This window comes from Erpetoichthys calabaricus, chromosome 15 (genome assembly GCF_900747795.2).
Source record: "Erpetoichthys calabaricus chromosome 15, fErpCal1.3, whole genome shotgun sequence".
NCBI classification, from domain to species: domain Eukaryota; kingdom Metazoa; phylum Chordata; class Cladistia; order Polypteriformes; family Polypteridae; genus Erpetoichthys; species Erpetoichthys calabaricus.
The window spans coordinates 35145242-35433599 of NC_041408.2; positions in this window are offsets into that span (position 1 = coordinate 35145242).

Below are 288358 nucleotides of genomic sequence, written 5' to 3' on the forward strand. Positions count from 1 at the left end.
TACATAATTTAGTGCTCTTTCCTAAATTATTCAATTAAATAGTGTGTAGAAATAATGGAATTCACTGAAACTTACTTATTCAGTCTTAAAATAAAGTAAATTTAAATAGAATTTCTAATTTTGCATTTTTTACCTGAAAATATATACTCATATATGTCCACAGTTGCTTGCTAAGGTGAATGCTCAATAAATAATCTCCTGTGATTCTTTCCAGTTTAGTAAATAAATGATTACTAAGGACAAAAGCATGTACAATAGAGAAAATGCATTCTTATTCCTCATGCATGGTTGGAGCCTTTCAGAAGGAGCAATCCTGACAGGTCTAACTAAACAATACCAATTGTACATTTTTATGTTATACTTTTCACAGCGGGATTTCAGAGGAGGAGCTGGAATTAGAGTATGATGGATTTTTCTGTATAAATACTGTATATCTTATATCTAACTTACAGTATATCAGAAAAGTAGATATTAACAAGATTCTCCATGCATCCCTAATCTGGTTTTATTTATTGAATTTTTAAAAAAATTGTAAATATGTGAAGCATCTTCCTCGCTATGCACAAAATGTACGGGTAGGACATCTGGAATCAGGAATTTTGAAACAAGTTCTGATTCATTTAAAAAGATAAATTTAGTAGACTTGCTCAGAGATATAAAGAAGTAGACTTCAACTGACCAAAAGATCTTTTCCAAAGAGACATTGTGTTATCCACAGCATAAAAAGTTATTTTTATATTGGACACCACTGTATTTCAATTCATTCACAAGCTGTATTTTTTTCTAATCATTTGACCAACATTTGTGTTTTACAGAAACCAATCTTAGCAATAATGCAGCTATTTTGGACTATATTTCTAGTTTTCATGTTCATAGCAAATTTTGAAACTATTTATTTGACAGTTTTTGGCAGTTTGGGTTGAGAGCCAGATTTAGTTATGACCAAAGCACATTCTCGAAGTATCTTAGATTTCTTTATTAATTGCTTTTAAAATAATATCACAAGCTTCCATATAAAAACTGTAGTATATTCACATTCACCAAGACAAAACGGAATCAGGTAACACATAAAAAGAAGTACAGTACTCACATAAAAGTACAGGCACATCCAGAGGATTACCAAGCATTCAGAATGTTTGATTAAGTGAGAATAACAGAGGTAAAGACTTGCCAGATACTAAAAAATTAGTTGTACCTAAAAAGGTTAGTTCTAATTTTAAATAAAATAGAACATTATCTTCTCATTGTATTACAGTAGGCATTTTGGTATTCATACAAATGGATAAGAAGAGACTGCATGCTAGAAACGTAATGCAGATTTGTGGTCTTAGTCTAGAAAAATCCAGTATATCATTGAAAATCATCGTTTTCCCAAAGTAGTCTAACATACTATATAGGTAAAGATTCTAATCCAATAGGGTTTAAGTAGGGGAAAATCCAAATAGAGTATGTGACCCAAGAAAATAGGTGCTTGTAAACATTTCTCACAGGTATAATCTAGTCCTAGGTTCATTTTGGAAAATTCATGCCAACAGGGACATGTCCGATGATATTTTGCATACCTTGATGAAGAATGTGTTGTTTTTAAAATCTAATTCCATCCGTTATCTGAAAATGTAATTTAAAGGCCATGAATTCTATTCTGTTTGTGGATGCTTTGGCCAGAATGTAGACCTTGGTATTTGAAAAGGATATTTATCAACAGTGTACCCATAATGAATTTTTTATTTCTTGCAGTATATAATTACAAGGGCTGAATGTATTGTTTTAGGAAAGGATATTTTCTCACTAGTTTTGAGGTATAGATAACATCAGACATATTTCACTTTTTTAATTTTCATTAATAGCAATTTGGATATGTTGATTTTTCCTATATATTGAGTTAACATCGCTTGAGATTTAAGAAAGAGGTTTTGTCCAACTTATTTATGCATATTACTTTGAGCTGTGTTGTGTGCAAGCTATTTAATAAAATCTTTCATTTGGAGTGTCATTCATTAGGTTCAGAAATATAAAAAAATGTATAGTATTCCTTGTATGCATCACTTATCTATTTGAATTGAATTACCTTTGTATTAGCCTCAGTACTATGAAAAAGTATTAGACACCCTAAATTTCTAGATATGAATTGTGTCTTAGATGTCATTTTTTTGTCTCCTGTATTAATCTGTGAGTAAAAAACAGCTAATTACGGATTTCCAGATTTCATTTCAGATCAAAGATTTAGGCCCTTGACATTCCATCAAATGAGATTTATCAAGTACTGTAATAACTACTATCTAGTCTTTTGTTTTTGCATAAAATGTATATTGGCTAGAAACATTTTATATATAGTTCTGGGTGTTTATATTATGCAATAGTTTGTCCCAAAGTTTTACTATATGGCCTCCCCCCTACTATTTTGTTTTCATTTAAAAACACAGACATTTGTTTCAGTTTTTGCCTTTTGTCCACACTAGCCCACTGTTTTCACTTCCTGAAAATGAAGATCTCTGAAAATGTTCTGCAGAGCTGGATGCTTTCATAAGTGCATCATCAGCATTGTCATGTCGACGGGTGAAAACAGAGTTTTACAAAGACAATACATTGTACTCTAATTATGCTCTTGTTGGTTTGTGTTTATTTTGTGGCCTTACCATGATTGGATTCTGCTCACTACAGCATCTCATTTGCTGATTCTTCACCATTTACAGAAGAACATAGTGGGCATAGAAGAGTTACTTTCCATAGTGTTTGTTGTGCTGTTTACTATTATATATCTAAATTGCATTTTTATGAATGTTGCATATATACTATACGCACAGTTAATTTATTACCAGTCACTGCAGTTCTGAGATAAATCCTGTGACCGGCAGCATTACTGTTATAGTGAAACAATTCAGCTATTTGATAGCTTGTTATCAACGTAGCTTGTTATCAACATTTATTACTTAAACGTAATCTGTGGATGGATGTAGAATGCAACTGAGTTCACAATATTAAATTACGGAGAAGGGCATGAAAACACAAAGCATTAGAGCAAAGATATTGAAGCACACATGCATGCATTTCCTGTATATATTTTTCTGTATTAAGTTATATTTACAAATGTTGTTTTTTGCAAGATTTGTTACAATTGTTGTGGACTGCTCATAATCAATCCTCTAGCAAATGAATATAGAGCTACAGTTTTTTTTTTCATTTTTTAAGTCTCACTTTAAAATCTGCAGTGTTTTTATTTAATGACATGACAGCCATTGCCAGTTCTGAAGACTGTTACTTCCAACTGTAACCAGCACATTCATTTGAAAGGGGGCAATTTTCTGTGATTTTTAAAAAATGTATTTATTTTTCTATGCTGCAAACACAATATTAGATTTCTGTGCACGTTAGTATATAAAGCACAGAGGAATCAGATTTACACAGGCTCTGAGTTTTTCTCTACATAGTTACTTTGAGGAGTTTGTGTAGATGCCTGGTGTCCAAAAAGTTGTACACAATATGCATTTTTTGGGTGTTTTTCAATAAAAATGTAGTAGTGTGGATATAGCCTATGAATTACTGCTGTGTGTTGCTGCTTGAACAAGTGAATTTCTCTCAGAGACCATTCAAGTACTGTTGTTCTGTCTATCTAATTATCTATTTGTTATCACTAATACTTGTAGGCTATACTTTTCTTGTAGAAACTTATGTTTCCTGTTTAGATTTAGGTTAATCTTGCAGTCAATAAAAGTAAAAGGTGAATTAGAAAAAAAAATCACTTAAGAATAGCACTCACCACCTTCTATATCCATCCTACTCCATTCCTCACCTTTCTGTTATCTTATTGCCACTGACAAAAGCATTAGGTTTGAAATGCAATGTCAGTATTCTTTTTTTTAATAATTTTATTGATTTTATTAAAATCAAATAACATTTCGTACAAATAACTCAACTTTTACAAAAAAAAAAGGTTAGAAACAAATCAACCCCCACCCCTGAGAAAGAGAGCTAGGTCAGCAGTGTAAAACTTTATGCTAGCAAAAATAAGTAAATAGATAAATTAATAAATGAATAAAGATAAATGGAGTAAAAGAGTGGAGAGAACCTTCTTCCTCAGTTTAAATGCTTATTCTAAAATGTTATTGATTAGATCCTGCCAGGTTTTGAAAAAGTTTTGTACAGATCCTCTAAGTGCGAATTTGATTTTTTCCATTTTCAAATAGTATATAACATCAGTTACCCACTGACTTAGAATTGGTAAGTTAGGATTCTTCCAGTTGAGCAAGATAAGTCTATGTGCCAATAGTGTAGTAAAGGCAATTACAGTTTGTTTGTCCTTCTCCACTTTAAGCCCATCTGGAAGTACACCAAATACAGCCTGCTGTTAGTGGATTAGGAGAAATTGTGACACCAAGGCTGTCTGAAAGGGATTTAAAGATTTTGATCCAAAATTATGTTAATTTGGTGCAGGCCCAAAACATGTGGCCCAGTGATGCCGGAACTTGATTGCAGCTTTCGCAGGTTGGATCTTGCCCTGGAAACATTTTGGACAATTTTAAATGAGAGAAATGAGCTCGATATATAATTTTGAGATGAATAATTCTATGGTTTGTGCATATGGAGCTCCAAGTGAATTCTGTGCATTGCTACTTTCCACTCCTTTTCTGAAATGTTGAGTGATATATCCTTTTCCCACTGTTCTCTTGGATCTTTGAAAGGGAGGGACTGTAAAATAGTTTTATATATTATGGAAATGCTGTCTGAGTCCTCAAGACTGAGCAATATTTTTTCCAGCATAGAGGTAGGTGAAAGGTGAGGGAAACTGGGCAGGTTCTGTTTAACAAACTTTCGAATTTGAAAGTAGTGAGAGAAATGTGTTGCTGGAAAGTTAAATTTGGAGTGTAATTGTTTGTAGGATGCAAAGACGTTGTCTATGTACAGATCTCTAAGTGATTTAATCCCAAACGTTTTCCAGGCATTAAAAACTGCATATGTTTGAGAGGGTGGAAAAAGGTGGTTCTCGTGAAGAGGTGCCACAGATAAAAGCTTCTCCATCTTAAAATACTTCATACATTGGTTCTCTGATTGAGAGAAGCACAATTGGGTTGTTAGTATATTGTATATATCTTGTATTTATTGGGGTCCAAAGCAAGGAATACAAAGAAGTACTGCAGGATTTTATTTGTATTGCGGACCATGCCTGTGTATGTTCATCTATTTGTATCCATGTCCAGGTTTTTATAGTTTGTATGTTTGCTGCCCAGTAATAAAACTGAAAGTTAGGTAGAGCCATGCCACCTTCCACCTTAGGTCTTTGCAGGGTCGCCCTTTGTATACGTGGATGTTTTGAATTCCATATAAATGAGGTTAATAGTTTCTAATTTCTTAAAAAATTATCTATTGGTGTATATTGGAATGTTTTGAAATAAAAAGAGAAGCTTAGGAAGGATATTCATCTTAACAATGTTAATTCTTTCAGCTAAAGTGAGATGAAGGGTTGACCATCTATGCAAGTTTTGCTTAATTTTTTCCATACAGACGGCAACATTTTGTTGATAAAGAGCTTTATGTTTACTTATGATGTTTACCGCTAGATATTTAAACTGATCTGTGATGATAAAAGGGAAGGTGTCAAATCTAATATTGTGTGCTTGAGAATCCACTTGAAAGAGCACAATTTTATTCAAATTAATTTTAAGACCAGAAATCTTTTGAAATTCTGTTAGTGCTGTTAGGACTGCAGGCACAGTATTTTGTGGATCTGATATATATATAGTACCATATTATCTGCATATAGAGAAACTTTCTGTTCCAGTCCTTCTCTGATAATCCCCTTTATCTCAATAGCATTTCAACAATGAACTGCCAGTGGCTCAATGGTGATTGCAAAAAGCAGTGGTGACAAGGGGTATCCTTGTCTGGTACTATGTTCTACTTTGAAGTAGTCTGAATTAATGCTATTAGTGCAAACTGAAGCTTCTGGATTGGTATACAGTAGTTTGATCCATGCACAAATGTTTGGGCCAAACTCAAATTTCTCCAATGTAGTGAAAATGTAGTTCAGTTCAACCATGTCAAATGCTTTTTCTGCATCCAACGATAATAATCTATCTATCTATCTATCTATCTATCTAATATCTCCAGGGTGTTTGACTTTGTGGGTGAATATATTACATTAAACAGGCGTTGAAGATTGAAAGCTAGGTGTCTGCCTCAATGTCAGTATTCTTTTAACAAAAATGTAGTTATTCTGTACAAGTCAAGCAGTGAAGCACTTTAAATATTTCAAAGTTGGTAATAGTACTGATAGTAATACCAATTGAAAACATTTAATCAGAATACTATGAGTATTATTAATATAAGCTCTATTTGTAACAACTTTTTGATAAAATAAAAATAAAACTCATTAAGCAGGCAAATACTAATGGAAACGTGAACAGGTACACAATAAAATATTAAATAAAATACAACATTTGTTCATTCATATAGAAGAATCTGATTCATTTGTTTTTGTTTTATGCACCATGATGGCAGTATATAAAAAAAGAAAGAAAACAAAAGAAAAATGCTAAATTCCAACTTGGTGTGTCATTTCTAGTGTGCTTTTTATTTTATATATTATGAGATGCATTCCTTCCATAAATAATTTTTCCTCCTGTATTTCACAAGAAAAGGTAATATTCTCTCATTTCCTGTTACTCAAACTTCATCCATCCATCCATTTTCCAACCCGCTGAATCCGAACACAGGGTCACGGGGGTCTGCTGGAGCCAGTCCCTTGCACACATTATTTTGATTGCTTAATAGTACGGTCTTCCCTCAGTATCCATGGAGGATTGGTTCCAGGACCTCCCGCAGATACCATATACTTTAAAGCATCTCTATATTACTTATACAGTGATCCCTCGCTATATCGCGCTTCGCCTTTCGCGGCTTCACTCTATCGTGGATTTTATATGTAAGCATATTTAAATATATATCGCGGATTTTTTGCTGCTTCGTGGATTTCTGAGGACAATGGGTCTTTTAATTTCTGGTACATGCTTCCTCAGTTGGTTTGCCCAGTTGATTTCATACAAGGGACGCTATTGGCAGATGGCTGAGAAGCTACCCAACTTACTTTCTCTCTCTCTCTCTTGCGCTGACTTTCTCTGATCCTGACGTAGGGGGTGTGAGCAGGGGGGCTGTTCGCACACCTAGACGATACGGACGCTCGTCTAAAAATGCTGAAAGATTATCTTCACGTTGCTACCTTCTGTGTGCAGCTGCTTCGTGAAGCGACATGCTGCACGGTGCTTCGCATACTTAAAAGCTCAAAGGGCACGTATTGATTTTTGACTTTGTTTTTCTCTGTCTCTCTCTCTCTCTCTCTCTCTCTCTCTCTCTCTCTCTCTCTCTCTCTCTCTCCTGCTCCTGACGGAGGGGGTGTGAGCTGCCGCCTTCAACAGCTTTGTACCGGTGGTGCTTCGCATACTTAAAAGCCAAACAGCCCTATTGATTTGTTTGCTTTCCTCTCTGTTTCCTTTGAAGAGGAAGATATGTTTGCATTCTTTTAATTGTGAGACAGAACTGTCATCTCTGTCTTGTCATGGAGCACAGTTTAAACTTTTGAAAAAGAGACAAATGTTTGTTTGCAGTGTTTGAATAACGTTCCTGTCTCTCTACAACCTCCTCTGTTTCTGCGCAAATCTGTGACCCAAGCATGACAATATAAAAATAACCATATAAACATATGGTTTCTACTTCGCGGATTTTCTTATTTCGCGGGTGGCTCTGGAACGCAACCCCCGCGATGGAGGAGGGATTACTGTAATGCCTAATACAATGTAAACGATATGTAAACCGTTGTTAATACTACATTGTTTAGGAAATAGTGACAAGAAAAAGAAGTCTATACATGTTCAGTGCAGATGCAACCATCATAGCTTAACCACATTATGCAGATCAGCAATAATGTAACGTTTTCTTTCTTTAGACACTTACAGATTGCTTTTCATTTAATAAATTGAAGAAGGAATACACAGGATAAAAAACAGAATATTTAAAATACAAGTACATATTGTCACAGGAGGCTGGGGGTGGTACCCAGCCGGGATGCCCAGGAGGACTGGAGGAGGGCTTACGCCTACCCCAGACCACGTGGGGGCGACTGCTCTGGTGGCTTTGGGACCACGGGAACAGAGCTTTGAAGCTCAACCCTATAGGGGCCCGTGGTCACCACTGGGGGCGCCCCAATGCCTATGGAGCCCTGGCCCTCAGCACTTCCGCCACACCCAGAAGTGCTGGGGGGAAGAAGACCAGGGACACCCGGAGTCCCTGGGGAGTGCCAGCAGAGGCTAATCGGGAGGCACCTGGAGCACATCCGGGTGTATATAAAAGAGGCCACCTCCCTCCATTTGATGGCTGGAGTCGGGTGGAAGTGGACAGAGTCTTGGAGGAGAGGAGTGGAGGGAGTGAAGAGAGGCATTGCATGTGAGAGGGCCTGGACTGAGGGTGATTGGGTGCTGCGGCACTGGGTTGTGCACTTATTGTAAATAAACATGTGTGGGTTGAAATCAATCATGTCTACCTGTCTGTGTCCGGGCTGTATCCCACAATATAGAAAAATTAATTAATAAATTATAGTTAATTAATTAATTAATTAATAATTATAAATAGAGAAAATACAAAATAATTCTCTCTCTCTCTTTCTCACTGCATACAACACAAATAGTAAATGAACAAGATGAAAGGCGAATAATACTACGTAAAACAATAAGTGCTAGAGAAAGGCAGGATCTGTGAAATGGCGGGAGGCTACAGCAAGATACTATCTGCCTACACATCATTTCATTAGCTTGGATTCAGTGTACCACTTTTTATTTAGCAAATTCAAGTTTTTTGCTTGCTTTTGGAAAATTTCTAAAAAAAATTTTTATATTTTTGACCTTCAGTTGGTTGAATCTGCAGATTCAGAACTTGGGGATATGGAGAGCTGACTGAAATTTTTGCAAGAAGAACAAGAAATTGCTGTGCTGTGATTCAATGCACAATGGCTCCTAAAACACAAGCCTTCAACTGCTTCTAGTGCTGAAACTGAAGTAACATAGTTCTGTGTTAACTTAAGAGGAAAACAGTGGATGTGTTAGACCTCCGTAAAGATAGTATGTACATCTCTGCAGTAGCCCATAAGCTTGGCCACAAAGAGTTCAGTATACAATACAATACAATACAGTTTATTTTTGTATAGCCCAAAATCACACAGGAAGTGCCGCAATGGGCTTTAACAGGCCCTGCCTCTTGACAGCCCCCCAGCCTTGACTCTCTAAGAAGACAAGGAAAAACTCCCAAAAAAAACCTAGTAGGGAAAAAATGGAAGAACCCTTGGGAAAGGCAGTTCAAAGAGAGACCTCTTTCCAGGTAGGTTGGGCGTGCAGTGGGTGTCAAAAGAAGGGGGTCAATACAATACAATACAATACACAGAACAAATCCTCAATAAAAAAATAAAAAATTTTTTAGAAGTACGGAGCAGAATTTAACAGTAGATGATATCACATAATAAGATTTAGATAATTTTAGACTCCTGGAGACCTCATCCATCAAGCTACCTCCCCCATTTGGCCATTCCACGGCTGAAACAGTGTTGGGCCAGCCAATCCGCAGAAAGGACCCTTCTTTCTCACGATTCCTGCGATCTTCCATCAGGGATGACTTTACCTTAGGCAGGCAAAACAACTTGGCAGGTGGGCCGTGGCACCAAGTGCCACATTTGAGTACCGAGAAGAGAAACAGAATAGGTGAGGGTTAGTATCCAATTCTAACTATCATGTTACTTATGTTTTAGTGCTAATGACTAACAACAGAGATGCAGTATGTACAGTTAATCAGCAGCTCTAGTCAGGATATGCTAAACTGAAGTAGCGAGTCTTCAGCCGGGATTTAAAAGCTGAGACTGAAGGGGCATCTCTTATAGTAGCAGGCAGACCATTCCACAGTTTAGGGGCCCTGTAACTAAAAGCTCGACCTCCCATTGTTATTTTATTAATCCTTGGAACCATAAGCAGACCAGCATCTTGAGATCTTAATGTGCGCTCTGGTTTGTAAGTCATGATAAGTTCAGACAAGTAAGCTGGACCTCGGCCATTTAATGCTTTATATGTTAAAAGAAGGATTTTGAAATCTGCCCTAAACTTAACCGGGAGCCAGTGTAAGGATTTAAGAACTGGAGTTATGTGTTCGTATTTTCTTGTTCTTGTAATAATTCTTGCAGCCGCATTTTGTATTAATTGGAGGCTGTATAAAGAACAGTTTGAACATCCAGTGAACACCGCATTACAGTAGTCAATCCTACTAGAGATAAATGCATGAATTAATTTCTCAGAATCCTGTTTATTTAGAAAGCGCCTTCATTTCCTAACATTTTTAAGATGGAAGAAACATGTTTTGGACAACTTTGTAATATGCTAGAGTCAAAGATAACTCCTAGATTGCGGGCTGATTCAGTAAAATTAATTGGGATTCCAACTGAGTTAAATGATGACAAAATATTATGATGATCAGCGTCATTCCCTCCAACAATTAACATCTTTGTTTTATCTGTATTTAAAGACAAGTAGTTCTCATTCATCCACTCCTTTAATTCGCTAAAACAACTAATTAAAGATAACATTGGAGAAACTTCATCTGATTTAAATGAAAATGAAAGGTATAACTGGGTGTCATCTGCATATGAGTGAAAATTAACATGATGTTTCCTAATGATAGATCCCAGTGGAAGCATGTAAAGTGAAAACAGTAAAGGTCCCAGTACTGAGCCCTGTGGGACACCATATTGAACTTCTGTGTATAATGATGGAGTACTGTCAGCACATTTCTGTACATATCGGAATCGATTTGATAAATAAGAACTAAACCAAGCGAGCACAGTGCCTCTAAGCCCAACATCATTTTCTAGCCTGTGTAGTAAAATAGAATGGTCGATGGTGTCAAATGCTGCACTTAAGTCCAACAACATAATTACAGTGGAGTTTCCTTCATCGGAGGATATCAGAATGTCGTTTACAACCCACGTTAGTGCCGTTTTTGTACTATGACCAGTGCGAAAACCAGACTGGAATTTCTCAAATAAATTATAATGCGTAAGGTGTGACTGAAGCTGATTGGCGACTACTTTTTCTAGTATTTTAGAGAGAAACGGTAGATTTGAAATAGGCCTATAATTATTTAGTATGTGTGGGTCTAGGTCTGACTTTTTAAGTAATGGTTTAATGACTGACACTTTTAGTGTATCAGGTACTGTGCCATGCAATAATGAACTATTGATAATGTTTAGAATAGGCGCTGCAAGAACATTCATTGTACTTTTTACTAGTTTTGTTGGCACTGGATCTAGGGAACAAGTAGTGGGCTTTATTTTAGAAATTAAAGTTAAGACTTCCTGCTCAGTTACAGGATTAAAATTACTAAAGTGCTGAATGCAATGTGAGACAGGGTCTGCTAAGCCAGTATTTGGTTTGTAGTGTGATGCAGAGATCTGGGATCTTATATTTTTAATTTTCTCATTGAAGAAGTTCATAAAGTCTGTACTGCTAATATCTGTTGGTATTTTGCACTGTTGATCTGAATTTCCATTTGTTAACTTAGCCACTGTTCTAAACAGTGCCCGAGGATTTTTATTATTGTTATCTATTAATGTAGAATAGTATTCTGAGTGAGCTTTAAAAAGGGCTTTTTTATATTTATTAACACTCTCTGTCCATGCAATTTGAAAGACATGTAGCTTTGTTGTTCTCCATCTGCGCTCCAGTTTTTGACACTCTAATTTAAGAGCTTGAGTGTTTTCATTAAACCAGGGAGAGCTTCTATGTGCTTTGATCACTTTTGTTTTAAGGGGAGCCACTGTGTCCAGAGCATCTGTCAAGGTCACATTACAATGTGATGTTAGCTGATCTAAATTGTTTTCCACGTTTACATTTGATGTTAACTGATCTGAATAGTTTTCCGCAGTTACACTCGACTTACTCAAAGTATCTATAAATTTTGAAGCAGAATTACAATCTAGATGTCGCACTGTCTTTGTTTTAATCTGGGAGTGTGTTGACAAGGGCAGGACTAAATCAATTGTAATTAAGTAGTGATAACTTAATTTAATGGAGTGATATTTAAATTTTGTTTTTCTACTTTGTAAGTTATAATTAAATCTAATGTGTGGTTATGATTATGAGTTGGACCTTTGACAATCTGACAAAATCCTACTGAAGTTAACAAATAAGTAAAACATTTGCTAAAAGTGTCAGTTTCCACATCAATGTGTACATTAAAATCCCCCATCAGTACTACATGATCATAATTTATAGCCAAATCAGATAGAAGGTTGCTAAATTCAATCATTCAATCAATCAATTCAATCCATTCAGATCTCTAGTAATGGGTGAAACCAGGATAGATCATGGTCAACAACACTGCACCTATTTTTTTGTAGTGGATGTAGGTTGTCTTTCAAAACTGTTTTTTCATATCGTTGTAAGCCTTGCATTAGCTTTACGACTACAATCACTGTAATTATAAAAATGATAAAATTCATAAAAATAGTTATTGGTTTCACATATTTTAGTACATAGATTTTATAGATAGATTTTGGTGAAACTGAATTTTGGGAGTGTCACATAAATTGACCAAAGTTGTTGGAGCTAGTGTGAGAAGTTTAAAATAGCTTCACCTGGAATCAGGCTACAAGGGTTGGTCTGCATTTTCTTCATGGAGGGGTTCCTGGAAGGATGTAGGGGTCTACTTAGCATCTACAGCTTAGTCTATACAATTACATTTTATATGTATTTTTAAAGGCTCATCTCAGTACAAATTTGGGAGAAACACTGTGTGGTGTGCCTAAAATCCTTTCAGAGTTTTCAGCCTTCTATGAGATTCTGAGTTCATACTTGGCTCCAAAGGTCATTTAGCACACTTAAGAATTTACTTGGATAATGACAGAGATACTTGCAGGAGTATGATTGGGAGAAACAGTGTGTTTGTAACTCACTGGCAAATGGTTATGAATTTCTATGCCAATTATGGGTTATATATTATAATCTCATTTAAACAAAACATATACTTTATTTAAAAAAGCCTATTCATATGTTCAGGATGTTTGGTTGAATGGGTGTTGAGCTGCCAGACAGACACCACTAACTTGGTCATTAGGATAGATCCAGAAGTACAAAACAGATGAGGGTGCCCTGGGAACGTATGAAATCTTAAACATTTTATACCAAGACATTAAATATTACATATTAGACAGACATAATTCATACAGTAGATTCAAATGGCCAAATACGGTATCCAAAGTAAGTATTTTCAAAGAACTTTACGATAATCATTTTATTACCCGACCATACAAAAATGTCTCATGAAAATGAAAAAGCTTAGGCAACAGTCCTGTGAAGACACCATAGGCTTTCTATCATGGGTTTCCACAAGCTACCTTGAAGATGCTGAATCAGATGAGAATGGTGAGTGTACATATTGTACTGTATACAATTCTAAAGATAATGCTAGCTGTGTCCATTGTGAATGGTGGTACTGAAGGCTAAAACAAAAAGTTAACATCAAAACGTGAATGTGTGAAATTAACATCAAAGAGTAAGTGCATTAAGAGAAAAAAAAGTGAGCACATGAATTTAAAAGAACAGAGTCTGTGAAGTTAAAATAAAAAAGTGAGTGCATGAAATTATCAAACAAGTGTACTAACTTTTTTTAAAACTTTTATTGAATTTATTTAAAGCATGTAACATTCCATATAATCAAGTCATACGTAACAAAACTAAATTAAATTCAACCCCACCCATGAGAAAGAGAGAAAGGCCAAAAGCCAGAGTAAAACCTTTGAGAGTAGTATAGAGGGACAGGAGTCTTTCTCCCCAATAGAAGTGCTTAATCTAAAATATTACTGATTAGATCCTGCCAGGTTTTAAGAAAGTTTTGAACAGATCCTCTAAGTGAGAATTTGATTTTCTCAAATTTAAAATAGTATATAACATCAGATACCCACTGACTTAACAGAGGTGGGTTAGGATTCTTCCAGTTGAGCAAAATAAGTCTATATGATAATAGTGGAAGTATTAGCAGTTTGTTTGTCCTTCTCCACTTTAAGTCCATCTGGGAGTACACCAAACACAGCTATTAATGAATTAGGAGTGATACGCATTTAAAATGTTTTGTCCAGAATGATGTTAATTTGGTAAATGCCCAAAACATGTGGGCTAGTGAAGCTGGAGCTTGATTGCCATGTTCACAGGTTGGATCTAGCCCTAGAAACATTTTGGACAATTTTAAATGATATAGATGTGCTTGATAAAAAATTATGAGTTGAATGCTTTGCGCATATGGAGCTAGAGTGAATTATGTTCATGGCTGCCTTCTACTCCATTTCTGAAATGTTGAGTAAGAAATCCTTTTCATACTGTACTTTGGGATCTTTAAAAGTCTAGTACCACATTCTAGTTTGAAGTAGTCTGAGATAGTGTTGTTAATACAAACTAAAGATTCTGGACTGGTAAACAGTAGTTTGATCCATGCAAATATGTTAGGGCCAAACTCAAATTTATACAAAGTGGTGAATGGGTAATCCCATTCAACCATATCAAAGTCTTTTTCTGCATCCAAAGTAGTAGTACTAGTAGTAGTAGTTTATTTATATAGCACCCTTCACAGACAAAAGGTCACAGAGCGCTGAACAGCAAATACAGTACAAATACAACAGTTAAAACAAAACATAAACAAAACCAATAAAAACAATAAATAAACAAACTGGAACTATTCAGCATTGATTAAAAGCTTGTTTAAAAAGAAATGTTTTTAGTTTTTTTTTTAAAAGAAGCAACAGACTCGACTCCACGCAGACCACAAGGCAGGCTATTCCATAGTCTTGGTGCCACAGACTGAAAGGTACAATTCCCATGGGTTTTTAGCTGAGTGCGTGGAACAATGAGAAGGCCCTGTTGCCCAGATCTTTGAGTCTGGCAAGCTGTATGGTGTTGGAGCAGGCTGGTTAGGTACTCAGGAGCTTGTCCATGCAAAGCTCTGAAAGTAAGTACCAAAACTTTAAAATGAATTCATAAAACACTGGGAGCCAGTGCAGTGTGTCCAAAATGGGGGTGATATGATCACTCCTGCTAGTATGAGTTAGGAGCCTGGCAGCTACATTTTGAACTAACTGAGGGCGTGTGAGAGAGGACTTGCTCAAACCTGTAAAAAGAGCATTACAGTAATCAAGCCGTGAGGAAATAACAGAATGAATAAGCATCTCCAATTCTGATTTTGAAACAACATTTCTTAGTTTTGAGAGATTTCTTAAATGAAAGAAACACAAGCGGCTGACTGACCTTACATATTCATCAAGTGTCAGGGACTGGTCAAAAATAACCCAGAGGTTACGTAGACTCGACTTAATAACAGGAGAGACAGAGGATAATTTTAAGCTGATCTCAGAATGAAGAACAGGAGGAGCAATAATTTGTACCTCAGTTTTTCCTGAATTCAACTGCAGTTAATTGCTACTGAGCCAGTTGTTAACCTGAGCCAGACAATCAACCAAAGTGACCAAAGAATTAATTTGGTTAGGTTTAAATGAAAAATAAAGCTGTATATCATCTGCATATAGATGATACGAGATGTCCTTAAAAGAGTTAAGAATCTGTGATAGGGGAAGAGTATATAAAGAGAAAAGTATAGGTCCAAGAACCGAGCCCTGTGGCACTCCACATGTCAAAGGAGCAAAGTCAGATGAAAAGCCAGCCACACCGACTGAGAAACTCCTATTTGACAAATAAGAGGAGAACCAGTCCAAAGCAGAGCCAGGGACACCTAACAGCTCTAATCTATTAATTAAGATCCAATGGTCCACCTTATCAAAAGCTGCAGTAAGATCTAACAGTACAAGCACAGAGTACCGGCCTGCATCATCAGCAATTAAAAGATCATTAAAAACTTTTAGAAAAGCTGTTTCTGTAGAATGTCGCCTCCAAAAACCAGATTGAAAAGAATCAAAGAACCGTTGCTTTTCTAAGAAGGCACAAAGTTGCTGTTCAACCACCTTTTCCAAAACTTTGGCAATAAAAGGCAGTTTTGAAATTGGCCTGTAATTACTCAAAATAGAGGGATCAGAATTAGATTTTTTCATCAACGGTTGAATTACAGCATGTTTAAAATGTGATAGAACCACACCAGATCTCAAGGAGCAATTTATGATATTCAAAAGGTGCAGACCTATAAAACTCAAAGATTTTAACATTAATGATGTTGGCAACAGGTCAGTGGGACATGATGCAAGTTTCATCTTCCTGAGCAAGTCAGAAAGATCCGAAAGTTAAACTTCTGAGAACACAAAAGACTCAGAACATGAGTGAATGAGAGGTCTACACAGAAACACAGCACCATACACACCGAAACCTAGCATGCACACCTGCCCCTTTTCCACGTTTCCTCCAACGGGACTGCAGGTTGACTCGGGTGCCGTTAACCAACAGTGGGGAAAAGCCACTGAACAACGTAGCATTCACAAACGGCAGAGGAAAAAAGGTATAGTTGTAATGCTAAGAGAAATTTTCCATTGCTGATCTAATGTTGATCAATGAAATGCGATCGTATACTAACGCGGCAGGAAAACCGTGAACGACTAGTGTCACAAAATAAACAAAAAACACAAAAATATCCCACAACCACAATGAGTGGGGCAAGACAAAGACAAAGGCATAGCTTAACAGAGACGCCATGGAAGCCATTTTTTTCATAAGATCTCTGGAGTGTTGGACTTTATGAGTAAATATATTACATTAAATAGGCATCGGATCTAGGAAGCCAAATGTCTACCTTTAATAAATCCAATTTGGTCTTGTGATATTACCGAAGGGAGCACTTTCTCAATCCTTTTAGCTAGGACTTTGGAGAGTATTTTAACATCATTATTCAGAAGTGAGATTGGTCTGTATGAGGCACATTGTAATAGGTCCTTATTTTTCTTAAAAAAAATGGTAATTAATGCTTGGTGAAAAGTTTGAGGTAGAATTGTATTGTCGCTGGCTTCTATAAATGTTGCTAATAAAAGGGGAGCTAACTTGATTGAATTATTTTATAAAATTTAGCAGCATAGACATCAGGACCTGGTGCATTCCCACTCTGATGTGAGTTTATAGTGCCACATAATTCTGATAGTTTCAGAGATTTAATCCAATTCCTCTGTACTGAGAATATCTAGCTGTGGTATTCGTAATGTATCAAAAACTGCATTAGATTGTGACTCGTATTCTTTAACTCTTTGTGACAGATAGGGGGCGCTATCACTCCATTGAACCCTTGTTCGAGACGCCAGACACCAGATAAAAGTCCAATATGACTTTATTTTATAATATTTCATAAATAACACAATAATACAATCAATAATCAATAAATCCTCCACTCCCAGATGCATTGCCACCCTTCCACCCAGCTCAGCTCACTGCTCTGGAGTTTCTCAGTCTCTTTTATAGTCCGTGACCCGGAAGTGTTTCGCCCTCAGTCCATGTGACTTCTTAGCACATCCGGGTCAGATCAAAAGTTCTCTTTTTAATCCCGGAAGCACGTCATTCCTCCTGTCACCTTGACTATGATGTACTTCCGGGTTATAGGGCACGCAATAGTCTCTAGGCCTTCCTGCAGTGACCCCTGGAGGCCCCCATGGTAACCAGCAGGGCTGTGATGAAAAACTCCATTGTCCATGATGCCCTGCTGGAACTCGGGGCATCTCTATGTTGCAGGCAGGGCTCCATCCGGCGGCTTGGAGGTGTTGGCCGGAATATATGACCGGCAGTCCCTCACATCTTTTAGGGCTGATTTTTTTTTTAATTTCTTTTCTTCCATGGGTGAATATTTTTCCAAAAACTCACTTTTTGGAAAAAAGAACACAAAGCAGTGGTTTAACATATTAAATAAACAAAAATATTTATTTTTGACAATGTTACTGTCTTGCGTGTTGTATGGCAAAGTATGATAACGCTCAAAGCAGCCAATTGCATACATTGCCACATTGTATTGCTTACAATATGCATTGCACTGGTGCCTCCTTCTCAATTGTCTGTTGCACACAACACAGTCAGGTTTGTACTTTTTGTCCTCGTGTGTTGTAGAAAAGTGGTGCTCAGTTAGCCTGTCTGGCACTGCTCTTTGTGATGGTCTTCCTCGCTTTGCCAAAGACACTGCAACATACTCTGTTAGCAAGTCGTCGACCACCTTCTTGCGGAAATCTGCCGAACCCATGGTGCTGTCACTGTTTGCCTGCTTGAACATTATATACCCATTTGTGAATGCAATCTCATGCATGCGATGGTACACAGTGTAGTACCACTTGGCGGATTTATGGCCATAAGTGTATGACCCCAGCATCTAATCCAATCAATCAACTCTGGCCATTTTACAATTATGCGCCTCCAGTGCAACTGGCTTGTCCAGCTTTCTACCTTCTGGGTTTCCCTTTTGACGAATAACTTTCTCACATCTATTGGTTGGTGTCTACTGTAGAGAGACAAAATACCCGTTTGACATTGTGACATGCCACTGTCACCAAGTTTTGCTCCCGCATCAAAACAGGATTGCGACCTCTTTTTATTTTCAGCCTGTCTGGCTTCAGTTGTGAAGGCATGTATCTCCTGTTCACCTTCACTGTGCCATACGCTCCAATTCCCCTGCTCTCTAGCTCCATGAACAATTCAGGCGATGTATAGAAATTGTCCATGTACACAACATGACCCAAATGTTCATAGCCCTGAAGTAGCTCCAGCACAACCTAACTTGTCAAAGGACAGTTCTCTCTATGAAAGCAGTACTTTCCTGTATATGTTATTACTTTCAGGCAGAAAGCAGTGTTTGCTTTTACCAGTACAAAACCTTTATACCATACTTTGTGAGCTTGTCTGGCATATACTGGCAGAAAAAAAGCGTCCTTTGTATATTATCATAGATTCATCCACAAAGAAATCACAGTCAGGCTGTTAAAATTGTTTATATGTTGGTTCCACAATGTCAATGCTCACCACTTTGGATTTGCTTCTGGTTATCACAGAAATGAATAAAACTTTGCAGAAGCACTTACCTATTATGTGGCATATCCTGTCCAAAGCTGCCAGGGGACAAAGCATGTTTGGACCACTGCGCCCTTAAGTTATATCATCACTCCAGTCCCATCTCTATTTGTAAAGCCACAAAGCCCTTATTTCATTTTTTGTCATGGGTTTCCACATTAAAAAATGAGAATGCAGTGCAAGCGCACCCTGCAATTCAAAAAATTGGTCTGTATACCCATTTGTCTGTTTTTTTTTTCTTCTGTCCCCCCTGGCCATCGGACCTTGCTCTTATTCTATGTTAATTAGTGTTGTTTTATTTTAATTCTTACTTTGTCTTTTATTTTTATTTTCTTCATCATGTAAAGCACTTTGAGCTGCATTATTGTATGAAAATGTGCTATATAAATATATGTTGTTGTTGTTGTTGTCTGACAGTGGCGAAAGGCAGCCTCAGGAAAAAACAACCAGAAATAGTTCAGCGGCTGATAATCTGTCATGTTCAACAGCAAGCCATGCCGTCTTGTATTCCTCCCAGGTGACCCTTGCTGTAGGTGCATTGGCTGCGTGAAAGCACTCAGCTGGATGCCGATCAGCTGATGTGGCATCAGCTGGGGTCCAGTCAGTTGATGCCAGTTCCTCACTGTCCTGCTCGATCTCCTGAGTCCAACTCAGCGATAATGCGTAAAACATTGTCTGCTGAGAATTTTGTTGTCTTTACTCGCTTCGCTCCCTCAAAAGATGTCGATGCCATTCTGCCTCTGTTTACGTTTTGCAACTCATGCACACTCAGGGATTTGATGCCGAGTCAATGAGTCCAACATTCCTTCAAGTAAAGAGGGAATACCTTTAAAGTAATGGTGAGTTTTGTCACCGTTTACAGCTGATTATCGCCCTCTACCCCTGGATGTCGTCTTTTGTTGACAAGCACCCTCAACGCCTCCCATCGACGAAAGTCAACATCTGCCCTAAAGGAGTTAAACGGAGTAGAATATAAGGACTTATAGTAGTCTCTAAATGTGTGCATTATATTTTTATGGCCAATGATTCTATCTCCATCTGTGTTGGTGATTACTGATATTGCATTGTAAATTTCCTGCTTGTGGAAGTGTTGAGCTAAGATCTTATTAGCCTTCTCTCTGTGTTCATAGTAATGATGTTGCAATTTAGAAATTAGTTGTTCTGTTTCTTTTATTTTCAAAAAGTTGAGTTCTGATTGCAAAGCCTGTCATTTCCTAAAAAGTGTCTCATTTGGAGGCCTAGCATGTTCTTGATGTATTCTGATTATTTCAGTGATTAACTCTGAGGCCATCTTCGTTCCCTATTTATTTTTGAGGGAGAGATATGAGATAATCTGTCCACTTAAAATGCCTTCAAAGTTTCCCAGAGTATTCCTGTAGAAACCTCTGAGAATGCATTTGTCTCTAAAAAAAATTATTTTGCTTAAATGTAAAGTCTGTACAGTTCTCATCAGCTAATAACATGGGGTTAAGATCCCAGCTGTGAGATGAGTATGTGGGACATAGTGATGTAAGCTCCATGATCAGAGGGGCATGGTCAGAGATAACAATAGGGACGTATGTACAAGATTTGATCGTGGGCAATAAACCGTTATCTATAAAGAAATAATCAATTCTTGAGTAATAATGATGTACTTGTGAGAAGAAGGTATATGCTTTTAAGTATGGATTTAGAAATCATCATGGGTCTGATAAGTTATGATCAATTAAAAACTGTGATTATTTTTGCAGTGTTAGATGTTGTCGCCCCTGTAGCTGAAGACCTATCCAGGTTTGGATTTAAAACACAAAGTCTCTGGCCATTATAATTTTGTGAGTGTTAAATTTAGGAATCGATGCAAAGATTGTTTGGATAAAGTCTCTATCATCCACATTGGGGTTGTAGATATTTATTAAAATCACTTTACAATTAAATAAATTACCGTTCACCATCACATATCGCCCTTCAGGATCAGATACTACATCTGATACTGCAAATGAAACTGTTCTATGAATTAAGATTCACATGCCTCTAGTTTTCTTTGTATAGCTGGAGTGGAATATTTGGCCAGTTCAGTCTCTTTGATGCTGAAACTGATCCTTGCTGATTAAGTGAGTCTCCTGTAAATACTATATTGGTGTTTAGACCTGTTAGGTGAGAGAATACTTTCTTCCTCTTTAATTTGTGACTAACACCTTTGACATTCCACCTCACAAAGTTCATTGTTTGGTCATAGAAACACTGCTTCTGAAGTTTTGTTGTCATTTTACATTTCTTAAATTAAGATTGTACATTATTGTATATGATAGCTTTAAACTTAATTTCCAGTGTTGCCAGGAGTTATAGCTATGAAGCCTGTTGTTGTGTTGGCACTTACAATTGTGGGGATGAAAAGGATAGAGCAGAAATAGCTTGCTCTCTTTCTCTCCTCTCACAGAATTTTGCTTCCCCAAGTGAGGCTAGACCACACTTCACGAAGTCCCAGTCATCTGACATGCCTAGAAACAGAGCACATCCTGAACAAAACAATCCCCCAAGCAGTGGTGTACAAGGAATAGAGATATCTATTGGCAATACATTCCAAATACTATAAACCTAGAATATAATCTTGAAACAGGCTTGAAAGAATAGACCCAGGGTATGATGTTAAACAGTACCCATGGAGATGTAGATAATGTATGATCGTACAACCATAAAACAGTACACCAGGGGTGTAATGATAAACAGTCCTGTTTAAATACAGTATATATATATATTATATATATATATATATATATATATATATATATATATATATATATATATATAAGTATGCATATACACATACATACACACACGTATATGTAAATATATATATGTTGTGAAGGACAGCCGGATCCCATGCCCGGCAGGGACGCCCCTGCTGCATCTGTTCCAGGGGAGCCACTTGGTGGCAGTCTCCCTGGCGGACGGTGATCCCCCAGCCTAGCACATGGCTCCATGGGAGATGGAGTCCTCCACAGCCTGGTTGGCGGCTCGGATGGCTGCTAGGGGGAGCTGCATGGAGTCTGCAGCCCGGCTGGTCGAATCTTCAGCCCCACCCAGAAGTGCAATTAGAACCAGGAGGTCAAGCACCTGGAATGCTTCTGGGCGGGTTACAAAAAGGGCCAGCCACCACCACTCAGAGAGCCAGAATTGGGAGGAAGGAGATGAAGCTTGCGGAGGAGTGATGGGAGAGAAGAGTGTGTTGTTGTTGGGATTGTGCTTTTGGGACTGTGTATTGCCTGTGGGTCACGGGGAAGACGTGTGCCCACGGATGAAGAAAAATAAAAGTCCTTGTGTGTTTTATACGTCCCTCTGTGTCGTTCTGTGCTGGGTCAGGCGCCTATCCTTTTCTACAATGTATATACAGTGAACCCTCATTTATCACGGTTAATCTGTTCCAGACTCTACCGCGATAAATGAATTTTCGCAAAGTAGGATTCTTTATTTATAAATCGAATATTTTCACAGTTAGAGTATAGAAAACCTGTTTACGACCTTCTAAATACGTTTTTTTAACATTATTAGAGCCCTCTAGACATGAAATAACACCCTTTAGTCACCATTACACTCATATTACCCAATATATTAGACAAAATAAGACAAATTAGACGTTACAAATATCATATTATTATTATTGTACTGTACATTTAATTACACACACACACACACAGTTCTTACACACAACCACTAACCTATGAAGGCACGAGCTTAGTAGGAGAATATTCAGGTTGTAAGCAGGAGCGCTGATCGCACCCTCAGAGGACACAGATGCCCCTGGGAAAACCCCTGAAACAGCTGACAGTCTACCTTCACATTGCTCCTTACCCTTCTTACTTGTGCTATAACGCGCGATAAACCTCTCACGCGGTACTCCGCTTACTTAAAAGTATTGTGCAGTGCCTCTCAGCTTTGGAATTGGTTGTTTTGTTTCTCTCTCTCTCTCAGACATTCTCTGCTCCTGGCAGAACTATCATCTCTGACTTGTCATGGAGCACGTTTAAACTTTTGAAAAGAGACAAATGTTTGTTTGCAGTGCTTTGAATAAAGTTCTTTTTTTCTACAACCTCTAGAAACCGGTCTTTGTGCAACTCTGTGACCCAAGCGTGACAAGGTCGTGCAGTATCTTCAGCAGGTGCGTCGTTGTCTTCTTCCGCTGAAGGAGTACTAGGAGTAGGCAGTGGGTGTCTGGGTGCGCGGCTGAAGAACATCTTGATAGATAGATAGATAGATAGATAGATAGATAGATAGATAGATAGATAGATAGATAGATAGATAGATAGATAGGCAGTTGCTGGTGCTGTCTTTTCATATGCGTGAGGAGGCTTTTGTAGGGTATTGCCATCTTTGATCATATCCAAGAGTTTCACCTTCTCCTGGATGGTAAGCATCTTCCTCCAGCGCTTAGTTTCATTGTCAGAAGGCTTAGAAAAAGCAGCACATTTAGGAGCCATCGTGGGGCTTAGATAAAAGTTCTCAGAAAGCACATGTGTAGTGACGTAAGCGTGTATGAGAAAAATTCGCGATAGAGTGAAGCCGTGAAAGTCGAAGTGTGATATAGCAAGGGATCACTGTATATAAATATGTATATATATATATATATATATATATATATATATATATATATATATATATATATAAATATGTATATGCACATACGTGTAGGTATATATATATTGTGATCGCTGCTGCAGGGGGACGGGGCAGCCCTTCAAACACCCCTCTTAAACAGTTTTTCAATGGGAAACAAACATACTCTTACAGCTCCTCTTTGCGGGATCAGCTGCAGGCATGTTGCATGGGGCTTCGAACATTTAAAAGACCAAGCCACGGCCATCCTGATGTCTCACTCTCCTGTCTCTCTTCCCCCAGAGGAAGACTTGTGTTCTTTTGAGCAGGAGTTTTGGGCTGATGTGTCAAGTTTGACAACTGTTCCTTGTGAGGCCGGATCGCCTCTGAAAGAGACTTCTGTTTAGATAGATAGATAGATAGATAGATAGATAGATAGATAGATAGATAGATAGATAGATAGATAGATAGATAGATATACTTTATTAATCCCAATGGGAAATTCACATTCTTCAGCAGCAGCATACTGATACAATAAATAATATTAAATTAAAGAATGATAATAATACAGGTGAAAAAACAGACAATAACTATGTATAATGTTAAATATTAACGTTTACCCCCCCGGGTGGAATTAAAGAGTCGCATAGTTTGGGGGAGGAACGATCTCCTGAATCTGTCTGTGGAGCAGGACAGTGACAGCAGTCTGTCGCTGAAGCTGCTCTTCTGTCTGGAGATGACATTATTTAGTGGATGCAGTGGATTCTCCATAATTGATAGGAGCCTGCTGAGCGCCCTTCGCTCTGCCACAGATGTTAAACTGTCCAGCTCCATGCCAACAATAGAGCCTGCCTTCCTCACCAGTTTGTCCAGGCGTGAGGCGTCTTTCCTCTTAATGCTGCCTCCCCAGCACACCACTGCGTAGAAGAGGGCGCTCGCCACAACTGTTTGATAGAACATCTGCAGCATCTTACTGCAGATGTTGAAGGAAGCCAGCCTTCTAAGGAAGTATAACCGGCTTTGTCCTTTCTTGCACAGCGCATCAGTATTGGCAGTCCAGTCTAATTTATCATCCAGCTGCACTCCCAGATATTTATAGGTCTGCACCATCTGCACACAGTCACCTTTGATGATCACTGGGTCTATGAGGGGTCTGGGCCTCCTAAAATCCACCACCAGCTCCTTGGTTTTGCTGGTGTTCAGGTGTAGGTGGTTTGAGTCGCACCATTTAACAAAGTCATTGATTAGGTCCCTATACTCCTCCTCCAGCCCATTCCTGATACAGCCCACGATAGCAGTGTCATCAGCGAACTTTTGCACATGGCAGGACTCCGAGTTGTATTGGAAGTCCGATGTATATAGGCTGAACAGGACCGGAGAAAGTACAGTCCCTTGTGGCGCACCTGTGTTGCTGACCACAATGTCAGACGTGCAGTTCCCAAGACGCACATACTGAGGTCTGTCTTTAAGATAGTCCACGATCCATGCCACTAGGTATGAATCTAATCCCATCTCTGTCAGCTTTTCTCTAAGGAGCAGAGGTTGGATTGTGTTGAAGGCGCTAGAGAAGTCTAGAAACATAATTCTTACAGCACCACTGCCTCTGTCCAAGTGAGAGAGGGATCGGTGTAGCATATAGATGATGGCATCTTCCGCTCCCACCTTCTCCTGATATGTAAACTGCAGAGGGTCAAGGGTGTGTTGAACCTGTGGCCTAAGGTGGTGAAGCAGCAGCCTCTCCATGGTCTTCATCACATGTGATGTCAGAGCAACAGGCCGAAAGTCATTCAGCTCACTAGGACGTGATACCTTTGGGACTGGGGTGATGCAAGATGTTTTCCAAAGCCTCGGGACTCTCCCCTGTTCCAGGCTCAGGTTGAAGATGCGCTGTAGAGGACCCCCCAGCTCCGATGCACAGACCTTCAGCAGTCGTGGCGATACTCCATCTGGACCCGCTGCTTTGCTGGCACGAAGTCTCCTCAGCTCTCTGCTCACTTGCGCTGTTGTAATTATGGGTGGGGATGTCTTTCCTATGCTGGTATCAGCAGAAGGATGTGTGGAGGGTGCAGTACACCGAGGTGAGAGTGAGAGTGGGTTAGGGTGGTCAAACCTGTTAAAAAAGTTGTTCATTTGGTTTGCTCTCTTCACGTCTCTCTCAATGGTGGTACCCCGCTTCGAGCTGCAGCCAGTGATGATCTTCATCCCATCCCACACTTCCTTCATGCTGTTATTCTGCAACTTCTGCTCCAGCTTTCTCCTGTACTGCTCCTTCGCCGCCCTGAGTTGGACTCGGAGTTCCTTCTGCACGCGCTTGAGCTCATGCTGATCACCGTCTTTAAAAGCCCTTTTCTTCTGATTCAAAAGGCCCTTGATGTCACTTGTAATCCATGGCTTGTTGTTAGCATAGCAGCGTACTGTTCTTACTGGAACTACAATGTCCATACAGAAGTTGATGTAGTCAGTAGTGCAGTCAACAACTTCCTCAATGTTCTCACTATGAGATCCCTGCAGGATATCCCAGTCTGTAGTTCCAAAACATTCTCTCAGAGTATTCTCAGCCTCCGGAGTCCACTTCCTGAATGATCGTGTGGTTACAGGTAGGACTCTAACTTTTGGTTTATAGTGAGGCTGAAGCAGAACCAGGTTATGATCTGCTTTCCCAAGCGCAGGCAGCGGGGTGGCGCTGTATGCGTCTTTAACGTTTGCATAAAGTAAATCAATAGTCTTATTTCCCCGGGTATTACAGTCCACATACTGGGAGAATGCAGGTAATGTTTTGTCCAGCGTCACATGGTTAAAGTCTCCAGCGATTAGCACAAGTGCCTCGGGGTGCTGCGTTTGTAACTTAGCAACAGCGGAATGGATGATGTCACTCGCTGACTCCACGTCCGCCCGAGGAGGAATGTATACAATAACAATGACTTGTCCAAACTCTCTGGGCAAATAGTAGGGACGTAAACTTATGGCCAACAGTTCGATATCCCTGCAGCAAGTGGAGATTTTGACGTTAACATGTCCAGAGTGACACCACCGTGTATTAACATAGAGAGCGAGTCCTCCTCCTTTGTGCTTACCACAGGTACTTGCATCTCTGTCCGCTCTAACTGTGCTAAACCCGGGTAGCTCCACGTTGGCATCTGGGATGGTGTTATTTAGCCAGGTTTCGCAAAAACACAACAAACTGCATTCTCTGTAGGTCCTTACATTTTTCACCAGCGCAGCCAGTTCGTCGATCTTATTTGAGATTGAGTTCACATTCCCCAGAATCACAGAAGGCACCGAAGGCTTGAAACGCCACTTTCTCGCAAGCTGCTTCATTTTTAGCTTAGTGCCGGCTCTGCTGCCACGATACCGCCTTCTTACCTCGTCGGGTAAATATGGAACCACACCGGCACTGGCATTTGTTCTCAGCGCTCATCTGAGCGTATCTGCCAAAACGGCAAAAAAGTTTCTACTCCTTGGAAAACTTTCTGTACTCTCCTGTGCAACTTTGTGACTCAAGCTTGACAAGTGGTATCAGGTGGGGTCTTGCACAAATGGATCCTCAGTATGCTCCAAGAGTTGGACCCTTAGTATGTTGCCCTACCTCCAGACTTAGAGGATCTACCACCTCTTCCCGCTGCTTCATTCCAGAGACATGTTTGCGAAGATGGGCCCAAAGAACGACCCGGAGGGTTTCCTCCTTGGCTTTGTCACCTCGTATTTATCTGTGGATGCCCTGCTCGTCTTGCGAAACCTCCCTCTTGAGAAAATTGGAGATTATGACGTTTTGAAGCAGCAAATTCTACTCCGTACAGTGTGGAAGAAATTTTAACAATACCCCCTCCCCTCCCACTGGAATGCCCCAATTTAAGCAATAAAACACAGGGAGGAGAAAGCGTCAATCGTTATTCTTTATCTAAATCTTTGAAGAGGTAAAAAGTGTATTACATGTTAGCCAAATGTTAGTCACATTGCTACAAAGGAAAAAATGTCCTCAGGCTTATATTTATACAATTCATTGATTAGGTCACTTTTCTTTAAACGGAATTCATTACAAATTCAGAAAACTTGTAACATGATTGGTTACACCTAGTTGCTAACAAGACATGGCAGATTTTGATACTTTAGATGACCACAATTTGATTGATAGTCCTGTTTGTTTAGGATGTACGTGACATTTTGAATGTATGTTTTTCATTTTTATTTTTGGGAGCTGTGTGAATTTCAAGGAGAGAAAAGAACAATGGCCTATATAATGATCCAGCTTGGTATAAAACAGGAAACACATTTTATCATAGTGAATAAAAATAACAGCATCAGCTTTTAAGCATAAAGCTCAGAAGCATATGAGACTCAGCCACATGCCAGGTACACACTGGAGCAGGGTTCAAATTTAACTCTTACATTCCTCCCTTTGAACCGAAACGGTTCACTTTTCTTACATATCATCAATATCAGTAATATGAAAAAGAAAAGCTTCAGTATCATTAAGATCATTCAGAGAAGGGGCAGTTGGATTTGTATGGGAAACTCAAAGGACCATATTATTTATCATAGTGTTGGACATCATTATTGACAACACATTACTAAGGATAGGGAGACAGTAATTTGTTCTTAAAAGCAGCACGGTTCTATTCATCACCAAGTAGGCCTATTGTTAGTCCAGGTGGGATGTTTAATCGCCATGGCCAGTTCTCCCTTCGCGCCATGCACCAGGTCAAATTCGGACCACAGTCACAGCATACAAGTCCATAGGATGGTGCATATCATGCACACAATGATTACTGCCCTTATTTTCATGTTATCCTTCCCAAACAGATCTTCTTACAGTGGGACAGGTGAATCCAGGAATTGGTGTCTTTAACCTTTACAACATGAGGGGTAACCAGGAGGACTTAGTGCGGACCTCACCAGCAGGGTTAGTGCCAGTGCTTTCGCCGAATATCTCAGATCAGAACCCATTCGCCAAGGTGAATTCTCTCATCTGTAGCCTTGATGGAGGGGGTCACACCCCAGGACTCTTTTAGTTGGGAGTGCACGCCTTTCAGTGTTCTTTGGAGGCCTTCATTCCTTTTCCTATGTTATGTTTCATGCACACCACACACTTCCGACAGTACACTGCAGCATAAAGCGAGAACTCTGGCGTCCTCCAAAAGCTCTCCACATGTGGCACCATTTTGTCTTCATCAGCATAATTTAATCCAGGAGCAATCTTCGCAAAGCCTAGAAAAGAAAACTTGGGCAGAAAAAGTTTGTTAGTCTGTAGGTGGCGCCATATCCCATCATCATCCTTCTTATTTCCAAGTCCGAACATCTGTGCGTGTTGCACTGGTCTGTAAATAAAAAACTTCGGACACTGGTGCAGCAGGTGCAGCAGGCGCGTTGGACCTCCTAGTAGCATCTTTGGCCCAATAATACCACGGCACACCACATCTCGGTTATGCGAATATATCTGGCACTTTATTACAGTAATTTGGCTAGGCTCCATAATTGCATCAAACAAATTATACACCAAAGTATTGTGCTGAATTGGATAGCCAGTACTGGTCTTGTACCCTCACATTTTCCACAAAAAAAAAAATCCATGGTTATGACATAGCGCGAGTCTGTGTTAATAGTTACATCTCCACCCTTATGCAATTGACACGCACGTGTCAATGCAAAGGTTTAGAAGCCTGTACAGACCACTTGGCAGTAGGGGCATAGTTTCTAATTACGATATAAATTAAGCTCCACATTCCCTTTTTTTTTCGTTTATCTATTTATTCTTTTAACCTCCCTTTTGTACAGCATATCTTAATAAGGAACACTGCCTAGACTGAAAGCCAGTGCTCAATACCAGTTTCCTCATTTTCCTAGAGAATATGTCTTGTTTTACTTTAAATGTAACTTTCAATTACTAGAAAAACTTTTTTTTTTAATTATAAAGAAGGCAGTATACACATTATTTTTTAAAACGTCTTTTATTTTTCATTACACTTAATCATATTTTCTGCTTGAATTCAGAGATCTCTCAGTTTGAACAATACATATATAATATATATACATACATACAACATACACACACACACACACATATATATATATATACATACATATACATATATATATACATACACACACACATATATATAATACATATACATACATAAAATGTACATATATACACACTTATACATACACATTCTCAGTTTCATGCATAGTTTTATCAATCGTGTCATTCATATACATTTCACACATTCTCTTCAACTATATTTCCAAACTCAGTCAAATGTTGTTTAATACACTGCAGTCACAAAAACCTCTTCAACATAATGGAAAACATACTCAAAGGCAGTTAAACTGTTGCAATTTAAAGCACTCACATCTCACTCCACACAGAAAGCATATAAGCCCAAGCATTCATTTCCTGTTGTTGAACAGCAGTGCTAATCACTGCTTCACCATACTTCCCTATCTTAACAGTAGGTTTGCACTCATCCAAGCTCATATTGGACCTGGTTCTTTCTCGCGGTCTCAGAATCAGTGATTTGGACATTCTGCCTCCCAGCTTTTCTGATCACTCGCCCGCTTTGTTTAATTTGGATTTGGTCTCTGTTAAGCATAGTAAATCCACTACCACCCGTCTCTCCCGTGTCATTCTCCCCTCTGCTGCTAAAGATTTTGCAGCTGCTTTTTCACCAATTTCCACATCATTTGAATCCACGGATGTTGATGTTTTATTGCAAACCTTCCATACTTCCTGCTGTTCTATGATGGATGATGTAGCCCCACTCAAACGGAGACAATCAAAAGTCAAGGTTGACCCATGGCTAAACGAACAAACTCGTTCCATCAGGCAAAACTGTAGGCGTCTAGAACGCAAATGGAGGAAAGATGGTCTTATTGTTACCTTCGACCGCATGAGAGACGCATGGTCCCAATACCAGAGAGCAGTCAGAGGTGCAAGGAACCGTTTTTTCGCGGATATTATTTTAAAAAACTCTGGCAATCAACGTGTCTTATACAAAACACTAAATGCTGTCCTTTCTCCAGTTGCAACTGTTTTTTCTTCTGCTTCCACTGCTCTTTGTGATCAGATCCTTACTTTTTTTTTTTGGATAAGGTCACGAACATTAGATCCCAGATCTCCATTTCTTCTTCTGGCTCTGTTGACTTAGCCGTTCCTACACACGGCTCTTTCACCAGCTTTGAACCCATTTCGCTCTTCCATCTGGAAAAAATCGTCGCCTCAATGAAGCATTCGGGCTCTCCGGACGACGTGGTGCCGCCCAGACTCCTGAAAGATGTGTTTCCTGCGATTCGATACGACGTCCTAAAGATTATAACTAGTAGTCTATCTTTGGCTATAGTTCCTCGTGCTTTCAAACACGCAGTTGTACATCCAATTCTGAAAAAACCTGATTTAGACCCTGCCGTTCTTTCCAATCTTCGTCCAATTTCCAAACTACCTTTCTTGTCAAAAATACTAGAAAAAGTAGTTTATGAGCAATTAACTCATCACTTATAGGACCATCTGGTAATGGACCTTTTTCAGTCAGGCTTTAGGCCCCAACATAGCACAGAAACCGTGCATTTACGTGTCCTAAATGACATCATTTTGGCATTGGACTCAGGACTTCATGTGATTATGGTTCTTCTTGATCTATCTGCTGCGTTTGACACAATCGATCATGGCATCATGATCTCCCGACTCGAATCCTGGGCTGGTGTATCTGGCTCAGCCCTCGACTGGTTCAGGTCATATTTCTGCAACAGGACCCTCAGAGTCATGTTGGACGATTTTTCATCTGAATCAGTCCTACTCCCATGTGGGGTCCCCCAGGGTTCCATTTTAGGGCCACTACTTTTTTCAATCTACATTCTGCCTTTAGGTGCAATTTTTAGAAAACATGCAATTTCATATCATCTATATGCTGACGACTGCCAAATTTATTTTTCCCTTAAGCCAACTGACTCCACCAAACCTCTCCTCGACTGCCTATCTGACATTAAGGATTGGCTGGCTGTAAATTTCCTCCACCTGAATGATTCAAAAACCAAGGTCATTGTTTTTAGTCCTGACTACAAACAGATTCCATCTTTTGGCCTCGACTCTCTTCCCACTCCAGTAACTTCGTCTGTCTTTAATCTCGATTCAAAATGGATTCGTTCCTGAAAATGGATGCTCAAGTCAACAGCACAGTAAAATCCTGTTTTTTCCAGCTTAGGCGTATTGCCAAACTCAAGCCTATTCTGTCTAACCATCTCCTGGAATCAGTAATCCATGCATTTATTACGTCCCGGCTTGATTACTCTAATTCCTGCCTTTATGGCATCAGCAAAGCCACTCTTTCTAGACTACATCCATCCATCCATCCATTCTCCAACCCGCTGAATCCGAACACAGGGCCACGGGGGTCCGCCGGAGCCAATCCCAGCCAACACAGGGCACAAGGCAGGAAACAATCCTGGGCAGGGTGCCAACCCACCACAGGACACACACAAACACACCCACACACCAAGCACACACTAGGGCCAATTTAGAAACGCCAATCCACCTAACCTGCATGTCTTTGGACTGTGGGAGGAAACCGGAGCGCCCGGATGAAACCCACGCAGACACGGGGAGAAAATGCAAACTCCACACAGGGAGGACCCGGGAAGCGAACCCGGGTCCCCAGGTCTCCCAACTGCGAGGCAGCAGCGCTACCCACTGCGCCACCGTGCCGCCCTTCTAGACTACAACTGGTTCAAAATGCTGCTGCAAGGCTTCTAACAGGGAGTGGCAGAGGCCAACATATTACTCCAATTATAAAAACCTTACATTGGCTGCCGGTTAGATTCAGAATCGATTTTAAGATACTCCTCCTAATTTATAAGGCATTAAATGGTCTAGCCCCCGCCTATTTGAGTGTTTTGCTCCATCGATACAATCCCCCTCGCGTTCTTAGATCCGCAGATCAGCTGCTTCTAACCGTTCCCAAGGCACGTTTCAAAGCTCGTGGTGAAAGGGCTTTCTCCGTCGGTGCACCCAGGCTCTGGAACTCCCTACCCTTAGTGGTTAGGCAAGCCACTTCAGTTGCCACATTCAAATTACGCTTAAAAACGCACTTCTTCACATTGGCTTTTAATTCTTAACTTGTTTCATTTTCTACTTGTTTTTCGCTATTTTCTCTATTTTATTGGGTCCTCTGACCTGTTTTTAGTTTCTTAGTTCAAATTCTCTCCTAATGTTTGCTTTTAATATTTTGTTTTTAGTCCTGTTTGTTTTAACTGTACAGCGCTTTGGTAGGTTGTAATGCTGTGTTTTTAAGTGCTCAACAAATAAATATGGTATGGTATGGTAAGCTCAATATACATTCAATATTTCTCAAAAGCATCACAGCACACACCAATAATATTTTAATTCTTGAAAGAAATTGTCTCCGTTGTATTTTATTACTATTAAAAGAACAATTTTCCTTAGAACGTGATCAGGGTTCAAAGGAAAGATGTTTCGTAGATATACAAGTAGTTTTATGAGCAAAATTGGAGACGTTTCCATTTACCAAGTAACACACACAGTCAAAACTCATTGTAACCCGAAATAATCCAGAGCTCTAGAGACTGATTTCAGAGATTTCTAAATTTTGTGTGCACATTTCAGCCAATTACTTGAAAATTCAGTTTAATACAAATCTAGGGGCTGACGTCAGGTTTTTTTTTTTTTTTTTAAGACCCATTGTCGAGAAAAGGTAGCAACTGTTGCTTAATTTCAGGACAAAGCACAAGTCTCACGGCCACGATACGAGAGTAAGAAAACATCCGTTTTCTCTTTTATGTAACCAGCTGGAGTTTAGAACAGGAAACTTTATGACAATTTTATGCTAGAAAGAAAAGTAGAGTTTTAGTGTTTTTTTGTTCTCGCAATTCTTCTTTAAATCAGAGCAAAGCAACAGATCATCTACATCTATATATATAAAATTCTTTTTCGCGTTTGAAACGGAAATTACATATGAATGTTTGAACAGGAAAAACATTCTTAATAAACCTGATTCTTGCCGAGAGAGCGAATGGTGACATAGCTCTGGCTGTAGCGTCATCGGGAATTGCTTCTACATTATTAGATGGCGGCCATACAGCACATTCGGCATTGCAATTACCATTAAACCTCGCTCACGACAAAAATCCAATTTGCAACATACGCAAGGGCTCTGGAAAGGCAAAAGTCTTGCAACATTCAAAGAAAAATAAAAAAACTGAGAAATCCCATGTACATATGTATTCACAGCCTTTGCTCAATACTTTGTCGATGCACATTTGGCAGCAATTACAGCCTCAAATCTTTTTGAATATGATGCCACAAGCTTGGCACACCTATCCTTGGCCAGTTTCGCCCATTCCTCTTTGCAGCACCTCTCAAGCTCCATCAGGTTGGATGGGAAGCGTCGGTGCACAGCAATTTTAAGATCTCTCCAGAGATGTTCAATCGGATTCAAGTCTGGGCTCTGGCTGGGCCACTCAAGGACATTCACAGAGCTGTCCTGAAGCCACTCCTTTGATTTCTTGGCTGTGTGCTTAGGGTCGTTGTCCTGCTGAAAGATGAACCGTCGCCCCAGTCTGAGGTCAAGAGCGCTCTGGAGCAGGTTTTCATCCAGGATGTCTCTGTACATTGCTGCAGTCATCTTTCCCTTTAGTCCTGACTAGTCTCCCAGTCCCTGCCGCTGAAAAACATCCCCACAGCATGATGCTTCACTGTAGGGATGGTATTGGCCTGGTGATGAGCGGTGCCTGGTTTCCTCCAAACGTTGACGCCTGGCATTCACACCAAAGAGTTCAATCTTTGTCTCACCAGACCAGAGAATTTTCTTTCTCATGGTCTGAGAGTCCTTCAGGTGCCTTTTGGCAAACTCCAGGCGGGCTGCCATTTGCCTTTTACTAAGGAGTGGCTTCCGTGTGGCCACTCCACCATACAGGCCTGATTGGTGGATTGCTGCAGAGATGGTTGTCCTTCTGGAAGGTTCTCCTCTCTCCACAGAGGACCTCTGGAGCTCTGACAGAGTGACCATCGGGTTCTTGGTCACCTCCCTGATTAAGGTCCTTCTCCCCCGATCGCTTAGTTTAGATGGCCGGCCAGCTCTAGGAAGAGTCCTGGTGGTTTCGAACTTCTTCCACTTACAGATGATGGAGGCCACTGTGCTCATTGGGACCTTCAAAGCAGCAGAAATTTTTCTGCAACCTTCCCCAGATTTGTGCCTCAAGACAATTCCTTTGACTTCATGCTTGGTTTGTGCTCTGACATGACCTGTCAACTGTGGGACCTTATATAGACAGGTGTGTGCCTTTCCAAATCATGTCCAATCAACTGAATTTACCACAGGTGGACTCCAATTAAGCTGCAGAAACATCTCAAGGATGATCAGGGGAAACAGGATGCACCTGAGCTCAATTTTGAGTTTCATGGCAAAGGCTGTGAATACTTATGTATATGTGCTTTCTCAATTTTTTTATTTTTAATAAATTTGCAAAAACCTCAAGTAAACTTTTTTCGCGTTGTCATTATGGGGTGTTGTGTGTAGAATTCTGAGGAAAAAAATGAATTTAATCCATTTTGGAATAAGGCTGTAACATAACAAAATGTGAAAAAAGTGATGTGCTGTGAATACTTTCCGGATGCACTGTAAAAGAGCTTATGAAGCCTTGAACCGAACAATGCAAGATCTCAGAGATCTAACCAAAATAATGGGAGGTACTATCGCTTTATTCGCAGGAGATTTTCGTCAAACATTACCAGTTATTCCACGAGGGACACCAGCAGATGAACTCAACGCGTGTTTAAAATCCATGCTTCTCCCACGGTCACTTATATGTCGCGTGTTCTCGGGTAGGTACACCAAAAAATTTATACATTTATGCATTTATACATTTATGGGCAAACAAAAAATGTAGTATATCCGAAAGCACTGCAGTAGTACTCAATGTATCTTTACTTCTCAAATGTTAATGTTTAACTGTTTAATAATTTATACACTTTTTATATGTTGTTCAAATTGTTTTATCAAAATACCAATAACGGCGCACTGCACGATAACATGCAGTGAATACACTTGACTTGAGCATTAATAGTATTCATCCTCTTCCTCTGTACATTTAGCATTGTTTGCTCAGAGGTTGATGCACATGCTGCTTCCTGAGCATCTCTTCTTTACTCCACCCTAGCGGCCCGCTGCTCCTCTTTCATCAGCATCTTTTCGCGTTAAAACTGATTAAGTTAGTTTTTGTGTTGCAATTGCTTAGTATGTTTTCTTTAACCTTTCACTTAATCTGGTACTTAAGTCTTCAATCTGCCTCAAGAATGATTATCGAAGGTGGTAGGGAATGAGAACGGCTCTCGTACGCATGTGCTGCATGGCTGCCCTGCTGCGCACTGCCGAGAGTTGATTCTTCAATAAAATAAAGTAAAAATAAAAAGAGTTAATAAAATCATCATCCCAAAAGCGGATAGTAGACGTCACGTAGTATATGTGTACCAAATTTTAAATCAATAGGTGAAACGGTTTGCGAGCTACAGGTGATTTAAAATCCTGGACAGACAAACGAACAGCCACAGTAGCGTATTATAGAAGAAGATTTTACTGTTTAATAATTTATATTTATATGCAATGTGATCTATACTAATAAAAGGCAAAGCCCTCACTGACTCACTGACTGACTGACTGACTCACTCATCACTAATTCTCCAACTTCCCGTGTAGGTAGAAGTCTGAAATTTGGCAGGCTCATTCCTTACAGCTTACTTACAAAAGTTAGGCAGGTTTTATTTCGAAATTCTACGCGTAATGGTCATAACTGGAACCTGTTTGACTGACTCACTCATCACTAATTCTCCAACTTCCCGTGTAGGTAGAAGTCTGAAATTTGGCAGGCTCATTCCTTACAGCTTACTTACAAAAGTTAGGCAGGTTTTATTTCGAAATTCTACGCGTAATGGTCATAACTGGAACTTGTTTGACTGACTCATTCATCACTAATTCTCCAACTTCCCGTGTAGGTAGAAGGCTGAAATTTGGCAGGCTCATTCCTTACAGCTTACTTACAAAAGTTAGGCAGGTTTCATTTCGAAATTCTACGTGTAATGGTCATAACTGGAACCTGTTTTTTGTCCATATACTCTAATGGAGGAGGCGGAGTCACGTATCGCATCATCACGTATTACGCCTCCTACGTAATCACGTGAACTGAAAACGAGGAAGAGATTTACAGCACAAGTCAAACGCGGGAACGAAGGTAAATGACGTTAATTGTTGACTGTCTTTTAATACTGTGTACTTGTTGAGTGTCTTTTAATACTGTGTAAGCATACATATTAACACATGTGCAATTAAACGTGTGCATTTACGGGGTGATTTCTCAGGCTTAAAAGCTCGCCTTTTATTAAAAAGGTAAATGCAAACTCTTTTCATTCTGAAGGGCACAAACCACGTTAGATTTCAGCCGTTAAACGCGCAAAAATGTCAGTACACCAGATAAATAAGCGCAACATATTATCAGTTGTATTGTATGCTTACAATACATATAGAAATGTGTTAATCGTTAACTAATATTATGGGATGGTGTTTTTCGACTCGCGCTTTGATTTAAACGATTGCATGTCTTGGTGGGTTTGCGTAGCTTATTGTCAATATCTTTACAGCTCTTTTTAAGACTTAATTTAAAAAGGTTTTCTTTTCTTCTTAATAAAAATTTAAAAGCAGTACTTTAAAAGCAGCGCTCACTTCACTCTCTTACGGGAATCGAACCTCGGACGTCAGCGCTAGAGGCTAAGCCCCTAAAATTGCGCCACGGCGTGTGGTTCGTTTATTTGACAGCATGTAGATCGGGGTAATTACATTCACGGCATTCGTAGTCTGATTCACAATCTGATTGTATGGGTGGTTACCTACCAGGTAAAGCTTATGGTTAGCCAGCAAGTCATCTCGAAATGATCACTCGAGTGAACGCAGCTTCACAAAAAAACAGATCCTTAACAAACTGTTATTGGTATATTTTCCCTCATATATGTGTATATGTATGTATATATATATATGACAGAAACACTCATAACAATGACAACACAATTACATTGACAATCATGTTACGTTATTTTTAAAATGTTTCCTTTACTTTTTCATAACCTCCTTAACACACTACTTCTCCGCTGCGAAGCGCGGGTATTTTGCTAGTTCTTATATATTACTTCATATTCTCATATGATAATGATGTTAGAAATCAATATAAACAACATTATTATGCTATTGTAAATGCTCCTTATTTGTTGAAAAATAAAATTAGCAATTAACAAACTTATTTTATAAATACTACATTTTATTTTTTTCCCTTGCACTCAGTGAGCGAAGCCACTGGGTAATCAGCTAGTAACTAAATAAAAACACTACAATATCACCAATGAAAGGGACTCGACACATGTAAAGAAAGAAAGGTGGAGTATTTAAAATCAGAAGTCAAAAGACAATGGAAAATGCAAGGTCAGTAACAGAGAACTGGTTTACTGCAGATGGAATGGAGGACAGGAGGGTTACGGGATGCAGCGCAGTAAGCGACCTGGGAGCAAAGTGTAACCTTCACCTCCCGCAAGTCCTGCACATAACGCTGAGAATTAACAAACTTGATGACATATAATATTGGGAGATATAATATGGGGACATATAATATTTACCGGAGAGCATAACAGATGGACTTGGGAATTCAGCCACCAATGAAAAATCAATATTCTCCGAAATACCCCGACTTGAAATGTACATTGGAACACACTTAGCCTTTACTGGAAGTCTTGTTTTATTCTTCAGCTTGCCCTTCTCCTAATCTAACATGCACAACCCATTGTCCACATACCTGAATCCTTCCACTATATCTAAGTAACACTTTACCCCAGGACACGTGCAAAACTAGACCCGAGCAGGCTTGTCATATAACTGAAGAGCGGAGCAAATCTGGAAAGGCCAGAGTCTCATTTTGTAAGATTTAAAAAAAAATATCCAGCATAGTGCGGTGGTTGGAAAAGGAGATCAGGTCCACAGCTAATACTTTGTAACTCATTTCTCTCTCTCTCTCTCACACAGGCGGAAGCACGAGCGTAGCAGCGAGAGGAAGCACCGAGCAGAAGCACAGAGCAGCGGCGTCTCCCACAGGCACGTAACCCTTCGCAAACACCCGAGCAAGTTCATCGGAAGTAAAGCCGGCAGCTGACCAGAAGAAATAACCGGCAGTGAGAAACTTGAAGCCGACGGTCTCTGAAGCAGAAAGCACTTAAGTAAACTACAGAAAACGGAGAAGATGACATCAATACTAAACGTAAGTTCTATCTACTCTCTGCCCGTTGAGGGCACGTTTATATGTTGTGTGTCCTGCAGCATGTACAGTTCAGGTTTTCCGGCCGACATTGTAGACAGCTTCACCTGCCAAAAGTGTTTAGTTAATTTAGAGTTGGTCGGGAAAATACGCGAATTGGAGGACCGCGTTAGGAATCTGATAGCGATTAGGCAAACCGAAAATTGGATCGACTCGGTTTGTTTAGACAATTCGGCTACTTCTGATTCGGCTTCAGTCTCTCCTGGCCCCACTGTAGTCAGTGCACGGCCAAAGTCAGCAGCACCAATTCAGCCACAGGGCGAGTGGGTAACAGTAAGACGGGGGTCTAAGAATCCAAAATGTAGTCCCCCGGCACCCAGGTCACCAATTCGGACCCAGAACAGATTCTCAGCACTCCGCAGCGCGCCTGTGGAAACTGAGAATAAGAAAGTGCTCATAATTGGCGATTCCATAGTGCGGAATGTTAGAATTCCAAACTATGTTAAACCAGCAGTTCATGTTAAGTGCCTCGCAGGGGCCAAGATTTCTGGCATAGAGGCCGCATTGGACCGTGTCGCCGACGATGAAGTATCTACCTTATTGCTGCATGTCGGCACTAATGATATTTATTCACAGCAATCTGAGGTATTAAAGAGGAACTTCATTTCTCTTTGCATCAAAGCTAAAAGAAAATGTCGGAATTTAGTTGTATCTGGCCCCTTACCAAGATTATATAGAGGGGATGTGATTTATAGCAGATTGCATTCCCTTCACAGCTGGCTAGAAACCTGGTGTGCAAACAAAAGCATAGCGTTTGTGAACAATTGGGATGATTTTTGGGAAAGGCCTGGATTTTTCAGAAGAGATGGTCTTCATCCTAACTGGAGGGGATCTTATGTATTATCCCAAAATATGGCAGCAAAAACTGCCTGGTTGACTGATTAGAGCACCATCCAGGCCGCAGTCATGTGATCTTAAATCACAGGCTGTTGTTTATCCCACCTGTTACTTTCCTGAAACTGTTACCCATAATCCTTGTCTTGGGGCATCCAGTAAATTTAGTCTTGATACAAACCTTAAATTAATTGATAACCAAAAAATAAGGTGTATAATTAGACCAAGGGATAAAACCAGACCCTCCACCAGGGGCATCTGTAATAGAAATTTACTACAAATTAAAACAAAAAGTATATCACCAATTCAGAAAGAAGCATACAGTTTTAAATGCTGCTTATTGAGCATTCGCTCTCTTGGCACTAAAGCTGTTTTGGTAAATGATATTATATTAAGTACAAAATCTGATCTGTGTCTTCTCACTGAAACCTGGCTTAGTAAATGTGACACTGTACCCCTAGCTGAGGCGTCACCAGATGGATACTCGTTCCTTCATAAGTCTAGAGATTCAGGTCGAGGAGGGGGCCTTGGAATAATTCATTGTAACAAAATGCAAATCACTTCTAAAAATGTAGGCAACTTTACATCCTTTGAAGCATTCATTTTAAATATTAAAACAGATTCCAACACAATTATAGTGCTAGTCTATAGACCACCAGGGCCGTATTCATTGTTCATGTCTGAATTTAGCAACCTTTTATCTGACTTGGCTATAAATTATGATCACGTAGTACTGATGGGAGATTTTAATGTACACATTGATGTGGAAACTGACACTTTTAGCAAATGTTTTACTTATTTGTTAAATTCAGTAGGATTTTGTCAGAATGTCAAAGGTCCAACTCATAATCATAACCACACATTAGATTTAATTATAACTTACAAAGTTGAAATTCAAAATTTAATTATTACTCCATTAAATGAAGTTATTTCTGATCACTACTTAATTACATTTGATTTACTTGTGCCCTTGTCAACACACTCCCAGATTAAAACAAAGACAGTGCGGCATCTAGATTGTAATTCTGCTTCAAAATTTATAGATACTTTGAGTAAGTCGAGTGTAATTGTGGAAAACCATTTAGATCAGTTAACATCAAATGTAAACACAGAAAACAATTTAGATGAGCTAACATCACATTATAATGTGACCTTGAGAGATGCTCTGGACACAGTGGCTCACCTTAAAACAAAAGTGATCAAAGCACATAGAAACTCTCCCTGGTTTAATGAAAACACTCGAGCTCTTAAATTAGAGTGTGTCGAAAACTGGAACGCAGATGGAGAACAACAAAGCTACAGGTCTTTCAAATTGCATGGACAGAGAGTGTTAATAAATATAAAAAAGCCCTCTTTAAAGCTCGGTCAGAATATTATTCTACATTAATAGATAACAATAATAAAAATCCTCGGGCACTGTTTAGAACAGTGGCTAAATTAACAAATGGAAATTCAGATCAACAGTGCAAAATACCAACAGACATTAGCTGTACAGACTTTATTAACTTCTTCAATGAGAAAATTAAAAATATAAGATCCCAGATCTCTGCATCACAGTACAAACCAAATACTAGCTTAGCAGACCCTGTCTCACATTGCACTCAGCACTTTAGTAATTTTAATCCTGTAACTGAGCAGGAAGTCTTAAGTTTAATTTCTAAAATGAAGCCCACTACTTGTTCCCTAGATCCAGTGCCAACAAAACTAGTAAAAAGTGCAATGGATGTTCTTGCAGCGCCTATCCTAAACATTATCAATAGTTCATTATTGCATGGCACAGTACCAGATGCACTAAAAGTGTCAGTGATTAAACCATTACTTAAAAAGTCAGACCTTGACCCACATATACTAAATAATTATAGGCCTATTTCAAATTTACCGTTTCTCTCTAAAATACTAGAAAAAGTAGTCGCCAGTCAGCTTCAGACACACCTTATGCATTACAATTTATTTGAGAAATTCCAGTCTGGTTTTTCGCACTGGTCATAGTACAGAAACGGCACTAACACGGGTTGTAAATGACATTCTGATATCCTCTGATGAAGGAAACTCAACTGTAATTATGTTGTTGGACTTAAGTGCAGCATTTGATACCATCGACCATTCTATTTTACTGCACAGGCTAGAAAATGATGTTGGGCTTACAGGCACCGTGCTCGCTTGGTTTAGTTCTTACTTATCAAATCGATTCCAATATGTACAGAAATGTGCTGACAGTACTCCATCATTATACACAGAAGTTCAATATGGTGTCCCGCAGGGCTCAGTACTGGGACCTTTACTGTTTTCACTGTACATGCTTCCACTGGGATCTATCATTAGGAAACATAATGTTAATTTTCACTCGTATGCAGATGACACCCAGTTATACCTTTCATTTAAATCAAATGAAGTTCCTCCAATGTTGTCTTTAATTAGTTGTGTTAGTGAATTAAAGGAGTGGATGAATAAGAACTACTTGTCTTTAAATACAGATAAAACAGAGATGTTAATTGTTGGAGGGAATGATGCTGATCACAATAATATTTTGTCATCATTTAACTCAATGGGAATCCCAGTCAATTTTACTGAATCAGCCCGCAATCTAGGAGTTATCTTTGACTCTAGCATGTCATTTAAAGCGCATATTACAAAGTTGTCCAAAACATGTTTCTTCCATCTTAAAAATGTTAGGAAATTAAGGCGCTTTTTAAATAAACAGGATTCTGAGAAACTAATTCATGCATTTATCTCTAGTAGGATTGACTACTGCAATGCGGTGTTCACTGGATGTTCAAACTGTTCTTTATACAGCCTCCAGTTAATCCAAAATGCGGCTGCGAGAATTATTACAAGAACAAGAAAATACGAACACATAACTCTAGTTCTTAAATCCTTACACTGGCTCCCGGTTAAGTTTAGGGCAGATTTCAAAATCCTTCTTTTAACATATAAAGCATTAAATGGTCGAGGTCCGGCTTACTTGTCTGAACTTATCATGACTTACAAACCAGAGCGCACATTAAGATCTCAAGATGCCGGTCTGCTTATGATTCCAAGGATTAATAAAATAACAGTGGGGGGTCGAGCTTTTAGTTACAGGGCCCCTAAACTGTGGAATGGTCTGCCTGCTACTATAAGAGATGCTCCTTCGGTCTCAGCTTTTAAATCCCGGCTGAAGACTCACTACTTCAGTTTAGCATATCCTGACTAGAGCTGCTGATTAACTGTACAGACTGCATCTCTGTTGTTAGTCATTAGCACTTAAACATAAGTAACATGACAGTTATAATTGTATACTAACCCTCACTTATTCTGTTTTTCTTCTCGGTACTCAAATGTGGCACTTGGTGCCATGGCCCACCTGCCAAGTTGTTTTGCCTGCCTAAGGAAAAGTCATCCCAGATGGAGGATCGCAGGAATCGTGGGAGAGAGGGGTCCTTTCATCGGATTGGCTGGCCCAGCACTGTTTCAGCTGTGGAATGGCCAAATGGGGGAGACAGCTTGAAGGATGAGGTCTCCAGGACTCTATACAAATCCAAATCTTATTATGGGATATATCATCTACTGTTAAATTCTGCTCTGTACTTCTAAAATTTATATTTTTTATTTCTTACTATATTGAGAAATTGTTCTGTGTACTGTACTGTATTGTATTGTATTGACCCCCTTCTTTTGACACCCACTGCACGCCCAATCTACCTGGAAAGGGGTCTCTCTTTGAACTGCCTTTCCCAAGGTTTCTTCCATTTTTCCCTACTAGGTTTTTTTGGGAGTTTTTCCTTGTCTTCTTAGAGAGTCAAAGCTGGGGGGCTGTCAAGAGGCAGGGCCTGTTAAAGCTCATTGAGGCACTTCCTGTGTGATTTTGGGCTATACAAAAATAAACTGTATTGTATTGTATTGTAATACAATCGCCGTCAAATATAAAAGAATATTAAGGCAGGGTCACTGAATAAGGAGATACAAGGAATAAAGCACGTTGTGAATGGGGAGGACATTTGAGACAGGCACAGTCTATTTCAAGACATCAGCAATAATCATAAACAACACAATTCTTTCCACTGGCAACAGTTCATTTTCCTTGTATACTGTAGTGGTCCCAAAGCGGGACTAGTCCAGACGTCTGTGATAAGTTCTAAGTCCGTGTCTCTCCCCCAAAAGCCTTGTAAAGCCTCCTCCGTGAACTCAGTCACAGCTGTCATCTTGCTCCTGAACAGCAACGAGTCACCACAGCAACACTGCACATATTCACCACTGACTTGGCTGTCAGGCCAGTCCACACGTCTCCACCTAATAACCCTCGGCGTTAACATATCACCTTAGTATGTATAGTTCCTTTACCACACTCCTACTAACTGTCAGACACTCGCCATTGTTTTGGTTTACATTCTTTCACATTATTCTATAAACTTCTATCCTTCCTTTATTATACTAATGACCAACAGTCCTTCACTTTCTTTCCGGTCCAATACTTGAACCGCAATAATATATTCCATTATTATCACTAATGGAACAAACTTCAGCAGGTTAAAATGTAAGTTTATTCTCGCTTCTCAGACTCCACCTACCTATTCCATCCTCAGTAAACTTTCTTTATTGAAACATACGCATTGGCCAACCACAATGCATACACTTGCTCTTTCACACCAGCCAGGTTTATTTTAAACTGTTATCTCGGCCTTTTCCCACCGTTTATATGATCCCGATCACGTTATTGGAACCCACACCTATTTTAAATACACCCAAATATCAAATTTAGCTCAATGTTGTTATTCCTAGGTACCTATATTAAGTCCGGAAGGCATTTTTCAAAGTCACACACTGTTCCCTTCACATCAGACTTTGAATATCACCCTTAAATCATAACACACATATATGTATCTTATCCTATTTATATTTATCTCTCTATATATACGCATAAAAATACACACACACATATATATATATATATATATATATATATATATATATATATATATATATATACATATACATATATACAGTACTGTGCAAAAGTTTTAGGCAGGTGTGAAAAAATGCTGTTAACAAAGAATGCTTTCATAAATAATGATTGTTTATTGTTATAAATTTACAAAATGCAAAGTGAGCGAACAAAAGAAAAATCTAAATCAAACTGGGTGAGGAACAGCCAAACTCTGTTACCAAGGTGAGGTTGTGGAAGACAGTTTCATGTCATGGCAAGATTGAGCACAGCAACAAGACATGAGGTAGTTATACAGCAACAGTAAGGTCTCTCCCAGACAAAGATTTCAAAGCAGACTGGGGTTTCAAGATGTGCTGTTCAAGCTCTTTTGAAGAAGCACAAAGAAACGGGCAACATTGAGGATCGTAGACACAGTGGTCGGCCAAGGAAACTTAGTGCAGCAGATGAAAGACACATCAAGCTTATTACCCTTAAAAATCGGAAGATGTCCAGCAGTGCCATCAGCTCAGAACTAGCAGAAACCAGTGGGACCCAGGTACACCCATCTACTGTCCGGAGAAGTCTGGTCAGAAGTGGTTTTCATGGAAGAGTTGCAGCCAAAAAGCCTTACCTCAGACGTGGAAACAAAGCCAAGCGACTCAAGTATGCACAAAAACATAGGAACTGGGGTGCAGAAAAATGGCAGCAGGTGCTCTGGACTGATGAGTCAAAATTTGAAATATTTGGCTGTAGCAGAAGGCAGTTTGTTCGTCGAAGGGCTGGAGAGCGGTACAATAATGAGTATCTGCAGGCAACAGTGAAGCATGGTGGAGGTTCCTTGAACATTTGGGGCTGCATTTCTGCAAATGGAGTTGGGGATTTGGTCAGGATTAATGGTGTTCTCAATGCTGAGAAATACAGGCAGATACTTATCCATCATGCAATACCATCAGGGAGGTGTATGATTGGCCCCAAATTTATTCTGCAGCAGGACAACGACCCCAAACATACAGCCAAAGTCATTAAGAACTATTTTCAGCATAAAGAAGAACAAGAAGTCCTGGAAGTAATGGTATAGCCCCCACAGAGCCCTGATCTCAACATCATCGAGTGTGTCTGGGATTACATGAAGAGACAGAAGGATGTGAGGAAGCCTACATCCACAGAAGATCTGTGGTTAGTTCTCCAAGATGTTTGGAACAACTTACCAACCGAGTTCCTTCAAAAACTGTGTGCACCTAGAAGAATTGAATCTGTTTTGAAGGCAAAGGGTGGTCACACCAAATATTGATTTGATTTAGATTTCTCTTTTGTTCATTCACTACATTTTGTTGATTGATGAAAATAAATGATTAACACTTCCATTTTTGAAAGCATTCTTTGTTTATAGCATTTTTTCACACCTGCCTAAAACTTTTGCACAGTACTGTATGTATATTTTATTTACCTATTTATTTCACACAATGCCGGCTTAGCATAACCTCATTTCTATACACACATACAGTACTTTTTTTTTTTAATTTTAATTTTTTTTTTTTATATATATAGATATATATCCCTGGAGCTCCAATCTTTACCCCTGTCTAGCCACTGACAGGGGATTGAATCCGATACCGATCCCATCTAGCCACTGATAGGAGCCTGGATTCTTTTATTCAGCTGAGTTTTTTTTTTTTTTTATTGTATTCCCCCCTTGTGCACGACCTATAAAGAAAAAAAAAACACTATCATAAACTTTATATAATATATAGATTGAACTTTCTCCTACGTGACTGTGGGTTCGAATCTCCTCGACGTGGAATCCGGAGTCCCTGTATCTTGGGTCCCAGCAGTGGACCAGGAATGGGCCAGTCCTAAAGTTTGCCGGATATGGTCCCACCAGAAGGTAACTATTTTCTGGCCTCTTCTTCTTGACGTTCCAAGTCTGAGTGGGTCCCCTCACCAGGTGAACCTCGGCGCCCCACGTTAAGGCACCAGAAACTGTGGAAGAAAATTTAATAATACAGACACCCCCCACTGGAATGCTCCGATTTAAGCAATAAAACACAGGCAGGAGAAAGCGTCAATCGTTATTCTTTATCTAAATCTTCAAAGAGGTAACAAGTGTATTACATGTTAGTCACATGCTAATCACATTGCTAAAAAGGAAAAAATGTCCTCAGGCTATATTTATACAATTCATTGATTAGGTCACTTTTCTTTAAAAGGAATTCATTACAAATTCAGAAAACTTTTAACATGATTGGTTACACCTAGTTGCTAACAAGACATGGTAGATTTTGATACTTTAGATGACCACAATTTGATTGATAGTCCTGTTTGTTTAGGATGTACGTGACTTTTTGAATGTATGTTTTTCATTTTTATTTTTGGGAGCTGTGTGAATTTCAAGGAGAGAAAAGAACAATGGCCTATATATATTATGATCCAGCTTGGTATAAAACAGAAAACACATTTTATCATAGTGAATAAAAATAACAGCGTCAGCTTTTAAGCATAAGCTTTGAAGGATATGAGACTCAGTCACATGCCAGGTACACACTGGAGCAGGGTTCAAATTTAACTCTTACAACAGCTACGAGCTCCCTTGCCAAGGGGCATTCAGTCCGGCTTTGGCAGCTTGACCCTGATCGCCCTATACATGCTCAGCCGCAGGACCTGCTTCATCTTATCCAAGCCTGGTCTTGAGGAGAAGCCATCAAACACATAGTGGAAAAGGCTGCCATCGACGTAGTGCTGTCTGGGATAGATGAAGAGCTTGGGGATGAGTTGCTTTGGCATAATATTGACTCGTCTTGGCTCATAGATTGGAAGGTGCCCAGGCTGCTTGGAAGCAGGGAGGATTTTCTTGTCTGGCTTGCCCGGTCCTTCTACCTCTTTGGAGGCGGTTGCTGATCTGGCCCACCCCAACACCCGGAGGAACTGGCTAGCGAGCAGATGGATTTTGCATGCTTTCCATGAGCCGACAGCTCCTTGGAGTTTGCATTAAAGCTCCCAGTGATTCCTATTATGTGGACCGTGAGATCCCCAGTTTCAAAACAGTTTCAAAACTCCATATTTTCTCATTAAAAGTGGATTCCTTTATCTGGTGATCTCGGATCATGTGGGGGCGGTCTGATTCAACAGCTGGTTGTCCCAGCTGAACAGAGGGAGATAGTATTTATGATGGCTCATGCGCACATCTTGGGTGGTCACCTGGACGCTGAAAAGACTAGGGAGCACATCTCAAAGTGGTTTTATTGGCTGAATATGGGCAGGGATGTTGAACAGTTCTGTAAGTCTTGCCCTAACTGTCAGGTGGGCTCTGCTCACAAACTTCCTAGGGCTCCTTTTTCCCCGATGCCTATTTTAGACGTTCCCTTTCAACACGTTGGGTTGGATATTGTTGGCCCACTCCCTAAGAGTAAGAATGGGTATAAATACATTCTTTTGCTAATTGATTATGCAACATGGTATCCTGAAGTGGCTGCTCTCCAGAAAGCCAACTCTTTGTTTATTGCAAAGTTTCTGTGTGAGATCTTTACCCGTACTGGCATTCCACGTGTGTGATTCTGACTGACCAGGGGCCTCATGCATAACGCCATGCATAGAATTCACACTGAAAATTATATATCGAGCTCATCTGTCTCGCTTAAAACTGTCCAAAATGTTTCCAGGGCAAGATCCAACCTGCGAACGCTGCAACCAAGCTCCTGCCTCACTGGGTCACATGTTCTGGGTCTGCACCAAATTAACATAATTTTGGACAAAAATTTGTGCCTTTCAGACAGCCTTGGGGTCACAATCCCTCCTAACCCACTAACAGCTGTGTTCGGTGTTCTTCCAGACGGACTTGAAGTGGAAAAGGACAAGCAAACGGTGATTCCATTCAGTACACTTTTGGCACGCAGACTTATTCTGTTAAATTGGAAGAATCCTAACTCTCCTCTGATAAGTCAGTGGGTAACCAATGTTTTATATTATTTAAAATTGGAAAAAATCAAACTCTCAGTTAGAGGATCTGTACAAAATTTTTTCAAAACCTGGCAGGATCTGATCAATATTATTTTAGAATAAGAGAAATAACTATTACCGCATTTAATTCCCTTCTCCATCTCTTATTTACATATATATTTATTTCTCCCTTTCCTTTGCTTATTGTTGTCTTATTAAAAAGCCCTAAGCAATTCTCCTTTAGCTAAGCTCTCCTTCTCAGGGGTGAGGTTTGATTTGTCTTTAATTTGTTTGGTTATAAATTGATCTATTTATATGGAATAATTACAATAAAATTAACAAAAAATAAAGATTAAAAAAAAAAGAATTCACACTAAAACATGGTGTAAGGACAAAAACAGAAATGTGTGTACACACAAAAAAATCCAGATGCATAAATCTGTACGTTTGCCTTCTTCCATGCTCTTCTGCTCCATAAATCCCAGTCAGTGTGAAAAGTAACGCATGTGCACACGCCTGCTGCCCCACCCCAACTCCTCCCAGAATTACACCTCTTTGAATATGCAAATCAATATAAATAGCCCTTAAGATCAGTGTTCTGTGAAAAGGCAATGGCAAAAGCACAAGGGAAAATAGGAGAATTTCAGAAAACACCAAGTGGAGGCAAGGAAAAACATATAATTGGTTGGTTTAAACAGTGGTATAAACAACAAAAGGAAGGTGATCGAGTAACATAGAGTGTCTGAGAAACTTGAAAGCTTAAGTTTACAAAGTCGCACAATGCCCAAAATAAAAAAAGAAGTTGTCAGATATCAAAGTCACCGTGAAAAGGCGAGTCGTAGCCCACCGTCTGAGTGTCATATGAAAGGTTATTACGGTACAGAGAAAAGAAAAAAAAAATAGGGACACAGTGAGAAAAAAGCTTGAAATGTCAACTTTAATCTCGAAATTTCCTTTTTAATCATGTAGTTTATTTTGTCATTAAAGTAAAACATCATAAACTTCATCTTTAAATCATTTAATTTACTAGTTTCTCAAAATACCATTGTAACTAAAGTAGCACGTTAAATGCTTTGTTTTGTATGTGTTCTTCTATGTACTCTATGTGTGTGAATCACTACGTGCTTCTTAAACAGGGTTTCTCTTCCTCTGACAGGACACAGAATCCATTACATTCATGATATTACAGCTCTCTGAATAATTAAAATACTGAGATGTATACTTGATATCATTTTCATGATGACAGGAGTTAAGGCATGTTATTAACCAGGGTGGCGCAGTGATAGTGACGAGCTGGTGCCTCCTCCAGAGATTGTTCATGCCTCAACCAAGATGGTTGCTGCGCCGTGCATGACCGTCAATGAAATAATTTATTGCAGCAGTACTGTCTCTTTCAAATGTACTAACCTCCAATTCCTGTTTTTCCTTTTCTTTCTCCAAGTAACCAATCGCCACACAATCAGCTCTGTAATACATTTCAAGCCATCTATAAGTTTAGAATGCTGATTCTTCAAAACTTCTAAGGAACATTGAAATATCTTCATAGTACATGTTTAATTATTCTATCCATCTATCCTTCCAGTGCCGTGCCAACCCTAGTAAGAATACAGCGCGAAGCAGGAACAATCCCTGAACTAGCTAGCGCTGTGCCACCGTGTCCTCACATGTTTAATTATTAACAATATAGATTATTTAAATGATGTTAACATTTTATCTGTATAATATAATAAACATATTTTGCTGCATTTCATCTTAAAAATGATATCGTCATCATATGTAAATACGTGCTTTATAAAGTGGCGCAGGTTGTGCAATATTATAATTGTATCGCAAGTTTACAGTGAGGTAATTGTACTTATAAGTACAAAAAGTTCTACAAGGAGCACTTGATGGACTGATTGAGTGTGTTTATAGTTCTTGGGATGAAACTGTTTCTGAACCGTGATGTCAGTACAGGAAAGGCTCTGAAGCATTTGCCATATGAGAGCAGTTCAATAGACAGGAGTTCAATAGACAGCATGGCTGAGGCAGCGTGTGCTTGATGCTGTATACCGATAATTCTCTTTCTGATCAGCTGCTGTAGAGCTGTGATTCCACACTCAGATACAGTGATATAAATACTCCGTCCGTAAATACTCAGTCCTCCACTTAATTCTTCCAAAATAACATCAAGTCAATTTTAAACGTCCCTAAAGTCCTACTGTCTGCCACACTACTTGGTAACTTAATCCATGTGTCTATGGTTCTCTATGTAAAGAAAAACAACATAATGTTTCTGAGAATTTACCCTTAAGAAGTTTACAACTGTGTCCCCATGTTCTTAATGAACTCATTTTGAAGTAACAGTCTCAGTCTACTGTACTAATTCCTTCATAATTTTGAACACTTCAGTCATGTCTGCCCTTAAATCTCATTTTGCTAAAACTGAAAAGACTAAGCTCTTTTAACCTTTCCTGATAATTCATCCCCTGTAGCCCCTGAATTAGCCACTTCGCGCATCTCTGGACTTTTTTTGGTACTACTATGTCCTTTTTGTAGCATGGAGTCTAAAACTGCACACAGTACTCCAGATGAGGTCTAACGTGTATTATAAGGCTTGAGCATAACCTCCTTTGACTTATATTGTACACATTGTTCTATATCACCTGACATTCTGTTAGTCTTCTTAATGTCTTCTGAACACTGTTTGTCGCTTGATAGTAATGAGTTTCCTATGACTCCTAAATCCTTCTCATAAAGTGTACTTTTTATTTTCAGTCCTCCCACTGAGTATTCAAACATTTTTACTTCTTACGTGTAATATTTTACATTTCTGTACAAGTTCCATCAGCCACCAATCTGTTCAAACCTATATGCTGTCCAAGTTCTTCTGACCTCTGTGAGACACCACTCTTAACATCAGCCAAATCTGATAGATTTCCTCTCACCATAAACATCTGCTTCCTGAGTCTGTGACAATTTTTAATTGTTGATCTTACTCACTCATACACCATATGATTTACATTGGAGTTTTTAGTTTTATATGCCTTATACAGTTGTTTTTTCCCTTTGCCGTTTCTTTTTGAACTATTTATTAACCCGCTGTGAATTTTTTTTTTAAATTTCATAAATGTTCATAAGTTACAAGGTGAAATTGTTTTTTTTTTCACTGCATAAATGACATTATAATGTTTGATATGATAATACACCAAATACATCTCTTGTTATATTCTTTCTCAAAGATGGACAAAAGTCCTGCACTTGTATGTTCCATTACAACATTAAAGTGAAGTAATAATTTGTATAGAAATGTCTAATTTTGTAATTATATTTAGGAAAAGCGAAAACAGAAGCATTAAAAAAATATTCCGATATAAAAAGCATTTCTATAGTAGTAGCAGTTTTAACAAGTGTGATTAACTGCAGTTGAACATTATAGTCATGTAATTTTTAATTTAGGAAAAAAGTTGGGTCTGCTTTATCTATGAATCCAGAATGATGCAACAAAAAAATTCTTAAGCAATATGCACATAAAGCATTTCTGATATCACGGGCTCTGTGGAGAGAACAATGTTCATGCTCATCTCATATCAAAGTGCTCTGGCCCCACAATGCCTATAGTGCTGCCTACCTTGATGATGTAGTCATCTATTCCAGCACACGGGAAGAACGCATATAGCATGCCAAGGCGGTTCTTCGAACATTAGCAGAAGCAGGGCTCCATATCAATCCAAAGAAATGTTTTTTCACGTTTACTGAAGTATTTGGGCTATCTAGTCAGCAGATGCCACCGTCAGACCACAGTGTTTCAAAGTCCATGTTATACTAAACTAGCCCAGTCCGAAAACAAAACGGTAAGTCCAGGTTTTTCTGGGGTTAGCAAGTTACTACCGCCTGTTTGTGCCTCACTTCTCAGAGAGGGCAACGCCGTTGACAAATAACAATGAAGCGTGCTCCTAGTCTCGTGGTATGTTATGATTAGGCAGATGCTGTATTCCATGACCTTAAGCAAGCCCTTAAATCAGCACCTATATTGAAAACACCAGATTTTTCCTTACCTTTTATTCTCAGACGGACAATTCAGACACAGGTCTGGGTGCTGTGTTGTGCCAGAGCGTCGATGGTGCTGAACACCCCATAATATACCTGAGTTGGAAACTACTGGATCGAGAGACCAGGTATGCCACAGTCGAGAGAAAAGCTCTCGCGATCAAATGGGCAGTGATGCAGCTGAGAAAATACCTTTTGGGACGGAAGTTCACTCTTGTTACGGACCATGCCATTCTGCAGTGGATGGCTCTACACAAAGAGTCGAACCTGCATGTCACAAGGTGGTTATTGGATCTGTAGCCATATCGCTTCGCCATTATTTATTGCAGGGGACCTCTTCAGGCCAACACCGATGCCCTCTTCCGCATTCACGACCTCTTGGTTCAGACTGCCCGACCCAATGGGTCTGGGCTTTGTCTGTCACACACATGCGCTTTGAAGGCAGGCTAAGGGCTTAACCAAGGGCGGTAAACAAGGGCAGGGATTGACAAAGATTGCCTCTTCCTTCCCTGCAACTATAAAAGTATATAACACCTTCCAATCATAGTTTGTCCCTATTTGGACGCTCCACTAGACAGTTCTCTGGAGCTATTAATTATATTGTCTATTGTGTACAATATACAGGCTGGATCTCTTTTTATGCTTTGCTCCTGTGTTTTACAACATCCACCATCCTTTGAGGTGTACAAAAGCTCTGTCTACTGTAATCTGTGCCTGACTGAGTTGATGATTAAAATTCGGCTGCTCCTGCATTTTCTTCCAGGTTTCTGGGAATAGTTTTATAATCCAGAGGATTAAAGGAGGACTGTCAAACTCAGATCTTGGAAGTCCACAGTGACAGTAACTGCAGGTTTTTGTTTCAGCTACTTTATAAATTAGTAACCACTTACTACTGCTAATAGAACATGCTTAGTTTGTCTTTTACTTTTCATTGACATGCATTTTAAGATTAATAAACATTTATCCTTTTATGAAAGTAAAGGTGACAGACTGAAAAATATTCATCCTCTGTATTCCTTAAAACATTTTCATTGTGCTATCAGAATAAGGAAAATCAGCAGTTTTGGAAATGTATAGTGTGACAGAATTAGAGCAGTAAGAGGTTGTACAGTTAAATAATGACTTCATTAATAGCAAGAACTGGCTCCTAATTAGGAAATTAGAACTAAAATAGTGGTCCTACTGGATCTGAGTTTGAGACCCCTGAATTAGCTGGTCATCTGTTGGCTCCTTTAAAACCTCTGATTCTTAAAATGAATGTCAATTAAAATAAACACTAAAGACATCCGTTCTCTTAGCAACAGTAATTGAATGTTAATTTAAAAAGTGGTTGGAATGTAAACCACTTCAACCTTCCAGGGTCAGAGTTTGACACTCCTAGCAAAATGATAGACAGAATCACTGAAGAAAATCAGAAGCACATTCACTTCATCAAATCTTTTGGACCACTATATTTATAATATTTACATCCAAGAACTTAATTTTATTGTCTAAACCTTGCACAACGACTGAGTAGTGCACTCTTTCTATTAAAATAGTATGCAGAGGCGTTTGTGAGACCTTGCTTTTTATGTGTTCCATCAATAGCTCCTCTATCTTAAGGTAATTTCCATTTATTTTGAAAATCATTCCAAACTCAGGGGTATATTGTGGGATTATGTATTGTGGCTTTATGATTTTTTGTAATGGCTTTTCATTCAAGTTCATGGGTAAAAATGCAGCAAGTGGGTGAGCGTACACCAAGTAGGTGTTGATAGATTTAATCTGATTGATAGCCTCCACAAATATATTGCCACTATAAGTTCCACAATTGCAGGTTCTCAATGCCTGGTGAGCTGGTAACTTAAGCAAGGTCAGGGATCATCATATAAATGCATCAAAGTGCCTCTTCTCATTCAGAGGCTTACCATCTATTGTCCTGTCAGTTCACTTGTGGTTCATAGGATGACACCAACTCTGAGACTGTTGTATGGGACCAGATACCCCTAGAGTCAAGACAGCCAGGTAAGACACTATATCAATCAATGAGACACATTATCATCAAACTAGAAATTCAACATTTGTGTGTAAAAATAATGTCTAGATTAATAAAAAGTAAAATATATTTCATCTTTGAAACAAATGATGTCCAGGGCAAGCAACAAAAGATTAAGTATATAGTATTTTTTTAATTATATAAAAATTAATTTAAAAATGTTGAGTTTAGAAATAAAAACAAATTAACACAAAAACATACATTTAAAATAATACAAATGTAAAAATGTGCACATACCTACAAATGTAACACAGTTCACATAAAACTGTACTAGTCAATCACAACAAGCTTAGCACTTTATTCAGACTAGTCTCAGATTCTCTGTTTCTCTCACAATCAAATAGTAAAAACAGGTGCAAATTCAGTTGTCTTTATGTCTGATTTTACACAACAAGAATGATGTGCACAGCTGAGTCATCCTCTAAAAGCAATTGCTCTTTGAGGAACAATGCAGAAACTGGAGATGCATTATCTTTGATAACACTGACTTAGTAAATTATAACAAAATTAACATTTTTAGTAAATATTTACAGGCCTATAAACAGTAGACATGTGATTCAAAACAAACTAAATAGAGATTACATTCTAATCTAGTACTGGCTGATGGACAGTAAATATGCACCATCCTACAGTGAAATGAAACTCATGTTTACTTTCATGAAATAAAAGCACATCAGTGTATGCCTGGATTTGTACACTCTAGCAATGTTAGTAGTCACACTTTGCCAGACTTTCATAGTCTTTATTGTAGCTTGATAACAGTTAAGAACAACTTCCAGAACAACACTGTCTGCATGTTTACATAGACAAACCACCCTCATATCTGGTTGCTGGGTAAAAACTAACTTTGACCCTAAAGCCGCAATAATCACTCTCAGTTACAACATTTCTTCCCCCTTAATCAGTTTACCCTCTACAATAATAACAATAACAATTATGCCAACCATAATAAATAACAACAACAATAATAATTGTAATAATAACTGGAAGTCAACTGAAACAGTATATGCTGAAGCTGGTAGAACACATTGAGTGGGATCACTTAGATTAATGACAGAATCTTTGTCCATTTCTAGATGTAGAAATACCTGGGACATATACAGTACTATTTTTCCATAGAGCTTCTTCTCTTCACTTTGATCTAAAGCAAGTCTTGATCTTAAATTGTCTCTTTAAATGAAACATGATTAAACAAAAATATGTAATGTCAGTTGTACTACAAATGTGAGTGCACCTTGTTTCTTAAGGATTAGGTCCAGTTTCCAGTAAGGACCACTGCCAAAATCTCTTAACACTAGAATCCCTGAAGCCTCTTCATCAGCATCTTTGTTTTGCAAAAGTGTCAATCAGCACAAGCAGCAAGCAGCCTTCTATCCCATCCCCCACCAATGCAGCTGAAGTTCTCCCAGCTCAAGTCTGTTTATCTGGGTGTGAGGTGTTTGGGATTGTATACGGTAAATAATATATTGTTATTTGGGATACATACATTCCATGAGTGTTTGGTGTCTTCAACGATCTGTGTAAATGTAGGATGATAGGAAATGCAAGGCAAGAAATGTTGAACACATAACTAAAATAGAAACTTTCTTCATGTTATAGTAATCATGACAAAATACTGATGTGAGGTATATAATGTTTGAAGGCAGAAGTCCAAATATCAGACACTTTCACAAAAGGTATAACCAGGTAAGTGCGCTTTTATTCAAGAATATAACCAAAGAAAAAAAATCATTCAACTTACACGTTGCTGTCAATGAGTTAAAAACCCAACCCCAAATACCATTCGAAAACAATGTGGAAGTACCTGCTTGGCTGGTACTGAGGTAAGAACTGCTGCTTCCTAATCAAGAGGTTGCGGGTTCAAACCCCAGTTCTCCCTGATTTGAGTGGTGAGTCACTCTTATTATTAATATAATAAAAACATATTTGATTTGAGTCTGTAACACCCGGTGTAAATTTTTGCTTTTTTTCATTGAGTTTTTTTCTCTAAGTCACGTTCACATGGTACAAAGAACATGCCTCTCCTTCTCTAAGTTGATGCCGTTTATCTCCATTCTTTTCACAAGAGCAGCAATGACCACAGTTCATGCCTGGTCAGAACTATTTCTTGTTGGTATCAGACTATCATGTGGCTTTTGCACTTTGACAACAAAAACACTGGTGCAAAATGTGTGAGAAATGACAGATCTGCTGTGATCTCTGACATCCAGGAGCATTTTGTTGAGAACTGTGTTTTGAGTAACAATATATCTCAAACAGTCCTGACAAATTTGGCAAAAAGTTTTGGATTGTGACAGATTTGGAGACAAAGTACATGTGCCATGACACTCCTTATTTAGGAAAAGATCCCAGTCTTCTCCCACGGGAGAAAGACATTCCAAGAGTGTGGTCATAAAGCTTGTGGAGCTGTTTCTGGACAAAGGCAGAACCGTAACAACAGACAACTTCTTCACATCATTTTCACTGGCTAATAGACTAGTGCACCGCAACACAACTCTGCTTGGCACAATATATAATGTGGGAGTTCCTCCTGCAGCTAAAGTCATTTCATTAAGCAAGCAATTCTCCACACTAGTGTTTAGATCTGGCAGTGGCATGCTGATGGTGTATGTGCCCAAAAAGAAGAGGTCTGTCTGCATTCTCAGTACTATGCACCATAACATGGAGACTGGGCAAGATTATTATTCAAATAATGACTTTTTCATGCATAGATGTGTATGTGCATGCGCAAGAGAGGTAGAGACAGATTTGATGTCATTCAGGTGGTTACTGGAATATAAAATAAACCCTTTTGCAAAGGTATAATGAAACATGTGCTTTTATTCAAGAATAAAACTGAATAACAAACAATTTAGGTGATAACAAGATACCAAGAAGACATGATTCACCAGCATTTGTGTGTCTGCCTATATCCCTTCAGCGAAATATTTAACAAGTAGCAAAAATTTACACCACGTGTTACAGACTCAAAACAAATGTATGTTTTCATTATATTATAGTAATAATAACAATAATAATGATAGCAGGGGGGTATTTTTCGTATGTGGATTACTCGTTTAGCCAGATATAATTGTTGACAATTTGGCCTGATCCTGGATCTGTCAGTTTTTCAAAACTCTTGCTGGAAGTGTTGTCACAGCAACACATCCTTATCCTCAAACCTGCTTGGAGCAGGTTTGTTCTATGTAAACAAGGATTGGCTCACACACTTAATCAGTGTCCATGAGTGGAATTCATTCAGTCATGACTTCGGTGTTTGTGAATGAGCGACCAATTGATATCGGTACGCAAATTATAAGAAGAGAATTTCATATAGAGAGGGGTTTGCGCGATCGGCAAGATCCTTTATTGCTCCCGGAGGAAATTCTTTTTGAAAGATACTGCTTTAGCCGAGGGATAATATTGTACCTCAAAAATTTATTAGGACCTTATATTCGAAGTCAGACTTGGTGAAGTCAGACTCTCACAACCACACAGACAGTATGCATTACTTTGAGGTTTTTTGCAAGCGGCACTTTTTTATATACTGTAGGCGATGCGGAAAATCTATCTAAAAGTGCAGTTTGCCAGGCAATTCATAAAGTCTGTTTGGCTCTGAAAGATTTTCTTCCGGTTTTCATTGTGTTTCCTGGACACCTGCGTGTGCAGACAAAAGAGGCGTTTCATGCCATTGCAGGTAGGTAATACCCAGGTAAAAACACCCACAGTTCCATGAAGAATCTCACAATCAGCCTAACATTCTCATTACCCAGGATTTCCAAATGTGATTGGGGCACATGGGACTGATCACAGTGGAGTTTGATCAAACATTATTTGGAAAATGTACCTCTCCTCTTGATGAATAATCAGACACAGTGTCTTCATCAAATATTTGACCTTCGTCAATATCTCGTTGGTCAGACACAGGTTCTAGGGATATGACATTCCCTGCAACTGACTCAACAAAAAAAGAGGGCTATATGGAACATACCTATGGCACACATTGAGGACAAATATATGCAATGACCATCCTTTACCTGAAATGAAGTGACCACTGCATCCTGCCACTGGTTCTGGGGAGGAGCTTCCCCGTGGAATGCCCTCAGAAACAGGGTGATGGGCATTTTGCTGGAGAGCCAACTCTTCTGCAGGGGTTAGGTCTGGACTGCGTGGACCTCCACCTGTTTTTTGCTTGTCTGCCTCCTTATTAGCTTTAAAATTAATGTTCTTTACATTATATATGATTCTTTATGTCATCAATTCTTTAAATAGTTATATACCAATATTTACCAGTTTGAAGTATATTCTTGTACTTCACTTTAACCTGTTCCCGTGTTCTCCTTGTGCTCACGTTTGATCTGGAATTATGATATATTAAATAATAATTAATCCGACATACAGTATAGGAAATGAAACGCTGCCTTCAGTAAGTACAATGCACACGCATTTAATTTGTCGGCCACTTTTTGTCAGTCGTCTTTTCTGGTTTGGGTTGCTTTTGCAGTGTTACCCCATGTTCACATTAAATCTTGAAATTCTTCATGTCCTTCGAAGGAAAGGTCTTGCGCCGCTTGTGTGAAAAAAAATGTGCCCGTTCTTTCGTCATTTTGTTACAGCCTATCAAAGACTTGCTGATCATGTTTTCTAGACTCAATATACATGGGCTTTTCAATCAGCGCGGGCGCGTGCATTCATCTCGGATGATTAGATCCAGTTAGACTAATCTACTACACGGCTGCGTTTGAAAAACCGACTTATTCCGGATGAGTTTCACTGGCATTAACTCATCCAAGATGAGGCATCTCATCTCAGATGATTTAAGCGACGTACGGAAAATACACCCCCGGGTAACTATGAGGCAGCAGTTCTTACCTCTGCACCACCCAAGTAGACATGTTGACTTTGTGTCGATTGATATGAGGGCTTGGGTTTTTACTCATTGACAGCAACATGTAAATTGAATGATTTCTTTTTCTTTGGTTATATTCTTGAAAAAAAAATATATATAAGTTCAATAAGTTCTTGAAAGGGACTTGTTTTGTTATACCTTTTGTGAAAATATTTATTTCATATTTGGAATTCAGTCTTCACACATTATACACTTCATGTCAGCATTTTGTCATGATTGCTATAACATGAAGAAAGTTTCTTTTTTAGTTATGTGTTCAACATTTCTTTCCTTGCATTTCCTGTCATCCTACATTTACACAGATCGTTGTGGACATGGAACAAACATGGAATGTATGTATTCCAAATAACAATATATTATTTATGCTATACAATTCCAGACACCTAACTCCCAGATCAGCAGAGCTCTGAGAATTTAGTGTCTGACTTGTCTTCCACTGACTCTTTTGGGGATGAGTGAGCAGGCTGCCTTCTGCCAGTGCTGATTGACACATTTGCAAAACAAAGACGCTGAAGACGAGGTGCGAAAGAATTTAAGGTGGCCTGGCATTACAACTTTTTTTGTAGGCTTCAGGGATTCGACTGTTAAGAAAAATAGTGTCATGTGGCTTTAAGCATGCTGATACTACCTCACTTTTTGCTTTTCTTGACAACATGCTACTTTAATCTTAGTGTCCGGCTGAAGTAAGTCTAAATGTGAGTTAGGTTTTTTCTCCATTAGCAGGTGTCTGGCCTGTTGTTGTTTGTGGTGTGATATGGTACTGGAACAGGAATTGGGAAAACTTAATTTCCAGGCTTGCACCTCTCATTTTTCACAGCCTTTCCTTCAAGGTCTATACTACCCTTTTCACTAACACATTAGAAGGAGAATGAAAAGGGGCAGTCTGCTTGTGATGTATCCTATTTTTAGTGGCAAACTCTCTGATCCTTTACCAGTAAAAGTTGAACCATTATCAGCTATAATGACGTCTGGCAAACTATGAATAGCAGCAATGTGACATAAAGTCTTTATTGTTGCTGTAGCAGTAATATTGGTCATAATATGCACACTATAGGAACAAGGAACATGCACCCCATAAATGGCCCTGTAAACTCCAAAAACAGTCTAAATCATGGTTTCTGCAGCCATTTCCTCATGTGCAAGGGAGAAAGGGCTGACATTTTCTGCAACCTCTGACATTATTCAAAATTTTACCTTATCTTTCAAGCCTTGGTCAATATTAGGCTATCATGCATAGGACCTTGCCAGACTTTTCATGCAAGAAACTGCTAGGTGAGCTTCACAGAGTTCCTCTCGTACTTTGCCCAAAAAAGGAACCATTACCTTAGAGCCCCAAAGAATTGCAGCCATCTTAAACATTAAGCTCATACTCTCTCTTTTTAAATCTCTTCAACTCACTGACCTCCAGTGATGACAGCCAACCATGTAGCAAGAATCCTTTAATTTAAAACTGAACTGGATGTCTCTGCCCATAACTTTATCTGCCTTGCATTCACTGATGAGCTATAGCCAGCTTCTCCAGCAAAAATAAGGTATGTGTGTAAGAGTAGTTATAGATGATACATCAGGAACTGGCAACAAACTTAAAGCATTCACATTGGCATTATCCCTGCGGTGGGCTGCCTTGCGCCCTGTGTTGGTTGGGATTGGCTCCAGCAGACCCCCGTGACCCTGTAGTTAGGATATAGTGGGTTGGATAATGGATGGATGAACATTGGCATTATTACTCCCAGCTCAGTGCACAATTTGTTAACTGACTCTCTGGACTGGCAGAGGTCATTGTTGGAATGCCACTGGCTTCCGTAAATAAATGCATGGGCTTATGAACAGTAGAAATTGAGAAAGGATAAAAATGATTCTTTACCCAGCTCTGAAAAACCTTTTTCAGCCTTGGATAAGACTTTGAATAAGAGGATAAAGATCTGTTCAGAGTCCCAGAGACCTTGGTTAACAATCTGCTCCCCCCCTACTGGTTATTCCACAGCCAAGTCAGTGCTGGGCTGGCCAATCTGATGAAAGAACTCTTCAACCTGGTCATGCCAGTGCTCCTTTACCAGAGATGACTTTTCCAAAGGCAGGCAAACAACTGGACGGTAGAGCAGTGGCACCAAGTAACTACTGAAAAATGAACAGAGTATGTGAGCCTTAGTAACAGATTATAAATATCATATTATATTTTAGTACTGATGACTAAAAACAGAGTAGCAGGCAGACCATTCCACAGCTTTGGGGTCCTGTAACTAAAAACTCACCTTCCTATTGTTATTTTATTAATCCTAGGAATCATAAGCAGAGGGACATCTTGAGATCGTAATGTGCGCTCTGGTTTGTAAGTAATTATAATTTCAGATAAGTAAGTAGGATCTTGGCCTTAAGCTTTTTATGTTAAAAGGAGGATTTTGAAATCTGTCTCAGACTTAACTGGGAGACAGTGTAGTGATTTAAAAACTGGAGTTATGTGTTCATATTTTCTAATCTTTCTAATAACATTTGCAGCAGCATTTTGAATTAACTGAAAATTGCATAAAGAACAATTTGAACAGCCAGTGAACACCGCATTGCAGTAGTCAGTCCAATTAGAAACAAATGCATGAATTAATTTCTCAGAATCCCACATATGTAGAAAGCGGCTTAATTTCTCATCATTTTAAAGATGGAAAAAACATGCCTTGGGACAGTTTTGTAATGTGCACTTTAACACTAGAATCCTTGAAGCCTATGAAAGAACTTGCAATCCCAGCCCACCTTAAACTCCTTCGCACCTCTCCATTCAGCATCTTTTGTTTTGTAAATGTATTGAAAACAAACAGAAAGCAGCCTGCAATCCCATCCCCCCACCACTGCAGAAAGGGCAAAAAGCTCTCCCAGCTCAAGCCTTGTTCATCTGGGAGTGAGGTTCCATGGAGTTGTACAGGGTAAATAATATATCATTATTTGGAACACATGAATTTCATGTGTGTTCCATGTCTACAAAGATCTATAATAATAATTCATTACATTTATATAACGCTTTTCTCAGTACTCAAAGCGCTATCCACACAGGGAGGAACCGGGAAGCGAACCCACAACCTTCCACAGTCTTCTTACTGCAAAGCAGCAGCACTGCCACTGCACCACCTGTGAGGACTATGTAACTGTAGGATGACAGGAAATGCAAGAAATGTTGAACACATACCTAAACGACACATTTTTTCATGTTTTAGTACTAATGACAAAATTTTGACACGAAGTGTATAACGTATGCAGACCGAAGTCCAAATATCAAATAAACCCTTTCACAAAAGGTACAAATATAACAAAACAAGTGCGCTTTTATTCAAGAATACAACCAAAGGAAAAGAAATCAGGTTAGGGTATGTAATTGTTATGATTGCTCTGGTAGTACAGCGGTAAGAACTGCTGAAAGTGTTTATTTTATATTTGTACTTCAGTCTTCACACATTATACACTCTATTTCAAACTTTTGTTGTTAGTACTATAACATGAAAAAAGTTTCTATTTTAGGCATTTGTTCAACATTTCTTGCATTTCTCGCACTTCCTGTCATCCTACACTTACCCAGATTGTTGTAGACACAGAATACACATGAAACACATGTGTTCCAAATAATGATATATTATTTACCCTATGCAACTGAAGAACCTCACACGCAGATAAAGAAGCCTTGAGCTGGGAGAGCTTTTTACCTGAGATGAGCTCCAGCTATAGGGGGATGGGATAGCAGGTTGCTTGCTGTTTGGGCTGATCGACACATTTACAAAACAAAAGATGCTGATGGAGAGGTGTGAAGGGATTTAAGGTGAGCCAGGATTACGTGTTTTTTCATAGGCTTCAGGAATTCTAATGTTAAATGACATAAAACTAATGGTGGTTCCAACTGAGTTAAACAATGGCAAAATATTGTTGCAATCACCATCATTTCCTCCAATAATTAATATTTTTATTTTGTCTGTGTTCAAAGACAAGTAACTCTCATCCATCCACTCCTTTAACTCACTAACACATCTAATTAAGGACAAGATCAAAGAAACGTCTTTTGGTCTAAAAGAAAGGTATATCTGAGTGTCATCTGCATACGAGTGAAAATTAATGTTGTGTTTTCTAATGACAGATCCCAGTGAAGCATGTAAAGGGAATATAGTAAAGGTCCCAGGATTGAGCCCTAAGGGACATCATATCTAATTTCTGTGTAATAATGATGAAGTCCTGTCAGCACATTTCTGTATGTACTGGAATTGATTTGATAAATAAGAGCTAAACCAGGCAAGGAGAGTGCCTGTAAGCTCAATGTTATCTTCCAGTCTGTGTAGTAAAATAGAATGGTTAATGGTATAAAATTCTGCATTTTTGTAACAACATAATTGCAGTGAAATTTCCTTGATCAGTGAATATCAGAATGTCATTTACAACATGTGTTAATGCTGTTTCTGTATCATGACTGGTGTAGAAGTCAGACTGCAATTTCTCAAATAAACTGTGAAGTGTGAGACTAAAGCTGATTAGCAACTACTTTTTCAAGTATTTTAGAGAGAAAAGGTAAATCAGAAAAGGGTCTCTAATTAGTAAGAATAGGAGGGTCTATGTCTGTCTTCAAATAATGGTTTGATGACTGACTTTTACTGCATCAGGTACTGCACCGTACAATAATGAGCTATTGATAATGCTAAGAATAGCTGCAGCAAGAACATCCATTGTGCTTTTTACTAGTTTTGTCAGCACTGGATCTATGGAAAAAGTAGTAGGTTTTATTTTATAAATTAATGGTAAAACTTGCTGTTCTGTAACATGATTAAAATTTGTAAAGTGTTGAATGCAAGGTGAGACAGGGTTTGCCAAGCTACTATGAGGTGTGCAATGTGATGCTGAGATCTGGGATCTTATATTTTTGGTTTTCTCATTAAAGAAGTTCATGAAGTCTATACTGCTAATGTCTGTTAGTATTCTGCACTGTAGTTGTGAATTCCCTTTTGTTACATAGACTGTTCTAAACAGTACAGAAGGATTATTATTATGATTATTATTATTTTTATTATTATCATCTATTATTTTTGAATTATAGACTGAGCTGGCCTTAAAGAGAGCTTTTTTATATTTTTTAGCACTCTGTCCATTCAATTTGAAAGACCTGCAGCTTTGTTGTTCTCCATCTATACTCTTGTTTTCAACACTGTAATTTCAAGAGCTCAAGTGCTCTCATTAAACCAGAGTGTTTCTGTAAGCTTTGATCACTTTTGTTTCAAGGGAAGCCACTGCATCCAAAGCATCTCTCAAGGTCACATCATAATTTGAGTTTAATTGATGTAATTGTTTTCCATGATTACACTTACTCAATACGTCTATAATTTTTGAAGCAGAATTACAATCTAGATGTTGTAATATCTTTGTTTTAATCTGTGAATGTATTGGTAAGGGGAAAGCCAAATCAAAGAGTTCGACCTTTTGACAATATGACAAAATCCTACTAAATTTAACAAATAAGTAAAACATTTTCTAAACGTGTCAGTTTCCACATCAATGTGTACATTAAAATCCCCCATCAACACTACACTATCATAATATATTGCCAAATCAGAGAAAAGGTTGCCAGATTCAGTCATGAACAATGAATATGGCCCAGGTTTCCTGTAGACTAGCACTTCAATTGTACTGGAATCTGTTTTAATATTTAAAATGAGTGTTTCAAAGGATGTTAATTTCCCCTAAAATTTTAGAGGCAATGTGCATTTTGTCACAATGACTTATTCCAAGGCCACTTCCTTGATTAGTATCTCTAGACTAATGAAAGTGTATCCATCTGGTAACACCTCAGATAGGAGAACAGTGTCATATTTAAGCCAGGTTTCAATGTGAAGAAACACATCACATTTTGTACTTAATGTTTCATTTACTAAAGCAGATTTACTTCCAGTTAGGATGAAGACTGTCTCTCTTGAAAAATCCAGGAGTTTCCAAAAAATCAACCCAGTTGTTCACACAGGCTATGCTTTTATTTGCACAAATGGTTTATAGCCAGCAGTGAAGGGAACACAATCTGCTATAAATCAAATCCTCTCTATATATTCTTGGTGAGAGGAGAGACACAATTAAATTCTGACATTTTCATTTTGTTTTGGTGCATAGAGAGATGAAATTCCCCTTTAATACCTCAGACTGCTGTAAATAGATATCATTAGTGCTGGCAATGCAGCAATAAGGTAGATAGTTCATTGTTGGCCAAAAGATCCAATTTAGCCTCTATGTCAGATATCTTTGCCCCTGAGAGGCATTTAACATTAACTGCTGGTTTAACATAGTTAGGAATTCTAAAATTTTGCACTATGGAACCGTCAATTATGAAGACTTTATTATTCTCAGATTTCACAGGCGTACTACAGAGTGGTGAGAATCTATTCTGGGTTTGAATTGGAGACCTGGATGCCGAGGGGTTAAATTTTGGTTTCTTAGACAGCATCTCACTGTTACCCACTCACCCTATGGCTGAATAGATATTACTGATTTTAGCTGTGCACTAACTTCAGTGGGACCTGGAAAGACAGAATGGCTCAGATACAACTTTGTGAAGATTTGGCCCCCAGCCATTAGGAGCAAACAAGGGTGGAAACCTGGCTGAGTATCAGTTTGTCTCATCACTTTTCAACATGGGACCTAAGGGCACAGCCCACTGTAAGAACTGAATAGACACTATAATGCCTAGCTGCTGCAACAGTTCAAAAACACTCCCATGAGGTTCTACTTTTCTGTTTATATTGTTTATTCCAGAGTTAACTAACAATATTTTAGCAAAAAAGTGCCTTCTCCACATTTTGTGTACACAACTACATAATTAATATTTAGATTAAGCAACATGGGCAACGAGAAAAAAAAAATTCTCTTTTCCAGAGAAATAAAATAAAATAAATGAAAAATGACTCAGTCTGTTTATTATTCAACACATGCTGCAGGAAAGCAAGAAGGCTGTTAGAGTACATATAGATCTGAAAGGCACTAGATAGACAGATAAATAGGAAAGTAGATGTGGGATGCTCTTTTTAAAAAAATTAAAAATTGAGACTGCAATTAACATGAACAAGTGTCCTTATAACTGTTCTTATTTTTAAGTTCTGTAAGACATACACTGTCAGACAAATCACTGAATAATGCACAGACAGAGAAGTTACTAGATAGATAAACTGAAAAGGCACTGTATAATAGAAGATATAAAACTGTCAGGAGAAAAAAACAGCTATATAGATAGATAGATAGATAGATAGATAGATAGATAGATGTGAAAGACACTGTATGACAGATGCTGCAGAAAGGCAAGGAGACAGTGAGAGTACATTCACATGTGAAAAGCACTAGATAAATGGATAGATAGGGAAGGCACTTATATAATAGGCAGACAGAGAAGGCACTAGACAGATACATAACAGTATTACCTATATAGTAGTTTCATTTTATATATAATGTATATGTATTTTACAACTCATTAACTAACATTGCACTATTTAACTTGAGGTCTCTTAATGGCAAAGCATTGGTGCTGTCAGAACTCATCACTGACACCAAACTTGATATTCTGTGTTTAACGGAGACTTGGCAAAAACCAAACGAATTTGCGTCTCTCACAGAGGCGACTCCAATTGGTTTCACTTTCCACACAGAGCCTCGCAGCTCAAGTCAAGGCGGTGGGCTTGCAGTAATTGTCAGAGCTGACTTAAACATTAAACGAATCCCGATTGACTGTCCATTGTCTTTTGAGTGCCTGGCTCTTAAACTAATAACGAAATCAGGTCCTGTCTCACTCATTGTTCTTTATCGTCCCCCAAAATACAATGCATCCTTCTTATCCGATCTGATTGAACTTTTGACCCACCTAAGCTCTTACTCTCAGAGAATTATCCTTCTTGGTGATTTCAACATCCATATTGACACCCCCACATCTAAACTGAGGAATGAATTCCTATCCTTACTGGACTGCTTTGACTTGACACAACATGTTGATTGTCACACCCACACTGGCGGTCATATATTGGATCTGATCTGCACTTCTGGACTATCTGTTGCCAACATTTACAGCACTGATTTGGGACTCTCTGACCATAAAGCAGTATTTTTCACTGTTTCACTGCCTTTCCCTCCTCTTACCTGTAAACGACAAATTTCTTACAGAAACCTTAAAAATATCTGTCCCTCTATCCTTTCTGGATCCATTTCTGATCTTTAACTGTTTTCACCTATTCCACCAACACTAGATAGTCTTGTTGACCACTATACTGTAACTCAGCCCTTCATTCAGCATTAGATAAAACAGCTCCTTTAAAACATAAGGAGGTTTACTTTAAACGTTCAGCTCCTTGGTATAACTCAGAATTGCGATCTATGAAAGCAGCTGGCCAACACCTTGAGAGAATGTCACGTAAGACTGGCCTCACCGTGCACATCCAGGCTTTCTCTGACTACCAAAGAGCTTACAGAGAAGCACTAACTTCTGCCAAGAACACCCATTACGGCAGAATAATAGAAAGTGGCCACAATAACCCAAGGGTTCTGTTCTGTGTAGTTAATAAACTACTCGAACCCGCATCTGGCCCAACTTCTACTGAAGTCTGTGAGGAATTCCTCCACTTTTTCTGTAACAAAATTAATGATCTAAATAATTCAACTAACATAAATACATCATCTGTTTATATCTCTCCTTGTTTTCCCACTCCATCCAGTTCCTTCTCTAAGTTCTCACCAGTCACATCTGCGTCTGTTAATAACCTGTTTGTAAGATGAGGCCGACTACTTGTGTACTGGACCCCATCCCCACCACACTACTTCCTGCCTTCATGCCATAATCCCGACTGTTACAACAATAATAAACTCATCCCTTGACACTGGCTCTGTGCCGCTCACTTTTAAAATTGCTTCTGTAACCCCAATGTTAAAAAAGTCTGGTCTTGATGCTGACAATCTTAACAATTTCCGGCCTATTTCCCACTTACCTTTCCTGTTCTTGAGCGTGTTGTAGCTTCCCAACTCACCAATTACCTAACCTCTAATAATTTGATGGAACCCTTTCAGTCTGGTTTCAGGGAGCGGCACAGCTGTGAAATTGCTCTGCTATGGGTAACCAATGATTTGCTTATGGCAGCAGACTCTGGACACACCAGCATATTAATTCTGTTAGACCTCAGTGCAGCATTTGACAATGTCAGACATGACATCCTACTGTCCAGAATGGAGAACATGCTGGGTATCTCTGGCACTGCCCTCCAGTGGTTCAAGTCCTATCTGACTGATAGGCAAGAGTTTGTTACTCTTGGCAAGAGCAGATCCAGCTCAGCGCCAGTCACACAAGGAGTCCCTCAAGGCTCTGTCCTCGGTCCTCTGCTTTTCTGTATTTACATGCTTTCCCTTGGCCATATTATCCGTAGCTATGGACTGGGTTATCATTTTTATGCAGATGATACTCAACTCTATTTCAATGTTAAAAGCGGAACTTCATCAGAGCTTTCTTAGCTCACAACCTGCCTTAGTGAAATTAAAACCTGGATGGAGAAGAACTCTTTAAAATTAAATTGCAATAAATTTGAACTCCTGCAATGATCTCATCAGACCTGCCTCTACTGTAAAAAATGTTAGTGTCATTTTTGATTCCTCTCTCTCTTATTCCGCCCACATAAATCACATTAAGAAACTTTCTTACTTTCACCTCTGTAACATATCCCGTGTTCACTCCTTCCTCTCCTTTTCTAACGCTGAGAAACTTGTCCATGCTTTTATCACATCCCACATCGATTATTGTAATTCCCTACTGGCAGGTGCCCCTTCTAATCTTATATCACAGCTCCAGCTTATTCAAAACTCAGCTGCAAGAGTCCTTACTCGAACCAGCAGCAGCGAGCACATCACACCCATCCTGCTCCGTCTCCACTGGCTCCCTGTGTCTTACAGAATCGAATATATAAAATCCTACTAATAACTTACAAAGCCTTAAATAACCTCGCGCCAAACTACATCAGTGACCTTCTGCATCACTATGTGCCTGCCTGCCCACTAAGGTCCTCTGATTCTGGCAATCTTGTTGTGCCCCTCACTAATCTACACTCCATGGGTGACAGGGCCTTCAGCTGTATAGCGCCCAGACTCTGGAATGACCTACCAAAATTAATCAGGTCACCTGACTCCATGAATTCTTTTAAAAAACAACTCAAAACTCATCTGTTCAGGAAGGCTTTTAGCTCTATTTGACTTTATTACCCTTCTCTCAGTTTACTTCTCTGTCAAGATGCTAATGTAACCTGTGTGTGTGTGCTAGACCATCAATTATGTTGTCTGTTTCTTTTTTTTTCAGAATTCACTGTCTTAATCTTCTTTATTTATTTATCTGGTTTGTACAATGCTATATACTGCATACGCTGCCGTTCTTTATTGTATTCTGTAAGTGCCTTGAGCATGGGAAAGGTGCTATATAAATAAAATGTATTATTATTATTAACTCAGAGAATTGTCAAAAAGAAAAATACATTAAATAATATATCAATCGACACATGCTGCAGTGAGAGTGGAGACAGATGTGAAAGACGCTAGATAGATTGTATACAACAGGCATAAATAGTGACCACTTGATAACCATATTAGCTGTAATCAATGAAAGCATGAATTAATCAACAGAAATAATCGTGATCAACATTTTAAACTTAACGATTTCCTTCAGAAAAAAAAAAGAAAAACGCTCCAGCATGTCTATGAAAGCAGACACTTGCAGACAGGCAGGCGAAAAGTGCAGAACAGCGCCTCCCGAAACGGAAGTGGCAGACAATAGATCGCATTGGTAGTGGTTTAGCACTACCATAGAGAATGAATGGGAAACAGTTTAGGGAGTTTTAGCTAAAGAATATGCGGCAGCCACTGCGCCATTAATGGAAAAAAAGTAACTATTCCAGTGTTGCCAAATTAGCGGAGTAAGAGTAACGTTTCTTCTTCACAAATGTACTCAAGTAAAAGTAAAAAGTATGGTGCATTAAAACTACTTAGAAGTACAATTTTTAAAAAAAGTTACTCAAGTAAATGTAACGGAGTAAATGTAACTCGTTACTACCCACCTCTGACTTTGAAAAATTACAATTTAAATTACATGTAATGTCACTTTTCAGACAGAAACAAGAGATTCCATTTGAAGATAACCACATTCGTATTTTCCCAGATTTCTCACGCTCAACAGCTGCTAAACGTGCCGCTTTTTACAACATTAAATAGCGGAAAGCCGAGATCAGATACAGCCTCTTGTACCCTGCCAAACTGAAAGTGGATATTCAAGACAAGCATTGCATTTTCACCACTACGGAGAAAGCAGAAAAAGAGTTAAGAAAACTGATCCCGACAATTTTTTGAAATCCAATCGTGAGTCGCACCCTGTGAAATGCATGGCAAAGAAGATCTTGCCGGCAGTTTGATCCGCTTGCAATGATACTGGTACTATAATTATACATCCTTTTCCATTCTCTGCCACTTTTTGTTTATGCTTTAATTACAATTATATGCGTATATGTATGTATGTGTGGAACAATTTTTTTTTCTCTTTAAAGGAGTCTGTTTAACATCAAACCCTTGGTTTATTGCTACTGTTATTATTGTATTAGGGTTTACTATGCTTATCCAGGGCCACTTTTTAACACCATTACCTGGGTTTACTATTTTACTATCTCAAGTTTGTTGAAGATTATATTTTATGCTTATAGTAATTGGACTGTATTGGCAATTGATATCTCAATTTTAATCCTCATACTCTGCTGCTGGGGGGCTTGTTTTGTTTTGCACGTGCTCAGTCTCTAGGTATGTCAGAGAACTGGGACTTTGGAAAGTGGGGTCCAGCCGCATGTGGGGAGGCAAAATGGGGGGGGGGGGGCTACTAGGGGGGGAGAGAAAGAGAGCAAGCTATATCTAATCTATCCTTTTAATCCTTATAATGATAAGTGCCAATGTAACAATAGGCTTCATGGCAATAACTCCTGGGAAAATTGGAAATTAATGTCAAACCTGTCTTATTTTCAGTTAAGACTAAAAAATGACAACAAAAGTTCAGAAGCAATGTCTGCAAGACTGGACAGTTAACTTTGTGAGCTGGAATGTTAAAGGCCTGAATCACAAATTAAAGAGAATTATCTCACTTAATAGGTGTAAACATTAAAATAGTATTTTTACAGGAGACCCACTTATTAAGCAAGGATCAGTTTCAGCTGCACAAAGACTGGACTGTCCAAATGTTCCATTCCAGGTATATAAAGAAAACTAGAGGTGTGGGAATTCTTATACATAGAACAGTCTAATTTGTAGTATCAGATGTAGTATCTGATCCTGAAGAGAGGTATGTGATTGTCATAGGTAATTTATTTAACTGTAAAGTGATTTTGATAAATATTCATGCACCCAATGTCAATGACAGGAAATTCATGCAAAATGTATTTGCATCCATTCCCAATGTGAACACTCACAAAATTATAATGGCTGGGGACTTTAATTGTGTTTTAAATCCAGACCTAGATAGGTCTCCTGTCACAGGGGTGATGACATCTAACACTGCAAGGACAATTACACAGTTTGTAACTGACCACAACTTATCAGACACCGGGGGGCATTTTTCATACGTCGCTTAAATCATCCGAGATCAGGTGCCTCATCTTGGATAAGTTAATGCCGGTGAAACTCATCCGGGATAAGTCGGTTTTTTCAAACGCAGCCATGTAGTAGGTTAGTCTAGCTGGATCTAATCATCCGAGATGAAAGCGCGCGCCCGCACTGATTGAAAAGCCCATATATATTGAGTCTAGCAAACATGATCAGCAAGTCTTTGATAGGCTGTAACAAAATGACAAAAGAACGGCGCGCATTTTTTTTTTCCCACACACGCGGCGCAAGACCTTTTATTCGAAGGACATGAAGAATTTCAAGATTTAATATGCAAAAGGGGTAACACTGCAAAAGCAGCCCAGACCAGAAAAGACGGCTGGCAAAAAGTGGCCGACAAATTAAATGCTAAGTAGTGTGCATTGTACTTACTGAATGCAGTGTTTCATTTCCCATGTATCAGATTAATTATTATTTAATATGTCATAATTCCAGATCAAACGTGAGCACAAGGAGAACATGGGAAAAGGTTAAAGTGAAGTACAAGAATATATTTCAAACTGGTAAATATTGGTATACTAGCAAAATACCCGCGCTTCGCAGCGGAGTAGTGTGTTAAAGAGGTTATGTAAACATACATATACATATACATATATATACATATCTACATATACACATATCTACATATACATATATATACATACATATACAAATCCACATATACATTTATATACATATACAAATTTACACATCTACATATATATACATATGTACATAGATATACATATAAATATATACATATCTACATATGTATACACATATATATATACATATGCACATATATATATATATAAATATAGACATACATATATACATACATACATTCACATATATATATATATATATATATATATATATATACATATATATATAGCAAAATACCCGCGCTTCGCAGTGGAGAAGTAGTGTGTTAAAGAGGTTATGTAAACGTATATATACATATACATATATACACATATCTACATATACATATATATATATATATATATATATAGACATATCAACATATATATACACATACATATACACACATACATAAACACACACATATACATCCATCCATCCATCCATCCTCTTCATATATACATATACACATACATACATAGTGCGTTGTAACACGGGCTGTGATTGTTACATGGGAGGGAGACGACAAATCACAGCTTCCCGCTTTCTAATCGGGCCTGTGATTGGTGCTTTGACGGATGCCCAGATCCCACAGTATGTCCCCTTAGGAAAGGCGTTAGGCAAGTGTAATTGAATAGCGGTGCTGCAAGTTTAGCTTTATACCTGTTTTTAAGGCTTATTGACTGAAAGGGGCTTTCATAAAAAAACTTAGGGCTTTGCTACAGGATACACCCTCCACAAGTTAAGGAAGTAAAAATAAAGGTATATATTTCTGTTTTATTTAAACCTTTTAAGTTTGTATGCGGGCGGCATGGTGGCAAAGTGAAAGGTGCCAGTTAGGAGACCTGGGTTCGCTTCCCTGCGTGGAGTTTGAATGTTCTCCCCGTGTCTGTCTGGGTTTCCTCCGGGTACTCCGGTTTCCTCCCACAGTCCAAAGACATGCAGGTTAGGTGCATTGGCGATTCTAAATTGTCCCTGGTGTGTGGGTGTGTGTGGGTGTGTGCGCCCTGCGGTGGGCTGGCACCTTGGTCGGGGTTTGTTTCCTGCCTTGTGCCCTGTGTTGGCATGGATTGGCTCCTGTGTTTAGGATATAGCGGGTTGGATAATGGATGGATGGACATTTGTATGCATAGCCCCATTTGCCCGTTTTCGTTTTTTTCTTTCTTCAGTAATATTTCAGCAAACCCAGAGCTTGTCAGTTCAAATCCTGGTACTGACACCACTGTGTGACCCTGAGGAAGTCACTTCACCTGCCTGTGCTGCAAAAAACCAAAGTAATGTAACAAATTGTACCTCAGATGTTGCAAGTTGCTGGAATAAAGGCATAAGTTAAATAGATAAATATGTATTATACACATAGGAACTATTCACTTATTTTCAGTTAAGTCATCTGCAGCAAACCTTTATAAATGAGGGTTTCTCCTTTTTAGATAGTGCAAACTGTTTCTTCTTCATTGAGGTTTTCTCTTGGAGAGCTTTTTTCATTTCAATGAAAATTAAAGCAGCAGCTGCCAAAATATGTAGCTTTCTTATTAATTTTTCAACATTGTGTAAAATAACTTTATAAAGTAACATAAAGGTTTAAATACTGGTTATCCTTTTACACTAAAATATTACTAAAGAGATACAAAAAAAGTAAAATGCATATGTTGTTTTTCTTTAAGGAGATTAAATATTACTGAAGAAAGAAAAAAAAAAAACTAAAACATCCAAATGGGGCTATGCATACGAACTTAAAAGGTTAAAATAAAACAGAAATATACACTTTTATTTTTACTTCCTTAACTTGTGGAGGGTGTATCCTGTAGCAAAGCCCTAACTTTTTTCGTGAAAGCCCGTTTCAGTCAATAAGTCTTAAAAACAGGTGTAAAGATATTGACAATAAGCTACGCAAACCCACCAAGACATGGAATCATTTAAATCAAGTATCATTACATCTTCCTTTCTTAAAGAGAGGTAAGGCAGTACTTATAAGCTTACATATATATATATATATATATATATATATAGACATAATATATATATATATCTATATCTATATATATATATATCTATATCTAAATCCCCGCGAAGTACTGCTTTTAAATTTTTATTAAGAAGAAAAGCTTTTTAAATTGAGGGAAAATATTCCAATAACAATTTGTTAAGGATCTGTTTTTTTGTGAAGCAGCCTTAACACAGCTTTTCCGCTGTTTTATAAACGAACAACTTTATATAGTGTTCCTTTTTCGTTGCTTCGCCAAGGAAGGAGAGTTTTTATTAAATCCAAGGGTTCTTCGCTTTTTTTTTTTGTTTCTTTATTACGATTGTTATAGTTCTGTTTGTATACCACGTTGTCAGTTCAGCACTCCGGTTGTAATATGACCAAGCTGTGCAAGCTTACTGTTAAGAATGCAACGTATAATTGTACAGGAGAAAAGCAATCTTGCCTCAAATCAATGGAAACCTTTTGTAGGTCTATGAACTTAATTTAAACTTTAGGTTTACACGGTGCTTTCTTTCCGAAGTACCTGCACTCATGAATATGTCTGTATGCGTCAGTCGCTCAAATCCCCGCGCTTCGCACCGGCAAAGTACTGCTTTTAAATTTTTATTAAGAAGAAAAGAAAACCTTTTAAAATTGAGGGAAAATATACCAATAACAGTTTGTTAAGGATCTGTTTTTTTGTGAAGCTGCCTTCACTCGAGTGATCACTTCGAGCTGACTTGCTGGCTAACCATAAGCGTTACCTGGTAGGTAATCACCCATACAATCAGATTGTGAATCAGACTACGAATGCCGTGAATGTAATTACCCCGATGTACATGCTGTCAAATAAATGAACCACACGCCGTGGCGCAATTTTTGGGGCTTTGCCTCTAGCGCTGACGTCCGAGGTTCGATTCCCGTAAGGTAGTGAAGTGAGTGGGTGGTTACCTACCAGGTAACGCTTATGGTTGGCCAGCAAGTCAGGTAACATCAGCCACGGTGCTTCAGTTGTGAAAAGCAGATCATAGAATGGATGAAAATAGTTTACTGTCAAATAATGCAAAGAGTACGCGACACGTCTTTCCCCCTTATTCTTGGCTCATCAGGCGTACACTCTCACTGCACTCGCTTACGGTAATCGAACCTCGGACGTCAGCGCTAGAGGGGCTTCGCAGCGGTGAAGTATTGCTTTTAAATTTTAATTAAGAAGAAAAGAAAACCTTTTTAAATTAAGTCTTAAAAAGAGGTGTAAAGATATTGACAATAACCTATGCAAACCCACCAAGACATGCAATCGTTTAAATCAAGGCACGAGTCGAAAAACACCATCCCATATTAGTTAACGATTAACACATTTCTATATGTATTGTAAGCATACAATACAACTGATAATATGCTGCGCTTATTCATCTGGTGCACCGACATTTTTGCGCGTTTAACGGCTGAAATCTAACATGGTTTGTGCCCTTCAGAATGAAAAGAGTTTGCATTTACCTTTTTAATAAAAGGCGAGCTTTTAAGCCTGAGAAATCACCCCGTAAATGCACATGTTTAATTGCACATGTGTTAATATGTATGCTTACACAGTATTAAAAGACACTCAACAATTAACGTCATTTACCTTCGTTCCCACGTTTGACTCGTGCTGTAAATCTCTTCCTCGTTTTCAGTTCACGTGATTACGTAGGAGGCGTAATACGTGATGACGCGATACATGACTCCGCCTCCTCTATTAGAGTATATGGACAAAAAACAGGTTCCAGTTATGACCATTACGCGTAGAATTTTGAAATGAAATCTGCCTAACTTTTGTAAGTAAGCTGTAAGGAATGAGCCTGCCAAATTTCAGCCTTCTACCTACACGGGAAGTTGGAGAATTAGTGATGAGTGAGTGAGTGAGTCAGTCAGTCAGTCAGTCAGTGAGGGCTTTGCCTTTTATTAGTATAGATAACTATTTAAAGATTTGTTGACATAAAGAATCATATATAATATAAAAAACATTAATTTTAAAGCTAATAAGAAGGCAGACAAGCAATAAACAGCTGGAGGTCCACGCGGTCCAGACCTAACCCCTGCAGAAGAGTTGGCTCTCCAGCAAAATGCCCATCAACCTGTTTCTGAGGGCATTCCAGGGGGAAGCTCCTCCTCAGAACCAGTGGCAGGATGCAGTGGTCACTTCATTTCAGGTAAAGGATGGTCATTGCATATATTTGTCCTCCATGTGTGCCATAGGTATGTTCCATATAGCCCTCTTTTTTGTTGGGTCAGTTGCAGGGAATGTCATATCCCTTGAACCTGTGTCTGACCAACGAGATATTGACGAAGATCAAATATTTGATGAAGACACTGTGTCTGATTATTCATCAGGAGGAGAGGTACATTTTCCAAATAATGTTTGATCAAACTCCACTCTGATCAGTCCCATGTGCCCCAATCACATTTGGAAATCCTGGGTAATGAGAATGTTAGGCTGATTGAGATTCTTCATGGAACTGTGGGTGTTTTAGCCTGTGTATTACCTACCTGCAATGGCATGAAACGCCTCTTTTATTGTCTGCACACGCAGGTGTCCAGGAAACACTATGAAAACCCGTAAGAAATATTTCAGAGCCAAACAGACTTTATGAATTGCCTGGCAAACTGCACTTTTAGTTAGATTTTCCGCATCACCTACAGTATATAAAAAAGTGCCGCTTGTAAAAAAACAACGTAATGCATACTGTCTGTGTGGTGGTGAGAGCCCGTCTTCGCCTAGTTTGACTTTGAATATAAGGTGCTAATAAAACTTTGTGGTACAATATTCCCCCTTGGCTAAAGCGGTATCTTTCGAAAAGAATTTCCTCCAGGAGCAATAAAAGATCTTGCCGATTGCGCAAACCCCTCTCTATATGAAATTCTTGTCTTATAATTTGCGCACCAATATCAATTGGTCGCTCATTCATGAACGGCGAAGCCATGACTGAATGAATTCCACGCACGGACACTGATTACGTGTGTGAGCTAATCCTTGTTTACGTAGAACAAACCTGCTCCGAGCAGGTTTGCGGATTAGGATGTGTTGCTATGACAACACTTCCAGCAAGAGTTTCGAAAAACCGACAGATCCAGGATCATGCCAAAACGTCAACAATTACATCCGGCTAAACGAGTAATCCACGTATGAAAAATACGCCCCTGGAGATTTTTAAACCCAAACTCAAGAGCATATTCCTTCTACTCACCAGTGCATCATTGCTACTGAAGAATTGATTATTTCTTTGTAGATAACAACTTTTTGCCTACGATTAAATCTTGTAAGTACGACGCTATTGTTATTTCTAACCATGCCCCTTGATTTTGGAGCTAAAATCACTATGCCCCACATACTCATATCGCAGATGGCATCTTAATCCACTTTTATTAGCAGACAAGAACTGTACAGAATTTATATTCAAGCAAATCAATTTTTTTAGAGACAAATACATCCTCAGAGGTTTCTGCCAGAACACTCTGGGAAACCCTGAAGGCCTTCTTAAGAGAATAGATTATCCCATATCTTTCCCACAGAAATAAATTGGAAACCAAGAAGGTATCAGAGCTAATCAACGAAATTACTAGAATAGATCAAGAACATGCCAGGTGTCCAAGTGAGGCATTTCATAGGAAAAGGCAGGCTCTGCATTCAGACCTCAACCTCTTAACAACTAAAGAAACTGAACAACTCATACTTAAATCAAGACATCATTATTATGAACATGGAGGGAAAGCTAATAAGATCAACAAATCCATAAGCAAGAAGTTTGCAATGCAATCCCAGCAATCACCAACACAGAGACAAAATCATTGACCATAAAAATATTATGCATACATTTAGACACTACTATAAATCCTTATATTCTACTGAGATTAAAGAAGACAAGACACAATCTAATGCATTTCTGGATGCATTACAGATACCACAAATAGATACTCTTAGTGCAGAGGAATTGGATAAACCTCTGGCACTATCAGAATTACTAGATGCTATAAACTCACTGTAGAGTGGGAAAGCAGCCGGCCAGGATGGCTACCCTGACGAGTTTTATAAGAAATTGTGAACTCAGCTAGCTCCCCTTCTATTAGCAACATTTACAGAAGCTAGAGAAAATAAAATTCCAGCTCAAACTTTTTGCCAAGCAGTAATTACTCTTTCCTAAACAAAATAAGGACTTATTAAAATGTGCATTGTGCAGACCAATTTCACTTCTGAATAATGATATTAAGATACTCTCCAAAGTCCAAGCTAGAAGAATAGGGAAAGTGCTGCCTTTGGTAATATCACAAGACCAAACTGGATTTATTAAAGGCAGACACTTAGCTTCCAATCTTCAATGCCTGTTCAATGTAATATATTCACCCACAAAGTCAAACACCCTGGAGATATTATTATCGTTGGAGGCAGAAAAAGCATTTGACATGGTTGAATTGAACTACCTTTTCACTACATTGGAGAAATTTGGGTTTGGCCTGAACATTTGTGCATGGATCAAACTACTGTATACCAATCCAGAAGCTTCATGTTGTATTAACAACATTAATTCAGACTAAACTAGAGCGTGGTACCAGACAAGGATGCACCTTGTCACCACTGCTTTTTGCAATCGCCATTGAGCCACTGGCAATTTATTGTCGAAATGCTATTGAAATAAAGGGGGTTTTCAGAGAAAGACTGGAACAGAAAGTTTCTCTACATGCAGATGATATGGTACTGTATATGTCAGATCCAAAAAATACTGTGCCTGCAGTTCTAACAGCACTAACAGAATTTCAAAAGATTTCTGGTCTCAGAATCAATTTGAATAAAAGTATACTCTTCCCAGTTAATTCGCAAGCATACAATATTAGATTGGCCACCTTCCCTTTTATCATCGCAGATCAGTTTAAATACCTAGGCGTAAACATCACAAGTAAACATAAAGCTCTTTATCAGCAAAATTTTGCCATCTGTATGGAAAAAAATAAGCAAGACTTGCAAAGATGGTCAATTCTACATATGGAAGAATTAACATTGTTAAGATGAATATCCTTCCTAAGCTTCTCTTTTTATTTCAAAACATTTCAATATACATTAATAGAACATTTTTTAAGAAATTAGATTCAACCATGACCTCATTTATTTGAAATTCAATACATCCACGTATGCAAAGGGCGACCCTACAGACCTAAGGTAGAAGGTGGCTTGGCTGTAGCCTAACTTTCATTTTTATTACTGGGCAGCAAACATACAAACTATAAAAACATGGACATTGACACAAATAGATGAACATACACAGACTTGGTCCACAACAGAAATAAAATCCTGCAGTACTTCTTTACATTCCTTGCTTTGCATCCCAATAAATACAAGTTACCGCCTTTAAAAGCAAAAGTGATTAGTCAGTAATAATATGCTGATCTTGTATGATGAACGTCAGTTTCTCAATCAGTGCCGTTTTATTTTAAAAAATTGGGAGTGGTCTCCCCTGGATTGTCTCATATTGTCAGATATAAGGATGGATATTTGAGGAGTAAACCGCAAGACAATGATTATATTTTTATATTATGTACATTAAAGAACCATCAACAATTATTTTAAAATTAAAGTTGAACTAGCAAAATACCCGCGCTTCGCAGCGGAGAAGTAGTGTGTTAAAGAGGTTATGAAAAAGTTAAGGAAACATTTTAAAAATAACGTAACATGATTGTCAATGTAATTGTGTTGTCATTGTTATGAGTGTTGCTGTCATATATATATATACATATACACATATACACACACATATACACACATATACAGATATATTATATATACATATACACATATATTTTTTATATATATATTTTTTATATATATTTTTTATATATATATATATATATATATATATATATATATATATATATATATATATATATATATATACACACATACATACATACATATACACACATAGATGCACTTACAATAACATAGAAATCAATATAAACAACATTAACATCATTATCATATGAGAATATGAAGTAATATATAAGAAGCACATTTCATATAAATATAAATAATTAAACAGTAAAATCTTCTTGTATAATTTGCTACCGTGGCTTTTCGTTGGTCTGTCCAGGATATTTAAATCACCTGTAGCTTGCAAACTGTTTCACCTATTGACTTGAAATGTGGTACACATATAATACGTCACGTCTGCTATCCGCTTTATGGGTGATGATTGTATTACTCTTTTTATGTTTATTTTATTTTAGAATCAACTCCTATCTGCGCACACCAGGGCGGCCGTGGGCAGATGCGTATGGTGTATTCACTCCATGTTATCGTGCATTGCGCTGTCACTGGTATTTTGATAAAAGAATTTGAACAATATATAAGAAGCGTATAAATTATTAAACAGTAAAACATTAACATTTAAGAAGTAAAGTTACATTGAGTACTACTGCAGTGCTTTCGGGTATACCTCATTTTTTCTTTGCCCATTACATGCTTAAATGTATACATTTTTTGGTGTACCTACCCGAGAACACGCGACATATAACCGACCGTGGGAGAAGCATGGATTTTAAAGAAGCGTTGAGTTCATCTGCTGGTCTCCCTCGTGGAATAACTGGTAATGTTTCACTAAAATCTACAGCGAGTAAAACGACATTACCTCCTTTTTTTTTGTACGATCTCTGAGATGTTGCTTTTTTCGGTTCAAGGCTTCATAAGCTCTTTTATGTTCCATGGTGTACTTAATAAGTACTAATTATCCCAAACCATCATCTTTGAATGTTGCAAGACTTTCGCCTTGTATGTAGATCGGGGTAATTACATTCATTGCATTCCTAGTCTGAATCACAATCTGATTGTATGGGAGGTTACCTGGCACTGTAGGGTTGCCACCCGTCCTTTAAAATACGGAATCGTGCCGCGTTTGACAATGAAATTACGCGTCCCGTTTTGAATCAATACTGGACAGGATTTATCCCGTATTTTTGTAATCATTTTTTTTTTAAAGCAGCGTCTCATGCAAATCATCCCACACGCATTTTATGAAGATGCCTCCTTTCCTACTTTTGATTGGGTAATACTTGATGTCATCGTTAGTTTGATTGGTGTTTTTAACTGTCCAGTGAGGAGGGTGTGTCTTTTAAGTACAGTCTGCAAAGTGTTGGCACTGAGATGTGGCGTCAGCGCCATACTTGAAGCCCCTAACGTTGCGGTCAGCAAGTCGGCTAACATCCGCCATGTGCCGTCTTTCAGTTGCGAGAAGCAGATCATAGAATGGTTGAAACTGTTGCCCCTAACGTTGCGCCACGGCGTGTGGTTCGTTTATACCTCGTGTCTTCTCATTAAACTTTTATCTCGCGAATATGTTATTGCAATCCGCAGCGGGAGCGTTTCTATAAACTTTATTTAAACTTACGTTTTACACCGTGGTTTGTTTCCCTTATGAACATGCTTGTATGCTTAACTCGCTCTGTTCTCAATTGTTTAATTAATTTTTTGCTCTTCGCTGTTTGCGGCTGTTCCTCCATTTCCCCCTACTTCGTTCTTTTATCTCGCGAATATGTTATTGCAATCCTTAACGGGAGCGTTGCAATAAACTGATTGAAAATAGTTTTGCATTTACCTTTTTAGTAAAAGGCGAGCTTTTAAGCCTGAGAAATCACCCTGTAAATGCACACGTTTAATTGGACATGTGTTAATATGTATGGTTACACAGTATTAAAAGACAGTGAACAACGTCAGTTACCTTTGTTCCCGCGTTTGATAAAAGGTGAGCTTTTAAGCCTGAGAAATCACCCCGTAAATGCACACGTTTAATTGCACATGTGTTAATATGTATGCTTACACAGTATTAAAAGACAGTCAAAAATTAACGTCATTTACCTTCGTTCCTGCGTGCGACTCGTGCTGTAAATCTCTTCCTTGTTTTTAGTTCACGTGATTACGTAGGAGGCGTGATGACGCGATACGTGACTCCGCCTCCTCCATTACAGTGTATGGACAAAAAATATGTTCCAGTTATGACCATTACGCTTTGAATTTCGAAATGAAACCTGCCTAACTTTTGTAAGTAAGCTGTAAGGAATGAGCCTGCCAAATTTCAGCCTTCTACCTACACGGGAAGTTGGAGAATTAGTGATGAGTGAGTCAGTGAGTGAGTGAGTCAGTCAGTGAGGGCTTTGCCTTTTATTAGTATAGATAAATCAGACTTTGCAGCTGCACGAATAAAAACAAAATATTGAGTATGTGTTTAGGTGAAGTATGACTTCTGGTTGATGGATTGGGCCCAACAATTAATACAGATCTACAATTTTGGTGTAAGAACCACATGCCAAATGTCATCCATCTATCTTGTTACGTTTTTGAGTTATTGTATTCACATACACACACAAAATCCCAAAAAACAGTATTTTTGGTCTCAGGGAATCTAAAACATAAAGATTAATCAAAACCTCTAGGTTGAATTTTTTCATGCTTACTATACTTTCTCTATACTTCATATATGAGAAAGTAAAAACGATTTCTCCTTTGTGAAGTGGCAGGTGAATTACTGTCAACAAAAAGCAAGCACCTGAGAAATAAACTGATACATTACTCACTCGTGATTTTTCTGTCCATATGGTAAAGGTTTTGTTGACCAGCATATTCTGATTTCAGGACGTTTGAATTATATCTTGATAATACAACAAACGTAAAAAAGGCGGCACGTAAATCACTTTCTATTTCACACGCTTTACACGCCCATTTTCAGCTTGCTCTGACTCCACAAATGCTTTGTGAACACCTGCCCTCCTTCACCAGCCACCATTCACTGGATGGATATATGCGGCTGGCTCGTGGGGGAGTACTTTCTGTTTTAGAGTTAAAAGTTACAAGGGTTAAAGACTAATGGTAAGAATATTCATTCAAAAATGAAAACTTAAAATATTTATAATAATTATATTAATTTAATTATTTTATTTCATTTGGTGTTTCTGGCTACTGTAATAGTTTCGTTTAGTTTTAATTTTTTGTTTCAGTTTTGTTAATTTTATTTCAGTTTACAAAAATGTTTTTTTATAATAGTTTCAGTTTTGATTTTAGTTTTCGTTAACTATAATAACCTTGCTACAGACTTTATAGGAAAATTCACAAGACCCTTGAATGTCGCTGCCAATTTAAGTAAACCTCTCAACAAGGTTGACACTCTCTCCACAGACCGGCACACTACTAATGGCTGTGCTCAAAAGGTGATTAAAGGCCTGGATCTTGGTTTTATCCAGGACACTTGCAAGCCCAGATGCTTAGACTCCTCAATCAGTCTCTTGAGAGCCCAGATCAAAGCCTCAGTTGACTCCACGAAGATCACAGCATCATCAGCAAAGTCAAGTGAATCTTTCTTCACCAACAGATGCCTCATAGCTGCTTGGACCCCACAACCCTGCCTAACAGCCAGTCCTTGAAAGCACTGAACAGAGTAGGAGCAAGAACACACCCCTAACAATCCCCAAAATTAACTTGGAAAAACACAGAGGTTCTGTCTTTACTCTGCACAGCACTCACAGTATCAGTGTACAGGCTGGCCATGATATCCAGCAATTTTAGGGGAATCTTGCGAAGTCTCAGGATGTCCCACAGGGCAGATCGATCAACTGAGTCGAATGCTTTACGAAAATCGACAAAGCCTGCAAAGAAACTCTGCTGATATTTACGTTTGCACTTGATGAGAACCTCATTACCAGTACATGGTGAATCATGTCTTCTTGGTATCTTGTTGTCAGTTGAATTTTTTGTTATTCAATTTTATTCTTGAATAAAAGAAAGAATCCAGTGTTATTTTATTAATCCTTGGAATCATAAGCAGATCGGCATCTTGAGATCTTAATGTGTGCTCTGGTTTGTAAGTAAGATAGGTTTAGATAAGTAAGATGGACCATGGCCATTTAATATTTTTTATGTTAAAATCTGGATTATGAAATCTGCCTTGAACTTAACTGAGCCGGCGTAAGGATTTAAGAAATGGAGTTATGTGCTCTTATTTTCTTGTTCTTGTAATAATTCTTGCAGCAGCACTTTGGATTAACAGGAAGCTTTAAAAAGTACAATTTGAACAACCAGTGAACACCACATTGCAGTAGTGAATCCTACTAGAAATAAATGCATGACTTAATTTCTCAGTATCTTGCATACTTAGAAATCACCTTAATTTTCCAACATTTTTAAGACGGAAGTAACATTTTTTGGACAATTTTATAATGTGTGCTTCAAATGACATGCTAGAGTCAGAGATAACACCTAGACCTTGGGCTGATTCAATAAAACTAAAGGTGATTCCAACTGAGTTAAATGATAACAAAATATTGTTGTGAATCATTCCCTCCAAAAATGTACATCTTTGTTTTTTCTGTGTTTAAAGACAAGTAATTTGTATACATCCACTTCTTTAATTCACTAACACATCTAATTAAATGTTAAAATTATACAAAGTTATTGTCTGTCTGTATACCTGCATTGTTGTCACTCTTTAATTTGGTATTGTTCTTTGTCGGTATGCTGCTGCTGGAGTACGTTAATTTCCCCTTGGGATTAATAAAGTATAATATCTATCTAATTAAAGAAAACATAGGAGAAACTACATTTGGTCTAAAAGAAAATCATAACTGGGTTTCATCTGCATGAAAATTAACATTATGTTATCTAATGATAGATCCCAGTGGAAGCATGTAAAATGAAAACAGTAAAGTTCCCAGTACTGAGCCTTGAGGGACACCATATCTCACTTCTGTGTATAATGATGGAGTACTGACAGTACATTTCTGTATGTACGGGAATTGATTTGATAAATAAGAACTAAACCAGACAAGGACATTGCCTGTGAGCCCAATGTCATTTTCCAGCCTGTGTAGTAAAATAGAATGGTCAATGCTGTCAAACGTGTTATTTAATTCTAACAACATAACTACAGTTTCCTTCATCAATGGATATCAGAAAGTCGTTTACAACACACTATTAGTCTTGTTTCTCTACTATCACCAGTGCAGAAGACAGATTGAAATTTTTCAAATAAATTGTGATGCCTAAGGTGTGACTGAAGTTGATTGGCAACTTTCTTTTCAAGTATTTCAGAGGAAAAGGGTAAATTTGATGTGTCTATAATTATTAAGTATATGTGGGTCTAGATCTGACTTTCTAAGTAATGGTTTGATGGCTGACACTTTTAGTGCATCAGATACTGTGTCATGCAATAATGAATTATTAATAATGTTAAGAGTAGGTGCTGCAAGAACATCCATTGTGATTTTTACTGGTTTTGTTGGCACTGTATCTAGGGAACAAGTAGTAGGTTTCATTTTAGAAATTTAATTTAAGAGTTCCTGTTCTGTTACAGGATTAAAATTTCTAAAGTGTTGAATGCAAGATGTAACAGGGTTTGCCACACCAGTATGTGGTTTGCACTGTGATGCTGAGATCTGGGATCTTTAAATATTTATATTTTAAATTTTCTCATTAACACTAGAATTACCAAAGCCTGCAAAAAAAAATTCTTAATCCCGGCCCACCTTAAAATCAGCGCCTTTTGTGTTGTAAATGTGTCGATAAGCACAAGCAGCCTGCTATCCCATCCCCCAACACTGGAGGAAGGGCAAAAAGCTCTCTCAGCTGAAGCCTTGTTTATCTGGGAGTGAGGTATCGGGTGCTGTAAAGGGTAAATAATATACTGTTATTTGGAACACATGCATTTAAAATTATTGTTGTTAGTACTAAACCATGAAAAAAGTTTGTCTTTTAGGTATGTGTTCAACATCTCTTGCATTTCCTGTCATTCCTACACTTATGTAGATCTTTGTAGACACGGAACACACACGAAATGCATGGGGGAGTGGGCTGTCAAAATACAGGGCCTGTTAAAGTCTATTGAGGCATGCCTTTTGTAATTTTGGGCTATAAAATAAATACATTGTTGTTGTTGAATGAAAAATCTACTACACTAAAACCAAGAGCAACAAGAATTGTCATATTTTTTAATACTTGTATTTTACAATAAATTGTACTATTCTGTTTGTTCGTGTGGTTTAGTTACAGTAAGTTGATATAAATCTAATGTGTAAGTCCCATGTTCACAAAGAAAAATCACAAAATTAAACTGGGAACTTATCCAAAATATTTCAATAATTATTGGCATTCTCCAAAGTAAAGCAGATGCAGCAATTAATAATTGATTAGCATCACACATCCCTAAACAAAACAACTGCCATTCAACATGTCTGAGTTCTCCAGAGTGCAGTTTCATGAGTGGAGTATTCTGTGTCTCACTTCACTCACACTACTCCTTTGTTTATTGCTTCCACTAACTTCCTGTTGTATCAGGGTTTCAGGTCAATACTGTTACCTTGACTCACAGGTCCCTGAATAGATATTCTCCTTAACACTACCATTCTCTGGTCTCTCTCCTCACATCCCTACTCGAAAGGTACGTTCTCTGGCAGCTTGTTTGCTGAGTATTCCCTCCCCTGATGAAATGTTCTAAAACTGAACAATATTCTTCTATTCTTTTTTCCCAGCTGTTAAATGAGCTTCCTATAAATGTTCAAATTGATCCAGATCTACTGATGCTAGGTATGGCTATTGAGAACAGATCTCTGTACAAATCTTTAAATTAAACTCAAGACAAATCAAATCAAATTTTATTAGAGAAAATACAATTATCCTCTCCCCGTACCACTTTTGAATCAATCCACATAAGGCTCTCACCAAGCTCATGCATTTCACACTGTGTTTTATTGCTAAGGTGAAAAAGAATCAGAGACTGTGAGTGTATAAAAGTCTGCGATAAACAAATCAGATTAGAATAGCAGATGAGAAATACGCAGATCAATGTATAACTAAGTAGAAAATGGAACTAAAGCTGCCCACAAAATAAATAAATAAATAAATAAGAAAACAAAGTACACATAAACTTACTGTGTTTCCAGAAAATCAAGTCTGAATCTAGTCAGTTTAGGTGTTCTCCACCTAAAATTGCAAAACTATATTTGTTATTAACAGTCATATTCACTAATGTTACTTTCAATGTTATATTTTTTAACATTTATGCCTTGGTGAAAACAGAACCCTATCTGTAATACTGGGCAACATACTTCTTACGTGTACTAATACATTTAAACCATACATATTCCTTCTACTCACCAGTGCATCACTGTTACTCAAGAATTTATTATTTCTTTATAGGTAACAATTTATTTCCTACGATTAAATTTTGTAAGTATGACGCTATTGTTATCTCCAACCACGCCCCTTTGATCATGGACCTTAAATCACTATGCACCACATGCTCATCTCACGGCTGACATCTTAACCAACTTTTATCAGCAGACGAGAACTGTACAGAATTTATGTCCAAGCAAATACATCCTCAGAGGTCTCTGCAAGAATACTCTGGCAAACTCTGAAGGCATTTTTAAGAGGACAGATTATCTCATATCTCTCCCACACAAATAAATTGGAAACCAAGCAGGTATCAGAGCTAATCAGTGAAATTACCAGAATAGATCAAGAACATGCCAGGTGTCCAAATGAGACACTTAATTGGAAAATACAACCTTTACATACAGAACTCAACCTCTTTACAACTAAAGAAACAGAACAACTAATTTTTAAATCAAGACATTATTACTGTGAATATGGAGAGAAGGCTAATAAGATTTTAGCTCAATAAATCCACAAGCAGGAAGTTTGCAGTGCAATACCAGTAATTAGCAACAAAGACAGAAACAAAATCATTGACCATAAAAATATAATACACACATTTAGAGACTACTATAAGTCCTTATATTCTACTCAGTTTAAAGAAGACAAGACATAACCTAATGCGTTTTGGGATGCATTACAGTTACCATAACTAGGTACTCTCAGTGCCAGAGATTTATCCAATTCCTCTCTACTATCAGAATTACTAGATGTTATAAACTTATTTCAGAGTGGGAAAGCAGCAAGCCCTGATGGCTACCCTGCTGAATTTTATAAAAAAGTCTCAATTAAGTTATCTCCCTTTTTATTAGAAACATTTACATAAGCTAGAGACAATAAATTCTGTCTCAAACTGTACGCCAAGGATTAATTACCTCTCTCCTAAGCGAAATAATGACTTATTACAATGTGCATCATACAGATCAATTTCACTTTTGAATAATGATGTTAAGATATTCTCCAAAATCCTAGCTAGAAGGATTGAGAAAGTGGTTCCTTCGGTAATATCATAAGATCAAACTGAATTTATTAAAGACTAACACTTAGCCTCCAATTTTCAACGCCTGTTTAATGTAATATATTCACCCATAATACCTAAGGCAGAAGGTGGCATACCTTACTTTAAATTTTATTACTGGGCGGCAAATATAAAAGCTATAAAAACCTAGATATTTACACAAATAGATGAACATACACAGGCTTGATCAGCAATAGAAATAAAATCCTGCAGTACTTCTTTATATTTATTGCTTTATGCCTCAGTAAATACAAGTTATTGCCAATAAACTAACAACCCAATCGTGCTTCATTTACTCGGAATATGGAACCAATGTAGGAAGTACTTCAAGATAGAGAAGCTTTTATCTATGGCACCTCTGCATGATAACCACCTTTTTCAACCCTCTCAAACATACACAATTTTAAATGTTTGGAAAACATTTGGGATTACATTAGAACACTCTAGATGAGAACAGGCCATTCAGCTCAACAAAGCTCGCCAGTCCTATCCACTTATTTCTTCCAAAAAAACATCAAGTCGAGTTTTGAAAGTCCCCAACATCTTACTGTCTACCACACTACTTGGTAGCTTATTCCAAGTGTCTGTCGTTCTTTGTGTAAAGAAAAACTTCCTAATGTTTGATAGATAGATAGATAGATAGATAGATAGATAGATAGATAGATAGATAGATAGATAGATAGATAGATACTTTATTAATCCCAAGGGGAAATTCACATACTCCAGCAGCAGCAGCAGCATACTGATACAAAAAACAATATTAAATTAAAGATTGATAACAATGCAGGTAAAAACAGACAATAACTTTGTATAATGTTAACGTTTACCCCCCACCCGGGTGGAATTGAAGAGTCGCATAGTTCGGGGGAGGAACGATCTTCTCAGTCTGTCAGTGGAGCAGGACAGTGACAGCAGTCTGTCGCTGAAGCTGCTCTTCTGTCTGGAGATGACACTGTTTAGTGGATGCAGTGGATTCTCCATAATTGATAGGAGCCTTAACAAGTTTCCAACTGTGTCCCTGTGTTCTTGATGAACTCATTTTAAAATAACAGTCTCGATCCTGTGTACTAATTACCTTCATAATTTTAAACACTTCAATCATGTCGCCTCTTAATCTTCTTTTGCTTAAACTTTATAAGCTCAGCTCTTTTAATCTTTCCTCATAATTCAACCCCTGTAGCCCTGGAATCAGCCTAGTCACTCTTCTCTGGACCTTTTCTAGTGCTGCTATGTCCTTTTTGTAGCCTGGAGACCAAAACTGCACACAGTACTCAAGAAGAGGCCTCACCAGTGCATTCTAAAGGTTGAGCATAACCTCCTTGGACTTGTACTCCACACATCGTTCTATGTAACCTAACATTCCATTAGCCTTCTTAATGGCTTCTGAACACTGTCGGGAAGTCAATAGCTTAGAGTCCACTATGACTCCTAAATCCTTCTCATAAGCTGTACTTTCGATTTTCTGACCGCCCATTGTGTATTCAAACCTAACATTTTTAATTCCTATGTGTAATACTTTACATTTACTGACAATAAATTTCATCTGCCACAAATCTGCCAACGCCTGTATGCTATCCAAGTCCTTCTGTAATGATATAATGGATTCCAAATTACCTGCTAATTCACCTATCTTGGTATCATCTGCAAATTTAACCAGCTTTTTACTTATATTCCTATCTAAATCATTTATATATATTAAAAATAGCAGTGGCTCTAGCACTGACCCCTGTGGAACACCACTCTTAACATCAGCCAGTTCTGATTAGGATCCTCGCACCATCACCCTCTGCTTCCTGTGTCTAAGCCAATTCTGCACCCATCTAAAAACATCACCCTGAACTGCCACTTCTTTTAATTTGATGCCCAACCTCTCATGTGGCACCTTATCAAATGCAGTTTTTTCCTTTGCAACTTCTTTTTTAAATCTTTATTAATCCACCGTGGGTTTTTATTTAGTTTCCTAATAATTCCAAATTTAGCTATGTATGTGCCCTGCATTACATGTAAAACATTTTTAAACCTGTTCCACTGCTCCTCGACTGTATCTACACTTAAAAGCTTATCCCAGTGTATCCTACTTAGACTTTATCGCATCTGCTCAAAATTAGCCCTACCAAAGTTCAACTTAACAATTTTAGTCTTTGCATCTGTACTCTTACAAAATACTGTAAATTGTATTACATTATGGTCACTTGACCCCAGTGGTTCAATCACCTCTACACCCTCAATTCTATCCTGATTATTACAAAATACTAAATCCTGACAGGCTTCACCCCTTGTTGGTGCTTTAACATGCTGTGTTAAAAAACAGTCACTGATTACTTCTAAAAACTCCTGCTCTTGTGCTCCTCCATCTGCAAGGTTTTTTAAGTTAATACTTGGATAATTAAAGTCCCCAATGACTATAATATCTCCCTGTAAACTTGCCTTTTTGATATTACTAAAAAGATGTGTGTTGAAATTACTGTCTGAATTGGGTAGTCTATAACACACTCCTAAAATAAGACCTCTTTCCCTAATATTTTCCAGGTGAAGCCACATGTCCTCACTAAGATGGGGCTCATCATCCAACTGAAGAGGACATACATTTAAATTCTGTTTGGCATAAACAGCAACCCCACCTCCTTTTCTGTTCTGTCTATCCTTCCTAAAAAGATGTGCATCCCTCTATGTTACACTCATCCCCATCTTTGTTATTTAGCCAGGTTTCTGTTATTGCTATAATATCATAATTATGCTCTGCTACGTACAACTCCAACTCACTTACCTTATTTTTGATACTTTTTTTAGCTATTTTTAATGTATTACTCCTTCTACATTTAAATGTATGCTTAGAATTTACATTACTATGCATTTTTATTTCTACACCATTGTTTGTTCTTCCATGTATAGATCTAAACCTGGCCTGTCCTAAACTCCTTGCCCCCCCATTCCCTAGTTTAAACAATCCTCGACTAGCCTACACATATGCCTCCCAAATACATTGGTGCCCCTCCAGTTCAGATGTAACCCGTCACGGCAGAACAGGTCCCATCTGTTCCAAAAGGGGTCCCAATGCCCCATAAACCTATATCCTTCTACCCTGCATCAAGATTTGAGCCACGCGTTAAGCCTTCTAATCTCCTCAGTCTTACCTTGACTGGCGTGTGGCACAGGCAGAACTTCAGAGAAGACTACCTTGTCAGTTCTGCTCCTCAGCTTGGCACCTAACTCCTTGAATTTGGATCGCAGAAGGGATTAAATCACTTACAGATTTGTACATACCGTCTTTGCATCTTACGAACAATTACACTCCAAGGTTAACTTTACAGAAACACATTTCTTTCACTACCTTCAAATTAGAAACTTTGCTAAACAAAACTTTCTCAGTTTTCCTCACCTCCCACCTACTTCTATTCTTGAAAAAATATTGATCAATCTTGAGGACTGATGTAGTTTATAAAAACATTTTAAAAGTCTCTCCCTTTCAAAGATCCAGGAGTACAGTGGGAAAGGATCTCTCACTCAACATTTCAGAAAAGGAGTGGAAGGCAGCCATGCACAGAAATCACTCTAGCTCCATATGCACAAATCATACAATTATTCAACCTAAAATCATCTATTGAGCACATCTGGTTCGTTTAAAACTGTCCAAAATGCTTCCAGGGCAAGATCCAATCTGAGAATGTTGCAATCAAGTTCCAGCCTCATTGAGCCATATGTTTTGGGCGTGCATCAAATTTTTGGAGCAAAATTTTTAAATGTATTTCAGACAGCCTTGGTGTCACAATCTCTTCTAATCCACTAACAGCTGTGTTTGCTGAACTTCCAGATGGGCTTAAAGTGGAGAAGGACAAACAAACTGTAATTAATAAAGAGGTTATCTATCAATCCAGAGGTAATCATCACATTAGACTATGATATGGCACATTGATTGGTGAGGGACAAGTTAGAATCTCCACTTAATAAAACTTCAATTTCTTTCAGGGGAAAAAAATTGTATGGACATTGTGATATCACACAGCCTTGGTTTCACAATCACTCCTAATCCAAGACTTATCTTGCTCAACTGGAAAAATCCTAACTCACTTCTTTTAATTCTCACTTAGAGGATCTGTGCAAAACTCTTTTAAAACTTGGTAGGATCTAATCAATAACATTTTAGAATAAGCATTTAAATTGAGGAAGCGGATTCTTTTCCCTTTTTTATTTATTTATTTCAATTGGTTACAGGAATATAAATAAACACTTTTGCAAAGGTATAACGAAACAAGTGTGCTTTCATTCAAGAATAAAACTGAATAACAAAAAATTCAAGTGACGACAAAATACCAAGAAGACATGATTCACCACCGTTTGTGTGTCTGCTTATATTCCTTCAGCAATATTTTTTACAGGTAGCAAAACTTTACTCTGGCTGTTACAGAGTGAAATCAAAGGCTTCTTCTTTTTGGGTATACACACCATCAGCATGGCACTGTCAGATCTAAACACTAGCATGGAGAATTGCTTGCATACTGAAGTGACTTTAGCTGCAGGTGGAAGTTCCATTTTACTTAAAGTGCCAAGCAGAGTTGTGTTGTGGTGCAGCAGTCTATTAGCCAATGAAATGACTGTGAAGAACCTGTCTGTTATTACGGTTCTGCCTTTGTCCAGAAACGGCTCCATAAGCTTCATGACTTGGAAAGTCTATGCCCTGAGTTGTAACTCAAAACACAGTTCTCAACAAAACGTTGCCATGTGTCAGAGAGCGTAGCAGATCTGTCATTTTTCAAACGTTCTGCATGGGTGTCTTTGTTGTCAAAGTGCAAATGGCGCATGGTAGTCTGATAGCGGTCATGGGACATTGTATCTTTGATTGCCGTTACAACAAATAGTTCTGAGCAGGCATCAACCACAGCACCAACTGTGGTCATGAATGGAGATAAATGCCATCAACTCAGAGAGGGAGAGGAAAGTTCATGTACCACGTGAACGTCAGAATAAAACTGAATAATAAAAAAAACAAGCATTAACTTTTACAAGTAGCCAAAATTTACACTGGGTGTTACAGACTCAAATCAAATGTATGTTTTTATTATATTATAGAACTAATAACAGCAGCTCACTACTCAAAACATGGCGCGCCCAGCCTTGAACAACGGAAGCTGTGGGTTATAAAGCAGCAGTTCTTACCTCTACACCATTCAATAATACATATCAACTTCCTGTCAATTGACATTTGAGCTTGGGTTTTTAACTCATTGACAGCAATATGAAACTCAAATGATTTTTTTCTTTGGTTATATGCTTGAATAAAAGCACACGTGTTTATTCGATATTTGGACTGAAGTCTTCACATATTATATACTTCACATCATTATTAGTATAACATGGAAAAAGTTTCTGTTTTAACTATGTGTTCAGCACTTTTCACTTTGTTTACATGTGGATACAAATTAATAAGATGAAAAGTTCTAGTGATTAACATAAGCAGGAAGGGTAAAAGGCAAATGAAATGACATTGGAACACATTAAGAAGAAGGAAAAATGTGAACTCAAATTTAATTATAACAATTTTCATTAAAGTTTATCTTTCACTGTAAGGTGATTATACAATGCGTTTGAAAATGGCATAATAAAACTAGTAATTAGGACTACCTTGTCAGAGTCAGGAGACTGCCTGTCAGCCATGCATTTGTTTAATGAAGAGCAGGTTTCCATATGTTAAGTAAGTTAAGTAAAATAAACTCTTCATTGGTGCAAAAGGTGAAGGAAATTATACATTGTTTTAAGTATTTAAAGCAGTGTTACTAGTTTATTTTTTCATTCTAATTTGCGAAGAACAGATATATATTTTTTACTACAAGCTCTGTACTGAAACATGTAATATACAGGACAGGAGTAATGTCTGTGAATAAAAAAGAAATGTATAGAGTGGCCATTAGAGGGCATTTGTGAAAATGTTGGAATACCCATAACCCAGAAATAAACCAAGGAGGGCAACAGATAAAAAAAGAAAAGGAATTAATTGCAAAAATAAAGAATAAAACAGAAAGTCATAGGTTATTGAAGACACAATACAACAATCACATCTGAAAATGACAAACTACAACCTCTGGACCTATTATATATACTTTAACTGTCTAACACACAGAGTGCCTACCCTCTTACTTACAATGCCTTACCTTAATTAGTCCCCCCATTGTTATTCCTTGTAGATTTTCTTTTCTTTTCCTGGCTCCTCTTCATTCGGCCATTTGTTCTCTTGCCAACCCTAATCCTACTTACTCTATGGACACTGGACTAAGGACTGAAAGTACCATCACAATAATTATGATTTTAACCCAATGTGACAGACTGCTTTACATTTTGATGCAGCTCTTTGAGGGATATCATATTGTTGCAATATTTGACAGATTTCTGATTTATGTAAGTTGCTAAAGGCTTTTCAGATGGTGTATGTGCCCAAAAATAGATGTCTGACTACATTTTTGTACCACTGCTCATGTTCTCAATTGTCATGGAATGGCCAGATCTAAACACTAGTGTGGAGAGTCACTCGCAAAATGACATGTCTATAGCTGCAGGTGGAAGCTGTCGTTGCATTTTTTGTAACTGATCTTTTCCTGAATAAGGAGTGGCACTGCACATGTATTTTGCCAGCATGCCATGTTGATCAAACACAGGAAGCTCTGCAGTCTATTTGTGACTACGCTGTAGGAAGATAAGTAAATAAATCAAGGAAAAAGGTTAGTAACATTTGATCTGGCTTTTATATAAGTAAAATGTACATGTTTTTTTATATAAAGATCATCACAAAACATAATCACAAACAGAACTTTGCATGATACCTTGCCGAGGTGGGCATGTCATGCTGTTTTGTTGAAGGACATGCATGTAGCAGATTGACTGGCAGGATGACATCCAACCTCTTGCTACACCCAAATGGTGGCATCTTTCGCCTTTATGCCTGGTGCAGTGGCATTGTTCTTATGTGTGAGTGGACATTTCTTGTGGGGAGGGCATATGTTCTCTTTCTCTGATGTAGAACCCTCATCTGAGTTCACCTCTGTTATAACACGTCTTTATTTGAAAACAGCTGTGTCAGATCGGGGGGAGCATGAACATGACTGAGAGAATAAAACTGAATTAAAAAAAAATGCTAACCTTTACAAGTATCATAAATTTACACTGGCTGTTACAGACTCAAATCAAATGTATGTTTTTATTGTATAATAGTAATAATAAGAGCAGTTCACTACTCAAAATGGTAATTCTGGGAAGCAGCCTGAATCGAACCAGTGACCTCTTGAGTCAGCAATTCTTACTGCTGCACCACCCAAATAGTCATGTCAGCATCGTACCCTAACCTGATTTCTTTTTCTTTGGTTATTATTTTGATTAAAAGCGAACTTTTTTTGTTATACGTGTACCTTTTGTGAAAGTGTTTATTTGATATTTGGACTTCAGTCTTCACACATTATACACTTCATGTCAAACTTTTGTCATTAGTATTATAACATAAGAAAAGTTTCTATTTTAGGTATTTGGTCAAAATTTCCTGCATTTCTCACATTTCCTGTCATCCTACATTTACATAGATCTTTGTAGACACGGAAAACACATAAAACTGAGATGGTGTCAACTTGGAATTTATTTTTTTCGACTGGTATTTGGGTAGCACAGTCATATGTGGGTGTTTTTGTGTTGACGTTGCTCTGTATTTTGTTTTGATATTTAATTTTATTCTATGTTTTATTGTTCAGCGCTTTATGACATTTGTCTGTGTTAGGTGCTTTATAAATACATTTTTACTTTAATCACTTTATCGTGTCATTTAAAAAATAACTAAATAGGTTATTTTTGTATCTCTAATGTTGTATATACTGCATTAAAATGATAGTTTTACTTCATGTCCAATTTAAATATTACATTTTTAAATATGCGTTTTTAAAAAATGTTTTAAGAGTGATAAAACTGTGTTGCATCAAATTTTACTAGTCTATCGTCTGACAATTTTTCAAGATATATTAAGATAAAAAAGAAATGGTTACAGAAACAAATATACAGTAATCCACTAAATTAGATTAAGAATTAGTTGAGTAAATCATATCAAACACATATTTGGGAATCCAGGTTTGTGTTCCATGGAGATTGTTTGCGGATAAGATGAGGGTCTGGGGCCTCATGCATAACGCCATTCGTAGAATTCACACTAAAACATGGCATAGAGACAAAAGCGGAAATGTGTGTACGCACAAAAATATCCAGATGCATAAATTTGTGTGTATGCCAACTTCCACGTTCTTCCGCTACATAAATCCCGGTCAGCGTGAAAAGTAACCCACGTGCACGCTCCTGCAGCCCCACCCAGACTCCTCACAGAATTACACCTCTTTGAATATGCAAATCAATATAAATAGCCCCTTATGTTTTGTTAATAGACAAAGGCAAAAGCAGAGAGGAAAAAGAAGTATTTCAGCGAATACCAAGTAGAGGCAAGGAAAAATGTACTATTTGTTGGTTTAAGCAGTGATATAGACAACAAAAAGAAGTTGATCGAGTAACAGAGTTGCAGAGAAACTTGAAAGTTCAAGTTCAGAAAGTCGCAAAGTGCCTGAAATAAATAAGAAGTGGTCAGATATCAAAGTCGCAGTGAAAAGGCAATTCCTGTCCTCCTTTTCTTTCTCCAAGTAACCAGTGGCCACACGATCAGCTCTGTAATAGATGCCAAGCCATCTGTAAGCTTAGAATGCTGATTCTTCAAACTTTTAGAACATTGAAATATCTTCGTAGTACATGTTTAATTATTCCATCTAGGGTCGCGCCAATCCCAGCAAGCATACAGCACAAGGCAAGAACAATCCCTAAATGAGGTGCCAGCTAATCGCTACCACTGTCCACCATGTCCTCATATGTTTAATTTTTAACAGTATACATTATTTAAATTAATTTTAAAATTTATCTGTATAATGTAATAAACATACTTTACTGCATTTCATCTTAAAAATTATATCAAGAGCTCCAAGAAGATAGCGCTTGGATATCTCAGGCGACTTAGAAGCCAGTTGTCATCATATGTAAATATGCGCTTTATAAAGTGGCTCAGGTTGTGCAATATTATAATATTATATAGTGCAAGGTTACAGTGGACTGATTGAGTGCGTTTTGAGCTCTTGGGGTGAAACTGTTTCTGAAGCGCAAGGTCCCTACCGGAAAGGCTCTGAAGCATTTGCCGTACCGTATTGAAGAAGTTCAAATAAACTGTGTGCATGGCCAAGGCAGCGTGTGCTAAATGCTGTATCCCGATAATCCTCTTTCTGATCAGCTGGTGTAGAGCTGTGATTCCACACTCAGATACAGTGGGTTAAATACTCAGTGGTGCACTGAGAGTAACAACGCTAAAGCAGCTATACTATTTGGAATAGTTTGGTCATTCTGTGCACCATTATATGGTTACAGGTTGATTACAATCAGATGCCTTAAACTAATAAATGATAATTTCAATGTATTTGATAAAGCCATGTTAGGGATGTGAATCTAAAAAATAAAGTGAAACCACACAGGAACAGTAGTACTGCTTTGACGCTGGGTGCCACCAGTTTGCAAAACTGAGCAGGGAACTTGTGTACGCAAGGGATTGAGTTGGCGTGAAAATGTGCTTGGCTTTAGGCCAAGTTTAGTTTTTATACATCGCAATGTGAGCATGGAAACAGGTGTACGCAACATTTTTGTGCGTACACACCGTTTATACATGAGGCCCCTGATCACTGAGCAGGGTTGTGATTCAGCTACTTATTTGCATATTGCTTGTTACATAGTGGGCATAGATCTTGTTAAGATTATCTGGCAAAGAGGCAACAGTGCTTATTGTGCATGGAAGTGAATACCTTGTTACATGTGTCCAAGTTCAGAATGGTATACCACAATCACACAGACAATATTTCATTTTAAATTCATTATATCAAGAAAACCAGGAAGTGCACAACTATGACCTCTGTACCACGGTTTCACTGACATCATAAAGCATACAGCTCTGGTCACTTGTCCATAGCAACAACATTTAAAATGACAGTGTCCAAGTAAATAAAATCATATTGTAAAATAACATGAAAATATATTGATGACCCTAAAATATGTCTAAAAAAATAATAAATAAAAGAAATCGATTCTACCTAATAAAAAACCTTAACAGAAAAGTGTTCTTCAAAAACTGTGATGCAGGAAAAAAATGTTTGAATAAACATATCATAATAATGCATATGTTTGCCACCAGATATACTACTTACAATAGTCTTAATTTGCATGATACCAGGACTGCCAAACATAGGTCTTCCCCTGTAAATTACGGTGAAACAAAAAGCTTAGCAACAGCTACATTGATAGGGCATTGCTATGATGACAGGGAATTTGAAATTCTAGCAATAAAATTATTGATGTTTTCAACCATTGCTGCTGCCAGAAATCTTTCAGAGGTAAAATGTTATCAGGAGATTTCATCTCAAGTTTGAATTGTTATGATCTCAAGTTTTACCGTTCTTTTCATTATGTCTGTAAGATATTACAGAATTAAATCTACCAAAAAATAAAGCCAATTTTGTTGTTCTAGAATTTTAACCTTTTTTGGTTTTGAGCCATGCCAGATTTTTCTTATGTTTCAAAATTACAAAGGAAAAAATGTCTCCTATTTAAACAATGGTGCCATTCTTTAAGGGGATATTTTTCGTACTTGGATTACTCGTTTAGCCGGATGTAATTGTTGACAATTTGGCCTGATCCTGGATCTGTCGGTTTTTTTAAACTCTTGCTGGAAGTTCTGTCATAGCAACACATCCTAATCCTCAAACCTGCTCGGAGCAGGTTTGTTCGATGTAAACAAGGATTAGCTCACACACTTAATCAGTGTCTGTGGGTGGAATTCATCCAGTCATGACTTCACCGTTCATGAATGAGCGACCAATTGATATCAGTACGCAAATTATAAGAAGAGAATTTCATATAGATCGGCAAGGTCCTTTATTGCTCCTGGAGGAAATACTTTTCGAAAGATACCGCTTTAGCCGAGGGGGAATATTGTACCTCAAAAATTTATTAGGACCTTATATTCGAAGTCAAACTCGGCGAAGTCGGGCTCTCACAACCACACAGACAGTATGCATCGCTTTGAGTTTTTTTGTAAGCGGCACTTTTTTTATATACTGTAGGCGATGCGGAAAATCTATTTAAAAGTGCAGTTAGCCAGGCAATTCATAAAGTTTGTTTGGCTCTGAAAGATTTCCTTCGGGTTTTCATTGTGTTTACTGGACACCTGCGTGTGCAGACAATAAAAGAGGCGTTTCATGCCATTGCAGGTAGGTAATACACAGGTAAAAACACCCACAGTTCCATAAAGAATCTCACAATCAGCCTAACATTCTCATTACCCAGGATTTCCAAATGTGATTGGGGCACATGGGACTGATCAGAGTGGAGTTTGATTTGGAAAATGTACCTCTCCTCCTTATGAATAATTAGACACAGTGTCTTCATCAAATATTTGATCTTCGTCAATATCTCGTTGGTCAGACACAGGTTCTAGGGATATGACATTCCCTGCAACTGATCCAACAAAAAAAGAGGGCTATATGGAACATACCTATGGCACACATTGAGGACAAATATATGCAATGACCATCCTTTACCTGAAATGAAGTGACTACTGCATCCTGCAACTGGTTCTGAGGAGGAGCTTCCCCGTGGAATGCCCTCAGCAACAGGGCAATGGGCATTTTGCTGGAGAGCCAACTCTTCTGCAGGGGTTAGGTCTGGACCGCGTGGACCTCCACCTGTTTTTTGCTTGTCTGCCTTCTTATTAGCTTTAAAATTAATGTTCTTTACATTATATATTATTCTTTATGTCATCAATTCTTTAAATAGTTATATACCAATATTTACCAGTTTGAAGTATATTCTTGTACTTGACTTTAACCTGTTCCCATGTTCTCCTTGTGCTCATGTTTGATCTGGAATTATGACATATTAAATAATAATTAATCTGACACACAGGAAATGAAACGCGGCTTTCAGTAAGTACAATGCACACGTATATAATTTGTCGGCCACTTTTTGCCAGCCGTCTTTTCTGGTTTGGGCTGCTTTTGCAGTGTTACCCCTTGTGCATATTAAATCTTGAAATTCTTCATGTCCTTCGAATGAAAGGTCTTGCTCTGCTTGTGTGAAAAAAAATGCGCCCGTTCTTTTGTCATTTTGTTACAGCCTATCAAAGACTTGCTGATCATGTTTTCTAGACTCAATATATATGGGCTTTTCAATCAGTGCGGGTGTGCGCATTCATCTCGGATGATTAGATCCAGCTACACTAATCTAATACACAGCTGCGTTTGAAAAACCGACTTATCCCGGATGAGTTTCACTGGCATTAACTCATCCAAGATGAGGCATGTGATCTCGGATGATTTAAGCGACGTACGGAAAATACCCCCAAGCGCTAACTTAATCCACATCAAAATTTTGTGCTGTAGGTGTCAGTGTTTTGGAAGAAAAGAATGTGCAGGTGCAATTTCCAAGTGTCTGGAAATTGTTGCAATGTGATTACCCCAACCCTGATGCTTGGGACATCAACCTCAACTACAAGTGAAGTGAGGTTTTGAAGATATGTTTGAAAAATGCATGCTCAAGTGAAAAGCTCATTTAAATGATCAAAATCCTACTGTGCCTTTGGTGTGCAAAATTTTTTATTAGATTTTTTATGACAGTAGATCCCAAATCTAGCACTTTTCTGACTAAAAAAGGTGTTAAATGAAGGGAATTGTCACTTGATTTGTCAGGATCCAAATATTATGTATAGGTTCACAATGTTTACATTTGTTTATGGTTTCACTGCAGTACTAGTTATTATGTAGTCTGAACATATTTTGATTTGTTTAATTTGTGAAATTATTTTTGTTCTCTTTGCTGTTCCAAATTGTTATTCTTTTTTATGAATGCTCCATGTTGATAACAACAACTTGTTGTTAACGTTGTAAATCAGTTCTCCTCCACAATCTTCACAAGGGCCTTCAAATAAGCTGGGGCAGGAGTCATGTCCCTTACTGGAGAACCCAGCAGAGGCACCCTTAACTTCAGACAGGTCTCAAAGTAACCTGCTGGTTTCTGAGGGGAACAAGCCCTTAAAATGGGAAACCGGCCTCTAAACGATAAGTCCAACCATACAATTGCCTTGATAGGGAGAGGGTAATCATAAACCTCTGACTGAACAATAAAGATCAGACAAAGCACATAAAAACAAATCTTTATAAAATAAAAGGTTAATTTTCAAATTAGCTCCAAAATGTTCAAAGAGTGCAAACTGGTAAAATGGATATGCACAAAGGCAATCTAAAAGCAAACAATGTCTCAATACAGAATTCAGTAAGAGTGATCAAAAACAGAGCAGAGGTCAGAAGGCTAGAATTCAACAGTTAAAATAGTATTTTTTTAAAAACACAAGAGAACAGAACAAATTAAATGACCTGGATTTGACCTGTGGTACTCCTCCAGCCTTTATAGGGACTTGGGTTCCACATTGACATATACAGGTTGCCCCTCCTCTTGGGAAACCATCCACAAAGTACAAAGAACAAAGGGGTAACATGTGACAATACATAGAAACTAAACTGTATACTAATGAAATAATATAAATGGAACATAAATAAATATGACAGACATGAAAAATACTTTAAATAGGACAAAGAGGACATAAAAAGGAACTTAAGCCAAGAATAAAGAAAACAATCAGACCAAACCAGAACAGTAAACCATGAATGCTTTAAGCCTGATTGCAGCATAGTGCATGCAGCCTTGGATTAATTAATTTGGTTAGTTTGATTAGTTAAAACAATATATTTGTAAACATCCAAAAATTTCACTGCTGCCAGTGCTAACTCCTCTGTAAGGTCAACAGGTTTCTACTAACAGATATGGTAATGATAACTGTAAATTGTTAAATTTATAATTTTCTATTTCTCGTCCAGCCTGTCATGAGCTAAGACATTTGCAAATATTCTCATCTGAAGCAATGTTGTTTTTTTGTTGTTTAATGTTAGTAACTCAAAACAGAAAGATCAATGTCTTATGAAGCTGTCTGACAGTGCGGGTCCTGCTCCATGATCCCTCTTCGTTTATGGGAGCCCCTTGAATCCGACACCATCAATAGTCATGACCAGGATGAGCTGTACAAATGAGGACACCACATGAAGCAAGGGGAAGGTGCAAAACTGTACAGTGCCTTTATTAAAAGCAACAAATGGTGTCCAAATAAATAGTGCAGCATTTCAAAACAGTCTATAAATAAATAATCCATAAAAAAGTGAAGGTTAAAATAATGCAGTAAATCCCATTAAAGCAAAGTTAAAATTAGCTGTCAGGAACTGTTTCTTTCTAAAAGCCCGGTGCTTTTCTCCTTCTTTTAACTGGGCGGCTCCCCTGCTAATCCCTCACGGGCCTTGCAGCAGAAGAGTGGCCCTATCTGCAGACGCAACTGACCTTCCACATATCCGGTTGCCTTCTGTCCCATGGCTACGTACAGGCTGTATCACTGGACTGAGACTCGGGTCCCCAACGGCCAGGGCGTTCATGTTGGGGCTCTCCCCACAAGCCTCCTCGACCCTGCTGTCTTCCTGGCATTATGAGGCAAGCCATTCATCTTCCTTGTCGCTCCTGCTCCTCGGAACTGCTCAGCTGAAGCGACCGCTTCTCCCAACTGTCATCCATATACTCCTTACAGGGTCTCTCCTCCCAGCTGTCAGCCTTCACTCCAACGAGCCTTCTCCCATTCGCTCACTCACTCCTGCATTGGCTCTTTTGCCTCCTGCCTTCAGCCTTCTTCCTTCACTAACTTCCGTTATGTATTTTCTTCCTCCCCCATGCACTCACGCTTCCCCTTTTAAAATGGGGTCATGGGAAAGGTGTGGAGATTAGCAGATCCTGGCATCAATTATGACCACAGGTGATTCCTCAACTGTGCATCGCACCCGGGAACTGCTCCTACCACGCTACCATGCCCCTCCTTAAAGCCGCGAATTTGCCGATTATTTATTTAAAATGGTGCCGATCAGCTGCAGACCTTACTTTACCAGAATTATGTTTTAGAATTTTCTGAGTACATAATTTATAACATAGATCTACTTTAATCTCTAAAGCATTTAAAAGAAAGTGCACCATTGATATTGGCTAAGACATAGAACCCCTAAATTATTTGTGGAAGATTTCACTTATATTGGTTTGTATTGTAGTCGTGATTTATTTTTTTTATTTTTGGTCATTTATATATATATTTTATATCACAATTTTTTTAAATCCTTTTCTGTTGCACCAGTGACATAATCTCCGTTACTTAAAAATTTAGGCTCATGGAATTATCTCTCGATGGATAAATAAACACATCTGTTGTGTTCTTGGTAGCTTATGTTTAAAAATAAGTACAGAAATTTGTTTCTGTTTTTAACATGTGAATTAATTTTGGTTCTCCCCTTTAACTTGATACTCAATTTATTTCTGAATTCAGGATTTTGACCTTTCCCTGCCAGACTTCATTGTGGGCCTTTTACCACTGATCTCCCCATCTCTTTAGCTCTCACAATAACCTTTGTGTACCTGAGTGTACACAAAACAGCCTTAAAGACTGCCAGCACACTGGCTTAGCCATAAGGCATTGACCTTATATTCATAAAGTCATTTGCTGAGGTGGGGAAAAACAGAAAACATTAATTGTTCAATATGAAGAGAACCAACACTTCGTTGTACGAGGGTGTCATAAATTATAACATCTCAGAAACAGTGGTTTCCAACTTATTGATAAAGCCTGTGGTTTATATTTCAGGTTATGGGTTTTATTCCTAAACACTTATGCCAAATTGGGCTTCTTAATTTTTTTGAAGCTCCACAGTCAATTAAATCTGAAATTGTGTAACATAAAATTGACACTGAACATTGACAGAATTGCTATGAATAGTTTGACTACAAATGTCCACCCTACCAACTCCAAAATAAGCTGAGCATTTTAGATTTTCTGCAGCTTGGGATAATTAAACATCATATGTCCTGATCCTTCACAATAACAGTTTGTCTCATGTATTCTTTAGGTGTAAACTTTTCTTTACCTAATTCCGTCAGCTCAGCGACCTGAGCTGTGTGGCAGCAGTACCAACCACTGCACCACTGTGCCTCAGTGAGATCAAAGAAGAAAGAACACAGTTGGTGACGTGTAAACATGTATTTCATCAAAACACAGCAGAAATGCAGAAATCATAGACAACGGTCAGAAAAAATACGTAGGTTGTTTTATGTTGGAAATGTATGCAGCAACTGACATGTTATGTTGATTTGTCCATCCATCCATCCATCCTCTTCCGCTTATCCGAGGTCGGGTCACGGTGGCAGCAGCTTGAGCAGAGATGCTCAGACTTCCCTCTCCCCGGCCACTTCTTCTAGCTATTCTGGGAGAATCCCAAGGCGTTCCCAGGCCAGCCAAGAGACATAGTCCCTCCAGCGTTTCCTGGGTCTTCTTCAGGGCCTCCTTCCGGTTGGACATGCCCGGAACACCTCACTGTGAGGCGTCCAGGAGGCATCCTGATCAGATGCCCAAGCCACCTCATCTGACTCCTCTCGATGCGGAGAGCAGATGCGGAAAGAGCCCCTCCCGGATGACTGAGCTTCTCACCCTATCTTTAAGGGAAAGCCCAGACACCCTGTGGAGGAAGCTCATTTCAGCTGCTTGTATGTGCGTATTCTCGTTCTTTCGGTCACTACCCATAGCTCATGACCATAGGTGAGGGTAGGAACATAGATCGACTGGTAAATTGAGAGCTTTGCCTTATGGCTCAGGTCCTTTTTCACCACGACAGACCGATGCAAAGCCCGCATCACTGCGGACGCCGCACCGATCCGCCTGTCAATGTCACGCTCCATTCTTCCCTCACTCGTGAACAAGACCCAAAGATACTTGATCTCCTCCACTTGGGGCAGGATCTCACCTCCCACCCTGAGAGGGCACTCCACCCTTTTCCGGCTGAGGACCATGGTCTCAGATTTGGAGGTGCTGATTCCCATCCCAGCCACTTCACACTCAGCTGCGAACCAATCCAGAGAGAGCTGAAGATCACGGCCTGATGAAGCAAACAGGACAACATCATCTGCAAAAAGCAGTGACCCAATTCTGAGTCCACCAAACCGGATCCCCTCAATACTCTGGCTGCGCCTAGAAATTCTGTCCATAAAAGTTATGAACAGAATCGGTGACAAAGGACAGCCCTGGCAGAGTCCAACTCTCACTGGAAATGGGTTCGGCTTCGGACCAAGCTCTGACACCGGTTGTACAGGGACCGAACAGCCCTTATCAGGGGGTCCGGTACCCCATACTCCTGGAGCACCCCCCACAGGATTTCCTGAGGGACATGGTCGAACGCCTTTTCCAAGTCTCACAAAACACATGTAGACTGGTTGGGCAAACTCCCATACACCCTCCAGAACTCTGCTAAGGGTGTAGAGCTGGTCCACTGTTCCGCAACCAGGACAAAAACCACACTGTTCCTCCTGAATCCAAGGTTCGACTATCTGACGGACCATCCTCTTTAGAACCCCTGAATAGACTTTTGCAGGGAGGCTGAGGAGTGTGATCCCTCTGTAGTTGGAACACACCCTCCAGTAACCTTTCTTAAAGAGGGGGACCACCACCCCGGTCAGCCAATCCAGAGACACTGTCCCCAATGTCCATGCAATGTTGCAGAGACATGTCAACCAAGACAGTCCCACAACATTCAAAAGCCTTGAGGAACTCCGGGCGTATGTCATCCACCCTCGGGGCCCTGCCACCAAGGAGTTTTTTGACCACCTTGGTGACCTCAGTCCCAGAGATGGGGGAGCCCACCTCCGAGTCCCCAGGCTCTGCTTCCTCATTGGAAGGCATGTTAGTGGGATTGAGGAGGTCTTGGAAGTACTCCCCCCACCGACTCACAATGTCCCGAGTCGAGGTCAGCAGCGCACCATCCCCACCATATACAGTGCTGACACTGCACTGCTTCCCCCTCCTGAGACACCAGATGGTGGACCAGAATCTCCTCAAAGCCGTCCGAAAGTCGTTCTCCATGGCCTCCCCAAACTCCTTCCATGCCCGAGTTTTAGCCTCAGCAATCACTGAAGCCGCATTCCGCTTGGCCTGCTGGTACCTATTAGCTGCCTCCAGAGTCCCACAGGACAAAAGGGTCCAGTAGAACTCCTTCTGTAGCGTGACAGCATCCCTCACCGCCGGTGTCCACCAACGGGTTCGGGGATTGCCATCACGACAGGCACCGACTACCTTACGGCCACAGCTCTAGTCAGCCGCCTCAACAATAGAGGCACAGAACATGGCCCATTCGGACTCATTGTCCCCCACCTCCCTCGGCACGTGGTCGAAGTTCTGCCGGAGGTGGGAGTTGAAACTACTTCTGACAGGGGACTCTGCCAGACATTCCCAGCAGACCCTCACAACGCGTTTGGGCCTACCAGGCCTGACCGGCATCCTCCCCCACCATCGAAGCCAACTCACCACCAGGTAGTGATCAGTTGACAGCTCCGCCCATCTCTTCACCCGAGTGTCCAAGACATGTGGCCGCAAGTCCGACGACACGACCACAAAGTCAATCATCAAACTGAGGCCTAGGGTGTCCTGGTGCCAAGTACACATATGAACACCCCTATGCTTGAACATGGTGTTCGTTATGGACAATCCGTGACGAGCACAGAAGTCCAATGGCAAAACACCATTCGGGTTCAGATCGGGGGGGCCATTCCTTCCAATCACACCCTTTCAGGTCTCACTGTCATTGCCCACGTGAGCATTGAAGTCTCCCAGCAGTACGAGGGAGTCCCCAGTAGGTATGCCCTCTAGCGCCCCCTCCAAGGACTCCAAAAAGGGTGGGTACTCCAAACTGCTGTTCGGTGCATATGCACAAACAACAGTTAGGAAAAGGCGGAGGGAGGCTACCATGTCGTCCACCGGGGTAAACCCTAATGTACAGGCTCCAAGTCAGGGGGCAATAAGTATGCCCACACCAGCTCAGGGCCTCTCACCGGGGGCAACTCCAGAGTGGTAGAGAGTCCAGCCCCTCTCAAGGAGATTGATTCCAGAGTCCAAGCTGTGCGTCGAGGTGAGCCCGAGTATATCTAGCCAGAACCTCTCGACCTTGCGCACTAGCTCAGGCTCCTTCCCCTTCAGAGAGGTGACATTTCACGTCCCAAGAGCCAGCTTCTGTAGTCGAGGATCGGACCGCCAAGGTTCCCTCCTTCGGCCACCCCCCTTGGCCCCTCCCACCACCTCCTTGGCCCCTCCCATAGGTGGTGAGCCCATGGGAAGGGGGACCCACGTTGCCTCTTCGGGCTGTGTCCGGCCGAGCCCCATGGGTGCAAGCCCGGCCACCAGGCGCTCGCCATTGAGCCCCACCTCCAGGCCTGGCTCCAGAGGGGGGCCCCGGTGACCTGCGTCCGGGCAAGGGAAAACGCCATCCAAATTTTTTATTCATCATAGAAGGTCTGCTGAACCGCACTTTGTCTCATCCCTCACCTAGGACCAGTTTGCCTTGGGTGGCCCTACCAGGGGCATAAAACCCCAGATAACAGAGCTCCTAAGATCATTGGGACATGCAAACCCCTCCACCACGATAAGGTGGCGGTTCGAGGAGGGGATTTGTGTTATGATGATTTGTGTGAGAAACTATTGCTTTGTGCACATTTCAGAAAACTTTTTTTGGAAAAGTATTCAGCCCTGCGAGAAAAGGAAAAAAAATCAGCCCTTAAAGAATTAAAGGCAGAAGATTGAAAGTGATGCGTCATGATTGAAGACACTGGCTTGTTCTGTGTTTTGAAGTTGTGCTGAAGGCTCTCCAAACTGTCTGTGCTGATGCTTTTCAATTTTTCTTCTGTTAAAAAGATAAAAATGTAAATAGTAATAAAGCTTTCGTTATTAATATTATTTCATCGAGTTTCTTGTGTTTGAAAGGGGTAGGAGGCATCAGGTTCTTTCAAGGTTTATTTTCATTTTCCATATTGCTAAATACACATGCATAGGACATGTGCTTCCTTCTCTTATATTGATGTGGAACTCGAAGATCGACCTGCACATTTGGTGCAAGCAGAGATAGCTCGTTATCTTTTGTAAAATTTTTGTTTTATAAAAATAAAATTTGAGACCCTGCATTATTTACCTGTTAAGCACCTTAAATTGAGTTCACCTGCTACACACAGTATTAATGTGCCTTTATGGCTTTACATTTTATAGCATTTGTTATTATGGAAAATGTAGAAAACTGGTGTTAATACTGATGCTAGAGTAGTTCACCAGCTGCCTTAGCACCTTTGGTTTCTGTGAAGTCTGCATGTTCTGTTTATATTTGCATGGATTTTCTCTGCTTACCCAGAGTTTCTGCCAGTGTTCAAATCTGCAGTGTGTCAGCCAGTAGATTAGCGAACTGTGCGCATAATCATGTGCTCTTCATAGTGCCAGCCACTGCACGACCGTGTCTCTGTGAGATCAAAGAAGAAAGAATGCAGTGAGAGATGTGCAAGCTTCGTAACCAGTCTGTAATGCAAATGACCAGCATTTAATATTCGGGGGGGGGGGGGGGCAGTAACATCCAATGTTGGCTATTACAGCTCCGGGGGAAATTGTGCTGGCCTCGCAAAGAATTATGGGATGCTGTAAAAAAAGTTCTCCTAAACTGGCCGAATTATCAGTAAATAGTTCAATGAACAAGGGTTGCGAATAAGGCTTTGGCAAAATTTGCTGATCAACACTACTCACTATTTAGGCTAGTTGCAATGGTTTAAAGATTACAACATTTTCACTGATGGAATATGAATATAGTTTAATAATCTCTATATTGCAACATTTATTAATTCCTGAAAAAAATGAATGAAGTACTGACTTCTGAAGTACTGAAGTCCTTGTTCTGTTGGTGGTCGTCAATACACTTCCTTATGTAAGATGCAACTGATGATGTATATTCTTCTATATTAGTTTTTGACTCCATATTTAATGACATGCTAAACACTTTTCTGTAGATAAGGAGCAGTCATATAGCATTGATTCAGACCAATACTGATATACAATCAGCATTCTTACTTCCAAGTGCAATGCAGGTAGCAGCCTTTTACAGAAGCTCTGATTTCTCTCTGTGCATTTTGTTTTGTTTTTGAACATATTTTACTAATTACTAGTTTAGATTAATTTTAGGATTAGATGTGATCTGGCATCTAGCTTCTCACTGAAAGTAGCCACTAGAAATTGTATAAATGTATTTTAAATTTACAAATGGCTTAGTGTTAGCTCATTTCAATGTCCTTTAGGAAAAGCTGTGAACCTTGGAGATATTATAGGAAGAACGAATAGGATCTGAAGGCTACCTTACTGTACATTTGTAACACTTGAAAATGTAAGAGATGCTGAGAAACTAAAAGTGAGATATATTAAATATTCCCTTAATCAGCTTCAAGCTCTACAATCTCAGTATCTATGCAGCTCTGTTTTACTTTACCAGTGAAGGCATTTGTCCGAACATACAGTATGAAAAAAGCAAAAGCGAGAAAGTAAAATGTCAGGGTTCAGAATTTGGTTGGCCATCCACTATAATGTGGAATGTTCATTTGCTTTAGATGGATGAACTGTCAAATATCTTAGTAAGTCACAGTATATTTATTATAAAATCTTATATTTCTGAAACTGTTTTAATGCTATTCAAATTTCATCTGATATGATGATTCCAGTATGCAGTGGAAAAAAAGATGAATGGCGAATAGTAATTAATGTGAATGAGGAATGGTGTTACAATCCAGACATTGAAATGTCTGAATGTAGAAATGTTTCCACTGCCTTTGCTTAGGAAGTAGTGATGGGCCGCTCGATACTCAGGTTTCGACACTGTGTCGAGCTTTCGAAGCACTGGAGATCGAAGCGCCGCTTCGAGGCTTGCTTCAAATGCGCCCGTCACGTGATTTTGAGTCACGCTTGCGTAATGACGTCATTGATATCTGCGCAGTCAGCAGTCGATTTGGTCATTCACTAGGCTCTGAAAGCGCTTTGGCTCAAAGCGTAAAAGCAGTTGTTCTTGCTACAGCGATAAGGTTCGCTAACCCGAGATCAAATCCTAATTTAGGCTCGCATATGTTGAAATAAGGATTTTGTATAAAACAGTTAAGTAGTACTTGTCTGAAAGTTAACAAATATATTTTGGAGACATTATGAACGATTTACATGGGGCACCTTTTTCCTTGGTGTGGAATCGTGTCCACCTAGAGTCTGTAACAAATTAATGAGCATATTTTGCGTAAGGTAGCACTTATTATAACAATCCAGAATCTACTCTACGCCATGTCGATCATATCAGAGAGGCTAAGAAACGCTTCACTAAAGCCGACGTGGTCATTACACCAGTATATGCGCAAGACACTCTCATTAAACGTTTTTACTATTCAGTGATTCCCAGATCTGTAGCTGATTTGTATTAGTGATTTCCAAAAAGCAATGTGAGTAAAAACATGCGCTGCATAACTAATCACAACTGTCTTCTGCAATTTTAGGAAAGCTTCGGGAGTTTTGCGTTAATGAGACAAAAGCGTTGTTAAGAAACTTTGCGAAATCATCCAGAGGTGAACATAAAGATCACTCAAGTACTGACAAGAAGGAGCAGCTGGATAAGCACATCTGGAGCCAAACTTTCAAAAAAGCACCTGACTTTGTCAGCAACATCCTTTCCTTCTGAATGCATCTTATCAAAGGCTGCGCCGGGGGGTAAATAAGTAATCTTCCGAACTGCAGCACAATGGAGTAAATCATTGATGTAAATAAAATTATTGAAAGACTAAGCTTTTGTCGTTTCTGTATTCTTAAACCATCTTCCAGTCCCACAATCCCCCGCAGTCACTGTCACGTTTAACGTTCCCTGCTCCTCACCAGTCGTGTCACCCAAAGTATCAACACTCAGTGTCATTCAAGGCTTTACCGTCCTTCCTTTCATAGACATAAAATAAGACACACATTCCCTCTACATACGTGTCCAATAATAATAGTAAACTGGCAGGAATGAGAAAAAGTACAAGATGGGAATATTCATGACAAGAGCCTCTGCATCAGGGTGAGGATGTGCCTTGTCACCCATTACGTGAGCTCGTCTGCCACCCTTCAGTTGCACTGGCACACCTTACACTCTGGGGCAATTGCAATGGAGAATATCGACAATGTACACCTTCAGAAGTGGAATAAATCGACTGTATAAGTAGAACATTTCAGATAAACTATGAATTTTGTTAATCATAAACAATGCAACATAACTATTATATGTGTTGTTACTTTTTATTTATTCTCACCAAACGTTACATATCTACATGGGAAATGAACATGGGTAATATGTTTATAATCATTCTCACTAAAATACACTGTCAAAATATATTAATGAGCAAACTGAGACACATTGGCCTTTAGGAAATATAAAAAAGCGTATGCGCTGTCATTTAGGACAGAATGCATTGTTAATTTGACGCACTCTCTACTGATGCGATGTCACAAAAAAAAAGAAACAGCACAGTCCGTGCAAACTCATCGCCTCCTTGGTTTTTGACCTTATGATTGTCAACATCAAATCAATAAAGTCATTTTAAGAAGATGACAAGTCTGCTATAGTCAGTTCAATGAACGCTCCTTTTAAAAAATTGCTTATACCGAATATAAATCAGAATCTCAATGATGCGGGACTCGCGAGTAGTAACGAATAATATATGACACTGAGAAATTGTAATTCCTAATAACGGGAACAAGTAAAAACTACGATTTCCTAAAACGGACACTGTAAATGTAGGCATTTCAATAAATAATTTAGGAGACTTGTGTGTGCATTTCAATACCAATTTAAGAACTACGTAGGCTACCTGTTGTACTATAAACGCTACCTCAAGCAGCACTTAACAGTAAATAGTCTAACAGGACAATGAATGACTGAAACGAAGATGCTGCGCCGCTACAATAAAGGTTCACACTGTCATTCTGCATGTTTAGAAGGCGCTGATTGGCTGAAACTGTTTATAGCGAATTGTCTTAAATTGGTAGTGCCGTATAGCGATCAGAAACGAAAAGACACATTTAGGCATGCTGGACAGTAGTTTGTTTTTCTACAATACAAATTCAGTACGACACCAGGGTCTCCAAACACACAAATATGAAGCTTATTACGTTTTACAGTGAAACTCTTTACATACACAATATAATTAGGGACGTGTGCCCCCTGCCCGTCTACGGCGGCCCAATCTTCCCTCGACAGCTCGATTCGCTCACTATCCGTCCGAGCTGAAAATATTGTTAAATGGAGGAATTGAAAAAAACCTTTAACAAGTGGAGGATCGACGACGCGAACCGCTGGTGTTTTTACAGAGAGACAGTTGCGATACCATTGAGCCACCTAATCAGGATAATCAACGAGCTTCGCACAACTGAACTACTACTACTGTTCTTACTGCGGCGGATGTGGAAATATGTTGTTTGACATATGCACGTTAAATTGGTTTAATTGACACGAGAGTATCATTGTTGTATTCTCCTAATGAAGACAAAAAAATTATATTTATAGATGTATACTATATGACGTACAGTTTTGAACAAAATTAAGCGTTCCATAAAAAGGTTGTACGATTTACCTAATCTTTTTATATATATAAAGTTGATATATGACAATATATCTTTGATACTATGTATCAGACAAAGGAAATCACAGCAAACCACAAGAACAATAATTACTTCTCAGCAACTACCTGAATTGTGTAATGTCAATACGAATTACAAAATATAACTAGAGAGTTAAGTGTCAGATAGACTCTCAAAATATAGAGGTCAATGCCTTTGAGTGTGCTGAGGCTTCACAAAGATTCAGTAACCATGTCTGCTCGAGACTTCGAAGCCCTATCATGATCCAATCTCTGTACTACGCATGTCTGAGGCTTCAGAGCTCCGTCATGAGCTCAGTACTACGCATGTCTGAGGCTTCAGAGCTCCGTCATGAGCTCAGTACTACGCATGTCTGAGGCTTCAAATCCCCGTTCGAAGCCAGTCATGACGCAATCTCAGTAGTACTACGCATGTCTGAGGCTTCAAATCTGCTCGAGGCTTCGAAGCCTCAGTTACCCCAGTGCGCATGTCTGAGGCTTCGAATCTGCTCGACGCTTCGAAGCCTCAGTTAACCCAGTGCGCATGTCCGAGGCTTCGAATCTGCTCAACGCTTCGAAGCCTCAGTTAACCCAGTGCGCATGTCCGAGGCTTCGAATCTGCTCGACGCTTCGAAGCCTCAGTTAACCCAGTGCGCATGTCCGAGGCTTCGAATCTGCTCGACGCTTCGAAGCCTCAGTTAACCCAGTGCGCATGTCTGAGACTTCGGCTGCACGTCATGAGCTCAGTACTATGCATGTCTGAGGCTTCAAATCCCCGTTTGAAGCCCGTCATGACGCAATCTCAGTAGTACTACGCATGTCTGAGGCTTCAAATCCCCGTTCGAAGCCCGTCATGACGCAATCTCAGTAGTACTACTTATGTCTGAGGCTTCAAATCTGCTCGAGGCTTCGAAGCCTCAGTTAACCTAGTGCGCATGTCAGAGGCTTCGGTGTCCCGTCACGATCTCAGTACTCAGCATGTCTGAGGCTTCGGCACCCCATCAGGATGCAATCTCAGTACTATGCATGTCTGCTCATTGCTTCGAACCGCAATGCATGGGGGCGGGACATTTCCATTCCTCATGTCAGCTTACTGCTTTGACCCCAGAGAGTTAGGAAGTTATATTAATTACATTACACTGCATATTCCACCACCAGGTTACAAAATTTCAACAGAGTTGTGATTGGTGAAACAAATCTTTCTGGATCATCAACACAACTGAAATTATTGTGCAGTACATTACTTAGTGTCAAACTATAAAATGACAAATTTTGCATATTAAAATGCTGACTATTAGAATGCATAAGAACAGCTGTACTAATATGGTTCAAAACACTTCCTTCACCATAATACTCTGGCTGTTCTCATAAATATTCCAGTCTCTGTGTTGCACTGCCTCACTTCTATAGTGAACAGTGTTATGCGTGTATTCACTGAATATAGAAATCAACATATATATGATTGTACCACTACTTCGCGGTTCACTTTTCGCGGATTCACGACTTCGCGGGTTTTTAAATACAAGTGATTGCCCGCCTATCGCGGAAGTTATGTTCCAGACCCATCAGCAACAGGAGAAAATCCGCGATATAGAAAGACCATATAAATAAACATTTTTATAGTTTAAGCCTTAAAATACCCATCCCACATGCTTTAAACACATGTAAACTTATAAAACACACTTTGTTAACACATATGATATGTGAATGTCGGGCTAAGGATATGAGTAACATCTCACTATTATAAAACATTTTAACTTCACGCAAGACAAGACAGTGAGACAGGAAAATTGGTGATGTACAGGCTTTTAAATTATTGACACGCAGAGCAACAAGCAGCACAAAGCCAGCACAAAGTCCACTTCTCCTTAGCGTTCATTCTGCTCCCCACCCCCTTGACAATGCGAAGTGGCAGGAGCGTACTGCGCCTCCGGGGAGGGGGGTTTGAGCGAAGGTGCACTCAGCTCTCTCACACACACACACACACACACACACTCCTCCTCCTCCTTCCGAACGTGCAGAGCGACAAGCAGTCATTTTGGCAGAAGCAGCACAAAGTCCATTTCTGCTCAGCGTGAGTTCAGCTGCCCCCGTTCACAAACCGAGTGCAGACACATTGACGTCTGATCGCTGCGTGCAGTGTGCAGTGTTGGTCTGAGGTGTTTAAGAAAGTAGAAAGTGTTTAAGAGCATAGTAAGTGTTTATAAGAGCGTGGGAAAGGTTAACAAGAGAGTGAGAAAGGTTTATAAGAGTGTGGGAAGGGTTTATAAAGCCTTAAAATATGTATAGATAATAAAATAAATATAGGTCGCTACTTCGCGGATTTTCACCTATCGCGGGGGGCTCTGGAACGTAACCCCCGCGATAGGTGAGGGATTACTGTATATATATATATATATATATATATATATATTTGCAGCTGGAGATCCACAAAGGGAGAAAAAATGTATCATGTATCATAAAATAGTTTTTATTCCTGAGCTTTCAACCCCTGCCAGGGGTCTTCATCAGAGGATAATGCTTAGACTTGCAAGAATCAAAGGCAATATATAGCAAAACATTATGTGGATGGGGGGTGGCTAAATCAGTGTGATTTGGGGGGGGGGTTGGGGTAGGGGGGGGGTATTGGGTGTACAGTTAATTTATTATGAACGTGTTCTTCTTGTGTGTCCTCACAGGTGGCGCAATGGTAGTGCTTCTGCTTTGCAGTAAGGAGACTGTGGAAGATTGTGGGTTCGCTTCCTGGTTCCTCCCTGTGTGGATAGCGCTTTGAGTACTGAGAAAAGCGCTATATAAATGTAATGAATTATTATTAAGTTTACATATGCTGGATTTACGTCCAAGTGTCTGTTGATGGCGTTCTCATTTGATAACCAAGATTCGGCCAGCTCTCTGCCACTTTTAGTACTGGCCTTAAATTTGACTTGTCCCAGTTAAATGTATGTCCTGTTGAGTTAGTATGCGTGTAGATCAATGAAAGTGAGTCCTTTCTTCTGATGGCGTTGCGATGTTCCTGTATACGTGTTGCGATTCTTTTTGAAGTTTGTCCTATGTATACTGCTGAGCAAGAACTGCGTGGAATACTATAAACTGCGTTTCGTGTTTCTGCTATCGATTTCTTGTTTTTAGCATTAAAGAGGACCGTGCGCAGATTGTTCGTGGGTTTACTTTGGTCAGCGGCTGTTGTATGTAAAGTGCTTTATAAATAAAGTTGACTTGACTTGACTTGTGCACTATTCTGACACCTGACTTGGCCAGGATGCCCGCTGTACCTTCTGACACATTGTGGTGATAAGGGAGTGAGTGCCAGGTGGGGTGGGGGTTCTGATTCAGTTCAATTGTTTGCTGAGTTTTTTTGGCGTCTTCTGTGTAAGCTCCGATTAATGAATGTTTTTGAGTATCCGTTTGAAGTTATTCATTCATTTTTGTTTCCTTCGTATTACAGTGGGTGTGGACTCTTCTGAATAGAGTTTTAACACAGCTCCGTTTATGAGATACCGGGTGGTTGCTGGTGAAGTGTAATATCTTGTTTGATATTCTATATGTTCTATTTACTGTGTTATATGTTGTTTTTATACTGTTTGCTACGATATCACTGTTTCTGTCCCTTCTCATAAATATTCCTTTTCTTCCTCAGGTTCATTATTACTGCTATAATTACTGCATTAATGTTCAATATGTCTGTCAGTCAGTCAGTCATTGTCCAACCTGCTATATCTAAACACAGGGTCACGGGGGTCTGCTGGAGCCAATCCCAGCCAGCACAGAGCGCAAGGCAGGAACAAATCCCAGGCAGCATGCCAGCCCAGCGCAGGACACACACATACACCAAGCACATACTAGGGACATGTTAGGATCTCCAATGCACCTAACCTGCATGTCTTTGGACTGTGGGAAGAAACCGGAGAACCCGAAGGAAACCCACGCAAACGTGAGGAAAACATGCAAACACCACGCAGGGAGGAGCCGGGAAATTAACCTGGGTCTCCTTATTGTGAGGCAGCAGTGTGATAAAGATGTATCTAATGAAAATATGTGTCTTGTTTCATGTGTATGATGAAATGGTAGATCTAGCTAACGTAGAGGGTTTCATTAGTTGTATTAGCTATATTATGTTACAATAGGTAAACTGCAGGTCTTGTACTTTGAACGTTAGGTGATATACGTGTATCAAGTCTTATTTGCGCATGCTTCGAGATAAATGATTAGTATGGGCTGCTCTTACGGTAAACAAGAATAAATGTTTCTGGCAAAGACAGATTTTTTTTTGAAATTATTATAAATATGGATAGCTGCCTGCTCTTTGTTTCCAGTGCATTAGTAGATCTTCATGCCGGCGTCTGTATAAATCGATGAAGAGTCTACAGCGTCGTCATTAACAAGGCTAACATGGGGTGAAGTAATTGACAGTGCTGATAAAAGTAAACACACGACATATCTCAGTGACATTTGGCTTTACCTCCCCTTCATCATCTCACGTGCACTTTTAAACAAGCTTCAAGGTGTCGTTTTGAAACATTTGTGCGTCAAAAGCTCAGCGTCTCATTTCCAATGCACGTGATGATGTGGATGTGTAGCGCCAGTTCGTATCAGTATAGTTATTGCAAAATTTAGTGACAGTTAGTGATGGACCAATCGCATTTCCACGAGGTGTAGTCTAGTTTGGTTGAAGAGTTTAATTCAAATACTGATATATGCTGGTTTTACATTGGAATTAGAATATGAATGTACATTATGCAGATTAAATTCCCGATTAGAAGTCTAACACCAACCAGGTTTTCAAGGAGAATTGCCGCATAATCGGAACTATCAATCAAACGCATCAGGCAACGGCAATCTGCAATCCCCAGACAGATGCTGACCAGGTTTGTTATTGAACACGAGACCTGGCGCTGTCCGACTGCCGTAATTGTTCAAGCCACCGTTACGCATACATTTACTTCTAAACAACGGTAATCCGTGCTAGCGCCTAACATAACTAGTCAACGTTGATCCGATTACTGCAGAATAATTACTTGCTAAGCATATGTCGATTTACAATTGCCAATTATAATTTTTGACTTCAAAGGTGTATATCACAACTTCATAGAGATTCGGTATTCGTCCACAATGCTCTAAGAGTTTACTGTTAAAATGTGCTGTTAATACAAATGGCCAGGAGGTGTCCCTAGAGAGGTGAGTGTCAAATGCTTCGAAGCTTCGATACGATTTCCGACACAATTGCTTCAAACGTGTTGATGCTTCATGAGGCTTCACTCCGCCCGTCACTATTAGGAAGACTTACTCTCTTTATCTCAGCAATTAAAAGTCTGTTAAAAAGAAATGACCCCATCTCTCTTCTTTTACCATATTCTCACAAAAACAGAACATGTTACGATCTGTTTCCTCACAGCTCTTTCATCAACAACTGACCTCCACCTGCTGCAGTTAAAAGTATTTTCTCCCTCATTATTTCTATAGGCTCCATCTGCAGGCTATTAATTAAATGATCACCCATTCTTGTCCCATGGTGATTATTCAATTAAAGTGGGATCATTAAGGGCATCAAACCTCCAGCACAATGCACACCTCTTAAAAAACAGGTAAAACCAAAGGTAAAAAAAAGTCACATTGTTGATCCGATACTTCTACTTGCCGCAGAAGGAACAATGACAGCCTTTCATTAGTATGTGTCATGTTCCACTCATGGGCAGAACAAGCTGGATCTGCTTTATTCAAATTAAGATGCCTGTAAATATATGCCCATGACCACAATCTGATCCTTCTTACTTCCACAAAATTCTGTTATTTGACCACTATCTTTGACACCAGAATGGTGAGAAACTGGACCCTGAGGCTGAAATGGTTCTGAATGATTGCTCCCAAAGGACAGTCTAGAAAATGATGTGTGAGTCACATGGGGAAGGTATCAAGGGACTCAGATACTGCATCGTAGAATATATTCACTTCTGTGGTGACACTATCCATATTACTAACCGAGAATGCTAAACCGGATGATGGACGCAGGCACATCCGGCCATGGGCCGTAGCTGCAAAAAGACGTACTGCGCCGGCGCAACAAACAGTCCGCGAGAGTCGGCTGAGGACCCGAGAAAGGCGGACAAAAGAGGGCGAGAGAGGCGGATGAGGGTCCGCGAGAGACGCAGGCGCAAAAAGAGTCCGACAAGAGCACAGAAAACAGGAGTGAGCACATACAGAAAGGAGTCACAAAAATGAGGCTCAACAAGCACCAAAATAAGGAAAAAAAACATTAAAGAGTACTCAAACGAGGGGAAAGCACGAAACACATTGCACACGAAACTAAACACACCAAAAAAAAAAGAACAGACGAGCGCACAATAGCAAGGCACGACCATACCCCCGCCACCCTACAGGCACGGGACGGGACACACACCAAGAGGGGGATTCAACAAGCCCATGGAAGACCAAAAAAAAGAACACAAAACCACCCTACAGACCCTACAAGCAAGGGACGGGACACACACAAAGAGGGGGAGAGAGGCGGATGAGGGGCCGCGAGAGACGCAGGCGCAAAAAGAGTCCGACAAGAGCACAGAAAACAGGAGTGAGCACATACAGAAAGGAGTCACAAAAATGAGGCTCAACAAGCACCAAAATAAGGAAAAGGCACATAAAAGAGTACTCAAACGAGGGGAAAGAGTACTCAAACGAGGGGAAAGCACGAAACACATAGCACACGAAACTAAACACACCAAAAAAAAAAGAACAGACGAGCGCACAATAGCAAGGCACGACCATACCCCCCCCCCCCCCCCCCACCCTACAGGCACGGGACGGGACGGGACGGGACACACACCAAGAGGGGGATTCAACAAGCCCATGGAAGACCAAAAAAAAGAACACAAAACCACCCCACAGACCCTACAAGCAAGGGACGGGACACACACAAAGAGGGGGATTCAAACAAGACACAGGAACACAAAAAGAAACAAAACGCTCGCGCAACAACGATCCCCCCCACACATCCATAAGAAAAAATGTCTCGACTCCAAAAACGCAAAGCTCAACTAAAGCTTCTAGCTAACGATGTACCTAAAAGTAAAAACTTTATGAACTGCATTAGATCCTCCAATAGTTCATTTGCTTTTGCATATACCGGAGTAAATATCAGGCCACCAAAAGGCAATGGACCATACTGCTTTCGCATATGTGCACAAATACTGCATCGCATTGGAACAGTGCACCCTGAAACAAATCAACAACGCAAATATGCACAAATCTACATCCTAGATCCACATTACGCAATCTATCAATCAAAGTGTTGCATCGCAACAGGCACGGATTCAAAACGAAACACCTCCCGTCTCAGACATACGTTAATGGCAGCGAAGGCTACAACGGGCTTCTCACACAGCACAGGCAAATCGATTACAGCTCCAAAACAACACGTCCCAAATACTACACATGCAACAACGCGCCTCTCAAATGGCACAAGGAAAACATACACCAGGAAAATTCATTCGGATTAATGAATGTCATTTGCAATCATTGTCATTCAGTTCACTTCCCTGAAGAAACAACTGGCAATACAAGTTATACATTTACACGTTGTTGTCAAAAGGGTCAAATTAGACTGCCTTCTTTACATTCATATACTGAATATCTACAGAAGCTTATAACTGACGATGTACCTGAAAGTTAAATCTTTATCAACTACATTAGATCCTACAAATCGGTATCCACTATGAACATTAACGGTGGCACTGCACGTGACATCCGTCTTGAAAAAATGTTGTTTATTGATGAATGTTCAATGACATGAAGTCACTTACTCAACACCATTCATAAACTTCTACAAACGTTTATGAATAATAATATTCGATTTGGAGGAAAGGTACTTTTATGAGGAGGAGATTTTAGACAGTGATTAGCTATTCTTCCAGATGCCATGCACTCAGCTATTGTTCAGTGCACCTTAAAAAACGCAGACAATTGGCATTACTTTCAAAAGATACAGTTAGTAAAAAAGATACGATGTCCAGAACCAGATCATAACAATTGCTTATTACAACTGAGAGATGGTACACTCACCAATACAGATGGACTTCAGCCACATATTATTACAATTCCTCAAGCCTTTATCTGCGACGACTTAGTTACAGAGACATTTGGAACAGCAATCTCATTAGACCAAATGCCCCTTTTAACACAACGCACTATATTATGTCCAAAAAATATTAATGTGGAAAACATAAATACCCAAGTCATTCCATTACTTCCTGGAGAGACACAACTCTTTCTAAGCTCTGACAAACTTGACTCTGATCACAACAATAACCATCTTAAATGACCTTACAAGTTCGGAGCTGGAATTACCTTTTACACTTAAACGGCGTGTACAAAGAAATTTTCAAATAAACCTTTACACTGTGCCACACACTTTATTGTTTGATTTCTATTTGCATCATCTACATCGTCACACTATTCTATATCTCATTCATACATCACGCTCTTTGTCATTCCCAACACCAGGGGTTGGCGAGCGAAGCCCACCCCACAGACCCTACAAGCAACGGACGGGACACACACAAAGAGGGGGATTCAAACAAGACACAGGAACACAAAAAGAAAGAAGACGCTCGCGCAACAACAATCCCCACCCCCCCCCCCCCCACACACACACACACATCCATAAGAAGTGACACCCAAAGCCACATATTCTAAAGTGAACGTCAACACCTTCACACTAGACAGCATAGGTGTCAGCATTGGTGGATCTCCTTACAATAAAGCACTATTAACCGTTCAACTGCAGAAAAGGAAACATATTAACAGTGACTGCGATCCTCCGGAGTGGCAGCAAATCTGTTAATAAATGGTCGTACATGTCACTCAATATTCAAAATACCGGTCCCAATCACAGAGACATCAGTATCCACTATGAACATTCACAGTAGCAATGCCCGAGACATCCGTCTTGCAAAACTGATAATTATTGATGAATGTACAATGGCATCCAGTCACTTACTCAACACCATTGATAAACTTCTACAAACGTTGATGAATAATAATATTCCCTTTGGAGGAAAAGTTCTTTTATTAGGAGGAGATTTTAGACAATGCTTAGCTATTGTTCCACATGCCATGCGCTCAGCTATTGTTCAGTCCACCTTAAAATACGCAGACAATTGGCATTGCTTTAAAACAATACAGTTGGTACAAAAACATGCGATGTCCAGATCCAGAATATAACAGTTGGCTAATACAACTGGGAAATGGTACACTCACAAATACAGATGGACTTCACCCAGATATTATTTCCATTCCACAATCCTTTATCTCAGACGACTTAGTAAAAGAGATATTTGGAACAGCAATCACATTAGACCAAATACCCCTGTTAACACAACGCACTATATTATGTCCAAAAAATATTAATGTTAATCACATTAATAACCAAGTCATTTCATTACTTCCTGGAGAGACACAGATCTTTCTAAGCTCAGACAAAGTTGACTCTGATGACGACAATGAACATATAAATTTCCCCTTAGAATATTTGAACACTATTAACCCAGCCGGATTACCACAACACAACCTTGCCCTTAAAAACGGAACAATAATTATGCTATTAAGAAACCTTAACACAAAACAGGGTTTATGCAATGGCACACGGTTAGTCGTCAACACCATGACACGCAATGTTATTCAAGCGACAGTTCTTACAGGATCACATGCTAACAATACTGTTCTCATTCCTAGAATTGACCTTACAAGTTCTGAGCTAGAATTACCTTTTACATTGAAACGCCGACAGTTCCCCATTAAACCTGCATTTGCCATGACCATCAACAAATCACAAGGACAGACCATGGACAAGGTTGGCATCTACCTCTCTGAACCCGTTTTTGGACATGGACAACTTTATGTTGCCTTCTCAGGTGTTCGCCGTTCATCTGACGTTAAAGTTAAAATTATAAATAATCCATGCCAAGGAAGACTCATTCAAGGACAAGACACCATCTTTACTACTAATGTTGTATACAAAGAAATATTCCAATAAAACATTAATATATGACAAACACTCTATTTGTTATTTCTATGGGCATCATCCAAAGCTGCACACTATTCTATATCTAATTCATACATCTGACTCTTTCTCATGTCCCAACGCCAGGGGTTGGCGAGCGAAGCGAGCAGGGGGCGGAGCCCCCTAGTTGTACTCTAAAACACTGTGTGCAGCTTTCCAAACAACAAGCATTGGGTTAGTAAAGAGCTAAAAAGTCTCCTTAATGATAAAAACAGAGCTTTCAAATCTGATGATAAAGAGGCTCTCTGAAGGGCACCCAGTGAGTGCTGAAAGTGAAGAGAGTCTACAGAGCTAAAATGGAAAATGAACTCACCTAGAATAACATGAAAGATGTTTGGAATTGAATGGGCACAATTACTGTACTTGGGCAATCCAGGGCTCAGGTGCAGGGGAGGGAATATCGACAAAGCTAATGCCCTAAACTAATTTTTTAATACACTTTTTCCTCATAAAATCACTATACAACTCCCAAAAACATAAGCAAAGAAATCATTATACACTGAAATTTAATACAGTACCTCACTAATACATTTCTGTTAAAGTAGGAAGTATTAACATTAATTGCTTACTTTTCATATGACTTTTTTCTTTTGAATGCATGTACAGTATCTGTTAAATGATTTAATCCCCAAAGTGGATTCCCGATGCAAATTTAAAAAGCTTAAAAGTTATCAAAATTCAGTCCATCAGGGAAAGGGAATGTTGTAAATAAATGATAACAATTCAGATTCTAACTCAAGTTGTAAGGATTTCATAGTAAAATTACTGTGAAGGTGAACTCTTCAATTAAAACATTTGAACAAGGAATTACACATAGAAGCTGCTTACACATACAAAGACAAATGAGAATTCTTTATTATGTACAAGGAGATTATCAATGTCTGGTTAAATTAGCATGTTGAAGATTACTCATATATTATGAATAAATGACCTATATCTATGTAAAATTTAAAACCGGGGGTTTAATATTTATTTTTTATTTTGTGATTAAAAGTTGGGTGGCATGGTGGCGCAGTGGTTAGTGCTGCTGCCTCGCAGTTAAGAGACCCGGGTTTGCTTCCCGGGTCATCCCTGCGTGGAGTCTGCATGTTCTCCCCATGTCTGCGTGGGTTTCCTCCGGGTGCTCCAGTTTCCTCCCAGAGTCCAAAGATATACAGGTTAGGTGCATTGGCGATTCTAAATTGTCCCAAGTGTGTGCTTGGTGTGTGTGTGTGTGTGTGCACCCTGCGGTTGGCTGGCACCCTGCCTGGGGTTTGTTTCCTGCCTTGTGCTCTGTGTTGGCTGGGATTGGCTCCAGCAGACCCCCGTGACCCTGTAGTTAGGATATAGCGGGTTGGATAATGGATAGATGATTAAAAGTTAATTTTAAAGTAAGATATACGTCTTTGAAACTATGAATTCTGAAACTAGCCACAAATGGACGGGAAAAGATAAAGGGGTTATCGATCCTGAGGTAATCATCACATTAGACTATAATGTGGCACATCCCTACATTGACTGATGAGGGACAAGTTAGAATCTCCACTTAATAAAAACTTCAATTTCAGTTGGTCTCATCCGTTACAGGAGGTGGACGTCTGAAGCGGAGATCTGTTAGCAGCGGCTTTATTTTCTCACATATTATTACTTAGAGATATCCTGTATTTACTCAACCCAAGGAGCTTCCACTACAGTATATAAACATGAGTAACAAGAAGAGAGGTCAGAAAGAACCGGAAAAGAAACTTAAAACTACATCAAAGTCTAGACAGACATCAAACCCAAGTGCGAGGTACGGGCTCTCGGAGACTGACCTGGAACTGGCAGACGAATGCGCAGACTTCCTAGGACCTCACTCCAGTCGAGAGCGAAAATGGGAGTGAAGATACAAGTGATGCAGGTCACGATGGATCACCGATTTCAGAAGAAGATCAATCGAAACTAGAAAAGGCCCTGCAGTACGTGCTCTCATGTACTCCTCGCGAGTCCGAAGCATCGGCTGTAATAGGAGCGGCAATTCCACCTGCGGAGCATGAAAGCCGAAGCTACCTGTCCAAACTGAAAGAGATGATTGCAACACTGGCGACTGCCACCTCCACAGCCATAAATGAGCTTAAGAAGGAGCTTAAGGGGCTTAAGAAGGAAATGCATCTATTTAATCGTTTTGATTCGACCTTTAAAGGTATAGTGGGGAAAATAGAAGAACACATTGAAGAAAATAGATCCAAACTGAAAAAACTTGCCGGTCAGCTGGATGACGTTACCAATCAGCTGGATGACGTTAAGCATGCATTCACGGCTCGAATCGAAACAGCAGAACAATTGGCATCTAACGCCGATGAAAAAGCTACAGCTGCGAATTCCGAATGCAAAAAACTCGGAGACTGACTTGCAGCCCTGGAGGATGGGTGCAGAAGGAATAATGTCAGAATTGAAGGTCTACCTGAGAAACGAGAAAGTACAAACCCAGTGAAATTTGCAGTAGAATTACTCTCTAAAATAATTGGAGATGACTTTAAACTAGATACCGAGATAGCAGCAACTTATCTTATACGCAGTTCAAATACCTTTAAACCTAGGTCTTTTATTGTTCGCTTTGAGCAACTACAATGTAAACTTGATGTGATGGCACGTCTCAGACACAAGCAAGAGATTATATTTGAAAATAATTTCATCCGTATTTTCCCTGACTTCTCACCTTTAACTACTGCAAAACGGGCAGCCTTCTTGAACATTAAACAGCTGTTACGGAAAGCCGATATCAAATACAGCCTCTTGTATCCCACCAAACTGAAAGTGGAAGTTCACGGCCAATTTTATGTATTTTCAAGCAAGGATGAAGCTGAAAAGGAATTAAAGAAGCTGTTCCCGACACTCTTTTGAAAGACAATAATGAGCCATATCCTGTCATGGCATGGCAAGGAGCTGTCACCTGCTGTCTGATCCACTTGTAAAGATATGGGTATTATAATCATACATCCTTTTCTTTACTTGGAGCAATAAGTTTATGTTTTAATTACAGTTATAGACGTGAGTGTGTGGAAGTTATAGACGTGAGTGTTTGGATGTAATTAAAGTAGGGTTTTTTTTTTTGTTACTTCCCTAAAGGAGACTGTTTAACATCATACCCTTGGTTTATTATTATTTCTATTATTGCATTAGTATTTACTTTGCTTATCTTAGACCACTTTTCAACACCATTCCCAGGGTTCATTATTTTATTATCTTATTATTTTAAAATTGCTGAAGATTATATTTTAAGCTTAAAGACTGTTAATGATCATATCTTTAGCTGACAGAATTTAAACTTTAGCTGCAATAGATATCTCTACTTTTTAATTCTCAAACGCTGCTGCGGGGGGGGGGGGGGCTTGTTTTGTTTTGGACGTGCTCTGTCTCTCGGTATGTCAGAGGACTGGGACATTGTAAAGTGGGGTCTAGCCTCATGTGGGGAGGCAAAATGGGGGGGGTGGGGGGATAAGGGGGGGAGAGAAGGAGAGCAGGCTATATCTAATCTATCTTTTTAATCCTTATAATTATAACTATCAATGCAACAATAGGCTGTATGGCAATAACTTGTGGGGAAATTGGAAATTATGATTAAAACTGCCTCACTACCAGTTAAGACTATAAAATGACATTAAAAATTCAGAATCAATGTCTCCATGATGGGACAGTTAATTTTGTGAGCTGGAATGTTAAAGGCCTGAATCACGAATTAAAGAGAAAGAAAGTATGCTCTCACCTAACAGGCTTAAACGCTAATGTAGTATTTTTACAGAAGACCCACTTATTAAGCAAGGGTCAATTCCAGCTACAAAAAGACTGGACTGGCCAAATGTTCCATTCTAGCTTTACAAAGAAAACTAGAGGTGTGGGAATTCTCATACATAGAACAGCCCCATTTGTAGCATCAGATGTAGTATCGGATCCTGAAGGGAGATATGTGATGGTCATGGGCAACTTATTTAATTGTAAAATGATTTTGATAAATGTTTATGCACCCAATGTCGATGAGAAGGAATTCATGCAAAATCTATTTGCATCCATTCCCAATCTGAACACTCATAAAATTATAATGGCTGGGGACTTTAATTGTGTTTTAAATCCACTCTTAGATAGGACTCCTGCCACAGGGGGGACAACATCTAACACTGCAAAGACAATTACACAGTTTGTAACCGATCACAATTTATCAGACCCCTGGAGGTTTCTAAACCCAAACTCAAGAAAGTATTCGTTCTACTCACCAGTGCATCATAGCTACTCAAGAATCGATTATTTCTTTATAGATAATAATTTCTTGCCTACAATTAAATCTTGTAAATACGACACAATTGTTATCTCTGATCATACACCTCTAGTCTTGGAGCTAAAATCATTATGCCCCCCACACTCACCTCGCAGATGGTGCCTTAACCCACTTCTATTAACAGACGAGAACTGTACAGAATTTATATCCAAACAAATTAGCTTCTTCCTAGAGACAAACACACCCTCAGAGGTCTCTACAGGAACACTCTGGGAAACTCTAAAGGCCTTCTTAAGGGGACAGATTATTTCATATCTTTCCCACAGAAATAAACTAGAAACCAAGAAAGTGTCAGAGCTAAGAAGTGAAATTACTAGAATACTTGAAGAACAAGCCAGGAGTCCAAGTGAGGCTCTTCATAGGAAAAGGCAGGCTCCGCATACAGAACTCAACATCTTGACAACTAAAGAAACTGAACAACTTATTTATAAATCAAGACATCATTACTACGAACACGGAGAGAAAGCTAATAAGCTTTTAGCTCAACAAATCCACAAGCAAGAAGTTAGCAATGCAATCCCAGTAATCACCAACACTAATGGAGATGAAATCATTGACCATAAAAATATAATGCACACATTTAGAGACTACTATAAAACCTTATATTCTACTGAGTTTAAAGAAGACAACACACAATCTAATGCATTTCAGGATACATTACAAATACCACAAATAGATACTTTTAGTGCTGAGGAACTGGATAAACCTCTGACCCTATCAGAATTACTAGATGCTATAAAGTCACTTCAAGGCGGGAAATCAGCAGGCCCTGATGGCTACCCTATAGAGTTTTATAAGAAATTCTCCACTCAGCTAGCTCCCCTCTTATTGGCAACATTTACAGAAGCTAGAGACAATCAAATTCTACCTCAAAGTTTTCGTCAAGCATTAATCACTGTCTTTCCTAAACAAAATAAGGACTTGTTACAATGTGCATCATACAGACCAATTTCACTCCTGAATAATGAAAAATCATAGCTAGAAGGATGGAGAAAGTGCTGCCTTCGGTAATATAACAGGATCAAACTGGATTTATTAAAGGCTGACACTTATCTTCCAGTCTTCGATGCCTGTTTAATGTAATATATTCACCAGCAAAGTCAAACACCCCAGAGATATTATTATCATTGGATGCAGAAAAAGCATTTGATATGATTGAATGGAACTACCTTTTCACTACATTAGAGAAATTTGGGTTTGGCCTGAATATTTGTGTATGGATCAAACTACTGTATACCAGTCCAGAAGCCTCAGTCTGTATTAACAGCATTTGTTCAGACTACTTTAAACTAGAACATGGCACCAGACAAGGATGCCCTTTTTCACCACTGCTGTTTGCAATCGCCATTGAACTACTGGCGGTCCACTGTCGAAATTCTTATCAGATAAAGGGGATTATCCGATAAGGAGTGGAACAGAAATCTTCTCTATATGCAGATGATATGGTCTTATATATATCAGACCCAGAAAACACTGTGCCTGCAGTTTTAACAGCACTTTCAGATTTTCAAAAGATTTCTGGTCTCAGAATTAATTTGAATAAAAGTATACTCTTTCCAGTGAATTCACAAGAATATAATATCAGATTGGACACCCTACCTTTTACCATAGCAGATCAGTTTAAATACCTAGGGGTAAATATCACAAGTAAACATAAAGCTCTTTATCAACAAAATTTCGCCGTCTGTATGGAAAAAATTAAGCAAGACTTGCATAGATGGTCAACCCTTCATCTCACTCTAGTCAGAAGAATTAATGTTGTTAAGATGAATGTCCTTCCTAAGCTTTTCTTTTATTTCAAAACATCCCAATATATATCAATAAATCATTTTTTATGCAATTAGATTCAACCATAACCTCATTTATTTGGAACTCAATTCACGTATCCGAAGAGCGACCCTACAAAAACCTCAGGCAGAAGGTGGCATGGCTCTACCTAATTTTCAGTTTTATTACTGGGCAGCAAACATACAAGCTATAAAAACCTGGACACAAATAAATGAACATACACTTGCCTGGTCCGCCTTAGAAGTAAAATCCTGCAGCACTTCTTTATATTCCCTGCTCTGCGCTCCAATAAATGCAAGTTATCGCAAATATACTAATAACCCAATTGTGCTTCACTCACTCAGAACATAGAACCAAATTAGAAAGCAATTTAAGATGGAAAATCTTTTATCTGTGGTACACCTGCAAGAGAACCACCTCTTTGAACCCTCACAAACATATCCAGTTTTTAATATCTGGAAATGATTTGGGATTAAATTGCTCAGAGATCTTTATATAGACAATATCTTTGCATCCTTTGAACAATTACATTCCAAATTTAACCTTCCAGCTACACATTTCTTTCACTATCTTCAAATTAGAAACTTTGTCAAACAGAACCTGCCCGATTTTCCTCATCTCATACCTTCCACCATGCTAGAAAAAATACCGCTCAACCTCGAGGACTTACACACCATTTCTGCATTTATAAAATTTTATTAGAGTCCCTTCCTTTTAAAGATCCAAGAGGACAATGGGAAAAAGATCTCTTAATTAATATATCAGAAAAGGAGTGGAAGGTAGCTATGCAGAGAATTCACTCGAGCTCCATATGCGCAAAGCATAGAATTATTCAACTCAAAATTATATATCGAGCTCATCTGTCTCGCTTAAAACTGTCCAAAATATTTCCAGGGCAAGATCCAACCTGTGAACGCTGCAACCAAGCTCCTGCCTCACTGGGTCACATGTTTTGGGCATGCACCAAATTAACTTCATTTTGGACCAAAATTTTTAAGTGCCTTTCAGACAGCCTTGGTGTCACAGTCCCTCCTAACCCACTAATAGCTGTGTTTGGTGTTCTTCCAGATGGATTTGAAATAGATAAGGACAAGCAAACTGTGACTGAATTCACTACACTTTTGGCACGCAGACTGATTTTGTTAAATTGGAAGAATCCTAACTCTCCTCTAATAAGTCAGTGGGAAACTGATGTTTTATATTATTTGAAATTGGAAAAAATCTAATTCTCAGTTCGGGGATCAGTACAGAATTTTTTCAAAACCTGACAGGATTTAATCAATAATATTTTAGAATAAGAAGAATTTTCTTTTCCTTCTCCATTTATCTTTTTTTGCCCAATTAAACTCAATAATTTAGGCATGTTTACAAGCCTTAAGTATTACTCCTTTGGCCATGCTCTCCTTCTCAGGGGTGGTGTTTGATTTGCTTTCAATCCTATTTTTTGTAAAAATTGATCTATTTGTATGGAATGATTACAATAAAATTAAAAAAAAAAAAACAAAAAAAAATTGCGTGGACATTATGATGATTTGTTGACCTCCATTGACACATGCCTGTTTAAATGTTGTAAAAAATTAAAAACAAAAGAAAAACATGAATAAAAATTCAGACATGAGTGTCAGTAGGTTTGCGCCCTAGGAATCAAGTTACCCAAACTATTTTATAACATTTCAGTAATTATATACAGCTCTGATGCTGATCTTTCTGATCATAATATAGGTTATTATGATATTATGGGTTCCTCAAGGCTCTGGATTTTGTGGGGATGTGCTGGTTGACACATCTCTACTGCATCACATGGACATTGGGGGCAGTGCCTCTGGATTGGCAAACCAGGGTGGTGGTCTTCCTTTCTAAGAAGGGTGATCGGAGGATGTGCTCCAACTATAGGGGGATCACACTCCTCAGCCTCCCCGGTAAGGTCTCTTCAGGGGTGCTGGAGAAGAGAGTTCGGTCGATAGTCGAATATCGGATTCAAGAGGAACAATGCGGATTCCATCCTGGCTGTGGAACATTGGACCAGCTGTACACCCAGGCCAGGATCCTGGAGGGAGCATGGGAGTTTGCCCAACCAGTCCACATGTGTTTTGTGGATTTGGAGAAGGCATTCGACCGTGTCCCTCGAAGCATCATGCGGGGTGTGCTCCAAGAGGACGGGGTACAAGGCTCGTTGTTATGAACCATTCAGTCCCTGTACAGGGGGAGCAGGAGCTTGTTCTGCATTGCCGATGGTAAGTCGAACTTGATTCCTGTTGAGGTTGGACTCCGCCAGGGCTGCCCTTTGTCACTGATTCTGAACAGAATTTCTATGCACAGTCAAGGAGCGAAGGGGTTCTGGTTCAGTGACTTCAGAATCTCGTCCCTGCTATTTGCAGGGAGCAGCAATGTAATGGACAGCCGGGTCCCTTGCCCGGCAGGGACGCCTCTGCTACATCTGTTCCGGGGGTGCAGCTATGGACAGTTCAGTACCTCCCCCCGGACGGTTGGTGGCAGCCTCCCTGGCGGACGATGATTCCCCAACCTAGCGCATGGCTCCATGGGAGATGGAGTCCTCCACAGCCTGGTTGGGGGCTCGGATAGCTGGGGGAGCTGCATGGAGTCTGCAGCCCGGCTGGTCGAATCTTCAGCCCCAACCGGAAGTGCAATTAGAACCAAGTGGTCAAGCACCTGGAATACTTCCGGGTGGGTTATAAAAAGGGCCAACCACCACCATTCGGGGAGCCAGAGTCGGGAGGAAGAGGACTAAGCCTGAGGAGGAGTGGTGGTTAAGGGAAGAGTGCTGTATTGTGTGGGATTGGTGCTTTATGGACTGTGTATTGCCTGTGGGTCACAGGGAAGACGTGTGCCCACGGGTGAAGAAAAATAAAAGTATTGGAGTTTTATACGTGTCTCTGTGTCCATCTGTGTCGGGTCGGGCGCCTATATAGCGCTTTTGTTACACTGGCGTAGTCAACAGGATCCCGGTCCATCCATTTGGGCCGGAACCTGTATAATATTTGTGTAACGGCCCGGCACAGCACCCAGAGAGCACGTAAAACACAGCGCAGGGTGCACACAGCACCGCAGCGCCGAGCGCACTCCCGAGGCAGAGAGTGTGCTCCACCAGACTACAGCACTAAGAGTGCCCTTTGGACTTCAGCGCGTGGCATGCTCCTGAGGGAAGTGCGCCACCGAGGCCACAGCGCGAGGTACGTGCCTGCAGGACGTGCCGGGGGACACACGCAGCACAGCGCTGGGAAAGCGCTCGCAGCTGCAAACAGGCCCGCGCAACTCAGCACAACTGAGGCCGCCAAGGGACTCCTACAGACACCGCACTATGGGGAAGAAGAAAGCTGTACGGACACAGAAGCCAGCCGCCAGACGCCGCCATGCCAACCAGCACCACGGGTTGCAGCCGGAAGTAGGTGACGGGCCCAAAGGGGAAGGACCACGGGAAGGGTTTTCCACGTTCGTGTCAGCCTACCTCCTAGACGCCGAGGGGCCAACCATCCGTTGCTGGCCAGATGGAGTCTGTCTGTGGCGTGACGGCAGAGAGAGCTCGGGAGAGAGCAAGGCTGGGCTGTGTCTTCCCTTCGGCCCAAGTGAACGGCTGAAGGAGGAGAGCCCGGATGAGTTTCCCGATGTGGTGTCACCGCTCAAGGAGCAGGAGCTCTTTCCAGAAACAGGTGAACGGGGGGAGGGCATGTGTCAGTTGCCCGCCGCTGATAGGTCGAAGGCAGGACTGATGTACAGTAATCCCTCGCTATATCGCGCTTCGCCTTTCGCGGCTTCACTCCATCGCGGATTTTATATGTAAGCATATTTAAATATAAATCGCGGATTTTTTGCTGGTTCGCGGATTTCTGCGGACAATGGGTCTTTTAATTTCTGGTACATGCTTCCTCAGTTGGTTTGCCCAGTTGATTTCATACAAGGGACGCTATTGGCAGATGGCTGAGAAGCTACCCGGCTTACTTTTCTGTCTCTCTTGCGCTGACTTTCTCTGATCCTGACGTAGGGGGATTGAGCAGGGGAGCTGTTCGCACACCTAGACGATAAGGACGCTTGTCTAAAAATGCTGAAAGATTATCTTCACGTTGCTATCTTTTGTGCAGCTGCTTCCTGAAACGACATGCTGCATGGTGCTTCGCATACTTAAAAGCTCAAAGGGCACGTATTGATTTTTGATTGAAAAACAAACTCTGTCTCTCTCTCTCTCTCCCTGCTCCTGATGGAGGGGGTGTGAGCTGCCGCCTTCAACAGCTTTGTGCCGCGGTGCTTCGCATACTTAAAAGCAAACAGCCCTATTGATTTGTTTGCTTTCCTCTGTCTTTCTGACAGACTCTGCTCCTGACGCGCACTCCTTTGAAGAGGAAAATATGTTTGCATTCTTTTAATTGTGAGACGGAACTGTCATCTCTGTCTTGTCATGGAGCACAGTTTAAACTTTTGAAAAAGAGACAAATGTTTGTTTGCAGTATTTGAATAACGTTCCTGTCTCTCTACAACCTCCTGTGTTTCTGCGCAAATCTGTGACCCAAGCATGACAATATAAAACTAACCATATAAACATATGGTTTCTACTTCGCGGATTTTCTTATTTCGCGGGTGGCTCTGGAACGCAAACCCCCGCGATGGAGGAGGGATTACTGTACGTCAATCACAAGCCCGATGAAGACCCGACTGAGTCTGCGCAAGCAGCGCAGCAGCTCTGTGACACGCAGCCGGCAGGTGGGTGTGAGAAAAGCATGAATCCACCGCCGGCTGGCATAAGTGACTTGTTGTTGGCTGTACAGGATTTGGAGAAATGTCTTTCATCCTGTACAGCCTCTTTTACAAATAATGCGCGACCTGAAGGGCGTAATCATGATGCTGGTGGAGACTGCAGACGCGCCTCTGAGAGCCGTGTTGGGGTGGTTGAGCCGGCGCAACGTAGGATTCTTCAGCCAGTCCGATGCAGCGGTACAGGTGAGTGACGCCGGTGCCATAGAGGAAAGGGGGCTGAGCACAATGGCTGCAGTTATGATGAGTACTGCTTGCCAGACCGCTCTGCCCATTACACAAGACGTTGCCATGATGACAGACGGCATGGCAGAAGAGTGTGCAGAGAGGCACCTTGTGAACGTCAGCTGCCAAACAACTCCACCCCGACTGCCCACGCCTGTCTTACGGTCGTCTAAAGGGGTGCAGACGGCACAGGGTCTCCCTTCTTCCCATAAGGGGACCCAGACCATCAGTGCACCCCAGAGAAAGGGGAGAACCTGGACAGAGAGGTCGGGAACTCCCAACAAGGTGCAGCGTAAGCCCGTCGGTTTGACGGTGCAGGAGGGCTATGCTGCAGAGGGGCAGAACTGACATGAGCCCTCCTCGGAGTGGGCGAAGGGGCAGGAATTTCCTGCCTGTTTCCACACCCGCAAGGGTCGAACTGGGGGTCGGGTGTGCTATAACTGCGGCCGCGGTGGTCACATCTGGAGGTGTTGTCCAAAGAAAACGTCCGAGTGGCAAGGACGTCGGGGCAGCACCCCAAGACCGGCTACTTATATTTTCACAGAGTCCTGGAAAGGACCGGCCCTCACGGGGCAGGCCAATGAGCCCCACAAGTCTCATCTGAGGGAAGGGCAATGTAATGGACAGGCGGGTCCCATGCCCAGCAGGGACACCTCTGCTACATCTGTTATGAGGGAGCAGCTATGGACAGTTCAATACCTCCCCTGGGATGCTTGGTGGCAGCCTCCCTGGCAGACGATGATTCCCCAACCTAGCGCCTGGCTCCATGGGAGATGGAGTCCTCCACAGCCTGGTTGGGGGCTCGGATGGCCACTAGGGGGAGCTGCATGGAGTCTGCAGCCCGGCTGGTCGAATCTTCAGCCCCACCCGGAAGTGCAATTAGAACCAGGTGGTCAAGCACCTGGAATGCTTCCGGGTGGGTTATTAAAAGGGCCAACCACCACCATTTGGGGTGCCAGAGTCAGGAGGAAGAGGACTAAGCCTGAGGAGGAGTGGTGGTTAAGGGAAGAGTGCTGTATTGTGTGGGATTGGTGCTTTATGGACTGTGTATTGCCCGTGGGTCACGGGGAAGAGGTGCGCCCACGGGTGAAGAAAAATGAAAGTGTTGGAGTTTTATACGTGTCTCGGTGTCCATCTGTGTCGGGTTGGGCGCCTATATAGCGCCTTTGTTACAATATACATATATATATACATATATATGTATATATATACAGTGGAACGTCTCGGAACAAGAACAAATCATGTTATGACAAAAAAGTTTTCAAACTTTTGCATCTGTTCACGTCCACACACTCGGGTGACAAACAAGCCAGTTTCCCTTCTGGTTCGTACGTGCCGATGATTTCCCCACGTGTTCAGTTTCTCCCTGTGCATCCCTGTGCAGCGAACGAGAGAGAGAGAGTGCGAAAGCGCGAGCAAGAGAGAGAGAGCATGAGAGAGAGAGAGGGCTGGCCGCGTAAGGCCGAGAAGGCAGTTAAAGAATGCACTTGGCTTGTTTTTAAAGAGACTGATTTGAGCATTGTTTTAACCTTGTATTTAATGAAGACTTTTTTCTATTGGATTTTAACCTCCACTTCACTTCTGGTTACAGCGATCGGTTTGTAGCGTGCATTGTTGCAATGTTACTTTTCTTGGTTGTTTATTAAATTATGGATTTTTCAAATGTTCATGTTTTTCCCGGTGCTTAAAACTCATTAAAAAAATGTTTACAGCGGTCGGTTTGTAGCGTGCATTGTTGCAATGTTACTTTTCTTGGTTGTTTATTAAATTACAGATTTTACAAATGTTCATGTTTTTCCCTGTGCTTAAAACTCATTAAAAAAAAAGTGTTTACAGCGAGCGGTTAGTAAGGCTATAGCGTGAATTCTTGCAATGTTACTTTTCTTTGTTCAAGGTTTTCTCAATGTTATTCAATGTTTTTACATTTAGTTTACTATTACGCTGTGCATTCTATGGTATAATTATTATTTTTTTTTTATAGTATAATTAACTATTTTTGTGCTTAAAAATCTTTAAAAAAATATATTTACATACAGTTTGTATGGTCTGGAATGGATTAATTGTATTTACATACAATCCTATGGGGGAAATTACTTCAGGTCACGACCAAATTGGGTTACGACCAGAGTTTTGGAACGAATTACGCTCATGACCCAAGGTTCCACTGTATATATATATATATATATATATATATATATATATATATATATATATATATATATATATATATATATATATATATACACACATATATAATCATATAATATATTTTATATAATTTATAATCATATATATATAATTTATATATAATCAAAGGACTCTGCCACTGGCTCAATCCAAGTATGCAATACCACACAGAGACGACAGGGGTGGCTACCACTAACTTTGTTTTCTTGTTCTTCTTCCCTCACAGCACTGACAAACCTCCCAGTAAGAGCATCTAGCCTGTCCCTTCCAGTCCGACCACCATAAAACACAGACGTCCCAGAAGAAGACATCTTTTGAGAAGACCAGAGCTAGCCGCAGGATGGAGCACTGTCTTATAATAATAAAGAAGGATACCCATCTGTTGTTTATGAGAAGTCACAGTTTGGGTAGCAGTGCTAAGCCATGCATTTTCTTTTCCTTTTTTCATAGCTTTATTTTCATCTGGAGATGAATAAAAGTGGTGACCCAGTTGCTGGCCCAAACATTTTTTAATTTTTGAGAATGTTCTTTTATCATCCTACCACAATATATATATATGTATTGTAAGGTTTCTAAACTCTTTTGGGACTCCCCCCAACGGGCTGACACACCAAAGAGCGTCCTGAAGTGCAATCGCCACATCTGTGGAAAACAGTTTATCAATTGCTGGGGCAACCGTGGGCGCTCAATGCTGCAGCAGCTCACAAGCTAAAGCAGATTCAAGTCGATCATGGTCGCGCTATAAGTGCTTGGTGTTGTTGGGTGATACAAGGAACATTATAAATGCAGGGAACAGTATTACTTGGCGACTACCCTGATCACAACCCTGCCTGACTGCTGTGTCTGTGTATAGTGTGTGAGAGTGGTATATCCCGCTACAATAAATAACCATGCTGTTCCTGTTTCAAGTTGAATAATGTTGGTTGGAGAGCCATTGGATGCTGATGGAGAGGTGCGAAGGGATTTAAGGCGGGCCGGGATTGTGAGTTTTTTTGTAGGCTTCAGGGATTCTAGTGTTAAATATTAACTTAAAAATGGACATCCTTTTATCACACCAAATGGTGTTGCCTACATATGCTCTTGTTCAATGTAACATGGTAGAATGAAGAAATCTAACAGAACAGCTTTGTTTATCAGTTTAGTTAATTTACATATACTAGAAAGCATTTCAGTTACACTAATCAGCACACCAATAAATAACATATTCTAGTAACATCCTTATACCATTAAGTACCATCCAAAGGTCCCAAAATAGTTAATCATTAAAAGTCTTTATATCTGATTCATAGAAATAAGATTTCTTATGTCATCTCTAATTTAAATATGCTGGTAGAAACAAAGTCAGGCTTTTCTAAGTCAACAGGCAGGCAGTTTCAGGTACTTTGCAAATTCATAGAACAAGTTTTGTTTCTTTTCCTTATAGTCTATAGAAAAACTCAGAAGTAAAGGGAAGAATAAGTGGAGAAATGATATAAAAATATCTTTCTGTGCAGTCAATATGATACATCACTAACCCAAATGTATCATTGCGTACCTTAATAAATGTATTAAATGACTTTTGAAAAATCTTAGGATTTAAGAGGAGGTGTCAGTAGATGGTCAATTCTTCACCTCACTCAAGCTAATACAGTTAAGATGGACATTGTCTCAAACTTTTTTTTCCTGTTTTAGAGTATTCTTATAATTATTAATACATCTTTTTTATAAGCTTAATTCCACCATTACAAAAATGAAAAGCAGAAGGTGGTATGGCATTAAATGACTTCCAGCTATACTACTGGGATTTGAATATTCATAATTTGAGACAATGGAAAAGGAAAGAGAGTGCTGAATACACAGCGTCCTACTTAAGAAGTCCAGACTGTTTGTTCTGCTCTGTGAGAGTCTTCTTCACTCACTTGAAACATGGAACAAATGTAGGAAACCCAAGGACACTGCTGCCTGTTGCTTTATTATATAATATGGTAATTTGAGCCATCCCTCAACAATACAGCATTTAAATTTTAGAACACACTAGGCATTTCAACCTTCACAGATTTTTATAGTAATATGTTTGCATCTTTTGATCAGCTTTGTCCTAAATATGGAATTCCTTCAGCTGACTTTTTTTTTCTATTTACAAGATAGAAACATTGCAAAAAAAAAAAAAAAGAATTTGCCTAACTTCCCTAATCCACTCAAAATGCTCATCCTTGAAAATATTTTAACTAGGAAGGAGAAAAATATTGGCAGCATTTCCAGACTTTATTAAATATAATCACAAAGCTCACCACTAGACCACCTTCAGCAAAGCTGGAAAAAAGAAATACTCTATCAATATTTCAAGTAAGGAATTCAAGTCACTTATTCATAATGTTCTGTTTTGTTCAATTTGTTCAAAACACACTGTAATCCATCTGAAAATTTCCACCATACTCACCTTTCCAAATTAAAACAGTCATAATTGTGAATCATGTCAGGTAGCTCCAGCCATGATCAGGCACATGTTTCAGGAGGGTTGAAATATAAAGCCATTCTGGGAAAAGATTTTTTTCTTATCTATCAGATAGGATTTGTTATCATTGCAAATCCTGTTACAGTAGCCTGGATTATTCCAGGTGATTTTTGATTATCTAGTGATAAACTGACCATTATTTCCTACACTACATTGTTAACACATCAACTAATTTTATGCCTAATTCATCCCCCATTACTCAAAGAGAGAATTTTATGAAACCTTTTTATAAGTAACTGTACTAAATGTTCATCAAAGTGACACGTATCATATTTTTGTCAAGATTAGTTAAATTCATAGATAGCACTGATAATAGGATGTAATTGCATGAATTAATAGAGTATATAAAAAAATCTTGATTTTGCAATATTTTGTAGTTAAGCCATTTGTCTAGATAAGCTTGTAGTGGCTGAATAGCTTTCATGGACACCAGATTTCAATTTAAGTGTTGTAAAAATTGCATTTTTGCACTATTTTTTGTTGTTGATTGTGGGTGGTCTATGGCTTAATGAAGTTCATATTTTTTTAAACATAAAATGTCAAAAGAAGTACCAGATTTAGAGCTAAAATCTATGTTGAAGTCTCAAGCTAAAACTGTTGTCTGCTTTGTGTCATAATGGATAGACTTATATGAAAGACTGAATCATTATAATTTGCAGATAATGCAGCCATAAAATTTTGTTAAGTATAATGTAAATACTAAATACTGTGTATGTTTATTCATTTTAAGAGTAATGGCTTATAGAGCCATACATGCTCAGATACCTCTGTTCTTTTTCAGTTTATTTCTAGATAACTTAAAAGACTTTTTGTTTTTCTTGGTTGCATTTTGTACTTTTATGCTTGCAAAGATCATTTAAATTTCCTGGCACAACTTGAACCAGCAGGAAATATAAGCTGGTGTTGCAGAGGGTTCATGTAAGTCTTTGACATGATGCAGTGTACCCTGCTGCTCACACAACTTTCCCTGTGCTTCAGTACATTTATTGAGAACCTGTTTGTCTGTCAGAATCAGCTATTGGACATGTAAAATAGGAAAACATACAAAATGAGATAACATCTTACAAAGTAAATCGAAACATTAATATAATTAATAGCAGATATTCTACAGAGTGTCTAAAAACAGGTAATTTTGAAAATGTTTAAATGGGTGTTTTGTGTACCTTACTTTATTTAACATATCTCAACAAAAAGTGAACTTTCCTGACATGTTTCCTTGAAGAATAAATGTCCAAATACAGTATAATGGGAGCACATTGTGTCATGAGGACAAACAGACATACATGACAACAACAGTAGGTGCTTTTCATATTTTATGCAAACACATTTCAGAATAAAAAAAATACATGGCCAGCTTTTAATTATGGATGACAAGAAGAATTTATAAACCAACCCAGCCACAGGGGATGCACAAGCCAGTGTGTTTCTTTGTGCTGATCCCAAGCCCGGATAAATGGGGAGGGTTACTTCAAGAAGGGCATCCAGTGTAAAATTTTGCCATATCAATATGCAGAGAACAATACAAATTTCCATACCGGATTGGTCAAGCTCGGGTAAACAATGACCGCCACCAATACTGTTAGCCAACAGGGTGCTGGTGGAAATTGGGCTACTGTTGGCCGAAGAAGGAAAAGATGAGGGGTGGGATGTGTCCGGACACAGGAGGAGAGGAGGAAGGTAAAGAGAGTGGAACTGAGGGTAGGAACTTTGAATGTTGGCAGTATGACTGGTAAGGGGAGACAGTTAGCAGGTATGATGAAGAGAAGGAAGTTTGATATATTGTGCGTGCAAGAGTCTAAATGGAAGGGGTGTGAGGCCAGGTGGATCGGAGGTGGATTCAAATTGTTCTATCATGGTGTGGATGGGAGGAGAAATGGGGTAAGGGTTATTCTGAAGGAACAGTATGTCAAGAGTGTTTTGGAGGTGAAAAGAGTGTCAGACAAAGTAATGATTATGAAGCTGGGAACAGGAACCAAGGAACAGAAAGTGGTGATTGGAGCAGATTTCAATGGACATGTTGGTTAAGGGAACAGAGGAGATGAGGAGGTGATGGGTAGGTATGGTGTCAATGTGAGGAATGAAGAAAGTCATAGGATAGTGGATTTTGCCAAAAGGATGGACATGGCTGTGGTGAATACGTATTTTAGGAAGAGGGAGGAACATAGGGTGACATACAAGAGTGGAGAAAGATGCACACAGGTGGATTACATCATATGCAGAATAGTCAATCTGAAGGAGATTGAAGACTGCAAAGTGATGGCAGGGGAAAGTGTAGTTAGGCAGCATAGGATGGTGGTCTGTAGGATGACATTGGAGATCAAGAAGAGGAAGAGAGTGAGGGCAGAGCCAAGGATCAAATGGTGGAAGTTGAAAAAGGAAGACTGCAAGTTTGAGTTTAGGGAGGAGGTGAGAAAGGCACTGGGTGGCAGTGAAGAGTTTCCACACAATTGGGCGACTACAGCAGATCTAGTAAGGGTGACAGCAAGAAGGGTGCTTGGTGTGACATCTGGACAGAGGAAGGAGGAAAAGGAAACCCGGTGGTGGAATGAGGAAGTACAGGAGAGTATACAGAGGAAGAGGAGGCGAAGAAGAAGTGGAATAGTCAGAGAGATGGAGAAAGTAGACAAGAGTGCAAGGAGATAAGGCGCAAGGTGAAGAGAGAGGTGGCGAAGGCTAAAGAAAAGGTGTATGATAAATTGTATGAGAGGTTGGACACTAAGGAGGGAGAATCTGTACCAATTGGCTAGACAGAGGGACCAAAATAGGAAAGATGTGCAGCAGATTAGGGTGATAAAGGATAAAGATGGAAACATACTTACAAGCGAGGAGGGTGTGTTGAGCAGATGGAAAGAGTGCTTTGAGAGGTTGATGAATGAAGAGAATGAGAGAGAAGGTTGGATGACGTGGAGATAGTGAATCAGGAATTGCAACTGATTAGTAAGGAGGAAGTAAGGACAGCTATGAAGAGGATGAAAATTGGAAGGGCCGTTGGTCCAGATGACATACCTGTGGAAGCATGGAGCTGTTTATGAGAGATGGCAGTGGAGGTTTTAACCAGATTGTTTAATGGAATCTTGGAAAGTGAGAGGATGCCTAAGGAGGGGAGAAGAAGAGTACTAGTGCCGATATTTAAGAATAAGAGGGATGTGCAGGACTGTAGTAACTACAGGGGGATAAAATTGATGAGCCACAGCATAAAGTTATGGGAAAGAGTAGTGGAAGCTCGGTTAAGAAGTGAGGTGATGATTAGTGAGCAGCAGTATGGCTTCATGCCACGAAAGAGCACCGCAGATGCGATGTTTGCTCTCAGAATGTTGATGGAGAAGTATACAGAAGGCCAGAAGGAGTTGCATTGCGTCTTTGTGGACCTGGAGAAAGCATATGACAGGGTGCCTTGAGAGGAGCTGTGGTATTGTATGAGAAAGTCGGGAGTGGCAGAGAACTACGTAAGAGTTGTTCAGAATATGTACGAGGGAAGTAACCTCTTGCTGTCTCAGTGGTGAAGTCTGCAGTAGGAGTGACGGATGAATTCAGGGTGGAGGTGGGATTACATCAGGGATCGGTTCTGAGCCCTTTCTTATTTGCAATGGTGATGGACAGATTGACAGACGAGATTAGACAGGAGTCCCCGTGGAGTATGATGTTTGCTGATGACATTGTGATCTGTAGCGTTAGTAGGGAGCAGGTTTAGGAGACCCTGGAGAGATGGAGATATGCTCTGGAGAGGAGAGGTATGAAGGTCAGGAGGAAGGTGGATGAGTTTAAATATTTGGGATCTACAGTACAGAGTAATAGGGATTGTGGAGGACAGGTGAAAAAGAGAGTGCAGGCAGGGTGTAATGGGTGGAGAAGAGTGTCGGGAGTAATTTGTAAAAGACGGATATCAGCAAGAGTGAAAGGGAAGGTCTACAGGGCGGTAGTGAGACCAGCTATGTTATATGGGTTGGAGACGGTGGCACTGACCAGAAAGCAGAAGACAGAGCTGGAGGTGGCAGCGTTAAAGATACTAAGATTTGCACTGGGTGTGACGAGGATGGCTAGGATTAGAAATGCGTACATTAGAGGGTCAGCTCAAGTTGGACAGTTGGTAGACAAAGTCAGAGAGGAGAGATTATGCTGGTTTGGACATGTGCAGAGGAGAGATGCTAAGTATATTGGGTGAAGGATGCTAAGGATAGAGATGCCAGGCAAGAGGAAAAGAGGAAGGCCTAAGAGAAGGTTTATGGATGTGGTGAGAGAGGACATGCAGGTGATGGGTGTAACAGAACAAAAGGACAGAGGACAGAAAGAAATGGAAAAAGATGATCTGCTGTGGCAACCCCTAACGGAAGCAGCCGAAAAAAAAAGAATTTATAAACCATATTCAAATCCAATGTAAAGTCTAATAAAGCCAAAGTCATTGAAAGGTGTCATAGATAGATAGATAGATAGATAGATAGATAGATAGATAGATAGATAGATAGATAGATAGATAGATAGATAGATACTTTATTAATCCCCAAGGAGAAATTCACATACTCCAGTAACAGCATACTGATAAAAACAATATTAATTAAAGAGTGATAAAAATGCAGTGCAAGTTAAAAAAATGCAAGGTGGAGAGTGCAAGGCAGGTATAGTGGTCAAAGATCTTGTGTAGTGATAACATTTACCCCCAACCCCCCAGGTGGAACTGAAGAGTCACATGGTGTGGGGGAGGAACAATCTCCTCAGTCTGTCAGTGGAGCTGGACAGTGACAGCAGTCTGTCGCTGAAGCTGCTCCTCTGTCTGGAGATGATACCGTTCAGTGGATGCAGTGGATTCTCCATGATTGACAGGAGCCTGCTCAGCACCTGTCACTCCACCACAGATGTCAAACTGTGCAGCTCCATGCCTACAATAGAGCCTGCCTTCCTCACCAGTTTGTCCAGGTGTGAGGTGACCCTCTTCTTTATGCTGCCTCCCCAGCACATCACCACGTAGAAGAGGGCGCTCGCCTCAACCGTCTGATAGCACATCTGTATCATCTTATTGCAAATGTTGAAGGACGCCGGCCTTCTAAGGAAGTACAGTCTGCTCTGTCCTCTCTTGCACAGAGAAACAGTATTGGCAGTCCAGTCCAGTTAATCATCCAGCTGCACTCCCGGGTATTTATAGGTCTGTACCCTCTGCACACAGTCACCTCTGATAATCATGTGGTCCATGAGGGGCCTGGACCTCCTAAAATCCACCACCAGCTCTTTGGTTTTGCTGGTGTTCAGTTGTAGGTGGTTTGAGTCGCACAATTTAACAAAGTCCTTGATTAAGTTCCTATACTCCTCCTCCTGCCCACTCCTTATGCAGCCCACGATAGCAGTGTCGTCAGCGAACTTTTGCACGTGGCAGGACTCTGAGTTGTATTGGAAGTCCGATGTATATAGGCTGAACAATACCACAGAAAGTACAATCCCCTGTGGCACTCCCGTGCTGCTGACCACAATGTCAGACCTGCAGTTCCCGAGACACATACTGAGGTCTGTCTGTAAGATAGTTCACAATCCATGCCACAAGGCATGAATCTACTCCCATCTCTGTCAGCTTGTCCCTAAGGAGCAGAGGATGGTGTTGAAGGCGCTAGAGAAGTCCAGAAACATAATTCTTACTGCACCACTGCCTCTGTCCAAGTGGGAGAGGGATCGATGTAGCATGTAGATGATGGCATCCTCCGCTCCCACCTTCTCCTGGTACGCGAACTGCAGAGGGTTGAGGGCATGGCAGACCTGTGGCCTTAGGTGGTGAAGCAGCAGCCACTCCATGGTCTTCATCACATGTGATGTCAGAGCAACAGGCCTGAAGTCATTCAGCTCACTAGAACGTGATACCTTTGGGACTGGGGTGATGCTAGATGTTTTCCAAAGCCTCGGGACTCTCCCCTAATCTTAATAAAAGATTATAATAATGTACAAAAGTAGAGATTAGGAATCGGTGTGCTTATAATACACAACAAAGACAAAAAGCAAAAACAAACAAAAACAACTCTAAATCTACCACCACAGACACTCCTTTTCTCAACCTACATTATATGACGTCTTCACATAATTACAGCTTATCTACGTCCAACCAGTTATGCCTTTACCCTGGCTCAACTTTCACCTTCAAGCTCAATGGGCTCTGGACATATGGAAGATTCCTTTCCTATTTTAGGGTCACTTACCTACCTGGAATAGCATCTGGGACAGAATCCAAGATTTTTTTTGGAACAGGGGTATCAAAATCTGAGCTGGACCTAGCAGCTCCCACTACAGTGCTACAATTGTTTGGACTCTTTAAAGGGCCAGGATTCATGGCAGCCACTATATATATGCAGTGACTTTATTATGTTTCCTTCCACAGAAGTAGACTGGAACTTTAACCTGGCTATGTTCAGGATTACATGATGTGGCAGATGACTGGGGAGCTTGCCCCACCAGGATGCCCAATGTGATAGAAGGATCGGAGGAGGCGACACATTGGGGATAATATCTCCCCTGGAACACAAGAGGGCGACCCCGCTGCAGCACATTGGGACCACTGACTTGGAGCTTGGAAGCTTAGTCCTGTTGGGGCCTGTGGTCACTGCCAGGGGGCGCCTGGACAATTACGGAGACCTGTACTGCAGCACTTCCACCACACCAGGAAGTGCTGCAGGAAGAGCGTCAGGAAACACCTGGACCACATCCGGGTGCAACATCCGGGTGGCAGAGAAGAGAGAGAGGTGGCAGAGAAAAGAAACAGAAAGGAAGAGAGGAAGAAAGAAGGGATTGAGCTTTATTGTGGCTGATTTGTGCACTGTGTGCTGAAAAAGAAATAAATCCTGTGTGGTTTTGGGACTTCTGTGTCCTGTGTCTGTCTGGGTCCAGGCTAGTCCACACAGCCAACACACATGACATACTGCCTCATGGTGCAGTATTGTACTTTGATCTTGCAACTTTCATGGCTCTTGCCAGCACATGTACCTTTTGAACAGACAGGACTTTAAATGGTTCTGTCCTTTTTCTATAGCACGCCTGCTGTTCCTGCGCTTCCTCATCAACCCATTACATAACATAGTCTGTTAAAGTGCTGGCATTTTACTGTATCTTATTTGTCACAACATAGTGAACCAATAGAACATACATTTACTATGTTGCTGCACCAAACTTGTAATTACCACTCAAACATAATAAATGCTGTAAACAACGCATATATTTTACTCAAATTTACTCATCAACATATTGGATTACAGGTTAAAGTACTTCATTTACTTACTGTAGTATACTGTGCTTGGCCAAGCAGTTAGTGCAAAAATGGCATGAGCAGCAGGTCCATCCCTGATAAGCATTTGTATCTTGTAAGTGTCTGGGTTGGCTCCATCATCCCTGGTTGCTTCTAGGAGCCTCTTGTTACCGAAACTGCCAATAATATACTTGAAGATGAACTAGGCAAATGAGGACATAATCAGTCAACAAGGGGTTGGTTCAAAGTAATGCAGCGCTTTTATTAGAAACCAAACAAAGTGTAACAGTCTGTGAGTTAAAACTCAATAAATAATTCAAAAATAAAACAAGAATAAAACAACACAGTCATTGGGTCCTTACTCTTCTTTCTCTTCTTTTCACTGAACTCAGCTCAATTTCCTCTTTTCTGTCTCCCAGGCCCAATTGCTTGCTCAGCTGAGACACCAGCAGCTGTGGTCCTTCCTTCTGACTCCTGTCTTGGCTGTCTCCACCAGCATCTGCCAGACCTCTCAGAGTCAGTGGTCCTCCCATATACCCTTGTGTTCTCCTGGGGTCCTCTGGATCCCTAAGGATTACTCCACCACCATCATACACGCTTCGCCAGCAAATCAGCAGGTAATTATCCACTGATTGTTCGCTCTTCCACAGGGCTACCAACTGCTCCACCTCCTCTCTCTCAAACTGGCATAGGCACCCGGTACAGTGCTCACTCACGATTCTCTGTAACTTGTTTTGTCATCTTGCTGTTGCGCCTTATTTCTCTTTTAGAAACCCTTTGAGATGTGGCTATTATGGGTCCAGTGCCTAATGAGGGAACAGGTATGTACAGGTATGTGCATGCAGGTGCGGGATCGCCTGACCCCACACCTACCTTAGGAACCATTCCGCCATGCTACCTACGCCCTACCCAAAATCTCAAGCCTGTTCTGACCCGCTTATTATCAAAGGTGAATTGTTCGTAACAAACACATAAGGACTTCAAAAAGGGTATCAAAAATTGCAAACAGCCTAGCTGTTCTCTACAGTCCCAACACAATTTAACAGGTCATGACTTAATGTGTGGATTCTGCTGCAAAGTTTTGGTTATTCCGTCTCTTTTGCAAGGTGCTGTCATAATGATTTGCTGACTATCATGTTTTTTGTATTCTTCCTCTTCGCTATTAAATTGAAATGTGTGCACAATTGATATAATTGTCTACTCACATTAGGCTGACTACTTTCTACACACTCTCTGTGACTGATGACATAATTAATCAAAGCTGTTTTGAACTAAATGTATAGTCTGTTCATGTGCCCCATACTCCTCTATCTTTGTAGCATATATTTCTACCCGTCTTGTATGTTACCTCCTCTTCTCTTACTCCTCTTTCCCCGAGTCTTCATTCTCTCATCATGACCTTTCTTCTTTCATTGCCATCAATACTTTTTACAACTTTCAAAATGGCTTAAACATTTTTCTTATAATGTACTGCAAAAACTGTTTTAATAACTTGTTCAGTACATTACCTGACATTTGTTTAAAAATAAATGAATCTGTGACATCTTGGAAATAGAAATGAGCTAGTGTTCTTTTGTATATGCAAAGTTTAAATTGATTTGCTCTGTAATTAGCATAAAAATAGCAATATTGTACTATTAGTTTGGTGTTTATTTAAGTTGATATGCTAAATTAGGCTAGAAGCCTTGAATTCTTCTGTAAAATAACATTCTAAAACCTCTTAATCCAGTGAATATGAATATGGGGCACAAAGCAGCAACCAGCCCTAGGGCCTCATGCATTTCTTTCTCCAAGTAACCAATCGCCACACAATCAGCTCTGTAATAGATGTTAAGCCATCTGTAAGCTTAGAACTCTGATTCTACAAAACTTTTAAGGAACATTGAAATATCTTCGTAGTATGTGTTTAATTATTCTATCCATCTATCCATCCAGCGTCGCGCCAGACCTAGCAAGAATACAGCGCAAGGCAGGAACAACCCTGAACCAGGTGCCAGCTCGTGACTAGCACTGCAACACCATGTCCTCACATGTTAAATTATTAACTATATAGTGTGGCAGACGGCCGGGGTTCATGACTGGCCAGGACGCCCCTTCGTTATATGCTCAGGGACTGTGCAATACTTCCCCCTGGACGCTAGATGGCCACCCCCCTGGTTTAATAAAAGAAGTTTTTTTGGAATTCACCAATTGAGGATTCGGGGGAGATGGGACGGTCTGATCTGGTCTCTATTTCTTCCATTTCAGGTTCGACTGCTCCCTCCAGTAACAGCAATCTAGATAATACAGATTTTGTAGGTGCCCTGACTAGTGCTCAGGAATATAGGGGGGAAGAGATGAATGAGGACTCTACACAAAATCCATCTATGGAATCACAGTCTGTTTCTCATCCTTCCTCTATGGTATCTGGAGTATCTCTGCAACAAAATCCGAACCTAGATACTTTGACAATAGTTAATAAATCTACAAGACATAGGAGACCATAGACAGGGATAGAGGCTAATAAAACAATATTAATTACTGGAGACTCAAATGTAGCCAGGATTCCCCACATACTGTATATTGTGATTCAGTGGAGATGCATAGTTATCCAGAAGCAATTATCTTTAATTTAATTAAAATCTTACAGGAAACACAACCAGATGAATGGGTTTGGTTTGTCATTTTCTCCATAGGAATAAATAACTGTGCAAAAAATCCAGTAGAACGGTCAATAAAACAAAATTATGGAGATTTAAATGGAGGGGCCAAAAAAGTTTTTCCAAGAGCTAGAATTTGTTTAGCTAAAGTACCCTATAATGAGAATTTAATAATATAATATTGGATTTGTTTCCAGATGCACTGGATTTCCCAACAGACATAGAATTGGAGGAGGATAGAATTCATTGGAAAGGGACCACAGCTTATCAGATTCAGGATTACTGGAGGGAGCAGTTAAATTATTCGACGGGCCAAACAAGACTTGCCTTGCCCGGGAAGTAAATATATATAAATGTCTTTAAATTGTTGGCGGTGGAAATTTCCTTATTGCAGGAGGGCCTAACCTTCATCCCGACTCCAACGGAAGTGGACATGGAGGAATTGAGAAGGGACATTTTTAAATATCATAGGAAATTATAAATTGTAGATTATTTTAATTACTCTTCCAACATATATCAATTAAATCAGTTTAGGGAACATCTAGATGGTGTCCGGCAAGTACGGACATCAGAAAACCAATCCTCAATTTGATTAAAAGAGACCGTCAATCATTAATTCATATGCAGAGGGTAGATAATGGAAGGGATAATTTAGCAAAAGACGAAAGGGAAGCCTTAATACAGTTAAGAAAAAATAAAAACATAGTCATTAAGCCAGCGGACAAAGGGTCAGTACTAGTGATTATGGACACAAATCAGTATATTTCAGAAGCAGAACATCAATTTTAAAAAATTCATTACAAGATAAAACCAGAACTCAAATCAAAACTATTATAACCGATATTTTTCTAAAAGGATATATTGATTATAAACAAAAAGAATATTTAGTAGGGCCAGCCACATCAAATTTACGTAAGTTTTATTTATTACCAAAAATACACAAACCACCAGAGAATTGGCCAGTTCCATTTCAGGTGCCAGCAGGCAGACCGATCGTGTCCCATTGTGACTCAGAATCTTACCGAATAGCGAAATATATAGATTATTTTTTAAATCCACTACAACAGTTACATAACATTTATATTAAAGATACTTATCATTTCTTGCAGGTAATCAAAACATTAAGGGTCCCTTCTCATTCATTCATGTTCACGATGGACATGGAGTCTTTGTCTCAAAAGTTACACAATTATCTGTTTTGTATAATCAGGTTTGGTTCAATTTACAAATGGATCTCAATTATGAACAGACCTTTACCTAAACTAAATTTAAAAATCTAAACAATGATTTTCCGAACGTTGTTTCAAAACCAAACAATCCAAAATAAACCAAATCTTGAAAACCCACTGACTCATAGCCTAACAGATAAAAAAATGACCCCCGATAGGACAGTAACCCTAGAGCAACATCGATTCCTGGACGTAGAAAAGAGAAACGATCAACAGACCCTACCCAAACAACCTTAACCCTAAAAACCCTGGGGTGGGTAGCCCTAATGTTAATAAATCCCTCAACAGGGAAATTCGAGATCAGACCTTAACCCTAGGGGTGGACTTCAACCAGGATCGGCTAACCCTACCCAACCCTGACCTTAAAAACTTAGAGATAGGGGTCCCTAAGAAATTAAAAAAATAAAAATTAAATTATTACAATTAAAAATTGTACCATTGGTCCAAACTCTAACTACAATATAACCATAAGAGTTGAGGTTAATAAGGATAGGACAGCCTTACCCAATCCTAACCTTAAAAACTTAGGGGTAGGGGGCCCTAAGACTCAGAACTTCACCACTGAGCCAAACCCTAACCACACTGTAACCCTAGGAACTGAGGCAGAGAAGGATGAGGCAACCGTACTCAATCCTAACCCTAAAAACATAGGAGAAAGGTGCCCTAAGGTTAATAACCCCACTATGGATGTAACCCTAGAGGCAGAAACTGAGGGAATCAGGCCAACACACTCTAACCCTAAACTTAAAAATTTGGAAAGGGAAGACCCGGGGGTTGAGAGACTAGGGGGATTAGTGAGACAGGAGAGTCAGGGTGGAAATGATCTTGAGACTGTGGATCAGGAATGGGGGTCGGGTAGTATGGATCAAACAAGGCCAGGAATCCCACAGGTGGAGCATACTGCCCCTATTCATCAGAAAAAAAAAATTCCTGCTGTAATAACTTATTCCAACCAGACTGAGATGGCTGTGGGTGTCCTGCGTTCTCATTTTATGGCTATGCAGGACACCCACATACCATTACAAAAGTATCAATTAATTACCACATTTAGAAGAAATAAAAATCTTAAGGATATCTTGGTTCATGCAAAATGCCCTACAAAAAAACACAAAAGTAAGACTGCCTGGAGGATCCCCTTTGCCAGAAAAAAAGGTGTTTTCAACAAATAGGCAAAGGAGGAAAGACTCATTTTTCAAAAATTTCAAATTTGAAATAAAAATTGTATTTATGGGATACAGTGCTCCACCTGTGGGATGATATACATAGGGAAGACCAAAAACACCCTACGGGAGAGGTTTGTGCAACATCTCTGACTCATTAAAAATCAAAAGAAAAAACAAATCTGTCTCTTCATTTCTTACAGGAGGGGCACACACCAGTGATATTTGGGCTGGACCAGCAGGCTGGTTGGAATAAAACGAGGAGATTAAAAGCAGAAAGTAAATGGATCAGGGAGTTAAATACTTATTTCCCAATGGGATTAAACAAGAAATAGTGGGAGGGAAATGGGGAAGGGATTTTAGGAAAATATTTTAGGATTTCTTCATTTTTCATTGTCTATTCATTTATGAATACATTTTAGGGAGATGGGAGAAGATCGGGGTATTTAAAACTATGTTGTAGAGGGGGAATAAATGTTTTTAGGAAGATTTATGATTGATTTTTTTTAATTATTTATTAAGTTTATTGTAATCATTCCATACAAATAGATCAATTTATAACAAAAAAAAAAAACTGAAGACAAATCAAACCCCACCCCTGACAAAGAAAGCTTAACCAAAGGAGAATTGCTTAGGGCTTTTTAATAAGGCAACAATAAACAAAAGAAAGGAAGAAATATATATAGGTAAAATAAAAAAATAGAGAAGGAAAATAAATGCGGTAATAGTTATTTCTCTTATTCTAAAATAATATTGATTAGATCCTGCCAGGTTTTGAAAGAATTCTGTACAGATCTTCTAACTGAGAATTAGATTTTTTCCAATTTCAAATAATATAAAACATCTGTTTCCCACTGACTTGTCAGAGGAGAGTTAGGATTCTTCCAATTTAACAAAATAAGTCTGCGTGCCAAAAGTGTAGTGAATGCAATCACCGTTTGCTTGTCCTTCTCCACTTCAAGACCGTCTGGAAGAGCACCGAACACAGCTGTTAATGGGTTAGGAGGGATTGTGACCCCAAGGCTGTTTGAAAGGCACTTAAAAATTTTGGTCCAAAATGATGTTAATTTGGTGCAGGCCCAAAACATGTGACCCAGTGAGGCAGGAGCTTGGTTGCAGCTTTCGCAGGTTGGATCTTGTCCTGGAAACATTTTGGACAGTTTTAAGCGAGGCAGATGAGCTCGATATATGATTTTGAGTTGAATAATTCTATACTTTGCACATATGGAGCTCGAGTGAATTCTCTGCATTGCTACCTTCCACTCCTTTTCTGATATATTAATTAAGAGATCTTTTTCCCAATGTCCTCTTGGATCTTTAAAAGGTAGGGACTCTAATAAGATTTTATATAATGCGGAAATGGTGTTTAATTCCTCGAAATTGAGCAGTATTTTTTCCAGCATGGTGGAGAGTACGAGGTGAGGAAAATCGGGCAGTTTCTGTTTAACAAAATTTCTAATTTGAAGATTGTGAAAGAAATGTGTAGCTGGGAGGTTGAATTTGGAATGTAATTGTTCAAAAGTTGCAAATATGTTGTCTATATATAGATCTCTGAGCATTTTAATCCCAAAACTTTTCCAGGTATTAAAAACTGGATATGTTTGCAAGGATTGAAAGAGGTGGTTCTCTTGCATAGGTGCCGCGGATAAAAGATTTTCCATCTTAAATTGGTTTCTAAGTTGGTTCCATATTCTGAGTGAGTAAAGCACAATTGGGTTATTAGTATATTTGCGATAACTTGCATATATTGGAGCAAAGAGCAGTGAGTATAAAGAAGTACTACAGGATTTTACTTCTATTGCGAGCCAAACCTGTGTATGTTCATTTTTTTGTGACAAGGTTTTTATGGCTTGTATGTTTGCTGCCCAGTAATAAAACTGAAAATTAGGTAAAGCCATGCCACCTTCTGCCTGAGGTCTTTGTAGGGTTGCTCTTCGGATACATGGGTGTTTTGAGTTCCAAATGAATGAGGTTATTGTTGAATCTAATTGCTTAAAAAATTATTTATTGATATATATTGGAATGTTTTGAAATAAAAAAAGAAGTTTAGGAAGGATATACATCTTAACAACGTTAATTATTCCGGCTAGAGTGAGATGAAGGGTTGACCATCTATGCAAGTCTTGCTTAATTTTTTGTTTACTTGTGATATTTACCCCTAGGTATTTAAACTAATCTGCTATGGTAAAAGGTAGGGTGTCCAATCTAATATTATATGCTTGTGAATTCACTGGAAAGAGTATATTTTTATTCAGATTAATTCTGAGACTGGATATCTTTTGAAATTCTGTTAGTCCTGTTAGAACTGCAGGCACAGTGTTTTCTGGGTCTGATATATATAAAACCATATCATCTGCATATAGAGAAATTTTCTGTTCCAGTCCTTCTCTGACAATCCCCTTTATCTGATAAGAATTTCGGCAGTGAACCGCCAGTGGTTCAATGGCAATTGCAAACAGCAGTGGTGACAAGGGACATCCTTGTCTGGTACCACATTCTAGCTTAAAGTAGTCTGAGCAAATGTTGTTAATACAAACTGAAGTTTCTGGATTGGTATACAGTAGCTTAATCCATGCACAAATATTCGGGCCACACCCAAATTTCTCCAATGCAGTGAAAAGGTAGTCCCATTCAATCATATCAAATGCTTTTTCTGCATCTAATGATAGTAATATCTCTGGGGTGTTTGATTTTGCTGGTGAATATATAACATTAAACAAGCGTCGGAGATTGGAAGATAGGTGTTGGCCATTAATAAATCCACTTTGATCCTGTGATATTACCGAGGGCAGTACTTTCTCCATCCTTCTAGCTAGAATTTTTCAGAGTATCTTAACATCATTATTCAGGAATGAAATTGGTCTGTATGATGCACATTGTAACAAGTCCTTATTTTGTTTAGGAAAGACAGTGATTAATGCTTGACGAAATGTTTGAGGTAGTATTTGGTTGTCTCTAGCTTCTGTAAATGTTGCCAATAAGAGGGGAGCTAGCCAAGTGGAGAATTTCTTATAAAATTCTACGGGGTAACCATCAGGGCCTGCTGATTTCCCGCTTTGAAGTGACTTTATAGCATCTAGTAATTCTGTTAGCGTCAGAGGTTTATCCAGTTCCTCAGCACTTAAAGCATCTATTTGTGGTGTATGTAATGTATCCAGAAATGCATTAGATTGTGTGTTGTCTTCTTTGAACTCAGTAGAACATAAGGATTTATAATAATCTCTAAATGCGTGCATTATATTTTTATGGTCAATGATTTCTTCTCCATTCGTGTTGGTGATTACTGGTATTGCATTGTGAACTTCTTGTTTGTGAATTTGTTGAGCTAAAAGCTTATTAGCTTTTTCTCCGTGTTCATAGTAATGATGACTTGACTTATCAATAAGTTGTTCAGTTTCTTTAGTTGTTAAGATGTTAAGTTCTGTATGCAGGGTCTGCCTTTTCCTGTGAAGAGCTTCACTTGGACGCCTGGCTTGTTCTTCATCTATTCTAGTAATTTCGCTTCTTAGCTCTGACACTTTCTTGGTTTCTAATTTATTTCTGTGGGAAAGATATGAAATAATCTGTCCTCTTAAGAAGGCCTTTAGAGTTTCCCAGAGTGTTCCTGCAGAAACTTCTGTGGGCGTGTTTGCCTCTAGAAAGAAGCTGATTTGTTTGGATATAAATTCTGTGCAGTTCTTGTCTGCCAATAAAAGAGGGTTAAGACACCATCTGCGAGGTGAGTGTGAGGGGCTTAATGATTTTAGCTCCAAGACTAGAGGGGTGTGGTCGGAGATAACAATTGTATCGTATTTGCACGATTTAATTGTAGGCAGGAAATTATTGTCTATAAAAAAATAATCAATTCTTGAGTAGCTATAATTCACTGGTGAGTAGAACGAATATGTTCTTGAGTTTGGGTTAAGAAACCTCCAGGGGTCTGATAAATTGTGGTCATTTAAAAACTGTGTAATTGTCTTTGCAGTGTTAGATGTCATCCCCCCGTCACAGCAGTCCTATCTAAGAGTGGATTTAAAACACAATTAAAGTCCCCAGCCATTATAATTTTATGACTGTTCACATTGGAAATGGATGCAAATAGATTTTGCATGAATTCCTTATCATCGACATTGGGTGTATAAACATTTATCAAAATCATTTTACTCTTAAATAAGTTGCCCATGACCATCACATATCTCCCTTCAGGGTCCGATACTACATCTGATGCTACAAATGGAACTGTTCTGTGTATGAGAATTCCCACTCCTCTAGTTTTCTTTATAAAGCTAGAATGCAACATTTGGCCAGTCCAGTCTTTTTGTAGTCTGAACTGATCCTTACTTAGTAAGTGGGTCTCCTGTAAAAATACTATTTTAGCATTTAAGCCTGTTAGGTGAGAGCATACTTTCTTTCTCTTTAATTCGTGATTCAGGCCTTTAACATTCCAGCTTGCAAAGTTAACTGTCCCATCATGGAGATATTGATTCTGAGTTTTTAATGTCATTTTATAGTCTTAACTGGTAGTGAGACAGTTTTAATCTTAATTTCAAAATTCCCCATGAGTTATTGCATTTTAGCCTATTGTTGCATTGATATTTACAGTTATAAGGATTAGAAGAACAGATTAGATATAGCCTGCTCTCCTTCTCTCCCCCCTTTATCCCCCCACCCCCCCCCATTTTGCCTCCCCACTTGAGGCTTGATCCCACTTCGCGATGTCCCCGGTCCTCTGACATACAAAGAGACAGAGCACGTCCAAAACAAAACAAACCCCACCCCGCAGCGGCATTAGAGAATTAAAACAAAGAGATATCTATTGCAGCTGAATTCTAAATACTATCTGTCGAAAATATAATCATTAACAGTCTTTAAGCTTAAAATAATCTTCAGCAATTTTAAGATATCTATACTAATAAAAGGCAAAGCCCTCACTGACTGACTGACTGACTGACTGACTGACTGACTGACTGACTGACTCACTCACTCACTCACTCACTCACTCACTCACTCACTCACTCACTCACTCACTCACTCACTCACTCACTCATCACTAATTCTCCAACTTCCCGTGTAGGTAAAAGGCTGAAATTTGGCAGGCTCATTCCTTACAGCTTACTTACAAAAGTTAGGAAGGTTTCATTTCGAAATTCTACGCGTGATGGTCATAACTGTAACCTGTTTTTTGTCCATATACTCTAATGGAGGAGGCGGAGTCACGTATCGCGTCATCACGCCTCCTACGTAATCATGTGAACTGAAAACAAGGAAGAGATTTACAGCACGAGTCAAACGCGGGAACAAAGGTAAATGACGTTAATTGTTGAGTGTCTTTTAATACTGTGTAAGCATACATATTAACACGTGCAATTAAACGTGTGCATTTACGGGGTGATTTCTCAGGCTTAAAAGCTCGCCTTTTATTAAAAAGGTAAATGCAAACTGTTATCATTCTGAAGGGCACAAACCACGTTAGATTTCAGCCTTTAAACGCGCAAAAATGTCGGTACACCAAATAAATAAGCGCAACATATTATCAGTTGTATTGAATGCTTACAATACATATAGAAATGTGTTAATCGTTAACTAATAGTATGGGATGGTGTTTTTCAACTCGCGCCTTGATTTAAACGATTGCATGTCTTGGTGGGTTTGTGTAGCTTATTGTCAATATCTTTACACCTCTTTTTAAGACTTATTGACTGAAATGGGCTTTCACGAAAAAAGTTAGGGCTTTGCTACAGGATACACCCTCCACAAGTTAAGGAAGTAAAAATAAAAGGTATATATTTCTGTTTTATTTAAACCTTTTAAGTTCGTATGCATAGCCCCATTTAGCTGTTTTAGTTTTTTTCTTTCTTCACTAATATTTAATCTCCTTAAAGAAAAACAACATATGCATTTTACTTTTCTTGTATCTCTTTAGTAATATTTTAGTGTAAAAGGATAACCAGTATTTAAACCTTTTATGTTACTTTGTAAAGTTATTTTACACAATGTTGAAGAATTAATAAGAAAGCTATATATTTTGGTAGCTGCTGCTTTAATTTTCAATGAAATGAAAAAAGCTCTCCAAGAGAAAACCTCAATGAAGAAGAAACAGTTCTAAAAAGGAGAAACCCTCATTTATAAAGGTTTGCTGCAGATAACTTAACTGAAAATAAATGAATAGTTCCTATGTGTATAATACATATTTATCTATTTTACTTATGCCTTTATTCCAGCAACTTGCAACATCTGAGGTACAATTTGTTACATTACTTTAGTTTTTTGCAGCACAGGCAGGTGAAGTGACTTCCTCTGGGTCACACAGTGGTGTCAGTACCAGGATTTGAACTGACAAGCTCCGGGTTTGCTGAAATATTACTGAAGAAAGAAAAAAAACGAAAATGAGCAACTGGGGCTATGCATACAAATGTCCATCCATCCATTATCCAACCCGCTATATCCTAAAAACAGGAGCCAATCCCTGCCAACACAGGGCACAAGGCAGGAAACAAACCCCGGGCAAGGTGCCAGCCCACCGCAGGGCGCACACACCCACACACCACGGACAATTTAGAATCACCAATGCACCTAACCTGCATGTCTTTGGACTGTGGGAGGAAACCAGAGTACCCGGAGGAAACCCAGACAGACACAGGGAGAACATTCAAACTCCACGCAGGGAAGCGAACCCGGGTCTCCTAACTGGCACCTTTCACTGCGCCACCATGCCGCCCGCATACAAACTTAAAAGGTTTAAATAAAACAGAAATATATACCTTTATTTTTACTTCCTTAACTTGTGGAGGGTGTATCCTGTAGCAAAGCCCTAAGTTTTTTCATGAAAGCCCCTTTCAGTCAATAAGCCTTAAAAACAGGTGTAAAGCTAAACTTGCAGCACCGCTATTCAATTACGCTTGCCTAACGCCTCTCCTAAGGGGAAATACTGTGGGATCTGGGCATCCGTCAAAGCACCAATCACAGGCCCGATTAGAAAGCGGGAAGCTGTGATTTGTCGTCTCCCTCCCATGTAACAATCACAGCCCGTGTTACAACGCACTATGTATGTATGTGTATATATGTGTATGTGTGTGTGTGTATATATATATATATATAATGTGTGTGTGTGTGTGTGGATGTGTATATGTATATATATATGTATATATATGTATATGTAGATATGTGTATATGTAGATATGTATATGTATATATATGTTTACATAACCTCTTTAACACACTACTTCTCCGCTGCGAAGCGCGGGTATTTTGCTAGTTAAGATAATAAAAGAAAGAACCCTGGGAATGATTTTAAAAAGTAGTCTAGGATAAACATAGTAAATCCTAATGTAATAGTATAATGTAATAGTAGAAATAGTAGAAATAGCAATAAACCAAGAGTATGATGTTAAACAGTCTACTTTAAGGTAGTAAAAAAAAGAAAAAGAAAAACCAACCCTACTTTAATTACTTCCACACTTCCACACTCACGTCTATAACTGTAATTAAGACATAAACATATAATGTCCAAGTAAAGAAAAGGATGTATAATTATAATACCAGTCTCTTTAAAAGTGGATCCAACAGCAGATGATAGGTCCTACCCATGTCTTGACAGAATACGGCTCCTTATTAACTTTCAAAAAAGTGTCGGAAACAGCTTCTTTAGTTCCTTTTCAACTTCCTCCTTGCTTGGAAATACATAATATTCAGTCTTGAACTTCCACTTTCACTTTCAAATACAAGAGGCTGTATTTGATATTGGCTTTCTGTAGCAACTTTTTAATGTTATAGTAGGCTGCGTCTTTTGCAGCTGTTAATGGTGAGAAGTCGGGGAAAATACGAATAAGATTATTTTCAAATATTATCTCTTGCTTGTGTCTGAGAAGTGCCATCACATCAAGCCTACATTGTAATCGCTTGAAGCAGACAATAAAAGACCTAGATTTAAAGGTGCTTGATCTGTATGTGCGATAAGCAGCTGCTATCTCAATGTTGAGTTTAAAATCATCTCCAATTATTTTAGAGAGTAATTCTACTGCAAATTTCACTGGGTTTGAGCTTTCTCGTTTCTCAGGTATATCCTCAATTCTTATATTGTTTCTTCTGCACCCATCTTCCAGGGCCGCAAGTCTGTCTCTGAGTTTTTTACATTCGGAATTCGCAGCTTTAGCTTTTTCATCAGCGTTAAGATGCCAATTGTTCCGCTGTTTCAACTCGAGCCGTGAATGCCTGCTTAACGTCATCCAGCTGATCTGTAACGTCATTAATCTGGTCGGCAAGCATTTTCAGTTTGGATCTATTTTCTTCGATGTGTTCCTCTAATTTCTCCAACATGCCTTTAAAGTTCACGTCAAAATGTTGAAATAGACACGTTTCCCGGTCTTTGTTATCCTTCTTAAGCTCATTCTTAAGCTCATTTATGGCCATAGCCACGGAAGAGGCCAGTGTAGCGATCATCTCTTTCAGTTCAGTTTTCAATTCGGACTGTTCGTTTCGGATTTCGTGCTCCACAAGTGGAAATGCAGCTCCTGTTATAGCAAGTGGTGTGGGCTCTCAATGAGTAGATGAGAGCACATCCTGCAGGGCCTTTTCTAGTCTCGAATGATCCTCAGAAATCGACGATCCATCGCGACCTCTATCACTTGCACCTTCGCTCCCAGGAAATCTGCACATTCGTCTGCCTGTTCCAGGTCAGTCTCCGAGAGGCCATACCTTGCACTTAGGCCGGTTGTCTGTCCAGACTTTGATGCAGCTTTAAGTTTCTTTTCCGTTTCTTTCTGACATTTCTTCTTGTTACTCATGCTTGTATATTGTAGTTTAAGTTTCTTGGTCGGATTAAATACAGGATACCTCTAAATAATATGAAATACGTGGGAAAATAAAGCTGCTGCTAGTGGAGCTCTGCTTCAGACGTCCATCTCCTATAACGGACGAGACCAACACCTCAGATTTATGATTAATTTTATTAATATCGATTTTTAGCAATATTAATATTATTAATTTTAGAAAATAAGAATTTTAAAGAATTTTTATTCAATATATAAGAATTAATGGATATTTTAGTAAGGGGAAATTAGAACTAAAAATAATTAAGATATTAATTGGGGAATTAAGTGTTCTAGGGCATGCCGTAATGGCAATATCCCCTACCCTAAACCTAACCCAGATTTAACCAATACAAAAAATTTTAAAATACTCTCCATCATTTTGTCACATTCGAGATGCCCTCGCATAACATGTGAGCAAGACATAAAACAGTCTTCCTTCGGGAGTGTGGAACAACTAACTGCTCTATGTAGTTAGCAGTGATGTGATCTGATATCACAATGTATCATTTAACTGGATTTTTTGCCTGTCTAATACCTGAATAAAAGGAGGAACCATGATGTTAACAACAAAACGAATATAATATTTCAACTATCTATTTTGAGAGAGAGAGAAACATTGAAAAAAGGGAGAAGAATATTTTAAAATATAATTCTGCTACCTGATTATTTTCACGATACCAGGTATTTTGAGCTGTCAATATGAACTAAAAAGATAAATGAATAAATATAGAATAAATACAACAACACATTAGTATGTTTAGTTTTTCATCACTTGGTAGACTCTCTTTGCCTACCCACATATAGCTCAGTAGAGACGTTACCAACTCAGGAATTTTACAAGGTTTGTATCACTTTGTTGTTAAATGACGTTTTTAAAGCAAAGGTGATTGGTCAGTAACAATATGCTGATCTTGTATGATGAACATCAGTTTCTCGATCAGTGTCATTTTATTTTAAAAAATCAGGAGTGGACTCCCCTGCACTTTCTCATATTCTCAGATATGGGAATGGATATTTGAGGAGTAAACCGCAAGAAAATTATTATATTTTCATATTATGTACATTAAGGAACCATCAACAATAAATCAAATCAAATGAATAATATATTGAACAATTATTATAAAAGTAAAGTTGAATAAATCGGACTCTGTAGCTGCACGAATAAAAAAAAAAATCAAGTACGTGTTCAGGTGAAGTATCACTTCCGGTTGATGGATTTAGCCCAAAAGTTAATACAGATCTACAATTTTGGTATAACAACCACATGCCACAAGTCATCCATATATGCACAGACAGATTTCCAAAAAATGGTATTTTCAGATTCAGGGAGATCTAAAACGTTATAATTCATCAAAATCTCAAGGTCGAATTTTTCATGATTACTATACTTTCTCTATAGTTTGTATATGAGAAAGTAAAAATGATTTCTCCTGTACAAAGTGGCAGGTGAATTATTGTTAACAAAAAGCAGGCACCTGAGAAATAAACTGAAACATTACTCACTCGTGTTGTTTCTGTCCCTATGGTAAAGGTTTTGTTGGCCAGGACATTCTTATTTCTGGTGTTTCAATTACATCTTAATATACAACAAATGCAAAGAAAGGCAGCATGTAAATCACTTTCAATTTCACACACTTTATGTGCCCGTGTTCAGCTTGCTCTGTCATCGCAAATGCTTTGTGAATACCCGCCCTCTTTCACCAGCTGCCGTTCACAGGATAGATATATGTGGCTGGTTTGTGGGGGAGTACTCCATGTTTTAGAGTTAAAAGTTACAAGGGTTAAAGACTAAAGACAAGAATATTCATTCAAAAATGAAAACTAAAAATAATTTTAGTAAATTACTATTTTATTTCAGTTAGTCTTTCTAGCTAGTTTAACAGTTTTGTTTAGTTTTAGTTTTTCATTTTGGTTTTGGAAATTATTTTATTACAGTTTACAAAAAATGTTTTTTTAATAATAGTTTCAGTTTTGATTTTAGTTTTTTGTTAACTATAATAATCTTGGTTAGGACTATTGCCCCATAATCCGGTCCTGGATAAGCACTGGAAAATGAATGAATGAATAATTGCATGGATAAGGAGATGTAAAGGTGTTTCTAATAATTTGCTCAGTGAGTGTATAAATCAAATATTACTGTATTAACTAATTATCTAGACTTAGTTCAAACCATACACCAAATGATACTGGATAGCTAGCTCCCTACTATCTTGAACTGGTTAGAAAATGAATAGATGAATATGACTAATTTAATAAATATAATACAAGCATTTTATAATAATATATTTGTGTTATTGTCTGAATTTAATTTGTCTTACAAAAACCTCACATATATGCAATTTTAGTGAATAAATAGGCATATCTTTAAGAAACAAAGAATGTGAACTGATGTGTTCTAGATTTTATTTTTCATTTAGTACAAATTAAAAACAAAAATGATAATTTAATAGGTCTGTGTGCCTGAATTAATTTTAGGTGCACATTTAGAGGCTTAAGGGTATTTCATTTCTAAAGGCCAGCAGAACTGGCAGATACAAAGGAAATATGACAATTGGAAGATTTAGGGAGAAGGAAGGGAGAGGGGAATAAGGAAGTGTTTCCAAACAAGTAAAGAGTGAAAGGAAGTTCAGGCGTGCACTGCAGCAGTTTGGAGGGAATCCTTGGGGAGTCATTAAAAGTAGTGAAGAGATAAATGCAGTACTAGTATCCATCTCTACCAGGAGGAACATGCATATTAAGCAAATAAAAGGCCCTTGTCATCAATATTTTTTACAAATAAAGAGTGACATTCCCAATAACTTAAAATACAAAATGAGGCAGTGGAATAAACATCTCTTTAGATATTAGCACCTTGCTTGATTATGTAGCATAACCAGTTATATAAGACATTTAATTATTTACAGCAAATGCTATTATTGCCACTTGTGACTGTTTTTATTCAATTTAAGGTTTTAGTATTTTTCTCAGTGATCATGATATTTTAAACAATGAACCCACACACATAATTTCGTTTTGTTGTAATGTACTCCTAATAGGATTACCAAGAAAAGATAAAAATCAGCTGCAGCTTGTTCAAAATGCAGTTGTCACAAACTTAATGAAAGACAGAGGATATGCACACATTACACATGTATTAGTATCATTATTTTGGCTGCCTGTGTCTTTTAGAAGTGAGTTTAAAATACAAACAGGGGTTATTGAACTTTTTTATTCTGAGAACCTAAGTAAGAAAATCGGTACCATACCGGGACCCTAGAAGATGGTTATGACCATTATCACAGCAGAGCCATACAGAGACAAATAACAATGATCATTGACGATGGGCCAAAGGAACACAGGATGCCCATATGAAGTATTGCTGTGACAGCCAGGTTGCCCCTTTTAATTTCAGTGTCAAATAAACAAACAAAATACCTATTTGTGGGCACATAAATAGCAATTAAACTTAATCTAACAACAAATTAACCAACAATATAAAATACCACAGACCAAAGATTTTATGTAGTCAATTAGATATTCACAGAACAGATGGGTTTTCAATTACTTCTTGAATACAATGAGGAGGTCAGCAGTACTGATGGAGGTGGGTAGCTCGTTCTACCAACAAGGAACTACATTGGAAAAGAGTCTGGATTGAAACTTGATACCATGCAGACTGCAGCACCAGACGCTGTTCACTGTGAGACCTGAGCGGGCAAGAATCAGTGCAGGCTTCACTAGTGTCTCCATATACTCAGGTGCTGATCCATTGACTACTTTGTAGACAAGCATCAGAGATTTGAATTTAATGCGTGCTGCTACAGGGAGCCAATATAGCAACCTGAAGAGAGAAGGGACATCCTGTCTCAGCTGGTTAAATACAAGACAGGCTGCTGCATTTGGCACCATCTGCAGTAGCTTTGTATTATATTTGGATACTCCTGCCAGAAGTGAGTTGCAGTAGTCCAGATGCGACAAGACCAAAGCCTGCATTGTGCTGCATACTCTGTCAGGTAAGGTCTGATCTTGCAGATGTTGTACAGCTTGAGCCTGCATGAACAAGAAATAGTAGAAATGTGGTCGGAAGAAGATACATAGCTGCTCATCAATTACCACCCCAAGGTTGCATACTGACTTGACAGGTGTTATCAACAGTGAGACAAGCTGTACAGAGATAAGGAGTTGAGCAAACTGGCTGGCTGGCTGGGATCACAAGAAGCTTGATTTTTGCCAGGTTGAGCTGTAAACGGTGGTCATTCATCTAGGTTGAGATATCAGTAAGACATGCAGTGACTCTAGGTGATACTGTATTGTCCAACGAAGGGAATGACAGATACAGCTGTGTATCATCTGTAAAGCACCAATAAGAGGACCCATGGGATTGAATGATGGAGACCAGTGAGGTGGTGTACAGAGAGAAATGTAGACAGCCCAGCACCAATCATTGGGGTACACCTGAGCCTGTCTGGTACACCCTTGACAACTCTCCTTGCCAGGACACACTGTAGGATCTGCCTAAGTTGTAGGACGCAGCGCAGTCCCAATGATGCCAAGGTGAGAGTGGATGTCAAGAAGGATGTCATGGTTGACTATGTCGAAAGCAGAGAAGAGATCTATCAGGTTCAGGACTGATGACATGTTAGTAACTCTAGCAAGTCGTAGCTGGTCGACCACAGTTAGTAGATCTGTTTCAGTCGAGTGGTTTCTCTTAAAGCTGGACTGGTTGTATGGAGCAATAAATTCTGAAACAGCATGTGCAAGTGTTTTAAAAGAAAGAAAAGGAGACAGACAGGTTTGTAATTGTTAACTTGCGATGGATCAAGTGTTGTTTTTTTAGAAGTGGGGTTATCAGAGCCTGTTAGAAGATGTTAGAAAATGTGCCTAACCTGAGTGAGTATGTTAATGATGTGTGTAATTGCAGAAATAAGTGAGGGGGAGATTGGCCTGAAGGAGATGTGAGGGGGTAGGGTCAAGTAGACAGATAGTGGGGTGATTGGAGAGGAGGTCAGCAACATCAGTGGTAGAGAGTGGTGACAATGTGGAGAATGTTGTGTGGTACTTGGAAGGAGGCATAATTGGAAATGTTGACTGTCCTCTGATAGTAGCCACCCTATCCTGAATTAAACGTGGCAGTGTCATCAGCAGTCAATAAGGTTTAGGGAGAAGGTGGAGGAGGGTTATGAAAGAAGGTGAAAGCAGAGAACAGAGAGCATGGGTCATGGTGCTGTTAATTCTAGTCTAATAGAATGTTGCCTTGTTATCAATAGTAGCAGAAAAAAAGGATACAAGAAGGGATTGGTACTTAGCCAGGTCTACGTCAACCTTTGACTTCCTCCATTTCCTTTTGTCTGTCCTGAGCTTAGTTCATTGATTGTGGAATGCTTCGGAAATCCAGGGAAAGGAGGGCCTTTCTCATGCAGTCCTGGAAGAGAGAGGACAAACATTGTCAAGACAGGAGGACAGAATGGAGCATAGGGTGTCTGCAGCAGTGATGGTGTTGAGAGAAGAGAAGTGGTCAGGAGGAGAAAGAGCAGAGTAGACTATTGAAAAGAACAGTGTGGTGTGGTTTAGCAGGTCCAAGGCTCGGAAAGTGGCCATTTTAAATAAATTAATAATTACTGCACTCGCGTCTTTCTATGGGGGGGGACAGCCCTGCTCTTAGTGCACAGGTACAGGATTGCCCGTGACCCTAAATGGTACTGGGAGCTGCTGATTGCTTGCTTCTGTGCCATGTCCCCACTTTAAAAGGGAAGCGCATGTGCAGGAAGGGGGAAGGAAAAAAACAAGGAGAGAGAAAAAACAAGACAAGGCAAACTGCAAGAGAGCAGCATTGGGGTGGAGAAAAAGAACGAGCCAGGTAGCCAGTACAGTGAAAAGCAGTGCAGTTGTTGATCCCGTGATGGACGAAGCAAACTGATTGTTTAGAAGAGTGGGTGTGATCAAGGAGGTGTCCTCTCCAGGGATCCATGAGCAAGAAGGAAGACGAAAGGAAAACTGACCCCGACCGGTCTGGCTGATGCCACTTGATGGAGAGGACCGTGGTTGCTGAAGTCTCCACCATCTAAGAGAACAATAGGTGAGCTGGAGAGACTAAGAGGGAGTTGTGCTGGGCTCATCCAGGGGGGAAAGCAACATGACTGTGACGTTTTTTTTATTATTGTTTTAAGTCTTGTTTTTAATCTCATAGATTGGATTATTTATTTACTCAATTTAGGAGCATTTCACCTTTTTGAACACTTTGACTTTTGAACTGGTTTTAATAATAACATCTTTACACAATCCCCTTGCTTTGTGTGTGCTTGTCCTCATTTGCCAAACTTATCTGTTTACATTATCAACAGTGTTGGGTTGAAGAGACTCAGAAACAAGAGTGTGAGCATGGTGCTGACCCACACAGTCACAGGTAGGACAGAGTGAGCAGAGATGTCGACAGAAGGAAACAGTAGAGGGGGAGAAGAGGAGAGCAGTAGAGATAACTGAATGTAAAAGTAGTCAGAGGTGTAGAAAAGTGACAGTTGCATTTGTGGGAGTGCAGATGCGTGAGAGAACAAGGTCAAGCAGATTTCCAGTCTTGTGAGTGAGTGGGGTGTGGAGCTATGTAGTATTGAAGTAGGAAAGAAAAGCGAGAAAGTTAGCAGCAGGAGGGCTGTCCAGGTGGATGTTCAGGTACCCAAGAATTAGAAGTGGGCTGCTAGTGATGTATCATTCGCATAGCTTATACCAAGAGATTATTCTTCCTGTTACTGTTCAGATAATTGAATAGGTATCACATTTTTCATTAAATATCTATATATATAATTCGCTAAGTCCATGGCAAGCAAGACGCACGCAAGACATGGCAAGCAAGACGCACGCAAGACAGAGCCACGCCCACCAACAATTCACTAAGCAGCCGACCATGGCACGCACGACAGAGTCCCGCCCGCCACCTCTAACACTCCTCTCACGTCCATTACCTTCACATTGTTTTCCTTTTATTTCTGATCCCGTTCAACAACTATATGGCGACATCGACTTCTCAACTGTGACTCCGGAACAACTCAGTACGCGAGCTATATTAAGCGTCACCAACGAAGACTCACTACACCGTGATGAACAAGTACTGAAACTTATCCCTACCGATGAAGTAACTTTCATCAGCGTTGCCTCCATCGTCACAGACGATCCCGCAGATCAAGTTTCATTCCCCGAAGAATTTCTTAACATGTTTTCTTACTCCCACTGGCATGCCTCTGCATAGACTCAAAATTAAAATAGGTTCAGTCGTCAAGCTTCTCAGAAACCATCCACTCAGGTCTGACACGCAAGACAATGCCACACCAGCCAACTCACAGAGCCCCGCCCACCAACAATAATTCACTAAGCAGCCGTGCGCGCTGATGATTTCTGCACGTGTTCAGTCTCTCCCTGTGCATTCCCTGCGCAGCAAGCGAGCGAGCCAGAGAGAGAGAGAGAGATCGACTCACACAGGTGCGTGAGACAGACAGACAGAGACACACACACACACACACACACACGTGCGCGCGAGAGAGAGAGATGGGGCTGGACGCATAAGGCAGAGAAGGCAGTTAAAGAATGCACTGAGCTTGATTTTGTTTTCACTTCTGTTTACAGCGATCGGTTCGTAGCGTGCATTGTTACAATGTTACTTTTCTTGGTGGTTTATTACATTACGGATGTTTCAAATGTTAATTTTTTTCCCTGTGCTTAAAACTCATTAAAAAAGTGTTTCTCAACTGTGACTCCGGAACAACTCAGTACGCAAGCTATATTAAGCGTCACCAACGAAGACTCGCTACACCTTAATGAACAAGTACTGAAACTTATCCCTACCAATGAAGTAACTTTCACCAGCGTTGCCTCCATCGTCACAGGTGATCCTGCAGATCAAGTTTCATTCCCCGAAGAATTTCTTAACAGTCTTACTCCCACTGGCATGCCTCTGCATAAACTCAAAATTAAAATAGGTTCAGTCGTCATGCTTCTCAGAAACCTCATGCCAGCAAGAAGTCTCTGTGATGGTACTAGACGGACTGTTACCAGCATTCACCCCAATGTTCCTGTTCTGGTTATTTGCCTTCTGGAGTTTTTTTTTTTTGTTTGTTTTTTCTGTCATCCCTGGCCATCGGACCTTACTTTTATTCTATGTTAATTAGTGTTCCCTAATTTTATTTTCTTATTTATTTTGTCTGTTTTCTCTTTCTTCATCAAGTAAAGCACTTTGTGCTACATCATGTGTATGAAAATGTGCTATATCTCTTATACTGTATATATTTCTCTTCTGGTTCGTCCTGCTTCCACTTCAAAAGCGGTCCTGCCCACATGTAGCCGACACGGCATTTCTTGATTCCTATTTGTCCTCTTCCATGTCATGCACAATAATGGCCTGCTGAGCGTAATACATCCAACAAGTACTCAAGGTGCTGCCACAACGGTAAAGTAGCTTTACCACCTTTGTGGGAGCCACCTGTATCTTTATAACAGCTTCTTACACAACAAACATCAGAAGCTAAAAATTATCGTGAACACATTCGAGAATACAACTCTTCTCTAGCGTTTGCTTCCATGGGTGCAAAGATAACTCAACCTCCTGGCCACAGACCATACTGTTTTAAAATACACAGGCAAATTTATCAACAAATCTCTCCACTATACGCTAACACTTCTACCTCTCCAGGATATGGACAGTTGTATGTTTTTGTCACAGTGCGAGCTACTGAAGTATGTTTACAAAATAAAGCAAACTCTGCATGCAGCGAAAATGTACTTCTCCAGCTAGATTCCATGCTCAGAACCATCAACCACTTCGCTAAATCATACAAACACATGCATGAAATCACTCAGTCCAATCCAACAGCATCTGTACGAATGGTTTTCAAGGAAAACCCTAGGCAGGATTTATGACGATACAATGCCCTGACATGTCACACCGATGTTGTAGCGATTTTGTCGAAGAAGTTGGCGAAACGCCTGCCGAAAGGGACATTTCCATATATCCCATAGGCAACTCCTGTAAACAGATTTCCACGCTTAATATGAATTGCGATCCTATGGTTTACCCACTTTTATTCCCTTACGGAGACATTGGCTGGCACAAAGATTTACATGTACCCGATAAAAGAGCCGCCAAGCGAATAAGGCTTACTCAATGCCAATTTTACGAGTACAGATTAGCAATGAGGAATACATTTAGTATTTTGCACTCCAGCGGCAAACTATTCCAACAGTACGTTGTAGATGCGTATGATAAAGAGGGCGCACGTCTCAACTATCTCAGATTATATCAACAAGATCTGCGCATGGAACTATCAGATGCACTGCAAGCAAACGCTGAAAATAACGTACGTGTAGGCAAAATGATCATATTACCTTCCACATTTCCAGGACTTCCAAGATACGTACAACAAAACTATCAGGATGCCATGGCCGTAGTGCGTAAATTTGGAAAGCCTGATTTATTTATCACTTTCACATGTAATCCTACTTGGCCGGAAATTCTACATGCACACTGTGTCTTTCAAGAAGTATTTATTTCTTCTTGATTTCTGACTTCCTTTCTCACCGTTTTCCGTTCTTATTCTTACACCGCCGTATGGTACGGCGGGCGTCGGCTAGTAGTACAATAATAGTCATAATCCTGTGTAATACTCATGTTAGGCCCAAAACATTATGTTTCTCCTCAGTCTGTTCAGTAGAGCAGTAAATGGGACAGTTCAGAAATGTGGGAAATTATAACTGGTTATGTAATTTAAATGGAACTCAGTGCATTAATATGAGAAAACAACTGAAGTAGTTATCAGAAGCAATCCAAGCAAGAAAAACTATCTATCATTACAAGATGATTTGTTTCTATGTACACTATATACTTTAATTGCAAGATAGTAAGCATTATAAGAAAAGGGCACTTTCAATGGACCCTCTAGTTAGTGTTGTTCTGTCACATTAGGTTTAATGCCTTTCTTTTCTCCATTAATTTATAATTTTAAAAACACATTTATTTAGGACAATAACATCTCACCATGTTTAAAACATGTGAAGTGGATTCAATTGTTTAGCTCTGTTACCCATCTTGTAATCTATGTAATCAATATAGACCTCAGCATTAATGTTTGTACCATCTATCAGAATGTATTTTGTAATGCATATAGTAATAAAGTGCATTGCATTTGTCTTTCCAATTGATGGTGCATTTGTAGTAATAAAATTCCATTGCAACAGATGACACATTATATTCCATTTGGTATGGGATGGGATTTATAAAAGCAGGGCTCTCAATGAGGACAAGACAAAAGAGATAATCGTGGACTTCAGAAAGTCACATCCTGCCCACATCCCACTCAGCATCAATGTTTTAGATGTGGAGACTGTTAGGAGTACCAAGTTCCTCGTTGTGCACATAACTGAGGAACTTATGTGGACACATAACACCTCATCACTAAACAAGAAAGCCCAGCAGAGACTACACTTCCTGAGGCGACTGAAGCGAGTAAGTCCTCCCCATTCCATCCTTACCATGTTCTACAGAGGCACCATTGAGAGTGTTCTGACCAGCTGTATCACTGTCTGGTATGGCAACTGCAACATATCTGACCACAAGCACCTGCAAAAGATAGTGAAGACAGCAGAGAACATTATTGGGGTGCCTCTCCCTTCACTACAGGACATACTTTACAAACGCAGTGTCCGCAAGGCCTGTAGCAGGACCCCTTAAACCCCTCACATGGACTTTTCACTCTTCTGCCATCCAAGAGAAGATACTACAGCATCAAAGCCAGATCTGCAAAGCTGCAGGAGAGTTTTTACCCCCAAGCTGTTAGACTTCTTAACACCAGGCTGCCCCCGGGACCTTCCACATGGCCTCAACCACCTCTAAAAACAGAACTTTCATACATGTGAGCCACTGTCCTGCAAAGACGAGTGTGCATGTAGAGAAGAACTGAAAAAAATCTCCTACTGACCTTTAAGTATTTTGACACTCTTGTTATCCTTCTGCTGTGAAACATTCTGACCTGTCATTGTTTACACATGTCTTAAACAACTATTATCATACAGATAATTTCTGTATTATCTATATCTATTATTTATTATTTATTTATTATATTACATATCTTACACATCAATATTGCTGCTACTCTCTCACTCAAGTCTGTGTCCGCCGGCTTCAACCAGGAATTGGGGAGCAGACGGTTTTTGAGGGATGCATTTCTGGTCACTTCTATGTGCTTTTTGGGTAAAGGGTCCTCTTTGAAAGAAGGCAACATTTCATTATTTTTATATTTGTTTCTAGTTTTCTTATTTTCACCAATTACCTCCAGTGTTAGGTGGCCAGAGGCAAATGCCAGAACTAAAATAATAGTTTTTACAATAAAATCCAAAAGCTGCCACAATCTAGGATGCAAAACGTGCTGCTATTATTATTATTATTATTTTGTTATTGATTTCTTTTAACAGAGAGATCTTGATATATTCAGTATATGATATATAATCAATAGGCTGTGATGATTTCTTTCTGAAAGTCTAATACACAATGTTCATATCCACTCACTTCTTAGGCCCTCTTATCCTGAGTGGGCCTCCTTTTGCACTCAAGTCAGCCTCAGTTCTTCATAGCGAGATTCTTTTGAGGTCCTCATCTGTGTAGGCATCAATGCAATGTCTGCAGATTTGTGAGCTGCGCCCTCTTGCTGCTAATCTTCCGTTCTCTCCCATCCAAAATGGTGTTCTACTGGATTCAGATCCAGTGACTGGCCTCATTGTTATGTTCATGTTAGTGGTTTGCTTTATGTCAGTTACAGAAATGCTCAGCACTAACAATCGTGCCAAGTTCAAAATCAGTGATCACTTCTTTTCTTTTTAAACATTCTGGTATTTGATGTGAACATTAGATAGATAGATAGATAGATGGATGGATGCTTTGTTGGTCCCAGGGGGGGGTTCGCTTACTCCAGCGGCAGCGTGCTGGTGGGGAACGATATTGAATTAAAGATTGATAATAATGCAGGTAAAAACAGACATTAACTGAAGCACCTGACCTGTATCTGGATGATTGCATGGCTAAGCAGGTGTGCAGGTGCTTTTAAGCCTTTGCTCAGTGAGTGTACCTTACCAGATAATCCGTTCTAGTGGCTGTCTCAATATTTGACCCACAATAGCCACTTTCTGGAGTTTTTTTTTTTTGTTTGTTTTTTCTGTCGACCCTGGCCATCGGACCTTACTCCTTTTCTATGTTAACTAATGTCGTCTTATTTTACTTTCTTATTTTGTCTTTTATTTTTCTTTTCTTCATTATGTAAAGCACTTTGAGCTACTTTTTGTATGAAAATGTGCTATAGAAATAAATGTTGTTGTTGTTGTACTTCCTTGTCTTTGTCTTGTCTTTACGCAATGTCTTGTCTTGTTTGTGTTTTAATTTTAATTCTATTTTTAAATTATTATTTGCAAGTCATGTTGTTACACTGTGGACCCTGAGCTTCGCAATTTCGTCTGTCTGTATACTTGTATATGGTTGAGATGACAATAAAGTTCACTTTGACTTTAATGCGCATATGTTGGATAGCAGAGACATAGTAATCAAACAGACACAGAGATAAACAGACTCACAGATTCTTGTCTTTTTATTAAGATGGATAATACACATAAAATACTGAATTAGGAAGGTACTTTTAAACAATAAACTGAAAAAATTATTTGAAAGAGGCAACAACCTTTTGAACTCATGTAAAGTGATGAATAATTTGTTGTTTCAAACACTACCTTTTATTAGCCAGTGCTTATTTGCAATTTTTAAAATTGACACATTTGTGCAAAAATTATAGCTCATTTAAATTATTTTTACAGCTGGATCCAATTTTGCTACTTTAAGAAAAGTCTTTTTATATTCACAGTGCATTGAGCTTACCTCTTACACAGCAACACAAATAGAGGGTACTGCATTCTCAAACACTCTAAAAACAACATTCGGTGCTTTAAACTGTTTCCCCTCTCTCCAGTTCCTGTTTGGAATGATTAGTTCTCAGGTTTATCTTATTTAGTTCAATTCAGTTTATTTTTGCATAGCATTCTTCACTTAGTGCAGGCTCAGAGCACTGTAACAATTTCATAGGTAGAAACAATTGTAACTTTGTAAATTACTAATTACATAATGAATACACCTAAAGATGCAGATTTGTTTAAACATACAATAATAAACTGATTTACATCAGTGGAACCTAACAATATCTGTCCACTAACATTATCGTTGAAGTGAGGACTTTGTCACATCATGTGGATTATGGGGGCATCCTTGAGCCATTCCGAATTCAACAGAATAATGAGAAGGCCAAAAATTTAAAAATAAAGGAGTTAATGAAAACAAAAGTAGAGAGGTATAAAAAAACTGAATGCACACATCTGTCAGTTTTGGTAGCTGGAGTGCCAAAGCAATCTCAGTTTCTCTCTCTCTCTCTCCATATTCTAGTCCCTGTTCATCGTGGTGGTTGTCATGAATCACCTCCCAATTATAAGCTGTAGACTGATATTGAGGAGATTTTAAATCTTGGCTTTGAGCACCTAAAGAACTAGCAGGCTTCCATTATCAAAAATTTACCATACTATGTTATTATCTTTGTGATACAACAATATTTACTTTCTAGACACCTGCCAATATAATTGGACTTCCATGTAACATATTATTCTTTTTTATTGTTTGATGATAACCATCAGAATTGTCAAGTCCTATTAACACTAGAATCCCTGAAGCCTTCAAAAAAACTTGTAATCCAGGCCACCTTAAATTCCTTTGCACCTCTCCATTAGCGTCTTTTATTTTGCAAATGTGTCGATCAGCACAAGCAGCCTGCTATCCCATCCCCCCACCACAAGAGCTAAACTCGGGCAAAAAGTTCTCCCTCTTAGTACTCTAAGAGTTGTGAAAAACGCAAATGCTGCATGATAGTCTGATAGTCATATCTTTGATTGCCGGTACAACGAACAGTTCTGAGCAGGCATCAACCAGAGCATCAACTGTGGTCATTGCTATTCTTGTGAAAAGCATAGAGATAAACACCATCAAGTCAGAGAGGGAGAGGCCAGTTTGTTGTACCACATGAATGTCACTGACAGAATAAAACCGAATAATAAAAAAGCGCTAACTTTTACAAGTAGTCAAAATGTACGCATTGTGTTACAGACTCAAATCAAATGTATGTATTTATTATATTAATAATAATAGCAGCTCACTACTTAAAATGCGGAGCGCCCAGACTCGAACCTGGAACTTTTTGGTTATAAGGGAGCAGTTCTTACCTCTGCACCATCCAAGAATAAATATCAACTTCATCCAAGAATAAATATCAACTTTCTGTCGACTGACATTTGAACTTGGGTTTTTAACTCATTGACAGCAACATGTAAATCAAATGATTTTTTTTTTTTTTTTACTTTGGTTATATTCTTGAATAAAAGTGCACGTTTATTTGATATTTGGACTAAAGTCTTCACACATTGTACACTTCATGTCATTATTAGTATACCATGGAAAAAGTTTCTGCTTTAGGTATGTGTTCAGCATTTCTTGCCTCGCATTTCCTTTCATCCTACCCTTACACAGATCGGTGAAGACACGGAACGTACATGAAATGCATGTGTTTCAAATAACGATATATTATTTACCCTATACAACTTCAGGCACCGTACATGCAGATAAATAGCCTTGATCTGGGAGAACTTTTTGCCCGAGTTGATCTGCAGCAATGGGGGGATGGGATAGCTGGCTGTTTGTTGCTTGTGCTGATGGACACATTTGCAAAACAAAAGATGCTGATGGTGCAAAGGAATTTAAAGTGGCCCAGGATCACATTTTTTTCATAGGCTTCAGGGATTCTAGTGTTAAGGCTCATATGACAAGTAGGTGGAGAGGAAAACAAGAACTAGAAATCATGCGTAAGAGAATTCGTATACATATTTTCAAAGTGCATCTCACATCCTCAGTGATGTGTAGGTTAGGCTAATCAGCAATTCTAAGCTGGACATTGTATGTGAAAATGGGTGTGTGCAGGAGTGGGCACAACAATTGACTGGTATCATTTCCAAAGCCATTTCCTGCGTAGTGCTGTTGGAAAAGCTAGCTGGAAATTGTGAATTGGATTAAATAACCCTGGGAATGTTATGTAGTGAATGAAAAGATGTGTTTAGTCAATGTGAGCAATACATTGAACAATTGGCATAAAAAACATTCTAACTGCATTTACTGATTGCATTAAAGAATGAATGACTGTAAATGTCTATTTAAAAGTTACAATATTGAATAAAGCAGTTGTCTCTAAAGGTGCACAAAAACTATTTTTGTACATTTAAATGCTGTATATAAGTATTCATTTAGAGTATATGGCAAATAGTCCTCTCTGTCTCTCGCTTACTACTGCTAGTAGAGTGATTTACTCACTATATTCCAACAGAGGATCAGGTGGACTACTGTGTTAAACATACATGAACAATATCAATCATATTCAAAAAGCAACCAAAAGATATAATTGGCAGTAATAAAATGTACATAGAATAGTATAAGGAAAGATAAATGCAGAATGTATTGAAACATAGTGTACATTATTCAAATCTCAGCATCCATTGAGAAAAAAGTAGAATTGGAAATCCAACAGTGAAACCACCACTCTTGGTAAGTTCAGTATGATAAAAAAATAAAAACTCCAAATTAAAAAGGAAGGCACCTGTAAGATAAATATGTTTATTTGATGTGGGTGAAACCAATTGTTCATGGCTCTTATGTATGAGATTTGAAAAGAATCAGTTAGCTCAACACAGTGTTTTAACCTCCACAATGAGGATGCATTTCATTTGTAATAACTCATGTTGCTTCGCAATAGTTTTTATCCTTGCACTATTAGGTATGATACGTAATAGTGTGTATGATACGTAATAGTTTGTAATTGTTTTAACTAAACTTTCAGATTTGGCATTTTCTGACCTCTTGATCATAAATTTTTGCTTTGTTGATTGAAAGGTTCCAAGATACCAAACTTAAGTTATCTGTTTCTCTTGTATCTCCCATTGCCTGTCTTTAAAACCATGCTGCACACACATTTCCCCTGAAACCCCTGCAAAATAGTAAATATTGCGAGTGTAATTGGAAATGAAATCCTTTGCAGGATGTGGTCTTTGTTGTCCTTACACCACAGCCTCGTAAGAAAATACTGACTTTGTGAGTTTTTACTAATTTGTTTTTAGCTTCACACAAAAATAAATGGCTGAACTTATATTGGCTAATTTAAAAAGCTACAGTAGGCTACAACTTAGTTCTGAGTTTCATATTCAGTTTCATTTTTATTTTGGTATAGCCCTCTTTACTGAGTGCTGGCCTACAGTACTGCAACAAGTTCACAGGCAAATGTAATTACAAGTTTACAAAATACTAACTACATAATGAATGTGCATAAGGACATATGATTTTCATATCCTGACTACTTATTTTAAAATTTGGTAATTCAGTTTAGCCTATGCTGCACACTTAGCTTCTCCGCATTGGTGAGCACACAAATAAACTGAAAATAGTTTGAGGGTTTTTTTTTTAACTCCTTGTAAAGCACTTTCATCTACGCATTTAATATGAAAATGTGGCATATAAATACGTGTTGTTCTTGTTGACATCTGAAAATATGCTTTTATTAACATCTTTACATTAACTTTTCATTGAAATCATTTTTTTATAAAAACAAGTTGTTGTAGAATTATTGCAAATGCTATTACTAATTATGCTGTCTTTCAGTGGAACAGATACTGCTGTGTGTTACACTGTATCTGTACTCCTTAAACTTACAATTAAAATGTTACCGCCAAAATATATTTTCCAACTAATCATTTAAGCATATAAAACATACATTCCAGGCTAGCCACTAAGTTTCATAGCTTCTTGTATTTTATCAATATATTTAGCATCAAATACATAGAAAAGTTTGAGCCAATTAAATGGCAATGTATTTTTCTCCATCTTAACACAGTGTGGCAAAATGCACAGCTTTATGTGTAGTTATTCTTTGAAAACATGTTTGTCATAAAGTGCAAAGGGTTAAAATTCATTTTAAAAAGAATTAATTTTTTATGTGCTTCCTTTTTAGGCAGCAGGCAGAAATAAAATAAGGCAAACAAAATTAATTTTGTGTTGCATACAAAACAACCCATTTATATATTATCTTTGAAGTATTTGTATTTTGGAAATGTAAAACATACAGTATCCAAAACAGAATGACAAGGATACATTTTTGTTTAGGTTAGCATGGCTTGACAGGTGATTAAAATGTTCCTAAACAGAGTGGAGTCATTCTCATTCAGGGCTGTGTTTTGGAAGTTAATTTAGTTTTATGAATAAAAGTAATTGTTTGGCTGGGTCCTTCTTTGTAGGCATGCCAGCTGGCAGCTGCTAGTGATGTGACACATGACACTACAGCTGTGTCCACATGTTTTTGGGTCACTGCATCAAGTTCTATAATGTAGGCTTTTGATCAACATTTCTAACTTTCAGTTGAGCTCATCATATTACAGAAGATTACTACTTATTATGGGAAATACTTATTTAGTAATTGTGTCAAGGGCACTAGTCACAGGCTAAATTTAGCAGTAGCACATTGTTACATGAGAAAACTATGGAGATACTTTATTTAAATGAAAAATAAATTGATAAGGTCTAAACTGAATTAGAATTGTAATGCATATATTTATACATACACATCTATGTTAAGCAATGCATTTAGAATCTAAACAGAAATACTGAAGATTAACTAAGAGTGCAGTGATTAACAGTTAAACTGAAAACGCGAACAGCTTTAACATTTGCAGGTTGGCAGCTGTCCAAAACAATAATAAAATGCAGCCACAGATGTTGAACTTAGACAAGACAACGTTTACAGATCAAAACCATAGCACTTTTTTTGTTGTATTAATGGAACTCTAAAATTTCATCTTTTGATCAGTTTATTCAAAACTATTCTTAATAGTTCTGTTGTTTATTTATTTATTTATATATATATAAAACTAATGCATTAATTCAAATACTAAGTATAGAACTCTAAATATTTTAATATGTACAAAATTTAGACTGTAGTAATACATTTCTGTAAATTTAAAACATACATTTCTGATGTAACATCATAATAATCCTAATAGTCTAAGAAAACATTTTTTAAAATAAATAATATTATGTCCAGACTTGTCAAAGAATTATGACGTTATTCTTTTACTTGCTGGAAATTATAGTTTTATACAAATCATTTTAAAACTTGTTTAAAAATGTAACATGGGAAGTGAAAATGAAATATCTGTCTATAAGGGCTAAAAAAAGAAAGCACAGATTGCAAGTTTTATTATTTCTTCTGCATGGAAAACACAGCAGTTTATAATAATTAGCTCTAATCACTGAAAAACAACACTCCACTCCTCCAGTGAACATACTAATTTCGATCAGTTTTTCAAACAATCCATTTTAAAAGACTGAATTAATGTTCAAAAAGGTAGAGTGATAGGTAGTATAAGAATGAGAGACAGAGTAAAAGGAGAAGAAAGAAGCAGCAGCTTTATCTGAAATGATATTTGTACTAGCATGACAGTCAATGTACTTGATTATAATTTGATAATGAGGCAAGATGCATAATTTTAAAACATTTCACCCTGTACTCAATTCCTCAAAATTTCAGAATTAAATAAAAGGTGTATTACAGCTACAGTACCTTATGACAAGTTTGAATTCTGTACAGTGTTTCTCCAGCCTATGGAAAAGTAAAAATACAACTGTACTTTATGTTGTGCTACATACTATACCAATATCTTATGTATTGACTACAGTATTTTACTTTTTATTTTAGGAAACCATCTATTACAGTAGAGCATTATATCTACAGTGGTAGTCGGTTATGCATAGTATTTTAATCATCTCACCAAGATTTCCCATACAGTACTTCAAAACAACAATAACGCTGCCTGCGCTTGGGAAAGCAGATCATAACCTGGTTCTGCTTCAGCCTCACTACAAACCAAGAGTGAGGGAGCTACCTACAACCACACGCTCATTCAGGAAGTGGACCCCGAAGGCAGAGCAGGCTCTGAGAGACTGCTTTGGAACTACGGACTGGGATATCCTGCAGGGATCTTATAGTGAGAACATTGAGGAGGTTGTTGACTGCACTACTGACTACATCAACTTCTGTATGGACATTGTAGTTCCAGTAAGAACAGTACGCAGCTATGCTAACAACAAGCCATGGATTACAAGTGACATCAAGGGCCTTTTGAACGAGAAGAAAAGGGCTTTTAAAGGCGGTGATCAGCATGAGTTCAAGCGCGTGCAGAAGGAACTCCAAGTCCAGCTCAGGGCGGCAAAGGAGCAGTACAGGAGAACGCTGGAGCAGAAGTTGCAGAATAACAGCATGAAGGAAGTGTGGGATGGGATGAAGATCACCACTGGCTGCAGCTTGAAGCGGAGTGCCACCATCGAGAGAGACATGGAGAGAGCAAACCAGATGAACAACGTCTTTCACAGGTTTGACCACCCTAACCCACTCTCACCTCAGAGTACTGCATCCTCCACCCATCCTTCTGCTGATACCAGCATAGGAGAGAGTTTCCCCATACCCACAATTACAGCAGCCCAGGTAAACAGAGAGCTGAGGAGACTTCGCGCCAGCAAAGCAGCGGGTCCAGATGGGGTATTACCGCAACTGCTGAAGTCCTGTGCATTGGAGCTGGGGAGTCCTCTACAGCACATCTTCAACCTGAGCCTGGAACAGGGGAGAGTCCCGAGGCTTTGGAAAACATCTTGCATCACCCCAGTCCCAAAGGTATCACATCCTAGTGAGCTGAATGACTTCTGGCCTGTCGCTCTGACATTGCATGTGATGAAGACCATGGAGCGGCTGCTGCTTCACCAACTGAGGCCACAGGTCCACTACGCACTCGACCCTCTGCAGTTCGCATACCAGTAGAAGGTGGGAGCGGAGGATGCCATCATCTATATGCTACACCGATCCCTCTCCCACTTGGACAGAGGCAGTGGTGCTGTAAGAATTATGTTTCTGGACTTCTCTAGTGCCTTCAACACCATCCGACCTCTGCTCCTTAGGGACAAGCTGACAGAGATGAGAGTAGATTCATACCTTGTGGCATGGATCGTGGACTATCTTAAAGACAGACCTCAGTATGTGCGTCTCGGGAACTGCAGGTCTGACATTGTGGTCAGCAACACAGGAGCGCTGCAGGGGACTGTACTTTCTCCGGTCCTGTTCAGCCTATATACATCGGACTTCCAATGCAACTCGGAGTCCTGCCACGTGCAAAAATTCACTGATGACACTGCTATCGTGAGCTGCATCAGGAGTTGGCAGGAGGAGGAGTATAGGAACCTAATCAAGGACTTTGTTAAATGGTGTGACTCAAACCACCTACAACTGAACACCAGCAAAACCAAAGGAGCTAGTGGTGGATTTTAGGAGGACCAGGCCCCTCATGGACCCCGTGATCATCAGAGGTGACTGTGTGCAGAGGGTGAAGACCTATAAATACCTGGGAGTGCAACTGGATGATAAATTGGACTTGACTGCCAATACTGATGCTCTGTGTAAGAAAGGACAGAGCCGACTATACTTCATTAGAAGGCTGGCGTCCTTCAACGTCTGCAATAAGATGCTGCAGATGTTCTATCAGGTGGTTGTGGCGAGCGCCCTCTTCTATGCGGTGGTGTGCTGGGGAGGCAGCATAAAGAAGAGGGACGCCTCACGCCTGGACAAACTGGTGAGGAAGGCAGGCTCTATTGTAGGCACAGAGCTGGACAGTTTGACATCCGTGGAGGAGACGTAGGCTCCTGTCAATCATGGAGAATCCACTGCATCCACTAAACAGTATCATCTACAGACAGAGGAGCAGCTTCAGCGACAGACTGCTGTCACTGTCCTGCTCCACTGACAGACTGAGGAGATCGTTCCTCCCCCACACTATGCGACTCTTCAATTCCACCGCTTTGGGGGGGTGTAAACGTTAATATTACACAAAGATATTGTCTGTCTGTTATACCTGCATTTTTATCACTCTTTAATTTAATATTGTTCTTTATCAGTATGCTGCTGCTGGAGTATGTGAATTTCCCCTTGGGATTAATAAAGTATCTATCTATCTATCTATCTATCTATCTATCTATCTATCTATCTATCTATCTACTGGGACTGTGGAAGAGAGATGAAAAAGAGAGTGCCGGCTGAGTGGAATGGGTGGAGAAGAGTATCAGGAGTAATTTGTGAGAGACGGTTATCAGCAAGAGTGAAAGGGAAGATCTAAAGGACGGTAGTGAGACCAGCTATGTTATATGGGTTGGTGACGGTGGCACTGACCAGAAACCAGGAGACAGAGCTGGAGGTAGCGGAGTTAAAGATGCCAAGATTTGCATTGGGTGTGATGAGGATGGACAGGATTACAAATGAGTACATTAGAGTGTTCGCTCAGGTTGGACGGTTGGGGGACCAAGTGAGAGAGGCGAGTGCATTGGTTTGGACACATACAGAGGAGAGATGTTGAGTATATTGGGAAGAAGATGCTAAGAATAGAGCTGCCAGGCAAGAGGAAAAGAGGAAGGCCTAAGAGAAGGCATGTAGTGAGAGAAGGCATTTAGGTGATGGGTGTGACAGAGCAAGATGTAGAGGACAAGAAGATATGGAACAAGATGATCCTCTGTGGCAACCCCTAACGGGAACGGCCGAAAGAAGAAGACTTCAAAACAATAATACTGTGAAACCATTATAATCTCTTAACTTCCTTTCCTAATGCAACTTTTCTTCATAGAGCAGATAAGACAACCACTGGGAAATTTTAAACCATTCACCTATCACCACACTGGTGGGTCAGATTGTATCCCTGATTCAATATCATATTCAGGTCTAGGCAGGGGAACATCTGAGTAAAATGACAAGCCTTATGAAATCATCTACTGTATGTCAGATTGTTGAGCCTTGATTGAATTTCACATGAAACAGAAAGAGGATGACACTAATGCAGTATATTGTATCATATTTGAAAAAAATCATAGGCATATGAAAGGTCATTAATGTAAAGATTCATTTAAACTTTACTGTATAATATTAGATAATTATATGATTTTTACCACACTGTGAAGCAGGTAGACTCCATTTCTAGATGAAGTTTGTTCTAGGTGAAATATTTTATGAAGCAATATTAAGATTGTAATTTTAGAGAATAATTAATTTTTTTTCAAATAACACAACATGACAGTATACAATTTCAATATTGAAGAAACTAAATTCAGTCTGGGAAAGCAGAGGACACAAAGAAGAAACATCACTGGACACTCGTTCATTGTACAAATTCTTGGGCTACCTGGGAAAAATTGAATTATGTGTGCAGAACTACCATTATGCTACCTTGGCCACTATAATACTGCCCATCTACTCACTGGTTTTGACAGTCTCAGTAACACAATATTTCAAGAACTAGGTAGGCCAAAGCAGACCATTTATATTATATTTTGGTACAATATCAATTTCCCCTGTGCCACTGTGCACCATAACCAGTTATCTCAAAACTCACAGTATACTAATCTTTTATGCCACTCATGTTTCCCATTTATGAACCCTAAAGAGAAAATTTCTCAGCATTACAGTAGAGGATCTATGACAGAAACCCTGGTAACACTTTATTTAAGGTATTGGAAAAATGCATCCATCACTTATGTACTCTTATGATATTAACAAATGCTCTTTTGGCTTTAATAATAATAATAAGTTTTATTTATATAGCACCTTTCACCCCCTCCTTTAACCGCCACCTTATAGTGGTGGAGGGGTTTGCGTGTCCCAATGATCCTAGGAGCTCTGTTGTCTGGGGCTTTATGCCCCTGGTAGGGCCACCCAAGGCAAACTGGTCCTAGGTGAGGGATGAAACAAAGAGCGGTTAAACAAACCTCCTATGATGAAAAACAACGCGGGTCACCAGGGCCCCACTCTGGAGCCAGGCCTGGAGGTGGGGCTCGATGGCGAGCGCCTGGTGGCCGGGCCTGCACCCATGGGGCTCGGCCGGGCACAGCCCGAAGAGGCAACGTGGGTCCCCCTTCCCATGGGCTCACCACCTATGGGAGGGGCCAAGGAGGTCAGGTGCAGTGTGAGTTGGGTGGTGGCCGAAGGCGGGGACCTTGGCGGTCCGATCCTCGGCTACAGAAGCTGGCTCTTGGGACGTGGAATGTCACCTCTCTGAAGGGGAAGGAGCCTGAGCTAGTGCGCAAAGTTGAGAGGTTCCGGCTAGATATAGTCGGACTCACCTCAATGCACAGCTTGGACTCTGGAACCAATCTCCTTGAGAGGGGCTGGACTCTGTACCACTCTGGAGTTGCCCCCGGTGAGAGGCGCCGAGCGGGTGTGGGTATACTTATTGCCCCCTGACTTGGAGCCTGTACATTGGGGTTTACCCCGGTGGACGAGAGGGTAGCCTCCCTTCGCCTTCGGATGGGGGGACGGGTCCTAACTGTTGTTTGTGCGTATGCACCGAACAGCAGTTCAGAGTACCCACCCTTTTTGGAGTCACTGGAGGGGGTGCTAGAGGGCATACCTTCTGGGGACTCCCTTGTTCTGCTGGGAGACTTCAATGCTCATGTGGGCAATGACAGTGAGACCTGGAAGGGCGTGATTAGGAGGAATGCCCCCCCCCCCGATCTGAACCCGAGCGGTGTTTTGTTATTGGACTTCTGTGCTCGTCACGGATTGTCCATAACGAACACCATGTTCAAGCATAGGGGTGTTCATATGTGCACTTGGCACCAGGACACCCTAGGCCTCAGTTTGATGATCGACTTTGTGGTCGTGTCGTCGGACTTGCGGCCACATGTCTTGGACACTCAGGTGAAGAGAGGGGAGGAGCTGTCAACTGATCACCACCTGGTGGTGAGTTGGCTTCGATGGTGGGGGAGGATGCCGGTCAGGTGTGGTAGGCCCAAACGTGTTGTGAGGGTCTGCTGGGAATGTCTGGCAGAGCCCCCTGTCAGAAGTAGCTTCAACTCCCACCTCCGGCAGAAGTTCGACCACATCCCGAGGGAGGTGGGGGACATTGAGTCCGAATGGGCCATGTTCCGTGCCTCTATTGTTGAGGCAGCTGACCGGAGCTGTGGCCGTAAGGTGGGCGGTGCCTGTCGTGGCGGCAATCCCCGAACCCGTTGGTGGACACCGGCGGTGAAGGATGCCGTCAAGCTGAAGAAGGAGTCCTACAGGACCCTTTTGTCCTGTGGGACCCTGGAGGCAGCTGATAGGTACCGGCAGGCCAAGCGGAATGCGGCTTTGGTGGTTGCTGAGGCAAAAACTCGGGCGTGGGAGGAGTTTGGGGAGGCCATGGAGAACGACTTTCGGACGGCTTCGAGGAGATTCTGGTCCACCATCCGGCGTCTCAGGAAGGGGAAGCAGTGCAGTGTCAACACTGTATATGGTGGGGATGGTGCGCTGCTGACCTCGACTCGGGACGTTGTGGGTCGGTGGGGGGAGTACTTCGAAGACCTCCTCAATCCCATTAACATTTCTTCCAATGAGGAAGCAGAGCCTGGGGACTCGGAGGTGGGCTCCCCCATCTCTGGGACTGAGGTCACCGAGGTGGTCAAAAAACTCCTTGGTGGCAGGGCCCCGGGGGTGGATGAGATACGCCCGGAGTTCCTCAAGGCTCTGGATGTTGTAGGACTGTCTTGGTTGACACGCCTCTGCAACATCGCATGGACATCAGGGACAGTGCCTCTGGATTGGCAGACCGGGGTGGTGGTCCCCCTCTTTAAGAAGGGGGACCGGAGGGTGTGTTCCAACTACAGAGGGATCACACTCCTCAGCCTCCCTGGAAAAGTCTATTCAGGAGTCCTGGAGAGGAGGGTCCGTTGGATAGTCGAGCCTCAGATTCAGGAGGAACAGTGTGGTTTTCGTCCTGGTCGCAGAACAGTGGACCAGCTCTATACCCTTAGCAGGGTCCTGGAGGGTGCATGGGAGTTTGCCCAACCAGTCTGCATGTGTTTTGTGGACTTGGAAAAGGCATTCGACAGTGTCCCTCGGGGAATCCTGTGGGGGGTACTCCGAGAGTATGGGGTACCGGCCCCCCTGATAAGGGCTGTTCGGTCCCTGTACGATCGGTGCCAGAGCCTGGTCCGCATTGCTGGCAGTAAGTCGAACCCGTTTCCAGTGAGAGTTGGACTCCGCCAGGGCTGCCCTTTGTCACCGATTCTGTTCATAACTTTTATGGACAGAATTTCTAGGCGCAGCCAGGGCGTTGAGGGGGTCCGGTTTGGTGGGCTCAGGATTGGGCCCCTGCTTTTTGCAGATGATGTTGTCCTGTTTGCTTCATCAGGCCGTGATCTTCAGCTCTCTCTGGATCGGTTCGAAGCCGAGTGTGAAGCGGCTGGGATGAGAATCAGCACCTCCAAATCCGAGACCATGGTCCTCAGCCGGAAAAGGGTGGAGTGCCCTCTCAGGGTTGGTAGCGAGATCCTGCCCCAAGTGGAGGAGTTCAAGTATCTCGGGGTCTTGTTCACGAGTGAGGGAAGAATGGAGCGTGAGATCGACAGGCGGATCGGTGCGGCATCCGCAGTAATGCGGGCGCTGCATCGGTCTGTCGTGGTGAAAAAGGAGCTGAGCCGCAAGGCGAAGCTCTCAATTTACCAGTCGATCTATGTTCCTACCCTCACCTATGGTCATGAGCTATGGGTAGTGACCGAAAGAACGAGATCGTGAATACAAGCGGCTGAAATCAGTTTCCTCCGCAGGGTGTCTGGGCTTTCCCTTAAAGATAGGGTGAGAAGCTCAGTCATCCGGGAGGGGCTCAGAGTAGAGCCGCTGCTCCTCCGCATCGAGAGGAGTCAGATGAGGTGGCTCGGGCATCTGATCAGGATGCCTCCTGGACGCCTCCCTGGTGAGGTGTTCCGGGCACGTCTAACCGGGAGGAGGCCCCGGGGAAGACCTAGGACACGTTGGAGGGACTATGTCTCTCGACTGGCCTGGGAACGCCTTGGGATTCTCCCGGAAGAGCTAGAAGAAGTGGCCGGGGAGAGGGAAGTCTGGGCATCTCTGCTCAAGCTGCTGCCCCCGCAACCCGACCTCGGATAAGCGGGAGACAATGGATGGATGGATGGATAGCACCTTTCCCAATGTCAAGGTGCTTCACAGAGTCTTAGAAAAAAAACAGCAGGGTATATGTAACATTGGATACAGATGTTTTCCAGAATAGAACAATGAAACAGATAACAAAGCATTAAATAGAATAAAGGACAATAAACCAGAGTAAAATACTAAATTCAATACTAAAAGAAAAACATAATAAATAACCTAATTTGTGATATAACAGACACACAAATTATCCTCAGCACCTGGACAGAGAGGTAAACTGAAAGAAAGGGCAGAATGTTAAGTTAAGTTAAAAGCCTTCCTAAATTGATGAGTTTTAAGTTGTTTTTTAAAAGAATGAATGGAGTCAGTTGATCTAATTAATTTCGGGATGTCATTCCAAAGTCTTGGTGCTATGGAGCTGAATGTTCCTGTCACCCATAGATTGCAAGTTAATGTGAGGCACAACAAGATTACCAGAATCAGATGACCTTAGTAGGCGAACAGGAGCACAGTGATTTAGAAGGTCATTGATGTAGTCTGGTGCAAGGCCATTTAAAGCTTTTTAGGTTATTAATATAATTTTATATTCAATCCTGTAAGACACAGGAAGCCAGTGAAGGTGAAGCAGGATGGGTGTGATGTGTTCACTGTTGCTGGTTCATGTAAGGACTCTTGCAGCAGAGTTTTGAGTCAACTGGACCTGTGATATAAGATTAGAAGGGGCACCTGCCAGCAGCAAGCTACAATAATCGATGCGGGATGTGATAAAAGCATGGACAGATTTCTCAGCATTAGAAAAGGAGAGGAATGAGCGAACACGAGATATGTTCTGGATGTGAAAGTAAGAAAGTTTCTTAATGTGGTTTATGTGGGTGGAATAAGAAAGGGACGAATCAAAAATGACACCAAGATTCCTTGCATCAGAAGAAGGTCTGATGAGATCACCGTCAAGAGTGACTGAAAAGGAGCTCATTTTCTTAAGTAGCGCTTTCGTGCCAATTTGCAGGAGTTCAGTATTGTTGCAATTTAATTTTAATCAGTTCTGCTCCATCCAGGTTTTAATTTCACTGAAGCAAGTTGTGAGCTGAGAAAACTCTGATGAAGTTGCACTTTTGACATTGAAATAGAGTTGAGTGTCATCTGCATAAAAATGATAACCCAGTCCATAGCTATGAATAACATGGCCAAGGGGAAGCATGTAAATACGGAAGAGAAGAGGGCTGAGGACAGAGCCCTGGGGAACTCCTGTGTGACTGGTACTGAGATGGATCTGCTGTTGCCAAGACTAACAAACTCTTGCCTATCAGTCAGATAGGACTTCAACCACTGGAGGAAAGTGCTAGAGATACCCAGCATGTTCTCCATTCTGGACAGTAGAATGTCATGACTGATAGTGTCAAATGCTGCACTGAGGTCTAACAGAATTAATATGCTGGTTTGTCCAGAGTCAGCTGCCATAAGCAAATCATTGGTTACCTGAAGAAGACCAGTTTCACAGCTGTGCTGCACCCTTAAACCAGACTGAAAGGGTGCCATCAAATTATTAGAGGTTAAGTAATTGGTGAGCTGGGAGGCTACAATACGCTCAAGAAGTTTTGACAGAAAAGGTAAGTGGGAAATAGGCTGAACATTATTAAGATCATCACCATCAAGACCAGACTTTTTAACATGGGGGTTACAGAAGCGATTTTAAAAGTGACTGGCACAAACCCAGTGTTGAGGGATGTATTGATTATTGTCGTAACAGTCGGGATTATAATAATAATAATAATAATACATTTTATTTATATAGCGCCTTTCCCATGCTCAAGGCACTTACAGAATATAATAAAGAACGGCAGCGTATACAGTATATAGCATTGTACAAACCAGATAAATAAATAAAGAAGATTAAGACAGTGAATTCTGAAAAAAAAAGAAACAGACAACATAATTGATGGTCTAGCACACACACACAGGTTACATTAGCATCTTGACAGAGAAGTAAACTGAGAGAAGGGTAATAAAGTCAAATAGAGCTAAAAGCCTTCCTGAACAGATGAGTTTTGAGTTGTTTTTTAAAAGAATTCATGGAGTCAGCTGACCTGATTAATTTCGGTAGGTCATTCCAGAGTCTGGGCGCTATACAGCTGAAGGCCCTGTCACCCATGGAGTGTAGATTAGTGAGGGGCACAACAAGATTGCCAGAATCAGAGGACCTTAGTGGGCGGGCAGGCACATAGTGATGGAGAAGGTCACTGATGTAGCTTGGCGTGAGGTTATTTAAGGCTTTGTAAGTTATTAGTAGGATTTTATATTCGATTCTGTAAGACACAGGGAGCCAGTGGAGACGGAGTAGGATGGGTGTGATGTGCTCGTGCTGCTGGTTCGAGTAAGGACTCTTGCAGCTGAGTTTTGAATAAGCTGGAGCTGTGATATAAGATTAGAAGGGGCACCTGCCAGTAGGGAATTACAATAATCGATGCGGGATGTGATAAAAGCATGGACAAGTTTCTCAGCGTTAGAAAAGGAGAGGAAGGAGCGAACACGGGATATGTTACGGAGGTGAAAGTAAGAAAGTTTCTTAATGTGATTTATGTGGGCGGAATAAGAGAGGGAGGAATCAAAAATGACACCAAGATTTTTTACAGTAGAGGCAGGTCTGATGAGATCACCGCCAAGATAGACTGGGAAGGAGCTCATTTTATTAAGTTGCATTTTAGTCCCAATTTGCAGGAGTTCAGTTTTATTGCAATTTAATTTTAAAGAGTTCTGCTCCATTCAGGTTTTAATTTCACTAAGGCAGGTTGTGAGCTGAGAAAGCTCTGATGAAGTTCCACTTTTAACATTGAAATAGAGTTGAGTATCATCTGCATAAAAATGATAACCCAGTCCATAGCTACGGATAATATGGCCAAGGGGAAGCATGTAAATACAGAAAAGCAGAGGACTGAGGACAGAGCCTTGAGGGACTCCTTGTGTGACTGGCGCTGAGCTGGATCTGCTCTTGCCAAGACTAACAAACTCTTGCCTATCAGTCAGATAGGACTTGAACCACTGGAGGGCAGTGCCAGAGATACCCAGCATGTTCTCCATTCTGGACAGTAGGATGTCATGTCTGACAGTGTCAAATGCTGCACTGAGATCTAACAGAATTAATATGCTGGTTTGTCCAGAGTCTGCTGCCATAAGCAAATCATTGGTTACCCGTAGCAGAGCAGTTTCACAGCTGTGCCGCGCCCTAAAACCAGACTGAAAGGGTTCCATCAAATTATTAGAGGTTAGGTAATTGGTGAGTTGGGAAGCTACAACACGCTCAAGAACTTTTCACAGGAAAGGTAAGTGGGAAATAGGCGGAAATTGTTAAGATTGTCAGCATCAAGACCAGACTTTTTTAACATTGGGGTTACAGAAGCAATTTTAAAAGTGAGCGGCACAGAGCCAGTGTCAAGGGATGAGTTTATTATTGTTGTAACAGTCGGGATTATGGCATGAAGGCAGGATTTAAGTAGTGTGGTGGGGATGGGGTCCAGTACACAAGTAGTCGGCCTCATCTTACAAAGCAGGTTATTAACAGACGCAGATGTGACTGGTGAGAACTTAGAGAAGGAGCTGGATGGAGTGGGAAAACAGGGAGAGATATAAACAGATGATGTATTTATGTTAGTTGAATTATTTAGATCATTAATTTTGTTACGGAAAAAGTGGAGGAATTCCTCACAGACTTCAGTATTGCATGAAGACAGGATTTAAGAAGTGTGGTGGGGATGAGGTCCAGTACACAAGTAGTTGGCCTCATCTTACAAAGCAGGTCATTAACAAATGCCGATATGACTGCTGAAAATTTAGAAAAGGAGCTGGATGAAGTGGGAAGACAGGGTAGGATATAAATGGATGATGGATTTATGTTAGTATAATTATTTAGATCTTTCATTTTATTGCAGAAAAAGTGGAGGAATTTTTCACAGACTTCAGTAGAGGAGGTAACTGGGCCAGATGCAGGTTGAAGTAATTTATTAACTACAGAGAACAAAATCCTTGGGTTATCATGGCCACTTTCTATTATTCTGCCATAATGTGTGTTCTTGGCTGCAGTTAGTGCATCCCTGTAAGCCCTTTGGTGATCAGAGAAAGCCTGGATGTGAACAGTGAGGCCAGTCTTACGTGACATTCTCTCTAGGAGTCGGCCAGTTTCATAGATAGCAGCTCTGAATTATACAATGGAGCTGAACGCTTAAAGGAAACCTCCTTATGTTTTAAAGGAGCTGTTTTATCGAGTGCTGAATGAAAGAGCTGAGTTATAGTGATCAACAAGACTATCTAGTGTTGATGGAATAGGTGAAGACAGAAAAAGATCAGAAATGTATCCCGCAAGAACAGAGGGCCAGATATTTTTAAGGTTTTGGAAAAAAAATTGATGTTTACAGGTAAGAGGATGGAGAGGTAATGAGACAGTGAAAAGCACTACTTTATGGTCAGAGAATTCCAAATCACTGCTATAAGTGTTGCTGACAGATAATCCAGATGTGCAGATCAGATCAGGTATATGACCACCAGAGTGGGTGGGAAAATCAACATGCTGCACCAAGTCAAAGCAGTTCAGTTAGGATAGGAATTCATTTCTCAGTTTACATATAGTAATGTCAATATAGATGTTGAAATCGTCAAGAAGAATGACTCTCTGGGAAAGTGAACTTAAGTGGGTTAATAATTCAGTCAGATCAGATAAAAAAGACGCATTGTATGTTGGGGGATGATAGACAACAATAAGTGAGACAGGACCAGATTTTGTTATTAGCTTAAGAGCCGGACACTTGAAAGACAATGGACCGTCAATAGGAATTCTTTTGATGTTTAAGTTCGATTTAGCAATTACTGTGACTCCTCCACCTTGTCTCAAGCTGCGAGGCTCCGTGAAGTGAATATATCTGGGTGGGGTCACCTCCGTGACAGATGTAAAATCATTTGGTTTTTGCTAAGTTTCTGTTAAGCTTAGCAAGACAAGGTTTGAGTCTGTAATGAATTCTGATAGCACCAGTGCTTTGCCATTAAGAGATCTTGAGTTAAACAATGCAATATTAGCCGATGTGGGTTCGTTGTGCACAGATTCATGACCAGAGTTTATTTTCACATATTGCAGATTTGGCACACTGACACTCCTATTTCCAAAGCCATGAGTAGGACGGCATATTCCTGAGCAAATGCTGCAGGTGAACTTTTCATTCGCAGCCTGCCTTTGGCAGCAACCAGACCCTCAATGTAAATATTTTGGGTGCCGCACAATACCATTGTCTTTTAGGACATTCCAGTCTGATCATTTGCTCTGGACAAACTATTTAATGTGAAGGAGTTTGTCACGAGAGTATTTTACCAGAGTAGAGAGCAATACTTACCTGATAGTAGCAGAGAAGCAGCACAGTGGAGAAGGTGAGACGGGAGGATGGGTTGGCGCAGATGAGCGGTAAGCAGCAGAAAATGCATAGTAGGAGATATTACAAAATGCACATGAAGATACCAAAATTCGGAGGTTCCAACGTACAGCCACATACATATAACTCTGGATATTGCAGGCGGGATCGCCCAGAGCCGCATCCAGTCGGGTGTAAACCTCAGATCATTTCTTAGTCATCAAGCACGTATAGAAGGAATCGAGAGCAAGCCAGTGTATAAATTATAATCAAAAATAATTATATATAATTCTATAATTATAATACTAAAATATCATTAATATAAAGGTTATTCATCTGTGCAATATGGTCTACTAAAATATTTTCACTTTGGAATGGTCAGAGGTGGCCTAAGTGAAACATATGTTTCAGTATACAATAGCAGCTGTGATTCCTTGGAATTCACAAGTAATTTCACCAGCATATAAAATGCATCACTCCACAGTGATAAATTAACTATTTATTGATGTTGTGTAAGCATAATTAAGACCAAAAGAAGCCTTTGTGTTTGACTTGTTGGTTATAAGAATAAACGAGTAATGGATACATTCTTGCAGTTCCCAAACTAGCTGTTACCAAAACCCCTAAGGTCAAGTACATTTTTGTACAGGCCCTGGAAGAGACTAGAGTATTATAATAAATGTCATGGCCTATATTCCCACATGGTGGCAAAGTACAGCACTGGTCTTGATGTTGTCTGATCTACCGTAGAGGCATCAGGATGCCCGATCCAAATTATTTTTTCTTCTTCCAGTATTTATACATTAAACACTCGTTTGCAGTTTCACTAGAAAGGCATGAGTTTTCCCTTTTTTGTTTATAGCTTTTATGTGTGCATACAAACAGGAAAAATAACTAATTAATAATGTATTTATTATTGTGACACCTCGGGTAAGGAGCCTCTTGTACAATTCCCGACTTGGGGTGTCAGTAGACGAGACCAAGCAACCAAGGGATGGAGTAAGAGAGACTCAGACTAAAAAAACTATTCAAAATCAGGAATCTGTTTTATTCCATCAGTGTATTTTACAAAGAAATGCCTTGCAAAAAAATTTACAAAATCAAATGCAAAGACATTTCCAAAAAAAAAATCACTGCAGGTGTTATAATATTTACACTGGTTTCCAAATCAAAAGTGAAGAAAAGACCAAAACAGAAAAAAAACCTCTTCCACCACCATTGTTCAATTACAAAAGGGATCACGAAGGACAGGCAAAAAAAAATAATCAAAACAAAATGAATAAACTAAGCATCTATTATATACACAAAGAACAGTATGTATCTCCACTACTCAGCTAAATAAATCAGTAGCACAGATCTACATTAAGGCCTGAAGACCTGGTCAAAAGACGACCTCTGGCGTTCGGACCCTGCTTTTATATTGCAAACTCTTTTGACCATCCAATCCGCCTTTACGTTTCCCACAGACTACCAATAATCAGACACGTCGGAACGTGCACCATTCCTCAGCACCTGCTCAGGTACAGTCCAGCTTATTTAAATGTTCCTGCTCTCTCTCGCATGTGCGCATGTGCCCGTCTGTCTTGGTGACTTGCGGGCTCCACGTTCAGCCTCTGTTAAGTAAGTACTATTTTACTTTCTCCCGCTTTCACTTCTATACTTTGCCACACGTGTGAATTCCCTTTTTGCCAGCTACTTTAAAACTGAGCTTTCTATCCTTCAGACCTGTTCCCCTGATTTTAAATATACCATTTTATCCCTCTCTCCTCCAGCAGTTACGGAAGCACGCCTCCACTCTTGGCCGTAAGAAACCGTGAGGGTGCTCGAAAAACGGCCTCAGACACATGCCTTGCTGTCGGCAAATTTGAGCCCCACGGCTTGCTCTTGGAGCACCTGTAGGCTTCCAGGCAGCCCTTCGAACATCCCAGTGCTCAAATTGTGGCTAAAACTTTGTACCGCTGCCATGTTAATCTGTGTAGGGGTGCTAAAACAGGTAAATGAAAGCATAATTACTTTTACATTTTTTTTCCAAATGTCCGTGATAAGCCAAGCGTCTGTCTCTTTATTTGTATTATTTACGAGCTCTGAACTTGGCTTATCACAATTATATTTTATAATATATGTAAATATTTCAATTATAAGTTTAATGTATAAAATATTCTAAATAAATTTCAAACATGGAAGAGGCCTGTCATAAAACTCAATTACATCTCTCTTTAGTAGATGCAAAAGCGGTGTTATGAGAAGTAGATAAATGTCCAGAACCTTGCACATCTGTGCTTGTTCTGTGACACAAAACAGTAGGATGCTGTGGCATCAGTATATGTATACATCCATCCATCCATTTTCCAACCCGCTGAATCCGAACACAGGGTCACGGGGGTCTGCTGGAGCCAATCCCAGCCAACACAGGGCACAAGGCAGGGAACCAATCCCAGGCAGGGTGCCAACCCACCACAGGACACACACAAACAGACCCACACACCAAGCACACACTAGGGCCAATTTAGAATCACCAGTCCACCTAACCTGCATGTCTTTGGACTGTAGGAGGAAACCGGAGCGCCCGGAGGAAACCCACGCAGACACGGGGAGAACATGCAAACTCCATTAGACCTCAAAAAAACTGGGATATTTAAGTGATGGATAGAGAGAGGTAATATAGAGGCTTGGTGTGGTGGAACATGCTGTTTGCCCTTCTTTAGCTTTGCTGCCACTGCCTGAATGCAAATAACTTGTTGTTGTTTTGTTTTTCACCCCAGTGTGCTCAGCTAGCCGCCTGATTGCCTGTTAATGGCGGTGCTCAAACAATTAACATCTCACTGTCATTCAATTAACAACTTGCAGCTGGGTGTTCCTCTCGATTTAAAAGAACAGACCACAGGGAAAAAGTACATCCTCATGTAAACGTAATAAAAATAATTGCAGTTGTTAAGCTACACTATTAAAATGTGTGTTGCTGTTGTTGTTGTAAATGTAATTTACATTTAGCATCTGTAAAGGTCATGAAAACAATGGAAAGTATATACACAATAATAATAATGAAAGGTAAACATTAGTACAAACATATACAATGCATAATTGTCTCTGTAATTCATGGATGGATTATGATCAACTATCAGGGTGAATTGGATGTGCACCCTGGCATATACGATAAAAAAAAAATGCAGGTGTTGCACCGAAAAAATCATACCCAACACACCAAACCATCAAACCCCCAACCCTTTGCTTGCATGCACGTCACTCAAGCCGAAAAGTATTTTATATTTCTTCAGGTAAATGTGTAAGTGCTAGTGATTAATTATGTCATACTATTAGGATAGCCTATATCAATCATAAGATCACATTTATTTGTATTTTGCATTTTGCTGCATTGAGTGCCAAGCAGTATTATATTTTACTGTAGCTGCAGCAGAGTTTTAGGATGTTGATATCACCCCTCCAGAAATGAATCCCCCCGTCTTCCTAACTCCAGACAGGAAAGTCAGAGTCACTTTAGATTTCATCTCCTGTCACTATCTGACCTATAGATTATGCCCTTGAAATTTCACATTTACCTAAAAGTAGCTCAGTTGCAGCTACAGTCATGAAATTTGTAATGTTTCGCTCTCTCTCAATAGCACCGGCATTTTTCTTTTTCAGAGGTACTTTGCGATTTTACACACAATACATGTATGTGGCTACTCTTTCATTATGCCGCTGCCCCATAATCTAATGTACCAGTGATCGGTGCCTTAAATCTGAGGAGGAACGGCTCATTTTATTTTTATATGTGATGCTGATAGAGTGTAGCTATAACTCATTTTCTCAATTACATAGATAATACAGAAGAGTTAATACTTGTCATTCATTATGCACTCAGCTTTTCCTAATAACTGAATGAATCCAACAGTCACCAAAGCATATAAAAAATCTAGTCAGAGTCAGGACAATATTTGTAAAGTATACCTCATTGCAGCACAAAAAGCCAAATAGAGCATAGTGAGAGAAACCTCATATCATATCTGAAGAACACTTGAAAAGATACACCCACAACACTGCACAGTATGCCCTGTATGAAAATGCAGCTGAGTGAGCTCTTAATAATGGTTAAATGTATGTTGATTCATATTATTTTATGACTTATATTATGCAATATAAATATTTCCATGCATCGCTTCTTTTTTTCTGTCATTAAGTTAAATATATTTGGTTAAATATCACACTATACTTCAGTCCAAATATAAATATTAAATATGGTTTAAATGATTTTAATGACATATTTGTGTTTTTTTGTAATATTACCTACTAAGTAATAAGTCAGTTAAACCTACTGTTAGACCTACTGGTCTGTTAGTATGTAACTTTGATCCCCATCTTTGACTCCAAAAAGCACATAGCAACTGTACTTAGTCTTGGTATTGGTTCTCATTTTTCCTGCAGCTATACAGTACACTGCAACAGCACTAATTCCAAAAGTTTGTCTTATTACTGCAAATACTTCTGTCCTTTGTGCTCTTTGGAACTTGGATTACTACAGATAATTTGTATGTATTTTGTATATAAAGATTCTTTGTTTCCCCCTTTTGTGACTAGCTAGGGTTTGATGGTTTTCTCTCCTCTAGTGGGCATTTTGGGATTTTATGTCACTTTGTGCTTGGAACCTCTCCAGTTCACAAACAGCTGAAAAGTAGACTGAAACGGGGGAGCAACTAAAAGCTAAAGCATGAGAAAAACTCTTTCTGGCCTTTGCTAATGACTATTCCAGATTCATAAGCAAAAATAGTCCTCAAGTACTGTTTAGAACAGTTGCTAAATAGGAATTCTGAAATGCCATCAAAATACCTGCAAACATTAACTCTGCACATTTGATTAATTTCTTTAATGATAACATTTGAAACATTACAGATTCCAAAGTCATTTCACAAATTAAATTTTGCAGTGTCAATTGGAGTTTCTCCTTGCACACACTACCTTAGTAATTTTAGTTTGATAAGAGAATACAAAATCATAGTCCATCCTTTACACACTTGTCCCAGTAAAACTGGTGAAAAGCTCAATTACTGTTCTGGCTGCACCCATTGTTAACATTGTCAATTGAGTGGCTCTGCGGCTAAGGATCTGCACTGCTATCCGATAAGTTGCTGGATCAAATCCCCGTTACTGCCAAAGGGGATCGTACTCTGCTGGGCAATTGAGCAAGGCCCTTAACCTGCAATTGCTCCAGGGGTTCTGTACAATGGCTAACTCTGTGCTCTGATCTCAAGGGGTATGCAAAAACTAAAAACTTCCTAATACCAGGAATTGTATAAGGTGAAATAAAGAACAAAAAAAAAAGATATTCATTGACTGATACAATTTCTAATTTAATAAAAATGAAAGTTTTGATGAAAAAATCAGACCCACACCCAAAATATGCCAATTTCAAATGTATTTATTTTTTTCTAAAGTATTTGAAAAGGGAGTCGCCACACAACCTTACATGTTTCAATTTACTTGAGAAGTTCCAATCTAGCTTTCTGCTGATCACAATACAGAAACAGCATGAACTCATTTTGTAGATGAAATTTTAATATGTTCTAATAAGGAAATGATATAGTAATTACATATATTTTTAAATTTAAATGCAGCCTTCAACACCATTGACCACTTACTTCATATGAATAAAGTAACTTGATCAAATTGTCAGTATCTGGACTAAACTCAAATTTATGCAAAACAGTAAAGAAATATCCCCATTTTGAAAGCTTTTTCTATGTCTATAGACACTAAAACATTTGGGATTTGAGGGGGTGTACAGCACATCTGACAAATGGCAAACATTTGACAAAAGCTGCCTGCCTTTAATAAATCCAGTTTCCTCTTGTGATATTATTGCAGCAAGCCCTTTCTCAGTTCTGTTTGCTAGATCTTTGGCTAATACCTTGACATCATTGTTCAGTAATGAAATTGGTCTATAAGACACTGAGTTCAGGTGGAATTCACTTTTCTTTGAAAAGAGGCCTGGTGTAGAGTATGGGGAGTTTTTTTTCCAAACACAGCTAGCATTAACAGATGTCTGGTTTAGCAGACAACATTCTGTAATATTTCACTAGATAAGTATTTGGACCTGTAGCTTTTCCACGTTTTTGGGAATTTATAGCACCATGAATTTCAGTGAACCTCAGTGGTTTATCCACTTCTTCTACAAGCAGTACACTACATTGTGGCAAATCTAATTAATCAAGAAAGCTTAAACTTAGCTACACTCTGACATGTATAGTGACTTGTAACATTCCATAAATATATTAGTTATTGCCACATGCTTGCTAAATGCCGTACCTTTTACATTCTGTTTTGCACTTCCTATTTACAGTGGACCCTTGACTTACAAACTCAATTCGTTCGCGAGGACTGGTTATAACTCAAGTTGGTTGTAAGTCAAGACTATTTTCCCATAAGAAATAATGGAAATACCCATAATGCGTTCCGAACCTCCCACTGCAACACTTACTTAACCTTTTCATAATAAAAAAGGGTTGTATAATGTGCATAATTTACCAAAACACCAATAATATTTCTAATGTACTAACCAAAAAGTTATAAAAAGTGTGTAGCCTACCAGAAACAACAATTTCATACTGTACTCACCATTTAATTTGACATCTTTGGGCTGCAGGAAGGGAGGAGAATGAAACGGAAGGTTTTTTAAAGGCTTTCTTTAACTTCGCTCAGGCGCTTGCAATAATTTCAATAGCTCCTTTTGTGTTAATTTTAATCACCTCCTGCCTACAAGTTATTCTGAAGAGAATTTTTCTCAGCATTTCCTTGCGATAATACACTTTCAAGGTCCGAATGATGCCCAAATCCAATGGCTGAAGTGCTGCAGTGCACTTGGGTGGGAGGAATTCAACTGGAACTTTATTTAAATGTGGAAGCATGTTGTGGGCAGCACAGTTATCAATCAGAAGCTGTATCATCCTTTTTTTTCCTTCATATTGTGAGGTTTCTGAACTGTTTTGAGACACACCACACACACACCCCCCCCCCCCCCCCCCCCCCCCACTCCCAACTCAATGGGAACAACACGCTGAATTGCATCCTGAAGCGCAATTGCCACGTCTGTGGAAGCTTGTTTGTCCATTGCCGGGCAGGGTAACAACAGACTCATAGCGCTGCAGTGAAGCGACACAGAAGCAAATCATAAAAGATCAGGGTTGCGCTATAAGTCTCTGTCTTGCTCCCCAAAACATGAGGTTGAGTCTCAGTACTTTAGCAAAAGCAGCTTTATTCAGCTTGAAACAGAAACGGCACACTTATTTATTGCAGCGTGATCTGCCACTCTGCTATACACAGACACAGCAGATTAGTGATCAAGTTACCTGTTACCTGCATTTACAATGTTCCTTGCATATCACCCATTGATATCTTTTCTGTTTGCTTTGGCTGAGAGACTCAGCACAGCTGTGAGCCGGCTGTTTCCCCAGCAACAGATAAACAGTCTTCTATAGACGCAGAGTTTGGACTTCAGGACGCTCTTCGGCTTGTCGTCAAGTTGGGGGAGGTCCCAAGAGAGTTTACAAACCTCACATTTACCTTGAATGAGTGCCGCATTAATAGGAACGTTTCTTGAACGCGCATCACTGAACCACATAAAAACTGCTTTTTCGACGTGTTCAAATGCAGCAGTTCACATACATTTTGCAAGCCAAGATTTTTCTTCTTTTTTTGCTCGGTCTTTCAAGAAAGTTGACAGCGTCGATAGCGAAATTCGGCAACATCTTTTTTTCTTTTTGCTGCAATCGAGAGCTGCAAAAAATGTAAAGTTTTTTTTCTAATATGAACTGTTATCATTTTTTCGTGTCTGCCGTATCTATAGGAGGGTGACAATGAGTTAAATTCCAATGGATGTTTTTCAAATGTTGACGAGCAATAAGTAAAAAGTAAGACTGAAATACGAGGAAAGTCAGAAGAAAGAAAAAAAAAATTACAGTGTTTCTGTTTGGGGGGTTGTTGTGCACAACTGAGCTGTGGTACAGAATTAACTGCTCTGTGAATGATACATTCAAGCATTTCAAGGTCTTTAGGGCACTTCGTTGTAATGAAAGTATCTGCTGAATGTACTTTGTAGTAACGAGATTTCTATAGACTCGCATCATATGGGGAAACTGTCGGGACCATAAAAACACTTCGCTGTAATGAAAATTTTGTTGTAAAGATATTCTTTGTAACGGAATTTTACCTGTATATAGATAAATAACTGCACTGACCGAAATTACGTCCACAAACACATGGATCTGGGCTCCGACTGACACTTACTAACGCTCTTGGTTGTTTGTTTACAATCGCGCAAGTGGATACACGTGACTGCATTCTGGTCGTAACGCAAGATGTTGGTCGTAAATCAAAATAAAAATTTTGGTCATAAATCAAGTTGTTCGCATGTCAGACCGGACGTATATCAAGGGTCAACTGTATATATTTGGAGGGCAAAAATCTTGTTTTTCTCTGTGCTCATTATAAAAGTACTCTGACTTGAGGATTAATTATTCTCTTTCTTCTGTAATCAAAAGATTAATTTCAGTTTGTAGTGACAGACTTTCATATAGTGTTTTGTTAGGTGAGCTTTTGTTTCTTTGCTTTGTTCACTTTGGAAATTTCATCAATTTTATTCTGATGTCCATTTTGTTTTGTTTATTTTTATGAGACACAAATGGTATACTTTGTCCCCTCAGATATGCTTTAAACACCTTCCAAAGTGTTTCCGCAGGTATATCTGCTAATATTTAATATTTACATATAATTATCATCCCCTAAATATAAAAGGTTCAGTTGATCTTGTTCCAGTAGAGCCTAGTGAAATAGGAATTTAATAGAATTTAAATTCCAAAATAAGAGGAGTATGATCAAAGATGTTTGCATTATATTTCAAAGATTTAAAAGAGGCATATGGTTGTTGTCAATAAAGTAATAATCAATTTGCAAATAACTGATGTACCAAAGAAAAGATGGAATGTTGCATTGAGTAAGTGTAGATAAATCTCCATGGGTCTGAGAGGTTATGATGAACTGTGAGATTATTACAGCAGTTTTGGATGATGTGGCGGTAGCTGTTAGATTGAGTCTAATACACAATTAAAATCTGCCATTATGAGTTTACGCAAATACATGTTAGGAATTGCATACAGTATGTATTTGTTGAGCAGACTTATTTAGTTCCATTTAATTCCCCCATCACCATAATATAGCCCCACCTTCAGGGTCCATTATTCTCAAAGTAGCCATAAAAAAGATTGCCTTTGGATCAAACTTTCCACTTCTTGTCAAAACTGAAATTAAATAGTCTCATTTTAACCAAAATAGTCAATAGATAGAAATAGTTAATTGATAATAATGCAACTAACACATATCTTTATACTAATGCTAATATTACCAAGTAATAGAATAGAGCTAAAAAAATTAACAATAATTTTAGTAATAACAGCAATAATTCTAATGAAAATAGCACCAAAGTTATTAACAATAAATCACTTTAGAAGGAATAGATAGAAAAACAGCAGAGAGGAAAAATGAAATGCTACGTAAAAGTAAAAAAAAAAATTACACAGGAATAAAATATCAAAAGAAAAGGCAAAAATAGTACATCATTAGAATAAATTAATTGGATAATATCAAGAGTAAAATGTTCAAGAAGAATATAAAAATTAATGAATAGGATTATGATTGATATAAATTTGAATAGTTACCATTTGCAGTCTCTGAGCCTTCCAATAACAGCAAGAAGACAAATATTTTTACTTCTTGCCCTGTTTCTATTTATGTTATTTAATTTGGAAGGAATTTACTTTTTTTTTTTACCAGGGCCACCACCTTTTTATGTGTTGAACTTATGTTCAAGTCATTCTGTACGTTATGTTAACACATGTTTTAGATCAACTGAATTGAGTTCTTTAATTTATTCTGTGATGGTGTGGGTCAGCTCCTTGCTCCCTCTTCCATAATGGAAACCTCTTGAACCCGACACTGTCAGTACTGTAACTGAGATGAGGGTGGCCGATGGGGACAAAACACACATGAAGCAAGGGAATGTGCAAAGTGCTCAGTGCTTTTATTAAAAATAATATACAAAACAAGTGTCCCAAATGTCTGCAATGCTCAAAAAAAAAATCAATAAATAATCCATAAAATCAAAGTGCTAGTGGAGGTTAAAATCAATAAATAGAAAAAAAAATCAGTTAAAAACAAGGTTAAAATTCAGACAATAGTCTTCTTTAAAATGCTTAGTCCCTGGTGCTTCTCTTTAAAAAACTGATGCCTCTCCAGTTTATCCTTCTAGGACCTTGTAGCATGGAGAGACGTCTACCAACAAGTGCAGACACCCATCAATCTTGGCCCGTGTCCCTGCCGCCCGATCCACTGCATTCTACAGGGAGCCACCGGATGCTGGTCCCGTGCCCACAGCTGTCAATTCAGGCTTCACCCGGTGAATGCATGCCATTCTTCCACTGCTGTCAGTCACAGGTTCCACCCAGCGAAAGGATCCTCCAGAGCGTAGCGATCACTCCTGCTTCATGCACTACCTCCTGGGGCACCATTCCCATCTGCCTGCTTCTCTCCTAAGCACCAGCTCACCTCTCTTCTGATCTGTTTTTTTTTTCTCTTTCTTACCCTCTACTTTATAGGCTGGGGGAGCAGTTGAAGGTACAATCGCCTGATAACAAGGCAATCAGACTGCCTGCATGTGTTGGCAATGCAAGGCCCAGACAGCTGACTGCCTCGTACCAACCCAGAGACTGGGCATCTTTGGCAGATTTCTCGCACCTGCTCCCAGTCACCAGCGTGAGCGTATTCATTATTTATTTATTTATTAATCAAAACGGCCAAGCTTTTTGAGCCACGGACCCGCTATACCACGTATTTAATTTACTCTTCTCACTCTTTAGTTTGATCTCAATACTAGATAGATAGATAGATAGATAGATAGATAGATAGATAGATAGATAGATAGATAGATAGATAGATAGATAGATAGATAGATAGATAGATAGATAGATAGATAGATAGATACTTTATTAATCCCAAGGGGAAATTCACAATTCTCCTATACTATAATACTATTCTCCTTTTTCTAAAAGTTGACCTCAAGGTAGTTTTCTATTTTTTCCCACGTGTACTCAGGGCACTCAAATCATTTATTAGTGTGGAATTTTAACTTCTTCTGCTGTTGAATATGATTCATATTCTGATTTATTTTGTCAGTTAGCTTGAGTATTAATTTCAAGAACATTTTCTGTGTGCTCTCTATGTTCTTTTGATTGGTACTGGAGGCAACCTTCTGGGATTGTTTTGAGGAAGACTCCTTGATATTAGTTTCATTTTCATCTTTTTATTGCTCTGAAATGCATTCAAGCATATTTTGTAGTGCTTTCAGATTGTGTGTTATATAAAATAAAGCTCACTGGATTGTCTGCTGAAATACTGTAAGTATAAAGTAGTATAATTATTAAGAAACATGTTAACAACCATTGAACTTTATTTCAGTACTAACATAGCAAATAAGAAATCAGAATTATTATTCCTTATACTTAACATCTTATTAAACTTAAATTAATGAAAAAAGTTGAAATTCTCCAGTAGCATATTTCTTTTACTATGTGAACACCTAATAGGACAACATTCAGTATTAAAAATGTATTTTGATAGCTTATGCTACACTATTTCCTCATTATATTATTTTAATGAACTTGAAGAGTATCAATCCACTGTATATATTTCAGGATATCTTAATGTGCTTAAATTTTGCAGATAAAAAACAATTATACCAACGAGGAACAGTCCAAAACATTTGTAGAATTGGTTCTAAAATAAACACACCCTTATTCAAACGGTTAAGATTGATATGAAATATATATTTATGGGTTGTAGCATTGAACATATCCTTGATTTGTTTGTATGCTATTCACTATAACATTTCTTACAAAATTAATAAAATTAAAAAAAATGTAGACTTGAAACCTCTGTTCATTAGATTTAATTCCAACTAGTTTGTTCAAAATTCCACTTGAGGCCGCTTTTGATACTATTGACAAAACTCCATGACATTCTACTACAATGTTTTACATTGACTTGAGAATTTAGTTGGACTATACTTAGTTGGTTGACTTGGAACTTTTAAATTGATTAGTGTGTGTGAAATCTGAAAATAGTACTAGTTTGTAATTAGACTGGGGGCGTCAGATTTCCCTCCTGATACCATTTCTTTTTTTAAATTAGGAGATGTATTTTGAAAAAAGCTTATATTCTGATAGCACTTAATTGGAGTTATCACTTAAAACAAATTATAATGCTTCAGTCTTGTTATTTTCCAACCTGCTTAATCCAGATTGGTGTCCCAGGGGGTGCTGTAGGTTATCCCAGCTAGCAAGCCAAGAACAAACCCTGGACAGGACGCCAGTCCATTGCAGGGCTCACACACACTCACGCATCAAAACACACACTAGAGCCAATTTAGAGGTGTCGATTCATCTAACCTGCATGTCTTTTGTGGTAGAAATTTAACATCTTTTTAAAGAAAGAAACATCCCCTAACAGGAGGGACAAATAAGTTATCAGGCAGGAGAAAAGTTGTTCATTGTATCTTTTAATTGTTAATGTTAATTGCAGTCTCAATTGTTAAAAATAATGTTTTAAAAGGAACATTCCACATGAAAATATAATGATCTGATTGGCTGACAGTGCATACCAATTTATTAATTTTATGTCCATTTGTGGTTAAAAAGAAAAAAAAAAATAAAACTTTCTCCCCAGCGGGGAATCGAACTCGGGTTTCTGAGGCACAGTAGGCCTGCTGCGCTCTGATTGGCTGAGCAGCCTGTGTCAACTATCCACAACTGGCCATGCTGGGAGGAACTGAGATGCTATCCCTGATCTTCTTACTGCTAGGCAGGAGCTCTGCCACTGTGCCACCGTACTACTTTAGTGACACCCATAATATTTCAATATGTACAGGTTAAAAATGGGCAAATACACATTATTCATCCATCCATCCATTTTCCAACCCGCTAAATCCAAACACAGGGTCACGGGGGTCTGCTGGAGCCAATCCCAGCCAACACAGGGCACAAGGCAGGAACCAATCCCGGGCAGGGTGCCAACCCACCGCAGCAAATACACATTATGTTCAATATTAATTTTCAGAAAATAAAGATTTATGAAATTTTCTGCCTTAGCATTATTTGTATCACCTTCCTTAAAAGGCCAAGCACAAGTGAAGTAAGTAAAAGGTTTGCTTCTGTGTGAAAGATTTGCCATTGGTCATTATTGCTTACAAATGATAAATTGATAAATGATAATTTTTCTTGATAAATTATCTATCCATCCAACAATCCATTCTAAACCAACTTATCCATAGCAGGCACAAAGAAGGAAAAATTCCTGAACGGGGTGCCAGTCCACTGTAGTGTGAACATACACACACATGTCAGGGGCCAATTTAGGATTGCTACTCTACCTAACTTGTGCTTGATCTGTGTGAGGAAAGTGACAAATTATTTTTTTAACTAACTTTATTCCTTAACTAACTTTTATTCCTATTCAAGTGAAGTACTGAAGATTTAAAAAGCACAATGTGATTTAATTGATACTTAAATTGGTTAATGTTAATATAAATAAACAACAATTTAAAACTGTTCAAATTGCAGGATGCCATTTTACCACAGAAAAAAATCAAAATGAGTAAGTTAAATGATTGTATAAATATTATTAGTTTTTTTTTTCTCCTTGAAGAAAATACTCATAATTTATTCAATCATTAATAATGCAAAATACTAAATAAAAATAGACACACTTTCACAGGCATGTTTGAGCCTTTTCACAGAGAAAAGGGTTAAAAGGTTGTCAGTGCTTTCTCGAGGGGCTCCGTCTGACACTGAACATGTGTTTCCTCCCTTTAATCGGCTTGCCAGTAGCTAGAAAGCTGCTTGCTTTCTATAGAGGTTGTCAAAAATGATTTTAGTCTGAAGACTGTGAATGATAAAAGTGATTTTCAAACTCAGTTTTACACTGTAATGAACACATATTCTAAGAAGAAGAGTTGCATTATAAATTTAAACAAATCAAAGACACTGGCTTTAAAAAATGCACTACGTTAAATTTAAGCTTTAAACGTTGCATGATTCTAGTAAAAAATGGTTTATCTGTAACGATTGTAACAGTTCAATCAGAAATATTACTAAATAATAAAGAAAGCCTTATGCTGCATCATTTTTAAAATAATACATCAATTTTTCAAATCTGCTTATTTTCCATCTTAATGGTGCCCTCCTCCTGGAAACCCCTTGCTTACCAGGCACCTTATAATAAATTGTACTGTTAAGTAATTTTATAAGGTGAATTTGTAATTACAGGAATCACCACCTTGTCTTTGTGGAGGGGTTTGTGTGTCCCAATTATCCTAGGGCCTATATTGTCCAGGACAGTTGCCCTTGTTAAGGTCAAACTGGTCCTAGGTGAAGGAATCATACTAATTGCGATTCGCATGATCTTTATGAAAATAACTATCAAAGACCCAGTAACCATGCTTGTAAAAGGAAAACCAGGGCTCCACCTTGCAGCCAATCCTGGGAGGGGAGCTCATTGCTGATCACCTGGTGGTTGGCCCTTTACTCAATGGGCTGGATCGAGCAAACCCTTAATGGGCAACATAGGGCTATCCTTCAGTGGGCCCACCACCTGCTGGAAGAGTCAAAAGGGTCTGGTGCATTTTGGTTTGGGCAGCAGTCAAATGCATGTACCTTGGTGGTCTGATTCCCAAATATTGAAACTGACTCTAGGGTCATAAAGTCTATTCGAAAAACAATGTGTGCAAGAGTGTAGCCAGAACAAGATGTCCACTTGCTCTTAACTTTTTATTTTTGGTGAAATTATTTTGTAATTAGCACAATTATCATAATAATCATTGCTGTGTACTTTTGGATAAATTTGGGATGGATCTCCTAGAGCACAAGATGGTAGTGAACACTGCAGATGGCAGGAACACATGACCATCTACGCAGTGGTAGTGCATGACCATGATCTTAGGCCTGGTAAGATGAAAAACTGTGTTGGTATTTGTGAAAATTTAGGTCATGTTTTCATCTAAAGTGTACAGCCAGTGAGGACTGAGAACGTCCTTGGATTCTGAGCCCTTTCAAAATTATCATAGAGTTTGAAAAGTGACATTAAGAGGATAATGAAAGCCTCTGAATACAGGATTGTTACTGTGTCTTCTTTGCAGTGTGTGGGGCAAAGATGCCAGATTTTTGAGAAGAGCTGAAAAATGATAGTGTTTGTTGACTTGACTCAAGGAGTGTTTTCTCTTTTCACAGTTTACACAGCTGATAGAATACAGGGCTTGTCTGCTAATCCACACTCACCTGGAACAGGAAAAAAGGAAAAAGTCAAGTTTTGTTTTTATTTTTTCTCCTTTCTTTGTTGTGGACAAATAGATGATTATATGGGTCACCCCTGATACGGAGATATTGTTAGCACTGGAATTTTCCAAAGTAGTGCAGCTAGAAAAGGCCTCACAGGAAAAACAAGACTGCTGAAATAACAAATATGAAGATAATATGTAGGCAGCTGTAGGGTTAGAATGCAGTATTCTCCACAACATAGACTCTACAGAGATATTCTTTAGTTAAATAAGGTTAATCTATATCTAAAGGGTCTTAGCATTCCTTGAAAAATTTTAGAGGTTACTGATACTGTTGAAAATGAATTTTTCTTTACTTTTATATTTTTCTTTTCTTGTATAGAGTGTGAACTGGGCATATTTGGAAACAAAGGTAAGTGGGAGAACATCCCATTAACTTGGCCAAATGGAAAGTTTAAAAAATTGTGTTTGATCACATGCATTTTTGAGCATGTACAAAAACAAGAAATTTCATTTACTGGAGTTAGTCTCCTGACTTTTTCACAATAATGGCCACTTTCACCACTGAGTTGAAGCTGAAAGGGTAGGGGCATATATAAATTCCCTGGCATGTCTTGCAGAAGCACATTTGCATGACAATGTAAGTGGAAAGATGCTACAAAGTAGAAGACACTGTCATGCCTGGTGCAATGCAAATGAATCCATACTGAGGTATCAGAGAAAGAGAGAATGACAACAGGAAAGAAAGCTGATTAGCCCTGTGATGGAAGGAGGACTCCATAAATGATATCAGGACATACGTAGGCTAGGATCATGAATAGTCTAAAAGTATGCTATAAATATCCACAAAGGTCATAACAGATTAAATTATCTTTATAAAAATAAAATGGAACACGTGACCACGTTTTGTAGAGGAATGGGTGTTACACACAACAATACATCCCAGTCCAGACATTTGCACTGTGGTAACTACTGAACTGGGACAGATTGTTGGGTGTGCTACCAGCTCCTCGACAAAACACTTGCCGTAGTTGGCAGGATTTGTGCTGTGGATAGGAGGAGTATTGTTGTCCATCAGTGCTGATAGTTTTTTTCCTCAACTACATTACGAAGGTGCCAGTTGGTATGTTGGCAAGCCGTCTGTTTGTATCTTACCTGCTGTGCTAGGGTTCACACTCTTCATGATGTTGTTCCTCCAAAATGTCTCCTCTATTATGGTCTACGATCACCTTTTTCTTCTCGACATTTTTATGACTGTGGAAGATCTGAACTGCAACTATTCAGGAAATTATGATTTTCCTTCCTCACCATTGCTTCAGCAGTTTCCTGCAGGTATTTGCCAACCAGTCTGTGTCCTTGATCACTGGAAAGGGCATCAGCACCATTCGCCAAGGGGATTGCAGAGGAGCACTGGTGAGGTTCAGGTAACTGCTTAATTCCAAGGCTTCCAGGCAGCCCTGTCAATTTTCCTTCCAGCTTATCAAACATACCTTACAGAGTTGTTAGTCCATTTCTTGGCAGGCACTGGAGGCAAGAAATTACTGGCTTTGTCTGGTTTTCCCAGTCGATTTTGTCAGTTCTCAACCTTGCTTCTTTGGTGCAGGTGCACTGCATCGGTGGAATTCCGGAGTGGATTTCTGTAATTTTCAATCTTTGACTCAGGCAGCATCTTGGATCAGTGAATCTACTACATTTAGGATGGCTTTGATTAATGTTAGATCTTTGAGTGATTTCTTTACTTCTCATGTTCTGGATTTCCTTTTTGTGACTGAAACATGGCTTGAACTAGGAGGGTTCAGCTCCCTTGTCGTCAAAATTTCTCAGATTAACTTTTTTAGTTCCCCAAAGTCTTTTGGTCAGGGTGGGGGTGTGGAAAAATTTTCAGGAACATTTTTACTTGCCTGTGTTTGCCAGCCGTGCATTTTCTCAGTTTTGAGGGTCAGCTTCTTAAAGTCAAGCTGTTATCTCCAGGTCTCTGTTACTTTGTGTACTGGCCACCAAGCTATAATAAGGATTTTATTCATCTGTTTTCTTCTTTTTTGTCTTCAGTTGTATGTAGTTATGACCAGATATTAATTGTTGGTGATCTTAATATTCATATCTGCTATTCCGTTAATAATGGACAAAGAAGTCTTACATGTTTTTGAGTCTTTCATTCTGGTTCAGTCTGTGAGTGGTGCTACATATCAGCATGGTCACAACCCTCAATCTGGTTTTATTCCTTGGCTTTCCTGTCTCAAATGTTTGCTGTGTAAGACTTCCAGTTTCCGAAAGTTATCAGTTACTCTTGTGTTACAACCCCAAGGTCAGAGCTTTCTGTGATGCCTCTATAGCTGCTCCCTATATCTGTAATATTGAGACATCCTCTCTACACTTAAATCCAGAGTAGTCGCTTATGCATTTTAATTCCTCCTACTCTTCTGTACTGTACATGATAGCCCCTTTAAAAACTAGGTGGGTATCTTCCAAAGCCCAATTTAGGTTAGATCAGAAAAATCAATTTCTCAGGCAGGAGTTTAGAAAAGTAGAGAGAAAAATGGAAGTAAGACAAGCATGAGGTAGGTATCTTTTGAGATCCTAAAAGGCTGCTTTTTAAGAGTAGAATTCCCAAAGCCTACGAAAAAACTAATAATCCCATCCCACCTTAAATTCCTTCACACCTCTCCATCAGTGTCTTTTGTGTTGTAAATGTGTCAATCAGCACAAGCAGCCTGCTATCCCATCCCACCACCGCAGCTCAATTTGCAAAGAAGGTTCTCAGTGCTAACTGTTTACTTTGGAGTGAAATTTCTGGAGTTGTAGAGGGTGTTAAAAGGTGTTATATATGCGCCCGACCTGACACAGACTGGACACGGAGGCACACGTATAAAATAAATAAACTTTTATTTTCTTCAGCTGGAGCACACGCCTTCCCCGTGTCCCCCAGCTGCAACACAGTCCCAAAGCACCAATACAGCAATACCAAAAAACGCTCTCTCTCTGCATCACCACTCGTCCCAGGCAAACTTGTCCTCCTCCACCCGACTCTGGCCACTGAGTGGTGGTTGCTGGCCCCTTTTATTGGGCACCCGGAAGTGCCCCAGGTGCTTGATTGCCGACATCTGGCTGCACTTCCCGGTGTGGCAAAACCAGTGCCCAGAAGGGTCCAGCAGTTCCTGCTGCAGCACCCCCTGGCGGCGCCTGCGGAACCCAACAGGGCTGCACAAAACTCCAACCCCCATGAAGCCCTGGGTGAGTCCGAGGCACCGCTGCAACCCAGGGAGGCTGCCATCTAGCATCAAGGGGGAGATGTTGTGTTTCCCATGCTTGCTCCCCTGGTACATATGCTGCAGGGGCGTCCCGGCCAAGCATGGGCCCCGGCCATCTGTCACAAGGGTTAATAATATATCATTATTTGGAATACATATATTTCATGTGTGTTCTGTGTCTACAACAATCTATGTAAACAAATCGTTAAAACAGAAATGTTTTTCATGGTTTAGTAATAATTGACAAAATGTAGACATGAAGTGTGTAATGTGTGAAGCCTGAAGTCCAAATATCAAATAAACAGTTTCACAAAAGGTACAAGTTTAACAAAATAAGTGTGCTTTTATTCAAGAATATAACCGAAGAAAAAGAAAGCAGGGTAGGGCAGGCTATTGATACACAACAGCTTGTGTGGTGCAGCGGTAAGAACTGCTGACTCTTAATCAAGAGGTTGCGGGTTTGATACCAGCTGCTTTCCAAATTTACTGTTCTGAGTAGTGAGCTGCTCTTATTGTTAATATTATACAATAAAAACATACATTTGATTTGTGTCTGTAACAGCCGGTGTAAATGTATAGTACTTGTAAAAGTTGTTAGCATTTTTTTTTTCAGTTTTATTCTCTCAGTCACGGGGGTCAGCTGGAGCCAATCCCAGCCAACACAGGGCACAAGGCAGGAACCAATCCCAGGCAGGGTGCCAACCCACCGCAAGACACACAAACACACCAAGCACACACTAGGGCCAATTTAGAATCGCCAATCCATCTAACCTGCTTGTCTTTGGACTGTGGGAGGAAACCGGAGCGCCCGGAGAAAACCCATGCAGAGAACATGCAAACTCCACGCAGGGAGGACCCGGGAAGCGAACCCAGGTCCCCAGATCTCCCAACTGCGAGGCAGCAGCGCTACTCACTGCGCCACCATGCCGCCATATATACAATCATCAGATTCAGATATTAACAGTTCCCACACACCCAAGGACTGTCCTTCCTACATTTACGACATGTGTACCTGTTGCAATGTACACACTTCTCTCTTTGCTGTGCTTCCTATTACACTGAAGGAGCACCTGATACTGAGTTTGCTTTCCTGGGGGAAGCAGCGGTCTTGGAACAGAAGCTTGTCGATGCTGCATCCTCTTTTCTTTTTCCATCGCCTTTTCTTGTAACAAGCAACAATGAAGTTCCTCTGCAAGGTGAGCCATGAACACTCTTCTTTTCTCAGTGGACACCGTGCATGCCTTGTACAGCAGATGTGCTTTCAAACCCAACTTTGTGTGTCAGCTTTTATCCTGCCACATCAGAGAATTCCCTGCAATTTCCATCTCTTAAATCCTGCTATGTCTTAATGCATTTTAATGTCTTAACATTTCATAAAGTCAAATAAACAATGGCAAATAAAAAATAAGTCAAGGAATCATTAAGTGTACAAAATTGTATTCAAATTATTGATACATTAAAGTAGCCACCTTTTGCAGATATAATAGCCAAACTGTGGTAACCCTTTTGATTCATATAGCCAGTCACTCTGTGCAAGTTACCAACTCTGCCTCCAGCTAAAGAATCCCAGACCATCACACTTCCTCCTCCATGTTTGACAGTGTCACAAACTGAGGAACCAAGCTTTCACCTGCTTGATACTTGATCATTTTAGACCTGAAACCATCAACCTGCTCTTTGGACATTATGCTATCTCACCTTCTGTGGGAGGTTTTTGATACCTGTGACCCAAGTAGTTTATCAATAATAAATTGCTTTTTTATTGTCAGGTATTGTGCCATCTAGCTTTAAAACTGCAGTTGTTAAGCCTTTCCTTACAAAACTCAGTCTTCACCCTACAATTTTGAAAAATCTCCAATTTATCTCTAAGTTACCTTTTCTGGCTAAAATCCTAGAAAAGGTGGTTCTTTCTCATCTCTTGCCTTTTTTAAACAAATACCAGTTCTTTAATACATTTCAGTCTTATTTCAGAGCCTGTCACAATACATAATGTGTTTTATTGAGGGTGACAAATGATCTGTTACATATAACTGATGCTGGGGACTATGCCTGTCTAACTTTGCTTGATATAAGTGCTGCTTTTGATAAGATTTACCATACTATTCTGCTAAATCAATTGGAGAATCTGGTAGGCATTAATGATGCAGTTTTATTCAATGTTTTTATATCAGGGTTTTATTTTCGTTTCAATGTTTTCAGCACTTTGCTGCAGCTGTTTTCTTATTTAAGTAAATGTACTTTATAAATAGATTTGATTTGATTTGGAAGTGAAAAAATGTTCGTGTGGAAGGGCTGATTGAGACATACCTCAGATAAGTGTTCACAGTAAGTGCTCTGCTTGCAGTGTTTAGAGGCTATCTGCACACTCTGGAGTAAAAGAAGCTTCTTCTGAGGGCCTTTGTAATCCAAATGTTGTGGGTTTGTGGCTGGAACCACAGTGCAAATGTCTGGACTAGGTGTGGGCCACCTACCTCTACAAAACAGAACCCTTTAGGTAATCACCTATGTTATCACCATACAAATATGGCCATGATTGGTTAAGCACTATTATAGCTGCATTTACTAAAAATTACCAAAGTTCAGCAAAATAGAATTCAACAATAGCTTGATACATTGAAATGATTCCACACACACAATACCTTAGTTTAAAAACTAGTAAAAATTCAAAGTAAAACAGTTCACACAAAAGAGAAAAAATTGATATAGCAAAGAAAAGTTCTTATTCAACAAAAGTTCTGTTTAAAGCTTAAAAATATTGTTTCATACTGTAAATACTTCATCCTCACCAATCAGTTAAGTACAACAGAAGTAAATGCTTGAATTTCAATTGCTCAAACTATTTACAGTATTTATAATACCTCCAAAACAAATTTGGAATAAACAAACACCAAAACTGTTTTACAAAATTCCAAGCAAGTCCTGTATAGCAAAAGCTGATAGTCAATCCAGGTGTAAATAATGAATACTTGTGGATGGTGGTCGTTAGCATTCCCCCAGTAAAACAACTCTTATTTTCAAAAGAAAAATCAAACAGATCTCACAAATTCTGAAATATGGGTATACTTCAGAGATGTGCTGTTGGGGAATACTTTATGTGTGAATTTGTGAAGTGTTCTGAGTTTGCCTTTTCTTTACATTTCTGCACCATTTGTTTCCAACACATTTACCATGGAAATGATGAGATCATAATGGATTTAAACATCTAACTGTAGTATTATATATAAGAAGTTCCTATTTAATGATAGGATGTTTGCCAAAGACCTTACTTGCATAGAGAACTGATCTCTTCTTATGCGGGACTCCTTTAAGCTTGTTGTAATTTTGTAGAGCATCCATCTTGGAAACATTAGAATGGTGATCTCGACGGTTATTTATTTATTTTTTTTAAATAGGTGCACTAGAGATCAGCTGTGAAGGTAAAGGTGCAGTAAGGAAAGGTGTTTGGTTTAGAGCTAACAATACTGTCAAAGACATTTCACCAAAGTTTCTAATTCCCCAGACTCCTAAATTGGTTTTCAGTGTTACTGGGAGAGTTCAGCTTTAAGATTATTTGCTGTTTTTTGCCAATATTATTGATGTTGGGTAAACGCATCAATCTGAGAGGTCAAGTTCACAAGACGAATTACATTGTAAAATGTGACCAGTAAGCAATGGTAATTTATCTGGTCTGTGGCAGCCCATCTTGACACTATATTAAATTGGACAACAATAGTACTAAGAGGGATAAACTTTAGCTGACAAATGATTCGTTAAGAGAGTAAAAAGATGTGAAGGGAGAAGGGGAGCTATACACCTAGTAAGAAGGAAAACAGAAGACAAAAAGATGAGCAGACAGAACTTAAAAAGGCAATATTAGGCACATTCAAGGAACTACACAAAATGCCCCATGGTTACTGTAGTGTATGAACCATTTGGAATTGAGTGTACTAATAATTTGAATTTTGCGAATAAAATGTAACATTCTTAAAAACAGAGTGGTTCCAGCACAAATGACATTTTCCATAAAGGAGATTGTTAGATAGCGATGTTAAAAACAGGAAAAACAAATAGTAGGAATTGAAAACTAAGGAGCTAAGACCTGATGGTTACTTAGGAAGGAGAGGGGGACACAACACAATGTACACAAATTCTGAAATTAACACAGTTCAGACACATCAAAAATATCACCATGTGCAGAAATTGCCCGATTTCCCCCACCTCGCACCCTCCACAATGCTGGAAAAAATACTGCTCAATTTCGAGGAATTAAACACCATTTCCGCATTGTATATAATCCTATTAGAGTCCCTACCTTTCAAAGATCCAAGAGGACATTGGGAAGAAGATCTCTTAATCAATATATCAGAAAAGGAGTAGAAGATAGCAAAGCAGAGAATTCACTCGAGCTCCATATGCGCAAAGCATAGAATTATTCAACTAAAAATTATATATCGCGCTCATCTGTCTCGCTTAAAACTGTCCAAAATGTTTCCAGGACAAGATCCAACCTGCGAACGCTGCAACCAAGCTCCTGCCTCACTGGGTCACATGTTCTGGGCCTGCACCAAACTAACATCATTTTGGACCAAAATTTTTAAGTGCCTTTCAGACAGCCTTGGTATCACAATTCCTCCTAACCCATTAACAGCTGTGTTCGTGTTCTTCCAGACAAACTTGAAGTGGAGAAGGACAAGCAAACAGTGATTGCATTCACTACACTTTTGGCACACAGATTTATTCTGTTAAATTGGAAGAATCCTAAATCTCCTTTGATAAGTCAGTGGGAAACCGATGTTTTATATTATTTGAAATTGGAAAAAATTGGTACAAAATTTTTTCAAAACCTGGCAGGATCTAATCAATATTATTTTAGAATAAGAGAAATAACTATTACTGCATTTAATTCCCTTGTCCATCTCTTATTTACCTATATATTTATTTCTCCCTTTTTTTTATTTATTGTTGCCTTATTAAAAAGCCCTAAGCAATTTTCCTATGGCTTAGCTCTCCTTCTCAGGGGTAGGGGCTTGGTTTGATTTGTCTTCAATTTTGTTTGGTTATAAATTGATCTATTTGTATGGAATGATTACAATAAAAATTAATAAACAGAAAAAAAAATATCACCATGTGTCTTTAGAGTATGTTTAAACCATCAGTTGAAATTGCAATGACAGACACTTTACAACAGTGTATGTTTAAATTGTGTGTAAATTGTTTACATCATTAATAAACAACATTAAAACATTTCTCAGACTACCATGCCAATTTATTGTAAAAACTTATTGAACCCAGGAACATTTTTAGTGGTCTTGGTTTAATGTTTGAAAAGGAAGGTTTTTGGAAGTGTGAAGGCATATTTTTGACTGAGAGATTGGTTTTATCCAGATAATTGTAACTAGGGTACACAATAAATAACAAAAAAATTATTTTTAGGTTGGGAATGGTTTCCGTTTTGCAAATGAGGATTTATGTTCTATTTTAGGTCTCATCCAATTCCAGGTGAATGTTAAGATATGTTTTTGTGCTTTGAATCAATAGGGGTCACTGAGCTGATAAAAGAGTGGTACATACAAGTATTACTTGGAATTTAAGTTGCTAATTGTTATGGTGTATAAAATCTACATCTTATTCTGTATTATATTTTGCTCAATCCCAACAAGATGAATTCAGATGTAGGAGGCATTATAATAAAAAAGGCATATCCTCTTCCCTTATACCTGACTTTTATAACAGTTGTTCATAGCTTAGTGCTAATTTGGTTTACAGCCAGGGAAAGGAAGCCTGAGCTGATACCTCAGGCTATTGATTACTTTATGGATGGACATCTGGGACAACAATTGGGTTTACGGCCTGGGAAAGGAAGGCTGAGGCAATATCAAAGAACTTTATTACCTGGGGAGCAAAATTCATCCATCATATTGACAGCCAGCCAATCAGGTCCATGGAACATTCATGTGCTGTGAAACCATGGCATGAAACTTTATAATAAATATGCCTCATTTTGAAAGAAACGTCAGCAGAAGAAGAGAAACAGTGACGACGGAAGAGTGATGTCAGAAAACAAAACAAAGACACGTGTAACCAGTTTTCATCCGATCATCAGTTAACAGCATTCTCATGAACATCAATTGCTAAATCAAGCGCCACCCTGGGACTTTCATACTTGACAAAACTGATTCCTTTCAGTAAGCTTTTTTAAGACTATTTTATCCAGACTTTACTATCAATCTTATTTTCTATTACTTATTATTGTTCTTTAATAAATAGTAACTTGATTTCATCTTTCTATGCTTTGTCTTAATGTCTAGAGTGATTGAAGTAATAAGGTAGATTTCTAAGAGCACCTGGCGTAGCTGGAGATTTTGCCATTAGCTTTGTGCTGCGGGGTTTTAAGGCTGAGAGTGAGGGCGCCACTCAATAGTTAGGGACAGTACAAGAAGAAGGTATTCTTGGCTGATAAATGGCCTATAGTCAAGGATACTGACTCTTTGTATGCTTTAATATTTTCTTGGAGACCAAAAGTAACATTTAGGTCTGAGGTCTATTTAAAACATCATATCTTGTTCGTGCCGATAATAAATAAGTCTCTTGATGTGCTGAGAGAGTTGACAAGTTGTGTTATACCTAAAGCATTTGTGTGGTTTTTAAGTGCTAAAAGTTAGCCAACTGTGTGTGTGTCATTTGTAGGGCACTGTTGTGGTTAGGGTCTGAGTGTGTGTGAATCTATGTATGTGTGTGTTATTATTTAGGGTAAGGGAGTAGACCAATCCAATAACAAACTTGACAAAGAAAAGGGTAAATAGACGATAACACACTAATTCAGAGTGTTTGTTTTGCATAGGAATGCACAGATCCAAACCCAAATCAGCAAACTATGTACTGATTGGTATTAAACAGGGTAAATAATAAGTTTGACATCATGAAGAGAAATGTATATGGAGATGTTTTTGAATATGTAATTTTACAGTTTTTTGGAGCTTCTAAGAAGCTATGCTAAGAAACAACAACATATCATATAAAGTTAGAAAAATAAAGTTAACAAATTTTTATATGTTAATAGTGGAAAATATCTAGGAATGCTGCTCATTATGGCTAAGGGCAAAGAATACTATTAGAGAAAAAAAAACAGCTACATTTCCCCCTTTGGACTAATAAAGTATTATCTATCTATCTAAAAAGATAGAGGCAGAAGACTTGGAAGGGAGATTCAGTTTTAGTATTGGCTAAAAATGACAGCTGTTGGAGTAGAATATAGTCTGAATAATTTTAATGAATTCATGATCAAAGCCGATGTGCTTAAGGACTTTTTACAGGTAAGACACATTTAAACATTTTAAATGTTATTGAAAAGGATGGAGAGGAGAGAGTGATTATAATGATAATACGACCCCAATTCCAATGAAGTTGGGACGTTGTGTAAAACGTAAATAAAAACAGAATACAATAATTTGCAAATCCTTTTCAAACTATATTCAATTGAATACACTACAAAGACAAGATATCAAATGTTCAAACTGATAAACTTTATTGTTGTTTTGCAAATCTTCACTCATTTTGAATTTGATGCCTGCAACACTGACCTGTAGATTATGCAACACGAGTAATGTGAGATTTTTTTTCTTTTTTCCATGGATGTTTTTCATATCATTTGTTGTTGTGCAACACTGATCACCATTGGGTTCTATTATATCATAAAGTTTTTTTCTCTCCATTCTGCATTAAAACAGATAACATTTTTCTCTGCCTCCACTACAAACTACATGTGGTAAGTAACATATAAAAGATATAATTTTTGGGTTGAGTATTCTTTTAAGAAAAGTTGAGCATTATTTAATATTTTATTTTTAGGTCAACTTTATCATTATACTTCTTAGCCATAAGTTGGCTATACTTTTTTTTGAGACACAGTTTGAGATGGCTGAAGCAGATTTTAATTGCCTGATTGGAGTTAAACTTGCTTTATTACACATTCTTGGACACTTGCATGAACAATCGATTTTATATTCTAAAAGTGCTTAAGAAATGACTGGTAGCTAGCTAATTTACATTTGTTACTTTACATAAGATATGACATGATATACATGTATATCGAGTTTATGTTTTCTCTTCTCTCAAAGACTTTAGCATATGGTCTTTATTTGCAGCTACTGCTTATTTTGTAGACTTTGACTTTTTGATACTTATTGATAGTCTGTTAAATGCTTTAATATATTGTGATGTAAAGAATACTATATAAAAACTTAAATAGCTTTACTTGTCCTTATTTAAGAAGACCTGCATCTTGAAATACTAATGTATGCCCTGTAGCTTAGGCATTAATAAGTTATGTAAGGAAATGAGAAGTATTAAAACATTTAATGCTTTTTATGTGAGTAGGAATATTTAAAATCAGGTATAAACTTAACTGGAAGCCAGTGACATGATTTAAAAACTGAAATTATATCATCTTATTTCTAGTTTAAGGTCTTCCTTCTTATATTGTGATAACTGAAGAGTAGTAAGAAAAATACTTCTGTTTGAAACAAATTAACTAGCATTTTAAGGAACACTGCGTTAAGCAGGCCTCTGAAAGTGCAGAAATGTTACAACTGAGGGTTTAACCCATATCAAAGATAACATAAATTTGAAATAGATTCAGCCAAATTAGTGTCACCCACTGCACTCAGGTCCCAATCCAGGTGGTTCGGCGTGTGATGGGTGCAGCAACGTGCTCTCAGCATATGCTCCCAACCAACAGCCAAATTAAAATTCAGGACTTTTTAGGTAAGAGTTTTCAGTATTACCTAACTACCCACAGGGTTAAGACCCACTAAAATTACTTGTTCTTTTGAATTAAAAAAAGGGTATTTTTATACTGCTTCATTTCTACAAAGGAGTTAACTAGACTTTTGTACATATTGAAAACAACTGAATAAATGTAAAGTAAACCAAATATAAAGATTATTTGACCATCTACAGTATATTCTTAATCTTATGCAGAAAAATATCTATTATCAGTAGCATTAAAACCTGTCATTATTAGTTGTTTTAATAACCTGAAAAAGTACAAAAACTAAGCACAGGAAAAGTTGTTGGACCAGATGGAGTCAGGCCTCACGGCCACTGCTGTGGAAAACATCCTGCATTGTTCCTATTCCAAAGAAGGTACAGTAAGGTTCATTTTCACCTAATGAGTAAAGACCAGTGGCACATGTCTCACATCATGAAGATCTTTAAGGGACTAGTCCTAAACTATATAAGTCCTCTTATGGTAGACCACCTGGACCCACTACAGTTTGCCTGTTAGGCAAGGACTGGAGTGGAGGGTGCAATTATCTGTCTGATCCACAAGGCCTATTCCCACCTGGACAAAGTTGGTAGCACTATGAGGATTATGTTTTTTGATTTCTTCAGGACCTTTAATACCATCCAGCCATCCCTGTTCAGGAGTAAGCTCAGAGATATGCATGTGGATGAGCCTATGCTGTCCTGGATAATGGTCTATCTGTCAGGCAGACCAGTTTTTCAGACTCAAGGACTGTGTTTCTGATACAGATGTGAGCAAAATTCATGTATTCTGGCCCCTATATATTTTCAAAGAGCTTCTGTAAAAAGTCAGAATTTCTCCTGGGGATAAATATCTATCTATCTATCTATCTATCTATCTATCTATCTATCTATCTATCTATCTATCTATCTATCTATCTATCTATCTATCTATCTAAAACCTGAAAAAATTAGTGGTGTCTATATGCATACATATTTATACATATGTATATACTGGATGGTCATTTTTCTTGCTTGTGATTTATTTTAATTTTACTATATACTGTATATATCTTATGAAATGTCTAAAATAAAATGACTAACATATAAAAGGAACATTGTTTTGAATTTATTTTAACCTTGGTAGTTTAGGGCAGACAGTAATTAAAAGGTAATGTATTTTGTGAAATTTCTTTATGAAGACAAACAGCAAATTTAGGTTATAACAAAATTCTGATACAGTTTATATACAGGAGTTGAACTTAATAAAATATTGCATCATCTTAAAAATATGTAGGCTGCAGTAAGATAAACAGAAAAAAAAAGAAAAGTAACAATATTTAAAAAAAAATGATATTAATATAACTTATGTCATAAAAATATCATTTTTGGTTGTGATAATTTTTCTTCATCTGTTTTTAGTTACTTTATAATTACACAACAGTGTCACTGTGCCGCTCCTTGGACATGTGCAATCACTAAAAACATTAAGCTAGTTTGCCAAAAATCTGCATAACAGGTGCACAATGTGGCAATGCTGTTAAGTTTTTCTACAATCAGCAGCATTAAATGTGGTAAAGTAGCTGTAGTGCAGTATATACACATCAAAGAATGCACCATCAGATATATTACTCTGCTTTGTTTCATTCAGAATAACATCTGTTTGCCATAATTTTAATTTCAGTCATTTGGCAATAACTGCAGGATAATTGCAATATCTGAAATCCACTTATTTACAATATGATATAAAGATTAAATGTCTAATTGTTGTTTCTTATAATTCTGTATTTTTGCATGAAATCAGTACAGCTTGGCAAAGCACTCTGAACTGACTTGTTTGCAGACCCTTATGGTTCATAATGTCTATTCAAGATGAAATGCATTGCCGCCTAATGAATGTAGTGGAATGGAATCCTTGTGTATGTGTTTTTTTTTCACAGTGGGGTGCAGATTAGCACAAGTGTCATATTTTATTGGCTTACTGACCATTATGTCTCAAGCTTTCTCTGGAATGGAAATTTTCCTTGTAGATGATAAAGAGGTAAATATGGCATGCATACGCACACTGAGGGAATTTTTTTTTTTTCCGTTTGCCTGAACAGATATATAATAAATCTCACTTGGAATTGTCTACTAGCTCTTTTGGTTAAAATGTCCTTGCCAAATATAAAATGTGTCATTTGGAGTTACAGAATAAAAACTAACAATAAATATGTAACTATTTCCTTATCCTCTCAAGGGAGAAATGTATTAATGACACAAAGACAACTTCTACTCAGAAAAAGCAAAAAAAGAAAAAGGTTAAGTGCTAACTGTTTGTAGTTACATCATTAAATTAGATTAATCTAATTGAAAATTTAGAAACAAATCTTAAATTCTTAAAATCACTTCACTGGCGTCTACTTAAGTTTAAAGCTAATTTTATACATGAAGATGCTAATGGTTTCACCACACCCTATCTTTTACCTTACATGTTATGTTTTTGACTGTATGTACATTTTGATTTCATGATGCTGACCTTCCTAAAATTATAATGATAAATAATCTTCTGAAAGATCTGCCCACTAATATTAAAACAGAAACTTTTTCATATTTTAGTAATAAATGTTACAAAATGTAGGCATAAACTATAGAATGTGTGAAGCAGCATGAAGTCCAAACATCAAATAAACACTTTCACAAAAGGTTCAAGAACAATACAACAGCTTCTGTGGCATAGTGGTAAGATTTGCTGTCTCAGAGCGCAGCAGGCTTACTGTCCATCAGAGACCTGAGCTTGATTCCCCATTAAGGAGAAAGTGTTCTTTTTTTTTTTTTCTTTTTAACCTCAAACGGACATAAAATTTATAAATTGGTATGCACTGTCAGTTAACGAGATCGTTATATTTTCATGTGGGATGCTCCTTTTAAAATATTTTTTAACAATTGAGACTGCACTTAACATGAACAAGTGTCCTTATAACTGTTATTTTTAAGATCCATAACAGAGAGACAGACAGAGCACTGCGTAATAGAAAGACAGACAGGCAGAAAAGTCACTAGATATATAAATAAACAGGGAAAGCACATGTACTGAAAGAAAAAAAAAAAGATCAACATGTGCATTGATCCTGCTGCACTGAATAAGTTCACGCGCTCTAACACCCCCCCTATCTGACTCTAAGTAACAGCGCAAGTACAGACGCAAACCAAGTGTACTCTTGATCACACTTGGTTTGCGTCTGTACTTGCGCTGTTGCTTAGAGTCAGATCGGGAGGGGTGGGGGGGGGGGGGTGTTAGAGTGCGTGAGCTTATTCAGTGCTGCAGGATCAACGCACATGTTGATCTTTTTTTTCTTTCAGTAATAGCGCCAGCATAAATCCACACCCGATCTGACACTGTTCGTTTTCAAATAATATTGTATTAGTGCGATGATGTTTTCACATGGGCGGCACGGTGGCGCAGTGGGTAGCGCTGCTGCCTCGCAGTTGGGAGACCTGGGTTCGCTTCCCGGGTCCTCCCTGCGTGGAGTTTGCGTGTTCTCCCCGTGTCTGCGTGGGTTTCCTCCGGGCGCTCCGGTTTCCTCCCACAGTCCAAAGACATGCAGGTTAGGTGGATTGGTGTTTCTAAATTGGCCCTAGTGTGTGCTTGGTGTGTGGGTGTGTTTGTGTGTGTCCTGCGGTGGGTTGGCACCCTGCCCAGGATTGGTTCCCTGCCTTGTGCCCTGTGTTGGCTGGGATTGGCTCCAGCAGACCCCCGTGACCCTGTGTTCGGATTCAGCGGGTTGGAAAATGGATGGATGGATGTTTTCACATATATTGTCTCTTTCTTTCAGGTGTGTAATAGGAACCACAGCATGGAGAGAAGCGTGTACATTGTAACAGGTACACACGCTGTAAATGTAGGAAAGACGATCCTTGCGTGTGTGTGAACAGTTAACATTTGAATCTGATGATTGCATATAGCGTTGAACTTACTGCTCTGTATTATTCTATCCTCTGCATGTCCTGGAGTTTACAAAAGAAACAGCATACAGCAACATGTGGGGACTGGCAAGATCAGGGAAAAAAAACACGCAGTCACTGATTACAAACCACAAGATGTTATGCGAATGAATATGAATAATATGAATAATGTTGCATCCGTGCCACAAAGTTTTCCGAAATGTACTATACAGGTCATAAAACGAATAATTCCAAATATCATATATACTTACGTCTGTGATTTTTTGACATCATACACCATAAGGTGCACACTAATTCAGCATGAGCAGGAACACTCAATAAAACTGAATAAAAAAAAATCAAGTGATGGTGAGATACAAAGAAGGCAGATTCGCCAGCGTTTGTGTGTCAGCTTTAATCCCTCCAGATGAGAGAATGTCCAGTTCCATTGTCTCAAAACACCACTCACATCTCCAGTTATTCCATTTTAAATGAAAAATAACAGTGTCAGATCCCTTAGGGGGGGGGGGGCCGTAGTATGTATCGTGATCGTGATTTAGAGAGAATTAAAGTTAAAAAAACGGTAACTTTTACAAGTCCTATAAATGCACACCGTGTGTTACAGACGCAAATCAAATGTATGTGTGTACTGTAAAAAAATTAACAAACGGAGCAGCTCACTACTGAAAACGGCAAATATAGGAGTGAGTGGCGATCGAACCGGGGACTCTTGATTACAAGTCAGCAAATCTTACCGGCATGCCAATGAAGCTGTTGTCTTTTCCTTGAACCTTTTGTGAAAATGTTTACTTGATCTTTGGACTTCAGGCTTCATACATTATATAGTTTATGCCTACATTTTCTCATTTACTACTAAAATATGAAAAACGTTTCTGTTTTAAAAATGTGTTTACACAGATTACTGTAGAAACGGAACACACATGAAATACGTGTGTTCCAAATAGCGATCTATTATTTCCATTCTAAAACTCCAGCAGTTCAGTCACTCCCAGATAATCAAAGAAGGCATGAGCTGGGAAAACTTAGTGAACGTTCTGCGGCGGTGGGGGATGGAATAGCTGGCTGCTTGCTGCTCGTATTAATCGGCACATTTAGAAGACAAAGGAGAGGTGAGAACGGTTTTAAGGTGGGCCGGATCTACAAGTTTTTTCGTAGACTCTGGTAATTCTAGTGTTAAGTGAAAGTAAGCACTTTTCTTTTTTTTTCCTTCCCTGAGCTACAGCCCAGACAACTGCAAATACGGGATCCCTTTTCTAAACTGTGGCAAACTAATATTAAGGTGCTTCACACTTTCTTTTGCTCTTATAGAATTATGAGGTCGCAGGAGGCATGCACAGGAGTGGAAAACCGACAATGCCATCCCAGCCGGTCAATGGAAAGGCCATCTCTCCAGTCTACACGAGACCCACCGTGACACTCCCCAAAAGGCGCTAATATAGTCAGTGAAGACGTCTATCTGCATTATCTAAAAAGAAAGGAAAAAGGCAAGTTTCCTTTCTTTATAGCTTTTTTTTCTCCCAAACAAATGCCTCTCTTTTAACACTGCAGAGGTCACTAAAGTAATTTTATTTAATTATTGGTAATGCCAGTAAGGCATATTACCACAACATACTGTACATATATGGGGCAACATCAATCTACACTCAATAACCCATTATGACAAAGTGAACCCATATTTTCGGAAAGGTTTGTAAATTCATTAAAAAACAAATAATGAAATCAGATCCTTTTAGTTTTGTTTACCTCGACTGGATATCATTTACAAAGGCACACACCTGTGTATACAAGGTCCTGCAATTCATAATGCACAATCAGGACAAAAAACAAGCCATAAAGTCCAAAGAACTCTCTGTACACCTCCATGATAAAATTATAGTAAACTTTGGTAAGGCATAGATCAAGGTAGTTAAAAGTTGAGTGTTAAACGGAGCACAATGTTCTCAATAATTGTAAAATGGAAGAAGTTTGGAACCACAAGGACTCTTCATAGAGATGGTTGACCGGCCAAACTGAATAAGTGTGCAAGAAGGGCCTTGGTCAGGGAAATGACCAAGAACCCAAAAGTAACTCTAATAGGGGAGAGAGCTTCATATGTCTTCTGTAATGGAAAGAAGGATGACCATCCCAGCAGTACTCCAGCAATTAATTGTTTAGATGGAAGCTGGTCTTCAGTAAAAGGATTACAAAAAAAAGAACCAAAAGGTTTTCTAGTTTGACAAAACAAAAACTGAACTCCTTGAGCAGAACTCCAAGCACTATGTCTGGTGAAGACCATGCACTGCTTACATTCTGGCAGATACCATCCTCACAGTGAAACATGGTGGTGGCAGCATCATGTTTTGTCTTCTCAGCGTCAAGAACAGGGAGACTGGTCAGAATTGATGGAAGGACAAATGCAGCCAGATACAGAGAGGTTCCTGAAGAATGCCTGCTCCAGACTGCATGCAACCTCAGACTGGGGCAACAGTACACCTTTGAACACAACAATGACTTGTAGCACACAGCCAACGCAATGCTGGGATAGCTTCAGGTCAAGTCCCTGACTCTTCTTAAGTATCCCTGCCAAAGACCTGGTATAAACCCCAAAGAACATCTTTGGAGAGACCTGAAGATGGCAATTTAAAGATGCTTCCCATCCAATCTAATTGAGCTTGAGAAGATCTGACAGAAACAATGGGATAAACTATCCAAATCCAGGTGTGCAAAGCTTGTAGAGACTTATCTAAGAAGAGTCAAAGCTGTAAATACTGACAAAGGGACTTCTTTAAAGTACTGAATTAAAGGGCCAGAATAATTATATGAATGAGAGATTTCAGGTTTTGATTTTTAATAAATTTGCATACCTTGCTGCTTATATAAAAGTCTGCAAAAGCACAGGACTAATGCTGAAGCACTGGCTTATGCTTATGTTTGTTTGGCTCTCCATTGTCCTCCAACTTTTGAATTTAATAATATATGTACAGTATTTCTTCTGATTTCCTAGTTTATGAACTTTGCTTTTGATTTTGGATTTAGATTCTGGTTTGTGGATTGGTTACAATTCTGACTCCTTTGGTTTTTGTTTCTCATTTTTGAAATTTTTTTGTAATACTGTACATTCTTTAAATATGTTAAGTGAACTCTGCTATATGGTGGGAATGAGATTTTATGGTTCTGCTCTCCATTTTTGAGCCTAGGTTTTACTTTTACCTGGGCAGAATGCTTCTTAAGTTTGTCACTGATTTTGTTTCTATGCCTCACTGAAGCCATAAAGCCTAGTTTTTAGGTGAATATTTTTTAATTTTGTGAAACCCTGCATTTGTAACACCTTTGAGGTACAGAGAAAGGAGAAGATGCCAAAAGGACTTCTTGCCTAATCCCAGAAGGCTGTTTAAAACTGCCTCAAGCCAGACTGCCAACTGCCTCAACATAGATGAGCATAGCTTTCCAATAAAAGGATGTGAAGTCAATAGAGAGAGATGGAGGATGACTTGGGAGGCCATCCTTGCCTACCAGGCTGCAAATCGGAAATGGAGTGGTAGTATTCACAGCCTAAAAAGGAAAATTGTCAAAAATGGGGTAATCTGGACCAATAACGTAAATACAGTATGTAAAAATCAAGAATACACTGCCAAACAGAGAGACTGAAGGTACGACAAATATTGGATATTTTTTGGCAATTTACTTACTGTATTTTGAATAAAAGGAATCTGTAAGACATCTCACAGAGGCCCCTTAACAATCAGTAAGGTATTGCAGACACAGTTTCTTTTTGGGCTAAAGGGATAAAAAAAATGTCAAAAAGCATATGATAATGCATTCATAAAGAGGCTAATTGATTTAAAACTATTCCTCACTCAACAAAGTAATATGTATGACATGGGACTTTTTTATTTTTATTATTTGCTCTTGATTATATGATAAGGACTATACATCTGCCTCCAGGTTTTTCGATTGTATATCTAAGATAAAGAAGATGAAAAACCTGAGAGATCTCCCTAGACCTGGCTCTAGTCAGGGAATGTAAATAGTGTGGTACTAAGGGACTGGATGAGGTTGCTAGTCAACTCACCTGTTAAATTAAGGCATACTAGGACATCAGATTTTATTTTATTGTCTCTTCCTTATTGTCTCTTCCTTTATACTTTATATTCTCCCTATTTCTTCTTCCTCTGTTTCTTTAAAATAAGCACACCTATATTGTCATCTCTGTCTTATTGGCAATATTTCTAATGTGCCATCATGGAATTCTTTCCTTTAACAGTGATAAAATGCTTATGTTCTTTGCTAAGAACAAGTGCATAGTGAACCCTTTACCAGTGGGTGCTTACTTTACTGCTTTATTCTCCTATATTAATTTAAATTGTATAAGTTAAATCTAAACTATGTTCTTAGACATACTGTATATTACTAAAATCATTTTTTATTGCTATAGGAAATTAAGCTGCAAATTTACAATGTCATTGTATAGATTTTAAATGTCACTGTAAATTTTTATTGGATAACCCTATTAGTTTGGATAGATGTTTGTATATTCTAAAGAGTTAAATATGCCATGTAGCATCTTTTTCACCTGTTTTATGTGTATCAAATAACTTTAGCATGGCCTCTTTCAGTGCTCTGCTCTGCTGACCCTAGCAAAAGGCAAGAAAGCCTACTGGTACAAGACAGCTGCTGTTTTCTCCTGAGTTCACACAAGTAGGAGTCAGCTTTCTAACAAGTCTACTGAGCTCATTAAATCAAATCCCACAGTCTGTGCTAAAGAATGTAAATTAGACCTCCTTTTGAAGTTCATGTAACCTCTACAAATTCACTCCCAATCCTCCTGAATGTGGTTCGCAAAAGCTGGGTGGCAAATGCAAGAAGCGTCATTAAGATGACCTTGGTGACTTAACTGAAACTATATATGTGTAAATCCAGTGCAAATCCCTTACCTTGTCAAGTTTCACCCCCAATAAAAATTAGATCAAAAGTTGGTTTAAAAACGCAATGTGATTGACAGAATTATTTGAAAATTAACTATCTTAAATTTAAATAAGTTTCTGACAGTAATGTTAAAAAGCTGAAGTATAGTAATATGTTTTATGTATTCATATCTTACTTTAAATAATTACTATGAAATAAACATACATTGTGTCCTTTAATTTAAAATTTAAGTGTACTTTTGCAACTTTAGGCTGAACTGCATAGAGTTTAATGTGCATTGTTTTTCTGTAAGAACATTTACCATAATAATAAGGAGAAAGCAAATAATTTTTTCTGCAATAATAATAGTAATGCATTTTATTTATAGGGGCACTTTACATTAGCAGTAAATCTCAAAGTGCAACATAAAAAGATTAAACAAAGGCAAGGCAAGATAAAAACACAGGTAAAACAACAATAATTATAGCATTCTTGTTAATATGCTTTCCTAAGTAGAAAAGTCTTGAGTTGTTTTTTAAAACAGCCCACAATCTGCTGTGTTCTTAGGCTCTCTGGTAGGGCATTCCAGAGCCGTGGAGCAGCGGCTGCAAAGGCTCGGTCTCCCATTGTATGAAGTTTGGTCACAGGGGGGCGAAGGCGGTGGGTATTTGTAAAACGGAGGTTTCTTGTAGTGGATTGTAATATAAGGAGTTCTTTAAGATATTGTGGAGCATTTCCATGGATACACTGGTGAGTAAGCAAACAGAGTTTGTATTCGATACGGAGATGGATAGGGAGCCAATGAAGTGACCGAAGGATTTGTGAAATGTGTTCATATTTCCGCACCCTCATCAGGATTCTTGCAGCACTATTTTGAATTTGTTGGAGCTTTTGAAGGCTCTTGTTGGGTATCCCGATGAGGAGTGAATTACAATAGTCCAGTCTGGATGAGACAAAGGCATGAACCAGCTTTTCAGCATCACAGAGGGAGAGGTAGGGACGGAGTTTGGCTATGTTTCGGAGATGAAGGAATGCAATTTTACAAAGGTGATGAATATGTACATCAAATGACGGATGGGAGTCTAACTTGACACCCAGATTTGTAACAGAAGGGGAGAGGGTAATGATACGGTCAGAAAAGGAACTACAATTTACAGAGGAACGAAGTTGATGGGGGGTGCCAATTAAAAGAGCTTCAGTTTTGGTGCTGTTCAGCTTGAGGAAGTTCTTGGACATCCAGGCCTCAATCTCATCCAAGCAAGAGGAAAATGTTGATGGAGGTGTAAGAGAAGTCGAATCCAGTCTCACATAGAGCTGCGTATCATCGGCATAGCAATAGAATGAAACTCCATGCTTGCGGATGATGTGACCCAGGGGTAGTATATAGATATTAAAGAGGGTTGGCCCAAGGACTGATCCTTGTGGGACTCCACAGGTGACAGTGTGGGTATGAGATTTAGCATCGCCCAAGGCCACATACTCAGTCCTGTCTGTAAGATAGGACTTGAACCACTCGAAAGCAATGCCAGAAAGTCCAATTGTATAGTGAAGATGATGAAGGAGAATATTATGATCTACCGTATCAAATGCAACTGTAAGGTCCAAGAGGATAAGGAGTGATGGAGAGCCCTGGTCAGCAGCCATCAGGAGGTCATTGGTGACTCTGACCAGGGCTATCTCTGTGCTGTGAGAAGTTCGGAAACCAGACTGAAATTTTTCAAACAGATTGAATTTTTTGAGGTGATCCTGAAGCTGAACCAAAATAACCTTTCCCAAAACCTTAGACAAAAATGGATGGGATTGGACGATAGTTTGCTATCACTTCAGGATCCAAAGAGGATTTTTTTAAATGCGGTCTAATTTTTACGGTTTTCAAGGCCAGTGGGACTAAGCCACTCTGGAGAGAGTGATTAATGATGTCAGCAATAAGAGGGCTTATATCTGATACATTAGCTTTTACCAGAGGAGTAGGAAAAGGGTGCAATGAACACAATGAAGGTCGCATCCTCTGTATCTTTGCAGTCGTATCTTCAGCTACTTTAAAGAAAAAAAAAACACTTCTGTCTAAGGTGTAATATTTGTATAAAAATTAAAAGTATAAAACATATCAATATACATTGAAGATAATCTTAAATTGTGGTGGGCTGGCGCCCTGCCTAGGGTTTGTTTCCTGCCTTGCGCCCTGTGATGGCTGGGATTGGCTCCAGCAGACCCTCGTGACCCTGTAGTTAGGATATGGCGGGTTGGATAATGGATGGATGGATGGATGGATAATCTGAAATCATAAGCACATTATAGTGATAAATTAACTCAGCCAAAATGAAGATTATAAAATACAACAAAATGTGCTTTTCCAACCCAAACAATGTTCAATAAACCAACACATAAGGTCATTACATTATATAATTGATAAATTATGAATTTTGATTTGCAGATTGCTAAAGAAGCAGTGAAAAGTGTAATATATCAGCAAATTTCAAAACAGCCCATATCAAAATAAGGCCTACACACACACAACACACGCACGCACGCACATACACAATACACCATTACATTGCTCCACGTAATACTGGATGTACAGTCACATATTGGACATACTGTATACAACAGACCCCCGCGAAGTCGCGGTTCAGAATTTGCTGCCTCAGTCATTCGCGGATTTTTCCTTAGAAACTATCTAATAATTATTAGGAGAAACCGCAAATATCCTCAGCAATTCTTATGGCTTTTATCGTGGCAATACTGTAATGTACAGAGAACAGGAAGCAACTGTAGAGGAAAAGCGGATTGGGATGGTGAAAGTAGCCAATGAAACTGCGACTCCCAGCAGTCCCTGCAGTGTCTCTGATTGGTCTTCTGCTGAGGGTGCTGGGACTGTTGGGGTCAAAGGATGTCAGCACGGCTTTTACAAAGGGGGCCGGTGACCAAAAGCAAAAAAAAAGTTTTTGTAATTTGTGTTTCAAGTTCCTGTCTCTCTGCCTGCCTTCTGTTGGGTTACCTGTACTTACAGTGCATCCGGAAAGTATTCACAGCGCATCACTTTTATCACATTTTGTTATGTTACAGCTTTATTCCAAAGTGGATTAATTTTTTCCTCAGAATTCTACACACAACACCCCATAATGACAACGTGAAAAAAGTTTACTTGAGGTTTTGCAAATTTATTAAAAATAAAAAAAACTGAGAAATCACATGTACATAAGTATTCACAGCCTTTGCTCAATACTTTGTCGATGCACCTTTGGCAGCAATTACAGCCTCAAGTCTTTTTGAATATGATGCCACAAGCTTGGCACACCTATCCTTGGCCAGTTTCACCCATTCCTCTTTGCAGAACCTCTCAAGCTCCATCAGGTTGGATGGGAAGCGTCGGTGCACAGCCATTTTAAGATCTCTCCAGAGATGTTCAATCGGATACAAGTCTGGGCTCTGGCTGGGCCAATCAAGGACATTCACAGAGTTGTCCTGAAGCCACTCCTTTGATATCCTGGCTATGTGCTTAGGGTCGTTGTCCTGCTGAAAGATGAACCGTCGCTCCAGTCTGAGGTCAAGAGCACTCTGGAGCAGGTTTTCATCCAGGATGTCTCTGTACATTACTACAGTCTTCTTTCCCTTTATCCTCACTAGTGTCCCAGTCCCTGCCGCTGAAAAACATCCCCACAGCATGATGCTGCCACCACCATGCTTCACTGTAGGGATGGTATTGGCCTGGTGATGAGCGGTGCCTGGTTTCCTCCAAATGTGATGCCTGGCATTCACACCAAAGAGTTCAATCTTTGTCTCATCAGACCAGAGAATTTTCTTTCTCATGGTCTGAGAGTCCTTCAGGTGCCTTTTGGCAAACTCCAGGCAGGCTGCCATGTGCCTTTCATCTGGCCACTCTACCATACAGGCCTGATTGGTGGATTGCTGCAGAGATGGTTGCCCTTCTGGAAGGTTCTCCTCTCTCCACAGAGGACCTCTGGAGCTCTGACAGAGTGACCATTGGGTTCTTGGTCACCTCCCTGATTAAGGCCCTTCTCCCCCGATCGCTCAGTTTAGATGGCCAGCCAGCTCTAGGAAGAGCCCTGGTGGTTTCGAACTTCTTCCACTTACGGATGATGGAGGCCACTGTGCTCATTGGGACCTTCAAAGCAGCAGAAATGTTTCTGTAACCTTCCCCAGATTTGTGCCTCGAGACAATCCTGTCTCGGAGGTCTACAGAAAATTCCTTTGACTTCATGCTTTGTTTGTGCTCTGACATGAACTGTCAACTGTGGGACCTTATATAGACAGGTGTGTGCCTTTCCAAATCATGTCCAATCAACTGAATTTAGCACAGGTGGACTCCAATTAAGCTGCAGAAACATCTCAAGGATGATCAGGGGAAACAGGATGCACCTGAGCTCAATTTTGAGCTTCATGGCAAAGGCTGTGAATACTTATGTACATGTGCTTTCTCAATTTTTTTATTTTTAATAAATTTGCAAAAACCTCAAGTAAACCTTTTTCACGTTGTCATTATGGGGTGTTGTGTGTAGAATTCTGAGGAAAAAAATGAATTTAATCCATTTTGGAATAAGTCTGTAACATAACAAAATGTGGAAAAAGTGATGCGCTGTGAATACTTTCCGGATGCACTGTATTCATTTTGTCCTGGACAATTTCGTGTTTGGCGTCTGCATTGTCTGCCTGTGTACATGAGAACTGTAAGTGGATCCATGGCCATCCTGCAAAGAAAGAAGCGCTCCTGAACCCATCTTCACCATTTTAAGAACTAGTGGTAGGACTATCTTTACATTCCCATTCAATGTGCAGAACTCTGGACTAACTATTTTCATCATTACATTTCATCTGTTGCCGTGTTTCATGATTTACTGTGTGTGTTTTGTTGGTGCTTTGTTGTATTTAATGTGTAATCGCTGTAAGGGGAACAGGGGTGGTATCATTGTTTTTGTCTATGTTTGTGAGTGAGTGCGTGCGGGTTGGGTCAAGGCTAGGTGTGTCCCTGGAATCTCCACCATCAAAATAAATAAATTAAATTAAAATTTCACTTTTTCTTTGTGAATTGTGATGTTTACTTAAAGTGCTGCAAAAAATTATTTGGCGTCCAGGGATGCATATAACCCCCAAGTATATGGCAGTTTAAGGGTTAAAGCTCCACGATGCCATCGAAACGCCCTGCACCTTCTAAGGCTTCTGGCAATGAAAATCCGCTTGCATGAACTATAGTACATATAGCTGTAACATCGGTATTTTACATTCTAGCACTGCGGGAGACATAGCAGTACAGTATACAGGTTTACCTTTACATTCTTTTTTTAGGTAATGCATTAAGCTGAGTTTGAAATGAAATTAAAGTGTTTTGGGGCATATTTAGGGTTTAAACTATAAAAATAGGCATTTTTTTAACCATATCCAAAATTTGCAGTTTTTCATAATTTGCGGGTACTCTAGGAACGTAACCCCCGCAAATTTTGGTGGTGTACTGTATAAACGAAAGACCTCTGTATGTGTATGGAGCAAGCCTCTCTGCTCACACTCAATCACAGCGACTAGATGGCACATGATTTTTCCAGCAATTGAATGTTTATGAAGTTTTACAAATTGTAAGCGTGTGCCATTATATTGGGTTTATTTATCAACTGTTAATACACAACTGAACTACTACTGTTCTTAGCAGAGCAGATGTATATAAAGTATTTTGTTTGACAGATGCATGTTAAATTTGATGTATCGTATTTTCCTAATGAAGACAAAAAAATGTTATATACAGTAGATGTATGGTTTGAAGAAAAATGAGTGTTGCATGATAATGTCACTTGAAAACGTAGCACGATTTTGCTAATTTTTTCATATATAGTATATACGTTGTATATATATATATATATATATATATATATATAGAGAGAGAGAGAGAGAGTAGATGTACCTATATATGTTTGTGTGTACATATGTTTTCTCTCTCAGGGACCACTTTGAAATGTGCACTGGGGTAGTGTGATGGTGCAGGTCGGCTCCATGCTCCTGTCTTGCACTTCTGTCTTGGGAGCCTCTTGAATCCGACACCATAGATAGTCATGACCAGGATGAGCTAAGCAGATGAGGACACTCACAATGCAAGAGGTAGGTGTAACAGGTTCTCAGTGCTTTTATTAAAAAGAATCAAAACAAAGTGTTTTGCACACAAAGTGCAGTTCAACATTTTCAATAAATAAATAATCCATTAAAATGAAAAGGAATGAGGTTAAAACATGGCAGGAAACTCAGGAAATCAGTCTTTAAAAACATGAGCCCTGGTGCCTTCTCTTAAAACAGCCATCTCCTCAGTTTATCCTGACCGGACCTTGCAGTCCGTGGAAACAGCTGTGTGACGGGGTCCACCATCCTTCTACGGGTCTGGGTCCCTGATGCTCCATGGCTACAACAGGTCGCCTCAATCCAGACCCAAGGCTTGGGTCCCCAGCAGCTTTGACACTCACAATGGGGTTCTCAGTCTGAACCTCGCCTACTCCTGCTGCCTTCCTGGACTTCTGCAGCAAACTGCCTGCACTACCTGGTCACCCCAGCTCCCTGAGTTGCTCAGCTGCCTGCATCCTCGTTCGCTCTCTCTCTCTTGCTCATACCTGCACTGGCTGTCTGTCCCGTCTTCCTGCCTGCTTCTCATTCCTTCTTTTAACCTCTGGTCTGTTGCCCTTTTCTGATCCTGCACTCCCCTTTTATAGGCTGGGGAGCAGTTGCAGTTGCGATCACCTGATTGCTGCCACCCCAGTCTGATAATAAGACCATCAGACCAAGGCAATGCACAGACAACTGACCATCTTGCACCAAACAGGAAACAAGCTGTCTTCTCAGCAGATTGCTCACACCTGCTCCATTCCCCAGTTCAATCGTGACCATTATTTATTAATTCAAAAACGGACTCCCTGCCCTTCCACAGGGTGTAGAAAGGGGTAAAATGATTGTTCACACATTTTCTGTTTCCCTGTATAGAATGGAGGAATGCCAACAGGAATTAGCCTAGCTTCACTGCCTCCAGATCTGTCTCTTCCACCTTGGATTAAAAAAAAGTACATGTGCCCAACAAGCAGGCACACCGCAGTGAGAGGATCAATCTATGCAATTACACCTGTAGGATGCTAGAGGGTGTCCCAGTTTTTTAAATAGTTCTTAGGTGTAATAGGTGTACAACAATTAACTAGATACAATACTAAATAGCAGTAAAACTGGGAAATGTTCTCTCTAGTAAAGAGAGAGGACACACATTCATTCAAAAGAAGTAAAGAAGTTTTAAGTACAGTGTAGGTAGTGGGCTGAGCTTAAAGAAAAAGAAGTAAAAAGAAGGGCTCAGCTTTAGAAAAATGGTAATTTGATGAGTGACATGGTAAGCAGTGGTAGAAGCCAGCAAATTTATAGTAAATAACCTGTGTCTTAGCCATTGATAGTATTAATTAAGCAAGTTTTCTTAGTGTGCAGAAATTAGGGTGTAAAAAGTATTACTAGAACTGGTCTTAGTGCTCATACCATGGACAGTAAGTGCTACCAAGAAAGCAAGGCCATAGCTGTTCATTAACAGTGCAGGAACATAAGAGGCTAAGCAGTTTAGCAGTTCAAACCCAAATTTAAATAATGAGGCTAATATAAAGCAAATCCTGTCTGATGTTGGACTTTTTGAGGGTAGCATGGAGGAGTTGAAGAGGTCGTGTCAAGTCTATCTTGTAGGTATAGAATTGGCAGACATGACCCAAGTGTCATCTAGGGAGATAGTTTGCACTCCTAAGTTGACATGGAAAGAGACTCCAGACCAGAGATGTAAATAGATAGGTGGGTCACATTTGGACATAGGTGTAGAGTAAATGGTACACAGTGTCCAGAGGCATCAACCCTAGTACTGGATGTGTGAAATCATTTTAGTACCTAGCATAACTGGATTATGACTCTGAAAACACTCGGGTTATAGGCAGGTATAAGGAGGCCCAAATGCATGTCACAGAGCATTTCACAAGTAAGTATTAAAAATGAGGGTCTCTGTCATTAGGGGAATTGAGACACAGTTTTGCTCCAGAGGCAGAAAGCCTTGCTATATTAGAGCCTTCCTGGAAGGCCTGATAGGTTCCTGATCAGAGCTAGGGTAGATCCAGTTGTCATTGTCCATGTTTGTACAAATAGTTAAAGTAAGCATAGGCTGTCAGTTCTGCTGTCCAAATTTAAAGACTTAGGTGCCAAACTGAGGTGGAGAACTGACAAGGTGATATTCTCTGAAGTTCTGCCAGTCTCATCCACCAGTCCATGTAAAATAGAGAACATTAAAAGGCTTAATACATGGTTCAATTCTTGTTGTAAATAGAAGGGCATAGGTTTATGGGGCATTGAGACTCCTTCTGAAACAGACAAAACCTGTTCCACAATGATTGGTTACATTTTAAACCACAGAGGCACCAGTGTATTAAGGTGGTGCATGAGTTGGAAAGTAGAGAACTGATTGTATAAATTCACATGAAGGAACAAACTAGTGTGATGATAGATACACATACTAACGTAAATAAGTAAAATATTAAAATTGGTTGCTTAAATGCTGAGTATCAAAAAATAAAACAAGCAAGTTGGAATTGCACATAGCTGACTGAGCATAACTGTTATGTATTAATGGATATTTAGATGTTTTGCTGTTGTTTTTGTTGTCTTAGTATCATTGTTTTTCATATATTTATGTTATTTCTGTTGATATTGTTTATTTTTGGTAAATTATGTACTGTTTGTTTAAATTTAATTATGTTCTGTGCTATTTGTGGGTGGAGCCCATAATGGCATGACCACCCTGATGTCACCACTTCTGAGCCCTTCCTTAGACTATTTAAATTCTCTGAGAAGGCTGAGAAGTGGGATGAACCATTTGCTTTCACTGGAGTTTTTTGAGTATTGTTTTTCTGTATTTACTGATTTCTGAGTATTTCTTGCCCGATTTCTAGGACCTTTATTACTGGACTGTGCATTGGGGCTTTGCATTAAATTGACTTTTTGGAAAATCTTTTTTGTGCCTCTTTTTGCATTGAGGAGCCTTTGCCTTATATTGTCTATTTTGGTTAAATAAATTATTTACAGTCAAATCAAAAAGTTTGGGAACCCCTCTCAGCCTGCATAATAATTTACCGTACTATCCTTTCAACCAAAAAGATAACAGTGGTGTGTCTTTCATTTCCTAGGAACATCTGAGTACTGGGGTGTTTTCCGAACAAAAATTTTTAGTGAAGCAGTATTTAGCTGTATGAAATTAAATCAAATGTGAAAAACTGCCTGTGCAAAAATTTGGGTGCCCTTGTAATTGTGCTGATTTGAATGCATGTAACCGCTTAATACTGATTACTTGCAACACCAAATTGGTTGGATTAGCTCGTTAAGCCTTGAACTTCATAGACAGGTGCATCCAATCATGAGAAAAGGTATTTAAGATGGTCAATTGCAAGTTGTGCTCCCCTTTGACTCTCCTCTGAAGAGTGACAACATGGGATCCTCAAAGCAACTCTCAAAAGATCTGAAAACAAAGATTGTTCAGTCTCATGGTTTAGGGGAAGGCTACAAAAAGCTATCTCAGAGGTGTAAAGTGTTAGTTTTAACGGTAAGGAATGTAATCAGGAAATGGAAAGCCACAGGCACAGTTGCTGTTAAACCCAGGTCTGGCAGGCCAAGAAAAATACAGGAGCGGCATATGCGCAGGATTGTGAGAATGGTTACAGACAACCCACAGATCTCCTCCAAAGACCTGCAAGAACATCTTGCTGCAGATGGTGTATCTGTACAGTGTTCTACAATTCAGCGCAATTTGCACAAAGAACATCTGTATGGCAGGGTGATGAGAAAGAAGCCCTTTCTGCACTCACGTCACCAACAGAGTCGCTTGTTGTATGCAAATGCTCATTTAGACAAGCCATATTCATTTTGGAACAAAGTGCTTTGGACTGATGAGACAAAAATTGCGTTGTTTGGTCATAACAAAAAACGCTTTGCATGGCGGAAGAAGAACACCACAATCCAAGAAAAACGCCTGCCACCTACTGTCAAATTTGGTGGAGGTTCCATCATTCTGTGGGCCTGTGTGACTAGTTCAGGGACTGGGGCCCTTGTTAAAGTCGAAGGTTGGATGAATTCAACCCAATATCAACAAATTCTTCAGGATAATGTTCAAGCATCAGTCACAAAGTTGAAGTTACGCAGGGGTTGGATATTTCAACAAGACAATGACCCAAAATACAGTTCAAAATCTACAAAAGAATTCATGCAGAGGGAGAAGTACAATGTTCTGGAATGGCCGTCACAGTCCCCTGACTTGAATATCATCGAAAATCTATGGGATGATTTGAAGCAGGCTGTCCATGCTCAGCAGCCATCAAATTTAACTGAACTGGAGAGATTTTGTATGGAAGAATGGTCAAAAATACCTCCATCCAGAATCCAGACACTCATCAAAGGCTATAGGAGGCGTCTACAGGTTGTTATATTTGCAAAAGGAGGCTCAACTAAGTATTGATGTAATATCTCTATTGGGGTGCCCAAATGTATGCACCTATCTAATTTTGTTATGATGCATGTTGCATATTTTCTATTAATCCAATAAACTTAATGTCACTGCTGAAATACTACTATTTCCATAAGGCATGTCATATATTAAAAGGAAGTTGCTACTTTGAAAGCTCAGCCAATGATAAACACAAATCCAAAGAATTAAGAGGGGTTCCCAAACTTTTTCATATGACTATATTTAGAAAGATTCTTTATTATCTTTGTTTTAACATGCTGAAAGCTCATTGTAGGGATTTTAGCCTGATTTTGAGATTTCTATATAGTTTTTTGCCAGTTCCCCATGTTTGAAGCCTGCTTCAGCCAGCAGGTGCCTGTGCTGGGCAGACCAGGTGAGATTCTGGCCTTCCCTCTTGCTTTTTTTTTGGAGGCCAACACCTACTGTATTTTTTGCCTTGGAGAAAACTCCAGATCATAACACTAGCAATAATAAAAACCTGGCTAAATAATAGCAATGTGGAGAAGAATAGTATTAATGGTTACAAAATATTTAAGAAGGACAAACAAAAAAAGAAAAGGAAGGGGTCACCATTTATGCAAAACAAAAATTAAATGCATGTCTTCTTCATCTAGATGGTGAACAACAGCTTAGTGATAATGTTTGAATTTGACTTGACAGCATTAAGAATCAATACCATATATTACGAGTGTGCAGACAATGGCTTCAGTGTGCATCTTTTTAATAATACTAAAAAGGCAAATTTAAAGTGCACTTTTATAGTCATGGGAGACTTTAATTACCCAAACATTAATTGGGCTGCCCTTACCAATAGTGGAGCACAAGAAATGGAGTTTTTAAATCAGTATCTTAATCTCAATAAAATAAAAAAAGTAAAATCAATCACATGGCTGTAATTTTCAATGATCATAGATAAGAAAAGACACTAGCTGCCATGGGCCTCGCTGCGTGGAGTTTGCATGTTCTCCCCATGTCTGCGTGGGTTTCCTCCAGGTGCTCTGGTTTCCTCCCACAGTCCAAAGACATGCAGGTTAAGTGCATTGGCGATCCTAAATTGTCCCTAGTGTGTGGGTGTGTGTGCCCTGCGATGGGCTGGCGCCCTGCCCGGGATTTGTTCCTGCCTTGCGCCCTGTGTTGGCTGGGATTGGCTCCAGCAGACCCCCGTGACTCTGTTGTTAGGATATAGCGGGTTGGACATTGACTGACTGACTAGCTGCCATTTATTGTTTGTGGTATCTTAAATCACAGGCTGTTGTTTATCCCACCTGTTACTATCCTGAAGCTGTTACCCATAATCCCTGTTGTGGGGCATCCAGTAAATTTAGTCTTGATGCAAACCTTAAATTACTTGATAACCAAAAAAAATTTACTTCAAATTAAAACAAAAAATATATCACTAGTCCAGACAGAAGCATGTAGTCTTAAATGCTGCTTACTGAACATTCGCTCTCTTGGCAGTAAAGCTGTTTTGGTAAATGATATTATATTAAGTACAAAATTTGATCTGTGTCTTCTCACTGAAACCTGGCTTAATAAATGTGACACTGTTCCACTAGCTGAGGCATCACCAGATGGATACTCATTCCTTCATAAGTCTAGAGATTCTGGTCGAGGAGGAGGCCTTGGAATAGTTCATTGTAACAAAATGCAAATCACATCTAAAAATGTAGGCGACTTTACATCCTTTGAGGCATTCATTTTAAATATTAAAACAGATTCCAACACAATTATAGTGCTAGCATACAGATCACCAGGGCCATATTCATTGTTCATGACTGAATTTAGCAACCTTTTATTGGATTTGGCTATAAATTATGATCACGTAGTACTGATGGGGGATTTTAATGTACACATTGATGTGAAAACTGACACTTTAAGCAAATGTTTTACTTATTTCTTAAATTCAGTAGGATTTTGTCAGATTGTCCAAGGTCCAACTCATAATCATAACCACACATTAGATTTAATTATAACTTACAAAGTTGAAATTTGAAATTTAAATATTACTACATTAAATTATTTCCGATCACTATTAATTACATGTGATTTAGTCCTGCCCTTGCCAATGCACTCACAGATTAAAACAAAGACAGTGAGAAATCTAGAATGTAATTCTGCTTCAAAATTTATAGATACTTTGAGTAAGTCGAGTGTAATTGTGAAAAACCATTTAGATCAGCTAACATCACATTATAATGTGACCTTGAGAAATGGTCTGGATGCAGTGGCTCCCCTTAAAACAAAAGTGATCAAAGCACATAGAAACTCTCCCTGGTTTAATGAAAACACACAAGCTCTTAAATTAGAGTGTCGAAAACTGGAGCGCAGATGGAGAACAACAAAGCTACATGTCTTTCAAATTGCATGGACAGAGTGTTAAAAAATATAAAAAGCTCTCTTTTAAGTTCGCTCAGAATACTATTGTACAATAATAGATAGCAATAATAAAAATCCTCGGGTACTGTTTAGAACAGTTGCTAAATTATCAAATGGGAATTCAGATCTACAGTGCAAAATACCAACAGATATTAGCAGTACAGACTTTATGAACTTCTTCAATGAGAAAATTAGCTTAGCAGACCTTGCCTCACATTGCATTCAGCACTTTAGCAATTTTAATCCTGTAACTGAGCAGAAAGTCTTAACTTTAATTTCAAAAATTAAACCCACTACTTGTTCCCTAGATCCAGTGCCAACAAAACTAGTAAAAAGTGCAATAGATGTTCTTGCATCGCCTACTCTAAACATTATTAATAGTTCATTATTGCATGGCACAGTACCTGATGCACTAAAAGTGTCAGTCATTAAACCATTACTTAAAAAGTCAGACCTAGACCCACACTTACTAAATAATTATAGGCCTATTTCAAATGTACCCTTTCTCTCTAAAATACTAGAAAAAGCTTCACATCTTACGCATTACAATTTATTTGAGAAATTCCAGTCTGGTTTCCACACTGCTCATAATACAGAAACTTCACTAACGCAGGTTGTAACTGACATTATGATATCCTCTGATGAAGGAAACTCCACTGTAATTATGTTGTTAGAATTAAGTGCAGCATTTGACACCATCGACCATTCTATTTTACTGCACAGGCTAGAAAATGATGTTGGGCTTACAGACACCGTGCTCACTTGGTTTAGTTCTTATTTATCAAATCAATTCCAATATGTACAGAAATGTGCTGAAAGTACTCCATCATTATACACAGAAGTGAGATATGGTGTCCTGCAGGGTTCAGTACTGGGACCTTTACTGTTTTCACTTTACATGCTTCCACTGAGATCTATCATTAGGAAACATAATGTTAATTTTCACTCATATGCAGATGACACCCAGTTATACCTTTCATTTAGATCAAATGAAGTTTCTCCGATGTTGTCTTTAATTAGTTGTGTAAGTGAATTAAAGGAGTGGATGGATGAGAACTATTTGTCTTTAAACACAGATAAAACAGAGATGTTAATTGTTGGAGGGAATGACGCTGATCACAACAATATTTTGTCATCATTTAACTCAGTTGGAATCACCATTAATTTTACTGAATCAGCCCACAATCTAGGAGTTATCTGTGACTCTAGCATGTCATTTAAAGCGCATATTAAAAAGTTGTCCAAATCATGATTCTTCAATCCTAAAAATGTTGGGAAATAAACAGGATTCTGAGAAATTAATTCATGCATTTATTTCTAGTAGGATTGACTACTGCAATGCGGTGTTCACTGGATGTTCAAACTGTTCTTTATACAGCCTCCAGTTAACACAAAATGCTGCTGCAAAAATTATTACAAGAACAAGAAAATGCAAACACATAACTCCAGTTCTTATATCCTTACACTGGCTCCCGGTTAAGTTTAGGGTAGATTTCAAAATCCTCCTCCTGCTGGTCTTCTTATCATTCCAAGGATTAATAAAATAACAGTGGGAGGTCGAGCTTTTAGTTACAGGGCCCCTAAACTGTGAAATGGTCTGCCTGCTACTATAAGAGATGCCCCTTCGGTGTCAGCTGAAGACTCACTACTTCAGATAGATAGATAGATAGATAGATAGATAGATAGATAGATAGATAGATAGATAGATAGATAGATAGATAGATAGATAGATAGATAGATAGATAGATAGTGTGGAAGATGACCCAGACACAGACAGGCGGACACGTTCAACTCGCCCAGCACACATTTATTCCAGTACTCCATATTTACAAATGTGCACCACAGGCCCCCAAAGTCCCCAAAAGTCCTGGCCAACAGTCCAAATGCCTTACTCTCTTCAGGCCGCCTCCTTGCCTCTCCTCCAAGACCTTGTCTTCTCGACCTCCCGACTCCAGCCCCTGGATGGAGGGAGACAGTCCCTTTTATAATCACCCAGATGTGCTCCAGGTGCCTTCCGACAATCTTCCGCTGGCACTCCCCAGCTGCGCACCCGGAAACATTCCGGGTTTCCCCGATGCTCTTCCCCACAGCACTTCTGGGTGTGGCAGAAGTGCTGATGTCCAGGGCTCCCAAGGCATTGGGGCTCCCCCTGGCAGTGACCACGGGTCCCTGCAGGGTTGGGCTTCAAAGCTCTGCACCTGTGGTCTCCTTAGCCACCTGGGCGGTCACCCCCACTTGGTCTGGGGGAGGTGTAAGCCCTCCTCCGGTCCTCCGGGGCGTCCCGGCTGGGTCCCCCCCCCCCAGCCATCTGTGACAATAGATAGATACATAGATAGATAGATAGATAGATAGATAGATAGATAGATAGATAGATAGATAGATAAATAGATAGATAGATACTTTATTAATCCCCAAGGGGAAACTCACATACTCCAGCAAAGTCAAAGTGAACTTTATTGTCATCTCAACCATATACAAGTATACAGATAGACGAAATTGCGAAGCTCAGGGTCCACAGTGTAACAACATGACGTACAAATAATAAATTCAAAATAGAATTAAAATTTAAAAATTTAAAATTAAAACACAAACAAGACAAGACATTGTGCAAAGACAGGACAAAGAAGTAGAAGCAATATTGATGTGTAAGATATGTAATATAATAAAAAAAATAATAGATATAGATAATACAGAAATGATCAGTGTATGATAATAGTTGCTTAAGACATGTGTAAACAATGACAGGTCAGAATGTTTCACAGCAGAAGGATAACAAGAGTGTCAAAATACTTAAAGGTCTGTATGAGATTTTCAGTTCTTTTTCTACATGCACACTCGTCTTTGCAGGAAAGTGGCTCGCATGTATAAAAGTTCTGTTTTTAGAGGTGGTTGAGGGCGTGTGGAAGGTCCCAGAGGGCAGCCTGGTGTTAAGGAGTCTAACAGCTTGGGGGTAAAAACTCTTCCTGCAGCCTGGCATTGATGCTGCAGTATCTTCTCTTGGATGGCAGAAGTGTGAAAAGTCCATGTGAGGGGTGTAAGGGGTCCTGCACAATGCTGCAGGTCTTGCGGACACTGCTGCTGATTAACTGTACAGACTGCCTCTCTGTTGTTAGTCATTAGCACTAAAACATAAGTAACATGATTGTTATAATTTGTTACTAACCCTCACCTATTCTGTTTCTCTTCTCGGTACTCAAATGTGGCACTTGGTGCCACGGCCCACCTGCCAAGTTGTTTTGCCTGCCTAAGGTAAAGTCATCACTGATGGAGGATCGCAGGAATCGTGGGGTATAGGGGTTCTTTCATCAGATTGGCTGGCCAAGCGCTGTTTCAGCTGTGGAATGGCCAAATGGGGGAGGCAGCTTGATGGCTGAGGTCTCCAGGACTCTAAACAAATCCAAATCATATTATGGGATATTATCTACTGTTAAATTCTGCTCTGTATTTGTAAAATTTTTATTTTTATACTGTATTGAGGATTTTTTTTTGTGTATTGTATTGTATTGACCCCCTTCTTTTTGACACACACTGCACGCCCAACCTACCTGGAAAGGGGTCTCTTTTTGAACTGCCTTTCCCAAGGTTTCTTCCATTTTTTCCCTACAAGGGTTTATTTTGGGAGTTTTTCCTTGTCTTCTTAGAGAGTCAAGGCTGGGGGGCTGTCAAGAGACAGGGCCTGTTAAAGCCTATTGCAGCAGTTCTTGTGTGATTTTGGGCTATACAAAAATAAATTGTATTGTATTATATTGTATCTGTTCAAGTTTTAGCATGTGATAAGCCATAAGTAAACTACATCATTCATGCACTTATGTAAAAGAACAAACAATGGTGATGTTTACAGTAAATGCTAAAATGATCAGTGAATTAAACATAACAAAAATATATATCCAGATTTGATTTGTCAGGATATTTGACCATATGTGAACTGTTTCTGATAAAGCCTTTTATTGAATTTACACAGCACCTGATTGACACCTAGAAGCATGTATTCTGAAAACATTCAGTGAGTCATGCAGAATCCAACTTAATATTTAATGAAAAAAAAACATGATTTTGGTGCTGTGGGTGGGAGTCAGACAGAAATGTTTAAGAGGACAGGATGAAACCTTTAAAACACAGATAGTAATAGGTTAAAAATAAATTTCCATACAGCCCACTAGACATTATTAAAAAATATGACCCATCACACCATTACCATTATAGATGAGTTAAAATAGTCATCATAGTTATTCAATAAATATCTATATCGTATTATATCCCAGCCCAAGTATAATGTGTAATCTTTATGCATTTTTAAATAAAAGTGTACCATGCAGTGTTTCCTATATTAAATGTATGCAGATAAATTGGGTGACAGATGCTCTTTTCAGGATACAGTGTCTGGGGCTTACTGCAACTTCATATTTAAAGATGGAAAACACTAGTGTCCAGAAGCAGGTAAAACGGAAAATCAATTGCCTGTCATTTGATGGCAACCAGGGCAAAATGACTAGTGAAGTCTGGAACTATTATGTTTGTGCTACACTTGACAGTGCTTTAACTGACTTTGTAAATTTTTCACAGTGTATCCCTGTTTTAAAATGTAAATCTCAAAATTACAATAGCCTAAAGACACATCATCTGCAAAAACAGTGGCCAGCAAGAAATTCTTTGTCAGGTTACAAGCACCAACTCCTTGATGTTCAGTAAAATAGGAGCTTGTAGCAAGGATGCAAAATGGTATGCAATGAGTATAAGTGAAGATCATAGATATGTTGATGTTAATTTAAATTTTATAGCAGTTAAATAATAAAGTTGTACATTACAAGTAATATTTTTAATAATTGCTGAATTCATATTGTTATTATTTCCTTTTTTAGATTTTTATTTATTCATGTTTATTGTTGTGCAGTAGAATAGACCACCCACCTTCACCAGACAGCAAAACCACTGTTCAACTGTTCAATCTGGACCATCCAGACTATGGCAGTGAAGCAGTTTTTTAAAGCATATTTAATAAAAAAAATCCTTACTCAAAAGCACAGAAATATACTTAGAAGATGTATGTAATCTTGTAATAATATCATACACAAAAACACTTTCTATGAATAAATTATCTGTCCATGTGTAAACAATAATGCAGCATTACATTGATATTGAGGTGAATAAATAATGCTGCATCAGTGATTTAGGGGTGAGCCAATTATTCAGGGGTGTATTTCTGGACAGTTCAGTATGAAAAGAGGCCTTTTTGAAACAGTGGGCATATTGTTACTCCTTTAACATGTGGTTCTGTTTTCTTTATATCCACCAAGTACTCCCAATACAGCTATGTAGACAGTACTAAAAAGATGCCTCAAGAGTTACTGAGGACTATTATTTTGTTTATTATTGAAGTGCCAGTTAGGCATTTTTCAAGTTTATTTTTTCACAATTATATTAAACTCTATCTATCTATCTATCTATCTATCTATCTATCTATCTATCTATCTATCTATCTATCTATCTATCTATCTATCTATCTATCTATCTGTGTTCTTAAGTGAAGCCTTTTTTCATCCATCCATCCATTATCCAACCCGCTATATCCTAACCACATGGTCACGGGGGTCTGCTGGAGCCAAACCCAGCCAACACAGGAACAAATCCCGGGCAGGGCGCCAGCCCATTGCAGGGCACACACACCCACACACCAAGCATACACTAGGGACAATTTAGAATCGCCAATGCACCTAATCTGCATGTCTTTGGACTGTGGGAGGAAACCAGAGCACCCAGAGGAAACCCACGCAGACACGGAGAGAACATGCAAACTCCACGCAGGGAGGACCCGGGAAGTGAACCCAGATCTCCTTACTGCAAGGCAGCAGTGCTGCCTTTTTTTTTTATTAAAAAAAAATGGTGTGCCAATTCTTGTGGTTAATCATGGAGTTTACAGGGCTTTGATACAAAAATGTGAAAACAAAAGACCTAAAACCTACTAAATACCTCCACTTTAAAGCAGGAATGTTTTTGATTTCAGAAATAAATTACTTCTACATTTCTGGAGTCTGCTTATGACAACTAATAGAAACTGGAAATAATACATTTTATTACATATTCTTGGCACTATTTTTCCTGAGGTAATGATATGTTTCTATTCACTTATCTGTTCACCGCGACTATTATGGGAGTTTTCATGTAAAGGAAGTAACATATCATGAAACCATGCAAGTGTGTAAAGCTGTTTATGGCAACATTGTATTTCTATTAAAAGGGTTTGAAAATATGTGTATCCAGGATGTGAAAGTAAATATTATGAATTCCAGTAACATTTGTTTATTTTTCTTTGGCTTAACACTTTTTCATTCAGACCTTGTATCTTTTCTGTTATCTGGAATCATACGTGTTTATAATTTGACCTTCATTCTGTGGTTTTGTTTTATTTCTGAGACATTTTATTATTATCATTCTTTAGGGTTTGAACTAGTAAAACATTTTACATAAATGACTTTATCACGGAAAGGAAAGTAGATTATTTAATTCTGAGTGAAACATGGTTACATATGTAAATAGTTCTAGAGTCCTTTTAGAAGCTGCTCTTGAGGGTTATAATTTCTTTCATTCTGATTGCCAGAAGAATTGAGTGGCCTTGCAAATATATTTTTCTAGGCAGTTAAACTGTAATGTTAGTCTTGGTAATTTCACATCTTTAGAATATCTTGGTCAAGTTATTCAAGGTGTTTCACATTCTCTACTACTTAGCGTTTATCCTCCGCTGAAATATAACACAACCTTTATTGAGGCATTTTCAAACCTATTAGCAATAATATAATGGCTCATGATAGGCTTGTAATACTGTGCAATTTTAATTGGCAGAACATCAATGGAGGAAGACTAAACTAACAATCCATTATGAAATCCTAAAGGCTCATATAACTAAATATAACTAAGTAGTTCTTCTAGAGAGAACATCTGAACATTTTCTGAAATTAATAACATTGTAGGAAATCCAAGAGTCTTGTTTTCAAATGTTGATCGCCTTTTAAACCCAGCTGCATTAGGCCTCAGAGACTAAAAGTGAGAGTTGTTCAGTATATTTTAGAGAAAAGATAAATAATGTTAGACTTGCTATAAAACCAACTTCAAAGAAAAAAAATTTGTTGAGCCTTCAACAAAGCTGCTTCACTAAAATTAGTTTATTTGAACATCATATAATAATTACTCAGTTAAAACAGTTCACTTGCATATTAGACCCCAATCCTACAAACTTTTTTAAAGAAATTTCTGATGTACTAATAACCAACGTTCCTGATATAGTAAATTGTTCATTTAGATTCTGGCATTTTTCCAGATTCTTTCAAAACTGCTGTGATTAAGCCTATGCTCAAGAAAAATAACCTTGATTGTTCTATTTTAGACAATTATAGGCAAATCTCCAATTAGCCTTTTCTTAGTAAAATTCTAGAAAATGTAGTTTCTTGGCAGTTAAATGATTATTTGAATAAAAATTTTATTCTTGATAAGTATTAGGTGTCATGCAGACACAAACAAAAAATCTATACTTGATCTGCTAGACTTGAGCGCAGCATTCAATATTATAGATGATATTCTTATAAACTGGCTTAGCCAGTTGGTAGGGCTTTTGGGTATTCCCTTAACACTAGAATTACCAGAGCCTACGAAAAAACTCGTAGATCCGGCCCACCTTAAATCGCTTCTTATATCCGTTCACACCTATCCGCCAGCATCTTTTGTCCTCTAAATGTGCTGATAAAAGACAAGCTGCCAGCAGCCGGCTATTCCATCTCCCCACCGACTTAGAACGTGAGCGAACATTTCCCAGCTCATGCCTTGATTGATTATCTGGGAGTGAAGTGGAGTTTTACAGTGGAAATAATAGATCGTTACTTGGAACACACGCATTTCATGCGTGTTCCGTTTCTAAAGTAATCTGTGTAAACACATTGTTAAAACAGAAACTTTTTCATATTTTAGTAATAAATGTTACAAAATGTAGTAGGCATAAACTATAGAATGTGTAAAGCCCGAGTTCCAAAGATCAAATAAACACTTTCACAAAAGCTTCAAAGGTGCTACAACAGCTTCCGTGGCGTAGCGCGCTAAGATTTGCCTCTTAGAGCACAGCAGCGTTGCCGCCTCAGAGACCTGAGTTTGATACCCCGCTGGGGATGAAGTGTTGTTTTTTTTTTTCTTTTTAACCTCAAACGGACATGAAATTTATAAATTGGTATGCACTGTCAGTTAATGAGATCATTATATTTTCATGTGGAATGCTCCTTTTAAAATATTTTTTTAACAATTGAGACTGCAATTAACATGAACAAGTGTCCTTCTAACTGTTATTTTTAAGATCATAACACACACACAGACAGACAGAGCACTACGTAATAGACAGACAGACAGGCAGAGAAGTCACTAGATATATAAATAAACAGGGAAGGCACATGTACTGAAAGAAAAAAAAGATCAACATGTACGCTGTTCCTGCTGCACTGAATAAGCTCACGCGCTCTAACATCATCCCTCCCCCCATCTGACTCTCTAAGTAACAGCACAAGTACAGACGCAAACCAAGTGCATGTGTGTACTGTATAATATTAACAAAAAGAGCAGCTTATTACTGAAAACGGCAAATATAGGAGTGAGTGGGGATCAAACCGGGGACTCTTGATTACACTTGGTTTGCGTGGCTTCCCTGTTTATTTATATATCTCTGCCTGTCTGTCTCTCTATTACACAGTGCTCTGTCTGTCTATGTGTTATGGATCTTAAAAATAAGTTATAAGGACAGTTGTTCATGTTAATTGCAGTCTCAGTTGTTAAAAAAATATTTTAAAAGGAGCATCCCACATGAAAATGTAACGATCTCATTAACTGACAGTGCATACCAATTTATAAATGAGGTTAAAAAGAAAAAAAAAAAGCAACACTTTATCCCTAGCGGGGAATCGAACTCAGGTCTGTGAAGCACGGCAAAGCTGCTGCGCTCTGTGAGGCAAATCTTAGCGTGCTACGCCACAGAAACTGGTGTAGCATCCTTGAAGCTTTTGTGAAAGTGTTTATTTGATCTTTGCAACTCGGGCTTTACACATTCTATATTTTATGCCTACATTTTGTAACATTTATTACTAAAATATGAAAAAGTTTCTGTTTTAACAATGTGTTTACACAGATTACTGTAGAAACGGAACACGCATGACATGCGTGTGTTCCAAATAACGATCTATTATTTCCACTCTAAAACTCCACTTCACTCCCAGATAATCAATCAAGGCATGAGCTGGGAGAAGTTCGTGCATGTTCTAAGTCAGAGGGGGGATGGAATAGCCTGCTGCTGGCAGCTTGTCTTTATCAGCACATTTAGAGGACAAAACATGCTGGCGGAGAGGTGTGAACTGATTTAAGAAGCGATTTAAGGTGGGCCGGATCTATGAGTTTTTTCGTAGGCTCTGGTAATTCTAGTGTTAAGATGGTATAAATCTTATATAACCAGAAGGAAATACTTTGTCAGTTATGACAAGAGGGCATCAAAAATACATGATATTCTATATTGTTCACTGAAGGGATCAATTTTGGGACCATCATTATTTTCACTCAACATGCTTCTGTTAGGCGTGATTATTTCAAAATATAATGTAAATTACTATAGCCATGCTGATGACACACAGTTCCCTTTATCCATTGTGGGACTGTATGCCCCCAACCTCCTCTTCCTCCTCCTGATGACCTAGATTTTTAACACTAGAATCCCTGATGCCTACGAAAAAAGTCATAATCCTGGGCCAATTAAATTCCTTTGCACCTCTCAATCAGCGTCTTTTGTTTGGCAAATGTGTCAATCAACACAAGCAGCAACCAGCCTGCTATCCCATCCCCCCACCAACGGAGCTGAAATCATTTGCAAAATTCTCAGATGCTCAAGTGTGTTTATCTGGGTGGGAGGTTCCTGGAGTTGTATAGGGTAAATAATACATCATTATTTGGAATACATATATTTCATTTTTGTTCCATGTCTACAACAATCTGTGTAAGTATAGGATGACAGGAAATGTGAGGCAAGAAATGCTGAACACATACCTAAAACAGAATCTTTTTCCATGTTATATTAATAATGGCGTGAAGTGTATAATGTGTGAAGACTTTAATCCAAATATCAAACACGGGTGCTTTTATTCAAGAATATAACCAAAGAAAAAAAAATCATTCAATTTACAGTACATGTTGCTGTCAATGAGTTAAAAACCCAAGTTCAAATGTCAATCTACAGAAAGTTGATATGTATTTTTGGATGATACAGAGGTAAGAACTGCTGCCTTATAACCAAAATGTTGTGGGTTTGAGTCTGGGTGCTCCCTGTTTTGAACAGTAAGCTGCTATTGGTATTACTATAATATAATAAAAAACATACATTTGATTTGAGTCTGTAAAACCCAGTGTAAATTTTGGTTACTTGTAAAAGTTAGCACTTTTTTATTATTCAGTTTTATTCTATCCTCATACTCTCTGAGTTGACAGCATTTATCTACATTCTTTTAACAAGAGCAGCAATGAACACAGTTGGTGCTGTGGTTGATGCCTGCTCAGAACTATTTGTTGTACCGGCAATCAAAGATACAATGTCCCGTGACCGCTATCAGTCTATCATGCGGCATTTGCACTTTAACAATAAAGACATCCATGCAGTACAGTATTTTGCGCACTATAAGGCGCACTTAAAAGCCTTTAATTTTCTCAAAAATCCACGGTGCGCCTTTAAATTCGGTGCGCCTTATGTGTGCACTGAGTTCCAAAATCTGTAAAAATGTTGTTGTGCATTTTAGTAAGCGCTCTGCTTGATTGACTGTCAGACCATTTCCTGCCGACATAGGGACGTAGTAATACGTACACTATGAACGCTGGCAGCGATAAACCAATTGCAGAACATTACGTAAAGCCACGTACACTTACCTCTGCCACGCCTACGGCAGGTAGGTATATTGTACTACTGGTGCACTGCGAAACCACATTTGTTTGGCTAAGGACCCTGAAAATGGCATCAGAGAAGAGACATGCTTACGATGCACAATTCAAACTACAGGCTATCAGTTACGCGGTTGTAAATGGGAATAGAGCAGCAGCGAGAGAATTTAAAATCAATGAATCTATGGTTCGGAAGTGGAGGAAGCAGGAGAATGAATTGCGCCAAGTTAAAAAGACAAAAAAGAGTTTCCGCGGGAACAAGGCGAGGTGGCCAGAGTTGGAAGACCAACTTGAACAATGGATTCTTGAACAAAGAGCAGCCGGGAGAAGCGTCTCTACAGTCACCATTCGACTGAAGGCAATAACGATAGCACAAGACATGAAGCTCGAGCACTTTCAAGGAGGTCCGTCTTGGTGCTTTCGTTTTATGAAAAGGCGCCATCTCGCCATCCGCGCACGAACTACCGTGGCGCAACAACTGCCAGCGGATTACAAAGAAAAGCTGACCATCTTCCGCACCTACTGCAGCAACAAGATTACCGACAAAAAAATCCAGCCCAACCACATCACCAACATGGACGAGGTCCCTCTCACTTTTGACATCCCCGTGAACCATACTGTGGAGAAAAAGGGGACCAGCACGGTATCCATACGCACCACGGGGCATGAGAAATCGGCTTTCACTGTTGTTCTTGGTTGCCACGGTAATGGACAGAAACTACCACCTATGGTCATTTTTAAGAGGAAGACGCTGCCAAAAGAAAAGTTTCCAGCCGGAGTCATCGTTAAGGCCAATCCAAAGGGCTGGATGGACGAGGAGAAAATGAGAGAGTGGCTGAGAGAGGTGTATGTGAAGAGACCGGGTGGGTTTTTCCATGCATCACCGTCTTTGTTGATCTGCGACTCCATGCGTGCCCATATCACCGCTACTGTGAAAAAACAAGTGAAGCAAATGAATACGGAGCTTGCCATCATTCCAGGAGGATTAACAAAAGAACTCCAACCGCTGGACATCGGTGTAAACAGGGCGTTCAAAGTGAAGATGCGAGCGTCATGGGAGCGATGGATGAGAGACGGCGAACACACCTTTACTAAGACTGGAAGGCAGCGCCGGGTGAGTTACGCCACCATATGTGAATGGATTGTGGATGCCTGGGCTAAGGTGTCTGCTTCGACTGTTGTCCGAGCTTACGCGAAAGCTGGAATCATTGCTGAACAGCCACCCAGCAACGAGACTGATTCCGACAATGACGAGAGGGAACCCGGCATGTTTGACGGCGAACTTGCCCATCTGTTCAATTCAGATACAGAAGGTGAGGACTTCGATGGATTTGTGACAACAAACTGATCAAAAAACAATGTGAGTGTATTTTTAAATACGTAGTAGAATAAGGTTTAACTAAACTCATTGTTTTGCTTCTGTTACCTTGTTTTTGCATGCGGCGAATAATACGGTGCGCCTTATGTATGGCTTAAGTACAGAAATAAGCCCCGCAATTGAGAGTGCGCCTTTCAATCCAGTGCGCCTTATGGTGCGCAAAATACTGTACTTGTGAAAAACAACAGATTTGTTGTGATTTGGACATCTGGCAATGTTTTGCTATGAATTGTGTTTTGAGTTACAACTCAGGGCAAATAATTTTCGAGTCCATCCATCCATTATCCAACCCGCTGAATCCGAACACAGGGTCATGGGGTTCTGTCTGTAGTCATAAAGTTTATGAGCAGTTTCTGGACAAAGGCAGAACCGTAAGAACAGACAGCTTCTTCACAGTGCTTTCGCTGGCTAATAGACTGCTGCACTACAACACAACTCTGCTTGGCAACATAAGTAAAATGGAACTTCCAACTGCAACTATAGTCACTTTAGTATGCAAGCAATTCTCCATGCTAATGTTTCGAATCTGGCTGTGCCATGTTGACGGTATCCACAGCACTGTAATGAAAAAGACAAAACAAGGGAAAAAGGGGGATCCACCCCGTATATTGACAGAGAACATGAATAAATACAAAGAGTTATCACCAAGGACTTAGTCCCAGTCGACTAACTCAGGAATAAAGGATGTGGGTTTTTATAGTGGCTGTGCATGAAGAGGTGGTTCTCTGCTGGGAATGGCATGAGGTCAGTAGGGGGGTGTGGTCCAGAGAAGAGGGCGGAAGTTGGTGCTGGTTTAATTGGGTTTCCCTTCTGCTGATCTGTGGAAAAGGGAGAAGAGAGGTTAGTGCACTTTATCAGACCTCAGGCTGGCATATTACCCTCAGTTACGCCCTTTGACTACCTCCCATCCGCACATGTCTGAGAACTTTTACAAACTGATTATACTAATCAAATTAAATTGGTTGTTTTACTGCATATTTATTATAGTTTCTGTGTTCATATGTGTTAATGGCATATGCTTTAGCAATTTACTGTGTGCATTACAGTTATAAAGCTATGAAAGTGGTGTGAGCCTGTATCCAGTAAAAATATATTGAAATTAGCATAAATTGAAGGTTTAAATGTCCATAATAATAGACAAAATATTAATAAAAACTAAGGTGTATTCAGAATAACACCTAATCTGACAATTATGGAATCTAAAATAACAATACATAAACATAATATTAACACAAACAACTTGATGGATTTCTTTAATAACACCGCACAACAATTTTTTTAAAGTCTTGCTTCCTGAAAAGTTTTTGCTGATTGTGACAGGTACCTACTGGGTATGCACAAATATAGTTTTGGTTTTACTGCATCACATAGGAACTCTGAGAAATAGACATTTATATGTTTACTGACAATAATCAATTTAGTCACGTTTATGTTTCGCATAAGCTATTAAATTCAACAGAATTAAAAGTGTTTTGTTCTTGATTTTCTTTTGTATACAATGTCTGGTGCATCACGTTGTAGTGTCCAACAGTAGTCAGCAAGCATTGACGGATTCCTGTTGCCCTGGTATCGTTTCTCCATTGTAGCAATGTGAAACCTTTCACTGTGTTCGTCACTGAAAGCACTGAGATTTGCGGGGAAGAAGTCCAAGTGTGTGTGGAGGAAATGAATCTTGAGTGACATGTTGCACTTTGTTGTCTTGTATGCTTTGAGAAGTTTGTCAACCAGCTGAATGCAGTGTGGGGCTCTGTAATTGCCCAGGAAATTGTCAACAACGTCTTTGAAGGCTTTCCAGGCAATTTTTTCTGGCCCAACTAACAGATCTTCAAACTGCTTGTCACTCATAACATCTGATCTGGGGGCCAACAAAAATGCCCTCTTTGATCTTGGCATCAGTTATTCTTGGGAACATCTGTCTTAAATAACGAAAACCTTTGCCTTCCTTGTTCAGTGCTTTCACGAAATTCTTCATGAGTCCCAGTTTTATGTGAAGAGGAGGCAAAAATATCTTTGCCGGGTCGACAAGCGATTCATGTGCCACATTTCTCTGTCCTGGAACGAACTTTTAACGGAGTGGCTAGTTCTGTGTAGAATAGTGCGAATCTTCGGCACAGCTGTCCCATTCACAGATGAAACAACAGTACTTTGTATAGCCGAGCTGCAGTCCTAGTAAAAGAGCAACGACTTTAAGATCTCCACAGATATTCCAGTTGTACCTGCTATACTGGACATGCTTCAGCAACAGTTCCATATTCTCATACGTTTCTTTCATATGTGCTGCATAGCCAACAGGTACTGAAGGATAAATGTTGCCACTCTTCTGAGAACAATCCTTCAATGTCACAACAGAAACAGAGACTGTCGACTTATGCAAAAAATCTGGTTATATCATGAGGTCTACCTTGAAACACAGAAATATTCATACCTGGTGACAGCAAACACCATTTGTGCAGTCTCAAACCCAGCAGCTTGGCTTTTGCTTTTGACAGACCCAAATATCTGACCAAATCGTTGAATTCGGACTATGTTATCAGATGCGGATCGCCTGATGAGCCTCTGAGCCAGGCTCTCAGACTGACAGCACATGTTGCACATTCCTTGTCTTGATCACCAATTTTGCAGCCGAAATCCAAATGATAAGCTTTCTTCACAACAGCAGTCATCCAATGTCTCTGAGGCGCAAGTGTATATTTGCCACAGATATAGCAGAATGTATTGCGGCTGTTACGTAATTGACGAGACATATCGCCCGAGATCAAAACGTCTATAGCATCAAGCTTACTTACTGTTATATTGCTACAGATACTATACTTTATTATACTGATACTATACATACACACTGACTATCTATATTAACCCAATGAGCATGATTGGTGTATGCAAGCCACCTTTATAGCATGCTGAGACAGCGTCAAGCTCGTTCAGACCTGCCCAGGATGTCAACTTCCACAGAACAGCTTCCAACCTGGCCTGATTCCATGCCTGGACATGCCCAGGCTGCACAAAGCGTTGTTGATAAGTCACTTACGGGAGCAAAAATGTTTGGATACAAATATAAGAAAAAATCATGCCAAAACTGAAGATTTCTCTGAAACGGTACATGCTGGGTAAATTGATGTGATATTTGTGATCTGCACCCAAACATCTATAAGAAACACCCAACAGTGTTCAAGAAGCAAAAACTTTGTTGTGCAGTGTAATAAATAAAGTATCATGATTATAGACAGGGGAGTCAGTTTATGAATCTACTAACCCTTTATCATATTCTTTCTATCTTTTTTATTTACTGCCTTATTAAATTTAAACTGATAACTGGAAAGGAGATCTTATGTTTGATTTCTAAAGCAAAATAAACTACCTTCTTTAAATCCAATTTGAACTAGTTTCTTGAAAAAAAAACACACAGGTACTGTATCAGTTGCACAACCAATTTTTTAACATAATTTTTAAATTAATATTAAATGTTGTTGTGTATAACTCCTTCAAAGTAGCCATTGTTAGAGAAATCGGATTCAGATCAGAATGCTGACCAATTGACATATTTGTTTTTTATCCTCTTTACTTTTGCTCTACTTCCAAGTTGTTTTCTTGCCTATGGTTAAAGCATCAAAAATGCTTTGAAATCAAAGCATGGAAAAATTCTGTTGTCATTGGCTTATTTTCTAGAATGCCCAGATTGCTGTGGGAGGCAGTTGGCCTTGGTTTCCCAGAGGTTTATTTTCTATGGTATGCTCTTAACTAGAGTTTTTGTTTTTCTCTCCTCTGTTGTCAACTGGTCATAGCTCAATAGTAAATTAGTGGACAGATATTGTTGGTTTCCATGTATGTTAATTGGTCTGAAACTGCTTTTTTTATTTGTGTGTTTAAAAACATCTGTATGTCCCTATTGTATGCACTATTGTATGCATTATGTAAGTAGTAATTTGTAAAGGGGTAATTGCATTTTACTTGTGAACTAGTTACAGCGTTTTACATCTGAATTCCGTGAACAGCATTATACAAAAGTAAAATGAATTGAATTTGTAACTTTTTTGAGAAAGCCATAAGCATAAAACCTGAATCTAAAATACTATACAGTCTTTCTGAGGAATTTCAGTATGGTTTCCCACACCAAATAAATTAATTTAGCTCATGCTGTAAATGATATTCCAATAGCCTCCTTTAAAAGGAATGCCACTATTATTATGGTTTTAGCCTTCAAAATAAAATTGTTTTCAATATGTTTAGAAGTTTGACATCATTCCATTTCTCAGTTAGACATGGTATCACTCAGAGGTCAGTTCTGAGACTAATTTTAATTTTTCTATACAGTTAGGACCATAAATATTTGGACAGAGACAACTTTTATCTAATTTTGGTTCTGTACATTACCACAGCCAGCACAGTTCTGGAAAAACATTCTTTGGACTGATGAAACCAAGATCAACCTCTACCAGAATGATGGCAAGAAAAAAGTACGGAGAAGGCGTGGAACAGCTCATTATCCAAAGCATACCACATCATCTGTAAAACACGGTGGAGGCAGTGTGATGGCTTGGGTGTGCATGGCTGCCAGTGGCACTGGGACACTAATGTTTATTGATGACGTGACACAGGACAGAAGCAGCCGAATGAATTCTGAGGTGTTCAGGGACATACTGTCTGCTCGAATCCAGCTGAATGCAGTCCAATTGATTGGATGGCATTTCATGATACAGATGGACAATGACCCAAAACATACAGCCAAAGCAACCCAGGAGTAAATTAAAGCCAGTCACCTGATCTTAACCCAATTAAGCATGCATTTCACTTGTTGAAGACTAAACTTCGGACAGAAAGGCCCACAAACAAACAGCAACTGAAAGCCGCTGCAGTAAAGGCCTGGCAGAACATTATAAAGGAGGAAACCCAGCATCTGGTGATGTCCATGAGTTCAAGACTTCAGGTTGTCATTGCCAGCAAAGGGTTTTCAACCAAGTATTAGAAATGAACATTTTATTACCAGTTATTTAATTTGTCCAATTACTTTTGAGCCCCTGAAATGATGGGCTTGTGTTAAAAAATGCTTTAGTTGCCTCACATTTTTATGCAATCGTTTTGTTCACCCCACTGAATTAAAGCTGAAAGTCTGCACTTCAACTGCATCTGAGTTGTTTCATTTAAAATTCATTGTGGTAATGTACAGAACCAAAATTAGAAAAAAGTTGTCACTGTCCAAATATTTATGGACCTAACTGTATATTTAGATTAGCAGATGTAATTCAGAAACAGATTATTAACTTTCATATGCCGCTGCTTTGTTCACCTTTAAAAATAAATATTTCATAGTCTTGAAATTTAATTTAGTTAAATTCACCCAAAATGTAGGTGTTATCATAACATTCACTTGCTGTATTTCTGTGCTTTCTAAAGCCTATTTTGTGTAGCTTTAAAATATTGCAAAATTAAGCTATTAAGCTGACATCTTAAACTGCAGGATCTTTAAAGATAGTTCAATCATTTTTCTCAAACAGAATTGACTATTCTAATTTTTTGTGGTCAGGGTCTTACTCTGCAGTTAATTCAAAATATGACAGCAACAATCATAATCAGTACTTTGAAGTACAACCATTACAGTTCAGTTTTTAAATCAGTTTAATGGCCTCCAATTAAATCAAATCTTCCTTTTTATATTCCCCTAAATGGATTAGTCCCATCTCCAACCCCCTTACTATACACAACCCATTAGTGCCTAGAACCTAGCAGTCTCAACACTCAGGCCTCCTTAAAGTTACATAGCCAAGTATTAGTTAAGGGCACCCAAACTATGCAATTGTTCACCTGCCAATATTAGAGAACACCATCTGGCTTAGGATTTAAATCAAGGCTGAAGACTCATTATTTAAGCATAGCATACTCTTGTGAGATCTGTAGTTTCATAATCCTCTGTTTATTTCTTTTCAATTACTAACAGTAATTGTTTTTGATTTATCACTACTAAAACATTTTTCATTTTCTTTCTCTTGTGTTCTCTGTGTTCATGGCGACAAACCTTTTTTAGCCAAATTAAATTATTGTTACTAGCTGGAAAATTGTTACTTTGTGAAGTGAACTGAAACAGTTGGAAATTAGACTTAAAACTATCTTGATGATACCAAATGAATTTAGTGGCAGATGAACACACATTGAGGTAACTCCCCAGCAACAGTTACTATTTTTCTTACTACACTATACTCATCTGTTCCAAAGTGCATTATAATTAAACGGGAATCTTCTAATTACCATCAGATGATTGAAGGTGTCGCCTGTATCAAGATGGTCAGAATAGTCCAAAACTTGTGAAAAATTTAAAATAAATTCAGGGTTAGAATAAATAGAAAAGATCTCCGAGGACAATCCACCCAGGGGGTTATACTAGTAATCTTGTGTGATTCATATCAGGACTAATATATATTTTAGGGTAAATAAAATGTAATATTTTTAGAACAAATGTAAATGAAAATATAGAAAAACAATATGCCTGTCTCACTTTAAATGTAATTCCATTAATTTTACTGAAGTCTCATTCCTTTCTCTCTTCGTTATAGAATATAGTGCTTATATAGCGTACTGAACCCTTTGGAAGTTTTCACTTTTGATTTGTACACAACCTTGAATCACAATGGATTTAATATGTCTTTTTTAAAACTAATCAACAGAAAAAGACTTTTTAATGTCAAAGTGAAAACAGAACTCTGCAAAGTGGTCTAAAGTAATTGTAAATATAAAACATAAAATAATTGAGTTCATAAATATTCACCCCCTTTAAAATAACACACCTAAAATCATCACTGGTGCAGCCAATTGGTTTTTGAAATCATGCCTTTATTCAACGGGTTTCAATTGGTTGCAGTATAAACACATCTGTATCTGTGATTATTCTGCCTATACTAAAGTGAATGCAGTCTCAGTTCTTATATTTATAGGAAGTGAAGATGAAGTGAATTCTACAGCAGAAAACCTGTCCTTTTGTCTAAACAGAAGTTGCTATGGAAATAACAGATTTTTTTTTTTTAAAGATTCTAATGGTAAGAGTGGTGAGTCAGTATGGTGGCATCACTACACAATGAAGACAAAAATAACAACTCCTTTTCATGATTGGAATGCGTAAGTATCACTTGGATTCCAGTTAAATCAAACACTGACAAATGGAAAGTGTATCGCACAACTGTAAATCTGCCTCAAGCAGGCCATCCTCAAAAACTGAGTGATCGTGCAAGAAGATATCAGGTGAGGGAGGCCATCATGAGACTTATGAGAACTCTGAAGTTGTTACAAGTTGCAGTGACAATTATTGGAGAGACTATGTATGCAAATGGTCATGGATGCTTCACCAGTTGCAACTTAATGGGAGAGTGACAAATAGAAAAAAATACAACATCTCAGTTAGGCACATGGGAGACCAAATGCCAAATTATCATAAACACACCGTGCCCACAATGAAGCATGGTATGGTCATCATCATGGTATTGGTATGTTTCGTTGCAGCAGGCCCTGGAGGGCTTGTGAGGGTAGAGAATAAAATTAATCCAGCAAACTACAGAGAAATCTAGGAGGAAAGCCTGATGCAGTCTACAAGCATGGGAGAAGATTTGTTTTCTAGCAACACAACTATCCCAATCATAAAGCCAAAGCTACACAGGAAATGCTTAAAAGCTACAATTGTATTGTCCTGCAGAGGCTAAGTCAATGTCCAGATCAGAGTCCAAGTGAGAATTTGTGGCTGGAGTTGAAACACACAATCCCTTGACAGAGCTTTGCAAGAAGAATAGGGACAAACTGCAGTGTCTAGATGTCCAAACCTGATAGAAATCTGTCAACATAGACTCAAGGCTGTAATTGCTGTGAAAATATGCGATTGATATCTACTAAATACCAACTTGAAAGGGTGAATACTTATATAATCAATTATTTTGTGTTTTAAAGTTGTGACTAATTTGGATTACTTACAGAGATCTGTTTGTTTTGTCTTTGACATTAAAGACTATTTTTCTGTTGGTCAATGTCAAAAGAGGCAAATTAAATCCATGGTGATTCAATGTTGTATAATAAAAGATGAAAACTTCCAAGGAGTGAATACTCCACTGACCATAAGAATAATCAAACTTCTCCTATTCTTTCTTTCATTTAGTTAGATGTCCTGTGTTTATTTTGAGAAAGATCTTGACCTAATCAGGTGTTGTGAAAATTACCTTCAGTCAAGTAGGGCAGCAATAGTTATGACATATCACTTTCTTGCAAATGCTGTTTAAAGCAATTTAATTAAACATTCATACCTCACAAATCCATGCTTTGGCTAAGGAATATATATATTCTTTTGAAGATTAGTATTAATATTGCTTGGTCTTATGCACAAAAAGAACTTTTACCTAGTATTGGAAGAATAATAATCTCACAATGATCAGGTGGTCCTTCAGTCAACTTTAGCTTTTAATTAAGGAATTTTGAAACATTTCCATTTTGAGGTTTTCCTTAAAATTATCTCCAAACACTTTGTGAAGAATGTAGACATGAAAGTAGTCAGGTTACCTCCTTCTCCTTCCATTTTTGACAATGGCGGCGCACACAGACGCTGCGGCTTTGTGCTCCCCAAACAGGTGCTCTTTTCTGCTATTATCGTTCTTAATATTGACTTTCATCATTTTACACACAGAAGCGAGCATCCAATACAGTTGTCACAACCTTCTACAGATCGGCTCTAATAGCATAGATAAATATTATAACACAGAAGCAATACTACAGGAGATTCTCAGATCACCGGGACTTACGTTGACTCCTACATTTGGAAGACAGCAACGCAGACGGTGCAGGGAGAGGAAGCAAAAAAGAGGCAAGGGAGCAGGATTACTAGCTAGGCTAAAGGCTGCTCCGCATAAAACCCCACTTCCTAGCGTTCTTCTTGCAAATACAAGATCACTCGCAAATAAAATGGATGAGCTCCGACTGGATATTTTCACACATAAAAATACAAGGGAATGTTGTCTTTTGATTTTTTTGGAGACATGGCTGGATCCCACCATACTGGACACAGCACTTGAACTTGCAGGTTGCACGCTTCATCGAGCCGATCAAACCCCCAATTCCGGTTAGAAAACAGGTGGAGGACTGTGTGTCTATACTAATAATGCTCGGTGCACAAATATAACTACAATCAACAAGTTTTGTTGTCCGAACGTGGAATATCTGATGCTCAGATGCCGACTGTTTTACCTACCGAGAGAACATACCATTGTTATTGTTGCAGAAGTATACATACCTCCTCAAGCTAATATTAAGTCGGCGCTTGAAAAATTGTTTGACATTATCAGTAAACAACAGAACTCACACCCTGATGCAGTTTTTATCATTGCTGGGGATTTTAATCAAGCGAATCTTAAGGATGTATTCCCCAGATTTTATCAGCATGTATATTGTAAAACCAAAGGGGAAAACACCTTAGACCACGTCTATACAAACATAAAAGACACCTATAAGGTCATTCCACGCCCCCACCTCGGCCAGTCTGATCATTTCTCTTTGTTTCTTGTTCCAGCGCACAAAGCCCTTATAAACAGTACTAATCCAATTAGCAAGACTGTTAAAGTTTGGCCTGAAGCTGCCATTTGCCAACTCCAGGACTGCTTTGAACAACAGACTGGAATATATTTTTTTCATCAGACAGACTTAGAGACATATACTTCATCTGTGCAGTCATATATTAATTACTGTGTGAACAATGTCACTGTCAACAAAAGGATTAAGGTCTACCCAAATGAGAAACCATCGATGAATAGTGAAGTCAAACAGCTGCTCAGGGAAAGGGACAAAGCCATTAAATTAGGAGACACCTCAGCCTATAGAGCTGCCAGAGCTACCCTCAAGAAGGGCATCAAGTCTGCTAAACTAATGTACAAACAACGGATTGAGAAGGACTTTGACAGTAACTCAAACTCACAGCGGATGTGGCAAGGCATCCAATTAATCACAGATTACAAAAAGAAAAATGACATACAACACACACTGGCCAATAACAATGCCAACCTAGCAGAGGAACTTAACAGTTTCTTTGCACGGTTTGACAAGGACAATAACCAGCCTCCAGTCAGCTTTGAGCTGACCGGAGACTCACAGCCTTTGGTCATACACATACATGATGTGCGGTGGGCACTCGAAAACATCAATACAAGGAAGGCAGCAGGTCCTGATAATGTGCAAGTATGTGTGCTCCAGGCTTGCTCTGACCAATTAGCAGAAGTATTTACACACATATTCAACCTCTCTCTCTCCTCAGGTGTAGTCCCCTTGTGCCTGAAATCCACAACCATAGTACCTGTTCCCAAAAAAACCGAGGATAACCTGTCTTAATGACTATCGACCAGTCGCTCTCACCCCTGTCATCGAAAAGTGCTTTGAACAACTGGTAATCACCCACATCAAAGCCTCCATCCCAGCTGATCTAGACCAACACCAGTTTGCCTATCACTCAAACAGATCAACTGAGGATGCTATCTGTGTGGCTCTACATGCTGCCCTCTTGCACCTGGAAAAGCACAAAATCTATGTTAGGATGCTCTTCATTGACTACAGCTCTGCATTTAATACCATCATACCTAACCAGCTGATCAAAAAACTCTATGCACTAGGACTTGCTCCGTCCATATGCAACTGGTTACTGGATTTTTTCACCAACGGCCCCCAGTCTATCAGGATGGGCAAACACACATCCTCCACCTTTACCTTGAGTACTGGTGTGCCGCAAGGATGTGTACTAAGTCCCCTTCTCTATGCAATCTTCACCCATGACTGTCAACCCATCCACCAATCAAACACTATTGTTAAATTTGCAGATGATACGACTGTCATTGGGCTTGTAACAGACAACAATGAAGCTGCATATAGGGAAGAGGTTCAGAATCTGACAGCAGGATGCAACACCAACAACCTGGTCTTAAATACCAAAAAGACCAAAGAAGTTATTCTGGACTTTAGGACCACTAAAAAGACCAATCACAGTCCAATAACAATCAATGCAGATGCTGTGGAGAGAGTTTCCAGCTTTAAGTTTCTAGGAGTCACCATCTCAGAGGACCTGTCCTGGGCTGACAATAGCTTGGCTAAAATAGGCAAAGCACAACGACGCCTCTGTTTTCCCAGGAAGCTAAGGAGAGCTGACCTCCCCCAGAAGCTGCTGGTTAATTTCTATAGATGCACTATAGAGAGCATCTTAACTAACTGCATGATGGTCTGGTACAACAGCTGCACCAAGGCTACTATTCTTCTCTTTTTGACATATATTTTTTAAAGAGCTTCATGTATTAAAGGTTATTGTAAGACAATGTATCTGTAATTACTGGAAAACTAGATTTGAGACACTCAAACAGACAAATTATTTGCTTGTGTACATCCAGTAGTGCATTGGTTTTAACCAGTTACTTCATGCATTACAGTGCTGAATGCCAAAATTGGACTCTGGTAGTCAATTACCCCATTCTTGATGATGATTCTCCATCTAAGTGTGGCACTGCTGTCATCATTTTCAGTGTCCTGTTAAACTGCTTGTTAAGGTTTGTCTACAAATACTGCCGTTTTCTTATGGATTACCACATTTGCATAGTAATGTAATGAGATATTACCATTCCAGTCTATTTAATACTTTTTGCACATCTGCAGATTGCAAGACTTTTTGAATGTCATTATTTGAAAAATTCTTCTGTCACTGAACAGGTGAAGTTGTAGTGGTGCTACATGATTAACGTTGTCTTAAATGTATTGTGCTGAGTTGCATCTTTCATAGCGTTGTCCTGTTTATGTAGTCTATGATGTGTCTGTGTAAATTTTGTTACCCTGGAAACAAAGGGGGAAAGGAGAACGCTGCAGGACTGTAACCCATCAAGGTAATTTTCCTGTCCACCCATCAATTCCATCTGATTTTTCTTATTTAAATGAGACGAGGGAGAGAAGTAAAGGACATAAAGGGGTAAAGGAGAGAAACCAGAACACAACACAGAAACACATCAAGAAACAGAGAAACACCAATCCGGGTCGTCATGTACCTTTCCACAGCTTGCTGCTCTCAATGCTGGATCTGTAACGATCTTGCAATTCTCAAAAAACCCCGGGGTTCAGTAGTAGCAGGACACACCGAGGACCGTATGGCGAGACAGTTTCTTTTTATCTTGGGAAAGGAGCAAACAATCAAGTGCTTCCATATTGCAGTTTCCACTGGACAGTTTCTAACCAGTTCAAGTTCATTATCATTAATCATTCTCTGGACGATTTCCTGGACTTTATGTGTGTTATGTGTTTCGTGTGCATCATATCTGTTATATGTTCAGTGTAGGGTCAAGGGAGGATGTTCTCTATATATTTATTGCTGCACCGTTTATTATAATATTCCACCATTCACTCGTGGGGCTGTGTGTGTTAGGGGAGGGGGAGGTGAGATATTTATACTTTTTGGCATTTTGTTTCACTTCGTTTTAGTAACTTACCTACTGTTTGCCTTTTTTGCCTATTTGATCGCTGATTGGGGATGTAATTGGAAGAAGTACAGCTTGTCTAAGTCTAACGCCCCTCAGGTTGCCAGGCCATAGGTCTTGGCGGTGTACTTGCCGGTCTGGACGATTGGGCCGGCCGCTATAAAGTGTCAAACTTAACAGGATATAATATTTTAAAACACACCTCAGCAGATAAATAGATTGTCTTTAAGTTAAAACATACATCTTCTCAGAATTGGTATTGATATTTCACTATTATCTTCTTATTGTTTCACTTCTTTTTTAATCATATACTTTGTCTTACCAGTATTCACAATAATTACGATATACCAGTATCTATAGCAGCTTATTAGTCCATGTTACTAGGGGCAAACTGTGTTTCAGGTATACTGTCCTGCCTGGCATGTCAGAGAACCTGGTCTATAGAGTGTTTGACATACTGATCATGTGCTTCACACCTCAGTTATAAGAGGTAAAATTTAATATTTATGACAGAGAGACATTTAATTAGCAGGTATTAATTTTGGTTAAAATGAGATTGGGTTGACCAAGTGCTTCAGTCTCTATATAATAAGAAGTCTACAGGAGTGAAGTAAGTGCAGACCCCACAGGTCAATATATTATGGTGGCACCCTTAGCGAAGGCAATATTCTTTTTGTCAACAATACATCATAGATATTCATAAATTTTCCTTCTCTTAAAATGAACAGTGTTTCTATTTTTTAATGTAAATCACAACACTCTTACAGATACAACTCATCATTGGTGATTAAACTCATTAATTTTAGCAGATGAAGATTTCACTAAATTAATTTCTTCAAAAATTGATATTTTTGTAGAGGCTTTTGGGGAAAAAAGTGTATCCAAGGGGACAGATCATTTCCTATATGTCTCATTAAAAAAACTGCAAACTAGAGGGACATCAGAAGTAATTTTTAAGATAATGAATAAGGAAGTTCACCTAGCGATATACTGTGTAAAAAGTTTGTCATTAAAGACAGAATGAAATATACTGGCCACAAGAGAAACACAGCAACTAACTTTAAAATTATATTACTCTTTTTATGGGCATGAGAACAAAAGGACAATAGGATTATGTTTAAAAAATACATAAAAAGATGTTCAAAATACATTATAAAGATCAAGAAAACATTAGGAACCAATGTTAGTTAGCACAAAAAAATAACTAATGTAATAAGGAATACAGGTCCTCGTAGTATCACAAGGCATCACAAACCATGCAAGTTCAAGATCCCTTGCACCACCCTTATCCTCACTTTTCTACTTGTGATCAACACAATAAAACTTGTCATTGATAATTTATATCAAGATTTAGGTCTGTATTAACTCTCATAATTGACTGATGACTTTAAAAACTGACCTAATATAATTGTCCAGGAAAAAGTTTAATAAACCATTCTGTATAATATATCAAGCAGGACCTTATAAAGTAGTACACCTCACAGTACAACTCGGATAATCAAAAATATCATGTGCACAACTAGCACGACAATATACAACATAAATGTTCCATGTAATATCGAAAGTGAGCACCACTAATATAAATTGCACCAAAATAGAGATGAATCTAGTGAGATGTACAAAGGTGATCATTTAAATTAAATGAAAAGGTAGTAGTAAATCAAAAATTAATTGGGGGATAATGGGGCGGCACGGTGGCGCAGTGGTAGCGCTGCTGCCTCGCAGTTAGGAGAACCGGGTTCGCTTCCCGGGTCCTCCCTGCGTGGAGTTTTCATGTTCTCCCCGTGTCTGCATGGGTTTCCTCCGGGAACTCCGGTTTCCTCCCACAGTCCAAAGACATGCAGGTTAGGTGGATTGGCGATTCTAAATTGGCCCTACTGCGTGCTTGGTGTGTGGGTGTGTTTGTGTGTGTCCTGCGGTGGGTTGGCACCCTACCCGGGATTGGTTCCTGCCTTGTGCCCTGTGTTGGCTGGGATTGGCTCCAGCACACCCCCATGACCCTGTGTTCGGATTCAGCGGGTTGGAAAATGGATGGATGGATGGGGGATAATGAGAATCAGAACTGCACAATCAATCAAATGTTGAAAATCTTACATGCTAATAGGTGCACAATTCATCATATTACTAATTCTAGTGTACAGTTAAATGGTGTATCTAACCAAAGAAATACTTTTACACATACCACCATTGCAATACATGAGCGTCAATACATGTTGGAGACTCAAGTGCCATAAAGTGAAATGTCACAATACATCCATTACCACCAGCATAACACAAAAAAATATAAGGGCACCGGTTCAGTTGCATCTGATTTACTCAGTGGCTATGGAAAGATAATTACATATCTGCACTTGGGTATTCGATCTCCTGAAGTCTCCAGATTAGCAGAAGTTATTTCCAAATTAAAGGTTTCAAGGTCAAAACCCCATAGCCTGTAGACCTAATCCACATTACAGCTATTGCTATAAATGGACTGACGAGGAGAAAATAGTATGTGGTGGACCTATACCCACACACATTATTGATTGCAGAGAAGATAGAAAAATGTCTTGGCAAAAATTAAAATTTGGCAGTGCAAAGTCCAATTACACGGAGAAAAAGTTTTAGGTAAGATGAAAACAAAGAGGAAATATATTTATACATTATACTAAACGTGTTTTTGCATGTGTGAAATTTCTGAATTTATCTGGTTCCAAAACACTATAATTCTGCAGTGTTTTTGCTCAAATTAAAAGTGCTTGAATCACAGGCTCATCATTATTGCTTTACCATTATGACAAAAATAACTTTTTTAACCCACCTGAAACATGATTTTCAATAGGAGCCCTTTCTTTTATAGCATCAGCACTACTGAAGATGTTATTTAATTTACACTTTCAAATATATCCAGATCTTTAATGACCTCTTGGGCATAGCCATCAGCAGTGCATCTGTCGGTGTACAAAGTTTCGACCTTATTGAGAGGTTTACTTACCCTGGCAGAAACATCCATGTCCCTGGTAACTCTTCCTATGAAGTCAGTAGATAGATTAGGAAAGCATGGGGGATTCAAGGGGTTGCTCGAAAGGGGTGTGTGCAGATCCCAAATATCTTTGAACAATGACGAAGGTCCAAGTCTTTAGAGTACTGGTGCTTCCTGTTTTGCTGTATGTTGTGAGATATGGATGCTATCCAGTGACCTGAGACGAAGACTGGACTCCCTTTAGTACTGTGTCTCTGAGGAGAATCCTTGGGTACCACTGTTTATAAATGTAAACTACAACCTGTAGTCCTAATTTGTTTAAAATACTCTTCATATACATATTTGTCATAGAAACATTTAAGTTAAATATTCATTTTGGGCCTGTGACTACAGAACCAAATGGACAGGACCCTCGCCATAAAAAAAATGTTTCTAATACTTTTGTTGAACTGAAATTTTAGAAGTCATTGTTGAAATAACAATTAACACATGAGATTCAATAAGAAAACAAAATCTCACAACAATAAAAACATCAGGAAAACAATTAAACCTGTGAACATTAGCAAAAGTCATCTTTCAGTTCTCCACTATCTTGTGTACACCATGGCTTCTCACCTGGTACACACTGTAGAGCTCATGAGAATCTGAATATATTTAGTTTTAGGATGTTATCCCGTTTTTGCAGAAGTGCCTGACAAACTTGTTTAACACTGGTAGACAAAAGGTCACATCTCCAGATGTTGTAATCCAGTTCTTTGTAGGGGTAAAGGTCAGTAGAAAAGGCGTCAAAGCAGCACACCAACATTGCTCAAAATAGCTGTAATCACAAAAGCTTTGTGTGTGGCCTGTGTTTGTTCTATCTTTTGATGCCCGTGCAATGGCAGTTTTACACATAGCTTGGACTCTGGACAACTGGAGTTGTACCCGAGCAAACAAAATAAGAGAATGGAGGGACACAGGCACAAACATTATGACATAGTAGAAATGATGTTTATTACAAGCGTGCCAAATCACAATCTTGTATCAATAAAATCAGTTCTTGTGCACTAAATAAAAGGTTCTTATAAAAAGATAGAAAATAGGGTCCAAATAAAAAGAAAGAAAGCTAGCTAGACCTCACCTAAATATGATGAAAAAAATGACACCTACTAGCTCATCACACAGATTTACAACTCTACCTCCACTTCACCAGTAGCTCAGAGGACTTCATCTGTAGACACTGCACTATCTTCTCTCCCAACACACAGCTGTCTGAACGTTTCTAGCAGATTACTCTGGCACCTCTCCGCCATTTTATCCCCAGTTTCTTTGACTATTTTAACACATAGATCAGAAGACTCTACCATAGGCATTGCACAACTTTTTTTCCTCACAAAATCACATCACAAAAGGCAGCAGAAGGCTGTCAGAAACCGACACATGGATTGACTCAACAGATGATGACAACTACCATCACTAGTAACTGTAGAAAGGTTATATATCTTCATGGGATTTATACAACCAATCCTGGTCAAATGCCTCTCTCATCCCCACCTATAGATTTGCACACTGCCATATCAACCCAATCGCAACTATATGATATGGGGCTTTGGACTCTTGTGCACATGCATGCCAACACACAAAACAAATTCATAGTTCAGTCACCTTTCCTGAACTCTGCTAATATAACTCTCTCCTGAACTCTCTCTCATGCTCTCAAACAGCTCTTTCCCAGTCTACTCCTAGCTCTTTTCTAACTTGATACTTTACTTCTACAGGCTGCGGAGGAACATCAGGATGTCGTCACTCTCTCCTTTGGGCATGCAACCTCCATTCCTGTGTACACCCCAGCACAGCTCCCCAGCCACTCACGCTGACACCCCATGCTGCACCACTTACAACCCTTACAGGCACCACCGTACCTCTTCCTTTCATTGAGGTAAGTAGCCTAAACTACTTATAAAAAAAGGGATACTGTATATTATAAATAGTTCCTCACTTCCCAAACTCCAGCTAAGCACAGGACATGGTCTACTACAGACCTGATTAGGGATTGCTGTGCCAGGACATTGTTGGATTAAAGTGCACGACACATCTTTTTTGTATTTTATAGTGCCTTTCACATCTATCTATTTATTATATAGTGCCTTTCATATCTATATATCTATCTGTCTGATCATTCCACAGACTCTTGTGGTCCTTATCATATTGTTAATGCACATATTGGCCTTTCCAGTACCAGTCCAATAGGACAAATCCAGGCTAAAAATGGGTTACAGTAATCCCTCCTCAATCACGGGGGTTGCGTTCCAGAACCCCCCGCAAAAGGTGAAAATCCGCAAAGTAGAAACCATATGTTTATATGGTTATTTTTATATTGTCATGCTTGGGTCACAGATTTGCACAGAAACACAGGAGGTTGTAGAGAGACAGGAACTTTATTCAAACACTGCAAACAAACATTTATCTCTTTTTCAAAGTTTAAACGTGCTCCATTACAAGACAGAGATGACAGTTCCGTCTCACAATTAAAAGAATGCAAACATATCTTCCTCTTCAAAGGAGTGCGCATCAGGAGCAGAGAATGTCAGAGAGACAGAGAGAGAGAGAAAAGCAAACAATCAAAAACCAATAGGTGCCGTTCGAGCTTTTAAGTATGTGAAGCACCATGCGGGAAGCATGTCGCTTGACAAAGCAGCTGCAAGGAAGAACAGCAAGGAAGGGAACAATGTGAAGGTAGTCTTTCAGCATTTTTAGACGAGCGTCCGTATCCTCTAGGCCAGTGTGCAAACAGCCCCCTCTGCTCACACTCCCTCCGTCAGGAGCAGAGAATGTCAGAGCAAGAGTGAGAGAGAGAGAAAAGCAAACAATCAAAAATCTATAGGTGCTATTTGATCTTTTAAGTATGCAAAGCACCGTGCGGGAAGCATATCACTTGACAAAGCAGCCACAAGTAAGCCCAGCAAGGAAGGGAGCAATGCGAAGGTAATCCTTTTGAGGAGCGGTCGTATCCTCTAGGGGCGCGAACAACCCCCGTGCTCACAATATATTTGAGGAGTTTTATTTAATACGTAATACGTGCTCTGATTGGGTAGCTTCTCAGCCATCTGCCAATAGCAATCCTTGTATGAAATCAACTGAGCAAACCAACTGAGGAAGCATGTACCAGAAATTAAAAGACCCATTGTCCACTGAAACCCACGAACCAGCGAAAAATCCACGATATATATTTAAATATGCTTACATATAAAATCCGCGATAGAGTGAAGCTGTGAAAGTCGAAGCGCAATATAGTGAGGGATTACTGTATACCCTTTTCAATCTGATGCCAGCTTTCCCATTTTTACTGTGCTCCAAAACTTCACTCTGTGACATGCACAATCCCCTTATTCTTCCCATAACTTGCCATGTAGTTGTAGAAAGGAACAGGTGCACCTTCCACCCAAATTTTATTCTACACCTGTCTCTAAATTGCACAATCCTCTGCCAGCTTGCTCAGTTCCCCGTTCTGCCAAAACCCACACCATGATGTTTGCACCTCCTACTCTTTAATAATAATAATAATAACTTTATTTATATAGCACCGTATCATACATTTACATGCAACTCAAATTGATTTCCGCAGATTAATCAACAAAAACCATCTATGGCATAAGTCCAATCCAAATCTTATTCTGCTTCTGTTAACAGAGTGCCCAACAGAGTGCCCAGTCCTTGGCCATTTCCACTCTATTCCATAAATCCACATCATACACTCACTAGTCCTCTGATTTTTCTCTAGTCTTGCTTCCCAGTTTATTTTTTTACCACACTCACAGAGTCATTTCCCATCATAATTTTATTCTACACTTGCTTCCAGTCTGCCTAATCCTATACACATTTGCCAGGTTTACTTCAACTGGGCACAAATTCAAATTGTTAGAGCTGCAGACCTCCTCATCTTAAACCACCAGCAAATCCGCGATTCTCAAAAGAATCGCAAATCCAAGAATGGCAATCACTTTCTGTTCCCTCCGATATTTGGAGGGGAAGAAAAATCATGGAGGGTGGGTGCGTCCTGGGAAAGTTTTCATTTAATAAACATATTTGTACTAAATCGGTTTCTTTTTCGAGCCGTGACTCATCTGGTTCTGGTGTTTCAGAAGCATGTTGTAGGTGCCTGCGTTCATTGTTTATATCCATGTGGTCTCATTTTTGTTTTTCTATGGCTGTATCGTTAGCTAGAAGTCGTTTGCTGATGGCGGTGGATTCATGTGCTGAAGTGACGATGGTGTTGGATCCAGGCTTGGAGGGCTACATTACTAAACAAAGGTGGTATATGCGGTGGTGTGGGTGGTTACGTTCGGGCAGCGGTGGTAAGTGTGTATGGCTTGCTTGTGGCCTCTGGCATCTGTGCATATATACAACCTGGCGTGCACGCTTTACCTCAAGTTTAGTTTAAGGGTCGTGTTGTGTTGTTTGGGCGCCACCTCTGGCCCCTGCAATCCTTGTGTATACTGTATATACAAACATCACTAAACGAAGGTTGTATATGCAGTGGTGTGTGCGTTCGGGCAGCAGTTGTATTGTGACATGAAGTTTAGTTTACAGGTTGTGTTGTGTTGTTTGGGCGCCACCTACTGACTCTGGGAAGCCGCTGGGTTTGACTCGGGGGGGTGCTGAGGCGCAGTGTGGGTGCGCTTTTGGTGCTTCTTCCTTGCATATATACAAACATCACTAAATGAAGGTTGTATATGCGGTGGTGTTCGCGTTCGGGCGGTGGTTGTATTGTGACGTGAAGTTTAGTTTACAGGTTGTGTTGTGTTGTTTGGGCGCTACCTACTGACTCTGTGAAGTCGCTGGGTTTGACTCTGGGGCGCTGAGGCGCAGTGCGCGTGCGGTTTCGGTGCGTCTGGCATCCGTGCATATATACAACCTTCGTTTAGTAATATAGATAACTCATTCCCCAACCTGTACTAAACCCACAGGAGAAGTCCAACCTAAATCTTATTCAGCCTTTACAATTAGTATATCCATATTTCCTTGAGCATAAATTTTGCCCTCCTCTCCTTCAGACCTGAAAATTAGTTACTTTTTGCTTAAATTGAGTCAATTCAATAAATGATTTTTGATTTGATTATTATTTGTAAAGTTCCACTTGAATTTGCCATCACCCTAAAGTCCAGCTAGCTCATCTAGTTACATTAATGGTGGGTGTGGACTTCAACCTGATTGATAGGAACATGAAATAGTACGTCAACGACTGTCCAATCACATTAGATAAAAAAAAAAACCTAACTCACAGCCAATAAATGTGAAAGTATCCGGGGTTTGTCCCCGGAGAAATCTGCAAGCAACCAATTAAACCACCTCATGTATAACGCCGTACATAGAATTCACATTAAAACATGGCATACAGACAAAAGTAGAAATGTGTGTACGCACAAAATAATCCACATGCAAAAATCTGTTCCATGCACTTCCCCTTTATAAATCCCAACAAACGTGGAATTTAACGCACATGCACGCGCCTTCAGTCCTACCCCAACTTCTCCCAGAATTTCACATACTATAATATGCAAATCATTATATACTGTATATATCACCTGCTGTTCAGTGTTTGGTTAAAAAACAATGGAAAAGGCATGTTTAAAAAAGAATTTCAGCAAATGCGAAGTGGACGCAAGGAAAATGGTGCTGACACCAGGCATGTTGTTCAAATAAACAAATTTATTTCATGATTATTTTGCACTACCTAATTAATTTAAGTATAGTTTTTAAAATATTGCCCAGCCTCATGCATTGCAAACCGCCACTGATACTACTTACAAACAACTTTTATTACTGTCTTGTGCACGTGATTTAATTTATCACAGCACCTGTCCCATGACATTTGATATGTTTGGTCAACACATTTATCTACGGCATAACAATTTTGCAAACCAGTAGCCTCATCTTTTTCAATGGGAACTTTTTTAAGGTACTGTCAGTTCCATTATTGCACAGGATACGGAGCACATGACATCCAGAAACACTGTTAGTAGTCTAAGTCTTTTATGTCACAATCCATCTATCAAAAGTAAATAAATCCAAATAAAAGATTACTGTTTTCTTTTCACTAGACCACAGATGTTACAAATACAATCCCAATTCCAAAAAAGTTGGGAGGCTGTGTAAAATCTAAATAAAAACAGAATGCAATGATTTGCAAATCTCATAAACCCATATTTTATTTACAATAGAACATAGAAAACATATCAAATGTTTAAACGTAACAAAAGAAAAGAATAAGGTCATTTTGAATTTGATGGCAGCAACATGTCTCAAAAAAGTTGGAATGGGGCCATGCTTACCACTGTGTAGCACCTCCTCTTCTTTTAACAACAGTCTAAAAAACTTCTAGAAACTGAGGAGACAGTTGCTGGACTTTAGGGAGAGGAATGTTGTCCCATTCTTGTCTGATATAGGATTCTAGCTGCTCAACAGTCCTGGGTCTTCTTTGTTGTATTTTTTGTTTCTTGATGAACCAAATGTTTTCAATTGGTGAAAGTTCTGGACTGCAGGCAGGCCAGTTCAGCACCCACACTCTTTGTGGTCCCTCTCCTCTTTAGACCAGAGCATGTGGGTCCATTTTTTTCAAAAAGAATTTCAAATTTTGATTAGTCTGACCACAGAACAGTTTTAGACTTTGCCTTGGTCCATTTTAAATGATCTTTGACCCAGAGAAGACAGCGACATTTTTGGATCATGTTCATATATGGCTTCTTCTTTGCATGATAGAGCTTTTAACCTACATTTGTGAATGTAATGGCAAACTGTGTTCATAGACAATTATTTCTGGAAGTGTTCCTAAGCCTATGTAGTGATTTCCATGAGAGAATCATAACTGTTTTTAATGTAGTGCTGCCTGACACCCCAAAGATCATGGGCATCCAATACTGATTTTTGGCTTTGTCCCTTGCGTACAGAGATTTCTTCTGATTCTCTGAATCTTTTGATAATATTATGCAATGTAGATGATGAGATACAGTATTCAGTCTTCACAATGTTACATTGAAAAACATTATTCTGAAATTACTCCACAATTTGTAGAAGACGCTTTTTACAGATTGGTAAACCTCTGCTCATATTTACTTCTGAGAGACTCTGCCTCTCTAAGATCCTCTTTTTATACCCAATCATGTTATTGACCTGTTGCCAATTAAGTAATTAGTTGCAAAATGTTCCTCCATCTGTTTCCTTTTAGTATCACTTTTCCATCCTTTTGTTGCCCCTATCCCAACTTTTTTGAGATGTGTTGCTGCCATGAAATAGTAAAATGTCTCAATTTCAACATGTCATATGTTCTATATGCTCTGTTGTGAATAAAATATGGGTTTATGAGATTTACAAATCATTGCATTGTTTTTATTTAACATGTATGAATTGGACAATGTATTGCTTAAAAAAGCAACAAGATGTAATCCATATACTATACAGAAACACATTATTTAGCAGGGTAGTAACTATACTTCTGTGTCGGATCAAAACTAAAAGAGCAAACCAAGGGCTAAATTTTCCCAAGAAGGAAATTTTCAGTCACTGACATATCAGAGTTACCACCAAGTTCTAAAAGAACAGTAAAATGCACAAGTTAAGACAACTATCTAGACAGGCAACACAGATAAACCAAAAAAAAGGAATCCATGATCTTTACTGTGATTTGGTTAGCTAGCTGTACAGACTATGAAAAAGAATACAAATGGTTTTTTTTACATTTTTAATCTGAACATACATTTTACAGAATTTTCTTTGAAATTCACTACTGTGAACATTGTTTCCCACAAGATTGTAATAAACATCTATCTTGTACTACGGTGGGCTGGCGCCCTGCTTGGGGTTTGTTTCCTGCCTTGCGCCCTGTGTTGGCTTGGATTGGCTACAGCAGACCCCCGTTACCCCGTAGTTAGGATGTACCGGGTTGGAGAATGGATGGATGGATCTATCTTGTAGTTTTGAGTTATTTTTATAGTAAACATTACAACATAAAATTCTCCAACCCACTTAATCTGGGTTAGGATTGTGTGTGGCCAGAACCTATCCCTTTGGAATATGTATACAGCAGGAACCAACTATGGACAGGGTGATGATCCATTGCAGGGCACACTCCCATATACACCATCATTCATACTAATACAGTGACCATTTAGAATTACTACTCACCCTGACCTATACGTATGGCACAGGGGTAGCAAAACACACACAGACATGAGGAAAACATACAAAGTCCATAGTGAGCATGGCATTTGAACACAGGATGCTGGACATTAGAGGAAAATGCACTAACCATTGTATTACCACAATATTCAAAATGCTGTTTTATAATTAAAAAACAGGTTGTCTGATGCTTTATTGGTAAGTATCAAAATCTCTAATTTAGGGAATATAGGTCTTTCTGATGTCTTTCACCTGGTAAGATTTTAGCTAATCTTGAAAATGTATTTAACCCGCAATAAAAATGTGATTTATCCCAGTCACATTGACAGAAAGGCAAGGTATTCAATCTGGTAAAATTCAGGCCCAAGTCTATTGCAGCTGTTAAAGTATGCTTTCATAAAAATTATAGAGTGTATTTTCATGTCCTTTCTACTATTTTATACTTTGGGCATCTGTTTAATCCACTTGCTTAGTTTGTGTTTTGGTATTTTCTCAAACCTATCACATAAGGTTACAATTACTGATGTGGAAGAAACAAAGTTTTATTTATTGAGAGAAAATTAGTGTTAAACTCACCAAAGAGGTCATGCATACAGCATCAATCTGAGTGGCAAGTACAGTATTACTGGTATTCTTTACAGTTCAACCCATACCACCGCACCCCACAAGACATTCTGTTTGTATATCACTCAGGAAAAACATCCATGTAAAGTTTTGCAAGTATTAGACTTTGAAGTCTATTGCAACCTGAGATGGAAAAAGGTCCTGCCCGAAACAGACAAATTGGTAGCAATGATCAAAAGATGAAAAGACTAAGGGTAAACTAAAAGAATTGTTGTAAAACATGCACAGGCCAAAAACAAAAAGTAAAAAAAGCAAAAGAACTAAGCAGTAAATGTAAGTCAAAAACTGGAGCTTATAAAGAGTCTAAAACATTCCTAACTATCACTTAGAGTTCCTTTCCCTAATCACAGTAATCGGCAATACTTTGAGAAAAGTGTTGTTCTTTATGCAAAAGCTTGGATACAGTGCAATGGGTGCTGCCATCTTAAATACATTTTGTTATCATGTTGTCATAGCAAAACAGTGTTAAGTTACATGCCTGGCAACCAGCCCATTCCTAAAAGCAGTATGGCTGTCACCATATGAAAAGTTCACAAGATGGAACCATGGAAAATGATGTTCAATTGCCCTTAATTATAAAATTGTCCTGGACTTGAAAAGCTAGATTTGTTTACAAAACTACAAGGTAAAACCCAGAGTGACACCAGCAGATAACTGATCAATAATTCAGAGTCTTTAAAGCTTGCTCAGTCAATTTCAGAAAGACTTAAATAGAGATCAAAGACCAAGATTACAGCATGTGACCAATATTGCTTAAACAATTACACAAAGACTTACACTGCATACAGACTTAAAATTATGTACCACATATTATTTTACACTATACATTTAGCTTAAATAGAGGAAAGTACATTGTTGGTGTAAAATTGGAGGAGAGGCTGCTCCTTCTTAAAGCAAAGAAAAAAGAAAGACTCATATAGCAAAAAGGAAAATAAAAAGGTCTGTATTCCAGAGCTAAAAACCTTTTGTCTTAAAGGTTTGTTTAATGAAAAATCATCCTTTTTTGTGTTTAGGATTTTGCTTTTTAATTTTGGGACCTGGCAGTTCTAGGAGATCCAATGATTATGTTTTGTTTAAGTTACTTTAGCTATTTGTCTCCCTCTGAGCAGCAGATGGCTTATTATGTTAAACTACCATTCCACTATAATGGTGAGTTTAATGATGGTGACCCTGTTAAACTAGGGTTACCATGTATTGCTGAGTGACTGCTGTTCTGTATTTCTCAATTCTAAGAAACTGACCATATACTGCAGCCCTATTCGATAGGCTGCCCACGGGCCAGAACCGGCCCATCAGTCATTTTGGACCGGCCCACTGACTACATACCTCTTAATAAATTATTTATTAAATAGCTGCGACTAAACTGTAAGTGCGACAGTTTATAACATTTTGCGACATTTTATGGGACGTCGTGCAGCTGTTTACGCTCTTGATGGAAAGTTTATGACAGTTTAAAACAGCAGGAACATGTCACATTCAAAAGAGAAGAGACGTAAGATTGACAGCGAAAACAGAAAATTTAACAACGAGTGGACTGATAAGTATGCACACATACAAAATGCTGAGGGAAAACCCATGTGCCTTGTCTGTCTTGTCATTTGCTCGGTAAATAAAGAATGCAATGTGTGGAGGCACTTCAAGACGACTCACACTAACTTTGATAATGAATATCCTCGGGGCTCAGAGGCTCGACAGACAAAAATAAAGACACTGACTCAAAACTACCAGCGAAGTTGTGTGGTTTTCACCCGAACCTGCACTTTGCAGCAGAAAGCTACAACAGCATCTCTCCGAATTGCATGGATACTGACTAAAAATAAAAGACCATTTACAGATTCTGAAACAGTAAAAGAATGCATACAAGCTGCTGTCGATGAGGTGGTAACAGATGAAAAAGTGAAAGAGCAAGTTATATCTTCGATTAAATCAATCCCACTGTCCGATACAACAGCTGCGAGAAGGGTGGACGTTTTAGCTACGGATGTTTTTGACACTCTTCTTAATCAATTGAGGAAGGCTGATTTCACATCCCTGGCTGTGGATGAATCAACAGACAACTCGGATGTAGCTCAACTTTGTATGTTTGTGCGATTTTTCGATGGTCACTGTTTCAAAGAGGACATATTGGGATTAATACCACTGGAAGGGAATACAACAGGAGAAATACTCTTCCAGAAGATTGTTGATTTTTTTTCAAGAGAACGGACGGGACTTGGAGCGTATCAACCTGCTTGTTACAGATGGTGCGCCTTCGATGGCAGGGAAGATCAAAGGACTGTCTGCACGGCTGTCTGCACTTGCGCCAAAAATGAAGTCGCTGCACTGCCTCATCCATCAGAGTGTCCTTTGCCCACAATTAAGTGGTGAGTTGAAAAACACAATGGATTCTGTTATGGCTACAATTAACTTTACCAGATCAACATCTAGTCTCCAACACAGACTGTTTCGCAAACTTCTTGCTGATATGTCAGCTGAGCATGTTGACCTACTTTTGCATAACAATGTGAGGTGGTTAAGCCAGGGAAACTCACTCATGAGAGTCTGTGAACTGAGGAAAGAAATCATCACTTTCCTTCGTGAATGCAAGCACAGAAAGGCTGAAACATTTCTAACCAACATGTTGGATGATACATTTGTGTCTGAGATGTGTTTTTTATGTAATATCCTTCATCATTTGAATGTACTTAACCTGGGACTTCAGTGGAGAGATAAAACAGTTGCTGATGTGGTTGAAAGGCTAACTGCTTTTCAAAATAAACTGGATATTTTTTCATCTGATCTCAGTAGCAGACTGCTGCACTTTCCAACCCTCAGTGGCTTCATCAAGTCATCACAAAGTGGTAAAGTCACAAAGGTCATGTCTGACTTTCTGGACCATTTGAAACACAACTTTGCACAGAGATTCAATGACTTTGACATTCCCAAAGAGTTGCTGCATGTTGTGAGGAACCCTTTCACCAGTACACCTAATACTTCCCCCAAAGCAGCAGAGTTCCTAAAGTTGCATGGCATTGATGAAGGTCCCCTGCAACTTGAAATGATTGAAATGCAAGCATCATGTGAATTAAAGGATGTCCTTCAGGAAAAAGGCTGCACAGAGCTTTGGACAAAGCACATTGTCCCAGAGATGTTCCCAAACATGAAAAAATTGGCCATGTGTGGGTTAACAATGTTTGGATCAACATATACATGTGAATCATCCTTCTCTCACATGAATGCCATAAAAACAGACAATCGGATCTCCTTGACAAATGAGCATCTGCATCATTGTTTGCGGATTGCTGTCACCTCATATGAACCTAACTTTTCTCGTCTTGCCCAGTCAATAAAGTGTCACTTTTCTCATTAGAGATAGATCAAAATGTCCTGTAGTATGAAGACTAGACACACTTTTGTTTCCTTTTATATGCTTTAAAAGCCAGCAGTTTAAGTTTGTGATTTCATTCAAAGTTATGTTTGTTCTTATTTGCACAATATGATATTGCTATTACTGTTTATGTGAGTTTGTGACTGTGATATTTGCTCTTATTTGCACAAAAAGAAATTGTAATTATTGTTTTCTAGGCTTTATTTTATTTAAGCAAAAAGCAAATACTGTCATTGTGAGTTTGTGACTCAGATTTCTGTTAAAACTAAAGCTGGCTATGTTTTGCAGTTTTTATTATTTGCACTAGAAGCCAGCGGTTAATTCTAATGCCATTTGACTCATTTAAATAAAAATGTTGAAAATACAGTGGTGCTTTGTATTAATGGTACAATACAAGAAATACAGGGAAATGTGCGGGCCACTGGCAAAAGCCGTATGACAATTTGGCCCAATGAAAAATCTAATTGAATACCCCTGATATACTGCATCACTAACTGGTGATGTCATGCTCTATTAAACCAACCAGCTGTTGCTTTGTTTCAGTTTGGTCTTGTTGGGTGGCTATTGTCTTGTGGCTGTCTAGTTAGTGGAACTTTTTCCCAAAATCCCTGTTTTGGGCCATCTTATAAATTTAGAATTTAGTATTGAAGCAAAGTTTAAATTACTTCATAGCCAAAGGATAAAGAGCATAACTAGGCCAAGAGTTACAATCAGATCCTCCACTAACGGTACCTGTATTAGTAATTTAAGTCTAATTAAAACAATAAACATAACAACAGAAGAGAAGCATCCTCCATCCATCCATTATCCAACCCGCTGTATCCTAAGTACAAGGTCACGGGGGTCTGCTGGAGCCAATACCAGCCAACACAGGGCGTGAGGCAGGAAACAAACCCCGCGCAGGGCGCCAGCCCACCGCAGGGCACACACACCAAGCACACACTAGGGACAATTTAGGATCGCCAATGCACCTAACCTGCATGTCTTTGGACTTTGGGAGGAATCCCACACAGACACGGGGAGAACATGCAAACTCCATGCAGGGAGGACCTGTGCCACCCAGAAACATCCTTATAGTTTAAAATGCTGCTTACTAAATATTTGCTCTTATGGAAATTTAGATGCTTTGGTAAACACTATATTAAGTACAAAATCTGTATTGTGTTTTCTTGCTGAAACCTGGCTTGTTAAATCTGACACTATCTGAGGTATCACCAAACTGTTATACATTACTTCTTAAATCAAGATATACTGGTCAAGAAGGTAGCCTTGGAATAATTCTTTTGACAAACTACAAACAACCTCTAAATATTTAAGTGAATTTAAGTGAATTTACATCTTTTGAGGCACTTATTAAATATACAATATTAAAACGGATTCCTACATAATTGTAGCACTAATCTATAGACCACCAGGGCCATATTTAATGTTCATGACTGGATATGGCAGCCTTTCATCTAAATTAGCCATACATTATGATCATGCAGCATTGATAGGGATTATATACATTAATGTGGTAATTGACACTTTCAGCAAATATTTTACTTATTTATTAAATTCAGTAGAGTTTTCCCAGATTGTTAATGGCCCGACTCACAGTCTTAACCACACATTAGATCTAATTATTACTGACAGTTGAGACTTAAAATTTAAATATTACATCTTAAAATGAAGTTTAAATTAAGTTATTTCTGATTACAGTTTAATTATGTTTGACTTGGGTTTGCCGTTACCAGTATACTCATAGATTAAAACAAGGACAGTGCAACATCTAGATTATAACACTGCATAAAAATTTGCAGATTTTTTGAGAAACTGAAGCAAACAACTAATAACAAATCATAATGAGACTTTGAAAGAGGATTTGGATATCTTAGCTCCCATCAAAACAAAAAAAAACTCCCCATGTTTAATGAGAATACTCGAGCTCTTAATTAGAAGGTCACAAACTGGAGCATAGATGGAGAGCCACAGAGATGCAGATCTGAGAGTGTTAAAACGTATAAAAAGCTCTCTTTATTGCCCACTCAGACTAGTCTAGATTCATTGATAACAACAGTAATAATCCGTGTGAATTGTTTATAACAATGGCTATTCTAAGAAATGGGAATTCTAAACTACAATGGAAAATACCTACAGGCATTAACATACAGACTTTTAAAACTAATTTAATGAGAAAGTTGACAATATTTCAGTTTCAACTTGCAAACTTACTTAATACTAGATTAGCTTACCCCATCTCATTCTGCAAACACCACTTTAGTAATTTAAATTTGGTAACAGAACAGAAAGTCATAACTTCTGATTTCTAAAATGAAACCTTCTAGCTGTTCCTTAGAATCAGTACCAAGGTAACTAGTAAAAAGTTCAATAGATGCTGTGGCAGCACCCTAGCATTTTCAATAGTTTATTACTGAATTGCACGGCTAGACCCATATACACTTAATAATTAAAGACATATTTCAAATTTAACCTTTTTCTATAAAATACTTGAATGAGAAGTTGTCACACAGCTTTAGTCTCACCTTACACATTACAATTTATTTGAGAAATTCCTGTCTGACTTCTGAATTGGTCACAGTACAGAAACAGCACTAACAAGTGTTGTAAACGGTATTCTGTTATCCTCTGATAAAGAAAATTCCACAGGAATTATGTTGTTAGATTTAAGCACAGCATTTGACAACATTGAGCATTCTATTTTATTACAGAGGCAGGAAAATTATATTAGGTTCACAGTCACTGTGTTTGCCTAGTTTAGTTCTTATTTTTCAAATTATTACCAGTGCGTACAGAAATGTGCTGACAGTACTCCATCATTATACACAGAAGTTAAATATAGTGCTCCACAGGGCTTAAGTGTGGGTCCTTTACCGTTTTCACTTTACATGATTCCTTTGGGAATTATCATTAAAAACATAACATTAATTTTCATTCATATGCAAATGACACCCAATTATATCTTTGTTTTACACCAAATGATGTTTCTCCTTAATTAATTGTCTCAGTGAGTTAAAAGGATGGATGGATGAGAACAACTTGTCTCTTAATACAGAAAAACCGAAATGTTATTTTTTTGGAGGGTATGATGCTGACCGCAACAACATTCTGTCCTTCTTTAACTTAGTTGTAATCATCATAGTTTTATTGTATCACAATTATGTTTGATACTTGCATGTGTCATTTAAAACACACATTACAAAACTATCCAAAACATGTTTTTTCCTTTTTAAAAATGTTGGACGATTAAAATATAAACTAAATTAGGAAGATACTGAAAAATTAATTCACATACAGTATTTATTTCTAGTAGGACTGACTATTGCACTGTGTTATTCACTGGCAGTTCAAATCATTCTTTATGCAGCTTTCAGCTAATTCAACATGCTGCCTGAAGAATTATTACACAAACTAGAAAATGTGAACACATAACTCCAGTTCTCAAGTTCTTACACTGGCTCCCAGTTAAAGCTTTGGGCTGATTTCTCCTTTTTTACTTATAAAGCTTTAAATGCCCAAGGCTCTTCTTACTTATCTGAAATTATCATTACTTTCAAACCATAGTGCACATTGAGATTTCAAGATGCCAGCCTACTTATGATTCCAAGGATTAATGAAATAACAGTGGGAGATTGAGCTTTCAGTTTACAGGGCCTCACAGCTGTTGAATTATCTGCCTGCTAATATAAGAGATGCTCTTCAATCTCAGCTAAACTTCATTTCATAAGCAATTCATAAGTATTTGGGATGTTAAAATAAAGAAATATTGCTATTTAAAGGTTTGGCAACATCATACAATCCTTTTGGACTGTGTAATTCACAGAAAAAGGTCCAAATGAATATAAATGTGGAAAAACTGGCTTTTGGAAATTCATCATGGCAAAATACAACCCATGATAAGAAAAAATGATGCACTCTTAGACAAAAACTGTAATTCAGGGATACAATAAAATTGTCATCCAATTCATATGATAAGAAAATGCTATACCTGGTCTTAGATGAAATCCCACTTTGGCCAATACAAAATGTTGTGCACACTGATAATAGTGATCCTATCAGTTCTAGCACTCTTGTGCAGCATGTTGGTAATTATAATGCCAGCACTGGTGCTGGTTTTTGGGTTGACTCCCTCCATTACAACGCCTCTCTCCCTTAAACTGTATAGCTTGTGTTTTAAGCTGAACCAACAGCAACAAACTTGTAAAATGTCCTGAAGACTGGCTGTTTCTGTGTGATTTGCAAACAAGCAAATAAACCAACAGAAAAAGAGAATACAATTTTATTTATCAAGACTGAGCTTCTGAAGCTGCAGCTCGAGGACATTTCTCAGCCTGTGTAGCCACAAAACCTTTGCTGAGGAATTAGCTAACTACTTTCCGCTCGATTTGTTTGCCTACCTTTTCTTGGACTTATTTTTTATTGGATTCTCTGCTTTATGGACTTACTGCTTTTATTTAAGATACGTTTTTGAATTTTTTCTTTTTGAAACAACCCTCTATAGTTTATTTTTGATTTAAACCTTTTGTTAGAAAACATTATTGTCATTTTATAATTATTAAGAAACTTGGTTTTGTTATTTGGGGCTAAGGGGATTTATTTTTAATATGTAAGGTTGTCCTTTTTTGTGTTTTTACAGGAAGTAAACCTGTTTGTTAAAGTTCAGGGCCACCCTTAATGTTTCTATACCTCATTGGAATCCTGGGGCCATGTTTCTGACATGAAGCCTTTTTTGAGTTTCATGGACTCCAGTATTCATAAAAGAAGCATTCTGAATTTCTGCATTTTTGAATATCTTTGTTAAACTATCATTGAAATAAACACTTTTTTGTTTTTGTTGGGCAGGAGTTTGTCAGTTCCCCTCTCCTTTTTGTGATTTTTAAACATTAGTGTCTTTTGTGTATGAGGGCCACAAGCCTTATTCTTGAGTTTGAAGGGCATTCTTACTTGGTGCAACTGAGGCCTATTCACATTTTAAGGCTTGCAGGAGTCGAAGTTATTTTTCAGTTTCACAGTTTCACAGGTCCGTTATAGTATCATAATGAAATCTATGTGGAGTTTAAATGCAAACTGACTACATGTAGTAATACAATACAATACAGTTTATTTTTGTATAGCCCAAAATCGCACAAGAAGTGCCACAATGGGCTTTAACAGGCCCAGCCTTTTGACTGCCCCCAATCCTTGACGCTCTAAGTAGACAAAGAGAAAAAACAAAAAAAAAACCCTTGCAAGAAAAAAAAAAATGGAAGAAACCTTGGGAAAGGTACTTCAAAGAGAGACCCTTTCCAGATGGGTTGAGCAGGCAGTGGGTGTCAAAAAAGGGGGTAAATACAATACAATAAACAGAACACAAATAATTCTCAATACAATATAATAGTGAAATAGAAATATTACAAGTACAGAGCAGAATTCAACCATAGATGATCATCTTATATAATACGCTACCATGGCTGTCCATTTGTCTGTCCAGGATTTTAATTTGCCTGTAGCTCGCAAACCGTTTGACCTATTGACCTGAAATTTGGTACAGATATACTACGTGACTTCCACTATCTGCTTTCGGGGTGATGATTGACCTTCAAGGTTATTCCTCTTTTTATTTTATTTTGTTGTAGAATCAACTCTCGGCAGCGTGGCACATGTGTATGGGCGCTGTTCTCATCCCTTCCACCTTCGCCATCACTTCCCCTACCTCTTCATATCCTAAATCATTCTTGAGGCAGATTGAAGACTTAAGTGCCAGCTTAAGTGAAAAATTAAGGAAAACGTATTAAGCAATTACAACACAAGCACTGACTTAATCAGTTTTAACATGAAAAGATGCGGACGAGAGAAGAGAAGAAGCGGGCTGCTAGGGTGGAGAAAAAAAGAGCTGCTCAGGAAGCACAAGCGCATCAACCTCTGAGCAACTGAATGCTAAACGTACAGAGAAAGAGTATGAAAACTATGAATGCTCAAGTCAAGTGTGTTGACTGCATGTTATTGTGCAGTGCGTCATTACTGGTATTACATAATATGATTTAGATTTGTTCAGAGTCCTGGCAACACAAGCTGTCTCCCCCTATTGGCCATTCCACAGCGGAGTCAGTGCTGGGCCAGCCAATCCGATGAAAGGACCCCTCTATCTGGTGATTCCTGCGATCCTCCATCAGAGATAACTTTACTTTTGGCAGGCAAAACAACTTGGCAGGTGGGAAGTGGCAACAAGTGCCACATTTGAGTACTGAGAAGAGAAACAAAATAGGTAATGGTTAGTAATAAATTATATTACTTATGCTTAAGTGCTAATGACTAATAACAGAGATGCAGTCTGTACAGTTAATCAACAGCTTTAGTCAGGATATGCTAAACTTAATTAGTAAGTCTTCAGCCAGGATATGAAAGCTGAGACCGAAGGAGCATTTCTTATAGTAGCAGGCAGACCATTCCACAGTTTAGGGACCGTGTAACTAAAAGCTTGACCACCCACTGTTATTTTATTAATCCTTGGAATCATAAGCAGACCGGCATCTTGTGATATTAATGTAAGTTAGGGTTTGTAAGTGATAAGTTTGGACAAGTAAGCTGAACCTTGGCCATGTTAGACTTTATATGCTAAAAGGAGGATTTTGAAATCTGCCCTAAACTTAACCGAGAGCCAGTGTAAGCATTTAAGAACTGGAGTTATGTGTTCATATATTCTTGTTCTTGTAATAATTCTTGAAGCAGCCATTTTGATTAACTGGAAGCTGTATAAAGAACAGTTTGAACATCCAGTGTGCACTACATTGCAGTAGTCAGTCCTACTAGAAATAAATGCATGAATTAATTTCTCAGAATCACCCTTATTTAGAAAACACCTTAATTTCCCAACATTTTTAAGATGGAAGAAACATGATTTAGACAATTTTGTAATGTGTGATTTAAATGACATAGTAGAGTCAAAGATAACTCCTAGATTGCGGGCTGATTCAGTAAATTAATGGTTATTCTATTAATAAAAAACATTTTTGTAAACTGAAATAAAATAACAAAACTGAAATGAAAAAGTAAATCTAAATGAAACTATTAGATTAGCTGAAAAGACTAACTGAAATAAAATAATTATTTACAAAAAATATTTTTATTTTTCGTAACAACTGGACTTTACGCAAAGGCTAACCTTAGCTGCAGGGGTCCCGAAATTAGTGAAAATATATTTATACAGACTCGATTTTTGAATAAATATTCCTGCTGCTAGACTTTAACCCTTGCAATTTTTAACTCTAAAACAGAAAGTCATTCATCATGACCCACCCACATATATTCATGCAGTGAACAGCGGCTGGTCGGAACAGCATTTATGGTGATAGTGCGAGCTGAATATGGGTACGTAAAGTGTGTGTGACAAAGAAAGCAATGTGAT